Raw genomic sequence first — 280,898 nt, 5'->3', positions numbered from 1 at the left:
AAAGAAAGAAAGAAAGAAAGAAAGAAAGAAAGAAAGAAAGAAAGAAAGAGAAAGAAAGAAAGAAAGAAAGAAAGAAAGAAAGAAAGAAAGAAAGAAAGAAAGAAAGAAAGAAAGAAAAAGAAAGAAAGAAAGAAAGAAAGAAAGAAAAGGGAAATAAAGTAAGAAAGATGGCTTTGAGTGGGTTATGTCCCAGGCACCTGGGGCACAGTTATATCCAAGTTTTACCTGGAGGAAATTGCATTCATGCTGTAGTTCAAGTATGAACCTCTCACATACCAATGGAGGCACAGGAGGAAATGGAAAATCAGAGGAAGCCACAGAGAAAACAAAGTCTTCGCATATTGGAATCATCGGAAAAATACTAAAAAACATAGTGTTTATACATAAAGGAACAATAGTTTATAATATCTGCAGAAAATAGGAAAGTATAAAAAAAGTCATTATGCATTTGAAAGACAGCTAAATCGACTTGAGAAATTAAAAGTGCAGTAACTGTAAAAAAAAAAAAAAAAAAAAACTTTCAAAGGCCCCACCTTGTAGGACCATCACCTTGAGGGTTAGGATTTTAACATGTGTATTCTAGGGGGACACAAACCTTCAGACCATAACAACAGTTATTGGAAAATGAGTCAAAAGGATGCGCTATATGCACTTCACATATTTGCCTTTTTATGTGGAGAATAATATAATGTACCCCACAAAACATTTTCCTTTTTGCATCCATTACAATGTTTATATAAAATTAGTTAAAAGTGCACAATAATTACCACTTAAAAGGTGTTTCTATGTGACTGGGTCTAAACTGGCCTTGTAAAATATATGATTCCATTTAATCACATATTGTTAACCTCATTTGAAGATAAGGAAACAGGCTCAGTATCACACTGCTAGTCAGTAAAAAAGTGAGGATTTAAATTCTCGTCTGACTTCAAAGCACATCCTCATAATCATTGTTCTCTAAATTTATTTTTTAAATTTGTTTCTTTCATGTTTGAGGAAAGTATAGGTGCCATACCTGGAAAGGAGTGAAAAATATGCTGACATAACAGTTATCAGTCATATTTATTAAGCAGTGAGCTACTTCTGTACATTACCCTAATTTTTCAAGATTAATAATTTACAATTAATATTTATTCAATTAAGCAATTTGTACTTAGTGGTTAAGATAATTTTATATTTAATTTGATTATTTAATAGAGATAACTGCTTCATACATTTTTTAGATTAGAGAAAGCTTAATTATCACCAATATTGATCTACTGGTATTTATTTTTAACATTTTGAAAAGTTTAGTTCGCATTTGTTAATTTGAAAATATGAAGAGCGATTGTGATGACCATTCTGGTCCTTATGCTCTGTCACCTACCACCATTATTGACCAGGCAAGAGTTTAGTATTTCCAATCTGGGCCTGTGAACAGAGAGACGTCTATGTGGGTTCACTTGGGAAAAGTTCTGAGAAATTGGAACTATGATGATTACCTTCCTTTTATTTGTGTAATGAAATGAGAACATTTTATAAATTTGAAAAAATGTGACAAGTTGGAAAATACACTTCCAGAGATAGTACTTATCTTAAAAAAAAAAAAAAAAAAAAAAAAAAAAGTGTTCACAGAATTAATTCAGAAGTCAGGGATTTGGATCTCTGATCATACTTCTTTATATAAAATATGGGCTATTCTTCTCTCTAGAGTAGCCCTCAACCTAAGTGTAACCCAGTGGTCCTGAATTTAGAGGCACGACATTCCCAGTGTCATGTTGAGTGGGGATGGTGCTGCCTATTTTAGATTTGAAACAGCTCCCTGCCATGGTTGAAATCATGAACACATTTCATTATTGACAAGTGAGGCGTCAGCCCCTAAAAGAAACAAGCAGGCAAGCAGAAGGATCGTTTGAAGTGGTCTGGTAACATTGTTGGAAGGGTTGTAGAAGGTCCCAGCCTGAAACAAGTCAATTACAATGTTCACAATCATCCAGCTGCCATGTCTAAGAAGGATACCCCAAGTCTGATGTGCTGTCAGAACCCAAGAAGATAATAATGCCACAAAGGAGACAGGCAAAATAGAAAAGAATATTCTGAAGGGCCATTGCCTCAAAGGTGATAGGAGGCTCTTATTACTGAGACAGATCAGCTCTCCACCTTTGTCAAGTTTCTCGAGCATAAGATTGAGGACCTCACTGAACCAGCCTTCTTGCTTTCTTGATATCAGTGCCCGAGGAGGGGTTGGGACTAGGCTGATGGGGCTGAGGACCTCATTGAGCCAGCTTTCTTCGCTTTCTTGTTATCAGTGCCTAAGAAGGGGTGAGACTAGGCTATGGGACTGGGGTTGACATTATCCTGTTAAGAGAAGAAAGAAATCTGTGAGGGAAATAGACGATCTTGCTCCAGCTGTCCCCGTTCCTGTCATGACTGCCTCCTCACTCTGTAGTTGCAAGGCCTCACAGAGGAGCCTCAGCTTTTTCTTATTTGTCTTTAGCATCAACATTCACACAGAATCATACATTGTGAACTAGAGTGCTTCCACAGATAAGAGAAACGCTGCTTTAAAATATATCTTTAATTATTCATTTGTTCTTCCTCAACAGACACTTAATAATTACCAGGATGGTTAAAAATACTACAAGACAGACAATCTAGCATTCACCATTTAAGAAGTCTACATATTTACATTAGTATAAGATATTTGGCAAAATAATTAAAATTTTAGTTAAATGTGATGAGTATCTATCCGCAAATAAGGCACTAACAGAGTTAAAGAAGATAAAAGATGACTTCACAGGTACACACACACAGAAGATCTTATTAATACGAACTGAAAATGAATCTTCAGAATCTATGTCTCTTACTTTAGAACACTGGGACATTGGTTTATTTCCTTAAACTTATCCAGTTTCCAAAGGTTATTGATTCTGTTAACTGACCACATTTGTAAATTCTTTCGTTACACTAGAATGTAATCCTTTAGTATCTAAAGACTGAATACCATTTAAAGGGTCAAAGTGTTCCCTTTCTATCTTCTCTTTCGTAGTGAGTTTCAGCTCCCTCTTTCTCTTTTATATATCTCCTTGTTAAGCAAACAAAAGTAAACAGTAGTTGAGTATGTGTGTTATTTCCATCAGGTTAACAAAAATGTGAGTCCTTCTTAAATAGTTCCCTGTTGTTCAGTTTATCCTCTTTTCTGATCTTAGCAAATATAATTTCTTTTATTGTTTTGGGCTATTTTCATAGATCTCAACACAGTCTGAGCTTTGGGGTATCCTGACTATATTGCTACTGACCTGGATGCTCTAAGGCATTTTTTTTTCACATTAAGAGTTAATGATTCTACTGATCTCTCTGCATCCATTCTTCTTCCTATTGTATGTATTGTTTTAAAGGCTAACTTCAGAGAGCTCTGTAGGTAGTCAATGTATTCTCTTTTTTTTCCTCTTCTGTGGAATTATCAGAGTTTCACTGTAGAAAATCCCATCATTCTTTTGTATCAAATTTTATTTAAATTTATTTATATCACAAGAAAATGAATATAGATTTACTGTAAAATTAATACAGAAGTTTAGAAAATAAACAGATAAATTTCCCGTGCCCATAACAATCCCAATTCCATATCCAGAGGTAGTTATCATTCTTACTTTTATGTTTCAATATCACTTTATAGTGATGTTGGCATTTAAAAATGGCAGAAGATATATTATCTGAGCATCTAAACACCAGAACTTTCTAAAATTTTAGTATGTGTTTTGATCCTCAATTTATAGACCAATGTGCCATAATAATTGAAGAAATTATAGTGCATGGTGCTATTGTGCTATATATAGGGCATGATGCTTGCTAAGGTGCTGCAGCTGGCCAGTTTGTGTTGCCATGGAATCCTGATTCTTTGTTGTATAGGCAGAGGATGTGGAACCTGAAAAAGGGGTTGCACTGACATCACAGTATTGCTGCAGGAATGACATAGGTCATCTAGGATTATCATTTGTCCATATGTTTTGACAGTTAAAGCTCTTTTAAAACCAATGAATTGTTCAAGTATGTATTATATGCCTTTTTTATTATAGGACGCTATGGATTTGAAATGTCTACATGGTGGAAATAGCATTAAACTAAAACATGGCAAATCTTGATTATTATGAATAAATGATACATATGTGGGTATTTGGATTTTTTAAAAGCAAACACATGTATTTTGCAATTGTTTTCATGTTGGTACGTATATAGTCCTGCATCACACATTTAATAGCTGCATGATATGGCACAGTTTACATATCACTTGTGATTTCAACAGTAAACATTTTTGGGCAGGGTTAAGGGAACCAGCAAAAGATGGTGAAATACCCAGGTATTAGCAACGGAAGAAAGCAATTACCACCTCTCGTCCTGAGAAAACAAGGAGAGTATGTTCTTTGTTACTGGAGCCCAGTGAATGTTGTCATCATGGAAGTCTTGCCCAGACTTACCCAGTGGGAAGTCTGGCCACTGGTAGAGGGATACAGCCACTACCAGCCACAGTATGGCAGAGAAGTAGCAGAGAAGAAATAACAGAAATCCCCTCTCACTCCCCAATTGTGTTGTTGCCTCCATGGGCCAATCCAAACCGAAAGCCAGAAGGTAAGGGAACCCCAGATCAGCCTCCAAGCAATAAGAGCAAGACAGAGAAAGGACATAGAGGGGCAATCACAGAACAGTGAACATTGCTTGTGTAGAAGGATCATTCTGTAAGCCTTTATTAAAGGTTTAATTTTAACTCAGTGGATATTAAAATGTTCTACAGAATGAGAGATATCTTAAGTAAAGTAAAAAGACAAGCACCAGATTGGAAGAACATATTTGTAAAGATAAAAATATTATATATATAAAATACCATATATATACACACATATATAATAGAAATATATATATATACATATATAATAGAAAAGATTACTAACCACAGTATATTTTTTAATGTTACTTTAAGAATGAGCAACCTAATAAATCTATCTACCTATTAATATCTATCACTTCGCAGTTACCTTGTGTGTGTGTGGTAAAAGCATCTGGACTCTACTCAGCAAATTTTCGGTATACAATACAATATTATTAACTATGATTCTGATGCTGTACATTAGATATCTAGACTTATTCATCATATATAACTGCTACTCTGTAACTTTTGACCTACATTTTTCCTTCCCCTCCCTTCTCTCACCTCACCCTTTGTAACCACTGTTCTACTGTTTCTGTTACATACTCTATTTTTTTTTAAAATTTGTGTGTAAGTGAGATTATGCAGGGCAGTTTATTTCTTCCAATGTCTGGCTTATTTCACTTAGCCTAATGGCCTTCAGGTTCATCTATGTTGTCACAAATGTCAGGATTTCTATCTTTCTAAAGACTAAATAGTATTTAATTGTGTGTGTGCGTGTGTGTGTGTGTATGCACATACCATATTTTTAAATCCATTCATGTGTTAATAGACACTTAAGTTGATTCCATGTTTTGGCTATTGTAAATAATGCTGAAGTAAGCGTGGTAGTACAGATATCTCTTGGACACACTGATTTCATTTTCCTTTGGAAACATACCCAATGGTGGAATTGCTGTATCATATGGTAGTTCTGTGTTTAACTTTCGAGGAAACTCCATGCTATGTTAAACTGGCTTTACCAGTTTACATCTCCAACGGTTGTGTACAAGGGCTCTCTTTTCTCCACACTCTCACCAATACCTATCACTTGGTTGTTTTTTTTTTCTCTCTCTTTTTAATTTTATTTTTAAAATAACAGCCATCCCAATAGGTGTGAGGAAATATTTCATAGCAGTTTTGATTTTTATTTCCCTGATGATTAACGATGTTGACCAAATTTTACATACCTGTTGGCGACTTTTTTTTTTCTTTGGGGAAAAAAAAAGCCTATGCATGTCCTTTGCTCATTTTAAAATCTGGTTATTTGGGGTTTTGGTTTTGGGGGTTTTATTGTTGTTATGTTGAGTAGTGTGAGTTTCTTATAGATTAGGGATATTAATCCTTTATCAGATATATAGTTTGCAAATATTTTCTCCCAATTTGTAGACTGCCTTCTTATTTCATTGATGGTTTCCTTTACTCTGAAGGAGCTTTTTAGTTTGATGTAGTTCCACTTGTTTATTTCTGTCTTTTTTGCCTGATATTTTGGTGTGATACCCAAAAAACACATTGTCAAGGCCCTATGTTTTCTTCCAGGAATTTTATAGTTTCAGGTCTTAATAAAATAATGTTTAAATGATGAACAGTATTTGTAGTCTTAGGATAAATACTTCGTTATGTTTTACTAATTTTTTAGTACAGTAAGAAATTTAATTTCATGATTTTAAAAAGTTGTATGTTCATGTATGACATTGGGCTATTAGGTTTTTATGACAGTCTTGTGGTACTGGTGTTATAGTAGCCTTGGGATGAATAAGGACACTTTTCTCTTCATTCTTTACTTTGAAACAGCTTAAATAAAAAGAATTATCAGACAACTCGTAAGTCCCTTACATGATGATTTGAATTCACAAAAAAAGCAAATGTCATTTAAAACAGTACTGCTTTGAATATTTTTTTAGTTTCATTTTTAGTTTGCTAAGATATTTTACTTGTTTTTCCAGACATTTTTGTCACTTTTGTTGTCCTAGAAAATGATTATTTTATTTAAATTTTTAAACATATCAGCATAAATTTGCACATAATGTTATCTTCTTGTTTTTCATTTTCTCAACATCTGTAATTATGTCCCATTTCTTTTGCCCAATGTTATTAGTGAATTGTCTTTTTCCCATTAATCAGACTTGCTAGCATTTTTAATATTTTGTTTATTAGTGTTTTCCAAAAATTCATCTTTTAGCTTTTTGTTGTTGTTGTTCTCTGTATTATGAAACCTGAATTTATCATCGCTTATATTCATTCTCTCTATATTCTTGGAATTATTTTCAGCATCTCTAATGAAAGGCTAAATCTATTATTGATTTTTTTCATTTTCTAATATATGCAGATAAAGCTATAATTGTTTCCCTGAGAATTAACTTGGAGGGAAAGATAGTAAAAGAATAGTTTTTAAAATACTTTTTATTTTTACTTACATAATAGGATGAGGTTAAAATGGAAGTTTTGGTTGAAACTCCAGAACACTAGAAACTACATCTCAGGATAAGATAATAACCCTACAAAGAATAATTTTCAATCAGATATTTGTAAGACTTTAGGCAACCGTTAAGTTCCTCACTCACATCTAGGATATTAAAGGGTCAAGAGTTTCATTTGGTGAAAATTGTGGAAGAGGATTTCTCTGGATTGAACTTTGGTGAAGAATCACAACCACTGTCTCTCTCCTACAAGGAAGAGTAGTGGGGAGTGTGCTACATCCCAGCTCCACATCGCTGGAAATGGGATTTGAGGTAATGACTAGGAGTTTAACCTATATTTCCTGCAGTTAGAAGGACAGTAGTGGTAGCCTGGGGTCTGAGTCTAGACTAAGAAATGAACGTGCAGCAGGCTGTAGTGGCTTTTGTGGCAGCAAAGTCATGACCTGAAGTTTGGTGGGAAACTGTTCTTCCACATTTTATTGGGAAAAAGACTTGTAATTTCCATTGACCAGACCTTTATAGAGAGGCAGCATCACCTCTCTCCAACCGTACCAGCTAATTAGAGGACCTGATTAGCTAGAAGGAGAGAAGGGGTAAAAGAATTAGGTGAGGAAAAAGAAAGGAAGCCAATCAGCTTCCTTTCCTTTGCTGTTTGTCCATAGTAGGACCTACAAGGGAAAGGGGGAGATACCTGAAATCAAGGTTAGCTTCTTTAATGATGACATAGGACTGGACATTTTAGGGGCTGAACTGAGACTTTGTTTGGTAAATGAATGTAAACAGGAATTATTAATTTATAATAAATCATGAGGCTACCCAGTTTACCTGCACAGGGAAAAGCGGAAGAAATAGCTTCACTCAACAACTGTAAAAGACAATGAGAAGAAAAAGTAGAATCACTTTATGACTACATCCCATGAGTCATGTTTGTTCCCATTATAGTTTTATTGGCTTGACCTGATGATTTCTGAGAGGAAGTGTTAATGTCCTCTATTATGGTTATGTCTTTATCTGCTAGTCCTTATATATTGCATTGGGTTTTGTTTAGCAAATTTTAAACCGATACAGCTAGGAGAATAAAGACTCCTGTTTTATAAGTTCCTAGTAAAATGGACTTTGTGTCGTAATAAAACAGGCCTCTTTATTCAAATAATTGATCTTCACATTGAATTCTATTTTTTTATTATATTACTGTTGCCACAGCCATTTTTAAGATAAATTTTACTAGATATTTTTTTCGATCCTACATTTTGTTTGGGATGTGTCTCTTAAAAATACCATTTAGTAACTTGGGTTGTCTACTTGTTCTTATTCTGGTTTCTCTGTTTAACTTTTTGAATTCAATCCAACGTTTTCTCTCTCATAGAAAAATTTATACCTCCATATTTATTTTGATTACTTTTTATGTATTTTTAAATTACTTATTATTTTTTAAAATTATTTTGACATAATGAAACAAACATGGTAAAATATTTTAGGTTGTTTACCATGTAATTTCGTTACCTAAGTTGTTCTCTTGAGATTTTGGTCAGGATTCTCTATCCCAAGTGGTAGACGCACAACTCAAAATAACATAAGAAAAAAATGTGCATGTGCAGGCTGAAGCAAGAAACACACAGAACAATGAGAGGAAAGTGACCCTCAGTGCCGACAGAGTATCAGGGCTTAAATAGCATCAGAGTAATCTTTCCACCTTCCTGTCACCAGGCTTAGCTTCATTCTCTTTATTGTCATCATTTTCTCAGTCTTCTTCTTCATGCAGCTCCTACTTGAATAGTGATGGCTTTAGGCTCATATTCTTACAATTCTAAATCCTATGGGATGAAAGAGTTCTTTTCATCTTTTCCTCAGTAAAACAAAATTGCAGGAAAGAATTTAGATGAACTTGGTTTTGATCACGTTACAGCAGTTACTGTTGCTTGGGAATTGAGTCACCATGACTGAAAAGAGAGTGTTAATGAAGAAAAAGAGAGTTCTGTTAATGGGAGAATAAGGGAAGGAATTACATTGTAAGGGAAGACATCACATTTTCAGGAGGCCTCATTGATTCTGGGTCAATCTTGTTTACTCTACTGTTTAGACACCTTACAATCCATATCCATTATCTTAGTGACTTACATTAACGTTTAATACATATTTGAAGATATACTTACTTTTCTACATATATCTTGATTGGTTTTAGTATCTAGATCCAGTTCCAAATTCTACAGAAATTTCAGCATGGTTCACACCCCCTCATGCACATCCACTCACATCCATCTACTATGTTGATATCACCTGAATTGTAAAAGGTTCATACTGTTTTCAATTTTATGAGATATGCGCCAGTAATTATTTGCTTTCACTATGCTCTTCCTGTCCTGTTACATCTCAATAATAGTAATTTTTTCTGGATTTGCCTTGCTGTTGAAAATTATCAGCCCAGCATGTGCTGTTGAGTTTCATTAATATGGCAAGTAACTGAAATTGCTTATGGGGAATTTCCAATGAAATTATCTGTAGAAAATCTACTTATAGTACACATTTGTTTGCATAGTAAACATGCACCTAAAAATTCTATGCATTCTATGCACCATTAAATCTATGCATAAACAAATTCAGTTTTAACTTCTGCATCAAAACATCTAATTCAGAAAGCTCTATTCGCAGCATAGCCTAGAAGCTCAGGGAGGCCAAGGGGTTTGCTTCAGACATGCAGTGAGGTAGTGACAGACTGACCATAGAGATGCTGCATTCTAAACCTCATATCGTAATTATTTCCCCATTGCTACAAATCCACAAGTACATTGCTTGTAGGATCATGAGGAAAATATGGCTGAAAGTAAGTTTTTACCTGGATTCTGAAATAATGAGAGAAGGTTCCTAGGATTTATATTCTAGATCTTCACCTCAAAGGCTTTCTTTTTCAGCAAACCTGACTCTCATCTGCATCTCATGTTGCTGTTATCCTATGGAATTAATGTCCTGTACCCAGCTTATGGAGGACAAAAGAAGCAAGCAAATTTGATTATCTTCTATGAGGCAGGAATTGCAAAGAGCCATGATACCAAGTTCTAGAACAGAAATTCCTAAAGTGGCTGGATGGCCTGCTTCTTCAAGGCCTGTTACCACCTGTCCAGCATGCTAGCAACTGTTGGCCCTGGAAGCAGGTATTCCTTTAAGGGCTGGAATTGTGCAGGCTGGTGACCACTATCTGGAGATCCTGCAGTTTGAAAAGCCCTCTCCAAGTGCACATTAGTAATCTGGATGAGGTCCACACCAGCTCTGCCAACCTCATTACTGCCAGGAAGGAAGCAGCTTCTCAAATGAAAGGAAGATAAATAAGCTTCTTTGTCATAGCAATTCCAGACAAAAATAGCTGAAATGTTATTTAATATGAAGCAAATTACTGTAGAGGTTCTGAGCTTGTCATTTTAAGGAATCTGTGTCTAGGTACTTAAGTCTTCAAAAAAAAAAGTCAGATACAATATGCCGTGTATGGAGCTATTTCAAATGGCCCCATTTTTTTGGTATAATACTTAATTTTACTTTCAATTTTTAATTATAGCTTATATTCGATGATAATTCTTATTTCCATTATTTGAATCTTCTTTTACCCATAGCTACTTAAACAGGACAGGGACATCTCTGCAGTTAACGGGACCAAGGAAACATTTTTGTTAAGAAGATTAGTCTCTTTCTGCAAGCACTAAGTGGTAATAGATATTACCAAACATAAGCATAATGATGGCAAGAAAAATATCAATTCCATATTCATGAAACTCCAGGCAGGTGCGGTGGCCCATGCCTGTAATCCCAGTACTTTGGGAGGCCGAGGTGGGTGGATCACTTGAGGTCAGGAGTTCAAGACCAGCCTGGCCAACATGGTGAAACCCTGCCTCTACTGAAAATACAAAAATTAGCCAGGCGTGGTGGTGAGTGCCTGTAATCCCAGCTATTCAGGAGGCTAAGGTGGGAGAATCGCTTGAACCCGGGAGGTGAAGGTTGCGGTGAGCTGAGATCACGCCACTGCACTCCAGCCTAGGTGACAGAGCAAGACTCTGTCTAAAAAAACAAACAAAAAAAATAACAAAAAAAATAACAAAAAAAAAAGAAGAAGAAGAAGAAGAAGAAGAAAAGAAAAGAAATTCCAGTTACTTTTCTCCATCCTTGACTTATCTTTTTTTTCTTTGAAGTTCAAGTAACTCCTGTGTTTGCTACTTTACACCTTGCATCAGAACTTCAGTTCTTCTTGTTGCAGTTGTTTTGTGTTGGGAAACCGTGATATTAATGATGCTTGAAGGTATCTTCAGGGGTTGTTTGCTCCTGGGCTTTTCCTGATGTCCAGGAATGCCAGTTTGGGTGACTGTGACTGGCAAAACTAAAAAGGGATATGGGTCCTTCTTACTGAGGCCATGAGACCTGACAGGTAATGTACCAGAACTCAACTACTAATCAAGAACTTAACTGATGGAAGTAACCTAATCTCTGCTTTCTACTACCTTCTCTTTCTGAAACTGATGTTAAGGGACACCTGTACCCTCTCATTCTTGCTGCAAGGCTTGGCCAGACTTATCCTATTTAACATACATTCAGAAAGGTGACCTGTTACTATTTGTAGATGGACTGAACTAAACTTCTGTATTTATGACCACTTTGATTTTTTCTTCCCCCAGCAAACCTAAACTGTACTATATCCCTCTGTTTGTTCTTACAATAGCTTCCTATTAAGGGCCTATCTTCTTGTCTATATTATGTCCTCAGAAGACAGGGGCTTTGTCCTTCTCATTTCTAAGATGCTAGACACAGAGTAATTGGTCAGTGAAACCTTGCTGATTTAAACAATGCAAAGACCCAAAGTGAACTTTATAGAGGCATGTTGGATAATACCCCGAAATATTTCTTTCTCTATTATTGACCATTCTTAGTGATTTATTAATTGTAAAAAAAAAAAAAAAAATGAGCATGCTACTTGGAATTCTTATAGCTTTGCATTTAAATTTCAAATCTATCATTTATCTATGGTATGAGCTACACTTCTTAAGTTTCAATTTCCTTGTCTTTCAGATGGGATAATGATGCCTCTTTTAGAAGATTTTCATAAGGATTAAATTAAGTGACATAAAACTGTTAAGCATTGTATCTGTCATATACAAGATGAATTTCCCCATCTTAACAATAAAAAGATTTGTTAATTATTTTTATATTTCTTTAATGTTGTATTTTAAGTTAAAACTATTAATAACCATTACTTTTTAAATTATGCTTGCCTTCTCAAGCACATTTAAATTTTACAAGCCTTTATTCTCCAGGTGAAAGCTAAATTTAGTCAATATTTTTCTAAGAAAAGAGTTTTTGATCCATGGCAATACATCAATATTAAACTGTTAAATTAAGTAACAAAGAAATATAATTATTACTTTACTATTTGTCATGTTTACCTAGATTTACATTGCAAAAATTATTTTAACAAGAAATAAAATTATGGTCATTTTTGGTTTTATTCCTATAACAATGTTTGTTTATATAACTACAAAATGTTCAGTTGTAACAGTCAAATATTTAATCAACGCATTCTTTTTACACTGATTACTCTAGTGTATTCTTACTTGTCTAAGGCAATATATATTTATTCTAGTCTTGTATTGATTATATACTTCAATGCAGAGGAATTCTTGTGGTTCCCTTATGTTTAAATTCTCTAAGGTAGCATAGAAGACCCATCACAATATTGCCCCATGCTGTTGCTGTCTTCAGATTCATCTTTCAACTCCATCTCACATTTAGTTTCTTCTTCAAGCACAATGGCACAATGAATTCCTCCCTCCCTCCCTCCCTCTCTCTCTCTCTCTCTCTTTCTTTCTTTCTTTCTTTCCTTCTTTCCTTCTTTCCTTCTTTCCTTCTTTCTTTCTTTCTTTCGACATAGTCTTGCTCTGTTTTCCAGGCTGGAGTGCAGTGGCACCATCTCAGCTCACTGCAACTTCTGCCTCCTGGGTTCAAGTGATTCTTCTGCCTCAGCCTCCTGAGTAGCTGGGATTACAGGTGCCCACCACCACACCCAGATAATCTTTGTATTTTTAGTAAAGATGGAATTTTACCATGTCGTCCAGTCTGGTCTTGAAATCCTGACCTCAGGTGATCCACCAACCTCGGCCTCCCAAAATGCTGGGATTACAGTCGTGAGCCCCCACGCCCTGCCATGCACAAGGAATTTCAAGACATCCCCATGTACTGTGTGCCCTTATGTGTCTGTGCCTTCGCCGATTTCTTTTGTATTCAATCTCTATCCTCCTTTCTCTATCTGCTAAATGATTTCTTTTTCAAGAACTAATTGAAATGTCACTTCCTCCAGCCTCAGATAATTAGTTCCTTCCTCCTCTGCACTTCTACAGTATTCTTCTCATAAAATTATTATAAAATTTAGGTTATCTTATAATTGATTTGTCTGCCTATCTATTAATATCTATCAGAAGCTTCTAGAGAAGAGACCATATCCTATTCATCATTGCTTCCCCATAGCCTGGCACAGTACCCACAAAAATATTGTAAATATGACCAAGTAAATCTGTCTTTTTTTTAAGTGTGTAAGGTGCGGCATAGATATTTTAACTCTTGTTATTCAGATGATAATATGAGGTTAGGTTCCAAAATCGCAGAGTAAATCAAAGCCTTAGCTGACATCAGAGAGCAGGCATCCTGACAACGGATGCATTGCCTTTGGCTCTCTACCTATGAATTTCACTCACACTCTACATTTCATAGAAACACAACAGTTATATTTCTTTTTTATTATTTATTTATTTATTTATTTATTTATTTATTTATTTATTTTTTTTTTATTTTGAGACGGAGTCTCGCTCTGTCACCCAGGCTGGAGTGCAGTGGCGCAATGTCGGCTCACTGCAAGCTCCGCCTCCTGGATTCACGCCACTCTCCTGCCTCAGCCTCCTCAGTAGCTGGGACTACAGGCACCCGCCACCACACCACTCCCGGTTACTTTTTTGTGTAGTTTTAGTAGAGTCGGGATTTCACCGTGTTAGCCAGGGTGGTCTCGATCTCCTGACCTCGTGAGCTGCCCACCTTGGCCTCCCAAAGTGCTGGGATTACAGGGGTGAGCCACAGTGCCTGGCCTATATTTCTTTTTTAAAAGAAGATCACTATGGAATAGGTTTTCGTGTTCCACAAGAAGAGGTATCCTGTGTCAGACAGGTATATCTTCGTAGGTGAAATCCAAGGAAGTATTGGCCAAGACAACTATACGTTTTCAGTGTAAATGGATTTTCTTTTATACATATTATTTCTTCAAAAAACTTTATTTAGGTACACTTTATACATGTGAAATTATACTTTATATTTGGCATGTAAGAAAATGGACATGATAAAGTACACAATTTGGTAAGTTTTGACACATATATACCTCTATGAAACTATCAACACATCAAGATAATGAACATGTCCACAATCCCCCAAAATATTCTTATGTCCGTTTATAATCTATCCTACATCTTTATAATCTATACTACCCTGTCCCCAAAATGACAGTGCTTGCATTGATGTGTTTTCTGTCTCTATCAGTTTGCTTTTTCTAGAGTTTTACATAAATAGAATCATACAGTGTGTATTCTTATTGTTTGGCTTGCCATTTTTCACTCAATTTAATTATTTTGAGACTCATATATTCTGCTACATATATCAACAATAATCCTTAAAGTCACATCTTCCTCTAAACTGCTATGATTTCAAGGAAGAGAAACCATATTTATCTGTTATCTCAAAATATCATTATATTTACTCACATTTATCATATTACCCCAACTTTTCCTTATATTATTAGTCCATCAATCACATTTCTTTCATTGTATTGTCCTTTGAGATATGAGCTTCTTTATTCAATTACATATCTTGGAAAGGAAGGATTTGAAAAGCTATCCTCAAGTATTTACAGAGGGAAAGTCATTTCTTGACTTGTCAAATCCATATATCTTCTAATGTTCTGTCAATGCTGCTCTCAGTTGATTGTATTACGCAGCATTCAGTGGGGCGTTTGCAGACTTTCTTATTTTCTAATTGATCTCAGTGTTTCTTCCTTTTATGTGTAATGTAACCCTATGTCCTATTTCTTCCCCTTATCTATCAACCCAGCAGAAAATTATCCTAAAATTGCCCAAACAAGTTCCTTCAAGTGGATTCTTCTCATCGTCACTACTCATGATTCATATCTTCATTTCCTTGCATTACTTCTTCACAAATTAGTCCTTTGGTTGCGCCATAATACTGTCATTCATCCCTGTAACTTTCTTTTTTGTGCCTTTGTTTTTCAGAGAAAGAAAGAATAGAATGCTACTGGTAGAATACATTCCTTTTTATCTGAAATGCCCTTTCTCTTTCAGTTCTATTTTTACCAACCATTTTTTTCTAGATTCACTTTGAATTTCTTTCTAAATCTTCTGAAATACGTCGATTTTAAATCTATGCCTCTTTTCTATGTGCTCCCATAACAATTCGTATGCACCCCTATTACACATTTTATGTCATTAATTTCGTGGTAGGATGAAGTATGCATAAGACTATTTTCTTGCTTCTTGCAGGCTCTCAAATGACAGCTTTGAATCTTTGAAAATGCCTTGCACTCATGGGATGGTCAATAAATATTATTTCAGCAGCTTCAGTGTATTCTCCCTTCTCAAAGCAGAGGTAAAAGCTTCCATGGTGTCCTTCCCATCATCCCTATTCATGGACCAATAGGTCTCTTTATAGTCAATTTCCTTCTTCTCCTGGCCATTGTTTCTTCCTTTAAACTTATAGATAATTAATACATGAAGGGGGAGAAAAGGAGTGACAATAATTATATCTAAGATTAAAAGTGGGCAGAGAGGTGGTCAGATTTAATAAAAATTCTTTTCCAGCAATTTCTCCCATCCTATACCTTGAAATTACATGAGGAGAAGCAATATTATTTCTTTTGCTTAATGGCAGACTACTTTGATCTATTTTAAATTATCACCCATTCTTGACACATCATTTTAAAAATCTACCTCTGCGTAGTCCCCAATACCTTTGTCCTGCTTGCAAAAAAAAAAAAAAAAAGAAGAAGAAGAAGAAAAGGAAAAGAAAAAACAGTGAACTTTCCCCCAAAGATAGGAAATAAAAGTTTAAAAGTTTAATTTCTATAATACTTTAAAATGCATTCTATGGCTTGGAGTGATTCACGTAACTGTCCTGAATTCACATTTTTAAAAAGAGAACTGCTTGGGCAAGTCACTTCACCTTTTGGGGATTTCAATTCTTCACCTGAAAAATGAAGGGGTTTGAAGTAGATGATCTCTGAAGCTCCTTTTATCTTCAAGTATCCATAAATCTGTGACTCTATAATATGTGCCTTGCAGGAATCCTGCACGAATTAATGCTTTTAAAATAATTTAAGACTCAAGGATGAAATGTTTTATGCTAGTGCCAAAAACTATTTTTATCAAGTGAAGCATGCCAGGGAAGTCTGTTGTGCCTGGGGATAGCTGCTGTCAGTGGCATCCCCAGCACTGCCTGTGCCCAACACAGCCCCAGATAGTAAAAGAGAATAAAAAGAATTCCACAGATGGAGCCAGAAATCATAGTGAGTAGAGAGCACAGACATTCCTAAAATTCAAACAAGATCATGACATGATAACATGATATACTGATAATATGTTCATGCAAACACTAGTGCTTACAGAGAAGCGTTCATGAAAGGATCTTGCCTCGGTGGCCTCACTAAGACCCATTCCCATGCCAGGGAAGGGGAGTTGGTGACATTCCTGTGTATCTGCTTGCACAGTGTATTCTCCATGACTTTTTGTGCTAAAGCTGTCCTGTCCTGACCTTTCTGCCCTATCAAAGCAAACCTGTTTGGTACCCCCATTTTGGCTACCTAAGTAACTAAAGTGATTATCCAATCATAGATTAAGATGTCAGGACAATTTGTAAATTATTAATTTGATTTTTCTCATTTTGCCTGAGAGTAGTCAATGAGTTATCAAAAATTATAATTAATACATAGTTAGTCCAGGACTGAATAGCAGGTCTATGACTCATAACCAGTAGTTATTTCACCACAGCTTATTATCTTAATATTCTCTTGTCTTAATACCTCCCAATACTGGTTGATGGATGTGTAATGAATCCCCTAGCTGCATATTGACAAAAGGCTTCAATGTTTAAATGCAAAATATAAAGTAGATAGTTTAGCATTTGGCAAGGCCAGTGGAGAAGATATTGTAAATTAACACTGCAAGAGCTGTTATGAATTCCTCCACGCCATCTAGAGATAATAAAGAAACTATGGCTAATAGACTTATCTCATCAGTGGATTCCTATTTTAATTTCTCCCTGGGTTTCATTTTCCAAATATGGAATGGGAAAATTAGAATTAAAACCACTGAACTCAGAGAATCATTTTTGTTCAGGGTAGATGAACGCCAGCAAATTTAGGACAGAAGACAGATGTATGGAATGTATCAGAGTAAGATGTACCATGAGATTTTATCTAGGTCTTTATTGTGTGTGTGTGTGTGTGTGTGTGTGTGTGTGTGTGTGTATGTGTGTACTCTTAATCTGGGGATCTTAAAAAATAGAATTTCTCCTGGTGGCTCATGCCTGTAATGCTAGCACTTTGGGAGCCTGAGGCAGACGGATCATCAGAGGTCAGGAGTTTGAGACCAGCCTAACCAACATGGCAAAACCCTGTCTCTACTAAAAATACAAAAAAAAGAAAAAGAAAAAAAAGAAAAACAATTAGCTGGGCATGGTGGCATGGGCCTTTAATCCCAGCTACTTGGGAGATTAAGGCAGGAGAATCGCTTGAACCCAGGAGTGGAGGTTGCAGTGAGCCGAGATTGCACCACTACACTCCATCCTGGACAACAAAGTGAGACTCCATCAAAAAGAAAGCGGAAAGAAAGAAAGAGAGAGAGAGAGGGAGGGAGGGAGAGAGGGAGGGAGGGAGGAAGGAAGGAAGGAAGGAAGGAAGGAAGGAAGGAAGGAAGGAAGGAAGGAAAAAAAGAAAACAGAAAAGAAAAAGAAAAGAAAATTTCTGCTTCAAAAGACCTTGGGTGTGGTCCAAGGTTCTGTACTCAGGTGATGTTGATGCTACCAGTCTGAGGATCACATATTAAATAGCAGTGCTCTACCTTTAGCATGCTTCAGAATTAGCTGAAGAAATTCTAATTTTGCAGAGATTCTGATTCAGAAGGTCTGGGTGGGGCCTAAGCAACTACCTAACAAGCTCCCATGTATTTGATTGAGGTACATATTTTGAATACTACTACCCTATACTATGAGCATTCCTTTTATAATTTCATTTTTATTATTACCTTTACTAGCCACTCAACAATGACAATAATGATGCTTTTTGTTTTAGGTTAAGGAGAGTAAAAGTCATAAAAAATTTAAAAGGTTAAAACGAGTGCCTAATATATACTAACATATAATGATTTTTCTTAATCTGTATGTTTCCTCACATCAGTAATCCTAAATGATGATAATTTTGCCAAGGTTTACGTTGCTATTGGTGACCATCAACCCAGAAGATATAAGTTATCAGAAATTGCTTACTGTGAAATTTTCAAATGAAATTTAATAGAAAAAGCGATTATGCTAGACACTTGTTTGTAAGTGTGAGCCTGAAAACTTTGCTGCAAATTAAAGTTGTAAAAAATGGACTGTATTTAAATAATGTGGGAGCATGCTCTTTTAAAGGATGACTGAACATGCTATTGTGACTTTACATCTGTCATGAATGAAGCAATCAAATCAAGACTGAAGTGAAACAGTTGATGAATATTACATGTGACTTCTTGTAATGATTTGAACATCTATGGAGCCCAGCTGCCTACCAATGCACATTCTACCTACCAATGCATATTCTACATTATGATATATTGTCTGCATTATTGAATGGCCAGCCCTATGCATGGTGATTTTAGGGGATTCAGAAGCCCTTCATACCCTGGTTTTCTTGTGGAATAGTTATTTTACCCCTTCTGAGATTTTTTTTTCCAGCCTAGTGTAGAAAAAATCATAGGCTTTGGAATTAGGCAGGTCTCAGTTAAAATCCTGGCACAGATAATGACAGAATGACCTCTATGATTCTGCTGCAAAATGGCACCAAAAATATCTGCCTGACAGTGTTGTTGTGAGCATTAGAAACAATATAAGTTAACTCTCCTTTACTTAAATAAAATGTCCAGCAGGTAGCAGCTATTTTCTATAGAGGAGCAATGTTTTCATAAGCTTCCCTGAGAATGACCTTCCCTCCAGACAAATCCAATAATCATGTAAAAATGACAAATGTTAATATAAAAATACTGATATAAAATACAGAAGATATGCAGTGACTCTAATAATTGCATGCATTTCTGAATGTATATTTACTTAATATTTTTCATAATTAATTTTGGAATTTCTAACATTAAATGCATCACCTACTCTGAACTTTAAACAGACAATAATAAATTTTTATAACAGTATAGATTCTGAATTGACTATATCAGATATTATATTAAGAACTAATATATACTGCATATTCTACATCTACTGATAAGGACTGAAATTGGAGAAATAGTTCTGAGAAACTATAGAAAATAGTGATGAACATTTAAAAATAAAATCAAATTGAGTCTTCAACTAAAGAGACTTCTGAATCAAACAAGGTAGATGGAAAATATTAAAGAAAGAAAAGAATAGGATTTTTAGAAGAGGCAAAGTAGTTACAGGTAGTGCAGAATGTGGACAAATGGCAAGCCCTAACCATTATGGTAGGCGTAAGATGAGACAACAGGAGACATAAAATTGTGATTCACAACTTTGGGAATAAGAATTTCAAATGCAATTGATAAATGCACTGAATGCTGTCACAATGAATAGGTTTTGCTCAACTGGCTGTGTGAGATATCAATACTATTTAAAGAGCTGATTAAGTGGATTGACATTTAAGAACAGAAAAACTACAAAATCATATACAAGATTGCAATTCAATAATGGGTCAACAAAGGTTAAAATTAAAACAATAATCTATACATTAGTTTTCAAAAGATTCATCATTGGACTCTAATCATATCTGAATATGATTATTAGTTGTCTTTACATTGACTACATGATTAAATGCATTAACATGTGTTAATATTTATTATCAGTCACTAAAATCTGTTAAAACAAAAATGTCTGTGTGGGTATAGCTATTGTGATTCTTCTTTATCTCATAGAGACAGAATAACAGGATTTCAACCTATTCCACTACTTAATTTGTGATCAAAATTTCCCAGAGTCTCAGAGTTCAATATTATGGAAAGTATTAAATAAAGAATACTTAGATTATTCCTAAAACCTTGTCTGCTTTAGAGTAAAGACATTGTAAATTATTCTGCTATCACTACTCTTTAATTGCTATTAGTCTTTTGGAAATTTCTGCCCTTGTTACTCCTGATCTCACTCCATTAATGCACTACTATACTTCTGTCTTCAACATGGGAAAGCTTGCATCAGAGTAATGATTACCCCCATTCCTACTTATTTATTTATTTGTTTTGAGATGGAGTTTCACTCTTGTTGTCTAGGCTGGAGTACAGTGGTGTGATTTTTGGCTCACTGCAACCTCCGCCTCCCGCGTTCAAGTGATTCTCTTGCCTCAGCCTCCTGAGTAACCTGTATTACAGGTGCCTGCCAGTACACTTAGCTAATTTTTTGTACTTTTAGGAGAGACACGGTTTCACCAGGTTGGCCAGGCTGATCTCGAACTCCTGACCTCGGGTAATCCACCCGCCTCGGCCTCCCAGAGTGCTGGGATTACAGGAGTGAGTCACTGCACCAAGCCATCCCCCATTCCTTTAAACTAGAGATTTGGACAAAGTTTATGTGATAGGAGGAAAGAGAGCTAAGTTTGACTGTGTGAAACATGTAAATTTTCACTGCACTAAAACCACAGTCTTTTAGTTCATCAAATGCTTAATGGTATTCCTACAAGATTTGTCAGACTTAGCTGGATTTTTGCTGATTTTCATATCACAGCTTTTAAAAGATAAGTCACCTTCAATAACTTTCACATTTACACAATCATCCAAATGTAGGAGCATTCATTTTATGCACAGCTTTTGTTTGCTCTATTCCATAGTCATCTTTAACACTATCGATTGACAGTCATTAAACAGAACCCAAAAGGTCAATTGCTTTTTATGAAGAAAGGAAATATTGTAAACTACAAATCACTTACCCATTTTAGAAGTTAGGATTTTCATTAAATAGATTTCCTTAAACCAAATCAATCTATTTGTTGAGCATCTAAATTATGTTAAGATGCTCACCCTTCCAAATGGGGCACACTAAAATGCTGTCAAATAAGACCTCTAAAAAACACAAAGAATATTGCCTTGTGTTTTATCAGATCAACAAAACACTACATGCTACCTTATAAAACGGAAATGGCAGGGAATCTATGATCCTGAGTTCCCTTGTTGATGGTCTTGTAACCTAGCATGCTCACTCAAAATTTTATTTTGATTTTTGAAATAAAATTATGGCTACAGTCTTACTTTACTGCAGCCAATTGGGTTATATATTTTTAAATAACATTAATATTTTTACTGATAAGTTATTTGTTTTTATGTCAGTATGTTCTATATACTACATGATTTAACTAAAATCTAACTGCTTAAGGACCACCATATAAGAGTTCCATTAAGACTAAATATGCATAGATACAATGATTGACACATGTCTTACTGGCCTAACTCAAAACTGGTAACTGAAGGAAAGGAGAGCTCACACAATAGCAGGTTAATTCTTTTTGATAGGTATGACTTTTTTGATTTGCTTTGTCACCTTCCTATTTAGAATAAATATGCAGGCTTTGAAGAAAGATAATTCTAAATTTGAATCCAGACTCTGCCATCTAGTGGTTATGAGACCTTAAGAAAATTATTTATCCTCTTGGCGCTTCAATTAGTTTATCTAGAACTCTATAACAATGATTACTGCACGCCTAGGACTTTTTTGAAGATTAAATAAGACAATGTATGCAAGGGTCCTGTCTCTTAGTAAGGGTCCCATGAATGTAAATTAGTATAATTAACATCATTAATATTAATAGCATCATTGTTACATTATAATTCCTTATTAGTAAATTATATAGTAGACAACTTGGTTTATGAAATTTGTTATTTTATTGCTTAAAAGCGTAAAGGTACTAGTTATAGTTATAGAGGAAAAAACAACTACTAAATATAAGACTCAGAGTGCTGGAGCTGCTGAAGATACTAGATAGACTGAAGATACTGGATAGACCAGAGGAGAAAAAACTTGAAAGATGGTCACAAGGAGTTGACATCAAATCCATTTCACATTTTTCTGGTCTGAAGCTAGACCTGTCCTTAAACAAATGCCATTTCACATTACTGCACAGACAAAGACCTAGACATGGAAAAGAGGGGAGGATTGGTTGGTAGGTGATAGGAGTGGAATCAGCAGCAGTCTCTGTGTCTACCATGTCGGTGTTTTAAGTGCTAGGCTTCTCCAACTCTACTGAAAGCCTGCTTTGGAACAAACAGTTCTTTTACATTTAATATATAAGTTTGAAAATAATAGTAACTAAAGACAGTATTAACGTGAAAAGATTCTTATTTGTCCATTTAGAAAAGGACAAGAATAACAAAAGTGGTAGGACAGATTTTAACATTTGTGGGGTGATTAAAAAATACATAGCAACCACAGAGCGTCAAGGTGGAATTGTGTCATTTCTTTCTACGTATTGGATGTTTTCCTTGATAGACATACTCACTTTATAACTTTATAAATCTGAATCATTTTCCCCCATGAAAATAAGAAAAGCTAAGGGGGAAAATGCAAATGCCACTTTTTATTTACATCATTCTATTGTCTCCTACTCATAGACACAAAATGTTTAGTTCATTTGTAAGCAGACTTGCTCTGAAAAATAAGTGAGTATCTCTTTTCCTTTTTGCCTCCACAATCCCTGTTCTGCCCTGCTATTTTCCATTGATGTATATTAGGAAAAAAAAAACAGAAATTAGTAATATTTCCTCGTATTTGAATTTTTTGATTTTTATTAAAGAATATTCTTCTAGTGCAGGAGTCTGCCACCTACAGCCCAAAGGCCAGATTCATACTGCTACCTGTTTATTTATAAATCGTAAACTAAGAATTAGGTTTTCTTCTTTAAATTGTCAAGGTAAGAAAATAAGAAAAGAATAATAATTTTGTGCAAGTGAAAAATGTATGAAATGCAAATGTTAGTGTCCATAATCAAAGTTTTATTAGGACATAACCGTGCTCATTTGTTTATGCATTGTCAATGGCTGCTTTCACACCACTGCAGCAGAGTTGAGTATGTGACACAGACCACATTTTGCACTCTCATTGCTTTGCACTGCTGTTTGGTTCACTGTAAATCATAGTGACACAAGTATAATTCTACAACATTTCTGATGCTGTGAATATTGCTGTACCACATTTTTAAAAAATTGTTGTTACAGGTCACATCAAAACAAAAAAAAAATTAGACTCTGAATGTTGCAGTCTTATAGTACAATGGAGTGTGGATTATTTCATTGTCAAATTAGATGAAAAAAATTTGTTTTTTAAGCAAATATTATCATTACCAGACTAAGCAAGCATCACATCTCTAACTCAGAGATAAACAGCAATCTGAAAAAAATAGAAAATTGTAAATGGAATATCTTATCATGACAGAATTTCTTCAAAAAATAAAATGCAAAAATGAGGCTGCAACTGAATTTCTCAGCAGCTCACTTATCAGTCAAGCAAGGAAATCCTTTTGCTGATGTTGTATTATAAAATCATGAGTGATTGCAGCAACTGAAGAAATGTAGCTAGAGAAAGTAATTAGGACTATCAACTTTCTGGCAAGAACAGTTTCTTAAAGAACTGAAAACACTGTGAGTATATCAATAGTCAGCTAAAAGTGAAAAAGGCAAATGATCTTGAGAGGTTTTTCTTGACTCTTGATGATCAACTTATGTTATCAATTCTAGTCAGTTGTTCCTTATTAGAGAAGTCAATGGCAAGTTTGAAGTGACTGGAAAATTAACTTCTATCAATATGCTTATACCTGAGAATGTTCTCAAAAAAGCCAAGAAAACACTAATTAAGCACTACCTGAAGTGGAATCTGCTAAGATGTGTTATAACTGATGGTGATAAAAATATGTATGAAGCAGAAAATAACTTAATTTTTATAAATTTACAAAGCTTGTGAAAATGTAAGGTATTTAAACCCCTTGCTATGCATTTATTATTCATCAGCAAGTACTTCACAGAAAATATTTGAATCTGTTGTGTGCTATAGAACCATATCATCAACAGTAAATTTCCTTCACTCTTGCAGACTTAACTATTGGGTGATTGTGAGCTCAGGGCCCAGACTAAATTTTTTTTTTGAATGAGAAGTACTCTCACTGGGTGCGGTGGTTCACGTCTGTAATCCCAGCACTTTGGGAGGCTGAGGCAGGTGGATTGCGTGAGCTCAGGAGTTTGTGACAAGCCTGGGCAACATGGTGAAACCCAGTCTCTACTAAGATATAAAAAATCAGTCAGGTATGGCAGTGTGCACCTGTAGTCTCAGCTACTCAGGAGGCTGAGGCAGGAGAATTGCTTGAACCTGGGAGGTGGAGGTTTCAGTGAGCCAAGATCGTGCCTCTGCACTCTGGGAGACAGAGTGAGACTCTATCTCAAAAAAAAAAAAAAAAAAAAAAAAAAAGTACTCTCAATCACTATTATAAAACACTGAGCAGTTTTGAAATTAGATTTTCCTATAGAATTAAAAGTATTTCTTAATGAACATAAGAAACGCCAAATAGTGCTTATATGTGAAATGTATATTTCAGTAGTCATTTCCACAAAAACTGATATTGTTTGAGTCACAAATAATGTCAAATGCTCTAGATGCATTGTGCTGCCAAACATTAGGACAATTAACTAGATGAATTGTCCTATTCATCTTACACAAATTAGTAGTGAGCTAAACTACAGTTCTGACCCAAAATACAGTTACAGCAACATTTTTGTGACTATGATGAAAGTGCAAAGGAATTTTCATATTTCAAAATCCATTTAACTGCAACTGAGGAGTTTCCATCTAACATTCAATTGGAAGTGATTAATCTGCAATGTAATCACATGTTAAAAGTCAAATATCAACAGAAGTATCCAGTAGAATACAGAGATTCCTTTTATTTAAGATATAAACAAATCCAATTAAATCATATGCTTGTAGATTGCTAACAGTAGTTGGCAGTACCTGTGTGAAAGACTTTTCATAGATGAAACACACAAAATTTCATTCCAGGTCAACATTAAGAGACTAATATTTGCAATTAATTTTGATGGTTGAGAACGCTAAATTTGAACCCCGTCATAGGAGAATTTTTTTTAAATACACTGCTATAGCAAATTACCACAAACTTAGTGGCTTACAACTCCCATTTATTATCTCACAGATATTTAGCTCAAAAGTCTGAGTACAATGTGGCTCCTCTGAGTCCTCTGCTTAGAAGTCTCTTGAAACCAAAATCAAGGTATTAACATAGCTGTCTTTCTTTCAGGAGACTCTGGGGGCAATTCTACTTCTAAAGTTGTTCAGATTTTAAACAAATTTGATTTCTTGTGGTTGTGTAACTGAGGCCCCCATTTCCTTGCTGACTGTCAGCCAGGGGCTAATCTTGGCTCTTAGATACTCCAGACACCTTCTTTTTCATGCTTTCCATGTGGCCACTCCACCTCTGGCAGGCAAAGTCCCTCTCATGCTTCTAATCTCTCTAACTTATTTTGCTGCATCTCTGTGACTCCAGCTTCAGAAAGTTCTCTGCCTCAAAGTGCCCACCTGAATAATTCTGGCAAATCTTCCACTTTAACCCCCATAATCCTAATTATATCTGCAATGTCCCTTTTGTTATAGAATATAGTCAAAGGCCACAAGGATTAAGATATAGACATATGTCTTGGGCCATTATTCTGCCTACTATATCCAACTAAGCAAATGTGATTACCCAAAAGGAATTCCATTCTTCTTCTTAGTAGATTTATGTTACAAATATTATACTCTATTATTACTATTGTATTTTGTTAATTAAATTATACTCTACTATTACTATTGGACTTTGTTAATTAAAATGTATGAAAATTTGTTTTTCTCTTGTTATATAGATACCCATATTATATTCTCTATTTTGTCTTTTGACCCATAAGCCTAAAATATCTAGCCTTTTACAGAAAAAGCTTGCCAATATCCTATCTAGTGATCTAGTGAAAAAGTATGTGTGTATGCATATATATATATATATTATGCATATATATATATATATGCAGACTTTCTGGAAGAAAGTTTAAAACTATTTCTCTAAAACTGAAAAACAAAAACAAAAAATACTGTGCAAATATGCCAGTAATTGTATTCCTTTTTTCCCCCTGGGTAACTATGTATATGCTTATATTTAGTAACAGTTTTATTTTAAATCACGTTTACTAAGCATTATTTTAAAAGGCAGAAATATGGAACTAAGCCGAACATGTACCAATAAGAGGATGGTTAAATAAATGAGAGTAAATCTATTCTGCACTAAATTATATTATAATAAATATAAATAATTATTTCATATCACCATTGGTTATATACATTTCAATGTTTTTAATAATGTCAATTTCTTATATTTTAAGGAGAACTCTAGTTATTTTTATAAATCTAATTGACTTAATTTTGTGGGAACATAAAAGAAGTGATTAAAAACCTTTGGTCTAAAGTAGTTAATCCTGACATCAAGCTCTGTAAATATTGTGTAGGGATATGGAGAAATCCTCAAAAAGAAAGAGCTAAAGAAAATGGCAGAGATTGCATCTTGAGAATATAACTGAAAGTAGGAAGATGTGGATAAAAGAGTCTTATTTTTAATCACAGGGCATGTGTGCTATTTGAATTATTTTGACAAAAATATAAAATTATGGAATTATGCATTGTGTGTGGTTTAATCTGTTTAAGAAATATGTGATGAAGGCTGTCCTATCATCAGGAAATCATTCTAGTTCACAGATCAGAAATGACTGAGGAAATGAGAGTAGAGCTAATTACTAAGGTTGCTTGTTTTGAACAAATAGGCCAGAGCTTGAATAAAAGAAACATGGATTGAATGAATTTTTATAAGACCTAAGAAGAATATTTCATAAGCCACATTTTTCCTTTTGACTCCCCTGTTCTGATGTCTTCATTCTTCATTCATTTCCTGACTCCTAAACTCTGCTGGCTACAAAAAGCTCTCCCTTCCTGCCCAGAAAAGAGAAATTCTTAAGCCAAGCTGTTTTTTTCTGTGGCAAATTTGACATAGGCATTGGAATATTTCCCCTGGATTCACCAATAGGCAAGGTAGGAGAAAGTCAAGAAATAGACAGTTATTCTTAAAAAGGACATACCCAAAATAGGCCAAGAACACAGAAAATTTTTCCACTCCACAGCCTGAATATCAGAATGAACAGGGCCTCTGGGTGGGCAGGCCTGATTTTAAATTTCAGTAACTCCGAAACGCTGAACCTCAGTCCTAGCACGTGTAATAATGGATAACAATTTCTATGCCACGGGTTTCTTTAGTAATGAATTAGACAATAAATACAAAGTAAGTAGCCTACTGTTTAGCATACAGTAAACATTCAACATAGCTAAGCTTCTCTGCTGACTATCGTAAATTTCTCACACACAACTACATCCTTCTTAATGTCTACAATCATATAATAGCAAAATATATCTATATACATTTATTTATAGCTATTTAATATAGGTAAAATAATTTCATTCTCAAGCAATTATGTACTTCCTTTGATGTCAGATAAGCATTTTGAAGGCAAGAAGCACATTTAATAATTCTTTTGTAACTTTATATAATATGCGTACTAATTCTATTAATATATTTGAATAAATATATTTGATATTTCACTTAATCCTCACGCTAGTCTAAGAGGTGTGAGCTTTTATTATCCCACTTTACAGATGAGGAGGCTAAAGTTTAGAGTGGTTAAGTAATCTGATCAAGGTAACACCACTAGAAGGTGGCAGAAGATGGGTTTGAGGGATTTGAACCTAGATTTGTCTGTATCCAGAGTCCATATATTTACCATGCTGTATTGCCATCATTCCTAAAACAGAGCAGAAATGTCAGTCTCACTGCTTTTATGCTTATTTTTAAAGTGAATTCAGGAGGTATGCTACCTGCTTTTAATGTACACATCCACATTTAATCTATCACCAAATTATATCTATTTTCACTTGTAAGTAACTCTCAAATTCTTTCATTTCACATCATCCTTGTGCTATTACCTTCATCCAGGCTGTACTAGTCATTGGCTCAAATAACTGTATTAGCCTCCTAAAAGGTCACTCAGCCTTCATTCTTGCAGTCTTCATTCCTTTTCAACACTGTAGCAGAGATATACTATATCCTAAAACTCAAGACTGTTCCTGTAACACTTCAGTGACTCCACATTGCTATGAAGAAACTCCCACTCTTCAATTCCACCCAATCCCAGTACTCTCCAATTCTAATACAATGTGTGCTCCATGAAAGTAGCAACCCTCTCCAACTTCCATAGGAGGGTTTTATACATTTTGGTTTTTCAGTAAATCTTTGGTGAGTGCATTGAACAAATGTGGTTTCCATGCCTCTTTACATTCTTATACTTGCCCACCATACCTTTGTCTTTTGCTACTTCTGCCCCTGAATTTATACTTCAGCTATAATGAACTTTGTTTAGATCCAGAAAATCACCAAGAAGAGAAACAAGTATCAGAAACATACAATGCTAAAAACAAGAAAGATAAGCCCCAGACAATCCATTAATACTGGGAGAGCTGAGGCTGGTGACCAGGCAGCTAGGAGGGCCAAACAAAGAGATATTTCGGAGCAAAAGGAGAATGTACACAAGACAAACAGGAATTGAGACCCACTTCATCAGCCACAAGGATCGCACCTCAAGATTGAAGTTAGCCTGTTGTGTCTTATCCTTAGTGACTTTTATATTTCTTTTATCTACTGTAGTTCTCATCCATACTTCTCTTACACTGGGAAAGCTATTCTAGAATAAATTAAGTAGCTATTATGTGATTATGTGTCAGGCATTTTGCTAGAAATGAGGGTACAAGTCTAGAGAGTATTAGGAATTGTCCCCAGGAAGCCTACAGTCTATGTAAGAAGTACACATGGATTACCTCAATGCAATAGAATAAAGACTACACTAAATTTTACAGCTGCTCAGCAAAGAAGGGCCACTTTGCCAAAGATGAGGTCTCACAGAAAGACGTTTCATCACAGTTTCTATAAATGTCTGTTGATTTTGCCTATGTCAACAAGATAACTAAATCCCCAGACCGTCTCCGTGTTTTCTGGAGACATGTCGGTATATATGTGTGGCATGCGAACAGTCATATCAAACTTGGATTTTTACTCATTTTGTTTACATTGCTTTGTTTGGCTAAAAGGCTGAATATATTTGCCAAGGTCATAGTAGAATTCTTCACTTTGTTTGACAGGCTGAAGACTAAATTTTTGAATGTCAAACATAGTCTGAGGTTTTTTTAAATCTAATGTCACTTCACTTATAATTTCTGAAGAAATTTGTTTTTTCCAGCAAGAAATCTCTATTGGAAACAAAGTCATCTGCAGATTCTGCTACACCAGCAGTTAGGCTCTTCAATTTCTTTCCTCTCAATTTCTACATCATTCTGAAGGGAAAAAAAATCATCATAAGGGGCAGAGGTTCGAATTGTATAAGAGCAACCAGTTCTTTCCTATAATAATCCCAAATTGGCTATAAATTCTACCCAAATCTCTTCACCAATATGCTATAATATTGAATGGGAAGTTATTCAGAAATCACAGTTGCAGCTCCTAGGAGCAGTGGTATATCAAGGGTTGCAATGGGCGAGGAGAGGTGGAAGCACTCCACCCCAGGTATAGGCAATAATAGCATTGACTGTAGGAAAGTTAAAGAAATAATAAAACAGACTAAATACTGCTCTGCTTTTTATTGTCACAACGTATTTTTATTCTAAACAATGTCAGGGGTCAAACACTCCTCCCTACTGGATTAGAACACCCTCTCTGTGCCAAACCCTAACTCTCTCTCTGTGCCAAACTCTCCCTACAAAGTCCCCTTCTTACTGCCTATATCTCTCTTTCTCCTCTACCCTACTTGTCAAGGGATGCTGTTACCAGAAGTAGGGAATATTGTACTCTTCTATTGTTGTTCTCTTTACAGTGATATGAATGTTGATATCTGATAATATAATGATAAATACAGAGCCCCATTAAGGGACAACATCCCAATTGGTTCTCCATTAGATGCCTCTTTAATGGTGAGTGTGATGCCCACTTTTGCTCAAGAAATGGCTTCATAAAATTCTTTAATTTGTCAAACTCTGATGGGAGAACTGTCCTGTCAAGGAACGGGATTCATTTTCATGGTTAGGACTATGCAAGGTAATTAATGAGAAACTCATCCTTAATAAGCAGGTTTCTCTCTGGGTACAGTAACACCACCAAAATCTCAGTTTGGTAACCAACAATCCAATTTTAATGTAAGCACACACTTTTGGAAAACTATGCAATTTCATGACAAACATTAAGAGAGAAATATATTCTGGTTCATCCAGAAGAAAGATACACATTTTTAGAGTACTTTGAAGAAGGCCTTGTTAAAAACATTTCAGAAAAAAAAAAAAAAAGAGTTTCTGCTGGGAGAAAGGTAAAAAGGGAAGATGAAAATGAAAACAGGAATGAAGAAAAAGATGTAGAAAATCCTTCAGCTATGTTATAGATTAAAACTTACCAACTTGTATTACTATTGGATTTAAGAAGAAAATAAATCTAAAAGTGTTTTCAAAAATTTGCTGTACTTCCTCCCAAATTAGAAAACGTTTATCTAAATGATTAAAAATTGAATATGCACAAAGCAGTATGCCATCTTTGTGCATTGATCCAATAAGACTCTGCACACTGTGCTGTAATTTGGCAGGCAGTATTTAATCTTCAGTCCAGCTATTCCTCTGTGGCCACAATATTCCAAGTATTTTTACAGCTTATATCTTTTTCCAGACCAATACCAAAGCTTGTGTTCTTGAGTGGTGGGCCACTCTCAATCTTTAATGGCTCTGTGTTTGATATTGTGCAAATACATGAATCACCGGGGAAGACAGACGGAGACCTGGGTTGGGAATCAGAGGCTGCTCTTTGTTAAGATGTGGCAAACCAAGCAAAGGAATCCCAGGAAATCAAAGTATATCATAAAATCACAGCTGGAGAAAAGTTAATCATCACCTAGTTAAATTCTATTTCAGGCACACTTCGTATTATTGCACTTCACTTTATTGTGCTTCGCAGATATTGTTTTTTTTTTTTTTCCTACAAACCTTCAATTTGTAGGAACCCTGCAATGAACAAGTTTATTGGTGTCATTTTTTAAACAGTGTGTGCTCACTTTGTGTCTAGATATCACACTTAAAATTTTTAAATTAATATTATATCTGTTATGATGATCTGTGATCAGTGGTCTTTGATGGTACTATTGTAATTGTTTTGGGATGCCATAAACTGCACCCATACAAGATTGCAAACTTAAATTACTGTGTGTGTTCTGAATGTTCCACCAAAAAGCAGCTCCTTCATCTCTCTCTATCTCACTCTCTCTCTCTCTCACATCAGGTCTGCCTATTCCCCTTAGATACAACAATATTGAAATTAGGCCAATTAATAACCCTAAATGGCCTCTAAGTATTCAAGAATGTGAAAGGAAGAGTTGAACATTTCTCACTTTAAATGAAAAGCTAGAAATGATTAAGCTTAGTGTGAAAGGCATGTCAAAAGTTGAGACAGTCAGGAAGCTAGGCTGAGAGAAGTGAAGATGCTTCAAATAAAAACCTTGAAACTAGCAGAGGTTGCTTCATCAGGTTGAAGGAAAGAAGCCATCTCCATAAAAATACAAAGTGAATCAGCAAGTGCTAATAAAAAAGCTGTAGTAAGTTATCCAAAGATCTAGCTAAGGTAATGAATACAAGTGGATACACTAAACAACAAATTTTCAATGTAGACACAGCAGCTTTATATTAGAAGAAGATGCCATGTAAGCTAGAGAGGAGAAGTCAATGTCCTGCTTCAAAAGACAGGCTGACTCTCTTGTAAGGACTGGATATGTCTGGTGACACATTGATCATTCCCAAAATCCTAGGGCCCTTAAGAATGATGCTAAATCTACTCCACCTGTGCTAAATAAATGAAACAACAAAGCCTGGATAACAGCACATCTGTTTATGGCACACTTTACTGAACATTTTAAGTCAGCTGCTGAGACCTATGACTTAGAAAAGAATCCTTTCAAAATATTACTACTCACTTGTTAAAGCAGGCTAAATATGGCCTGAGAAGGGCTCCATATTCTATATTTGAGTGCTTGTGGATGAACTGTAACCTAGCTTAATAGACAAAATTGAAAACTTAATAGTATGCACCATAACAATAGCTGGGCGTTGGGCAATCCCAGCAGCCATACTTCAACCACTCGTAGACTTCTGAGTGTTAAAACTGCATTCAAATAAGGCTAACACAGAGCTGTAACAAATCTTGCTGTTTCTGTATGTCACTTCCGATACCTGTACATCACTTTACCTTTTTTTCTCTATAAATTTGTTCTGAGCATGAGGCATCCCTGGAAAATTTCTGTGAATGTGCCGTGATTCTGGGGGCTGCCTAATTCATGAATCATTCATCACTCAATTAAACTCCTTTAAATTTAATTTGGATGAAGTTTTTCTTTTATCACATTGAAAATATACCTGGTTGCCCACCAGCTCTGATGGAGTCATACAAGAAGATGATCGTTGTTTTCATGCCTGCTAATACAACATCCATTCTTCAGCCCAGGAATCAAGAAGTAATTTCGACCCTCAAGTCTTATTATTTAAGAAATAAAGTGAATTTCTTGGCCGGGCGCGGTGGCTCAAGCCTGTAATCCCAGCACTTTGGGAGGCCGAGACGGGTGGATCACGAGGTCAGGAGATCAAAGACCATCCTGGCGAACACGGTGAAACCCCGTCTCTACTAAAAAATACAAAAAACTAGCCGGGCGAGATGGCGGGCGCCTGTAGTCCCAGCTACTCGGGAGGCTGAGGCAGGAGAATGGCGTGAACCCGGGAGGCGGAGCTTGCAGTGAGCTGAGATCTGGCCACTGCACTCCAGCCTGGGGGGCAGAGCGAGACTCCCTCTCAAAAAAAAAAAAAAGAAATAAATTTTGTAAGGCCCTTATCTGCCTTAGATACTGATTCCTCTGATGAATCTGGGCAAAGTAAACTGAAAACCTTCTGAAAAGAATTCACCATTCTGGATGCCATTAGAACATTTATGATTTATGGGAGGAGGGCAAAATACCATTATCAATAGGAGTTTGGAAGAAGTTGATTCCAACCCTTACGGATAACTTTGAGGAATTTAAGACTTCAGTGGAGAAAGCAACAGCAGATGTGGTAGAAACAGCAAAACAATTAGAATTAGAAGTGAAGCCTGAAGATGAGACTGAATTGCTGTGATCTCAATATAAAATTTTAATGGATGAAGAGTTGTTTCTTATAGATGAGCAAAGAAATTGGTTTATTGAGACGGCATCTACTGGTGAAAGTGCTGTGAATGTAGTTGAAGTGACAACAAAATATTTAGAACATTACATAAATTTAGTTGATAAAGTAGCACAGGGTTTGAGAGGAATGACTCCAATCTTGAAAGAAATTCCACAGTGGGTGAAATGCGATCAAACAACATTGCATGCTACAGATAAATCTTTCATGAAAGGAAAAGTCAAGAGATGTGGCAAACGTCATTATTGTCTTATTTGAAGAAATTTCCACAACAACTCTAATCTTCAGCAACCACCACCCTGAGCAGTCAACTGCCATCAGCGTCAAGGCACCAGCAAAAAGATTACAACTTGCTGAAATCTTAAATGACTATTAGCATTTTCAGCAATAAAGGATTTCTTAATTAAGCTACGTACATTTTTAGATGTAATGCTATTGACAACTAATAGACTATGGTACGGAGTAAAGATAATTTTTATATGCACTGGGAAGTCAAAAAATTTGTGTGACTTGCTTTATCGCAATAGTTGCTTTATTGTGACGGTCTGGAAATGAACCTGCAATTTTTCTGAGATACAAAATATTAACTGTACTTTTTTTAGTTTGTACATATGAATCTAAGGTTTATTGACATGTCATGATTTGATCAAGGTGATATAGTGGTTAAGCAGTTAAGTGGTTAAACTAACTAGTAGAAAAAAAAAAAAAAACCCACAAAACTTGATTGTCTGAAATCTTCTCCAGAACTTTAACTACTTTCCACCATAGAAAAATACTACTTCTGGAGAAAATTCCATACTTATGATTCATTTATAAATGGGACAAAAGTGAGTGTCTACAGCCTTTCTTTTTTTACACTTTTAAACATATAGTTGGATATTTCACCATTAGAATAAGAATGGTGTTTATCGTAGGCTTCAAACAAACAAGACTGAACCTATGAGTCATCTTTGATGTACCGTCTTAAATAGGATGAATTTTAGGTTATCCATTAATGCAAATTCTATCTAAACTTCTTATTATTTTAAGAAAAGACGTTTGCATGAACTCCTTAGGTCACTGAGTTTCATCTCAAAGATATAGTGAACAGAGATAGAAGATTTTCCAGGTGAATAATATATATGCTTATATTCTATTTAAATAAAGATAATTTAAATAAAGATATGCTTATATCCTATTTAAATAAAGATAATTTTTTTAATATCAGATATTATTGGACTTCCTTCCTGTACCATTATAAAGCTTTTTAACATAAATGAATTAAAAATCAGTAAGGCAATTCGTTTGCCAGATTATAGTTCTATTTTCCATTTAGAAAGCAGTCTCCAGAAGCAAATTTGCTTCATACAGAAAAACTCAGCTTCAAGGTTACTGTTAGCTCTCCAAGACCCAAACATCCCCAACATCTTATCATGCTTCTTCCTAAAGAAACTGGTTTAAAACAAAACAAAGCAAAATAAACCCTGCATAAACTCCCCTATGACAATGTGCTCAGAGAGGAGGCTGGCCCCATTCCCAGCACCAGCGTGAGTCCAGATTGGCTTCAGCCAATTACCACATTATCATTCCTCTCACCAGTGATTGATTTAGACATGGGCATGGGAAATGAGACTTAAGAGGAAATCTATTGGAGGCCTTCTGGGAGAAGCTTCTTCACTCTTACAAGACACAAGAGCTGAAGCAGCTTCTTCCTGGGGATCTTGTCTGTCTGCGTGTGTTGCCTCTGGAGCAAGCATGAGCACAGAGCTCAAGCTGCGGGCATGGGCGAGGCCGAGAGGAAAAGGACCCGGGTCCTTAATGCCACTCTTGAGTCTCTAAATTAACCAGCTCTATAACTGCTGTTCTTGTGGACATCTTGTTATGTGAGATAAGAAATGTCCTTATTATTCAAGCCAGTTGCAGCTGGATTCATCCAAAATGCTAAAGACCAAAATTGCCTCTAAAATGTAAAATGTTATCTCTTGGATATGCCCTTCTGCATACAAGAGGCTTGAGCCAAGTGATGAGGCTAATCCTTGGCAAACCTTAAATCCATCACAGAAGAAGGTCAAAGAGCATTTTCTTAAAACCCACAAGCTAGCATTGCTTGAGATGGCAGTGGCAGAACAAGTCTGATGTAAAATGACAAAAGGGGGTCAGATGATAGCCCTGAACTTATAGTCAGGACTGAAAGTAAACAGGGCAAATAATCCAGAAAGAGGGTGAGAGAGTTTCCTGCCTGATCATCAAGCTCATCTGCCCTTCTCCCTAGGCACACAGTTAAACTGCATTTTTCAGCCTCCCGGGAGGTTAAGTGCGAATCAGAGAGATGCATGAAAAAGTGATGTTTTTCATGCATTTCAGAAGAAGCCATCAAAACCTCCCAGGTGTGCTTCTTTGGGCCCTTTTCCCATTTGCAACTCGTAGGCTAGGAAATGACCTCAGGAAGGACTTTGAAGTCATCAGTGGAATGTGGATGAATGACTTTGTGGAATCCAGGCCTGAGCTTGATTCCTTCCCTGGATGACCAGAAATATTCACCAGGGACTGCTAACCTTGAACAAGATACAACTTTGTTTTATTCCACTGAGCTTTGGAGGCTTAGCATGTTAGAATGGTTAGAATTGGTAGTATTATAGCATTAATTAATACGGCAAACTTACTGAGTTTTTGTGAATACTGCTATGAGTGAATTGAACAAGTGAGTAAATGTAATCTATATTTATAAACAAACAGGACCAATTAATTAGGTGTCCTATTTAAAACACCTAGGAAGTAAATTATGGAATTGGCCTAGAACTCAGCTAGTCTGTGTCCAAGTCCTGTTTTCTCTGGTGTCCCATCCTGCAAAATACAAGCTAATAAGTCCCAACTTGATCCTAAGTCTTGAAAACTCATACTGACCAAGATATATCAGAAAATATGAATTCCGTTTGAACTAAATAGAACCAATTAATGTGTTGTTACTAATTGGTCCCTAAATGTGCCACTTTCAGCTTTATATTAAGCCCTATTTTAAATCAGATTTGCAATAACTACCATGTGATTGATATCCACTGATGTTTTAGTGAAAATTAACCTTCTGTGGGCTAATCTGGAATATTGCTAACATTTCCCTTCTTTGTAGCATGTAATTTATCTTTCTAATGAATCCCTAATAGTATTTGGCATTGACTTTTCACAGTGTAAAAATTGAGCAAACATGCTTTTCTTCCTTATTTTAAATGATTTTTCTTATAAAAAAATGTATATTCTTGTTATAGAAAAACAATTTTTAAATCACTGATAGACCGACTTTTCAATGTAGAAATGGGAGGTTGCAGGAAAACAAGGCAAAGAGGCTACAATAATCTATGTAGCAATAGATGAGAGTCGGATTCATCAAACTCATAGTTAGCTTAATATAGATGCAGCTAGTTATATAAAAACCATTACAGATACAAAACACACAGACACATAGATGTAGATAAGTACACATCCATGTGATTTCCTTGCTCTGTCAGGAATTAGAAGCAATGATACCTCAAGAGCAACTAGCATATCTGGAACCTAGATCTTTGTTTGTAGTACCATTCTCCAATAAAACAAACAAAGGCTGCTTGGAGAAGTGGCTGATTCTAGGACTGGTATAGGACAGATACGCAAGATGAGCCTGCAGCATTTTGTAGTACCAGGAAGTAGTAATACTCCTAGAAAAGAAGAAAATACCCCACAGTAATGGAATATCAAAGGGACACAGGAGGCAACTGAAAGAACTCCTTTCAGTGGCCAAAGCTGGAACAATTTAAGCAAGAAAGTAGTTTCAAATTATAGCCCAAACTAAAAAAGAAATATCCAGAAATATCCATGAGTCCATGCCACTATAAATAAAAGACTGACTGGATGGATGAATGAATAAATAGAGAAAATAGATAAATATCTTGTGTACAAGATTTGCAAATTACATAGACTCCAACCTTAAGGAGGAAGGAGGTAGAGCCTAACTCTCCATGCCTTAAGTGTAAGCTGCACATAGTGACTTCTGTCCAAAAAATACAGTATGGAGGATAGTAAAAAGATTAACTTTACAGTGGAGAAACCTGAAAAATGCTACTTCAGTTGAGTGATCAAGGTTCACATCAACAGTGATAAGTCACTTTGAAAGAATGCACCCTTGATATGATGGGATGAAAATGGCATTTTACCTTTTTACCCCAAAAACCTCCTAGCACCAGTCTAATCATGAGAAAAATATCAGACAATTCCCAATTGAGGGACATTCCACCAAATATCTGATCAATACTTCTCAAAACTGTCAAGCTCATCAACAACAAGGAAAGCCTGAGAAACTGTCATAGTCAAAAGTGTGTTAAAGAGAAAAGACATTGAAAAGCAATGTGGTATCCAGGATAGGATCCTGGAACAGAAAAATAACATAAGGTAAAAAGCAAAGAAAACTAAATAAACTATGAACTCATAATAACAATGTATTAATATTGGTTCATTAATTTTAAAAATTTACCAAATTAATGTAAGATAGTAATAATAGGGGAAACCGAGTGTAGGTTTTAAGGAAATTTTCTATACTATCTGCCAATTTTCTTTCATCTAAAGCTATTCTAAAATTAACAAATGCATTATTTTATAAATTTACCCACAATCCCATCATCTAGCAATAAACAGAAACATTCTAATGCATCCTTCATCTTTTTTCTATGTTTTTTATCTTGCAAAATGGTTTCATATTGTACATAATTCTTCAGTTAACATTCAGTGAATGTATTTTCATGCCATTATAATTCTACAGCATGATTTATATTTATGTCAGAGTGGTTCATCTCAGATATATACCATACATTATTTAGTCAATTATACGTTGATATCTTTATTCTTCCCTAATTCTATTAAATTTATTGAAGAAGGAAGTGTAGGAAATGAAGAGAGTAAGAAAAAAGACAATAATACTGACGTATTTGTTTGTTGTGAAAAGAGAGTAGGCTGCCTGATGCTACCAAAGGAAATGCAGTGGGCTAAGAAGCAAGACAGCCAGAGACCAGTCTCAGCTTTACAGAGAACTCTGAGAGTGGCCTTGAAGTCACTTAATCTCTGCCATTTCTAGTGTCCTTCTTTATAAAATGGACTTGATAAGTTATGCAACAATGTCCATTTCTAAAATCTATTACTGCATATTTTGCATAAAGGCTATTAAAAATTTCAATGTAGAGGGTATAACCAAGTATATTTAATGTAATAAAGAAGAAAATGGATGATAGATACATTTCCTCTCTGCTGTACAGCCCAAAATTTCCCATCATGTGGCACTAATGGAATACATTATATAAAGTGATATAAAGATCTGACAGTTGGATGCAAAAGTGACTCCACTGAAGGAGAGGAAAGACGAGTCTATGAATGCGGCAAAGAGATTGAGTTTGACTGAACACAAGAAAAGGCAGTCTAACAATAGAATGGGCTTCCTAGAAAAGTTTTTGAATTCGGGAATGTTGTAACATGGGCCAGATGGAGAACTACCAGAGATAATATAGAAGCTATCCCTGCACTCAGTAGAAATTCAAACAGAATGGCCGCCAAGGTCACTTTCAATTTAGAAACGGTGGAATTTTTATTTAATCTTATATATGACACCTTCTTTTAGACACTTGTCCTTAAGCATTGCTGCTGTTTCTGAGCTCTCTGCTGTGTCATTGGTCTCTTAACTGAAGAATCAATTCCAGTAGAAAAAAATAAAAGGTATCTATTATGACAAGGAGTCCTTTAGCTTGTTTATATGCATAGAGGGGTCCCTTTCTACGTATCTTATGAAGAATGGGCACTTTCACTGTTGTTAAGAAAGTGTGCACAAAACATCTCTTGAAACTCAATCTTTTCTATGAAGTCATTCCAAAAAGAACAGAAACTTTGGAAAGCAAATCTCCAGTTCACAATCGCACTTTAGAGTTTGCCCTAAAAATTTCTTCATATCCTTTCCAGAACATGAACTTCCAAAAACCCCAATACGTTACACACACACACACACACACACACACACTTATTAATATTAAAGTTTTTGAAGTTGATCTGATCTGAAGCTGAGAACTCATCTTCACACGTTTGGATGCTGAAGGAGGAATTGTATCTGGTGGGGGTTTTCTTTCTTATACGGTGAAGGACATTCACTGTTTTCTACAAGTGACTCCAATAGGTTTCCCTCTACCCAGCCAACTCTCTTTTATTCAGGCAAAACTACCTGGTGTGTGTCTGGAAGTGTCTGTTTCTGGAATTCCACTCACAGGTAGACAATGCCTAAACTAGATGACTTGAAACAGTCCTCATAGGTGAGGGGTGGAAGGAGACACAGGGAAAAGGGGACTGAAATCAGCTTTAGGAACTTTCTATCCTTTAATCTCAAGAATACAGAAAGTGAATGTAACATGTTATGAGAAAACCTCATATTGCCTATAGATCTTCACTTTCAACACACACATATGCACACGCACACGTACATCCCAAGACACAGGCTACTGCTATTGGCAAATGCCTCCTCTCCAGCCAACAGAGGAAGGAAGCGATCCAGTCAGTCCCAACGCACCAGGGATACATGGGGTCTCCGCAGCCCTAAGCTGCAGCGGACTGGTCTGTGGAATCACAGCGAGGAAGGTGTTGCGAGGAAATCCCTTGCATGCTGCGTGGTGTGTTAAAAATGCAGCATCATCCTCTCTGCTCCTTTTCTTCGCTGAAAAGCAGAATTCGAGGGCACAGGGAAACTGGAGGGGCGAGAAGGTTGCCTCCCGGAGCCCTGGAGCTCTCTCCCTCCACGCCCCACTCCTTGGGCTCTAATTGCCCCTGCTCCAATGGGCCAGCAGCACCTTCACCATTTATTTCCTCTTCCATTCACTCCAGCGGGGAGAGGAGAGGGAACACAAAACTCTAAAAATAACTGTCAGCATCTTAAAAAAAGAAAAAAGCTTATCTGCCCCCCCCACCCCCAACGTGCTCCCTCCCTTCTCCCTCCTTTCCTCCCCCCCAAGGCCCCCCCTTATGGGGCACATGTCTGCTTCTTACAACACCGAGGCACATGGTTCCAGTTAGGCACCGAACCCCACCAGGAGAGAGAGGAAATCCACATCTGTGGGACGCTCCACACGGAACCACCTCCAGCGAGGGAAGCCAGGGGACTGCAGCACCGAGATGAAGGGCTAGACCCAGGGAACGCTGCTCATGCGGTGAGAGCCAGCGCGGGAGGCGGCGAGGGCGCGGGGAGGCCGGGGAGGGGGTGGGCCCGGCGGCGCCCCCGCAGCGCCCGCCGCCCGCCCCCACGCGCGCTGTCGATATTTGCCCGCCTTGCTGCAACTTGCTGCAGTGTTTGAAAGAGTAGTAGGAGCGCATGGAGGTGGGGCCGGGGAAAGACCAGGCTGAGTGGTTGTGGGGTGAGCGCGAAGTGGGTGGGGAGGCGGCGGCGGTAGGGAGGGGGGACTGGCCCCAGGGGGTGGGATGGGGGAGAGCGGGGTAGCCCGGCGCTTACACATGTCACATGTGCTTTTTAAGACGGCCGGGAGCGCCTGCGAGCTGAATCTGGTGGAGGATGCTGCGGCAGGTGCTTCGCAGAGGGCTCCAGTCGTTCTGCCACAGGCTGGGTTTGTGCGTGAGCCGGCACCCGGTCTTTTTCCTCACCGTGCCCGCAGTCCTGACCATCACCTTCGGCCTCAGCGCGCTCAACCGCTTCCAGCCCGAGGGCGACCTGGAGCGCCTGGTCGCTCCCAGCCACAGCCTGGCCAAGATCGAGCGCAGCCTGGCCAGCAGCCTTTTCCCCCTGGACCAGTCCAAAAGCCAGCTCTATTCGGACTTACACACCCCTGGGAGGTATGGCAGGGTGATCCTCCTCTCCCCACCCGGGGACAATATTTTGCTCCAGGCTGAGGGGATCCTGCAGACCCACCGAGCCGTGCTGGAAATGAAGGTGAACCACAGGGGCTATAATTATACTTTTTCCCATCTGTGTGTGTTGAGAAATCAGGATAAGAAATGCGTGCTGGATGATATTATTTCAGTGCTAGAGGATCTCAGGCAGGCTGCCGTCTCCAATAAGACAACAGCCAGGGTGCAAGTGAGGTATCCCAACACTAAATTAAAGGTATGCTCTTTCTGCATGCTTCTGCCAATTAAAGAGGCAGCACTTCATTTCTTGCCCTAAACAAGCAAAGAAAATGCAGAGGTCTCATCCTTAAGACTCAGAAGCTAATGCTTCTTTCATTTCTGGGGGGGAAAGATGGGCAACTGAGTGAAGAAAACAGGCAATGAATGGTATGACTAGATATTAAGAAATTCAAGGCCAAACAAAACAAATGCCAAAAAAGAAAAAAAAAAAAAAGAAAAATGAAAAAAAAAAAAAAAAAAGTTGTTTCTGAGACCCTGCAATTACATCTTTGTTCAGGGTTAATAAATCAGTGAATGGAAGGGGGAGGGGGAATCCTGAACAATTTGTGGGATTTCTTTTCATTATGGGGCTCAATGTATTTCTTATTACTGATTACACATCCACCTGGTGTCATATCCACCTATTTACATCTTCAGCCTGGCTTGATTGTTAACGTGTGGGGAGTTTGTGTTTTGGTGCCGTGTGATCGTGTGTCTGAAAGCAGTGAGTTATGAATGTAGTAGGGATTCCAGGAATGATGTGTAGTGTGTTTGCATAGCAAACGAAGCAGGAATTTTCTGTGTGTAAAAATAGGAATGTGCACCTAACTGATGCACTAGTTAACTGAGTCCAGTGATCTTCCTTTCCCATAAAAAATTCCAAATGAGAGCAAGATTATTACAACGGTTTAATAACAAAAGGAAAGAAAAAAATCACAGTCAGCAATATTTACAAAGAACGATCATGTCAGCATTAAATATATTGTGCTGTTTAGATTCTCAATTTAAATTTTGTCGCTCAAATAAGATTTCTAAACTAATTCTACACTGTCAAGATTGAGCTGCTGCAGGCAATGAGGCATGCAGTCTCCAGGTGACTGAAGTTTCAGGGACAAATGTGACTTCCAAAAGAGTCACTGCACCATTTGTCTGCTTGACCCTGTGCATGCCCAGAAGCTGCACAGCCAAGAACTCCTAAGACAGGTGTTTCCCAAGAAGAATAATTTTTTTAAATGTATGTGAGGATACGTGTGTGCATCTGTGGAGATAGTGGAATAAAAGAGACCCCAGTTTCAATAAATGAATGGCCTAATAATCACTAATTTGATATAGTCAGCATCTATACATAATAAAAATAACTTTTTCAGGAGTTTTGAGAGAAAAACATCTTTTTCCTAAATTGATGTAGAATTTAATGCACTTAGAAACTAGAAATTCCTCAGGAAACCTTATAACCTGCTTTTTTTTTTTTTTTTTTTTTTTTTTTTTAATTAACATGGTGTCCTCATTTAAATGGATCCAGAGGCTGACAAGGGTTTCAGCTTTACAAAGCTGAGCAACCCCTTGATGTTTAGTGAAACGAAACAGATGATTTACCAGCTTTAAATCTAGGTTAGGGTTTGCCTGCTTCAAACTTACTGATGGGAGCATGATGGATGTGTGGTTAGGCAGCATGCTTTTCATTTCCCGAATCCTTTGCCATCAACATTATTGCTTGCTAAAGAAAAGGATGTGGTGGAGAGGTAATCTTCCTAACCTATACTCTTTTAATTGAGTTCTTTCCTATACCAAACACCTGGAGTAAAGAAAGATTTGAAACTTTGTCATATTTAGGCTTCAGTTTGCTTTTCCTATGGAGTCAACTTTGCAGTTCATTAGTATGCATTATTGGTTGGGTGCTCTAGTGCTTGTATTCAGCAGTATCCTCCAGGTGTAAAATTTTTGTTCAATCAGCCACTGAGGAAATGTTGTTTATCTGGTAATATCACTATGCTATTTACAGTATAAAGTCCCTGAGGTATTCAATTTACTCATTTAATAATCATTGGTTATGCTCTTATGATTTACTAAATGCTCTTCTAAGCACGTGAGACAGAGTTTGGGGCAAGAAAAGCGAAGTTCTCACTCTTGTGAGTCTTAACAGTAGCAGTCTGGGTGACAGAGGGAGACCCTGTCTCAAAAAAAAAAAAAAAAAAAAACAGTAGATGTCAGTGTCCTCACCCAGAGTAACCTGCAAGCAGGAACTCTGCAATCTTTGAGTGCACCATTGATCCAACACCATGCTAGGCCTATAACAGGTGCTCCATGGAAACTTTATGCTATTTGGTGGTTGATATATATCTTAGTAGGAGTCAGAGGGTAATCACAGAAGAAGGGAATCATTAATTACAAAGGTTAATATCATAATAGCATAAAAAGAACAGAAGTATTACCCATTAGCTAAAGTTCTTATTCTGCAATATTCTAGTATCTATCAATGTTTCCTCAAATGTCTTGTCTTAACTCTCTCTGCATGGCATCAGTGGGAGTCTTTCAACTATGTTTGGGTAAATTGGGCTTTTGAGGTCTTCTGAGAGCAATGGGCCCTCTCAAGTGTTCAGACACAATCTCACACAATACAAAATATAATATTTAAAATATAATATTAAGAGTACCATGGATGCCTAGAATCTTGTCAAAGGCTCTCCAGGGGCTCCCAGGATCAGGACTCCCTGGCAGAGAGCAAAATGATATGACCTTTTGTTACATGTTATTTAAAAATGATTTTGGTTCCTGTGTTTCAAGGGCTCTCAAAATATGCTTCTATGATGCTGATACATACTAAAGTGTGAGAACTCCTGGTGTACAAGATTTGAGGAAAATTTTTATATGTATATTTTTTAGCCTTCAAATTCATTTTGCTTTCTCCTGTTCTACTGGGTCACCACTCTTCCCAACTCTAACCAATATGAAAAATTTTAGTACCGGAAAATGCTATTGGTAGGCAGAAAATTAGGAAATTGCAGAATAAATAGTGGTGGCTGCATAACATGACTATGAATTGGCAATTACTTGACATTAAAGAAGCAGGTCAGTGCTTAGGGACAGGCTGAAGATGTGTAAACACTGATTGACTGACAGAAGTGGTCAGAAACATTTGTTATGACAACAGAAGGTCATCTTCCAAATATTATGAAGACATCCAGAGAGTCCTGGACACAGAGAGGTTTAGAACTTCTGATAAACATGATTATGTTGACAAGGTGATCCAGACAAGCAGGGCACAGAAAGGTGCCTTCTGTGGAATTCCAAACAGAGGCTTAGATAAAGCTGGTATGAAAAAAGCAGCCATTGACTTAGAATACCACAGAAGAAATGGTACATATACACAATTTCAAAAGCTGTGTAGAAAAGATGCCAAAATCTAAAATCCCTACATCTATATGACATGACCTCTGCAATTATTCCCTTCATTATAATCTTTCTTTTATATTCCTCACTAGGCACACGAATCATATCATACATCGTTTCTGTACTATTCACTTTCCCAACCCCAACCTAATCTAGTTCTATGTAGATAGTATTCATGACAAATAGTCATTGATTAATTTATTGATTAATTTGCACACTTATACTGCTATATCACAAAATTATCATCACTTTTTATACTTTTGTGGCTTGCTTTTATTTTAAAGGTATTCTTTGCATTCTCCAACTGTCTTTAAAGTGCTTTTGACCCAAATATTTAGGGGTTATTTTTTTTTCACCTATTAAAATATACACATCATACTATTGTATACGGTAATAGAAATGGGCAGACTGAATTTTTAAGTAAAATACTTATTATATTGTTGAAGTCTACCTCTTGATTTAAGTGAGATAGGCATTCAGAATCTTTAAGCAAGGACCGTTCTGGACTCTAAGAAATGTTTTCATTATTGTTCAAGGAGGTCGGGTGCTTACAGGTAATATTTCCCTGTTTTTAGGTAGGCCATCATAACCTCACTTTTCCACCTGGCTAGTTTCATGAAAGCAACAATTCTCATATGTCCCCAGTTATTTATTTTAGCTGCAGTAAAGACATAAGTAAATATTTAAGCAGACAAATGTCTTTGGATATGGGTTTGATTCCAAGTCTAGATCCCAACATCCTGGCCAACAGTGAGAGAGAAATAAAGCAAATCTATTTCCCTGAATCCTGCCATTCCCATTATATTCCATTAATAACCACACCTCTGAACAGATGTTAAAGTTAAGTCAGTATGTACTTCAATGTACCACATTTGAAATAAGAGCAAAGATAGACTTTCCTGCTCCTTAACAGAAGACAATGTTTCTTTGGGTACATTTTGGGTGCATGCTCCAGGTTTGGAAGATGTTGCCATTAATTATTTAGCTCCAATATCAATGGAACAGTAACTTAAGCCAACATGAAAAGTGAGAACCAGCAATACTTAGGGAAATTTTCAAGCAAAGTTATGCTATGGACTTCTTTCTCTAATTCTAAAACCATATAAGTTATACATGTCAGGATCTTCCCTGATATTTTGATTTAAGCTTACCTTTCTGACTGAGTAAAACATCACTACCTTACTGAATCTTCAGTTTGTATCCTACATGGTGCTAGGTGTTTTAAACACACATGCTATTTAATTTTTAAAAGTTTTTAAGTCAGGGGGATTATTTCTATTCCCATTTTATAAGAAAGAAAACTGAAGACCAGGAGGTTAAGTGACTTCCTTAAAGTCCCCAAGCTAGTACTTGCTAGAGCTTGGATTTAAATCTAGGTCTGTCTGGTACTGAAGCTCATATTCTTAACCACAATACTATATTAGATCCCACGACATCCTCCATCATTCTCTGTAATGACAACCCTTTATACTAAGAAAGAAGTAGGGCTCTAACTCCTGTCATCTGAAATCCATGATAAAATACCACTACTAATGTTTCACACTATTTCCCTTACTTGCTCAGAGTGACTGGCTCATAGGAAGGTGACAGAGTGAAGCTTCCAGTTTGGGCAAATTCTTACTGTCCCCTTACTGTGGAGAGTTTGGCAAATTCTTCACTGGCACATGATTTCACCTTTAATATCATTTCCTATCAAGTCAGAACAAACCAAGGTAAGGTAAAAATCAGCTAAAAGTAGATTCCTGTAACCTAGCCCAAAGTTTTGAGCCAGTGGCTTATGTGCCAAAGAAGCTTGAGTACTCCTGGCTTCAAATGGCCTGAAAAAGTAAAATTGATGGGTTAGCACAATATGCTCTACATTAAGAAATATTCAGGAGACCTGGGTTCTATGAGACCCAGGTTTCTGTACTGGTTAGAACTCTGGGTTCTAACCTCAGTTCTTTAAGGATCAATTGTGTGACATTTGGCAAGTCTCATCACTGATGTAGGTGTCAGCTTCTTTCTCTGTGAAGTGATAGAGTTAGGCCAGGGATTGTCAGGATTCTTGTCAGCCAATCAAATTCTATGATTCTTAGATACCATTCTACCATAGAGTAGATAATTATCATTATAGTGGATTTGGGGGTATATTCTAGTATGTTTTTCTTCTGGAGTTAAGTAGACGTGCTTGCTTCCAGTTGAATGATGCTACTGAAAGACTTTTTTCATAGCACCCAAATGAATTATTGTACATATTTTTCCTGGCCATCCTATTGGGATAAGTTATTTTATTAAATTTCTCTGAACACCCAAAGTGGGCTAAAGAAGTGCTTGGCACTGTGGTCTAGCTTCTCCTCCTTGGTTTCATCAAGGCCTTAAAACCAGATTTAAATCTGGTTTTAAATGTTTCATAAGTACTTTTTTAAGCTTCCTTTTATTTTCCTAAGTCAAGGATTAAGAGAGGGTTTAAAAAAAAAAACGGGACAGAAAAGGGTTATCTCCATTCTTCTTCCCATTTCCTTATCTTCAGCTTATCTGATGATAATTTCCTTTAGTGGTTCAGGACCACTAAGGACTTGGGGTGTCGGTGGAGAGTAGAAATCAAAGAGACATACACATCATGATGGAGGTGTATAAGGAGACCAAGATTATCCCCACCCCGCCAAAAATACCATACTTATTTCCCTGTCCTGACACCATAAGCAATAATGCACCCTAACCATTTTTATTTTCTTAATTTTTTCTACTTTAAATAATTCTATTTTGTAATTGAAGCAATATTTATGTTTCATTTTTCAAAATATATTGTGTATGGACAATATTTTGCATTTTAACCCATTAGCGATTACACCGTGATTTGACCACATTGCTTTTAAATCTGTTCTAGAATTGACCAACTTTTGCCCAGACCTGTTTCAGATACATCCAGACATATGCTCAATATAAATATTTTTAAAGAATAAATCTGAAATTTCCAACCGCCTAGATTTGCCCAAGACATATTTGATTGGACAGCAGATCTATTTCTTCCCTAACTTAGCTAAACAAATCACTCAAGTCTCCTCCCCAGGGTGGAATCATGGAATGACTCATTTCTCTAGAGTGTTTCTGCCAGTGTGCTGGTGGACAAGGGTACATTTATAACAGCTCTGGCATGCAGAAATATTTAGGCAATGGTTCTGACTTAAAAGCATGCCAAATTGCATTGTAAGCCACAAAATTAATTTCAGTTTGTTTTCTAAGACCAAAGTGTTTTGTATAGACCAGCAGCATGAGCACCAACTGGGAACTTCTTTGAAATTAAAACTCCCCAGGTCTTACAAAAGACCTACTTATCAGAATCTACATTTCAACAAGCTCCCCGGGTGATTAATATGCCCCTTTGGGTTAGAGATTCTCAGATCTAAAACTCAAGGTTGACCTTAGCACTCCTAATTCATGATGTGATTTGGAAGACTCATATACTGTTGAGACTGAATATACCATAAGAAAATATGGTAATTGAGCCTCTCAACATATCATTTATCATGGTGTTATCTTGGAAACACCAAAGAGATATCTGGAGAATTATCAAGAGGCTGTTCTACATTGAAAAACCCTCATCCCTATCACCTACAGTTGAGCCTGTCACCTGGTTAAGCTTTAAGCTGATTACAGTCGTTCGATATTTTCTAAAACGGTTGAAATTAAATCTAACCATCTCTTTAAGAAAAAAAAAATCAGCAGCATTTTTCTCAAGTCCCTTTGCTATTATTTCACAGTAGTGGCAGCATTAAACCCTAGTTACTCCAATTATGTTAATATTATGTGAGAACACAATATATAGGCACTATACATGGGAGTAAAAGTATTTGGAGGAAAATGAAACACAAAATTACAGAAGAATGTACCTTTAAAATGGCATTGTAATTTATGCTTTTTTCAGACAGGATTATTATGGAAGAGCCTCTCACTGAAATCAAGGCTCATTTTCTGTCATTGAGATGAATTCAGGGCCTCTGAAAGGTGCCTGATGAACAGCATTCAAAAATGAATGGGTTGTGTTTAGTTACAGGATTTGTGTTGGAACAGTCAATGTTTATCTTCTGGAGCTCCCCTCCCAACATGCAGAGGACTCACCTGGGATCTTCTAACTTTGCCGTTTCAAAGGCTGAAGGCAGGTCAGGCACGGTGGCTCATGCCTGCAATCCCAACACCTTGGGAGGCTGAGGTGGGCAGATCGTTTGAGTCCAGGAGTTCAAGACCAGCCTGGGCAGCATGGCAAAATCCCATCTCTATGGAAAAAATACAGAAATTAGCCAGGTGTGGAGGTACACACCTGTGGTCACAGCTACTTGAGAGACAGAGGTAGGAGGATGCCTTCAGCCTGGCAGGCTGAGGTTGCAGTGAGCCAAGATTGCCTCACTGTACAGCCTGGGCAAAAGAAGGAAACCCTGTCTCAAAACAAAACAAAAAGACTGAAGATAGAGCATAAGTTCTGGGTTCTAGAAAGCCAAAAAGGTATGTAAAGGGCTCTCATAGCTTCAGAAGGTTCTGAAAGATCAGGTGTTCGTGACAGATGGAGGTTTGATTGGATGTTGAGGGTTCACCCTCAAAGTTTACTCTTCCCTTTAAATTTGAGCTACATTCTCTTACCTCAGTAGGTCTTTTAATGACATGGAGAGTGAGAATGTTCAGTTCTGATTGTCAATGCAGGTCTTACTAATGTGGGCAAGACAGACATCGTGTGGGTAAGATTCAAAAGCCATTCACATACACATTCATTTAGGTAACTATTGAGTCCACTAAGTCTCAGGCAATGTGTTGGCCACTAGAGATTCAGTGAGAAACAAAACAGATGCAGTCCTTGCCCTCTGGGGGCTTGAGTCTTGTTAAAGAAAACATACACACACAGAATCACACAGATAAATTCATAATTACAAATTATCATGGATGAAAAATACACGATGCTGTGAGAATAGAATACCAAGTTTGGGGGTAAAAAACCAGTTTTCTTGAGAAAGTGACTGTGAGCGGAGATCTGATAGGTGAGAGGGAGTTAACACACAGGGGTGAGTTAAGGGTAGAGACAGGAAAGAATATGATGGAGAGGACACGGTGCCCTAGAAGCACTGAAGGAAAGACACTGTGGATATAGGTTAAAGAGTGATGGTGGTGAGTGCTGAGGGTCATGTAATGAACTTCTTGAGAGTCAGCATAGGTAGCATCATTTAGGTCAGGATTTGTGCATCCAGATTGTGTTACATCTCAGCTCTACCCCCATTAACTCTATAACTTCAGATACTTTTTGATTGTTTGTTTGTTTGTTTGTTTGAGACAGTCTCACTCTGTCGCCCAGGCTGGAGTCCAGTGGCGCAATCTCGGCTCACTGAAACCTCTGCCTCCCGGGTTCAAGCGATTCTCCTGCCTCAGCCTCCCAAGTAGCTGAGACTACAGGCACCCACCACCAAGCCCAGCTAATTTTTGCATTTTTAGTAGAGATGGGGTTTCAGCATGTTGCCCAGGATGGCCTCTATCTCTTGACTTTGTGATCTGCCCACTTCGGCCTCCCAAAGTGCTGGGATTACAGGCATGAGCCACTGCACCCTGCCCATTTTTTAACCTCTTTGTAACACTTCCTTCATAGTAGCCCTTACCTCACAGTACTGAATGTATTAAATCAACTCATAATACCTTAGGCAGTGCTTCTCATACTCTAATAATCATCTAAGAATCTTATTAAAAATGCAGATTCTTCTTCAGTAGGTCTGGAGTGGGGTGAGAGTCTGCATTTCAAGCAAGCTCCCGAGTGACACTGATGGCGCTGGTACATGATCCACACTCTGAGTAGGAAGATTATAAGGTGCTTAGAACAGCACCTGGTTCATTATACATTCTTAACAAATACTAGTGCGTTAAGTTATTGAGCATTGACCTTCTGCCCTTATCGGGAAGACATGGAATTACCTTCTTTTGAATTCATGATTAGATTTAAAAATCATTTTTGTTTCAACCCTCAAGGCTGAAAATCTTTCCTATTTTTGGTAGTCCTCATTAATTCCTTAGTAAGTGTAATAAGATGAACATAGACCCTTCTGCCTTTTGCACTGAAGAACTGGAGCTGCCTGCAGGTCATCATTCGGAATGTGACCTCTCTTTGCTAAGGACAGTAAAAAGTAGCAAAGGAAGATCTCTTCGACCCTTATCTCAGTGTGCACTGGGTCCGAAAGTATTTTCAAGGTTGAATTTTTATGATATTCTCAATAGAGCTAGACTTGACCACTCTCTTCCCTCTTGGTTTTGTGATGTTATGGTTCTTCTATTCCTCTGATGGTTCTCTACCATTTACTGGCTCACTTTCTTTTCTATTCCCATAGGCATATTTTTTAATAAAATATTTTTTCTCAGAATCCATTCTCTTAATATTCTCATTCAAGCCAAGCATCTGCTATTTGCTTCCATGTCTGCAACTCTTTCAATGGCATCTCTATGTTGCCATTAACTCAGACTCAGTGTCTCAGTCATCTATGATTAAGTTTTCCCCACTCAGTCAAAACATATAAACAGTAATATCTAATAATCATTCTACAGCAGTAGTTCTCAAAGTGTAGTCCTTGGACCAGCAGCATTGACATCACCTGGGAACTTGTTAGAATTGCAGATTCTCAGACCTAATTCGAGATCTGCTGGAACACTGGGGGTAGCACACAACAAGTGCTACAGGTGACTCTGATTCCAGTTAAAGTGTGCTCAGTCTTGGCTGAGTGTAGAAATCATTAGTGGAGCTTTAAAAATACTGATTTCATGGATCCCATCTAGAGAAATTCAGATTTAATTAACCTTCGGATGACCCAGGCACTGTGACTTTTAAAACAGATTACCAATGCTCAGAACCAAAGTCTCTTTTTCAAACGTATTTTCATTTTCATTCTTGACTGTCTCTACCTGAGGCCTTTATTGTCATTTGTCTATTTTATTTAAGTGACAATCTAATCTTTCTCACTATAATTTATCATGCTTAAACCTAGTCTATTTACAAGATCATATGAATCTCTTGATTATTCTCTTCCTTAACCAACTCTTACAAGCACGTCCCATTTCGGGAAGAAAAACTACAAACTCCTGACCACTGAGAACTTCCCTTAGCTCAGCCTCCAAATTCCCTTGTAGTTTCAGTTATCGTTACATCAAATGCTGCAACAAACAAAAACAATCACATCCTGAATTTTCCTAGTTTCTTATCATTATTCATACTGTTCCTTTTGCTTGGAATTTGTTGCACAGTCAAAATCATACATGTATCTTAAAAGCTGAGGCCTTAAAGCCACTTTTTCCATGGAGCTTCTCTAAGTACTTCCAGAAGTAGAAAGCATTTTCATGTACTTGAGGTAGGTAGTTCCCTTAGTCTCCATCTAACTTGTGTTATAAATATACAGTGAGTCTCTACTAAAGTATAAGTGTATGTGCCTAATGAACTAATAGGACATTTAGTTTTCTCTGCATAAATTAATTTGCCTGGGAGGATATAACCAGCAAGAAGGTCTGCAGGGCAAGTCCTTGAAGGAAGCTGTAAAGGAATCAAATCAAAGCCCATTCCAGTCAGTCTGATATCCTATGATTTGTCCAAGCCCTGCCTACAGAAAGATATTGAAAGCCATTTTCATGAATGGTCCTGAGATACATGAGGCATGAGCAACAGCTTTGGGCTCAGAAAAAAAAAAAAAAAAAAAAAAAAAAAAGACCACCAGAAGAGGGAGGGAGAGACTTTCTACCCACCTGTACACAGCATCCATGTGGCTTCAGCTAAGGAAAGGTTGCAGAGAGCATAACATGGCTTGGGCACCTGATGGGTTGTCAAATATAGCAAGTAAAAATACAGGACACCCAGTTAAATTTAAATTTCAGATTTTGTTTTAAAGAATAACATTTTGGTATAAGTATGTAATAAATATTGCATTCTTTACTTATCTGAAATTCAGATTTAACTGGGTGTGCTATATTTGATCTGACAAATATGGCACCATGAGAGTTTGCAGAATCACATCTGGAGACTTCAGCACAGACTTCGGCCTCACATGGTCACCAGCACTTGCAGTTCTAACTCACAGCAGTGACCATCAGCCAGAAGGTTAAAGAGGAAGACCATGAAAGTTCTAGTGGATACTGCTGAAGCATATTCTATATTCTAAGGACCCCTAGAAATGCATAGGTGAAGGTTTGCAGGGGTCAGAGCTCCCATCATATTCAATAGGGATGCCAGCAAGTTAAATTTAAGTTACTCAATATGACCTCTTTTGTATACTCTGGCCTTGAGAAACCCAAGTTACATTTATTGTTTTAATATATCCAAGAAACTACACTCAATTAAGATTTCACTGAATCCAAATGCCTTTTGTTTTATATTTAACTATGAGAAGATAGAAACTATTTATACATCAGAAAAATTTGATTACTGAAAATAAGTGACAGGCACATATTAGTGAAAAGTTACAGACTGAAAATATTAACAGGCTAAAACCTGAACCCCTAGACAGTATAGTTACCCTTTCTATGTATGAAAAATTTCATTAAAAACAAAAGTGAAGCATGCTGTTAACATTTGTACTACAGCACTAATAAGTATACGTGTTATTTAGAGCCCTTCTTATTTTCCTTCAAAATGATGAAGCTTTTGAAAGTAGCCTTTTACAAAGCCTTTGAAGATAGGTATTGTATCTCATTTACGTTTATAGCCTTCTCCACATAATTTAAAAACAGTTTTGCATATAAGAAAGCCTTCAGTAAATGACGGATGAAATGAACTAAATGTAAATGTATTTGTTTAGGAAGGGAATTCTCATTTAGTGCTGATTCTGGTTGCCTGAATCTATTTAATTCAACATTTACCATACTTTTCCACTAAGAGTGGGAAACATTGGATACCATCCTAATATTCCATATGTGGATCTTGCATAGTACCCTTCCCTCATGGGAAAAGCCTAGCTTGTCATTTCTCCCTTCCCAGGAACTGAGTCTTTCTGTACGATTCAAAGTAGGGGACAATCTCTACAGGGCAAAGATCTGGGTAGGTGAGGCAGAGCTTGCATAATAGGGCATGAGGACAGGGAGAGTAGGGTGCCAGTAAGTGCCCCAGGAGACAGATACTAACCCTGAAAGAATGCCTCAGGGGAATGAGGGAAGCTCAGGGTTTGAACTAGTTTAATGACCCCATTTTATAGATAGAGCATACCTCTCTGAGGGAGTAGCACATAAAACTGATATTAGCAGCTTGGCTTTTATTTTCATTTCATTCTTTCAATCATTTTCACCTTGGGGATTGTTTTTAGGGAATTGGATTCTTTCTAGGTTGTGAGTCTTTAGACTATTTTATTAGCTAATCACATCTTATCAGAATATCTCTTCCAAAGCAATGTTCAAATTTATATTTTTAGAGTTAATTTCTCTTAAAAAGTGGTTTATAAACTGATGTTATCTTACTCACCTTCGTCTTGATTGAAAAATATTTTGGTAATTAATAACTAACTTGATAAGAACTTCTCACTCCCCATCTTTCTCTCTCAGTTCAATATCCTGTGAATTCATTGACTGGAAATTTATTTCCAATCTTTACCTATAAAATACACAGTTGTCATCATAGGGTGTGTGTCTTTTTTATCCTATTTATTTTTATTGTTTTATCATAAACTTATAAGCATCCATTGACAATCTGACCCACTTAGACTAAAACAACAAATGTTTTTACTGGGTAGATCCTGTTTCTTGATGGATTAATAGGGGAGCCAGTTATTGATCGAGTCTGTCTGTAAAAAAGTTTAAATAATGATGAAGTAATACATAAGAAACAGACAAATCTATGAATCAAATATCTCCATTTGCTTGCGTATGACTTTGGATGTGACACTTAACATCTTTGTCTCTCAGCTTTTCTGGGTTCAAAAAAATGGTATTGTTAGTATCCACCCTACAGATTTTCAAAAATTTTAGCACTTGGTAGTTTTTAAAACAAATTATAGCTAGTTTTTATTAATATAAACTCAGAATCATAACATCACTGGAAGATTAGGAAACCATGTGATAAATCACTTACCATCCCCACACTAATTCTATAAAAAAAAATTCCAGACTTTAACTATAAAATACACAGCTGTCATCATAGGGTGCATTTTTTATCCTATTTATTTTTATTGTTTTATCATAAGCATATTTATAATTATTTTACTGATTGCACAAAAGGTCATCAAGTAGTTGTGACATAATTTACTTAACCATTTATTGTTATCTTTAGAATACTTCTGGGGCAGTGTTTTGGCACTGAAATTTAAAATCCTTAATAAACATAAGGAAGAAAGTAAAACCTTCTGACTTGCTAATAGAAGCTGTAGGGAAAAATAATTCTTATATGATTTAGAATGTTGCTCTCATAAGTTTAAACTTATGAAACTTACGCTTTCATGTAAACTTAAGAAAGCAAAGTATAAATATAGGCCAACAAGTTCCAGGGGAGCAGTAGTCTCAAGAAAAACCTTGGATAGAAATTAGGAGGACCTGAGTTATTTATAGGCCAACGCCAACATGCTGTAAATTGCTTTGTTAAGGACCACATCCAAGATTAAGCTTCTAAGAATACCTTGTGGCTTATCCTATTACAAAGTAATTTTTACTCCTTTTCACTTGGTATAGTTCAATGATTCTTCAAAGAAACACTTCAGGAACTTTCCAATTATGTAATGCCTGGGGCCCCTCTTAAGATCAATGGAATCAAAATATCTGGGGAAAGAACCCGAGCATTGGCATTTTTCAAAATTCTTGAATGATTCCAGTGGATAGCCAAATTGAGAAATACTGAAGAATCTGAAACTGAAGAAAGATCCCCCTATCCTACCTAGCTCTTTTGCAGACAGGATGAGAGGATAAGGGAACACTATAAAATAGGACCCATGCTGCTTCCCCTGAAACTCAGCTTCAGGCCAAGTTTGGAGTCTCAAGGGAGAGAACATCTGCCCTGACACCAGGTACCACAGTACCATTTTCCTGCCAGGTAAGTTGCCTCTAAGGGAGCTCTGTAGCTAAATGGAACAACTTTATCCTTTCCTGTACTTCCCTAATCTATAAATATTGGCTAGACATATGGTGTCTTAATCAATTTGCTATGCTTCTAAGATGTCCCGGATTGCTTATCATTGGGAAAATATGTCCCTAGACACTTTCAAAGGCATACTCATTTAATACATTAATGCAACGAGATTCATTTTAAAAAGTAAATATGTAGACTCGTGGTAAATATTTGTTATGTTGATGACAGGGTCAAAAGTAATACATTTTCATAGCTTAATGAAGTAAAATGCTAAAACTTAATATAGACTTATGATTTTTATTAAATTGTTATTAGCTCTCTGATTTCCATCAAGATAAACTAAATTCCTACACATACTGAGATGGTCAGTGTTTGTGACTTTGCAACTAATTTATTAATATTATCTGTTGTTAATCTATACTTTTGATAAGCATATAGTAAGAGATAAGCATATGTCAAATTAATGAAAGACAAAGTGAATTACTCTTTGACTTTTTAACTATCACGTTTTGAATATTAAAAGCATGATATTAAAGAATTTTAATCAGGCTTAGCTTAAACAAGACTTACTTGACATTCTTCAGCCGAATTGCGTGTTTTCTGTCTCTTCACCTGCGAACAAAATGTTATACTCTTATTCTAGATGTATTTACTAGTTCTAGCAAACGTGAGATCTCTAATTCATTCATATAAGGATCCTGGCTTTCCCAGTTCAGTGTGGCAAGTCAACTCATATTCAAACAGTACTAACATAATATCTAATTAAAGGAAAAGTATGTTCATTAAAGTGCAATGAATATTTAAAGTAGTTCCAGCTACACAGAAGCCATAATCATCCAAGTGCCCTTCTTGGGTCAGTAGAAAGCTTTTCCATTAGCAGACCAGTGGGTTCACAAATCATTTACTCCCTCTCTTATTATTTTTAAATGGCAATTATAAATCAATACATAAGGTGAAAGGATGTTTCCTCAGTCAATATGAGTGATGTAGTATACACCACTGGTCACTGGTAACTGGAAATTTTACATTACAAAAGGAGAGCCAAACATTTGGTACCCCCTCATCACCTTTATATTAAATCTCTATCTTTGACAGAAAGGCAAAAGCACTTTACATAGTTGAATTCGTATCTGCCTTATATTTTGCAATGCCATATAAAATAGGGAATTAACTCCTCTTCTATTTACTGCTCTAACACATCTCTAAAGATTTTAACTTAAGCATCATATTTTGTGCATAGAGTTTCACAAGATGCATCTCCAAAAATTGTGGAGGGTTATCTCATCTACGCACTTCAGGAAGCTCTGTTGTATCTAAATTTCCTTACTAAGGATGACTTACTCACTATTTAATGTCTTTCCAGAAGAAATTTTGTTCTCATATCTATTTCAAACAAGTGATTGCTATTTGTTATTCTTCTAGCAAAGAAGAAGAACCTAAGTCATTGCTTTTTTTTTTTCTTGAACTGTCCTTTACCTGTGACCTTGGAAATGATAATTATATTTTCTTAGCTTTCACCTCTCTGACAAAAAAACTCTCACACATAGATCTCATTATCAACCTCCCACCCTTTTTGTTTTTAGCTCCTGAAACATTAGACTTTTAAGTTCAAGAAATTGATGCATCTCCTAAGTGTTAAACACGTATGATGTGTTATTTATAAAGATATCCAGGTGTCTTCTCAACTTTCTCCTCCCTGTATTTGTCTTATTTCAATGAATACTTTTCTCAGTAGAGATGTATTCTATGCTTACATTGTTTCAGACACTGTGCCTGGCACTGGGGTTATAGAGATAAGTCACAGGCTTTCCTTTTCAGAAACGTACAATCTAGTCAGGAAAGAAGGCAGGTAAATAGGAAGTTAGCAACACAGTCGGGTAACTTGAATCTTAAAAGTTAGTCCAAAATGATCTAGAGTTCTAAATAATTCAGAATTGTTGTTACATCAGATTCAACCTCCTCAAGAGCTCTATAATTTTTTAAAAATTGGCTTTACCGGTTGGTGAAAATCTTTCAGAGCTGCTTATTTCAATTGGTAATAAATGTTTTCTTTTTCAAAATTTATTCATTAAAATTGAGGTCAATGGAGAGCTGCTGTCTGCAAGCAGGGAACTATTTTGCTATGATCAGTTACTCTGAAGGTTATGAAGTCAGCATAAAATCCCAATAATGCTATAGACTTAAAAATGAATACAAAGCAGGAAAATTTTATGGGTATGGACCAAGAAATATCAAGATGAAAAAACCTGAGGGTTATTAATCATCCACAGGACCTGGCCAGAAGATTGTTGGATAGTGGAACTTTCCATGACCCCAAAAATTATCTTCCCTTTGGTCTTTTTTCCCTAGTGTGTAAGAACTGTTAAGGTAACTGTGGGACTATTTAACAAGCAAAAGTGAAGAATATATATATTATTATTCTTATAAAGGAGTATATGACTTCTTTTATAAATCCTGAAGCATCCATAGCTAAGATAGTAAAATTATGAAGTAACTATAGCCAAGATGTTGAGCATTTTTAATAAGGACCAAGAACAAAGAGTTAATTCCTACTTTTGTATTGGGTAATATCTGATTTAATAAACATCTCTGACTTCATGCCTACTTGGATGATTTATCAGCATTTTTATTCCCATTAAACAAAGGGGTAGTGATTTTTATACCTTTAACAAAATGTCATGTTAAATCTTTCTGGAACAGGATGGGTAAAAATAGTCAACAAATGTTATCTCGCAGTTTACTGATTGAAAGGTTGTTTGATGTGTGTTCCTGAGAATTGATGTTCATCTACAAACTGTAGGACTCCAAGTCTCAGTGTTAAGAAATATAAAATGAAAATGTGCATTTTTCTCTTTTTTCTTAAGGATTATTTTGTACTAGCAAAGTGAAGTACAGCATTACACAACTGTCCAATTAATTCAATTATCATGAATAGAAAATCTAGATATTGTTATCTGACTGTGCTAAGACAACACTTTTGTTTTAGTTGTCTCAGTAATTATTTGGCTCTGTATTTTGTTTACTTTAATGCAGACACAATAAGACTTCAGGTTGGGAAGTCTCTTTTTTTTTTTTTTTTTTTTTTTTTTTTTTTTTTTTTTGAGACGGAGTCTCGCTCTGCCGCCCAGGCTGGAGTGCAGTGGCCGGATCTCAGCTCACTGCAAGCTCCGCCTCCCGGGTTCGCGCCATTCTCCTGCCTCAGCCTCCCGAGTAGCTGGGACTACAGGCGCCCGCCACTGCGCCCAGCTAGTTTTTTGTATTTTTTAGTAGAGACGGGGTTTCACCGTGTTAGCCAGGATGGTCTCGATCTCCTGACCTCGTGATCCGCCCGTCTCGGCCTCCCAAAGTGCTGGGATTACAGGCTTGAGCCACCGCGCCCGGCCGGAAGTCTCTTTCTTTAAATTTTTTGAAGACAGGGATAGGTCAAGTCTCGTCTGATATGGCTCTATGGGAGCAGTTCCACCCTGTAATGGTGATGTGTGCTCAATGGACCAAGTGCTCCATGTCATTTGGAACAGGACCTGCTCCAAATAATGTACATGAATTTATTTGGTTGTCACCAACAGCCCTTAGAGCACTATATTATTCTCATTTTTACAGTAAGAAAACTGAGGCACAGATAGTTAAGTAACTTGTGAAAGTCTACTCAGATTGGATGGATCCAGTATTCTTACTGCAGCACCTACATTCTTACTCATTCTTAAAGCATTGACCAGCCATATAGGTCCCTCAGTCTTTAGTTTCGTTGTCCATAATATATTTAAAGTTGTTCTTGATAGTTTTCATGGGAAACTCAAGATTAAAAGTGGGAAAGGATTTACTGTATCATAAAATTCATTCTTACTTAGAACTAATGAAAGAATATTCCCTATAGCATTTTTTCCAGAAGCAATTTAGTCAGTTTTATTAAGTTCAATTTATGTGCACCTCATTTAATTGATCGAATTTCTGCCACTTTTCTTGGAATACTCATCTAAAGCTCTAATAAACCTGACTAATATCGTGACACTTCTCTATTATAAAACTATTTCTCTTTATTATGATATTCCCTTATTACTTTTTATATTAACAACGTAGAATGACCTTACATAATTCTTCTTTTCTTAATAAGTCATTTTGATACCTAGTTTTCATTAACAGGCTAGAAATTGAAAAACACAACTTGGCTTTGTAGAATAGAAGCTAACGTAAACAGACGCATATTTGATGTAGTTTTACACTGATGTCTTTCTGCCACAAATTTTGACTGGGGGAAACTGGTAGCCAAAGTTTTTCTTATCTTGTTTAATAACGACTACACTGAGAGTACCCAAAATATTTGAAGATATGGTGAATAAATATTTATGGAGTCCTTACTGATAATAATAGATTGTGTGTTACCAAAGCAGTATGAAATAGTACCTCAACCAGCAAAGAATTTACGATGTAGTTGACATGTCACATATATACAGTCTACAAGGTAGTAAATGCCTAATGAGGGATGCAAGCACTACTTGCTATGGGTAGGAGTTTAGAGGAACAATGGATCACCTTATCTTTCCCCAAGGCTTCTAGGATGAAATGAGATTGAGCTCATTCCAAAAACAAAGGTGGGAATCAGGTGGAGAAATGCAAGAACACTTTGCACAAAAGAAGAGCCAGTCTTTAGAGCATGCTCACTTGGGTGGTAAATCAACATTTTTATCCCCATTAAACACATGAGTGCATTATTTTACTTTTGAGAGCTAGGCAAGGTAGTCTAATTAAAGACACAGAAGGCCATCTTGGAACAGCCCAATGTAGGACCCTCAAGTATTTCAATATTTCAGAGAACTTGAAACATGTGTAAGTTCTCTAGGTCAGGGTTTCTTGACCTTGGCACTATTTGGGGCCAGATGATTCTTTGTTGTGAGATTGTCCTGTGCATTGTGGGATGTTTAGTAGCACTCCTGGCCTCTACCCTCTAGATACTAGTAGCATCCTCCTCCTCCCCCAAGCCGTGAAAAACAAAAACAAAGTCTTCTAACATTGCCAAATGTCCCCTGAGGCACAAAATTGCCTCCTGTTGAGAACCACTGCTCTGGGATCTATGAACGTTGAGTGAAATAGTTCTCACAGATGTATCTGCCCACAAGCCATTAAGAAAATCATCTTTGTACCTCACCTATTTCCTCATAGTGAATGTTGTCAACCCCCTTCTTCAGTGGTCTCAGAATGTGTGCCTTCTATGTCAAAAGTACACAGGCCACTTGGCAGGAAGCCAGATTCTACTCTCTGGAGAATTTCTGGGATGCCCAGTGAAAGCCACTAAGAAACGCTCACTAAAATATATTCTCCACTGAGGAAAAACTCTCCAAGCTTGTTCACTTGTGAACATTGTAGCCCTATTTAGATTAGAAACCTATTTCAATTGTAAATCCTGTTGGTCTGGGAAGCTCAGCATTTAGGAGAGAACACAGCTGGTGCTTCCTGGATGTTAAATAATTCATCTTCCTCATTTTGGAGAGTCAGAAACAGCGAGCTGAGATGCTAAATCCTCGGTAATATTGCAAAACCTAGTCACTGGCACGAAGGAGGGAAAAGGCCTACTAAATCACAGAGGCCATTCTCCACAGCCTTAGGGGAAGCTGTAGAAAAAGTGCTATTTGCTAACTTGACTTTTCCCCGTTTTGGCAACATAGGGAAGATAGGTTGCCCTGAGAGAGTTTTGTGAAATTCAGTTAAACGCAATCAACCTGTTATAGGTATTTTGTATATTGTCAGACCTGTGTCTCTCAGCAGACAGTTCATTTTTCAAGTGAAGTATTTTGACCTTTCTAAAAAATATTTTACCCAGAGATTAGAGGATAATCGTGGAAAATGGGGAACCACCTGCTCAATTGCAGTTAGCAAAAAATAGATGACATTTGAGTGACTGCTTGATGATAAATATTTCCCATTAAAGTTTCAATTCTCACATTTGGCTATTTATTGCATAATCTATTTTAAGCCAAATTATCCTAGTACCTGCTTTAAGTGTATCTGGCATTTTCATATAACCCTGGAAACCACATTAAATTCTCCAAAATGCTCAGCTTCTTCAACAGTGTTTCACAGTAGCTCATTACTCCTTTTTCAGGTAACTAGTAATCTTAGAACTTCTATTTCTGTTACATGAAAGAGATTTTTTTTTACTAGAATGCTTATTTTATATCTTAAAGACACAATATCCATTTTCATATATGACAGAATTCATATGTATACTATTACATTTGTATGCTCTTATCTTAGTCACATCAGGCTGCTATAACAAAAATACCATAGACAGAATGACTTAGACAACAAAGATTTATTTCACACAGTTGTGGGGTTTGAAAAATCAAGACCAAGGCACTATCAGATTCATGGTCTGGTGTGGGCCCCACTCCCTGGTGCATAGACTGCTCTTTTCTCTGTGTCCTTGCGTGATAGAAGGGGCAAGGGAGCCTTCCAGGGCTCTTTAATAAAAACACTAATCACATTCATGAGGACTCCACCCAGAGGACCTAGTCACCTCCCAAAGGCCCCACCTTCAGATATCATTGCACTGGGGATTAGGATCCCAATATACTAATTTTGGGGAGAGATAAACAATCCATATCAGCTCAGTTCAACCAAGTGGCATTGATTATGGGGTTCTCATGAGAATTTACAGTGCTGAGTGATCTCAAAAATCATTATGTTTTGATATCTGCTGCTTAACTGGTTGACTCCATGTGACATAAACAATCAAACACATTTTTTTCATTGGTCCAATTATGTAGTTTTGCATTTAGGTCCACTGAGAGTAAATGCAGAGAAAAGTAAAAGGTAGTAATAGAAGTCTACATGCAACCATTGTGGTTATCAAAGCAATGCAAGTTTCTAAGTGATAATTAGAGGGGGATTTTCTTGGGGTGTATAAATAGATAAAAATTGAATTTCCTAACTGGAAGCTGGCCAGGAGTGGTTTGTAACAGCTATATTCTCTTGAAAAAAACACTATAGTCATTAGAACAAGAGAAGGGAAGGGAGAGAGTTCTACCAAATAAAATCTCAGTTTGGGTTCATTTATTAAACTTTATTCTCATCTCGTAAGAACAAAGGGGAAAAAAACCATTCTGGTGATTGGACCCATGGGCCAGGCAACCCAATATTCAGGCTCTCATAGTGAATCCACGACATTGCAAGTAATATTCAGTTTATGACAGTGGGGCCAGGGGAGGTGTTATGAGCATCCACACTATTTTTTCCTTCGTGATGTTTTCTTTAGAAAACATTTAGAAGTTAGGAATATAACCTGAGCTACTATAGCTTCTTAATAACACAGATTGCTTTAATATGCCCCAAAGAGGAACACTTAATTCAAACAAGCCTCCATTTTAATATGTTTCAAATATTTCTTCCTTGGGAAATTTTATTTTATGTGCATTTTCTTTCATTTGAAAGTCGACAAGTTGTATCATAAATCAGATGTTATACTGCATGACAAGATATGTATTATTAAACAAGTTGCAGGACCTCTTAAAAGTCAGAACAATTGAGAAAGCTGTTCCAAAATAATATCAGTAAGTTTAGAAGTGTATAGAATACAAATTAAAATTGCTGAAGAAGTTTAAAATAAGGGTCCTTGGAAGTAATATAGATAATACAGTTCAAGCAGTCGTGTATAACTAACATTAAAAGGTAGAAAATAATCAATCCATCCTATTAATTGAATATATATTCATTCAATTTAAACTGAAATCATGGTGCTGAGACTATAACTGACACTTCTAATTCTTTCAGAATCCTATTCAGGGGAGACTGGGAGAATTCACTCAAAAAGCTTCGTGGGAACAGTGCTTCCCCCAACAGCTACTTCCATCTTCTGTTATTTTGTTTCTATAAAGGAGCCGCTCCAATAGGAATGAGTGATGTAAGAAGACTTAAACATGGTCAAATGTCTGGGAATCAGTAGCCCAACAATATACAATGAAAAGGTCTTAACCATGAAGTAATGACATTTAAAAATTAGCTAAAGTAAACTCATTCAGACATAGCAAGTTTTAGGATTATTTTCTGATTCGTTCTCCTAAGTAACTTACATTCATTTGTCCTCTGGTATTTACTCTCCAATTTTCCATTTTCACTGGATGTCTGAATGTCTAGTTCCAATGAATTGTTAAGTAAACAAGCTGGCACAGTCACAGCTATACCAAGACATGGCAAGTGCTAAGGATATAGCTAACATTCTTGATATGGATTTTAAATACACCTTGTTAAAATTTTGTTTAGCCATTCATTTATTCAACAAACATTTCAGTGAGAGTCCCCCATATACTTGAACCTATGCTGGACCCTGAGGGAATGAAGATGCATTAAACTCAATCTCTGTCCTCAAAGCTGCAGAGCTGAGTGGGGGAAAAAAAAAAAAAAAAAAAAATATATATATATATATATCTGGAATCAGACCAACTTGGGATTGCATCCTGGCCTTGTTACTTTATAGCTGTGTGATATTGAATAAATGATGTTATCTCCAAGCCTTTGCTTTCTTATTTTAAAATGGGGATAATTATAGGAAATATCCTATATATCACTGGAAGGACTGAAATGAGACACGCTTTTCAATGTCTACAGCAAAATAAGAAATGAGTAAATATTAGCTCTTATGCTCTGAAGGGAAGAACAATAAATAAAAATAAATTCAACAAAACCACAGAGGTCTCTAAAATGGGAGTGCTAGGTATCTCTTGTCACCTTAAGAAAAAGAAGAATGAAAATGAGCCATCTTTTGTGGGTAGAGGCATTGCTAGAATAATCAAAACCTGAGACTTTAGAAATATTACTACTCAAATACTTTTAAATGTGATCAAGGAATTACTCTATTTCTCACCTCTGCTGTTAGAGAAGGGAATGGAATCAAACCATAGTAAAGGATTAGGCCACAGAAAAACTTTCTGATTCTAAAGGTTGTCAGTAAAAATTAATAACTCCACAAAACATATTTTTAGAAGTACAGCATGCAGTTGTCTCTCCTGGATAATTTAGATGCAGGGCTGACTGGAGCCAGAGGGGTAAAATCTTGAGGATCTTCCTCTCCTCCCATGATTGATATAAGGATGATATGCAGAGTTGACAACTTACAATAAACCATTGTGGCAAAGATGGAAAGGTTGTCATAAAAGGTCTGGAGACATAGCTGACAGTTGTATTTCTATAAGAAATGGGGCATATTCTGTAATGTGTGGGATTGCATAATCTTTCAAAGGTTTGATGTGGAAACACTAAGATATAAATTCGGTTTGCAAATTCTGTCTAGAATTGCAGCCTCTAAATCTTATGGTGCTATTCCATTAAAGCCCAATGGTATGACTGCTGTTTGACAGGATTTTGAGGACTTCATCATTTGGAATCCATGCCAAAAATATTTGGACATTTAAACCTCAAAATTTCTATCTCACTCATTTCAATAAAAGAGGAGTCTTAGCATGATGAAAAGTGGGAATGAATAAAATTGGAGTGTACCAATACCTGTTTTTCATGCTCTAGGCCAAGTGTCAGTAAACTGCATAGACAAATGAGCATGGCTGTGTGCCATTAAGATTTTATTTAAAAGAAAAAACTGGCAAGGGCCAGGTTTGTTTGGTGGGCTGTACATTGTCAATCCCTGCTTTATATTAAAAAGCACAGTGTCACTCAATCATTTTTTTCAAAATGATAAATAATGTTTTTCTTCTACTGAACAACAGATACGCTTAGTTCCAAGTTTGGGTTGTAAATTTGTTTTCTTTCTGTCTTCAAAATGTTGCATCTACAAATGCACTTTGACTGGAAGACTCAAATCTACAAAGAAAAAATAGACAAATATATTGCACGTTTCTATTACATACTTGTATTCAATTTGGAAGTAATTTGTGGACACTGAAAGACTGGATGAAAAGAATGTAGTTCCAGATAACAGCAGAATACCCTCATGGTGTGTCAAAACTTTCTGACAGGAGGGAGTAGGAAATGTCAGATTCTTTCACACAAAAAAAATCACTCAGTTCATGAAACTGCCTTAGGATGCAAGTATAAACATTAAAATATTAATGAAAATACACAAAACAGCAGTTTTCAACACCCCCCATCAGTCTCGGGAAATAACTCATAAAATAAGAATTTCACTGGGTCCTGTAATGAGGCTCAATTGGGAAAAACAAGGTTCCTATTCTTACTCATTTCTCCTATTCTTCCCTTCAAACCTCCATAGTTTTTACATTCTAATTCTCATATACTGCTGGGAATTTTACTTTAGATTTTGGATCCAGTGTCTAAACCTGAAAACTCTCTGCTTGTGCCTCCAGATTAAGTAGTATCTTGTCTTAAGATCTGCTAGAATTCTGGATAACTTTTACAGTGCATCTGATAAGCTTTATCCCCTCCACGAGGCAGACAGCCTCACTTTTATAAATACTTGGCATCTGGAAGCATGCTTTTAATTTTTGAATATTGCAATGAGCTTGGCACCTATTTTTGGTGGCATTTCTTAGAGACATTGTACATAGAACAGCAAGCACAGGCATTTGAATTTAAGGAGTGATAACATTTTTGGGTTTGAGACTGTATCCATGCTTTGCTGTTACAAAGAAAATGCATTATAGCAAATGACCTAAACTAAAAATAAGGACATTTGCAGAAAGGGCAAATGTACTTAAGGTGAAACTTTGAGACTAAGATAAAAAATAGTGAGATAACAGAATCTTACCATTCTAAATTACAGTCTTGATTTTAAAATTCAAAAAACATTGCCTCTCAGCATAAAAATAATTAGGTATTTTATAGGGAGTGAATAATACTTCTCTAGTAATTCTATGAGGTGTATGTCTCAGATGGACATCTGGACATTACTAATATTGTAAATACCAAAGAGAACAGTTTGGAGAAGAAGGTTTGATTTGTTGAAAAACCATTCGGGGAAGTCTTAGAATCGACGTGGAAATTTATTGAAATACTTTTGTGTATTTCTCCATATTAATGGTATGTTCATACCTTCTAGCAATGAATACCTTTAATACATGGGTTTGTGTCTGTGTTTGAGCCTTTTTCAAATGCACTGTATTTCTCTCATTTCTCCCAGCTCTAATATTTGTTCCCCCATATTATCAACAGTCACTGATACTGTCTCTCTGTTCTATACAGAGTGGAAATCCAACAGATTATTTTTGATACATTAGCTGGGGACTAGACCCAAGACCACAAAGATTCACCAGAAATCTGAGCAGACCTTGATTTGGCTCTTTCTTTTTGGCTACTATTCCTAGGTAAAAATTAAGCCAATGAGAGAAGTCAGGTAACTGTCTGAGGTGCTGGATTTTGTTGGCAGTAGTTTCTGATTAATCACTTTATTGATAGATGTAATATTTAGGGATCAGTTTTCAATATCAGATGTCTGCCTAGTGTTTTGACTAAAGCAAGACCTAGAAATTGCAGAATAGAAAGAACTGCAGGGTAGAAAAATAAGAAGAAAACTGCAATGCAGTGGCTTGGGAAAGTTGACCAAAGGATCGGTCAAGCAAACAGCATCTTGAATAACAAAACTGTGTCAGTGTCTTGCTTGGAAAGGGCATTCTGGTCCGTTTCTCTGTTCAGAATGCTGAACTGATATTTCTATCACACCTTTCGGCCTCTGTGAAAGACTTATTTTATTGGGAGCAGGGGACATTTTCACCAGACATAAATTGAAGCTTATATATCCATTGCATTTTGCATGGAGGTGCACTGTATTATATTGTGTTGGATTGCATTTGCCTTTATATCCTCATTTGGAAGACTAAATAACTAATATATCTGGAAGAAAGTGATTTCTCCAAGGACACAAAGCTGAGAAAGAATAGGCTTAAACATACATCTTTTGACTGCTTATGGTGTTTGCCTGTCTGCACACTGCCTGATAGGAACCTATGTAGAAATCACCTGTTTTGGGGCTTGGATTTCGATTAAAAAATTGCTCAACATGGGTAGTGACAGGAAGCAAAAGGATTAAAGAAAGGGTGGGGAATAGCGCATAATCTTTCTCTTTTCTTGGAGTTAATCAATGTGAAGAGAACAAAGCATTTGTCTCTAACAGTGTATCACTGGCCTTTTGTAATATCTCCCACCGTTCAGCTTGTGAACTTTAAAAGAGAGGAGGCTAATCTGTTTGTTTTCTGTAGTTATGACCTTGAGCGCCAAGATTCTAATTAATTTGTCAATATGTTTCTGTGCATGTCTTAAACTATGGCAGTCAGCAAAGAAATTTTGCAATGAGCAGCTCTTTCTTCCAGCAGTCCAAACACTTTTAATTTTCTTACTAGTTATATAAACATTCACAAATAATTGCAGAGAGCTTTTTAAAAGATAAGAAAAAAAGAGTAAAAAAGAAAATAAAGATGTGACTACATGTATTCTAACAATCATGGTTAAACTTCAAATTCAGATCAGTTTTCTGGATGTTAGGAGATGAAATTTAAAAAAAAATGCATGACCCTCTCAACAGGAAATAAGGGGGCTACTAATTTGTCTTATTGCTGAATCTTGGAGAGTTGACATATTGGGCAATAATCTCAATGACATCGTTAGCAAGCACAGAGGAAATTTACACGTAACTGCGGCGATCAGTAACCTATGATAAAAATTGAGAGTGCAGCATTAAAACACTTTAATGATAGAAGTTCTGTGAGAGGGCTAAATGATAAAGTTAGGTGTGTAGACCTCTCATGTTCAAACTGGTACTGAGAAGAGATTTTCACATAGTCTACAGAGTCAATGGACAACATGTTCCTCAGGTAGTCTTTACCAAGTGTTACTTTATTTAGATAAACATTTGGTTAGAGTTGGATTTCAGAGTGTTTGAAGTTGGGTTATTTGATAGGGAACTAAAGAGCTGATGTCCTATATTACTAAGTAAGGGAAGGTGAATGTGTTCAGAAACTATAAGAGGTAGTAGCAGGACTGATGTTTCTTTGTGAAAACTGAGAGTCTAATTACATTCTCACCTGGGTGGAGGCCTGCTTTCTCTCAATTCTGTGGTCTGAACCAGTTTGCTCACTCAACTGAACTTGTCACTGCTAAGTTTCTTTAGGAAACAAAGCTCATCTCACTGTAATCCAAAGAAACCGGTGAATATTATACCTAATGAATATTTAGATTTTAGTTAAAACATGATATTCAAAATGCAACTGCCATAATCATCACCATGGATTTATATATATATTATGCATATGTCAATGATGCAATTTTGAAGACATCTCTGAATACGATAAAATACTTGGTACTTCAAATCCATGCTTCACCAAAATGAGATTTTACCTCTTTGTAGGTGCTGTACTGTGGCAGTGTGATGGGTCAATAAGAAGATTAGTCTTGGAAGTTAGACCAATCTTCTAGTTGACTTGTAGTCTTAACTCCATCTATTAAGAGATACGTTGCCTTGAACAGCCTCTTGACTTCTCTCTGTAAAATGTGAATACTAATAGTATCCATTTCACAGAATTGTTGAGGCATTAAAACATAGGAAAGCACCATCTGGCATATAGTTGACACTTAATATATAGTTTTTACTTTTTTTCTTTCTTAATACCTCTACCGTGCTCTAAAGTTGTTCATAAAATCTCCTTGTTTATAATATAGAACCATCCTTTTGGCCCCCAAATTTACAACTGATCATTTTAAACCCTCATTGTGGGAGCTAGAAAATAGGATGCATCAGACTTTTTTTTCCTTTCTTTCTGACTCCTCTGAGGCAAAAACTGACTTATAGTAGGTGTGTCACTAAGGGAAGGAGGAAATTGCCTCTGGACCATGGTGACTATGCTTCCTGTGGCTCCACTTGTTATAAGGAAAAACCTAGGATGAATGCTTGCCAGGGATTCATTATTGCATTTCACAATAGGAGAAAAAAGTCACTATAAATAAAGATGGAAGAATATCAATAAAGTTGTAACAAGAATATGTAATAAGAGGAAAATCGGCCTTCTTGGATTGATAGACCAACCTTATTACCCAGTGTAGCATGGCCTTAGTAGTATGAGATTAACTCTTGCATGTACCTAAATTAAGAACTAGAATCATAGTGTCATAAAGTTTAGGATTGGGAATGACCTTAAAGGTTGCCCATTCTCTTGCTGTTCAAAGTGACATCCACTAATTGGCAGCATCAGCGTAACCTTGAGTCTTTTGAAATGCAGAGTCTTGGGCCCCATCTCAGACTTACTGAATCAGAATCTGCATTTCCACAAGGTTCCCAGGTTTTTCTTCCGTACACAAAAGTCTGAGAAGAACTGGCCAAGACTATACTCATCCAATTTTTATATAAGCTTCAAATATGATATGTAAATATCACATATTCATCTGAGTCCTTGATAAAACGTGTTCATGGAAGCAATGAACAAGGTTGGGGACAGAGACCTTCAATATGCCTCTGAAAAACTCAAGCCTAATCTAAGTACCTAAGTCCACATATTATTACACATTTCAAATTCATCTAATTGAATATCATCACTCAAAGTATTTTTTCTTTACCTTTTCCACAGTAATATCATGAGACATTTCCTCTAGCATTTTAATTGTGTAATATATCATACATACAAGAGAATACATAAAAGAAATAGGTATAGTTTAAAGGATAATTATGAAGCAAACACCCATGTAAACACCACCAGGGTTAAAACATAAATCACTGCCAGTAGCTCAGCATCTCTCTGGCCTCTGTCCCCAGAAACATACTTTCACCTCCTCTCCAGTGGTAATAACCAAGGAAGTATGACTTTAGTGACCTTCTCTTTCCCATATTTTCCTTTATAGATTTTCCATGTAAGCACTGAATCCTAAATAAGATGACCCTGTTTTTTCCATTTTTGAACATTATATAAATGGAATTCTATAGTATGTGTTCCTCGCTGATTGGACTCAGCCTTCTATTTGTGCGATTTATCCATATCGATTTGCTTAGCCTTATTTGTTCCTTTCCTTTTATGTTATAGCATTTCATTGAGGGGTAATTTCACAATTTATCTATTCTAAAGTTTATGGGCATTTGCATTGTCTGCTCTTTGGGGCCATTGTAGATAATACTGCCATAAAGATGTTTGTGCCTATCTCCTAGTGCATGTATGCAAAAATTTGTCCAGGCTCCCCAGCTAAGAGAGTAATCCCAGAATCAAGGAGTCTCTGCATCTTTACCTTTAATTTGATAATTCCAAAGGTTTCTCAAAGTGGTTCTGCCAATTTATATTCTCACCTTCAGAATAAGTAAGAATCTTATCATTGTCAATCACAAACCTTTTCAGATGTTGTCTTGACGAAGTCCAGGTACGCTGGGTTCTCTATAATTCTTTGATAAATCAACCTGTGGCTCTATCTGAAAACAAAGGAAAATAGAAACCAGAGTTTACACCATCTTTTCATTATCCCAGTTTCTTGTGTTAATTTCTTACTCATCACTCCTTGAAATATCATGCCTTAAATCAACATCAATCCTTATAAACCCAGGTGAGAAATTAACTTTTCTTTTTTTTTTTTAGACAGAGTCTTGCTCTGTCGCCCAGGCTGGAATGCAGTGCTGTGATCTTGTCTCAAATGCAGTGCCGTGATCTTGGCTCACTGCAACCTCCGTCTCCCAGGTTCAAGCGATTCTTGTGTCTCAGCCTCCCAAGTAGCTGGGATTGCAGTGGGCACCACCACACCCAGCTATTTTTTTTTTTTTTTTTTTTTGTAGAGAGGGGCTTTCACCATGTTTGCCAGTCTGGTTTCAAACTTCTGACCTCAAGTGATCTGCCCACCTCAGCCTCCCAAAGTGCTGGGATTACAGGCGTGAGCTGCCACACACAGCCTCTAGAGATTCACTTTCTTCCTTTCCTTAGAACCCAAATTACCTTTGTCCATCCCCAGGATTCTGGTACTCCTCTGTTTTCTGTGGTTGCATCATCACTGCAGGCAGCTGAGTCTCCTCACATTCTCTTAGAACAGTGGGTGGTAATTAGCCCAGGTCAGGAAACATAGATAATTCAAAGGCATTATTCAACAATGTTTTCATCATCTTCTATTCCTTACTCAGCTTCAATTCATTTTCCCCTAAGTTACCCCTTCATTCTCACTGAAAGAGGAAACAGAAACTAAGTACTAGTTTTAATCTTTGTTTTTTCTTTTTGGTTAGCCACCAAGAGTAACATTACTAGGCCAAAACAGTGGGCTTATTTCTTGTCTGATTTTCTTTTTTTATCTGAACAAAGATAAACAAATCAAACCTCAACAATAACAAATAAAAGGAACTTTATTTTTTCTTTTAGTATTTGGTGGCTCATTTTAAAGTTAGCCTTCTGAACACTATTCTTATGGATCTGTGAAGGTCTTTTAAATTATCTTATTCTTTTTATTATTTCGACCTTTCCTTTTAAAAGTTAAGCTCATTGGAGAATACACTGTGCCACCTCATTTTCTATAGGCTCTTCCCCTTTTCTGCCCTCGATGGAATTACTTCTGTTTGCATAGCCTGAGTGATGTTTTTGAGACTTTTCAAATCTTTGATCTTTCTTTTTCTGTGATGAGTTACATGTCATAAATTCTGTCAACTTCTTTTCAACTTTTGAAGTCTTCCTTTCTAAAGTTCACAGTGCATGTCTGACTAAGCCTAAGCTTGATCAAAATGAGATTTGAAAAAGAAGAAAAGACACAAATCTGTGCATACTTTCTTTATAATAAAATGGAACCTTGGCTTCTGGAGTTTATGTGCCTCTACACATCTTCAGGGTAGCATGTCGTCTTTAAGTACAGTACTTCCCGCTTATCCACAAGAGATGCATTCCAAGACTCCAGTGGATGCATGAAACATCAGACAGTACCAAACCCTGTATATACTGTTTTTCCCTACACATACATACATATGATAAAGTTTAATTTATATAGGAGGCACAATAATAGATTGACAATAACTAATAATAAAACACAACAATGATAACAATATACTGTAGTAAAAGCTTTGTTAATATGCTCTCTCTCCCTCTCAAAATATCTTATACTATACTCACTCTTTTTCTTGTGATGATGTGAGATAATACAATGCCTACATGATGAGATGAAGTGAGGTGAATTGCACAGTCATTGTGACAGAGCCTTATGCTACTACTGACCTTCTGTATTCCTAAGTCTGCATAACCATACTTTACTTGCAGTGAATGGCTTGGTGTCATTCGTCTTCAGGGGATCCCTTGCTGAAGAACAACAAGTTGCCATCAATAGAATGCATTTTCTGTTCATGTCTTCCACTCACAAATTTAATGACTTCTCCATCTTAGCTAATCCCTTATCATGCACAGTGGCAGTAACTTAGAGTGTGAGGTGCCACAGCAAAATTAACCTAATTTTCTTCCTTTCTTACAATTTCATGGATAGAAAATTGGTTCTTAACTGTAGATCTTAGAGACCTTAGCATATGACTTTTTTCTTTTCTTATTAAGTTAAGAACTTTCACCTATTCTCTTTAAGAAAGCACTTTGTGGGTTCCTTTTGGCATATTGGAGTTGCCAGCATCCCTACTCTTTTGTTTTGAGATATAATTAAGTAACGGTTCCTTGAACACAAGCACTGTGGTACCAAAACAGAATTTCTTATAACTGTGGCAGCTACTAAATGACTAATGGGTAGAAAGCATCTACAGTATGGTTTCTCTGGACAAAGGGAGGATTCACATCTGGGATTTTATAGTGAAGGACAGCATGAGATTTCATCACACTACTCAGGAGGTTGTGCAACTTAAAACTTATGAATTAGTTCTTTCTGGAATGTTCCATTTTAATACTTTCAAACCATAATTGACCACAGGAAACTGAAACTGCACAATGTGAAACTGTGGATGAGGGGCACTACTGTAATTTTCTGCTTCCTCACCTGAGCACTTTTACCTTTTGTCCTGCCTTTGCATGACCTTAGTCTGGCTTGTTAGCATCACCTCTTTCTCTTTGCAAATTGTATTTCTCTTGAAACTCTTCTGTTAAGTATTTCTCTGCTTATACACACATACTTAATTTCTCAAAAATGAAAAAAAAAAAAAAAAAAACTTTTTGCCATTTTCCTGGTGTGAAATTTGACCTAACACCACTGAGATGACATTGCAAGCACTGGAAGAAGTTCTAGAAAGGTGATTCTCAAGCTTGAGGTTGTATCTGTTTAAAAAAAAAAAAAAAAAAAAAAAGTTACTGAATGACACCGTTAAAGAACACAAGGCAGGCTTTATTCAGGGGATGATCTTAGTAGGTACAGGGAGCACGCAATGGGATTTTTCAGTGGGGGAGAGAGATAAGGCTCAACTCTGAATACAACCAATGAAAGTGGGAAGTGGGGATTTATAGCCGAGGAGCAGGATACGCATTTATGTTTAGAAAACTACTAAGAGGAGGCCGGGCGCGGTGGCTCACGCCTATAATCCCAGCACTTTGGGAGACCGAGGAGGGCAGATCGCGAGGTCAGGAGATGGATACCATCCTGGCTAACACGGTGAAACCCTGTCTCTACTAAAAATACAAAAAATTAGCCAGGCATGGTGGCGGGCGCCTGTAGTCCCAGCTACTCCGAAGGCTGAGGCAGGAGAATGGCGTGAACCTGAGATACAGAGCTTGCAGTGAGCCGAGATCGCGCCACTGCACTCCAGCCTGAGCGACAGAGCGAGACCCCGTCTCAAAAAAAGAAAAAAGAAAAAAGAAAGAAAATTACTAAGAGGAAACATCAGTGGCAAGGGAGATTCTGGCTAAATTGAACTGACAGAATTCCTGCTGAAGGCAGGCCAAGGTTGTTAGATAGCAGCTGGAGTATAGTGCAGGATGAGGAACCTAATCAGATATTGAAAGTGATCAGATATTAAGGATAAAGGAATCTGTCTAAATTGACCTAGGAGGATTCTTGCTAAAATTGGACAATGTAGACATGAACATGGAAATCCAAAAGCCGAGGCTTGGTTAAAAAAGATCTCAGAAGAGCTTGAGTAGCGTTTCTTCAAGGAGAGAATCTTTGTCAGCACAGTCTCAACTCAAAGTTTATTAAAACAGATATTGGTAAACCCTGTCCCCTGTTTCTGATTCATAATTTTTAAATATAATTTCTGATTCATAATTTCTGAATCATAATTCAGAGAATTGACAGTTCTACCAAGTTCTCAGGTGATATTGAGGCTGTTGGTCCAGGGAAAACACTTTGAAAACCACTCAATAGAGTGAAATATCAGAATCTTCTGGAAGGTTGATTTTCTCAATTCATAGTGACCCAACTCATCTTTGCAATTTGTCATTATTTATAATAATAGAGTTTGAGCTGTTAGATGTATTATCATCTTCCAAGTAAGTGTTTCAATGGTATATCATATGACTAGGAAAAATCATAATATCTCAATGTATTTCTCTACAAAATGAAGAGAGCCTTACTCATCTACTACACAAATAATGAAAGGGGAAAATATAATTTCAGCATAAAAGTAAAGAAAAAGCATTTATATTTTGCATTTGATATACCTTTTGGTATACAAGGATAATAGAGCATCAGGATGAAGTGGTTCAACTCTTATGAGAAATATGTCCCTGCCCCTTTTTCGGAAGGGTGAAGTGAAAGCAGTATGTGTGCATCAGAAAATGATTCTGGAAAGGAAGGTACCACCCTGTCCCTGACAAGGTAGCTTATGCTTGGATACCTGTATCCAGCATTTTATTATTAGTCACTTCTTTAAGACATTTTATCTCTTAATCATTTTTTAGGGAGTCAGGAGATTAAGGAGTGAAAGGCAAAATTTTCATTGACTGCAAAGAGAGTTTATTCTGATAAAATATGGTGCTTGTGGTAATTAGACCTTGAGCAATGGAAGTACTGGCAGATCTGGAAAATTCTGTACTATGCCAAGGCTCAGGAGTAAAAGAAATAGCAGTGAAACAAAGAAAACCCTGACTATTACTCTGGGTGAATTTAACTCTCATTTAAATATCAACAATACTATTTCCAAGATCCATTTTATTGTTTTTCCACCCTCAGCCTTGTTCTATAAGATATTAACCAAATGGTCCCTGGGTAATCTTCATTTTTTTTTCAAGGAAATTAAGAGAATGAAGTAACAGTCAACTGCCAATCTTTACATCTAGCCCCTAATTCTAATTCTTCATGTCAAGGCCCACACCCAAATGCCCCATTTATCAGGTTCGACCTGAGCAACCACATTTACTTACCCAGTAATAACTGTCCTTAGACATCTCCCCTTATCCAAATGGACCATCACTGAGACTTAAACCTATCATTTTAAGTCAGTGTACCTGCATTTCTTGTAAAATAAAAATGACTATTATGTTTGTCACACAAAAGACACTGCACAGTTCATTTTAGTCAAAAGCGTACAGTATACTGAAGCGTCCTGTTTTTCTCTAATATCCAGTGGCCCAGTATTTTCTACAAAATGTAGTAGCCACTAGGGCCATAATTCTTCAAGGGATCCTTATGTTTGACTTTTCAAAATCTGTTTATTTAATGGATGGTTACTTCTGGGACTTGCTGAAGGTGCTTTCCAAGGTAACAGACTATTGCTCTGGACTGCCCTGCTCATGAGAAGCAAACAGCATCCAATTTAATTATTCATTAATTCCCTCCTGAATTAATATTCTTAAGAATAATTTTCCATAAAATTTTGCTCCCAACCCTATTGTCTAACACAATATCACAACACCTAATAGTAAAAATTTCAGGCCCGAGTAAGAAACAAACACAGGCTCTTGAACTCAATGGAAAAGATGTTTGAGAGAAGGCAGAAACTGTGTAAAAACACAGTGTTGGTCCAACTACCCTTTTGACATAAAGGAATAATATTGATTACCTGAATTTCATCCACCTGCCTGCAAATTTCATGTTTTGCTCTCTTCTATTGTCATGACTGGTATTACAAGTCTCCATGCACCTGGATGTAGAGTTTTCAGTAAGCATAATATTTCTTAATGCCTAGATTCACTGTGAAAAAGGCCAGACATATGGCCTGGGGCATTTTTTGCAATGTGAGCATCACAAACTCCACATTAAGTTCATAGAAGAAAAAAGGGGAAGGCCTGTCTCACTCAATGGAGAGGTGCAGCCACAGTGGCACTCCTGTCGCTGAACTTGGACGGAGGCAGATGCTCACATGGTTGTTCTTAACAGTTAGGGATAAAAGAGCACATCAGGCTCCAAAAATTACCAGAAAGGATGAAAAAAGTACAAACTGTCACATTTTTTTCAGAGGTCCAGAGGGCTTCTCACTCTCAGCTTCTTGCAATCTCTACAAAAATAAATGTGAAAAATTCTTTAATTACAATATTCCAGCTCCACACAGTTCAGGCTAATGGGATTTCCCATGATACTGGAAGGAGGTTGAGCAAAGTAACCTTTGAGAGATGATTTACTGTAGTGACTGCAAGTTGATTTCAAATTTTTGAGTTTCATGTAGAAATTAGACCAATTCTTTTTATAATCATAACCCTGTCCTTTTCTGTTCAGAAAAGACACACAATTCTAAAAGAAATATTTTTAGCTGATAAGATGCATACAACTCTTTGTTCAATAAGTAAATTTTGAGAGATACTTTAGTGTAGACAATTGCAAAACAAAAGAAAACAAAATCATACACTGATTCCACCTTCAAGGAGTTTCCAGCAAAAAGGTAGAGAAATAAAAATAATGAAAATGCCGTTTAATAATGACAAATGTCATTGGAGTGACTCAGAAACTACCTCAAGACATTAGAGGAAAGAGATTTCTTTCAGTTTAACGTTCTTAAAAATTATTATGTCAATTCTAACTTGGTATGCCACAGATAAAAAGTTCCCTTGCAAATAAATTGACAGAAAATTCTGAAGTTTCCTCAGAAATACTGTGGCTTTAATGGACTTATTGAACAACTTAAAAACATGTCCATTTTATTATAACCAGAAAATGTATTAATTTGTCAAAATATTCTTAATGTAATATGTTATTGCTTTGTAAATAAGAGCTCATTCTTATAATTCGTTATTACTTAATTTCACTTCTATTTAAAGTGTTGCTGTGCCATATTAAGTTAGAATTTTGGAAATGTCCCTTCCCACTACATAAACACACACACACACACACACAGAGAGAGAGAGAGAGAGAGAGAGAGAGACAGAGGGGGAGAGAGAGAGAGAGAGAGAGAGAGAGAGGAGAGAGTGCTATTTTTCTCCTTAAAATATACTGCTAACTCATCTGGCCTTGAATAATCAAGCTACTCTTTACAAATAATTCTTAGCATATTCAATGACCTAACCTAACACCTTTCTTTTTATGACTAGTTCCATCTTTATAGATGTCTGGCTATGAAACAGGAAATTTGTGAGTTCATCTCTAAGGATTTTCTTCATATTGCACACAGCAGAGAAGAATGGTTTTTTTTTCATACTTTCTTTTAACTAGTTTTTTAATATCTGATATAAATTTTCTACAATGTGTCATTGCTTTATGCTGAGCACGTTATCCAAAGAAATGCCTGGTTTTGTGGAGAATAACCAAGTCAAGGACAAAGGGTACATCATTATATAAAAATGCAAATTTACCATTAAAAGGCAAATCCTTCATCTCAAAGGTTGAACAGGATGCAACTTCAACTTGACTGGCGGGAATTCAGTGTTCTAGGCATCGAAAACATATTCCAACTGAAGACTATTCTTAGGATCTAAATCACTTTCATTTCAATGAATTAGAAAATATGAGTGCATTTTAAGCCCATGTCTTACAAAAAATCATTCTGAGATACTTAAACAAATGTCAGCAAATGGGTTGTCATCCATTAGAATTTCTCCTCTGCTTAATGTATTTTCCCATCCCTTGTTTAACGTATTTTTGGGGAAATGCTTCATCAATGGAGACTATACAAAAGGTGTTACTATTTTGCAGTACTGTTTGCCTCCCTGAATTTTCCCGATTGTGTTTTCCCTATTCCTATGGATTCTCCCCACGGCTTCTATTCTCACATTTTTCATTCTCTCCGAACAGGTATGGCTTTAGCCACGGTCTGTAAGCTGATACCTATGCTGTTTTTATCCTGTTAATGAAAAAATTATTCTTAACACTTGTTAAAGAAAGTAATTATTCTTTACTCGGAGGGGCACTATTATGATAGGTGCAGGGACCACTGCAGTGGGGTCTTGCAATGGGGGAGAGAGATTGGGCCCAACGCTGAATACAGCATGGGCAGAAGGTAATTTACAGTCAAGGAGCAGGGTGTGGGTCAGTGGATGAAAAATTACTAACAGGCAAAATAGGGATAAGGGGACTTCTGGCTAAACTGATCTGATAGGATTCTTGCTGAAGGCAAACTAGGACGATTAGATATTATCTGGTGAATGGTGGCAGAGGAGAAACCAGATGTGATTAGAATTAGACTAGATATCAAGGGGCGGGAAATGGAGGGGTAGTGTAAAGGTCTTGCTAAAATTGAATTTTACAAAGAAGCGCACAAACTAGCCTAGGAGAAGGTTCAAGAGCCTGACTAAAGTTTCCCTGAGCAAAGAACCTTTGTCAGTTTCCCCTTTTGTTCAGGAAAAGAGACATTCTCCTTTCCTTGGAACAACATAAGTCCATTATTGTTGTCAGATCATCTTATCCATTAAAGACTTTCTGAGTCACCTGTTGGGACTTCGTAATAGAGAATATTTGCTGGATGGTACAAGGAGTCAGCCATTTAATTAGGGATATTTCTATGAAAATAAAGAAAACCAAAGGTTAATAGTTAGAAACCCAGTTTCTGAGTTCAGAGGGCAGTCAGTAGAGAAGATTTCTAGATGTTAGGTTGGTATCACTGCAGTTTTTATCTTGTTAAAGAAAAACCTATTTTATTAGATGGTGGAGGATGATGGAGTGAGGATGGCAGTGACAACCTGAGAAATTTTCTGACTTGCAGTTTGAATTGTTCAGTGATGTTACTGGGTATTCTGGTGAATGTTCTGAGTGGCCTACACAGCAGCAGACATGAAAGTTGCCTACACATGATTTGTGATGGTGATTGACTTGGAGTTTATATCAAGTAATCCAGCTTCAGCTTGCAAAATCCTGGAAAAGAGCTTTTTCATTTTTAGTGGTGCTAAGTCAGGAAGGTAGGAGAAAAATTGGAAAGTTAGTTTCAAGAGTTGTATCCAGATATTCAAGAAAAGTAGAATTCAGAATCTAGTCCTGTTTGCTGGTAAGTAACAAAACCTTAAAGACAGTAAACAGGACTAAAATTTAGTACCCGCAAAAGGGTGCTAAATTTTCCATTGAAACATAATTTTTCTCTCTTTAGTTACCCTTGTTTCTATCAAATATGATAAATTACAGTGAGACTAATGTATTTGCAAAATATGTCCTGTCTCATTAAACATGGCCTGATTATTTACATAAATCCAGAATAAGTGGTCATTGACTACATAGACCTTTTTTTCTCATTTATTTATTTTTAGTTTGCTTGGTGGGTACTATTCATAAGGGATCTCAGATCAGACATTAAAATCCTCTCAAGGACAGAAAGCCAAGCCAGATTTCACTTGTAGTACCTATAGATTTGTATGACTTCTCTTCTTGAGTTCTCCAAGATGTTCTAACTTTCCTAGGCCTACCGGAAAGTAACATTCCTTACTCACTTGTAATGCTGGAACCCTGTAAGCCAAGTACCTTAGTTTTTCAAGGGACGTTGAGTCAACCTTAGTTTCTTAAAACTCTGTGGTCATGTCTGATTTTATGCATCATTTTCAAGTACGATATTCTAGTCAAAACCTTGGTAATGTAATCAGTGTTTCCAGTTATGTCCAGAAAAACAGATTCTGCTTGAACTTATGCAAATAACTATATTGCCATGAAAAATAAGGGCACTCAATAAGACTTTCTGAATTCTGGAAAGATCAGATAGGGAGAAAAAGCAATCGTTTCACCTTTTTTCTCAAAGGCATACTTTAATAAATGGCTACAAATTATAGAAATGTAAGAGAAAAGAAAGGGATTATTTAAATCTAGAAAATTAAACATTTAAAAACAACAAAATTTCCAGCAGAAAAGTCATAGAAATTATAATCATCCTCATCAGTTCTTTCAGTTTCGTATGATTAATTTTTGTTCTGCTTGATCTTGGGCTAGCAATTTTATCAATCCATCAGTTTTTTTCATTAGTTGTGGAAATTTTTTCTCACTTCAGTGGCATGGTCTCAAAGTTATCAGAGATTTGTCTTTCATAGTACTGTATATGTCAGAGTTTTTTTTATAAATCTCTTTGAAGATGAAGCATTTGGCTTAGAATTGATTACAAATGCTTTCAGAGAAAAATCAAAGTAAAAAACTATCTGTAGTGACCACAGATTTAAAATTGTTCAGGTTAAGAATCTGATGAGAGTTTATTGATAAGGAAATTTGGTTATTTCTGTGGCATGTAGTGTTTAAAATAATAACTGGAATTATGACTGATAGTATTATACCAGCATGTATCAAGTTTATAGGAATTTCATATAACTTCTGGAACACTTATTAATAACATGTACTCATACAAACATCATATAAAGAAGATTTAGCTTTATTCTTATTTGACAGTGCTTCCCATATAATTTATTATAACAAGTAAACTGAATTATTTTTAATATCTCATTTTACAGAGTGAAAGAGCAAATCCTTTGAGATTTTCTGGGGGCCACCTGAGAAATCTCAAAGTTAGTTTGAGGCAAAAAAGAACTTCATTTAGAATTTAATTTTTGGAAAGTTTATCAAAAATGTCAAAAACCTTAAATATTTGATTAGGTAAGTTGTCAGATTACTATGAAACAATATTTGGGTTATCTTAAATAATCAAGAACATGATAAAGGTTGACATAAAGCACAGGAAATTATTTTGCTAAGACACAAAATCTTTGTTTTATAGGAAGATTATTTAAAGGGTAAAAAAAAAAAAGGCCCTTTAATTTCTTATTAAGAACGGACCAAAAAAATCCAAAAATACTCGGTTAATTAGAGAAAAAAACAAGTGGTAGTTTTGCACCAGTGCACTTTAGATATTGTCTTTAAAATTTTTTTCTTTCTTTAAACATAAATGAATCCATTTAAATTTTAGCCAGCTTGATCACACATAAATTCCTTTTTCAAGATTTCTTTTCCACAGACCTTCTACAACTTTTTTATATCCACTCAATTTTTGTCCTATATTTTTCCTCTTTATTATTCTTGAACAACCAGTCATTCTACTTTAAAGCAAAATTACTCTCCTTTAACCTTAGCCAAATCAAATCTTTCATACCTCATTTATTTTCTCATAAAAAAAAAACCATATCCTAGGCCAATCATGATGACTCATGCCTGTAATCTCAGCACTTTGGGAGGCCGAGATGGGCAGATCACTTGAGGCTAGGCGTTCGAGACCAGCCTGACTAACAATGCGAAACCCTGTCTCTACAAAAAATTACAAAAATTAACCAGGTATAGTAGTGTGCATCTGTAATCTCAGCTACTGGGGAGGCTAAGGCATGAGAATCACTTGAACCTGGGGGGCTGGGGTTCTAGTGAGCAGAGACCGCACCACTGTACCCCAGCCTGGGCCATAGAGTGAGACTGTCTCAAAACAAAACAAAAAACCAGAACAGAAAAAAACACATCCTAGTTTCCTTGCCTGCTTTTTATATACAGTTACTTTCCTTCACCCTTATTATTTCTGGTAGTTTTGGTTACATATATTGAGAGAAAATGAGGAAGTAGACAATTGTGAATTGTCTTTCCCGTACTAGGAGTCTATAGCAAATTAGCAAATGTGGCCGGGCGCGGTGGCTCAAGCCTGTAATCCCAGCACTTTGGGAGGCCGAGACGGGCGGATCACGAGGTCAAGAGATCGAGACCATCCTGGCTAACACGGTGAAACCCCGTCTCTACTAAAAAAAAAATACAAAAAACTAGCCGGGCGAGGTGGCGGGCACCTGTAGTCCCAGCTACTCGGGAGGCTGAGGCGGGAGAATGGCGTGAACCCAGGAGGCGGAGCTTGCAGTGAGCTGAGATCCGGCCACTGCACTCCAGCCTGGGCCACAGAGCGAGACTCCGTCTAAAAAAAAAAACAAAAAACAAAACAAAACAAAAGCAAATTAGCAAATGTTATTAATATACCATTGCAAGTTTCTCATAGTCATACACTTCTTCATAGTACAATTCCTCATGTTTACCTCATGTTTACCAATAGAGCCAAATATATTTATCTTATCTATGCAATACGAAAACAAGGTGCCCAAAGTTTATGAACTTTAATTTATATTCAATAACGAATGTTCCAGTAGTTTATGTTAGGAATGATCTAGATTTATAATAAACATCTATTACTTAACTTAGCATAACTCTAAAGTTGAAAGTTACCAAAGAGGTTTTGGAAACTATTTTAAGGTAGACGTATTATAACTTTACACAAAGCTACCCATCATCTCAAGCTATTTTCCTGTTATCTATTTTTAACCTTATTTGCCTAGTAAACCCAAACAGAATAAAAATGTATGTTTATGTTATAGTAATACTGACAATTTAGAAGATGCAATGTTTTCATTAAACCAATAATATTAAGTTAATCTTATTTATTAATGTTTTACCAAAGTCATATGAACTGGAAAAACATTTGGGTGAGTTTTCATATTTCTGGAAGTTTGAGGAATATTTAATTTAATTTATATATGCACTTACTTATTTCTTAGCCAATTTGAATAGAACTTTCTTAAGGGATTCTATTAATTAATGTCATAATGTTATCTATATATAGAAGAAAAATATTACATATACATAACATGTATACATACACACATATAAACATACATAAACATATAGACAGATGTAAACAAAAATCGTATCACTTTCATTCAAAAATTTTAGCCAGGAATATGTACAACACAGTAATACAAAACTTATTGGTTTGTATAAAATAGTTGGCTCTCATCTTTTCTCCACTTTAGATTTTTATCTGAATTGTGTTTCTTACCAAAAAAAAGGGACAAATTGAGGTTATGTACTCAATAAGAGTGAAAGCTTTTACCACTATTCATCAAGATTTTTGATATTTTCATTTGCCCTGATATGTAATCTTGTGGAGGCTATGGACTACCTTTTAGGCTCAGGGTACATCTAGCAGCTGTCTGGGTGTCTCCAAAGCCCATCTGAGTGGATGAAAGATCCAATCTATTTCCAATTAGATGGTTTACTTTTTCAGTCTCAGGTGGTTGCTTTTGAGAGACCCTGAATTCCTTGAGAGCTTCCAGTGGAGCTTGGGGACCGAAAGCCCCAGTGAATGTAGAGAGCTAAGGAACCGAAGTGTGAAGGGAAAGGTCTGGCAGGAATTGGCAGAGGAGTGGAGGCAGAGATGGGTTTGAAGGGGACATACAGAAGATGGTAAGAGGAAGGGTGAGGAGAGAAGTTAATGGGAAGGGAAAGGACATAGAAGAATGACTCCTAAGAGATCTGAAGTTCCCCAAAGAGGCCACTGACGTTCCCAGTTGTCCCCTGCAAAATCATGTTAACAAGAAGGAGATGGACAAAGTTGCCAAAACATATAGTAAAGATTTGAGACGAAAGGCTTCAGTGGACTGAGAAGTTCCCATGAGGAAACCAGTATCAAATATAAAGAACAAAGAAACTTCACAGCCAGTCAGGAAGAAAGACTTCTAGCCCAGGGAGTCAGGGACTAATTCCCACTCAGATCAAGAAGCCAGGAAGACTTTCCAGCCCAGGAGGTTTCTTTCAAAAGAAGCTCGCTACCAGAAAGAACTTCTGACACACGTATCTCATCAGACGGTTGTAAAGATTTTCAGTGGTCACTATGCCAAATTCCTTAGGGTGACACACGAGACCTTTCTAATGTCTCCCTCAGGTTCATACTTATTGTCTGTTCTGGATGAGCAATAGCTGTGAGGTCATGTTCAAATTGCTGTTGGAGAGAATGGTAGGCGTCATTGCCCTTTAAAACGAGGAAGATCTCTTTCTTTTTCCAATTGAGTAGCCCTGTCCCTGAGTGCCATTCCATTCCTTCAGAACCTCTCTCAGTATTTTCTTGCAAACAGCTCCAATGAGGTCCAGGCAACTGCCAGCTCCAGTTCTGAGAAAGTATTATTTTGGGGGTGTGTATGTTATTATTGGTATTTTTAACAATGCATTGACACAGCAATACGCATTTGAAAAGACTTATCCTAAATACCTGCTTATGTAACAAATTACAGGGCTATTGCTTCAAATAGCCCTGATCTTTCAGTCAAAGCAGACACCCACTTACCAAGTTAATTATTCTTCCACAAAGTACTTTCATGTAAGTGAAGAATGTTAGATTGTTTTCTTTACATAATCTCTCTAAAGAAGAGAGTCTTTGCCCTTATTCATATGGTGTGACATAGTCACTTTGAATTCTCTGACTACTTGCAAATTTATAGGAAATTAATCTGTGTTGCAGTAAGGGAGAGTGACAGGCAATATTTTTAAGAACAATGGACCAAATTTTTATATTTTTGTGCCTGTAGCTTTGTTTATAACAGGTGCTGTCAAAAATCAGTTTTTTCTCAAGTGTGTTAAATTGAGAGCAAAGTCTATATGTACCTTTTATTGTATTTGCATTTCCCGCTGTGTATTTTTTTCTTGTCCCTTTAACATTATCATGTCATTTTAATTAAGATAGCTTCTATCCATGAAAGATGAAATACATTGATTTTATCTTAATACTGCACTAGACACAGTGTTCTTCCCGTTCTTGAGCAAACATCAGTGATGCCTGTGACATGTTACAGTGTATTATAAAGAATGTTTAATATCTATAGCAAGAATGAAATATTGTATTGAAACATAGATATTAAAGTTAAAGTTTGCTGTGAATTGTTTTGATGAAATTATATTTCTCTGGCAATCCAGTAGAGTGGTCAAAGAATGGGGCAGCAAAAACAAAATGAAACCATGTGAGTGTAGGATCACATCTGACTTTTGCATACTACCATTTTATATATGAAATGTACAGATAGGTGATAAAATAGAGAAGCTTTGAGAAGCTCCTTCATGCCTGCACCAGATGCTTTTAATTATAGAAGGATCCTTCAATGGAGAAACTTCTGTACTGTGGAATTAGGAGGTTTGGTTCTTACTTTCATCTCGCAATCTTGCCCTCAAAGAATGCCACAAAGCGGCAGGCACTCTTTCCACTATGGAGCATGTCCCATCCAGAAGCCCCATCTATTTTGTGCCTGAAACAAAAGCAGACAGCAGTGCTCACACATGAAGCCTGACTCTAAGTCCCAAGGGATCGTAGAATGCCTACAGTGAAGGAGGGTAAATTCTGTGAGCTCAGTTGTCCCAGCAAATTTGCCTTCACAAGGAATTGTTTTCCAGAGTAAAGAAAGCCTATGTCTAGGTGGTCATTTGAAGTATATTAGAAGGAAAATTGAACCGACTCTTTTAGGTTTCTCCTAAAAATACCAGACGCAGTCTGCCTTTCAAACCTGTGTTGACCTAGGAGCAAGTTCTAGATTGTATAGAAAGTGGACCTCCTGGACTGGAACAGACACAGTTGGAATCTTTTGTTCATTTTAGCTAAATACACTTTACTTAGAGAGTCCTGGACACTTTCTATATTTGTAATGTAAGCTGAGGGTTGATAGAATGTTGTACGTGTCAAGAGCCATGATTTGTTTTTATTTATTTTATTTAAGTTCAGTGAATCATTCAACCATAATTTTGTAATTAGGTAATAACTGTTGATGGAGCCCTACAAAATAACAGATGGGATGCTATCTCTCATCAAATATCATCAAACGTAATTCTTATAATAAAGCTTATGAGTTAGACAGTCCCATTTTATAGCTGAAGAAAGAGGCTAAGAGAATCTAAGTAATTTTCCAAGGTCACAGCAGTAGTAAGTGCCCAAGTCAGCATGCAAACTCAAGTTCTCTGAACGTTAAAACCAAACCACTATTGCAAGCCATGTTGCCTGTGATGCCAAGGTGGTTTTGCCATCATTGCTATGGTAACCAGGTTATATGACCCTAGCATGAACTGTGGGTCTTTCCTCTGAAGACCTCTGAAGAGATCTCAGTCTATTTCTTAACACTTCGTAAGAACAGTCTTGGGAGCATTCTCTATGGTAAAGTTTTGACCTTTTTTAAAAAGGGTAGTTATTCATGAAGAAAAAATATTGATTGCTAAATTATGAGAAACTGAACTGCTGAAACTAGGCCCTATTTGGGAACATTCAGAAGAAAATTAAAACCAACCTAAAAGAAGAGTGCAATTTCCATTGGAAGTCTTGTCTCCAAACCCCATGAAATAGGAGGTAGGCGATATCAGAATGGATACAGCTAGGAGGGATATTTATATGTGATCGCAAGAAGCAGCATTCATGTTTATGTAATGGTGGCAGTTAAACTCCGCAGGGCTGGAATGCAAGTTGTCTTGATTAAAATTGGCCTAATTTTGAATACCAGATTCACAAGTGATGACTGCTTTCATTATAAGGAGACTATCTATCTTAATATTTGTCTCTATTGCATAAAAATTTAAGTAAATCAATTGTCAAAGTCTTTTGGGGTTATCAGTCATATTTTCTTTGCTCATCGTAACTTACTAGCACCAGACTTATTAAGGTTATCATATTTTCAAAACAAAAATGGTAGTATATGATCAAATGAAAGATTTTAACTTGTGAACATTATTAATTTAAAAATCTCACAAAAGTATAAAACTAAAAACACATGTAAAGAAGTCATCCATGATTGATCTCATTCAAAAAATGAAATGGCATGAAATTTTACCTTCCTTATTAAAGCTGGTCCAAGCATAGTCAACATAGTTTAATGTGCTGCTGACTTATTTCCTTGCTTACAACATATTTAGCTTGATTGGGTCACTTCTCTCCTACAACAGGCAAGTATTTGTAAGTGGAATGCAAGCTAACTTTAATATTAGCCTTAAGACAACCAGAAAGGCAATGCTTTTTTTTTCCTTTCAAGAAATTAAAAACAAAGAATTATTATTTATTTTTTTTTCTTTTTTTTTTTTTTGAGACGGGGTCTCGCTCTGTCACCCAGGCTGGAGGGCAGCGGCCAAAGAATTATTTTCTAAGTATATAATGATTTTTGATTAATTTTTTGTGATAAGTTAAATTATCAGGTGAAACACATACACTTTGCTTTTGAGTTAATTTTTCATTCAGGTACCTTACAAATTTAAAAACAAAATTTAATTTACCTTCCAAAGGCATTGAGGTGCTCCCTTCCTAGGTATCCAAGAGTATGGAATTTAATACAAAGACTAGGCTATGCACTTGACTAAAATAATCACATCAGCCCAGAAAATGTTAACACGCTTGCAAAAGTGAGCTGTTGCACCCTCATCTCCTATTCTGAGAAAAGTAATATTTAACTTCCACATGGAGTGGAAGATAGGACAGTACTTACTTTCTTGGCTTTATTAAAAGACTTTCAATTATTTTAATATCTTTGAAGCTGAATATCTTGGTTGTAGTAAGGAACAATTGTATGGACCTCATTAGAATGTATATCACACATTGTATTTTCAAAGCATGTCTGTCCTTTTGGGGATTAAAAATAAAAGGTAATTTAGCAAAGATAAAATGGACTTAAGCAAGTGTTATATTCTTTATCTAGTATTTTACTGACATTATTCAATAATTATCCCTTACTGTGGCTTTGAGGTAGTTATCTTTCAAATAAAGGAAGGAGAGAGATGGGTGAGGAAAGAGGAGGAAAACAGAGAGAAAGGGTTAGAGAGAGAAAGAGAGGGAGGGAGAGGGGAAAGAAGAGGAGAGAGAGAAAGGAGAACAAGAAAGAGGGAGGGAGGATTTTTCACATAGGAAAACAATGAGATATTAAAATCTAAATCATATTCAGTAAAGATACAAGGGTGTCACTTTCGTTTTATCAAAAGATTAAGACACAACTAACTTCACTCCCAAATGTAAAAAAAAAGCTACATTATTGATCTCACATTCTTTCTTATGTTCATTCTTGTACATTTCCTTGAGATGTGTGCCCCATATTTGTTTCTTTTGGCTTCAGAAAGGTGACACCTTCATTCCCTATCTTCAGTGAACTTAGAAGTCTAGTTGGAGAGATAAAAAAGATACACAGAGAACAATAGTAAAAGATAATATGCATTAGTTATCAGAAGATGTTTCTTTGAGAATAAAAATTTGATACAACCTTAGACAGCAAAGCAAAATAGAAATTAGAAAAATGGGCTTCATATATGACAATACTGTTTCCAAACTACATAAATCAATGGCGTATTTCCTAGAAGTTATATTCAACTTCATATTCTAGATTTCTGCAATTACAACTATCTGTATAATCCAAGAAAAAAAAAATAAACTAGCTTTCACTTAGCATGATACTTTATGCATAGCAAATACTCAAAAAATAATTATTGTTTGGTTGGTCAAATGATTTGGCCTTTGATTTGAAATTAAAGAAAACAAATGTATGAGATGGAAAGGTACAAAGGAAAAGATTAAAAAGAACCTCCTGTGGGCCAGTGCAGAAGTCAATTTCAATACAAGGAGAGTGATATTGAGCCAACAAGGTCCCCATGATCTTTTCTTTGAAAAGAAAGCACCATTTAGCCAAGTGCAAGGCCAGATCAGCTCAGGAGTTAAGTGTGTGTTAGCACTTTTCCCTACCATTAGCAGCCAGGAATTTGTTGGTATTCACTTTTAGCTTCAAGCAAAATACTATCTTTTACTTGTCTCAATGGGCAAAACCACAGTCTTTCATGAAGCAGAAAAACTTGTTTCTACTGTAGTATGGATAGTATACTATCTATACTAAAGAAAATACAGATTTTATACTATTTTTAAAAATAAAATTTTTTTAAAAAGACAGTACAAAATAACCTAACGAAGAAATCAGAAATGACCTATAATCCTATATCAAAAACAACTCAAGTTCAGTTAGACAGATTGCTTAGAACTTGAGCCTGGGCATAAGGAAATCCTGATTCTTGATCCTTCTTCCTCTCCCATTGCCTAAGTAAAATTTGACTGGACATAATATCTAAGTCATGCCTCCCATTCCAATTTACCCTTTGTTCAGTTTTCTCAACACACTTTTTATTATTTTTTTGGTGAGTCAATCAAATTTTATAAAGATAGTATAAAATAACCTAACAAAGAAATCAGAACTGGCCCATAATCCTATACCAGAAACAAGCCAATGTATTTCCTTTGAATATTTATATATACACACTTACTGTTACATAGTGGAGATCATGCTGTAGTGTGTATAGTTTTGGAGCCCCAGCACGTATCTTCACTCTTCAGTAATGCCCTCTGTATTGTAAGTCTCCATGCTGCTTTATTCTCTTGGAATTTTATTTACATGCTTTGTCTCTAAACAAAAATATAACCTCTTCAAAGAAAAAACTTTATCTTCCCTTTATTTGTCTTTATCTTGGTTTTGACATGCAGGATAGCAAGGCACTTTCCCAGATATTCAGTACATGTATTATTAGTTAGGTGCAAAAGTAAGTGTGGTTTTTGCCAACAAAAGTAGCAAAAAACACAATTACTTTTGCAGCAACCTAATATTTGTTTTAATTGATTGAATTTATGAGAATCATTAGAATGAGTAGATCACTTTTAACAACTTTGATAATTTTAGAAAGAAAATTTTTTCCAAGAATCTCTCAGCACTCCAGAAGTGGTGGTTCTTTGGAAAAAGCCCAGGTGTGGGAAAAATTTATTTTCAGAATAGTGTGCAGAATAGATCCGTAAGATCTAAAAATCCTCTTTTCTTTTTTTTTTTTTTTTTTTTGAGACGGAGTCTCGCTCTGTCGCCCAGGCTGGAGTGCAGTGGCCGGATCTCAGCTCACTGCAAGCTCCGCCTCCCGGGTTTACGCCATTCTCATGCCTCAGCCTCCGGGTAGCTGGGATTACAGGCGCCCGCCACATCGCCCGGCTAGTTTTTCGTATTTTTTAGTAGAGACGGGGTTTCACCGGGTTAGCCAGGATGGTCTCGATCTCCTGACATTGTGATCCACCCGTCTCGGCCTCCCAAAGTGCTGGGATTACAGGCTTGAGCCACCGCGCCCGGCCTAAAAATCCTCTTTTCTAATCCTCCCATAATCAGTTAGGTAATTCTTGCCTTAGACAAAGCTGTAAGGAAGGAAAAAAAAAAAAAAATTATACCATGCCATATCTCTAGTGCTCATATCCATCCTCAAGGCACACCTGGAGTTCATTTCTCACATTGCAGCGAACGAGAGCTTTGGAATAAGCAAATTTCACAATCTTCACTACCAGTGTCCATCTCTGAGAAATCACTCTTCTCTTACCCCCCTTCATTATATATTCCAGTAATTCTCTAAGTCTCAGGAATACAACATGCTTACTTACACAAAGGTCAGATCTAGACCTTCGTGTATGCTGTTTCTTCTGCTTAGAAGACCCTTTCTTTCCATGTCCGCCAACCAAATCTTCCAGCTTTACTCAGATGATTGATACTTACGCTTCAGGACTCAGTTAAGATAACACCTTCTTTAGAAAGCCCCCTTAGTACCCACTAAGTTAGGTGATTCCTCCTCGGTGCTCTCTTTTCATCTTATGTTAATCACTGACACAGTACTTACATTTTTAAAAAATGCCTGCCCGCTTACTTCTTTCCCTGACCCCACACCATAGGCCCTTTGAAGACAGGCCCTGTAGCTGTCTACCACTCTGTCCTCAAAGCGGTCTGGCACAGAGCATGTGCTCACTGAATCTTTCTTTAATGAATAAGCAACTGCCTCTTTCCTTGCCTCTTTCCACCTGTGCTGTGTGTCACATCCTTGGGTACCCCCACATATTCACACACTGGTGCCCTATGAAGGTACCTACAATGCCAAAGGTTCTTATCTTCCCTAACTTTCTTGTTTCCGTGGGGATGTTTTGAGCTCTACTCTAAGTTTTGCCTCCGTAGTTTGTCAGTCTGATCTACTTTTCCAGTCAAAGGTGCTCATGTTCCAGATGTCATAGTCCTATAGCCTCTGGTTGTAAACTAGAGCCTCTTTAGAAGAGAATTTCTTAGTCCAGAAGAAAGGCAATAATGGCAGGACTTTTAATCTTTTACTGAAGGGGGACACTATACATAGGGATTTGCTGCTTTCCTCAAATGCTCCTGCGTTAGTGGTGGCCAACTTCTCTTATGTAGGTCAACATCAGAGCTAAGTGTTGTTTGATATCGGAATGCTTGCTTTTAAGAATCGCTGTGATCTCTTTGTGAAAGCCTCATTCATGTAATAATAGTAATATTGCTTTTTATGGAAACTTTTGGGATAGAATCACTAATATAAGTTACAGAGAAACAAAGGTTATTTTTACATGGCTCACATTTAATGCAGATGTTAACTACTTCTGCACATTGTTAATAGCTTTGTGCAAAGACTTTACATAAGAGAGAAATTAAAACCTATTTGAACTAGTATTTGATAAGCAAACAGCAGAGAGAATACTAGTAGACATCTGGAGATAAAATGAATTTTACTATCTAAGAAATAAATTAATTCATCCGGGCTACAGAGGTGATTTACATCTAGGCAAATTAGAGCAAATTCCTTACCCTTCTCCATTTGAGAAGAATTCTCTCCAGAGATTACTCAAAGAAAGGGTAAACACATGACTTGGTCTAGCTTTACAAGAAGATAAAATGCTTCTTGTTTCTATGGAAATGAACACTGGTCAGTGTGTGTTTTCCCTTCCTTTTTAGTTTTACTTTTTTCTCTTGGTACAGATTTCTGCAGCATACTATGTAGTGTCTTATGGCTTTACCACCAATGAATCATTGACTACAGGGCAGATAAGACCTTTAGAGATAATATAAGCCACACTTTTTATTTTGGAGATGAGGGCGCTGGCATTCAGAAAAGCCGAACAGCATGTCCTCTGTCACCCGGCTGTATAGTAGCAGAACTGGAACTTGAAACCAGGTGTCTTGGTCCTGTGCCCTGTGTTCTTCCCACCATATTACAAACATTTACTGGAAAATGTGGAATAATCTTAGATGCATAAGTGAAGAAACAGTATTATTCAAGCATTTTATTTATAACATATATTAATTGAAATAATAGCCAACTGTTTCTGAGCACTATTCTAAATACTTATTATATATCCACATATTCAATTTCTAATGCCTATATAATTCTTATTTTAACCAATAATAAAACTGACACAGAGTGAGCTTATGACCCTTGCACATCTTGTCAGTGTTGAGTTTGGGACTCTAAGCAAGGCAGTGGACTCTTGGATCTGTGTACATAACCATTATATTGTAGTATCTGCCATTTATATGTATAATATATATATAAATTATCCAAATACATGGACAGTTGTGTTAAGAATTGGAGTCAGACACACAAATCAGGTGATTGGCTGTACTACTCAGTAGCAGTATCCTCTCTCTTGGTCTCAATGTCCTTATTGGTGACTTGAGGCTACTGCAGTATAACACTTCTTCATAGAGTGATTGGAAGAGTTGCCTAAGATAATGCGAATAGAATTCTTATGTCTTAGAACTGATTCTGCCACATGTGTTAAAAATTTCCAACCAAGTCCCAGTTAATTGATATGCTAGAGTTCTCTTTTAAATTTATTTTATATTCTGGATGGTTAAAATTTTTATTTTATTTCAGCAACATAGAAATCTTGTTTTTTTTAATCTTCTCCTTTGAAAAACACGTGAACTACACCATGGCCTTTTCTTAGCTTACTAATGTGACAAAATAAATGGAATTTACTACTTATTTAGAGCATTTTAATGCTTTAAAGTCTTCAATTTGAGAATGACTTTTGATTCTTCTTTTAAAAATTAAATATCTTGTACAAACTAGGTATTTCTCAATTTTTCTCATTTCTACTAAATATGAAGTTCTGGTGTGGAAAATAAAGATAACCAACATTTTCATTTAATCCTAGTTTGTGTATATACTTGACCCTGGTAATAAAACAAAGATATATAAGTTAGAAAATAAATATGAGGAAAAATCTGATTAAAAAAGAAACAATATCATTCCTTTGGAAATGTCACCATCTACTAAACACAGGAAGACTTTCTTTTCAGTGATAAGAGACAACTAACCATCTAAAACTTTCCAATAACTTTGCAGTGTCTGCCTCATGGAAAAATCAATGAAATCTGAATTGCAATTGTCTTGGACAAGAGCTGTGCTGTCAAATTATCTTGCAGTCACAGAAAGTGTCTGAATGCCAACCTAGTATATAGAAGGAACAAATATTGTACTTTCTCCCCTGTAATTTCAAACCATCATCAAGTAATTTTTTTCTCTGCACTATTGTCTGTGACATTAATGTCTCCATCCTCTCTTATCACTTTAATAATTTTTTAATCTTCTCTCTGAGAGTTTAGTTTTCTACTCTAGAGCTATTGAAAGCTCTGCATTGAGTGGGAGTAATTTTTAAAGCTACAGAATAGTAACCTGAAACTAAAAAAGAGCTTTCGAACCCAAGATTTTTTTTTCTCTTCAGCATTAGTGCTGCTGGAGACACAATGTGATGAGATGCTTTGTGACCATGAGATAGCATCATGACCTGTAACTCCAATGATTCACCTTGGAACAATTTACCTACTAGAAACTGCCTCAGCTGACGTTTTCTTGTGCTGCATCAAGAACCTGAAATACTGCAGGGACGTCCTAACTGAGCTCTTTGCTTTAGAGTCACATTTACTTCCTACATCATTTTCCACAGTCCGATGAGAGTGAGAACTTTTGAAAGTAAATCATGTCATTTGCTTCCTTAAGACCCATCAATGGATTTGTTTTGAAGGATAATTAAGTCCAACTCCTTAATAAGGCTTTCATGGCCTTTACTGAAGAGGCCCTGCTGCCCTCTGTAGCCTCAAATCCTATTACTCCCTTCAGGTCCCTGAGCATCTTATGCTGGCTTTTGCCTGTGGGCCATGATACATGCAAATTCTTTTTGCTTGCACTCCTTAAGTCCCCCTGTCTGTTGACCAGCTTACTGCACATGCTTGGTGTACAGTGAAAATGAAAAAGAAACATATTTGGGGGAAATGCTGTACTAGAATAAGCAGATTGAAAAAGGGATGTTGTTGTTTCTTTTCTGTATCAGCCTCAAATTTCTACATATGTCTCTTTTCATTTGAGTAAGAGACAGATCAAAGTGCCTGAGAATAGTAGGAACTCAAATGCCTTATTAAGGAGTTGGACTTAATTATCCTTCAAAACAAGAACTAAGGAAGTTTTCCCATTAATGTGAGCTGCACACTGCAACTCAGTTCACATGACTCCTGTTTAAGTGTTCTTTCCTTATTACTTGTAGTCATCTTATAACTTCAAGGAAGTTCTGTCCGCAGGATAATTACAATATTTCTTACATTCAGTCTTTGTCTTTCCTACATAGAAGCATCTATGAGTTGGTTAGTTTGGGAAGCGAATAAACTTTTCTATAATCCCTTACAAAATAGTATAGTTTTCCCATACAAATAATGTACAAAAGTGTATTTCTCAGAACTAAATTAGTTGGATTTTTGGGCCAACTGCAGGTACAAAATGTGGACTTTTTAATGGAGCTTTCAATTCCAGAACAGCCAAAAACCTTATTTATTTTGTTCTGATGCATGGAGAAAAATATGAGTAAGAAATTCATTCTATCTGTTATATTAATTTTAAAATAATAGAAAAAGAGGGATAGAAGTGTACCTTTCATAAACTGTTTTTTGTAAAAATGGGAATTAGACAACTTCAAAAGAGGGGTTAGCAGCTAGCCAAACTCAATGAAGATCTGTTGTTTAAAAACCGATGATACTAGCTTTCTTTAAAATTTTGTCTTTTGTCCAGATACATTATCAGCACCTCTTTTATTCACTGTAATCTCCAAATGAGCCCCCAGAGATGAATAAATCATTTTGTTGCCGCTAAAGATCTCTAAGAAATCTTTTTGATGATAGAAATAAGTAAAGACAGATAGCTGCACATTCTTAAGTAAATAGATAATGCTTTTAAAAAACTGCCTCTTTCAAATAATCAGAAGTACAAGTCCACATCAAAGTGGGATTTCAAAGGTGTAGAAACAAGGGTGGAACTAAAAATTATACCAAGCTTAAAACAAAAATAAATGAGCCTAACTGGGGAGCAATTAGAGTCAACTTAAAGAGTAGAAATTTTCCACAATTTCTCAGTTCTGGGATAAGATCCCCGCCTTATTTCTCAAAGCATGCCTACCTTTCTACTTGCAGCTCATGATAATAGCCCATGACATTTAATCAAGAGAGAGCCTTGGGAACCACAGCCAAAATTTCCATTTGATTCCAAAAGGAAAAAGATGGGAAAATTATAAAGATTACATGGAAATGGGAGACATTCTGAGAAAAAAAATCAAATTCTTATTGGATTGTTCCTTTAGAGTTGGTCACATTGAAATAAATAGAATGATTGCATTCATTTATTATGTAGGGAGAAAGTGGAGTGATTATAAAATTCGTTTCTTGTTCAGAAATTGAGGGAGTAATTAAGAGCCTACCAACAACAACAGCTAAAAAGCTCAGGACCAGACTGATGATACACAGCCGAATTCTACCAGAGTTACAAAGAGGAGCTGGTACCATTCCTTCTGAAACTATTCCAAACAATAGAAAAAGAGGGACTCCTCTCTAATTCATTTTATGAGGCCAGAATCATCCTGATATCAAAACCTGGCAGAGACACAGCAAAAAAGGGGAAATTTCAGGCCAATATCCTTGATGAACATCAATGTTAAAATCCTCAGTAAAATACTGCCAAACCAAATCCAGCAGCACATCAAAAAGCTTATGTACCATGATCAAGTCAGCTTCATCCCTGGGATGCAAGGCTAATTCAACATATGTAAATCAATAAATGTAATCCATCACATAAACAGAACCAATGACAAAAACCACATGATTATCTCAATAGATGCAGAAAAGGTCTTCAGTAAAATTAAACACTCCTTCATGCTAAAAACTCTCAAAAACTAGGTACTGATGGAACGTATCTCAAAAGAATAAGAGCTATTTATGACAAATCCACAGCCAACATCATACTGAATGGGCAAAAACTAGAAGTATTCCCTTTGAAAACTGGCACAAGATAAGGATGCCCTCTTTCACCACTCCTATTCAACATAGTATTAGAAGTTCTGGCCAGGGCAATCAGGCAAGAGAAAGAAATACAGCATATTCAAATAGGAAGAGAGGAAATCAAATTGTCTCTGTTTGCAGATGACATGATTGTATATTTAGAAAATCCCACTGTCTCAGTCCCAAATCTCCTTAAACTGATAAGCAACTTCAGCAAAGTCTCAGGATACAAAAATCAATGTGCAAAAATCACAAGCGTTCCTATACACCAATAATAGAGAGCCAAATCAGGAGTGAACTCCCATTCACAATGGCTACAAAAAAGAATAAAATACCTAGGAATCCAACTTACAAGGGATGTACAGGACCCCATCAAAAAGTGGGCAAAAAGTTCTCTTCAAGGAGAACTACAAATCACTGCTCAAGGAAATAAGAGAGGACACAAACAAATGGAAAAACATTCCATGCTCATGGATAGGAAGAATCAATATTGTGAAAATGGCCAAACTGCCCAAAGTAATTTATAGATTCAATGCTATTCCCATCAAGCTACCACTGGCTTTCCTCACAGAATTGGAAAAAAACTGCTTTAAATTTCATATGGAGCCAAAAAAGAGCCCGTATAGCCAAGACAAACCTAAGCAAAAAGAACAAAGCTGGAGACATTACGCTACCTGACTTCAAACTATACTACAGGCTACAGTAACCAAAACACCATAGTACTGATACCAAAACAGATATATAGACCAATAGAACAGAACAGAGGCCTCAGAAATAATGACACACATCTACAACCATCTGATCTCTGACAAACCTGACAAAAACAAGCAATGGAGAAAGAATTCCCTATTTAATAAATGGTGTTGGGAAAACTGGCTAGCCATATGCAGAAAACTGAAACTGGACCCCTTCCTTACACCTTATACAAAAATTAACTCAAGATGGATTAGACTTAAATGTAAGGCATAAAAACATCAAAAACCCTAGAAGAAAACCTAGGCAATACCATTCAGGACGTAGGCATGGGCAAAGACCTCATGACTCAAACACCAAAAGCAATGGCAACAAAAGCCAAAATTGACAAATGGGATCTAATTAAACTAAAGGGCTTCTGCACAGCAAAAGAAACTATCATCATAGTGAACAGGCAACCTACAGAATGGGAGAAAATTTTTGCAATCTACCTGACAAAGGACTAATATCCAGAATCTATAAGGAACTTAATCAAATTTACAAGAAAAAAAAAACATCAAAAAGTGGGCAAAGGATATGAGCAGGCACTTCTCAAAAGGACACATTTAATGAGGCCAACAAACATATGAAAAAAACCTCATCATCACTGGTCATTAGAGAAATGCAAATCAAAACCACAATGAGATACCATCTCACGCCAGTTAGAATGGTGATCATTAAAAAGTCAGGAAACAACAGGTGCTGGAGAGGATGTGGAGAAATGAGAATGCTTTTACACTGTTGGTGGGAGTGTAAATTAGTTCAACCATTGTGGAAGACAGTGTGGCGATTCTGCAAGGATCTAGAACCAGAAATACCACTCGACCCAGCAATCCTATTACTGGGTATATACCCAAAGGATTATAAATCATTTTGCTGTAAAGACACATGCACACGTATGTTTATTGCAGGACTGTTCACAATAGCAAAGACTTGGAACCAACCCAAATGCCTATCCATAATGGACTGGATAAAGAAAATGTGGCACATATACACCCTGGAATACGATGCAGCCATAAAAATGGATAAGTTCATGTCCTTTGGATGAAGCTGGAAACCATTGTTCTCAGCAAACTAACACAGGAATGGAAAACCAAACACTCACCCATAAGTGGGAGTTGAACAACAAGAACACATGGACACAGGGAGGGGAACATCACAAATCAGGGCCTGTCGGTGGGTGGTGGGCTAGGAGATGGATAGCATTAGGAGACATACCTAATGTAGATGATGGGTTTACGGGTGCAGCAAACTACATGGCGCGTGTATACCTATGTAACAAACCTGCACGTTCTGCACATGTACCCCAGAACTTAAAGAATAATTAAAGGGGAAAAAAAAAAAGAAATTCCTCACTTGGAATTCCTGGTGATCCTACTAACAACATTTTTACTTTCTGTAAATATTGTAAACTTTTTGCGTTTACAACACACTCTCAAGTATTAGGGTTGCTTTGTCGCATGTTAAAAATGCAAATACAAACAAGTGCCTTAGATATAAGTGCCTGAGCTAAACAAGTCCACAAGAATTAAGACATGTGTCTGCTAGAGTACATAATACCTCTGAGTTCTGTGAAAAACCAGAGTTATCACACTATTGAGTTTGTTGTCTTCTGCCCTACCCACTCTAGGAAGAACTGTTTCTTCTCCTGATTTTACCCCTTTATATCCTTGTTAGATAAACGCCTTGGCAAGTGCAGTTGACACACAGTCTACTTGTAACATAAACGTACCTTAGTGCCTGCCTGTCACCTGGTACTTGAGCATACTTTCAATGCTATACTTCATCATGCAACCTGCTACCAGCTTCAGTATTCTGAGAACCATTGCCACAGAAATAAATGATAGTTGTGGCAATAATAAACTTTCCAAATTAATGATAATTTGTTGACAGCTCTTCAAGATTTCATTCTTCATGTTGGGGAACACTGGATGATAATTACTGTTCTCAACCTGTTTTAGTAACTCTTTGGCCACATGCATGTGCCTTAAAGAGGAGTGATTGCTTCTCTTAGCAATTTCCTACTCTCATGATCTTGCCTTCTCTACCTCATCTCAAACTCTGGAAATGAATTGATTTTTGGCAACTCGATCTGAAATTCTTATCAGTCTCATTTAGGGGATTTGTCTACTGTCATCAATAAGAAAAGGTCAACCTATGTCTGAGGCAGGTGTTGGAGGGAGCATTGTAATGTGTGAATAGGTGTTCACATCATATTTAGGAAATATTTCAATGCCATTAAATTAGTTGTAAGAAACAATATTTTTGTACTGCTCTTCAGTATGCAATTATATTCCCAGAATATAGAGAACATATAAGAATATTCATGTTTGTGTGTATTTGTATGAGTGTTGGCATAGGTATATGAATGAACCCTGGAAAGATTAGTGTGTTTATAGAACAGATAATTATCTTAACTTTTGAAATATTATTAGTTCATGGCAAGCTTTACTTTTGGCTGAAACTGAATCATAAAGCTTGATCCTGTATTAAGGAGTTGTAATGGATTGTTACCAAAGGAAATGTTGGGAATTGGGATACGAGTGAGATCAAAATATTTATCTACATTTTTCTATGCATGTGGTGATTCTTCTGTAACTTTGTAATACTTTTGTGTATTTTCTGTCCTTGATCATCATGCATGGTATCCCATGTAGCTCCAAATGTTGAATATAAAATTCTAACTTGCCTCTCCACCCACATCAGTTTCACAATTACTAGCACCTATCTCTGCCTTCCTTGTACTCCTTTCACTTAGAGTAAGAATCTATTCCCTGGAATGTAAATCCGTTTGGTAATTGAAGTCTCTTCTTTTTCTGTTTTCAAGGATGGGAGGAACAGTTTTATTGGACACCAACTGGGCGGGGTAGTGGAAGTGCCAAACAGCAAAGACCAGCGGGTCAAGTCAGCCAGAGCCATTCAAATCACCTACTACCTCCAGACCTATGGCTCTGCCACCCAAGACCTCATAGGGGAGAAGTGGGAGAATGAGTTCTGTAAGCTTATGAGGAAGCTCCAGGAGGAGCATCAAGACCTCCAACTCTACTCTTTAGCATCCTTTAGCCTCTGGAGAGACTTTCATAAGACCAGCATCCTGGCCAGAAGTAAGGTCCTGGTAAGCCTCGTGCTGATCCTGACCACAGCCACCCTCTCCAGCTCCATGAAGGACTGCTTGCGCAGTAAGCCCTTCCTGGGCCTCCTGGGGGTGCTCACAGTATGCATCTCCATCATCACGGCAGCAGGGATCTTCTTCATCACCGATGGAAAGTACAACTCCACCCTGCTGGGAATCCCGTTCTTCGCCATGGGTAACTATCCATCCTTGTGGTAATCGGATTCTTACCGGTTTGGGGCAAGGTAGTATATTTCTTGAATTCTCAGGTGGAAATCTGTTTTAATTTTGCATTGGTGTGTCTATGTCGTTATGTAAAATTTTACTTGGGGTTGTGTCTGTTTCACCTTATTGGGCCTTTTGTGAAATTATGGGATGACTGAACCATCTTCTCATTTAATTTAATGCTGTCAAATGTTTTTAAGTTATACAACATTGGAATTCTCTACTCAGATCCCTCAAAAATAACAGGTCAGGGATAACGAGAGACAGAGTTAAGGAGATCCAAAACCTACTTTGAGCAAAATTTTGTGGTCCATATTCATGGCCATTCTCAAGTTAATGGGAGTGAAAAGTGAATATCATGAGATGAAAATTTTGAGAACCAATGATGTGTCCTAATCTCAAAGAACTTAAATAAGCTTTGTTTATTAATTTATTTCAAAGTTTCTGCACAGAGTATACTCCATTCCCCTCCCTCTGTATAAACTAAAACCTTCCTGCTGCCACTTAGATATATCCTCTAACTTTTTTCATCTTTGGTGAAAAGAATTAATGAATAGCCTTAGTCAAGATTATCTCATCTTGTAAGTTTTCCACCAGCTGTACATAAATGGTCTAGAAAATAGTGTAGGTGGTGTGTGTGTGTATGTGTGTGTGTGTGTGCCTATTCCTTCAAAGAGAAGATCAAATCGGAATAAAGGCAAGTACGTGCTTAGCAACAAGATTGATGTGTCTTTTCAGAAAAGAGATGATGATAGTGATAGCTATTGGTACAGCAAGAGGGTTCTACACATCAGGTGTGATGTAATTCCCTATGTGTTGCGATTTAGAGAATAAGCTACAAAGAGTTTATTGGTGGTGAACTGACATGAGCAAGACAGTCTTCATATTATACACCTTAGGGCTTGCTAGGGCTTTTGCTAAAATTGCTGGTGAACTAATTAGGTGATGGAAAGATTTATCAGGAAAATAGAAAATTACGTATTCCATACCAATAAAGAGAAGAGCTACCTCTCCTGATGCTGGATTGTAACATAGGTTCTGTGAAGCCTGAGAAGTGTTTTCATTCCTTAAACAAAATAATTGTTTCTCGCTCTCCAGGTTAAAATCAGTTCTGAATTATAGCTTTATTAGCAATTTTAAAAGATGCAAGCATGTGGTCAGAAAGTCTTCTAGGTGACGTAGGCGCTTTCTTTTTTGACCTTAGCAAACGATTTTGAGAATGAAAATACGAAGTGTGTTTATATGATAGATGCTGGGGTCTAACTGATTTATCCATAAACTCAATATCATTGTGGCCATGTTAAAATGTTAAGTTGTTAGTTCATCTTTTTTTTTTTTTTTTTTTTTTTTTTTGAGATGGAGTCTTGCTCTGTCTCCCAGACTGGAGTGCAGTGGCACGATCTCAGCTCACTGCAACCTCTGACTCCCGGGTTCAAGCGATTATCTTGCCTCAGCCTCCTGAGTAGCTGGGATTACAGGTGTCAGCCACCACTTCTGGCTAATTTTTTGTATTTTTAGTAGAAATGAGGTGTCACCATGTTGACCAGGCTGATCTCAAACTCCTGATCTCAGGTAATCCACACACCCCAGCCTCCCAAAGTGCTGGGATTACAGGCGTAAGCCACCGCGCCCAGCCAGTTTATCTTCTTAAACCTCAGTTACTTCTCATATAAAATGGGGAGTATAATGATATCATTTTCAAAAACTGGGTTTGAAAAATGTTACAGTATTTAATTAAAGTTCATAGCCTGTAGTAAATGCTAAGTAAATATCAGCAAGTTTTACTCTTTAACCTGATGTTTTAAGTGCAGTGGATTCACTGATGACTACAAAACAGTCCTTGGCTTCAGGAAATTGAGGCTTCCTGGATTTTGTGTATCAGCTCTAAATACATATTAATGTTGTTAAGAAATGGTATCTTTCTTTTTCCCAAAGAACATATTCTATAAAAAATTCTTGTCACCAATGACAAAGATGCGTCTAGATTTGAACCATTTACACTTGCTACTTTTTTTTGAATTAAGTCTCATCTCTTGAAATAGTAAGATTTATAAGAACCATACAGCATGATTTACAAATGAAACATATTTCATTGGAGGTTAACAAATTGGACACCTTACTGCTTTTAAGGGTTCCTTTCTAAAACTGCTTTCTAAAACTAATTAGGTCATGAAATGATTTACCAGAAAAATATACAATTACATATTCCATACAAATAAAGAGAAAAACTACCTCTACTGATGCTGGATTGTAACCCAGACTCTACAAAGCCTGACAGGTATTTCCATTCCTTAAACAAATAACTGGAATGCTAAAAGCCACCGTGAGGGAAAAGTCTAGACCCTTCAACACACACTTTGCGCCTCTCCCAGTGACCTTTATATTCATCCATGAACCCTGGACAGTGTAGGTGCAGACTTTAGGAAGACTGCTTAACAGTCCCTCTGAAGTGTTTCTGCAATGCAAGTCCTTAAAATCTTCTGAAGCGAACATTTCTCCTATTTCTGAAAACACACCAACAAAAGACCTAAGAACATATACTTCAAGATTTTTGCTCCATGAAGGGGGCATTTGTTTTGTTGTGTTTTGTTTTATTTTTAAAATGATTGTAGTAGAAAAGAGGCCAAGATTGAGAACTGGTGAAATAAAAGGAACACTCCGCTGGGTTTTCATCCCAGCTTTTCTACTAACTCTGTGAGTTATATTGGGCAGTTCTGTGAAGTCCCTTTGCCCTAAGTCCTTCATATCTAAAATAAAGGATTTGGAATCTTCTGCCTTACAATATGAAGATTTCAAAATACAATTTGTTTCATCTTTGAAGTTGGTATTTAATCCTTTATAAAAAACCTTTAAAGTATGTGTTATCCTCAAATCTCTAATCTATAGTCTCCTTTGTTGCCTTCTAATGTTAGAGATAGAGAGAAAGACAGAGAGAGACAGAGGCTTTAGAATAGAAAAATCACAGCTTTGCATACAGAGCCTCAGATGCACAAAGCTGTGAGACATAAAAACACATTGCTATGAAGGTGGTGAGGTAAAATGTGATGTTGAGCATAAATATGTTATGTTTGCCACATATATATCTGCTGGTGGTACACACAATGATGGTTGAAACCAGTTTTTGATGAATTATAGTTTACATGGTGTCAAAACTGCATAATCCCTAAGTTAGTTGGGTATAAGGGAAAGAAGCCCAACTCTTCTGGTAAACCTCTATTTCTATTCCTATCTCCCTATAATGACTTCTTTGAGGTAGTGAATATTTATTTACTCCATTCTGTGTCAATACTCAAACTATTCATGCTTGTCAGTATCGTCCCTGAAGCTGGGTGTGTCGCCGATACTGTTTGTTCCTCACACTGAACTGGCTCAGCTATCTTCTTTGACTGCCTATCTCCCATCTGCACTGCATCTCCTTGTTCTTTTTGGCTGGTCATTCATTCACTTAATATTCTCAATGTCATTTCAGAGGCATATATACTGTACCTAAATATCCCACATTTTTTAAGCCAGTGACAATTTTTATACTTTGTCCTGGTGTTCTCATAATAAAATTACTTGTGTCAAATTGTATGTCTCAGATTTGGGTTTAGAAAAAAAGATTATTAGAGGTGCATGCAGTCTCTCTGGCGAAGCATTCAGAAAAGAATTCCAGAATTCTAATAATTTTTTTTTTTTCTTTTGAGATGGAGTCTCTCTCTATCACCCAGGCTGGGCTGCAGTGGCATGATCTTGGCTCACTGCAACCTCCACCTCCCAGGTTCAAGTGATTCTCCTGCCTCAGCCTCCCAAGTAGCTGGGACTATAGGTGTGTGCCACTACACCCAGCTAATTTTTTGTATTTTTAGTAGAGATGGTGTTTCACCATGTTAGCCAGGTTGGTCTCAAACTCCTGACCTCAGGTGATCCATCTGCCTCGGCCTCCCAAACTGAACTGGGATTATAGGCATGAGCCACCACGCCCAGCGATTTTATATATAAATATATATATATATATATATATATATATATATATATATTTTTTTTTTTGACACAGTCTCGCTCTGTCGCCCAGGCTGGAGCGCAGTGGGGTGATCTCCGCTCACTGCAAGCTCCACCTCCCGGGTTCACGCCATTCTCCTGCCTCAGCCTCCCAAGTAGCTGAGACCACAGGTGCCCGCCCCCATGTCCGGCTAATTTTTTGTATTTTTAGTAGAGATGGGGTTTCACCGTGTTAGCCAGGATGGTCTCGGTCTCCTGACCTCATGATCCGCCCGCCTCGGTCTCCCGAAGTGCTGGGATTACAGGCGTGAGCCACCACGCACCTGGCCCATAATGTTTTTAAAAAAATACTTGAAAGGACCTCATTTAGCGCTAGCCTAACATCCTTTCTCTCTCTAAGCACATACCAATGAGAATGGCACTCATTTAATTTATAACTCATTATCCGCCTTTTTTTTTTCACCTCATTTGCTTTATGTGGATGTGTTTCCTCTTTCTGGAATGAGAAATATGGGCTAATATCACACACAGACGCCAAGCTGGCTCATTCTGTACTTTGCTGATATTCTATGGATAGTTGCCAGGGACGGTAGTAGCCTCGGATCACTTTTTTTTTTTTTTTTTTTGTCCATTCTGAGTCTGTGTTATGTGTAGAAGTCTCACTTCAGTCAGCTCGACACCACAGGACACAGTGATGACTCGTTTTTTGCAAGTTAAAACAAGCCTTTCAGACACAGATTTTCACTCATTTTTCCAAACTGAGACTCATATTCAATTATTTATTAATTTTCAAATATTTATCGAACATCTACTATGTTCAAGGAATTTTGGTTTCTGGAGTCAAAGACATTGAACAGAATTGAATAAGTTGTCACCCTCACGAACCTTACATTTTAGGACTGAAGAAGGGATGAATAGAACAACTAAATAAAGAAATATAAACTATGTTGTATGGTTCTTAAGTGACATAAAGAAAACAAATAAAGCAAAATAAGGGGTAAAGAGCCTAAGTGGTCAGATAAAAGTCTTTCTAAAGAGTAAAACTGAAGCAGAGAGCTAAACGAAGCACCTGAGATGAGTGGCTCTGGCAGAGAGAAATATACCTGCCAAGGCTTTAATATAGGACCTTGCTTGGTGACGCTGAAGAAGAGCAAGAAAGTGAATATGTCTGGATCAGAGTCTGATCTGAGTATGAGTGTCACGAGAAGGGGTCTAAGAGGTAGTACTGGGTCAGGTCATACGGGACACTGAGAATTAATCTTCGAGTGAAATGAAAGCTGTTTGAAGTATTCTGAGACAAGAGTGTGTGGCCCGACATACTTTATAAAGACATTTTTGTCTACACTACATAAATTAATCTGCAATGGGGCAAGAATAATTCTACAGAGACTATTCAACAGGTTATTGCAAATTCTGTATGAGACATAATGGTGATGTGAAATAGCATGGGAGCAGGGATGGTGATAAAAAGGAATTAGACTCAGGGTAAATATTTGAAAATAGAATTGACAGGACTCAGTGAGGAACTAGATATGGTGTGTAAGAGGAAAAGAATTGTTAAGAATGACCTCAAGCTTAGAGGACCAAGTAAGTGATAGAATGCGTTTGCCATTTACTGCAGTAGTGAAGACATGGGAGGAATTCACTGTGGGGGAAAAATCAAAACCAATTGGCAAATGTAGAGTCAGTAATATAAGACAGTACATAGATCAGGCTCAGAGGAAATCTGTAAATCAGAGCTGAAGATACAAATTTGAGATTCATCACAGCATAGCTAATATTGAAAACCACAGAATCCAGTGAGATCAACTATAAAGATAAATATAAATGAAAAAATAAGGCATCCAAGATTTGAGCCCCGGAGCATTTTAATGGTTAGAAATTGGGAAGATGAGGGATTCAGAAAATGATGCTAAGAAGGATCAGGCAGAAAACTAGCATGAGAAGCAAGAGAGAATAACTAACCAGCAGCAGAGTAAAGACAGTGTTTTATGAAGGAACAAGAGATTGATTGTTCCAAAAGCGGCTAAGAAATTGTGTCCACTGAGAACTGAGAAGTAGTCATCTGATTTAGCAAAATAGAAGTCATTGGTGACTTTGAATAGAGCTGCTTGGGGGAATGCTGAAAATGAAAGGGTAATTTCAAGAGATTCAATACAGATTGGAGGAAATGAAGTGAAGATAGTGAATATAGACAATTCTTTTGAGGGATTTTGCATTAAAAAGAAATTAATGTTTGCATGCTGATAGGAACACACAGGTGAGAAAGAAAACTTTATAGGAAAGCAGAGAGAGGAAGAAATTGCAGAAGCAATGCCACTGAGTAGGAAAGAAGGGACTAGATTCAGAGCATAAGTGGAGTCATTGCACAGACACTTCACCTACTATAGAAAAAGGAAAGGCCTAATAGATGGACAGATCCAGATAACTCAGTGTATATGGGGATGAGAGCATGTGGAAATTCTCCTCTGTGCCTTCAGCTTTGTCAGCAGATATGAAGTCAGTCATCAGCTGAGAACAAACTTGGGGAAGGAGGCATTGGTTTGTGGAAAATGAAAGGAATTTGAGTCACCTTGGAAAAATGGAGACTGAATTAGAGAAGAAAATTCAGAAAGATAACTAGAAAACTCTAAAGGCCCACTTGAAGTTTGTGTTCATGAATTTTTTAAAAAAGAAATGAGTAAACATGGTTTCTGTTTTTTTAACCCCTAGGCACATATAGCTGTGTAGAAGAGTTAGGTAGGTGTTGAGTTGAATTTAATCAGAAAACAAAAAATGAGGTTTACAGCATACACAAAGGTGTGACTATAATGACAGATCATGAAAATTGTGCAGGCCAGGGTCAGCTAGACTAGACCATGTTGCAATAACAAATAAAGCCTTAATTATGTTAACATAACAAAGATATATTTCTTGCTCGTCTCACAGTTTGGTGTGGGTCAGGAAGATCTCTTTGCCACCTCTCTTCCAACAGAGACTCAGGGATCCAGGATGCCTCCATCTTGTAACCTTGCGTCCTCAGAGTTTGTGCTCAAGGCCATGTAGGCAAAAGAGAAAATAGAGAACTCACACCTATTTGTAACTGCCTTACTTCAGAAGTGATGCAGTTACTTCTTATACATTCTATTGGCTAGCCAACAGCAAAGAGTATAGAAAACACTGATGAGCAAATGGATTGTTTTATAAACATCACTTGTCTCTTTCATATAAACTAAGCCAAACAATAAAGGAAGTGGCAATATTATTCCCTATCATCACTATGATAAGAAATTGATAAGTTGAAATAGTATGGTTCTTTCTGGGTCAGATCATTGTTTTAGGTTGGAGTCTATTCTACTTATCTATGGCTAGATATCTAGTTAACAGTTAACTATGTTGGAGATTCCTAGTTATCTATGACAAACACCACAAAATTTAGTAGGATAAAATAACCACTTTATTATGTTCATGGATTCTGTGGGTCAGTAGTTTTGAGAAGACACAGCTCTTCTCACCTCTGCGTGGTGCACTTCTGTTTCCCAAAGCATGAACCAGCAGAGTGTTTAGGATATAGTGGGCCCACTAAGACTTAATGCTTGGCTAAAGTTCTTTACAATGATTATTTTACAGTATTAGAAATGTCTCTAATATGTTGCCACAGGGCTTATTTTACTCAGGATCATCAAAAACATCAAAATCCTTCCTAAAATAATTCCATTGCTGTAAGAGAAAGGACCTTATTATGACACCCGGAATGTTTAGTTGGAGCTATTTCTTAACCTTACTAATTGTAGTCATGCTGTGCTTTGGTGATAGTCGCCTCCTTTGAAAAACACTGGTCAACGATGTGAAAATATTCCCATGCTTATGCTTAGAGGCTTAGAGTCAGAAGACTTGGAGTCCAGTCCAGCTCCTGCCTCTTACCTGCTGGATGTCTTCTCCCTGGGCCTCCTTCATCTTACTTTCTCATTAGATGAGGAAGAACTCATTGTTCTTTAACATCTCTTCCACTTTAGCTCTTTAATCGGTGAATCATTTATTTGACACTCATTCGGTATGTCATCACTTCTAGAGATTTGACTCATTGGGGGATAGAACTGTGTCTCCTTGGCATCTTTGCCATTGTCTAAAGTACCCATAGTCGGCATTTTTAAACACTGACTTATTGGTGGCTTTTATGACTGCTAGAGTTCTTCGAGCAAGAAAAGTTTTAACTTTTGGTTGTTTTTAGCTTGGATATTTTAATGTGCCTATTTTTATGTATGTAATTCTTTAGTTTTAGCTTTCTTGCCTATTTATTTCCTTCTCCGTCCTTCCTTTAGAGCTTTGACATGGACCTACTGTGTCAGAGCTTTCTAATGAAGTGAGACATTGTCTCACTAACTGGTTTTGCTAGACCTTTTAAAGGAGGTGGAAAAGAAAGCTATGTTGGCATAAAAAGTAAGAGGTGAATTTTATGTCAAACATTTGAGGTAGCATTGACTAGTGTGTACTTTTATTATATAGCACTGTCCAACACTGCTAGTAATTTTCCTGACTCCTTAAAGTTCTACATCTTCTTTGGAATCCACCTCCGTCTCTTGCACTTTTTACTGCAAATGAGCTTCCTCAAGTGGTTACTGAAGTTTAGGAATGAGAAAGAGTACTGTTACATAACAATTTTACCAAGGGTGAGATGCATATGGACCCATTTTAGTAATCTTGTTTATCTTGAGGGTAGCTGATATGCTAGTTTAGATTTTTTAAATGGAAAGATTTGTAAATATGCCTCCTGTTGTTCAATATGTGCTGCTCTTGCTTTTTATTTCTTGAGTCAGATAGTGAATCAGGATTGAATAGCTCAGCAGGGAGGGACATGGGAGTGACATCAATTTATCCAGCACATGGTACAATAATTAATATGTCAGGTACTTCCATTTCTCCAGCATCTAAGCCATCCTCAAATACATGTCTATCAAAAGCAACCTTAACACTCCTCATGAATTGAAGTCCACTTTACTGTCGTGTCAGAATGTCCCAAGAAAAAATATTCCTGGTGCAGGACAGCTGCAATTGCCAACCAGAATAGGATATTTTTTCTGCAGTACTGCATCAAGCAAGGTAAATGCTGCAGTTGAAACTCTGGAAACTTGTAGGGTAAAAATGCATTAAGGGTTATGCCATTCTTTTTCTGAAGAAAAATGTATTGAGAAACTGGAGATATACTTCCTGGATTCAATTATCTCTCAAGCCAGTGTTATCACACCTAGTGATCTAACAAAAAAGAAAATTGGCAGAGAAAGATGAGATACATTCTATGTTTATTTGATGGTCCCAGAGGCCAACCTTAGGCTTCTAAGAATTGAGGAACACCTGTGGACTGATTCCCACCTGCCTTCCTGGAACATGGTGGCTTATGTTTACAGCAAGTATTTGTGTATCATAGTTGTCGGCTTCTTTGTTAATGATTGAGTAATGCCTTAACCCAGACCAAGACAAAATTCTAATATTCAAGACTTTGCGTACAGATGTCACTGTGTACCCTTAGCAAATCAGTCTGAGTACAATCCTAAGTTTGAGTGTAATATAAAGAAGATGCTGCTGTTTGTTTTGCTGCTTCCCCACATTGACTTAGTCTAAATAGAAATAAGACTAGGTCCAGGCCAGTGATACCTGCAGTGATTGTTTTCCTTTTAGGTGTAACATTCTAAACTCAATATTCTATTTAATGATATAAAGTAAGATAGTATGTTAGTAAAGAATATTTATTAATAGTATTTGAGGTGACATAATAAAAAGCACAAATAATATAGCCATATTAGTAAATGATAAAAGCCAAATAATGAAGGAAAATGAGGTAGTTTTACCAGAAAGAACTGGGGACAAGATTAGGTTAAACTACTTTATAGCACACACACACACACACACACAAAAAAAAAAAAAAAAGAAAGAAAAAGGAAAAGAGGAAGGAGGTTAAATGGCTCACTTCATCACATGAAAACCAAATAAGATCACAGAAAAGAGATCACTGAAAGGCACCTAACATGTAGGTTTTGGGGTGAGACTCATGAACATAATGAGGACTCACTGTAATACTTAGCAGTAAATTAATGGCTTCACTCTTTATAATTCTGTTACCTTCCTCCTCCTTTACACTGCTATGATCAAGAGTTGAGGCAAGGTTATATACTTCACTGTGTTGTCACAACGTGGGGCAAATAATAAGTGGTGTGCTCAGTAATTATTTCTTGAATGAATGACTTGTGATTTTACTAGCTCACAGCCAAGATAAAGGTTATTTTTTTAGAAAAACGGTATAAACCTGAGTGTAAAATTACGTGTTCTTTTAAAAAATTTAAATCAATGGCTCTTAAACAAAGCCATTGAACATGATTAGCTGATGAGGGGATTTGGGGGTTTCAAAGTTTCAAAGTTTAAGTTTAGTTTAAAACTTTTAAACTTAAAACTTAAAAGTTTTTTTTTTTTTTTGAGACGGAGTCTTGCTCTGTCACCCAGGCTGGGGTGCAGTGGCCGGATCTCAGCTCACTGCAAGCTCCGCCTCCCAGGTTTACGCCATTCTCCTACCTCAGCCTCCCGAGTAGCTGGGACTACAGGTGCCCGTCACAGCGCCCGGCTAGTTTTTTGTATTTTTTAGTAGAGACGGGGTTTCACCGGGTTAGCCAGGATGGTCTCGATCTCCTGACCTTGTGATCCGCCCGTCTCGGCCTCCCAAAGTGCTGGGATTACAGAAAACTTAAAAGTTTTAAGTTTAGTTTAAAAGTTGTACCTTTTTGTGTTTGTGTGGAGCTTCATGCACTTAAAAGTATTCAATGGCCATTTTTTTATGAATATGGATTCCTTATTTGCCAAGAGGTAAGCAGGGCAGCTGTTTCTATTAAATAAGAAAGTAAAGTCATCAGAACTATTCTCAAGACTGTGTGGAGTCAGGATTAGAACCTACATTTCTTGACTTTGCCTCGAGGGCTCCTTGGCTCTGCTACCTGTTCTCAAACTGAGCCCAGGGCTTCTGGGGTGCAGAGGGTACTGCAGGGCCTGAGAATAGTTGAGCCAGAAGGAATCTCACTTACTCTGTAGCCCAGGCTGGAGGGTAGTGCTGCAATCTTGGCTCACTTCAACACCCGCCTCCTGCATTCAAGCGATTCTCCTGTCTCAGCCACCCAAGTACCTAAGATTACAGGCATGCACCACCACACCCAGCTCATTTTTGAATTTTTATTAATGGTAGAGATGGGGTTTCACCATGTTGGCTAGGCTGATCTCCAACTCCTGACCTCAAGTGATCCGCTCTCCTCGGCCTCCCAAAAGTGCTGGGATTACAGACATGAGCCGCCGTGCCCAGCCACTCTCGCCTGATTCTGACTCTGCACTTTGCTCTAAATATTTCACATGACAAGTTTCCATAAAGATTTAATTTGAATAAAAAATTACTATGAACTAAAAAGGTGTATAAAAGTTTGAAATAATCTGTACAACAAACCCCTGTGACATGAATTTACCTATATAACAAACCTGCACATGTACCCTTAAAATAAAATTAAAAGTTAAACCTAAAATAAACGTTAAAAAAAAGTTTGAAAACTGCCATTCCTCTACCATTCAGCAGTGCCTCCTTCCTAATATAATGGAAGGTGGAATTTATACTGGAGATGAACTAAATATGTTTCATAGCATGGGTGGCTGCACTTCCATCAAATAGTTTATCCATGTACTTCCTGGAGTCATTTTATTGAAGTGTTCCTGGAGGTATGATTTTTACTTAACACCTTAACTTTCTCTCTTGTAGACAAGTTAACCCAATCTCAAAGACTGGAAGCAATGGTGGTTTATGGTTGCCAGGAAAAACTAACTCAGATGCCAAGACATTCAACGATAGAATTGCCTGTAATTTTACTGTATTCCAGGGGAAGAACTTCTGTCTTATGGGTCAAGAAATTGTTTTATAAAGGCACAGTGGCAAGCCAAACTCTCACCGAAGGACTCCCATTAAGCATGTTGACAAGAGATAAATAAGTGAGTGAGAATCTCTGTCTGGTAACCTCTCCAAAAAAGTGGCTTATATATATCTTCTAATTAGGCTTCATTTTCTCCAGATATGTAAAAAGACCAACTATTATTCAGAAGGCTTTGTGGCCGGGCGCGGTGGCTCACGCCTGTAATCCCTGCACTTTGGGAGGCCGAGACGGGCGGATCACGAGGTCAGGAGATCGAGACCATCCTGGCTAACACGGTGAAACCCCGTCTCTACTAAAATACAAAAAAATTAGCCGGGCGCGGTGGCGGGCGCCTGTAGTCCCAGCTACTCGGGAGGCTGAGGCAGGAGAATGGCGCGAACCCGGGAGGCGGAGCTTGCAGTGAGCCGAGATGGTGCCACTGCACTCCAGCCTGGGCGACAGAGTGAAGACTCCGCCTCAAAAAAAAAAAAACAAAAAAAACAGAAGGCTTTGTGATGAGCATAAATTGAAGCAGTGATAACCTGATGAATTTCTTTGTTCCTTTCAAAGAATGCTGCCCCAATGCCTCTCAGATGCCATCCCATTGCTTCCTGGATAGTTCTGTGTATGTAAAACAGATGTTCACCTTGCTGGCCCCGACCATTCTATGTTGGCCACCTCCTTTTGTTGATAAACTTTTGCCAACATGAATCAATATCACTGACTATGTAAGTAAATGAACTAAGTAAACAGTGTTTCTCATGGGACTATCACACATTCTTTCTCCTTTCTATATTTATCTATTATAAATATTTTACTTATATATGTCAATAAATAGGTCAAATGAGACTAACTCTATCTATCTAGATCAAATGAGTTTAATCCTCAGAAAGTGATCATCTTTTTATGATTTCTGGTTCTTCCCTACTATTCCTTCCTGTAAACTTCCTGGAATACTTTTCTTTTTGGTTGTTATTTATTTCAGTCTATTTATCTCTTTGCCCGTTCTAATTCTTCTTAACCTTTTCCTGAAAAATGAAAATCCTGCAGCAGAAGTAGGTGTATTCTTGTATTCCCCCACCCTATCCAAATGCCACGACCAACATGCCATCTATATGTACTCAGCTCAGCACTGCGTTGTTTCCGCAGCATTTCAGCCAAGGCAGAGAAGTCCCTCCAAGGAAACTCATGGTTTTAGTGTCCGAATAGCTTCTAATTCTAAGCAAAACCAAGCTGATATCTATCCGAATACCCAAGGCTGTTTCATATCTTATGATGTTTCTTTTTCCAGAAATTACCTTCCACCACTCACTTGTAATTTACAAGATTCAAGTGTTCTTTGTCCTATGGCATTTTTTACTGACCTCCAAATTTAAGAATCACTGATTGGTTTCCTCTTTTGCCTTCTCCGTACACTTGTTTACATGCCTATCATCACTTCCCATGCTAGGCTGCAAAGCCTTCATTAAAAGATCAAGACTTGCTATTTTTGTGTCCCAGGCACCTAGTAGAGGGCCTAGGACAATATAGGAGGTAAGTTTAAATTATTTTTGTACTGAATGCTCTGTCATATTAACCCACTTTGCATAATGGCTTTTACCTTGGGTTCCTTCCATGGGGTTTGTGCTGGTCGCTCTGTTTTCCCTCTCCATTGCCACCATATTTTCTTCCCATCTTTCTCTTTTCTAATCTTTGCTTTGGACAGCTGATTCCTATGGACTGGATCACTCAGTATCCCTTATCCTCTGGATTTTGGTTGGGTTTGGCCAATAAAAGTCACCACCAGAAGATAGTAGGGTAGAAGGAAAAACAGGTCAAAGTCTTTCTTACCTGCTCCCTCCTTCCCTGATCTGGTAACAACTTCAGTCTCTAGCAGGCAGCCTCTGCTCCGTATCTACAGCCATCATCAGGCACTGGTAATACTATTTTGTCTCATACTTTAAAAGTGATAACAGCTTCCTGCTCTTGATAGTCTGAGTATCTCAACATAATCCTTGTTGTTCTGTTTTGGTTTTCCATTGCCTCTGCCCATATCTCTGTAAGTAGTCCTTTAATTAAGTTCTTTTTATTTCTACCATCTCAGGGATTTCCATATCCTGCTAAGCCTTTCAATTTCCTACTAGATATGAAACAGCATCCCCATGTCCTGCTGGATCTGAAGTCCTGCCCTAAGGTCCACCAACTTGTTTTAATTCATTGCCTAACTCTTGCCAATCAACCATGTTCAAGGGAAATGGATTCTACTCTCTACCAACCCAATTGCTGGCCATCAGTGGACTTAGGAGCAGTCTGCATTGTCCACCTGACTTTGAATATCAACTGACACCTGGACATCTACTGCCACATTCCGCCTGCTACTTTGACATCTCAAGTTCACAAAGTCCTTAATATATTGTGCATTGCATCTCCTTTCAGAGGCCAGGCAACTGTCAAGTTTCATTTTACCTACTTTTATAATTCCTAGAGTCTGCTTTCTCCAAGTGGAAGTCTTGAGGGCAAAGCTTCCTGTGTAGACTTACTTTAGTATCTATCTTAGCTATTGTGATATGTCGGCTTTGAGAAGGAGCCTGAAGAAAATTCTTACATACATGTTTTTACCATCATCATTGGCAAAATCTGAGGCTGGCATTAAAAGAGGTTACGCTCTCTTAAAAGCAAGAATAGAAAAATTATTGCATTGGTGACTTCCATATCCCCATTATCATTTTTAGGTCATGGTGGCTATTTTTTTCCATGTACTTAGTTTAAGCTAAAAGTAGTTTGACATAAAATTGTTGCCTTACAGTCAGACTTTCCAAATATATATAAAAGAGGCTGCCTGTCCTTGTTTTGTGCCATGGTGCCTGTGCTTTTACAGCTGAAAATAGCATTGGCGTTCATTCCTGGCACATTACACTGCAGGCTTCTATCTAATTTGCTGTCCACACTCACCCTAAAGTCCTTTTCAGCACTGCTGCTTTCCAAGTATTCCCTTCTCATTGAGTATCTGTGTCTCATACAGTGCTATTCATTTTTCATTTTCAAGGTTGACACACATCTTTCTACCAATCTCTCTTCACTCTATTCTGGGTAGTAATAGTGGGTGTCTGTGTTGAATTCATGTTTTCCTTATTACAAAAGCAATGTAGCATATTTATTATAGGAAAACATTAAAAGAAAAAGAAAATATCAAACCACCATGCAGAGACTATTAGTAATAAAAAATGTGTACATAATTTTATTACATCTATACTTAGATAAATATATAAATATATGGAGATATCAAACAAAAGTAAGATGACTGTATATATGTTATTAGGCATTCTGCTTTTTAATTTAATAATGAAGAATTTTTATAAGTGCAGAAACTGTATAAAACCTGCATGTGCACTATTTTTACTAATAGCTATATGTTGACATGTGTGAAGACTGCTCAAAGGAAGAAATAGAACATTACCAGCATTCCAGAAACATCCTGAGCACGTTTTCTTAATTAAAACTCCCTCCCTCGTCTTTTGTGATAACGTGTAAGTCGGAAGGAAGTCTTCTGGTAATCAATTTTTAGCTTTTCTTCAGTTTCACCACATATGTTATTACGTATGTGCATATGTATGTGTGTATATATATGTATATATATGTGCGTGTGTGTGTGTGTATATATATATAGACACAATTATATTATCTTGGTGAATTAAATATTTTATCAGAATGAAGTGGTGTTCCATCTCTAGAAATAGTTTTCTGTTTTAAAGTCTATTTTCTAACATTACTATAGCTTCATCAGAATATTTTGTTCATATTTGTCATTTCTGCACTGTTTTTGTACTAACCTGTTTTCTTGCATTTTCCATATGTGTCTTGTAAATTGTGTATAGTCGAATGTGGAGATTCTTCCAGACTAATGATTTTTTGTCTCTTGGTGGAGAAATTTAGTCCCTTTAGTTCCTTCAAAATAATTTTGGATACGGTTAAATTTAAATCTATTGTCTTATTTTTGCTTTCTAGTTGTCTCATATTTCTATATGTTATTATTGTTCTTTTTTTATTAAACATCTTTTGGATTGAATTAATATAATTCATCACTCATTTTTCCCTTTTGCACATTTGAAAGTTAAAAGTTTTGATTTTGATTTTGTGATTGTTATACAAATTACAGGACTCATATTTTAAAAATCTAAAATTAATCAAAACCTTCCTTTTCCTTTTATATATAATAAATAGCTTAGATCATTTAAGCTCCATTTAGACTTCCTCCCGACTTACATGATATTACTGTCTAGCACTTTAAGTCTATTGTTAGTTGTTGTTTTTTTAAACTTCATTAGACCTTATTATTTCTTTTCGATATAGCTCATAATCTTTTACATTTACTAATGCACATCTTTACCGCTGTTTAACAATTGTTATTTCTTCTTACATCTCTGACCTTCCATCTGGGATCAGTCTTCTTTCTAAAGAACATTATTTAGTTCTTTAGAAATGTCCTGCTGGTGCAAACCTCTCTCCGTTTTTTGTTTGTTTGTTTTACTCAGAATGTCTTTTTGGTCCTTATACTGAAAGCTGTTTTCACTGGGTACAAAATTCCTTTATTATATTGAAAATAACCATTCTCTATCATCTTTATCCCGTTGTCTTTTTCTCTGACTGCTTATAAGATTCTTCTTTGTCTGGTTTTCTGCAGTTCGGCTGTGATATATCTAGATGTGACTTCCTTTGATTGATTTATTCTATTTGTTTTGCTTTGAATTCGTCTCAGTGGGGATTAATTGAACCTCTTGATTTCATGGTTCATGATTTTTACAAAATCTAAAAAGCTATCAGCTTTATCTATTCAAATATTATTTTTATATTATTCTTTCCCTTCCCTCTTGTACTCCAATCAAACATATATTAGAATTTTTCATGTCTCTTATACTTCCTTTTGTATTTTCCCCTTGTCTGTGCGCTACATTCTGAAAGATTTCTTCTGTCTGATGGAACAGTTTCTAATTTTCTTCTTGGTAGCATCTAGACAAAAGAGAATACATAGCTAATATGAATATGTAGCTAAATATAGTCATTAAATTTTAAAATATTTATTAATGGATTTTTATTTCTACAAGTTTTAGTTCTTCTTTGAGTTGCCTATGTCTATACCTGTTTCCTGTCATCTGAATATATTTTTTCAAGGTTATATTTGTTTTTATTAAGGTAAGCACATATATTAGTCCATTTTCATGCTGCTGATAAAGACATACCTGAGACTGGGAAGAGAAAGAGTTTTAATTGGACTTACAGTTCCACATGGCTGGGAGGCCTCAGAATCATGGTGAGAGGCAAAAGGTACTTCTTATATAGTGGTGGCAAGAGAAAATGAGAAGGATGAAAAAGCAGAAACCCTCAATAAAACCATCAGATCTCATGAGACTTATTCACTACCACTAGAACAGTATGGAGGAAACTGCCCCCATGATTCAAATCATCTCCCACCAGGTCCCTCCCACAACATGTGGGAATTATGGTTTGGATCTGTGTCCCCACCCAAATCTCAGCAATTCAAGATGAGATCTGGGTGGTGACACAGATCCAAACCATATCATTCTGCCCCTGGCCCCTCCAAATCCATGCCCTCACATTTCAAAACCAATCATGCCTTCCCAACAGTCCCCTAACGTCTTAACTCATTTCAGCATTCACCCAAATGTCCATAGGCCAAAGTCTCATCTGAGACGAGGCAAGTCCCTTCTGCCCATGAACCCAAAAAATCAAAAGCAAGCCAGTTACTTTCTAGATACAATGAGGGTACAGGTATTGGGTAAATACAGCCATTCCAAAGGGGAGAAATTGGACAAAACAAAGGGGTCTGAAATCCACCAGGGCAGTCAAACTTTCAAGCTCCCAAATTATCTCTTTGACTCCAGGTCTCACATCGAGGTCACACTGATGCAAGAGATGGGTTCCCATGGTCTTGGCAGCTCCACCCTATGACTTTGCAGGGTAGAGTCCCCCTCCTGGTTGCTTTTGTGGACTGACATTGAGTGTTTGTGGCTTTTCTAGGTGCACAGTACAAGCCGTTGGTGCATCTACCATTCTTGGGTCTGGAGGACAGTGGCCCTCTTCTCACAGATCCACTAGGTGGTGCCCCAGTAGGGCCTCTCTGTGGGGTCTCTGACCCCACATTTCCCTTCTGCACTGCACTAACAGAGTTTCTTCATGAGGGCCTCGCCCCTGCAACAAACTTTTTTCTGGGCATCCAGGTGTTTCCATACATCTTCTGAAACCTAGGCAGAGGCTCCCAAACCTCAGTTCTTGACTTCTGTGTACCTGCAGGCTCAACACCATGTGGAAGCTGCCAAGGCTTGGGGCCTCCACCTTCTGAAGCAACAGCCTGAGCTGTACCTTGGCCCCTTTTAGTCATAGCTGGAGTGGCTGGGATGCAGGGAACCAAGTCCCTAGACTTCACACAGCATGGGGTATCAAGGGAAAACCCCACACCCGATATTTATCATGGGTTCTTTTCTATTTCCTTAAGTGTCTCAGCTGGTTTGAGAAATAAAGGGAAAGAGTACAAGAGGGAGAAATTTTAAAGCTGGGTGTCCGGGGGAGACATCACACCTCAGCAGGTTCCATGATGCTCCTGGAGCTGTAAAACCAGCAAGTTTTTATTAGTGATTTTCAAAAGGGGAGGGAGTGCACAAATAGGGTGTGGGTCACAGAGATCACATACTTCACAAGGTAATAAAATATCACAAAGCAAATGGAGGCAGGGTGAGATCACAGGACCACCAGATGGGGCGAAATTAAAATTGCTAATGAACTTTCGGGCGCGCATTGTCATTGATAACATCTTATCAGGAAACAGGGTTTGAGAGCACCAATCTGTCTGACCAAAATTTATTAGGTGGGAATGTCCTCATCCTAATAAGCCTGGGAGCGCTACAGGAGACCAGGGTTTATTTTATCCCTTCGGCTTTGAGGCTTTGACTGTAAAAGGCGGCCATCTCAATGGGGCCATCTATACACCTACCCTCAGGGCACATTCTCTTTCTCAGGGATGTTCCTTGCTGAGAAAAAGAATTCAGCGATATTTCTCCTATTTGCCTTTGAAATAAGAGAAAGATGGTTCTCTTCCGTCCAGCTCACTGACAGTCAGAGGTCTTATCTCTCTTGTTCCCTGTACATTGCTGTTATCCTGTTCTTTTTTCAAGATGCCCAGATTTCATATTGTTCAAACACACATGCTCTACAAACAATTGGTGCAGTTAATGCAATCATCACAGGGTTCTGAGGCAACATATATCCTCCTCAGTTTACAAAGAAGATGATGGGATTAAGAGATTAAAGTAAAGACAGGCATAGGAAATCACAAGGGTATTGATTGGGGAAGTGATAAGTGTCCGTGAAATCTTCACAATTTATGTTCAGAGATTGCAGTAAAGACAGGTGTAAGAAATTATAAAAGTATTAATTTGGGGAACTAATAAATGTCCATGAAATCTTCACAATTTATGTTCTTCTCCCGCGGCTTCAGCCAGTTCCTCCGTTCAGAGTCCCTGACTTCCCGCAAAAACAGGGACCCTGGACCCCACCCATGAAACCAGTTTTTCCTTCTAAGCCTCTGGGCCTATGATAGGAGAAGCTACCGTGAAGACCTCTGACATGCCCTGGAGACGTTTGCCCCATTGTCTTGGGGATTAGCATTTGCTCCTCGTTACTTACGCAAATTTCTAGAGCTGGCTGGAATTCCTCTTCAGAAAATGTGTTTTTCTTTTCTATCCCATTGTCAGGCTGCAAACTTTCTGAACTTTTATGCTCTGCTTCCCTTCTAAAACTGAATGCCTTTAACAAAACCCAAGTCACCTCTTGAAGGCTCTACTGCTTGGAAATTTCTTCCAATACCCTAAATCATCTTTCTCACATTCAAAGTTCCACAAATCTCTAGTGCAGGGGCAAAATGCTGCCAGTCTGTTTGCTGAAACGTAACAAGAGTCACCTTTGCTCCAGTTCCCAGCAAGTTCTTCATCTCCATCTGAGACCACGTCAGACTGAACCTTATTGTCCATATCACTATCAGGCTTTTGGGAAAAAACATTCAACAAGTCTCTAGGAAGTTCCAAACTTTCCCACATTTCCCTGTCTTCTCTGAACCCTCCAAACTTTTCCAACCTCTGCCTGCTACCCAGTGGCAAAGTCACTTCCACATTCTTGGGTATCTTTTCAGCAGTGCCACACTCTACTGGTACCAATTTACTATATTAGTCCATTTTCACACTGCTGATAAAGACATAATTGAGACTGGGAAGAAAAAGAGGTTTAATTGGGTTTATAGTTCCACATGGCTGGGGAGGCCTCACAGTCATGGTGGGAGATGACAGGCACTTTTCACAAGGCAGCAGCAAGAGCAAATGAGGAGGATGCAAAAGCAGAAACCCCTGATGGACCATCAGATTTCATGAGACTTATTCACTACCACAAGGACAGTATGGGGGAAACTGCCCCCATAATTCAGATGATCTCCCACAGGTCCCTCCCACAATACATGGGATTATGGGAGTACTATTCAAGATGAGATTTTGGTGGGGACACAGAGCCAAACCACGTCATCACAGTCTTCTAAGATTTGTATAATTAGTTCATTGCCTGAGGTTTCTGTGGCTCTACTGCTGTTTGTCATTGGTATAGGTTTCTTAAGTCAATCACCCTGTTTCTTTGTGTTCTGGTTATCTATGAGTATGTGATAGTCACTATTTTTGCAAAAAAAAAAAAAAAAAAAAAAATGTATGAGTGTTTTCAGATTCCTAGAATGGTGTTGTCCCTTCCAAAGTGGCTATGTCTTTGTATCAGCCTAGAACTTGAGAGCACTACTAATTGGAAAACATTTCAAATCTAGTCACAGCTTTAGGTTCCCTGTCCAATGTATAAATGTATTCAAAGACCCATCTATAATACAACTTCTTCTTTTTTTTTTTTCTTTTAATATTTATTTTCCTCCTCTGCTTAGCACAGAGACAAGCTTCTATAAAATGTTATGTGACTGGGGCCAGGGACAGTGGCTTACACCTGTAAACTCAACACCTTGGGAGGCCAAGGCGGGCAGATCACTTGAAGTCAGGAGTTTGAGACCAGTCTGGCCAACATGGTGAAACCCCATCTCTACTAAAAATACAAAAATTAGCCAGGGCATGGTGATGCACACCTATAGACCCAGCAACTTGGGAGGCTGAGGCTGGAGAATCACTTGAACCTGGAAGCAGAGATTGCAGTAAGCTGAGATCACACCACTGCACTCCAGCCTGGGCAACAGAACAAGACTGCATCTCAAAAAAAAACAAATGTTATGTGACTGAGAGTAAGACATGGGGATTAGTTTTCATGTGACATTGTTCTAAAGCTATGGCTTTTGAGATCCAAGCTTGAACTGGAGAAGGTATCTCAATAAGACTTCTCATCTTGAGCAACCCTTGGAATTAAATTTCTGAACTCTCTTATTCCTTCAGGCCAGCAGCCTCAAGGAATGAGGGCATTCAGAAATGACCCTTAAGTGTATCTACGTGTTTATTTTTTATCCAGCATTTAGCATTTTTTTGTTGTTTTTAACTAAAGGGTTAATGCAAATGACATAATCTTGGAATATTAAGACTCACAAGCAGCTGCACCATCACTTTAAATGGCTGGATATTTAGTCTTGTTTTTAAGCCTTCACCATTTGTCTTTTTCAAATATGCATGTGTATGTGCTTAATGTTAATATTTACTGCCTCTAACCCAATTTTTCTCTTCATGTAATTTCCTAGTTGACAATTTGTTCATTATCTTCAATTTTAATCCAGTAGATAATATTCAAATGCAAACTTTTTCAAACTTGCTTTTACTGTAGACCAATTATTACATTTTTTAAATACCCTGGTATCTCCTTCTCAAAAGAAAAGTTTTGCCACTATGAGAAGTTTCAAAATACAAGGTGCAGCAAAATGACTTTATCCAGAGTATGACACCACACTACCACCAGCGTTGTGTGTGATATCAAGCAGGCATTTCCCCTGGCAGTGACATACCCATGATTGGAATGTTGAGTGGATACAAAGCAGTATATTACCAGACTATATCACTAGTAATCTTATTCTACAACTTGATGTATGTACATTATGGGAGTAAAAAGAAAAGTATTCATGGTGATTCTTACAATTTACTGTTCAAAAATATTATTTGAAGTACTCTGGGGTGGAGTTTGATTACACCAAATTGATAGAAAATGTAATACAGCTCCACTAGACAGAATAGATTCAATGATTTGATGACAGTAAGATATAAAGAATCTTTTATAAAGCAGTTGAAGACAGGTAGAAGCGGCCACATATATCTCCATATCAAAAGATTCTTAACTTAAATACCTCAGGAGGCAGGCTACCAATGTATTGTCCTGATATTATACAGGACAATAGGGAATGTTGGAATTTGTACACTGGAGAATATATATGCTGCTTAAAAGCACTCAAATTTAATTTTTGTAAATATACCACCTGTCCAAGACTCTTCTGCAGGCCATATCTTGTGGTTAAGAAGCCGGATTAATAACAATGAAGATTTAATAATAACTAAAATATATCGAGCATTTATAATGTCCCGGTGATGAACACTTGCCAGGTGTTAATTGACTTAATTCTCACAATAATCCACAATGTAGGAATGATTGTCATAAATAAGGACAATGTTACATAGAGAATTTTAATAATTGGCTGAAGGTCATATCAGATAGCATGCAATAAAGCTAGAATACAAATACAAGAGCTCCATCTAAGTTCTTCTACTAAGCACATTATCCCTCCATATCTTCATAAACAGCTATTTATTTAGACAAAATTTCTAGAAACAGGGGTCATACTGTCTACAGATTTTCTAAAAACTCAGACATACTTCTTATCTCATAAAAGGGATACATTTTATATGTAAATGATATTGTATTAATATTATATCGATACAATTATATACATATATATGTTTATATACACAATTATTCAGTTCAATATAGACTGAAAGTTTTCATGAAGAAGATCTGCTTTGGCCTCTATTCAAAAATAATTTGAATGTTGAAAAATCAAACAAGTCAAAAAGAGCAAACAAAATTTTAGAAAGAAATTTTACTTCAATATAAGATCAGATCATCACAAGTTTTCCTCACACTGCACATTCCATGGATATTGGAAAAAAAAAAAGGAATGCTTTTAAATGAAAATCTTCATGCTGAAATGACAACCTTTCTTTTCCTTAAATGAACAGTGAAAAATAGGGCATGGCAATAAAAAAATTGTCTGAATATGGATATATAATGCAAAAGCAATTGAATCAGCATGAATTTTATTTAATTAAAACTAATTCTTTCATCATCCACTAAATGAAGGAGTTTTTTTCTAAAACAAGAAAATTAAATAGGAATATTTATATCAAAATGGCTCTTCCTCTACTTTTTTACATATTTCCAACTAGCAATCTTAAAAATATTTTGTCTGTATAAATGACTTTCATACAGTCTTGCTATCTATGCATATGCTTTGCTACTGCAAATAATTTTATTACCATCTGAAAATATTAGATTATCCTAGCTAGTTACTTCATAAAATTGCATCTGTGTCCTAAAATTTGTCCTTGTACCACTTATAGGTTTTAGCATATTCTTCATTTTGTGCTGTGTGGCCTTTTTTTCAATATTTATTTAAGGCATAGAGAATCAATTCTATCAGCATGATGATTTTTATTCAACTATGTCAGCTTAAAAGAGTAGTAAGAATGGGAGCTATACATAGAGAAGGCAGGAGTCAGTAAGAAGTTAGCTTCTTAGAAAAATTCCAAGGAATCACATGAAAAGATATATTACATTTGATGCATAAAAATCAGTTCTCATAAGTAAATCGAAATGTGTTGGAATGGTCATAATTATATTTGAAATTCCCATATTTGGAATTCCCAATGCATTTCACTGCAGAGAACTGAGCTAACTTTATACTCATTATAAAGTCACACAGAAAAATCTTAATAAATAGAATATATAAAAATTTGTCTTCAGGATTTACATAAAATCCTGACTTATAAACTATCTAATTGCTTTTTGTACCTTTGGATTTCTCCTAGCCAAGTTATATTATATGCATATTTATTTTATCTTAGATCATAAGTGCAATTATGACAAATTACCTGAACATTAAATTAATTAAACCATATTTATAGTTTTATAATACTAATACTTATTTTTCTTTCTGGTGCATTATCTTCTGAAACTGTTCCCATGGGTGTACTTAGCTCCAAGTATTTATTTATCTGCACTGAGCCTTTATATGAAATAGAGGCTTTCTTATTTAAAAGAATCATTTTTAATGCAAACACCAATAAGTAATTGTATTAAGATGATATGGTTTGGCTGTGTCGTCACCCAGATCTCATCAACAATTGTAATCTGAATTTTAATCCCCACATGTCGAGGGAGGGACCTGGTGGAAGGTAAATGAATTATGGGGGTGGTTCCCCCTTGATGTTCTGGTGGTATTGAATGAGTTCTCATGAGATCTGATGGTTTTATAAGGCAATTTTCCATGCACTTGCTCGCTCTCTCTCTCCTGTCACCATGCAAGATGTGCCTGCTTCCCCTTCTGCCATGATTGTAAGTTTCCTGAGTCCTACCCAGCCATGAGGAACTGTGAGTCAATTATACCTCTTTCCTTTATAAATTACCCAGTTTCAGGTAGTATCTTTGTAGCAGTGTGAGAACAGACTAATACATTAGATTTAGTTTAATGTCTAGCAAAATAGAGAATCTTTGAATATTTTTTAAATAATTATGAAATCAATAACTGCCAATTTATAAATATACTTACTTATATAGAAGCATTACTAATGCAAATACATTTCTAATAAAACACTTATTGATGATGTTTGTCACAAAGCATTTACAGCACATTATTTCTAACACAGTATATTTAAATATTGGACTACAATGAGAGAAGAAGAATGAAATCAACATATATCCATCTCGTTAGATTTATGTCAGGCTGGAGATATTTTGACAGTTAAATGTCACAATTCTGAGAAGTGTGCACACCATCTTTTTAACATAGGGATGAGATACAATGGTAATGAAATATGTTATTGTCTTTGTTTAAATATTACATATGTAATGTTGTCATGAATTTACATAACATTGGGTTAAATACCATTTGGTTTACTGACAAATGTTTGATATTTATGATTCATAGTATTTTGTAAATGCAAAAATCTAGAATTATCCTGTTTTACTGGGTTCTAACACTGGACTGACAGATTAGCCTAGACTACCATAATATTTAGAGGTTTTTACAACTTGAACTTCATAAGTGTTTAAGCTGTTTGCATATTTTGCTAAGGTCATCGGTAATTTACTATCTTCTTTATTCTTCCCAAGTATGTTAAGATAACTTTAGGTTAGGCATTTACCATCATTTTATCCTTTTACACACAAAGACTGAGTTTTGTCATATGGTTGCACTATAAAAAACTAAACTTGGAAATCTTAGTTATTTGCCCTTCAAATCTTGAAATACCAAATGTACCTTCCTAAATAGAAAAAACAATCTTTTTTTCAAAACTATTTTAATGTCATGCCTTTAAAATGTTCTCAGAATGTTTGTCTGAACAGTAAGAAAGTGAAACATTTAAAGCACTGAGAACTAAACGTTTGTCTTGTGAAATTCAAAAACATAGTTTGAACCATGCATAAATTCAACATTGGCATTACAAGGCACCATTAAAACTTTTTTAGATTATACTTTTTAATATGCTGAAAATTCATTTTTCTACTGCAGGAACAAAAAAAAAAAGCAACAAAAAACCTTCATATACTTTAGTACTCAAACAATTTTCTTTCCTTCCTCCAATTTATCTCCAACATAGTTTTCTTCCCTTCAGCTTGACATTTATTTGACTTTTTGATGTCTATTTTTAATTTACCCTAACTTGCAGAAATATGTAATCAACATAAGTAATCCTCCAAAAGTATCTCCATTATCTCTTTAATTGAATTAATTTCTCAAGGTATTTAGAGCTTATTTACTTTCTGCTTTGTCATGTACATAGTATATATGATTTTACATCCTTTTAAAAAAGTTTTAAGGTTATTTATCTTGGCATACATTCAATGCCCTCCAAGATAACTTAATCTTGTTTGGAAGTCATCTTGTACTATAGTCATAAGTTAATTCATTACTTCATTCAAAATTCTTATTGAGCACCTATTATCTGCTAGGTGTTGTGCTGGGTAGAGGGGATAAAGAGATAAAATAGACGACCGGGTGCAGTGGGTCATGCCTGTGATCCCAGCACTTTGGGAGGCCAAGGATCACGAGGTCAGGAGATCGAGATCATCCTGGCTAACACGGTCAAACCCCGTCTCTACTAAAAATACAAAAAACTAGCTGAGTGTGGTGGTGGGTGCCTGTAGTCCCAGCTACTCGGGAGGCTGAGGCAGGAGAATGGCGTGAACCCAGGAGGCGGAGCTTGCAGTGAGCTGAGCTTGCGCCACTGCACTCCAGCCTGGGCGACAGAGCGAGACTCCATCTCAAAAAAAAAAAAAAAAGATAAATCAGACTATTATGATACCTTCGTTTATTGAGGTTAAGTTTTCATTTTTACACATATGAACAAATAAGGACTGTTTAGGCCATAATCAGGCACAGAGATAAAACATTAAGCACAGCGAAGGGCCCGGAGAAAAAGATTTGTTGGAGAAAATCCAAAGGGAGATGGGACTTGATATCAGCCTAACAGGTAAGCACTGCTTCTAATTAAAGATGCTGCTATGGATATTTGTAATAGCTTCCCTCCTTTACAAATTACAGAAAGCAAGCAGGGAAAGAGTCACAACCCCAAACTATAAATTGTGAAGAATACCTACTATATTGGACTATGATGAGAGAAGAAGAATGAAATCAACATATATCCATCTCGTTAGATTTATGTCAGGCTGGAGATATTTTGACAGTTAAATGTCACAATTCTGAGAAGTGTGCACACCATCTTTTTAACAGAGGGATGAGATGCAGAAGTCATGGCAAGTCTTGGGAGAGTCAGAGGAATGTCCCAAGAGAACCTTATCTACTACCATAAAACATTAGGAAAAGCTGAGCAAAACAGAAGTAGTCTTTGCTCACAAAAGTGAACCTGGATGAGGGCTGGAAAGGCAGCGGTATGGAGTACCTCCTAATCTAGGGAACTGCCACCTAAGAAGGGTGTCCACAAACCATTCATGTCCTCCTGAATGCCCAAAGCCAAGAGAAGATGCACAGAGTAGAGTACCAAGCAGATTTAGTGATGGGGATTTTAAGACCGCTTGAGGATAAGCCCACCTCACTTCTGCAACCACCTCCTGAGGGTTCAGCAAACAGCTACCCCAGATAACATTGCCTCTATTTAGTAAAGGGAGGCACTAGCACACAAAAGTAAGAAAAGAACATAAGCAAAATACAGATGATAAAATTCTACCAAAAGATCAGATTTTTCAATTTTCCCCCAAAATAGAAAAATCTCAATGCATATTCCATAAAAATACAAACACCATGACGCCTCTAGGAATTACAAAAATGTGAAAAATGACCACAAAGCAAACAGAAAAACTGAAGAGACAGCAAAAAGAGAGGAAAAACAAGCTGGCAGAACTCAGAAAAAAATAGAAGGAAATAATAAAGCCTTTATTAGAGAAACGAGCTGCTTTGGAAGCAACAAAATACAAAATAAACAAGAGCGCAAACATATTTAGAAACATGGAGGAGAGACTTGAGGAAATTACATAAAAAGAAACAAAAAGAACAAAAATAGGAAAGCAATTAGAGAAGAGATGATTAAGATGGAGACAAAGGCATCAACATAGTGATAAAATGTGATTCTGAAGAAAAAATAGAAATATGGAATAGGCATAAAATATTCATCGTTATCCAAGTTGTTGTTCAAACATGAGGGCTAAAGATAGGTGATCTCCTGCTTGCAGTAACTACAGGAATACAGCACACATGACCCTTTCCTGAAAGAGAACCTCCTTTCCAAAATGCAGTCAGAAAAAGAAGCATCAAAATAAAAGCTCAATGGAATAAATATGATAAAGCTACTTACATACAGAAGCAAAGTCTTCAATTCTGAGAATTACAGATATGAAACAGAATGCAACTATTATCAATATTAAAATGTTAAATATATATCTATTTGACCAGTTTGGGGAGGAGAAAAAACTGTGTATTGCTTATCTTTCACAGTAGGGGATATATAGATAGCGCTTATTGTTGAAACATGAAGTTAAAAAAAATGTTCTATTCTTTTAATTTTTCATAACTTTGAACTATTTTCATTTAAAATAATTACTTTGGGCCGGGCGCGGTGGCTCAAGCCTGTAATCCCAGCACTTTGGGAGGCCGAGACGGGTGGATCACGAGGTCAGAAGATCGAGACCATCCTGGCGAACACGGTGAAACCCCGTCTCTACTAAAAAATACAAAAAACTAGCCGGGCGAGATGGCGGGCGCCTGTAGTCCCAGTTACTTGGGAGGCTGAGGCAGGAGAATGGCGTAAACCCGGGAGGCGGAGCTTGCAGTGAGCTGAGATCCGGCCACTGCACTCCAGCCCGGGCGACAGAGCGAGACTCCGTCTCAAAAAAAAAAAAAAAAAAAAAAAAAAAAAAAAAAAAAAAAAAAAAAAATAAAATAATTACTTTGAAACTTTACCATTATAAATAAAATGTCATGCGAAGTTTAGTCGTTTATTGTGAAGAACTTATTTAAAGAAAAGGATGTGATAACATTTAAGTTATCAAAAGAATTCAGTAACTATCATTGATATTAGACAAATGTATATATAATGTGATTTGAAAACATGATTTATATAATCAAAATCCATTTCTTTGAAAATCTATGGAAGGATAGAGGGAATTGTTAAGGGTTTACATAAGATGACAGCTATAGAGAAACAATTGATAAGAACGGGAAAAAATTAGATTAACAACACAGAGAAAGAAGAAAGGTGTACGAAGAAGTGATGAGCAATGAATGAAACTGTCCAAGTACAACGTGGAGTAGATTTTTCCATGACTAAATAAAAATTGTAGCATATAAACATATGAATATAAAATGTGTTTTTTGTGGCCTAAAGTGCATGAATTTACCCTTGTTATATAAGAACCCTGGGAAATCCTCTTTCTTCAGGTTTTAGTTTTCTTATACATAAAAATAGAATCATTTATCTTCCATGCTTAAAAAAGTGTGTTTGATTTTAAAGTTATTGCAGGGAAACATTTTTTACTCTATGCATGAAATAAATTGAATATAAACAAATATTCTTGTTTCTCAAGTCCTAGAGGTGTCAAGGTGTCCATATTGATGAATCCTAAAAATATGATTTATTTTAAAATTCATTAGAAATAAGATTGTTGTTTTTAAAAACAGTATTGCTTTCCGGGTAGAGCAGATTTAGTAAGTAAAAATGCACTTGTTCTATGACCATCAAAAATACAGCAAAAAGAACTATATGAATGAGCAGTGGTTGATTTTATGAACTTGCAGGAAATATGAACTTAGAAGATTTCAGATCTCTATAATGGTTTACCTAAGGATAGTACTCTCATCTCCAAATTTTTAGTACAATTTTCTCTGATATATGGGTACCTGGGAAATCAAAAATGGATTTAAAAGTATGGCATATCGAATTGGATATTAGGCACTAATTGAATATTAATGTTAGACATAATTAAATATCTAATTAACATAATTTGCTTGCTAATAAATAATTAGCAAATTTCTGTCATTTAAGAGCTTAATTTTTCCTACATGTTATTATAAACAATTTAAAACATAACCAAAAAGGCTGAAAGAATTGTATCTATCATCTAGATTTTACAATCAACATTGACTACACTTCTTTTTTTATCATATGGCTATTCGTCTATCCATCCTCTACCTACTGATCAACCATCTTATTTTTCATCCATTTTAACTTTCACCCCTAAACACATCGGTGTGTATGTCATTTACTAGAGTTCAATATTTGTTTAGTTCTTTTTTCATTTATGTAAAATTTATATATAATAAATACACAAGTCTTAATTGTATCATTCATTGACTTTTGATAAAAATACATACCTTTGTAACTCAAACTTCATCAAAATATAAAACATTCCATCATCCCAGGATGTTCCTTTATGCACCTTTTCAGTCAATCCCTATCCCCACAACCATCCCTCAAAGGCAACCACTGTTCAGACTATATGTCACCATTGATTAGTTTTGCCTTTTCTAGAACTTCATAGAAATAGACTCACATGGTAAGCTTTGGTAGATGGCTTCTTTCACTGGGTGATAAGATTTTTAACTATCATTCACTAAGTGTTTTTGTGTGTGTGTGTGTGTCAACAAACTCAGTATTTCAATGAAAGCATAAGAATGAATACAATATTCATTCTGGTTCTGGTTATGTCTAAGTTTAATTGAATCTTGGTATAACACAAGAAACAGGATGAGTCTGTGTACTTTCTGAAATCTTTTTACCAGTGGTGTATGTCTCACATTTTGAAGAAACATGGAAAAATTCAGTTTTGAATCCTGACTTTACTCTCCCATTATTCTGTTGGTAGACGAGTTACTTCACTTTAATTGACCTCAGTTTGCTTAACCATCATTAGGATGGTAAGATCTGTCTCATGGAGTTATTGTGCAGAATAAATGAGAAAACTTATGTAAAGTGCTTAATGTATTACCTGGAGCATAGGAAGAATGCAGTAACTGATAGCAATTCTTATCATAATTAGAAACCTATGACTTAGTTCTTATGTCTATTCTAAGCAAATTAACACATTTAATACTCACAAAAACTATGAGGTAGTCACTGTTATTATCTCCATTTTTATATTATGAAACTAAAATATAGAGAGCTTTATTTTTCCAGAATATACACTAAGTGATAGAGCAAGTTTCACACTGAAGCAGAGTTCTCCAGACCTCTAAGTCATACCGCCTCTTGGTAGCTCAGTAGCACTCTGTAATAAACTGGTGTGGGGAGTAATAGTAGAGTAAGAACTGTGAGTATCAGTAATAGTAGTAGTGTTGGACTAATATTAGGAGAAATGGAAAGAATCAGAAGGACACTAAATCTCAGAGTGAAGTAAGACGGAGACTACAACCAAAAGGAAATCCCAAAAGAATGAAGAGAAGGAGGAAGAGAAAGAAGTAAAGGAGGAGAAGAAACATAAATGAGAAGGGGGGAAAGGATGAGGGAGAGGAGTAGGGAAGCGATAAGGATGATTTGTTAATTGCCCTGTTTCTATTTCTATCAATAAGTTCATTCCTTCAGGAACAACTAGTGTTGGAAGTTCCCTAGGTCACAGGATAAAGTCTTCCTGGAGCTGTCAGGCTAAAGCAACTTTACCTTCACAGGCTTCAACATATTATTCAAGGGGCCATGGAAATTCTAAAATTATTCACTAAAAGAAATAGATATTTGTTGATGTATCTACAACTTTCTTTTGTCTTTTAATGTAGCTTTTCTGATTGTATAAATAGAGCGTGCTATTTATAGAAAAATTTCAAGATATGGAATAAAACAAAGTTGAAAAATGTCATTCTTATATTGTTAGAAGAAATACTTTAATTATTTTATAAATATATATGTTTTAGTTATCTATTGCAGCATAACAAATTATCCTGTGATTTACTTACATAAAACAATAGCAATTATAATCTAAAGTTTCTAGAGATTGGGAACCTGGGCATGGTCATAATGAGTCCTCTGTTTCAGGATCTCTCACAAGGCTGGAATCAAATTTCAACTGGGGCAGGATCCTTTCCAAGCTCACTCAGTGGTTATTGACAGGGTTAGTTCCTCACAGTCTGTTGGAGTGAGGACCTCAACTCCTCATGAGCTGTTGGCCAGAACTTATCCTCAATTCCTTGTCACAGGGAACTCTTCAATATGCCAACTTGCTTCATCAAAGCCCTAAAGAGAATTTACAAGCAAGATGGAAGGAAGTCACAGCTTTTTGTAAGCTAATCACAGAAGTGAAATTCCACCACTTTTGCTGATTATTATTTATTAAAATGAGTCACTAAGTCTAGCTCACATTCAAGGGCAGTGGATTACAAAAGAGAATAAATACTAGGAGGTGTGGAGATCATTGAGAGTCACCTTGAAAGACTGCCCACCTTATATATAAACATTACTTAACTTCTGTTTCTTCATTGGCAAAATGGAGTACACAATTAGAGAGGTGAGCATACAGTTTTACTCACCTCTCTAATTATTCCCTAATGATAAACTCCTAAAAGTGAAATTGCTAAGCCACAGAATACATGCTCTTTTAATAACATCCTCAAATTACTTTTCAACAAAGTTATGTTACTTTATCTTCTCATCAGGGAATGACAGTGTCTCTTTCCTCAAACCCTCACCAATCCTTAACAATATCATCTTAATAACTGATGATAACTTGAAAATCAAGAAGCATTGCATTTGCATTTAAATTTATATATTCTTATTGTTGATGCCAAACTTTTAAAATATCTGTATTGATAATATAAATTAATTTTTCTTCTATAAATTATCTATATTCTTTCCCATTTTTAAGAGGGACATATTCTTTGAATCATTGCTTTGTATTTATTTATTTATTTATTTATTTAGATATGGAGTCCTGCTGTTGTGGCCCAGGCTGGAGTATAGTAGCGCAATCTTGTCTCACTGCAACCTCTGCCTCCCAGGTTCAAGCAGTTCTCCTGCCTAAGCCACCTGAGTAACTGGGATTACAGGTGCACACCACCATACCTGGCTAATTTTTGTATTTTTAGTAGAGATGGAGGTTTCACTGTGTTGGCCAGGCTGGTCTCAAACTCCTGACCTCGTCATCCACCCGCTTCGGCCTCCCAAAGTGGTGGGATTACAAGCATGAGCCCCCCATGCTCGGCTGGTAATTATATATTTCTGTCAATGCCTCTGGAAATATTGCTGCATTGAGATTTTAGCAGACTTTCAGCAGATTCAGAGAATTTATTCCCCATATGAGAACAGGATGCTGAGAAGACTAAAGAATTCATTCTTTCTCTCTGGAAAGATAAAATTGTGCATTTGACCCCATTCTTGAAAGACAGGGAAGTATTGATTTTCTGCCTGCTAAACCATACCTAATGAGGGCTTTTCAAGGGTTTTGGGGCTCCAGCAACAAGCTGAGTGAAGAGCATCAATTCCTTAGCAGACTCAGGAAGTTCTTTACCGAAGCAGAAAACATAAGCAATTGGAGAATGATGTGGTCCATAAATGCCCGAAAAAGGTACTGCCAACCAGAAAGGACAAGACAAATGAAACATCTGAAAGCTGAAATGATGTTCAAAAGGGGCAGAAATGAGATCAAAGCGTAGATAAGTGGAATATTTGTTTAAGAACCCATCTCAGAAATATGACCCCTCTTTTGACATTCACCTTGTGTACAAATGGCCCAGAAAGTGTCTCTAAAGTTGAAGAAGCATGTGACACACTGCGCTTTCCAAGAACAAGAGCTTCCCTGTTCATCTTTATATGCGGAGTGCTAAGTACAATGCCAAACTGATTAATAGGTGCTAAAGAAATATTAGTAGTTTAACTAGTTTAACTGAAGAATTAAAGTAATAGCACTGTCAGGAAGAGGCACAGGTGGGTGCAGCAGTGACACATGGATGCATGGCAGAAGGAAGACAGAGTAATTATTGGTGAGGAAGTGGCTCTCAAGGTCAACCTTACAATGCAAGACAAGATTAGTAACTAGCAAACTTCTAGTTGAAAAATCCATGAACCAAGAAGGTTAGGGTTGATAGGTGCAGCAATCTACCATGGCACACATTGACCTATGTAACAGACCTGCACATTCTACACATGTATCTTGGAACTTAAAGTAAAGTATAACATTTTTTAAAAATGTTAAAAGAGAAGATTAGGAAAACAGATGCTGCGAAACAATAAAGGGATACCTTGGTATTTGAATAAACACCTGCTTCAGCCAGAATGAGTCATAAATTTTAGAATCCATGACAGGAAGCATTTTTCAAGTGGATTAGTCATTCATTTACTTATTCAATAACTATACATTCAGCAGCCAGTATGTGATGCTACTCACTGGGTATATGACGATGAACAAAGCACATGCTATAACTTCAAGACACAAACAATCACAACGGAGCTTAAAGGCCATGATGAGATAAGGAGATCATTTTAAAGGAGTTCCAGGAAGGAAGCCCAACCCAGCCTTGGAGGTGATGAAGGCTTCCCAGAGGAGATGAGTCAATTGTTTTTTTTTTTTCCCCATGGAATCTCCAGTACCTAGGAGGGTTCCTAGTAAATAAATAGTCATTGAATGAAAATAAATGAACAAATGATGATGCTGCTGCTATAGTTTGATTACAAATTATAGTTTAGTGTGAAACGTTTTAAACTCCAGATTGGTTTCTGGCTGATATTTTTGTATCTATTGGCCAACTTCCTTGCTTGCCAATAATTTGTGGTCAGCAAATAAAAATCAGTGTTAATATTAGCGTATGTTAAACACAATTAACAAGGAAAATCAGCAAGACATAACAATGTTATGCCTTCCAAAATCAAATGTTTTTCTTATATTCGTACAGCATCCTCAGCCAGGGGCAATTTTGCCTCCCAGGGGATATTCGGCAGTACCTGAAAACATTTTTGATTGTTGGGACGGGAGGAATTCTACAGACATCTGGTGGGTAGAGACCAAGAATGCTTTAAACACACTACAATGCACAGGACAGCACCCCCAACAACAACAAAAGCCCAGCTCCAAATGTCAGTACTGTTAAGGCTGAGAAATCATGGATTTTCAGAAATCAGGGTTTGTGCTTATTTGGCACAGACCATCAAAAGATGGTTCTATCTTTGAACTCATAAAACACTTCTAGCTCTCAAAGTCCATGTTTAATTACAACGAATGTATTTGGCTCCTTAATAGAACAAAATACAGTAGGAAGCATAAAGGAGAAAATGGGAGTTTGGCTCTGGGACAAAGGACATACGAAAGGTTAGCCATTTCCCTGCTGCTAAAATGAGATGAAATATTAGAGCCAACTTTTCTCTTGTTTTCTTTCCAGAATGAAGCCTGGGAAAAATTAACAAGTAGAAAGTGGTTGTCTCTGGCATTTCTCCTGACTTATCCCTCATTATTTGTACTCATTCCCATATTCTTTATGTCTTCTCTTCATGTGCAGTAAACTCATAGATAAAGGGCCCAATTACTTGTATTGCCCTGTCGTCCACTACTCTTTCAAAATTGCCTATCTCTGGGTGTCCTGTTCTTAACCATTTGAGAGAGACTCACATCAGTGGCAATTGCTGGCAATAGCTTTGATGTTACTACTTGATAACTGGATTTTCATTTTTAAAAAGATGGTATGTGCTTAACCCAAAGTAATTGATTAATAATGGTAGGATTTCAAGCAGTGATTTACAAGAGCATGGCTTTAACTTTGCTTTGTTCTTTAGGATTGAATTTGTATGTAAACTCTAACTCTATAAACCTAAGATACTATAACCAAGGTTGGTCTTCATCCTTGGCAACAGTACTGGCTGCAGTTAACCACTAGTATTGGTTAAAGTACTAAAATATTTCCATACTTATAGATCTACGGCTACTGCCCTAAACCTCCTGAATGTGCAGAATTATACCTGTTGACCCAGCCCCACTGCACACCTTTCTCCATCTGCCCACAATATAGCCACTACAGGGTAAATGCATGCCCTTGTTGGTGTCTTCCAGCTCCAGCAGCTTCTGCTTTGATTCACAGGTTCCTGGTTGTTAAGTTGTTTCAACAGTGCCTTGATTATATCTCCAGCTACAATCATTGTAGCATTGTTTTTAGTGTCATTATTGTTGGTGAAGGTGGAGCTTATCTTCTTAGACTCCATTAAGTAAAAGTAAGTGAAACTTTCTTTTCCTTGATATTTGGGTACTTGTTTGAGTGTTTTCAAGGGAAACAGAAAGTCTTAGGTATGAACCAAATTTTGGCGTTTCACAATAATTCTCCTTAAAGGTTTAAGAATTAAATAATGAAACACATGCACATGTATCTTTGTTCAGGAAAAGTAATTATAGTAAAGTATCCATTGCAAAATATGTGTCCATTCTGTTTGTGTCTCTTTCAAATGTGAAATATATACATAATGGTATAAGTTAAGCACATATTTCTGACTCATAATAATAAGAAATACAATGTAGTAATGTGTACATGAAGAAAAAATAACAAATGAGGAAACGAGGAACATGAAACAAGTAGTTTAATTCTAAGAGTACTAAAAACATATAATGAGAGATTATAATATAGAAGCATGATAAAGGGGGAATGACATTCAACTTGCAAGCCATAAAATTCATTTAAAAATAGGTCTTCAATTTCAAGACTCTAAACATACTTTAATATGAATATCATTATTATTAAACAATTCTAATCAATATAAAAAGTAAAAGACAAGTGTAAAAAATAATTCCCAGTCTCATCACTTAGAAGCATCATCATTAACATTAGGTGAAGCTCATTCTAGATGTTGCTCAATTAGTACCTATGCAGACAAAAGAATAGATGGATAAATGGTTTAGATATATAAGATAGGTGATAGACTGATACAGAGCATATTAAATTTTGTTTAAATAATTATATGGTATTTACTTTAGATTTTTAAAAAGCAAAAGAATTTTTGAAGCTAAAAGACTTTGCTAAACTTTATACAATGTTCAAAAAATTTGAGGGCTATCCGTTTCTAGAATTTCTATGGATAAGGGAATAAGATCATGCAAAACATTAGGAGACTGCACAGTTTTAAAAAATATATTTGTTTCCTTTTTTCTGGCCACCCTATTTCTTCCTTATCATAAAATATTTAGAAATTAGTATACTTTTTGTATCTCCGTTTCCCAGTTCCTGATCTTTGTTAGTTATTATGTAACTTTCTAACATAACCATTATCTTCCCACTTGCCTAATTTAAGTTCTATCTTTAAATGAAGCCCACATCAATGTTCAGCTTTTTCAGTAAATTCATATACATTTATTCTGCTGTTTTGTGATTAACAACTGTACATCATATATTGACTTCCTATAATGAATTGCAAAGATTTAGCCCGCTTTTACCACTTCTGCCATGGGTGTTTCTCTCCCTACATCCTTTCATTACGGTTTTACCATCATTTATGAAATCAGTGTTCAGTGCTCACATTAAATATGACTCTGTAAATATTTTTTCAAAACTGGGCTATTATTACATTTCTTTCCTATTCAGTTTATTTTCTTAAGTTAGTAATTGCCTTGCTTTTCTGTTAATAACCCTCATTCTTCCCAAATTCAGTATCAGGTTCCATGTCAAGTACTTGGTTAGGTCCATTTCTTCCTCTCCTGGAGCCCTCTGGTCTCTTGAGCCAATCATTTGGTCACTCTCTAAGTCTGTTGCAGCACCTTCTACCTTGAAATTTCCTATAGATTTGATTCTGAGGATCCTCCTTTTCTATGTCCAGTGATGGTGGCCTTCTTTCCCAAATCTCGAGTCTTCTTATTTACATGGAGTGCATTCTGAGGAAGGGAGCACAGGAGGTACATTTTTAAGATCCATGTATCTGAAAATGTTTTTATTCCATCCTCACACCTTAAAGATCATTTGGCCTAGCATCAGTTAGAAACTTCTTTCTAATGTAGCCCACATACACCATGGAATACTATGCAGCCATAAAAAAGGATGAGTTCATGTCCTTTGTAGGGACATGGATGCAGCTGGAAACCATCATTCTCAGCAAACTATCGCAAGAACAGAAAACCAAATACCGCATGTTCACACTCATAGGTGGGAACTGAACAATGAGATCACTTGGACACAGGAAGGGGAACATCACACACCGGGTCCTATTGTGGGGAGGGGGGAGAGGGGAGGGATAGCATCAGGAGATATACCTAATGTAAATGACGAGTTAATGGGTGCAGCACACCAACATGGCACATGTATACATATGTAACAAACCTGCACGTTGTGCACATGTACCCTGGAACTTAAAGTATAATTAAAAAAAAAAAAAAAAAGAAGAAGAAACTTCTTTCTGAAATTTGGAGGCATTTACCCATTATCTCCCAGGTTCCACAGTTTAGCTGCTGTAGTACCAGGTGCCAAATTGATTCTCCAGGCTTTATAGGTAACTTTTTCCTACCTCTCTTAAACCCTAGTGTTCTGAAACTTCAGGTTCTGAGTTGGTGCAGGTATTTTTTCATTCTTCTGCTGGGTACACAGTATATAGTGGGCCATTTCAATTTGGAAGAACTTCACATGTAACTCTTCTAGAGGGATATTTTTTTAATTGCAGCAATCATACTTTCAATTTCCAAAGAGCTCTTTCTTGTTTCTTATTGTTCCTTTTTTTTTAATTGTCTGATCTGGTTTTATGAATTCAATCTCTTTTCTTAACTTTCTGAAGCTGTCAATTATAGTTTTTCTGTTCTTTCTGTACTTTTCAAAGTCACACTTTTCTCTGTGTCCTTTTTCCCATTTGTTTGGGTTTCAGTGTTCCGACTTCAAGGCTCTCCTCGAAAATCTTGTGATTCCTTGGTGTCTGCTATTTTGAAAGCATATTGGAAGCTATGTGCTATGGGTGTAACTGGCTGGCAGCCTTCCTGGTAGAGTGAAGTAGTTGACACCGTATCTCTTGGGCTAATCAGTTTTTCTAGAGCAGTGGTTCTCAAATCTGAGTTTGATATTCACACCTGAGTGCTTCAGAATCACTTGGATGTCTTGTTAAAACAAAAATTGCTAGGCCTCACACTTGGATGTTTTCAGTCAGTACAGAGTCTGAAAATTTGCATTTGTAATAAGTTTTAGGTGATACTGGTGTTGCTGGGACTGGGGTCACTATCAAGAACCACTTGTCTAGAGAAAACTCAATCCAATTTTCTGCCTAGTGGGAATACATCTGTTACCAGGAGCAAAAAACAAAGCAATCAGACTGGGGATCTCACTCTTCAGTACTGTGTTTCCTCTAAAACCTTCAGTTTTAAGAAGATTGTCATTTCAGACCTCCATTGTACCTCATGTCCTGCAAATCACAGGTCTCTAGTAATTTCATCAGAGTAGAAACCTCATCCTACCCATGGGTCTAACTGCTTCTTAAGAAGATTTCAACCAGGCCTGGTCTTCTCAGGCAAGCCTCACACTCTTACCTCCTGAAATACAGCTTGCCGCCAACTCTTGCATTTTTCTACAATTCTGCAACTTGAATCCTTATTGACATCTTTCTGTTCAGGCTCTCAGGTTTCATCTTTCCCCATGCTCAGTCAATTACCGCTCTTCCACCTGCTTTCTATTTCCCCACTTTGTTAACAGTTCATCTAGTATTGTCTCTTATTTCCACTTTCTTTTGAATGAAGTTTGTTCTTTTTTGAAAGCTACATTATCTTAATGGGGCTCCAGAAAGGAGCAGACTTAAATGCATGTGCTCAGTATGTTCTGTATTATTAGAAATCTCCTTTCTCTTCTTGTCTTTCCCTTCTCTTCTTGTAGCTTCCTTTGACTACAAGAAAACTAAGTCGTAAACAACAGACGTAGCCACAGGTGTCTCTTTTATGGGAACAGCTCTCTCTTATTCCACCTACATCCATATGCTCAGCTAGTCCTCTCACCTTTAGGAACTAATGCAACCTCCTTAAGGTTTTGAAAAGAGTTATGGATCACCGTTCACGGCCCCTTTATTTACTCTGGTTTATATTTGATGGTATTTGATTCACGGTTTATTATTTGCATTGTGGATATGCTCATATTTCATTGAGGGTAAATTTTTTTCTGTAATTTTCATTTGCTGTCAATATTGGTAAATTTCAAGAAAAAAAGACTGGAGTCTAAATTGTATTCTACCATCTGTAATTGAATTTTTCATTTCTAAGAATTTTAAATGCCCTGAAGTTTTATTTATGCCAGCTTGAGGTAAAATGAAAATTAAGTACTGAGAAATTCTTCAAGCCCCCTAAAAGAATATTTCCTCCTAATAGTTATGCAATTTTATTTTTGGGGGAGGGGGGTCATTTTTTAAAATAATTTTATACCAGCAAAATTTAACCTGAACCATGTAATATACCACTTTGATATTTAAGTTTACTCATTGTTGAGTTTAGATATAATTTTACTTTCTATAGGAACACATATATGATAGGTAGTAGGTATAAATTTTTAAAAATCTTTATAAGGATATGCCAATAAAAATACAACAAATAATTTTTCAGATTTTCTCACGCGATGCCTACTAGCATTAGATATCAGAAGATACTATCTAAACCAATGAATGAAAAATGGATTTCAACAAATAAATGCACACTTGATAGGTTTGTTGCCCCATTTGTGTTTTGTCACCATAATCAGGTGACTAGTAGGAGTACACAAGAGGAAAATACAAGTATGTGAAAATGAAACAGGCTCCTAATGTACTGCTGAAATCCTGAAGTTTAGGGGATGAAGAGATGATCAGTAACTCCATTTTTTAAAACTTTCGTCTACATTTAAGCTGTAGTTCTTTCTCTGTTGTGTATTGTTTTCCTCAAGAGCCAGTGAAGTTTTTTAAAGCAAGACTTTTAGCAATGTCAAGTGGAATTCAAACCATGAGAAATAAATAGTTCTGGATTATTATAAAGTTTATGTAATATATCAGAAACTATATTTTTACTAATAGGGACTTTGCAAGTTAAGCAGTAAAGGAATTTAACAAAGAAATAAATTACTGCAAATTTAGAATAAGAAGTAAAGAAATCAGTGAATAATATGCAGTCAATTATTTGGAATGAATAGGTTGGGTACTTTCATATAATATTTATCATCATATAGCATTTTCCTCTTTCCCTCTCATTTTCATTATGTTTTCCTTGACTGGGTCTTAGAGTCTTGTTTGTATTTATAGAAGACCTTTATCTTCTTTGAGGTTTCCAAGACATATTTTCCTGTCCACCTTCCTACCATCTCAAAGTTATTTAAAAAAAAAAAAAATACTATTTGAGACTGTTTTCAAACGATTCAAAAGGGAGAGTATGAAAAGTAAATGATTCAGGAAAGCACTTAGTTCATTAGGCTAGAGAATGACCAAAGTCTTATTTACAAATCTAGGCATATTTTGTTTTATTGTGCTTCAAGTCATCACACTTAGCAGATGTTCTGTTTTTTACAGACTGAAGGTTTGTGACAACTGCACCCAGCAAGTATATCAGTGCCATTTTTCCAAAAGCATGTGCTCATTTCACGTATCTGTGCTATAATTTGTTAATTCTCACACTATTTCAAAACTTTTCATTATTTTTATATCTGTTGTGGTGATTTGTGATCTTTGATGTTACTATTGTAATTGTTTTGAGGTACCACAAACCACGCCCATGTAAGACATCAAACTTAATCAATAAATATAGTCTGTGTTCTGACTGCCCTGTTGACCAACCTTTCCCTCATCTCCCTCCCTCTCGTTGGTTCTCCATATTCCTGACCTACAGTAATATTAAAGTTAGCCCAGTTAATAACCCTGCAATGACCTCTATGCATTCAGTAGAAAGAAGAATCATATGTCTCTGTCTCTTTTTTTTTTTTTTTTTTTTTTTTTTTTTTGAGACAGAGTCTTGCTCTGTAGCCCAGGCTGGAGTGCAGTGGTGCAATCTCGGCTCACTGCAAGCTCCGCCTCCTGGGTTCACGGCATTCTCCTGCCTCTGCCTCCCGAGTAGCTGGGACTACAGGTGCCCGCCACCACACCTGGCTAATTTTTTGTATTTTTAGTAGAGACGGGGTTTCACCATGTTAGCCAGGATGGTCTCGATCTCCTGACCTCGTGATCTACCCTCCTTGGCCTCCCAAAGTGTTGGGATTACAAGCATGAGCCACCGCACCTGGCTATGTCTCTCATTTTAAGCCAAAAGCCAGAAATGACTAAGCTTAGTAAGAAAGGCATGACAAAATGAGAGGTAGGGCAAAAGCTAGGCATCTTGCACCAGCTAGCCAAGTTGTAAATGCAGAGGAAAGGTTCTTAGAGGAGAGTAAAAGTGCTACTCCAGTGACCTCATGACAGTGAAACGCCTAATTGCCAATGTGGAGAACATTTTAGTGGTCTGTATAGAAGATCAAACCAGCCACAACATTCCTTTAATCCAAAGCCTAATTCAGAGCAAGGCCCTAAATTTTTCATTTTAGGAAGGCTAAGAGAGGTGAGGAAGGTGCAAAGAAAAATTTGAAGCTAGCAAAAGTTGATTAATGAAGTTTAGGGAAAGAAGATGTCTCCATAACATAAAAGTGCAAGATGAAGCAACAAGTGCTGGTAGCAAGTGCAATCACAAGTGCTGCAGCAAGTTATCCCGAAAATCTGGCTAATATGATGGATGAAGGTGGCTATACTAAACAACAAGTTTTCAATGCAGATTAAACACCCTTATTGGAAAAAGATACCATCTAGGACTTTCATAGCTAGAGAGGAAAAGTCAATGACTGGCTGTAAAGCTTCAAAGGACAGGCTGACTCCTGTTAACGACTGATATTGCTGGTGACTTTAAATTGAAGCCAATGCTCATTGATTATTCCAAATATCCTAGGGCCCGTAAGAATTATGCTAAATCTACTCTGCCCATGCTCTATAAAGGTAACAGCAAAGCCTGGATAACAGCATATCTGTTTATGACACAGTTTCCTGAACATTTTAAGCCCACTGTTGAAATCCATGGCTTAGACAAAGAGTCCATTCAAAATATTACTGCAAATCGACAATGCATCTGGTTACCCAAGAGCTCTAATGGAGATGTACAAGGAGATAATTATTGTTTTTATGCTTGCTAACACAATATCCATTCTGACCTTATGGATCAGAGTCATTTTGACTTTCAAATCTTATTATTAAGAAATACATTTTGTAAGGCTCTAGCTGCTATAGATAGTGATTCCTCTAATGAATCTGGGCAAAGTAAACTGAAAACCTTCTAGAAAGGATTCACCATTCTAGATGCCATTACAATCATCCATGATTCATGGGAGAAGGTTATCAACATTAACAAGATTTTAGAAGAAGCTGATTCCAACACTCATGGAAGACTTTGGAGGGCTCAAAATGTCAGTGGAGGAAGCAAGTGCAGATGTGGTGGAAATAGCAAGAGAACTAGAATTAGAAGTGGAGCCTGAAGATGGGACTGAATTGCTTCAAACTCATGATAAATATTCAACAGATGAGGAGTTGCTTCTTATGAATGAGCAACAAAAAAAAAATGGTTTATTGATATGGACTCTACTCCCAGTTAGGATGTTCTGAACGTTGTTGAAATGACAACAAAGGATTTATAATACTACATAAACTAAGTAGAGAAAGCAGTGGAAGGGTTTAAGAGGACTGGCTTCAATTTTGAAAGAACTTCTACTGTGGATAAAATGCTTTCAAACAACATCACATGCTACAAACAAATCTTTCATGGAAAGATGGGTCAATTTCATTGTTGTCTTATTTTAAGAAATTGCGACAATCACCCCAGTCTTCCACAACCACCACACTGATCAGTCAGCACCATCAACATTGAGGCAAGGCCCTTCACCATCAAAGAGATTATAAACCACAAGGCTCAGAAAATCATTAGCACTTTTTACCAAAAAAAAAATTTTAATTAAGGTATGTACATTCTCAGACATAATGCTATTGCATATTTAATATACTGTAGTATAATGCAAAGATATTTTTATATGCACTAAAACAGCAAAAAATGTGTAACTTTATTGTGATGCTCAGTTCATTGTGGTGGTCTGGAACTGAACCTACTATATAATCAAAATATACCTGTATGACCAAATGAATCTTTCACATTTCTTTGTGTAAACAGAGCCAAATATTTCTCGCTACTAAATTCTAGATGCTGAAAGGTCTTGAAACCAAGAAACAGTGTTATCATTCATTCTGAAATATGCCATCTATCTCTTACTTATATTTTCTCCATATTTTATTCCCCAATACACTTATATCAAATGGGAACTTCTTAGAACCAAGAGATTTTTTTGTTTGTTTGTGTTGTTTTGTTTTGTTTTGTTTTTGAGATGGAGTCTCACTCTGTAGCCCAGGCTGAAGTGCAGTGGCACGATCTCAGCTCACTGCAAGCTCTGCCTCCCAGTCCAAGCCATTCTCCTACCTCAGCCTCCCAAATAGCTGGTACTACAGGTACCCGCCATCACGCATGGCTAATTTTTTGTATTTTTAGTAGAGACAGGGTTTCACTATATTAGCCAAGATGGTCTGAATTTCCTGACCTCGTGATCCACCCTCCTTGGCCTCCCAAAGTGTTGGAATTAAAGGCATGAGCCACTGTGCCAGGCCAGAACCAAGAGTTCTTGATGTTCCTATTAAGCAATAGATTTTGCATTTAAATTAGTATTATTACTAAGATCTGCATCATGATTTACAGATAACAGACCCCTAGTAAATGTTAGTTTTCTTTTTAAAAATGTATTTCATTAATTAAAATCATTAAACTCCTAGTAAAACAAGGAAATCATTCTGTCTGTAATATTTTGAGTTTGTCTGAGATCTTTTTAAGGAGAATACTTTGGAAATGTTTCTCAAGATCTTTTAAAAAGTACACAGTTGCTTTTAAAACTTCAAGAACAACAGAGCTACAAAGTGCAATTTCAAGTCGTCACATCTACAGATGATATTTTTGCAACTGTGTCATGAAAACTTATCTATCTTTAAATATATTCTATTTAGTTTCAGTTAAAAATAAACCCAATTTAATAGATGCTCAGGGCATTCAAATTTGCTTACTGAAGCACTAAGACTAAGGGAAATTACACTGAGGAATTTTTTTTATTTGAAAACATTTTTCCCATTAGTACCCAATTAAAAATGTACAAAATGGTAAGAAGAAAAATAAAGAGTAAATGTGGCTCACGAGAAACCTGAATGAAGACCAGGTATTTTCCAGATAACAACCGACAGGAATCCTTTTATAAATACAAATATGGAATGGCAGTTATCAATATTGTACTGTCATACCCCAGAAAGTATTTTAGTGCCAAAAAACCCACTTGAGTATGTTGTTTTTGTAATCATTAAAATACTCTCCAACAGAGCAATGACATACTTCATAGAAAATAAAATGTTATTTCAACTAAACTTTACTGCTGTAGTAGAGTATCTTCAGCTAATTATTGCAAAGTAATTACAGCTCTCAAGCAAGCAAATACACTATTAAACAGAATGTGAAACTTACGGTTTTGACATAGCTGTAATGGATTAAACCACTCATTACTAAGATGAAACTACTTTATGCAAAAGTGCTGTTGCAGGTACCAACACTCAGACAACTGGTGCATAGTTCAGAAATATATTTGAGACATTTACAATTGCAAGCCTGTACTTTTTTCTAAAAGGAAAAAAAAAAATAAAAGTCTTCTAAGTAGTGGCATTTAATATACTATTGTCAGTCTCTGGTAGATATTTGTACTTATGCAATTTCCAGCCCCTAATAGTTAGGCAGGTCCGTATGAGGTTCTGACTGATAAATATGAGCAAAAGGGATCTGTGTGTCACTTATAGGTTGAAACTGTGGAAGCTTACATGTGATTCTCTAGTCTTCCTCTTGTTCTGCTGCAACAGAGGTAGAGTTCTTAGTGCCTCAATGCAACCTCCTTTAAAAAAAATGTAGTAATAACACTTAACATGAGATGTATCCTCCTAACAAATGTTTATGGGCATAATACACTATCATTAATAGGCACAATATATTGTACAGCAGATCTCAAGAAATTATTCATCTTGCATAGCTGAAACTTCATACCCATTGAACAGCATCTTCTCATTTCCAATTCCTCTCTTCCAGTACCTGTCAATCACCATTCTACTGTCTGCTTCTATGAGTTTGACTATTTTTGATAATGCTTATTAAGTGGAATCATGAAGTATTTATCTTCATGCAACAGTATTATCCGTTATGCAACAGCACGTTGGCATAAAGTAGTTTCATCTTGATAATGAGTGGTTTAATCCTATTACAGTTATATCAAAACCATTAAGTTCCACATTCTGTTTAATAGGGTATTTGCTTGCTTGAGAGCCGCAATGACTTTGCAATAATTAGCAGAAGATACTCTACTACAGCAGCAAAGTTTAGTTGAAATAACATTTTATATCAGAATCGGGGGGCGGAGCAAGATGGCCGAATAGGAACAGCTCCAGTCTCCAACTCCCAGCGCGAGCGACACAGAAGACCGGTGATTTCTGCATTTTCAACTGAGGTACTGGGTTCATCTCACTGGGGAGTGCCAGACGATCGGTGCTGGTCAGCTGCTGCAGCCCGACCAGCGAGAGCTGAAGCAGGGTGAGGCATCGCCTCACCTGGGAAGCGCAAGGGGGAAGGGAATCCCTTTTCCTAGCCAGGGGAACTGAGACACACAACACCTGGAAAATCGGGTAACTCCCACCCCAATATTGCGCTTTAAGCAAACAGGCACACCAGGAGATCATATCCCACACCTGGCCGGGAGGGTCCCACGCCCACGGAGCCTCCCTCATTGCTAGCACAGCAGTCTGTGATCTACCGGCAAGGCAGCAGCGAGGCTGGGGGAGGGGCGCCCGCCATTGCTGAGGCTTAAGTAGGTAAACAAAGCTGCTGGGAAGCTCGAACTGGGTGGAGCTCACAGCAGCTCAAGGAAACCTGCCTGTCTCTGTAGACTCCACCTCTGGGGACAGGGCACAGCTACACAACAACAACAACAACAACAACAACAACAAAGCAGCAGAAAGCTCTGCAGACGCAAACGACTCTGTCTGACAGCTTTGAAGAGAGCAGTGGATCTCCCAACACGGAGGTTGAGATCTGAGAAGGGACAGACTGCCTGCTCAAGTGGGTCCCTGACCCCTGAGTAGCCTAACTGGGAGACATCCCCCACTAGGGGCAGTCTGACACCCCACACCTCACAGGGTGGAGTACACCCCTGAGAGGAAGCTTCCAAAGCAAGAATCAGACAGGTACACTCGCTGTTCAGAAATATTCTATCTTCTGCAGCCTCTGCTGCTGATACCCAGGCAAACAGGGTCTGGAGTGGACCTCAAGCAATCTCCAACAGACCTACAGCTGAGGGTCCTGACTGTTAGAAGGAAAACTATCAAACAGGAAGGACACCTACACCAAAACCCCATCAGTACATCACCATCATCAAAGACCAGAGGCAGATAAAACCACAAAGATGGGGAAAAAGCAGGGCAGAAAAGCTGGAAATTCAAAAAATAAGAGCACATCTCCCCCGGCAAAGGAGCGCAGCTCATCGCCAGCAACGGATCAAAGCTGGACGGAGAATGACTTTGACGAGATGAGAGAAGAAGGCTTCAGTCCATCAAATTTCTCAGAGCTAAAGGAGGAATTACGTACCCAGCGCAAAGAAACTAAAAATCTTGAAAAAAAAGTGGAAGAATTGACGGCTAGAGTAATTAATGCAGAGAAGGTCATAAACGAAATGAAAGAGATGAAAACCATGACACGAGAAATACGTGACAAATGCACAAGCTTCAGTAACCGACTCGATCAACTGGAAGAAAGAGTATCAGCGATTGAGGATCAAATGAATGAAATGAAGTGAGAAGAGAAACCAAAAGAAAAAAGAAGAAAAAGAAATGAACAAAGCCTGCAAGAAGTATGGGATTATGTAAAAAGACCAAATCTACGTCTGATTGGGGTGCCTGAAAGTGAGGGGGAAAATGGAACCAAGTTGGAAAACACTCTTCAGGATATCATCCAGGAGAACTTCCCCAACCTAGTAGGGCAGGCCAACATTCAAATCCAGGAAATACAGAGAACGCCACAAAGATACTCCTCGAGAAGAGCAACTCCAAGACACATAATTGCCAGATTCACCAAAGTTGAAATGAAGGAAAAAATCTTAAGGGCAGCCAGAGAGAAAGGTCGGGTTACCCACAAAGGGAAGCCCATCAGACTCACAGCAGATCTCTCGGCAGAAACTCTACAAGCCAGAAGAGAGTGGGGGCCAATATTCAACATTCTTAAAGAAAAGAATTTTAAACCCAGAATTTCATATCCAGCCAAACTAAGTTTCATAAGTGAAGGAGAAATAAAATCCTTTACAGATAAGCAAATGCTTAGAGATTTTGTCACCACTAGGCCTGCCTTACAAGAGACCCTGAAGGAAGCACTCAACATGGAAAGGAACAACCGGTACCAGCCATCTCAAAAACATGCCAAAATGTAAAGACCATCGAGGCTAGGAAGAAACTGCATCAACTAATGAGCAAAATAACCAGTTAATATCATAATGGCAGGATCAAGTTCACACATAACAATCTTAACCTTAAATGTAAATGGACTAAATGCTCCAATGAAAAGACACAGACTGGCAAACTGGATAAAGAGTCAAGACCCATCAGTCTGCTGTATTCAGGAGACCCATCTCACACGCAGAGACATACATAGGCTCAAAATAAAGGGATGGAGGAAGATTTACCAAGCAAATGGAGAACAAAAAAAAGCGGGGGTTGCAATCCTAGTCTCTGATAAAACAGACTTTAAACCATCAAAGATCAAAAGAGACAAAGAAGGCCATTACATAATGGTCAAGGGATCAATTCAACAGGAAGAGCTAACTATCCTAAATATATATGCACCCAATACAGGAGCACCCAGATTCATAAAGGAAGTCCTTAGAGACTTACAAAGAGACTTAGACTCCCATACAATAATAATGGGAGACTTCAACACTCCACTGTCAACATTAGACAGATCAACAAGACAGAAAGTGAACAAGGATATCCAGGAATTGAACTCATCTCTGCAGCAAGCAGACCTAATAGACATCTATAGAACTCTCCACCCCAAATCAACAGAATATACATTCTTCTCAGCACCACATCGTACTTACTCCAAAATTGACCATATAATTGGAAGTAAAGCACTCCTCAGCAAATGTACAAGAACAGAAATTATAACAAACTGTCTCTCAGACCACAGTGCAATCAAACTAGAACTCAGAACTAAGAAACTCAATCAAAACCGCTCAACTACATGGAAACTGAACAATCTGCTCCTGAATGACTACTGGGTACATAACGAAATGAAGGCAGAAATAAAGATGTTCTTTGAAACCAATGAGAACAAAGATACAACATACCAGAATCTCTGGGACACATTTAAAGCAGTGTGTAGAGGGAAATTTATAGCACTAAATGCCCACAAGAGAAAGCAGGAAAGATCAAAAATTGACACTCTAACATCGCAATTAAAAGAACTAGAGAAGCAAGAGCAAACACATTCGAAAGCTAGCAGAAGGCAAGAAATAACTAAGATCAGAGCAGAACTGAAGGAGATAGAGACACAAAAAACCCTCCAAAAAATCAATGAATCCAGGAGTTGGTTTTTTGAAAAGATCAACAAAATTGACAGACCACTAGCAAGACTAATAAAGAAGAAAAGAGAGAAGAATCAAATCGACGCAATTAAAAATGATAAAGGGGATATCACCACCGACCCCACAGAAATACAAACTACCATCAGAGAATACTATAAACACCTCTACGCAAATAAACTGGAAAACCTAGAAGAAATGGATAATTTCCTGGACACTTACACTCTTCAAAGACTAAACCAGGAAGAAGTTGAATCCCTGAATAGACCAATAGTAGGCTCTGAAATTGAGGCAATAATTAATAGCCTACCAACCAAAAAAAGTCCAGGACCAGATGGATTCACAGCTGAATTCTACCAGAGGTATAAGGAGGAGTTGGTACCATTCCTTCTGAAACTATTCCAATCAATAGAAAAAGAGGGAATCCTCCCTAACTCATTTTATGAGGCCAACATCATCCTGATACCAAAGCCTGGCAGAGACACAACAAAAAAAGAGAATTTTAGACCAATATCCCTGATGAACATCGATGCAAAAATCCTCAATAAAATACTGGCAAACCGGATTCAACAACACATCAAAAAGCTTATCCACCATGATCAAGTGGGCTTCATCCCTGGGATGCAAGGCTGGTTCAACATTCGCAAATCAATAAACATAATCCAGCATATAAACAGAACCAAAGACAAGAACCACATGATTATCTCAATAGATGCAGAAAAGGCTTTTGACAAAATTCAACAGCCCTTCATGCTAAAAACACTCAATAAATTCAGTATTGATGGAACGTACCTCAAAATAATAAGAGCTATTTATGACAAACCCACAGCCAATATCATACTGAATGGGCAAAAACTGGAAAAATTCCCTTTGAAAACTGGCACAAGACAGGGATGCCCTCTCTCACCACTCCTATTCAACATAGTGTTGGAAGTTCTGGCTAGGGCAATCAGGCAAGAGAAAGAAATCAAGGGTATTCAGTTAGGAAAAGAAGAAGTCAAATTGTCCCTCTTTGCAGATGACATGATTGTATATTTAGAAAACCCCATTGTCTCAGCCCAAAATCTCCTTAAGCTGATAAGCAACTTCAGCAAAGTCTCAGGATACAAAATTAATGTGCAAAAATCACAAGCATTCTTATACACTAGTAACAGACAAACAGAGAGCCAAATCATGAATGAACTTCCATTCACAATTGCTTCAAAGAGAATCAAATACCTAGGAATCCAACTTACAAGGGATGTAAAGGACCTCTTCAAGGAGAACTACAAACCACTGCTCAGTGAAATAAAAGAGGACACAAACAAATGGAAGAACATACCATGCTCATGGATAGGAAGAATCAATATCGTGAAAATGGCCATACTGCCCAAGGTAATTTATAGATTCAATGCCATCCCCATCAAGCTACCAATGAGTTTCTTCACAGAATTGGAAAAAACTGCTTTAAAGTTCATATGGAACCAAAAAAGAGCCCGCATCTCCAAGACAATCCTAAGTCAAAAGAACAAAGCTGGAGGCATCACGCTACCTGACTTCAAACTATACTACAAGGCTACAGTAACCAAAACAGCATGGTACTGGTACCAAAACAGAGATATAGACCAATGGAACAGAACAGAGTCCTCAGAAATAATACCACACATCTACAGCCATCTGATCTTTGACAAACCTGAGAGAAACAAGAAATGGGGAAAGGATTCCCTATTTAATAAATGGTGCTGGGAAAATTGGCTAGCCATAAGTAGAAAGCTGAAACTGGATCCTTTCCTTACTCCTTATACGAAAATTAATTCAAGATGGATTAGAGACTTAAATGTTAGACCTAATACCATAAAAATCCTAGAGGAAAACCTAGGTAGTACCATTCAGGACATAGGCATGGGCAAAGACTTCATGTCTAAAACACCAAAAGCAACGGCAGCAAAAGCTAAAATTGACAAATGGGATCTAATTAAACTAAAGAGCTTCTGCACAGCAAAAGAAACTACCATCAGAGTGAACAGGCAACCTACAGAATGGGAGAAAATTTTTGCAATCTACTCATCTGACAAAGGGCTAATATCCAGAACCTACAAAGAACTCAAACAAATTTACAAGAAAAAAACAAACAACCCCATCAAAAAGTGGGCAAAGGATATGAACAGACATTTCTCAAAAGAAGACATTCATACAGCCAACAGACATATGAAAAAATGCTCATCATCACTGGCCATCAGAGAAATGCAAATCAAAACCACAATGAGATACCATCTCACACCAGTTAGAATGGCGATCATTAAAAAGTCAGGAAACAACAGGTGCTGGAGAGGATGTGGAGAAATAGGAACACTTTTACACTGTTGGTGGGATTGTAAACTAGTTCAACCATTATGGAAAACAGTATGGCGATTCCTCAAGGATCTAGAACTAGATGTACCATATGACCCAGCCATCCCATTACTGGGGATATACCCAAAGGATTATAAATTATGCTGCTATAAAGACACATGCACACGTATGTTTATTGCAGCACTATTCACAATAGCAAAGACTTGGAATCAACCCAAATGTCCATCAGTGACAGATTGGATTAAGAAAATGTGGCACATATACACCATGGAATACTATGCAGCCATAAAAAAGGATGAGTTTGCGTCCTTTGTAGGGACATGGATGCAGCTGGAAACCATCATTCTTAGCAAACTATCACAAGAACAGAAAACCAAACACCGCATGTTCTCACTCATAGGTGGGAACTGAACAATGAGATCACTTGGACTCAGGAAGGGGAACATCACACACTGGGGCCTATCATGGGGAGGGGGGAGGGGGGAGGGATTGCATTGGGACTTATACCTGATGTAAATGACGAGTTGATGGGTGCAGTAGACCAACATGGCACAAGTATACATATGTAACAAACCTGCACGTTATGCACATGTACCCTACAACTTAAAGTATAATAATAATAAATAAATAAATAAATAAATAAATAAAAAGAAATTCCAGAATCAAAAAAAAAAAAAAAGAAATAACATTTTATTTTCTATGAAGTATGTCATTGCTCTGTTGGACAGTATTTTAACGATTAAAAAAACAGCACACTCCAGTGAGTTTTTTTGGCAATAAAGTGGCTTGTTTCATTTAGATAATGTTCTCCAGGTTAACCCATATTGTCACACATGGCAGAATTTCCTTCTTTTTCAAGGCTGAATAGTATATCATTGTGTATATGTACCACGGTTTCTTTATCCACTCATCTGTCCACAGACATTTACTTTGCTTCCAACTCTTTGCTATTGTGAATAATGCTACAATGAACATGGGAGTGCAGATATCTCTCGGAGATACTGATTTCATTTCCTTTGGATATGTACTCAGAAAGTGGGATTCCTAGATCACATAGTAGTTCTATTTTTAATTTTTAGGAATCTCCATACATTTTTCATAGCAGCTACACCATTTTATTTCTCCACCAACAGTGTACAAAGGTTCCAATTTCTCCATATTCTTACCAAGACTTATCGTTTTATTTATTATTTCTTTTTTAATAACAGGCATCCTTACAGATGTGAGGTGATATCTCATAGTGGTTTTGTTTAGTGATTTAGTGATTATTGAGCATCTTTTTATATATTTGTTGGCATGTGTTTATTCTCTGTAGGAATGTCTATTAAAGTCTTATTCCCTTTTTTTGTGTCTATTTAAGTCTTATTCCTTTTGTTTTTTTTTTGTTTTTTTTTTTTTTTGGTTTTTGGGGTTTTTTTTGAGACGGAGTCTTGCTCTGTCACTCAGGCTGGAATACAGTGGCATGATCTCAGCTAACTGCAACCTCTGCCTCCCAGGTTCAAACAATTCTCCTGCCTCAGCATCCTGAGTAGCTGGGAGTACAGGCACATGCCGCCACACCCAGCTAATTTTTTGTATTTTAGTAGAGGCGCAGTTTCACCATGTTGCCCAGGCTAGTCTTGAACTCCTGAACTCAGGCAATCAGACTGCCTCAGCCTCCCAAAGTTTTAGGATTACAGGCGTGAGCCACCACACCTGGCATGCCTATTTTTCTTTCAGGTTATTTGTTATCTTGTTTTTTTGTTGTTTTTTTTGTTGTTGTTGTTTTTTGCTGAGTTGTAGAAATTCGTATATATTTTGGATGTCCACTCCTCATTGGATATATGGTGTCCATTTTCATACTACTATAGAGAACTGCCTGAGACTGGATAATTTATAAAGAAAAGAGGTTTAATTGACTCACAGTTCAGCAGGGCTGAGGAGGCCTCAGGAAACTTACAATCATGGTGGAAGGCCAAGGGGAAGCAAGGCACCTTCTTCATAACGCGGCAGGGAGGAGAAGTGCTGAGCGAAGGGGGAAGAGCCCCTTATAATCTCAGGAGATTCTCAGATCTTGTGAGAACTTACTCACTATCACAAGAGCAGCATGGGGTCACCACCCCATGATTCAATTGTCTCCACCTGGTCTCTCCTTGACACGTGGAGATTGTAGGGATTACAATTCAAGATGAGATTTGGGTAGGGACACAATACCAAACCATATCATATGATTTGAAAATATTTTCTCCCATTCTGTAGCTTGGCTTGTGACTTTGTGATTGTTTCATTTGCTGTGCAGAAGCTTCATAGCCTGAATGCCTAATCATTAAGCATAGCCAAGTTCCCCTTAATCTGCAAAGGCCATATAGATTGAACAAGAATGAAATCTTGACTTTGTTAAGTCACTGGAATTTTTTTGTAGTATAAATTATTCAAGAAATTATTTCATTTTATATAAAATGTCTGATTTATTACGTGAAGTTTTTCATAATATCCGATTATGATTAAAATATCTGTAGATCTATAATGATGTCACCTCTTTCATTCCTGAGACTGATTTTTGCCTTCTTTCTTTTTCCTAATAAATCTGGTTAGATCTGAATTAATTTTTTTCTGTCTTCTTGAAGAACCAGCTTTTGTTTTCATGATGCTTCTGCATTATTTTCTAATGTTCTATTTAGTTTATTTCTACTCCAGATTATTGTTTCCTTTCTTCTGCTCACTGTAAGTTTATTTTCATTTTATTTTTCTAGCTTCCTAAAATGGAAACTGAGATGTCTGATTTAAGATCTTTTTTCTTTTCTAAAATAAGTATTTAGTGTGGTAAATTTCCCCCTAAGTATTCCCCCTAAGTATTCCCCCCTAAGTATTTCCCCCTAAGTATAGTGGCACAAATTTTGGTAGTGTGTTTAATTTTTATTCAGTTTAAAATAATTTCTTTTTTATTTTTATTTGTTATTTTTTATTTTTATTTTTTGAGACGGAGACTCACTCTGTCGCCCGGGCTAGAGTGCAGTGGCCGATTCTCAGCTCACTGCAAGCTCCGCCTCCCGGGTTTACGCTGCCTCAGCCTCCGGAGTAGCTGGGACTACAGGTGCCCGCCTAGTTTTTTGTTATTTTTTTAGTAGAGACGGGGTTTCACCGTGTTAGCCAGGATGGTCTCGGTCTCCTGACCTCGTGATCTGCCCGTCTCGGCCTCCCAAAGTGCTGGGATTACAGCCTTGAGCCACCGCGCCCGGCCAATTTCTTTTTTAAAAAAACATTTCTTTGAGCCAGGAGCATATTGATCAAGGAATGATTAGTAAATGACCTTTGTTACGATCCCTGATAGTATTCTTTACATTGAAATTTACTTTGTTAGGCAGGCACAGTGGCGCATACCTGTAATCTCAGCATTTTGGGAGGCTGAGGCGGGTGGATCACTTGAGGCCCGATGTTTGAGACCAGTCGGCCAACATGGTGAAACTGCACCTCTACTAAAATACAAAAAATTAGCTGGATGTGGCTGCTAATTAAAGAGAGAGAGAGAGAGAGAGAGAGAGAGATAGTGTCTTGCTTTGTTGCCCAGGCTGGAGTGTTAGCTTACATTTATGGAGCAAACAACAGCAGAATTTACAGAGCGCACTTATCACAACATATCGCATACTAGGCCATCAAACAGTCTTAAAATTTTTTTTAAAATTTCAGGTTCTACCAACTGTATTCTTTAAAATATGATTGGATTAGAAACCAGTAACAAAAATTTTTGAACTGTCTTCAAAATTCAGAAACTACATAATGTACTTTTAAATAATGTACTTACACAAGTGAAATTGTTTGTATTAATATTTAACAAAGTAAATTTCCTTCTTTTTTTTTTTTTTTCCTTTCTTGAGACGGAATCGCACTCTGTACCCAGGCTGGAGTCAGTGGCGCGATCTCGGCTCACTGCAACCTCCACCTCCCAGGTTCAAGTGATTCTCATGCCTCAGCTTCCCAAGTAGCTGGGATTACAGGTGCAATTATATGTTTGAAAAAAAAAAAAAAAAAAAAGACTGCCAGGTCAAGACAGTTGATAGCAGTTTCCTAGTCATCTATCACCCTGCTGATTTTTTGTCTACTTGTTTTATCAATTAGTGAAAGAAGAGAATTAAAATTTCTGACTATACTTGTGAATTTGTATTTATCTCTTTGCAGTTCTTTTTTTCTTTCATATATTTTGAAGTTCTGTTATTAGGTACCTAAGCATATTATTTTGTCTTTCTAATTATTGTTAGAATTAATAATTCTAAATACTAGTCCTTCTAATGTTTCATTAGGATTTAGTCATTATTAGGAGGATTATTATGTCTTTCTAATATATTATATTGCAGGAATAATTATGAAATAACCTTCATTATTCCTGGTGGTATTCTTTACATTGAAATTTACTTTGTTCAGTATTAATATGGTCATTCCACCCTTCTTTTGGTTAACATCAGCATGATATAATTTTTCTTTTTTTCTTTAAAGATACCCATATGTTTATATTTAAAGTGAGTTTCTTGTACATAATACAGTTAGGTCTTGCTTTTTATCAGATATGAAAACTTTTGTCTTTTAATTGAAGCATTTAAATCACTTGCATTTTATGTTATTTTAATGGTTTAAGTCTATCTGCCTGTTTACCTGTATTTGTTCCATCTTTTCTTTGTTCCCCTTTTCATCTTTTCTATCAGCATATATAGAGAGTGCTTTTGTTATTCCATCTTATCTCCTGGGTTAGCTTATTAGCTATAATTCTTTGACTATGTTTTATTATTACTTAACTGCTTGCGTTAGAATTTATAGCATAACTCTTTATCAGTCTACCTTCAAGTGGTACTTTACCACTACATACATAGTATAAGAACTTTACATAGCATACTTCCATTTCTCACTTGTTGGTCGTGTCATTGTTATCACATATTATTATTATTGTCATGTATTGTACATATGTCATTAACCATATACTATATTGTTAATATTTTTTAAAGTCAACTATCTCCTTAAAAAATTAAATAAGAAGAAAAACTCTGGGGTTTTTTTTTCCTACAACGTTTGTATTCTTCATTCCTATTTAGAGAACGATATTTTCATCTTTTTTTTTTTCTATTTGGAAGACTCCTTTTAACATTTCTTTTCTTTTTTCTCCTCATCTCTGATATTTTCTATAGATGTGGAATTCTAGATTGACAGATATTTTTCTTCAATATTTTAAAGAGGTTGTTCCATTATCTTCTCACTTTTGTTTCTTCTGATCGAAATTTTTCTTTAATTCTTATCTTTGTTTCTGTGTATGTAATATGTCCTATTGCCTTGGCTACTCTTATGATTTTTTCTTTATTCCTGGTTTTGAGCACTTTGAAGATGATGTATGTTACTGTAGTTTTCATCATTGTTTTCATCATGTTTCTTTCACTTGAGTTTCTTGTGTTTATGGATTTATAATTTTCCTCAAATTAAAAAAACCTTTGGCTACTATATTTTCAAATATTTTTCTGCTCCCCCATTCCTATCCAGGGATTCCAATTTTATATATATTAGACTGCTTGAAGTTATCCCACTGCTCACTGATATTCTGGGTTCCTTTTTAAATTTTTTTGACTCAGCTTGATTCACTATTGTTAGTTCCTATTATATGTCTTCTAGTTCACTAATCTTTCTTCTGCAATGTCTAGTCTGCCCTTAATCCCATACAGTCTATTTTTATCCCAGAAATTGTCATTTTTATTTCTAGAAGTTTCCTTTAGATCATTTTGTACATCATGTCTCTTTAACTTCTTGAGCATACAAAACACAGTTATAATAACTGGTTAATGTCCTTATCTGCTAATTCTAGCATCCATGTCACTTCTGGTTTAGTTTAAACAGATTGATTTTGCTCAATATTATGGATCATATTTTCCTGCTTCTTTTACAAATTGGAAATTTGTATCAGATGCTAAAGATTGTGAATTTTACCATGTTGAAATCGATGTATTTTTGTATGCCTATGATTATTATTGAGACTTATATTAGAAACAGTTTTCTTTCTTGGAAACTGATCCTTTCAGTTTAACATTAAAGTTTTGTTAAGTTAAACCAGAGCAATGCTAATAATCTAGAGCAAATCATTCCCGACTACTGATGGAAGACCCTTCTATACATAGTACCAATGCCACACGAGATTTTTTTCCAGTCTGACTAATAGTAACAGGCACTATTCCATGCCCTGTTTGAACACCAGGTCCCGTTTCCTCTGAATGTTGTTTATCTTCCCCTGTAATTTAGGGTAGTTTTGTCACACATGCACTAATCAGTACTCCTCTGAATTCTTGAAGTGGACTCTTCACAGATCTGCAGAGTTCTTGCTCCTGTAGCTACTTCTTCTCCAGTATTCTATTCTGTGAACTCTATCCACTTGAGTATTCTCACACCCTCAGCTCCATCTCAACTCAAGTATACCAGGTGCTGCCCAGGGTTCCCCTCCCATTATCATGGCCTGGAAACTCTCTCAAGGCAATGAGCTGGAAGTAATGGCAGGGTTCACATCATTTGTTTCCCGTTCTCAGGGATCACTGTCTTTAGTTGACTGATGCCCGTATTTTGAAAACCATTATTTCATATAGTTTATCCAGTTCTTGGTTGTTTTAGGTGTGGTCTTATCTTTTAGGTGTTGTCTTGTGGTCTTTTTCTTGTCTTGGTTGTTTTAGGTGTGGAGAAGAATGGTAAACCTGATCTCTGTTACTCTATCTTGACCAGGAGTAGAAGTCCAGGTCACTGGAAATTTAAGATTAATTTGTTACTACAATATAATCTAGTCTATGCTGATTAATATACATATATTTCCCCAACATTAGAAAGGCTACAACCAGAGGGTATTTTGGGTTGAAATAAAAACAAAACCCACAGTAATTCAAGGCACTAAAACCTTGTCCATATTTGTTAAAAATAAAAGGCATCACGTTTTCTATCAGTAGCTAAAGAGTAGGCTTTCTTAAATACTGAGAATTCTACCTAATATACTTTTGAAAAATAATGTGGAATTGATTTTCTTTCGCCTCCAATGGACAGACTTTGCTTAGCATTGATGTGTATATATCTTAAAATTTTAGTCTTATGGCTGGGCACAGTGGCTCATGCCTGTAACCTCAGCACTTTGGGAGGCTGAGGAAGGAGGATCATGAGGTAAGGAGATCGAAACCATCCTGGCTAACAAGGTGAAACCCTATCTCTACCAAAAACACAAAAAATTAGCCAGGTGTGGTGGTGGACACCTGTAGTCCCAGCTACTCGGGAGGCTGAGGCAGGAGAATGGCGTGAACCCTGGAGGCAGAGCTTGCAGTGAGTTGAGATTGCGCCACTGCACTCTGCCTGGGCGACAGAGTGAGACTCTGTCTCAAAAAAAAAAAAAAAAAAAAAAAACATTGTCTTATATTTGAATAGTAGAAACCCATTTTACTATTTCTTGGGTTGGAGGGAGTAGGATAGGAACGTAGGATAACTAATTCAGATTAAACTTTATAAAAGATGCACCATATGTCAATTGGTCTGAAAATCCATAGCAGAAATAGAAAGTACATCTTTAGCAATAGTATTTCTGAATGGTCTTACAAATAATGGAAATTTACCTACAGTAACATATGTAGCTTAAGTAATAAGTCTCAAAGTGAGATTTGAGAATTTGTATTCTGTACAATCAACTACACTCTTTCTTGAATGAAACTACATATATTTTTTACTCTTAACCATCATACTCTTTGAATTTTATTTCTGTTTTAAAATATTTAATATATTAAAGGCAATTTTTTTTTTGTTTTGAAACAGAATCTCACTCTGTCACCCAGGCTGGAATGCAGTGGCATGATCTTGGCTTACTGCAACCTTCGCCTCCCGGGTTCAAGTGATTCTCATGCCTCAGCCTCCCCGAGTAACCTGGATTACAGGCACCCAGCACCAAAGCCACCTAATTTTTGTATTTTTAGTAGAGACAGGGTTTCACCATGTTGGCCAGGCTGGTCTCAAACTCCTGACCTCAAGTGAGCTGCCCGCCTTGGCCTCCCAAAGAGCTGGGAGTACAGGCATGAGCCACCACACCCAACCAAAGGCAATTTTTTAAATGATAGAAAATGTAGGTATTCTCATTGGTCTAAGACAATTATCTTCAAATGATTTTATCTTCCAGTCCTTATCTGCATATGTATGGACAGTTTAAACCAAAAAGTACGTAAAATAGTGTTTAAAAACCATACTCTCTGGCTTCAAACACTTGCCCTGTCATTGTCTAGCTCTTTGATCCTGAGCAAGTTATTATATCTCTGTGCCTCGTCCATATAATATTACCTATCTTATGAGGAAGTTTGGAGGATCTAATGAAAAATATTTCTGAAGTACTTAAAACAGAAGTTGGCACATAATAAGCACTCACTTACTATTAGCTATTGTTACAGGTATTTGTATAGTCAAGATTTTCCAGAGACGCAGAAGAAGCAGAACCAGATTGGTAAGCTTACTCCTCACTCATCTGTAATATCTCTCAATGAAAAGAAAATCTCATTTGATGAAAAGGATATTCCAGTGCTGTACTACTCATTCATTCAGAAACAACGTAAATGGGAGTTGAGCATAAAAAGAACTAGAAATACTTTCCTAGATATCAAGAACCAATATATAATGAAATTAATATATAACAAAAAACTTCATTTATCTATTCATAATCATAACAAAAGTTCAATGTAGATAAAAGCTATAAGAAAGGGAAAGATGACTCTATACCATGGGACTCAGAAAGGAATAGGACAGGCCTCCTGCCCGCAAATCCAGGCTTATCTCTTACTATACTCTTAAATGCATACACTCCCGGTGTTTTTCACACATTTTTTATAGTAAAACACAATTATTCTGTTACATAAAATGGCCCAGGTTATACATTTATGTAACCACAAGTAAACATTTCACAATATAAGCCTTACTCTTGTTAAATAAAATGCACTTTTATATTTTTTATAATATTCTATTCTGGTCCATTAAAAAAAGTCTGATTTTCCGATTTGATTTCATGACTCACTAGTAAGTTTCTAATTCCATTTTGAAAGTCTACCTACACTCCAGGAAAACTGGACTACTTGCTGTTGTCCAAAACCAACCGTAACGGTCAATCATCTCTGGATTTACTCAAACTTTTCCTTTGTTATGAATGTCCTTGCTATTTCTCTTCTTCACATGCCAGCCCCACCACTGTCAGCTTATACTACTTCCCTTTTTAAAATCATACTCATAATTCGAGAGCCTTTGACAATATCTATTTTGTTTACTTTTTTCTTTTTCTCTGATTCTTCTCGTCTGCCCAAGTAAGATCTCTCCAGCTGTAACTCTATCAATTTATTTATTTCTATATTATATGGTTCCTTACATTACAAATATTTTTACACATGCTCCTATTAATGCCTTATACTAATTTTTCTTATTGTTCCAGTTATCTATTGCTGCATGATAAGCTTCCTCAAAACTTAACGGCTTAAGACAATGGAATTTATTTTGCTCACAAATTTGCAATGTGGGTATTTCTTAATAGATATAACTCACCTCTGCTCCACTCAGAGTCAGCTGGGATGGCTCAGAGACTGAGTGGGAATCATTTGATGGTCATGCCTATGTTTGGCTAGTTGTTGCTGAGACTTTGGCCAGGGCTGGAGGTCAAAACACCTACCCCTACCATGGGGCTTGGACTTCCTCACAACATAGTGGCTGGTCCGAGAGCAAGCTGGGTGGAAGCCATATTACTTTTTTATAACCTAATCTCAAAATCATATACTGTCCCTTCTGCTGCATTCTACACTTTGGGTCAGTCTTAAAGGCCCACCTACCACCAAGGAATGGGTAAATAAACTACACTTACAGACAAGGGAGTAGCAAAGTTCTGGAAAAACATATAGGAGGAACATTCCCTTGAACACTTTTGGAAAATACTGTATACTACACTAATGCTACAATAATTTTACTAATACTACAAAATAGCTGTCATGGCATATATTAAAATTGCAATACCCGTACTAATGCTGCAACACTTAAAGCATGCCTCTAACGTCAGCTACTTCACTTTAGTGTACTTCATGTCGATGTCCATCTATCACTAGACACTGACTTCACAAGAACAGGATTTGTATCTTAGTCATTTTATTTCAAAACCTTAGCAAGAGGTTTAGCACAGAACGGGCACTTAATATATGTTTGCTGTATGAAGGAACAGTTTAGGATCATCACATCTTCAAAAACAGATAAGTTATGTCCTTTTTATTTTTTGTTTCTTTGTTTGTTTGAGACAGTCTCACTCTGTTGCCCATGCTGGAGTGCAGTGGTGCGATCTCAGCTCACTGCAACCCCCACCTCCCAAGTTCAAGTGATTCTTGTGCCTCAGCCTCCAGAGTAGCTAGGATTACAGATGTGCACCACCACGCCTGGCTGATTTTTGTGTTTTTAGTAGAGATGGGGTTTCACTATGTTGGCCAGGCTGGTCTTTAATTCTTGACCTCAAGTGATCCACCCTCCTCAGCCTCCCAAAGTGCTGGGATTATAGGTGTGAGTGACCACGCAGACCTAATTATGTTCTTCTTAAGCAATTCTAATTCATTAGTAAATTTCTAGTCTCTACCTTCACTTCAGTAGTAAAGTGGAAGAGATTATGTCAAAATAAGAAACGTTTAAGTAGTTAAAAAATATGCTGCCCCTTAAAAATTGAATTAGGATATAATGATTCGCCACAGGAAATGTTAGGGGAAAAAAGTTACACATTCAGAAGATATTATGAGATGTAGCATTTGTTCCTGCAATTCATTTTGGCAGACAGCATTCAAAATTAAAGGAAGATTCCATCTTAGAACAGATAGTGATTTATGTCATCATTTACGCAGTCAATGTTTTCCTGAGATATTATTTCATAGTCCTCAGTCACATCAATACATCACCCAAGTACTCTTTTTCTTAATGGAATATTTTTACATGCAAAACACTTTGGACCAAGATATACATGGCTTCATTCTACTTCTCTATTAAAGCATTTTATGTGCTTCATTCTTTATAATCTGATTCTAATTTTCCAATGACTATGTTGATTTTAACCTAAATCAATGTAACATCATCTTATGTTCATACTAGAACCTATAGGGATATCTCAAAGCATTTAGCCTAATGGAATTCCCTCTGAGATATACAGTTCAGGAGTGATATCATAGTCTAAGTAGGACACTGATGTGTACATAGATGACCTCTTGATTAAAATCTCATCTAAACTCAGAGATAAATCTAGCACTTTCATGTAGGTAGATTTCCCAAAATCATTTTCCCCACAAAGCAAGGTGGTTAACTTTTTAAAAATTCAGACCATTGTAAAATGCTGATGAAAGATAAGGACCTCACCTTCAGATTGAAAGCAAACAAACATAATTATATAGTCACACTTTTTTGCATACAATTGTCAAAATTATAAACTCTCAGGAGAACATCCATTATTCAGAAGTTAAGGGGGAAACTCCTTTGTTCTAGAGGGTACATTCTGTCATTTACAGTGTCATCAGCAGCAGCAGCATCATCATCCTCAATGTTTCACAATTATGCGTTGTTTCTACAGTAGTTTAGTATTTTTCAATGTACATGAATCTGTATCATTTGATTTTAAAGAATAATTGTGTGTATATATGTATATGTGCATATATATATGAAATATACTGCATATATATGTGATATATTTTATACTCTATTTGTATGTGTATAGTATATATACTAGAGTCATATGTAGTCATGAGTCATCTAATGACAGAGAAATGTTCTGAGAAATGCATCATTAGATGATTTTGTCACTGTGCAAACACCATACAGTGCACTTACACAAAACTAAATGATATAGCCTATTACTACACACTTAGGCTATATGCTATAGCCTATTGCTCCTAAACTACAAATCTGTATAGGATGTTCCTGTACTGAATACTGTAGGCAATTACATTATAGTGATAATCATTTGCATATCTAAATATAGAAAGGTATAGAAAGGTATAACAAAAATACAGTGTTGTAATCTTATGGAACCACTGTGGTATAATGCGGTTTGTCATTGACTGAAATGTTGTTATGCAGCACATTATTGTATCTATGTGTGTGTGGTGGTGGTGGTGGGGGTATATACTTATTCTACAGTTATTTTAGCAAACATTTACCACTGAGTATACACTTTGTGCCACGTAGTCTCATAGACGCTAATAATTAAAGGCATAAAAAGTCCTCTGAAGGAACTCGTATCTTTTGCTGTTGATAGACCGACAACAAAAATTTACAGAGTAATTGGAGTGCTAAGCCAAGAGAACTATAGCTGAGATAGATAAGAAAATATTTCAGCAGCACAGCTCAGGAGACAATGAATTCTTCCTTTGGGGAACTCTATTATAAAAGCTTGCATTAAATAGACATGGACTAAAATAAGCTCAAATTACCTTACCACTACCACCATTCATTTCCATTGTCCCCTTTTCTGTAATATTTATTTCTGTCCAGTTCATTCCAATTTTGCTTCTAATCCATGCACACATCCAGCCTCTCTGAGCTGTCCTCTCCTATACTTGACTAACAAGATTAAAAATCTTTTGCCATAGCATAATCGGGAATGGAATATACCTTTGTCTCTCTTCTAAACAATAGCTTGGATGTGCAGTGTATTTTCTACTCTAGAACTTTGTGGTAACTTTAGTCATTGATATATTATCTCGGTATGTTATATAATATCTCTATCCTGCTTTTTTTTCTTTTCTATCTTGAGAAACTTTCTAAAGATTATTGTAATATATTCATATGCAAATTAATCTATTTTTATTTTGTGCAGATTGTCTTTCACATTTTTCTCCTTAATACTCTTCTATTCTTCTGTTTTCTGGCAAGCTGATGTCTGGTCAAATAGTCTTCTAAGATGTAAAAAGGGGTCTTTGTATAGAGGTGGAAGGGTCATTGAGGAACCAAAAGAAATACAAAAATATCCAGTCTTCCTTGTTTGGGGCATGGCCTGTCTTCAGTTATTCAATAAATGATTTCTGAGTATAGAACTGGCCGCAACATTTCCACATCTTACTGCCAAATAAACACCTGGGTCCCCTTGTGTGTAAATGGCTTCAGTGATATATTTTTGTTGTAGTATGTTAATATAATAACTTGACTGAGTAACCTAGATAGTGCCCAGCACTAGTCACACATCCTCCAATTCTGTGTGATATAACTCTGTGAATGATAAATACACAATGTCTTAGAGTCATCTAGGCTGATATCAAACCCACTCAGGATCCAGGAGCTGCTTCTCCCAGTGCCCCTTTGGGCTAGGAGTGATAGAGGCTCCCTACATACTAGCCCTGAAATAATGAGCTACTACTAGAACTGTGGTTTCCCTACATCCTGCCCATACTTAATTTCTAGAAAAACTACTTGAGTTTTCAAGGACAAGAATTAGATTAACACACAGGCAAAGAGGATCATGCCGCTATATCTCCCATTTAAAAAGAAAATTCTCTTGACTTTCATCCCCTTGCAAAAATCACATGTTATTCTTTTGCTCCCATTTACTGCAAAATCCTTGAATTTTTTTCATTTGAACTCACTCCGATCAAGCTTTTACTCATCTCACTCCACCAACATTAGCGACAAGGTCACCAGTGAACTTAGTCTTCCCAAATTCTATCAATTGACACATTGACTATTCCGTTCTTAATTTGACCTCCAGAATCCCGACTCACTTGAGTTTTTGATACTAACCAGGTTGCTACTTCTTATTCCCTTTTTATGGTTTTTCTTCATCTTCCCAACTTTTAAAAGCCAATCCTTTCTCTATCCATTCACTCCCTAGGTGACCTCATAGAGTCCCATAGCTTCAAATCCCATCTATACTCTGTTATCCCCCACATTTACAGCTCTGTAAACTACCTCCCCTTCTTCCATTCATCTAGATATAATTTCTTAATGGACATTCCATTTAGATGTCTAATAAGCATCGCAAAACTAACTTCCCCAAAATGGAAATCTTTTTTTTTTAACCTCACTGAAAATCTGCTTCATTTCTTAGGTACCTCCCACTATTCTCTCCTTTGCTTTGGCCAAAAATTTCAGAGCCCTTGGATTCTTTATCCTCATCTTTCTCATCCAATGTCTATGTAAGCCTTTTCATCTCTGCCTTCAAAATGTATCCAAATCCAGCTGCTTCTTTCTACCTACACTGTTCCTCACTAGCAAGATTATAACTATTGCTCACCTGAGCCTCTGCAATGCCCTCTTAAGTATTGTCCTGAGTCTTGCTCTCACCCAGCTTCTATTTTCCATGTGGGAGGTAGAGTGCTCTTTAAAGTGTAATTTATATCACGCAACTTTCCTCCTTCAAACCCTCCAGGAGTTTTCCAAGTAAAACAATCCAAGTTCCTTACTGAATTAGTTAGGACCTCTAAAGGAAAGAAACAGAACATTCAAACTGGGGTTGTATAGAAGACTTTGATAAAGGGACTGTTTACAAACTATGAGCAGAATGTGGGGGAAAACGCAGCTTATAGATCATTACCCCAAGGCTAGTAAGGAGGGGAGATTGTATCACTGTTTGTTCTGAAGGATCAAAGAAAGGAGGAGTTGGAAATGTGAGGGAGAAAAAAAAGAGAGAGAGACAGTTGCAAGGAGAGAGCTGCTTGATAGTATCTGCGACCTTGAGTCAAGGACACAGACAGCCATAGCGACCCCTCAAGCAGAGAATCAGTACAAAAAATTCCCAACTGCCTTCTCCCTCCTGCAGATTTCCCACTTGTGGCTTTGCATTTCCTGCCAGGGAGCCTATGGATTCAACCTACACAGATCAGACTTCAGGGCAGAGACCAGGTGGCAAGGGTTTCAGGGGACACAGAGAGATATTGAAGACACTAATCAAGGCCACAAAGACCCTTTCTTCCCCACCTGGTCATATCTCTTAATGCTTTCCCCTTGCTCTGTTCCAGCCCCATAAGTAAGTCTGCCAGGTGTCCAGCAAGCTTGATCTGACATAGGGCCTATATACTTGCATTTCCCTCAAACCTTCCCATGGATGCTTCCAACTCATCAATCCAATCAGTCCTCAGCTAGCCCTTTCCTACATAGGCCTGTCCTAACAACCTTATCTAAACCAGGCACAGGCCAATCCATCCCCGTCACTTTGACATCCCTAGCCCCCACATTATCTTCATACCCTCTTCGTGATCTAAGAAATATGCATTTATATGTTTGTTTAGTTTTGTATTCATTTATTTTTCCAACTTGTTTATTATTTGTCTCGATGAACAGCATTTAATTTTCAGAAATGAAGATACTTGCCTTGACAGTTTACTACTGGTTCCTAGAGCCTTCAAGCATATGCTCAATAATGTTTTGTTGAATAAGTGAGCTGCAAGTAATTCAGTAAAAACCGAAAGAGGGCTAAGCAAGACCTGGAGTTCAGACTGGACCCCAAGGCCGAGTGAAGCCACTGAAAGGTGTAAACAGAGCTGCTCCACATTCAGATATACCATGTTAAAAGATCCTATGGGTTGCAGTGTGCAGAATGGATCAGAAGGAAGTCAGATTGAAGGTAAGAGACCAGTTAGAAGAATAGTATAGAAATCCAGACAAAGACAAACAAATGGAGAGAACAGAAGAAATTTCAGCTTCCTCTCTTATAATGATGCATTCTGTTTCTCATTTTAAAGTTTATAAAATCAGATATAGTAGCAAAAATAAATAAGCTAAAAAAGTATATTTGGTGGACAAACTCTGTGGTAGTCCTCACAATTCCCAACCTCTGATGTTCATGTCCTTCTGTGACCTTTCCCATTGAGGGTGGGTGGGGCTTGCAACTTGTTTTAAAACAACAGGGTACAGCAACAATGGTGGGATGCCACTTCTGTGATTATACTATATGAGACTGTGACTTCTGTCTTGCAAAGAGCCTCTCATCATTGCTGTCTTTGATAAAGAAAGAGCCATGGTTGGAAAGCCCACAGGGCAAGGAGCTAAGGGTAGCCTCTAGGACCTGAGGGCACTCTCCAGTTGTCAGCCAGCACTAAACAGTGACCCCAATACTACAACAACAAGAACTGAATCCACTGACAACCATGTGAGCTTGGAAATGGACCCTTCCCTAGTCCAAACTTGAGCTAAGACCACAGCTCCAGCTCTGAAGCAGAGGACCCAGTTGAGTTATGCCTGGACTCCTCACCCATACAAATTTTTTGAAGGAAGAAATTTCTGAGAAATCAAGCTGAAGAAATTATTGAACACTGCACTTAGAAACAAAGAAATAAAAATTATGAAAGAGAGGCTAAGGGATATACAGGACAAAGTGAGATAATTTAACACACCTTTAGTCATAGTCCCAGATGGAAAGAACAGAAACAATAGTGGAAAAATAATATTGGAAAACAAAACTAAGACTATTCCAGAATTTATAAACGACTCAGTTTCTCAGAGTCAGAAGGTCCAAAGGAATTCAAGCAGTTGAAATAGAAAGATATCCATATCCAAATATTTATATTGAAATTATAAAACACTAAAGACAAAGAAAATAGTTTAAAAGCAGCTAGAGAGGAAAATAAAACACAATGGAACAAAATTTAAAGTGATATTTCAACAACTATGCATAGTAGAATACAATTATCTGTAATGCACTGAAGTAAAAAAAAAAAAAAAACTGTCAACATAGAATTCTATATCCAGAAAAAAAAAAACTCTTGAATAAGGGTAAAATAGTGACATTTTAGACCAAAATTATATTGAGTTTAGTAAATATGAATTAATACTAAAAGAGGAGCTAATGAATGTAATTCAACAAGAAAAAAAAATGACCTCAAAAGGAAGATATGAGATACTAAAAGAAACGTGAAAAAAAGAGAATATAAACTCTGGCAAATACTAAATAATCACTGATTATATATAAAAAAAATCTAATGATAGGGGAAATGTGTCAAGATTGAGCTAAAAGATTGGGCAAAGTTAGTATATATGTGGAAAGTAGCATTATCAATATAAAATTTTCTTTACTTGTTTGGGGAAAAGGTGAAAATATTGATAAACTTCAAGCTTTTCTGAGTTAAATATGCACATAAACATTTCTAGAGTACCTATTAAAAATAAAGAAATGAGGCCAAGTATGGTGGCTAACACCTGTAATCCCAGCATTTAGAGAAGCCAAGACAGGAGGACCACTTGATGTCAGGAGTCTCAGATCAGCCTAGACAACATAGCAAGACCTCAACTCTACAAAATAAAAAAATTAGCTGGACATGGTGGTACATGCCTATAGTCCTCAGGGGGCTGAAGTGGGAGGATTGCTTGAACCCAGGAGTTCAAGACTGCAATGAGCTATGATCATGGCACTGCACTCTACTCTAGGTGACAGAGCAAGACCTTGTCTCTGAAAAGAATAAAAACTAAAAAGAAATAGAATAGAAATTGTGCACACAATTTCAAACTAAGAAAGATTTGAAGAAAACTCATTACTGAACAAGGCAAAAAGGAGCAATAAAAATGAAACATTAAAAGCAATATAAATTAAAGCACAAAATAAGAGGATACAAATAATCCAAACATATTAGGAATCACAATCAATGTAAATTGACTGAACTGTTCAATTAAAATAGCCAGATTGCATTTTTAAAATACAACTATATGCTGTTTATAAGATATACATCCTAAACATAAAGATAGACAAAGGATGAATGTAAACTAATAGAAAAATACAAGTCAGCCAATAATAACCAAAGGCAGGTGAAACTACATCGATATCAGGAAACAAAAGACATCAAGTCAAAGGCTCTACTAAGAGATAAAGAGGATCATTACACGTTAACAAAATTCTCAAGATACCAGAAAGATGCAACAATTCTAATATATTCTTAATAGCATAATTTCAAAATATATAAAGAGAAAATTGGCAGAAATATGAAAATAAATTGAAAATTTACTATTATAGTGAAAGATTTGAACTTCTCTCAATAATTGATAAATGTAGCAGGGAAAAGCAGTAATAATAGGGAATATTTCAACAGCACAATGAACAAATTTATTCTAATAGGGATCATGCATTGAGAGTGAGAATATACACTTTTTTTTTTTTTTTTAATTTTGAGACGGAGTCTGGCTCTGTCGCCCAGGCTGGAGTGCAGTGGCGCGATCTCGGCTCACTGCAAGCTCCTCCTCCCGGGTTCACGACATTCTCCTGCCGCAGCCTCCTGAGTAGCTGGAACTAGAGGCGCCCGCCACCTCGCCCGGCTAATTTTTTTTTTTTTTTTTTTTTTTTTTGTAGTAGAGACGGGGTTTCACCGTGTTAGCCAGGATGGTCTTGATTTCCTAACCTCGTGATCCACCCGCCTCGGCCTCCCAAAGTGCTGGGATTACAGACGTGAGCCACCGCGCCCGGCCCATACACATATTTTTGAGCTCAAATAAAACAATGATGGAAATTGACCATTATCTGGACCTTATAGCAAGATTCAACAAATTTCAAAGAATCAGTATCATATTTACCACATTCTCTAACATCAATGCTATTAAGTTAGAAATGAATAAGAAAAATCTGATTTGTTTGTAATTAAAAGTGTACTTCTAAATAATTATGGGTCAAAGAAAAAATTATAATTAAAATTTTAAAGTATATATTATGACTAACAAAATACTACTTAAGAAAACATGAACAATGAAGCTAAAGTGGTAATATTTACATGGCAGCTAAAATATAAGGTAACTAGGAATATCCTGACAAAAGATTATAAGACCTTTATGAAGAAAATTATAACAATTTATATTTAAAAGGCAGTAAAGGGGATCTAATTAAATTAATAATTTATAATTTTCATGGATCAGAAAATACAATATCAAATAAATGTCCGCTTTTCCAAAATTGAGCCATATGAAGGTAGTAAAAAAATCAATGAAAGTAAATAAACTTCAGCTTCATCATTCAACCTGGATTGATCTCAAAAAAACATCTTTTGCACAAAAGAAAATCATCTTTTGCACTTAGAAAATAACATGCAGAATGATTACATTTACAAAAAGTGCAAAAATAAGCAAAACTAAACAATATATTCTTTAGGCATTACTTAGAAATGAGGTAACATTTTAAATAACAAAATGATTGATTTAAAATTTAAGAGAGAGTTTACCTCTGGGTGGGGGAGAATTTAAGAAAGGATATTTGTAATGTATTTCTTAGGCTGGTTAGGTGTACACAGGTGTTAGTTTTATTTCGTTTTTCGGTAAAATAAACAAGTATATTATACATGCCAGTAATATTTGTTAAGATTATGCTTCTCGAATAACTGAATTCTACTCTGTTCTGGGAGGGATGGATTTTCAGAGAGAGTAAACCGGGTGAATTCTTGAGGCATTCATCCTACTTAAGATGTTTAAAATGTTTTAACATTATCAGTGTGACTAATGTTAAAAAATGTTAAAAAGCATTGTACCTAATGATTATAGTAAAATTTTCCTTCTCGGTTTCCATGGCAAACACATTATTCCTTGCCAATTACCCATTGTATGTCATTGCCTTGCAGACATAAATGGATTCTGTCACCTTTAGATTTGGCATTTTATTTTTATCACCTGCTTAGCATCTACTTTTACTGATGATTTCTTCTGGATGCATGACTCTACATTTATCCACATTTTCAAATGGATCCTTTCCTACAGGATTCTATATTCCCCTACACCCATTAGCATATCATACTTTATTGTAATTTCTCAATGCTTCTCTTCATCTACTAAACCACAGGCACTGTAAAGTGAGGAGTAAGTTTGCTTTATTCTCCATTGTATTTCTGGCACTCAACTCAGTGTTTGGCAAAGAGTAGGTCTTCAATAAATGCTTGTTGAACAAATGAATGGACAAGAAAGATGCTCCCAAGTTTCATTGCAAACAGAGGTGTAGTTACAGCAGCCTAAAGAATAACATGATGACTATTCCTATTTGTTTCCCTGTTTTTCAATTCCTCTACCGTTGGCACTGTACCTGTTATTTAAATGGAGGTTTTCTAGTAGACTTATTAATGTAGATATGTCCAACCCATTCTCAGGTTTAAAGCCCCTGTTAAAGCTTTAACTATATGTCTCAATGAATCACTTAGACTATATAATTTGAAGGAATAATTATTGCCATCTACTCTGCTGTTGATATTTTGTATTTTATTCTTTAAGGGCAATTTTTACAACATATTCACCTGCTAGCATCTGATAAATGTTTCAAAAATGGGTTGCGAATGCTGCCAAGCTATTTTCATTGATGTTTTCTGAAATTTCTTTGAATAATTTGTTATTGTTTAGGGGTTATCCTTACTTATGAAAAATAAAATTTGCAATACTTGAATTTTTAATTGTGCAGTTGTAGGCAGGTTAGTCTCAATCTTTCATTGATTTCCAGAAACCACTGTGCAGTGTGTTTTCTCCAGCTGCAGCACTATATTTAATTTTAGACCGTGCCATTTTTATTATAGAAACATAGAACAGTGAGATATTGGAATAGGAAGATTCTTTCAAAGTCATCTACTTCTGCCCTCTCATTTTATTTATTGTGACCCAGTCTGCCATTCCCTTTCTGACACGATGCATGCAAAACTACACTCTATTCCTGAAGACTGATCATTTCTGGAGATGGAGGTTTTCAGTCCAGCATTAAAAAAAAAAAAAAGTTTTTAAAAAGAAATTTACAGAAAATATTTACTACTAATAAAATAGTAACCTAGGATATTATGACCCTGAAATTTTGACAAAATAAGATGGAAGGGCCTTTGTAGCCAGATGGAATTGTGTTCAAATGCCTGATTTGCAATTATACTAACCTAAACAAGGGGGAAGAGGCTTCCCTGAAGGGGCGGATTGCAGATATTTTAGGCTTTACAATGCCTCTCTTTCTAGGTGCTCAGCTCTGTATTTGCAGCTGAAAGTAACCATAGGCAATATATAAATAAATGAGTTTGGCTGTGTTCCAATAAAACTTTGTTTATGAAAACAAGCAGCAGGAGAGATTTGGCTGACCACTGATAAACTGTAATTTTCCAGGCACAAGAGCTTGAGAAATGTATTTAAACTTGAAGCACTGTAATTGACTCTTACTTGATCATTAATACATTAACTTTCCAACCTTCACTCCCTCCCCACAACACATGTAAATTTTTCCTCTCTGGATTTAAATTTTCTCTATCGCCAGTAGCACAGTGCCAAGCCCTAGTAGGTATTCATCAATGTCTATTGAATTACTGAATGACAAATAAATAAGGGTATTCTCAGGAAAGCACAATAAAATCATAAATATAAAATAATCTTAAGTTTTGTGCACAATCATCAAAGCATTTTAAAAACCTAAAGCCCCTTTCTTTCTTTACAAATTTTACATAAAACATGCACAACATTGTACATGTTGAAATATGTGACTCTCAGATTTGCATTTATAAGAATTTCAAAAAAAAAAAATAAGAAGTTTTCTCAGTGCTTAATCTGATATTTTTCCCCAAATGAATAGGATTAGGAAATTGGGCATGTTCTAAAGAACCATCTTGATAAATTACTGATACCTGCAATCAGCTGGATTGAAATAGACTAATTAACTAGAACAAGTTTCTCATGAAACTGTATACAGAAGGGTTATACCATAAGAAAGTACCAAACTGCTATTGCAGGTTACAGAATTGCCACAGAATATTTTCTGATATAAACACCTGGAAAAATATTTTTTAGGTTACCTGACATATTCTTGCTGAATTTCTCAACTGATGAGTGAAACACTTAGAAACCAGAGGGAATAGTTTTGCACCTCAGAGAACAAACAAGACAGAGATTATTTTTTCCTCTTTCTCCCCCGGGTGGCATCTGCCAAGAACAAAAAGTGTACCTCACTTTGCAAAACTGAGCAATGTCTGCTAGGAAAAGCATAGAATGTCAAACATGAGGTTGCTACAGTATGAGGAGGTCTGCTTATTTGTTGTTGTTGTTTGCTTTTTGAGACAGGGTCTTGCTTTGTCACTGAAAAGACCTGCTTTTTGAAACCAAATTTTCCCAAACTTGAACTTTCAGCTGTCTGTGCCTAACAGGGCAACCTTGGCAACCTTCACCAGCTGTGACAAGAACAACAGCAATAGAGAGATCCTGCAGCTTACACTTTTTGTCCTTGAAGCTGTTTGTGTTATTATTTTTTTAGTTGTGTTTTGCTATTCTTTATTCAGCAATCCCTGAGAATTTATGAAGGACAACCCTCACATACTCATGGGTTTTTATAAACCAGGAAAATTATTTAAATGCGTCAGCTAAAGAGTTCTATCCTTTTCAAAATAGTTATTCTGAGACCATAAGCTTATGCCAGTGATGGTGTCATTGTCTAGGATGTATTTGCAACTCCTCAGTTGGAATCCCTTTGGATTCTCTGCAATGCTATTTTGAACATCTTTGAAAGTAGCAGTGCTTCATCCTTGGAGAGTGTGTTTGATTTTGGATAAGCAGCCCTAAATCATTCAGAGTTAAAGCACATGAACAAGGTGAATGGCCAAGTTGCATAATATAGACAGAAATACTGGGGCTTGGGAGCTTCCTGCACTGGGAAAAAGAATATTCCAAAATGTGCAATTGCTGATTTTCCAATGTGACTGCTAGATTCACATTCAACACAACTTCAAAAATGTCCACATTCTAGTAATGCTTGGAGCATTGGAATCTTTTCTAGTTTGACACTGATTTTCTTAAAAACAGACCACTTTTAAGGAAATATCAAAATGTGTATTTCTTTTAATTAATTTTTAAAATTAATTTTTCTTTAGAAAAAAAATCTTAGTAGCAACCATATATCAGCCTCTATTCTATGCATTTTACAAACATTAGTTCATTAAACCACATAACAACCCTATAAGGTAGGTACTATCATTAACTTCATTTTACAAATGAGCAAACTGAAATCAAGTAACTTCCTCAAAGTCAAACAGCTAATCAGTATTGAGTTTGACTTAACCCCTACTCGGTTCAACTCGAGAGTATTTTGCATCTTTCTAGATGGTATCAATTTTGCTACTTTATGGCTCTGCCTCCTAATAAACTGGTCTATACCACGTGGATTCATGTGGCTAACTTCTGTCTCCCAACTCATCTCCTCCCACCTAATCTAACTATGTCAGGTTCTGTCAAGGAGAATGGTATTTCACTCTAGATCGATACAGTATAGGAAACTGGGAGCTTCAAGACCATTAGAAGGGATAGAGGATAAAGGACAGAGAAGTTCTCCCCAAGCTTTCAGAAATTCAGGAGTTGCCGACCTGCGGGGCATGCCAGCAGCTTCCACAACTCCTTCCACACTCTAAGATTCACTTCTACCGTGGTACATGTCTTTTGCTTTTTCTGGAAGAACACAAGTATGTCTTCTGCTTTTCTTCAATGTCCCAAAAGTTTCAAAAGTGTCTTTCATTGGTGAACTTTAATCAGAAACCCAGCTAGCAAGAATTCTGGAAAACATAGTTCCCATGTGTACAGCCCTTGCCTTACAAGGTAGTATGGAGGCAGGCTGAGTTGCCAACAGACAGGCATGCTGGAAGCTAAGGAACGTTTGTTTCAAAACAATTGATATGGTGACTGTGTAGGCAGGTCAAATAATAAAAGGTCTGGAAGTGAAACTCCGTGTCAGGAAGTCAAGATTTATTAGTTATCTGCTGTGGACTAGCATTGGAATGGTGCTATGGGAGATATTAAGCTTACCACCCCCTTTCACATTTTAATATTGATTTGACTGTTAGCTTGAGATGGCCTATGGCTCCCTGTTTAAATGGATTAAGAATAGCACGACTCCTGATGTTAAGAAGGAGTGAGGAGTGAGTAATTAGAAGGAAAAGAAAAATGGAAACATCTAAATTGGTTTTTCCCTTCCCTTATACTCTGGGTGACTTTCTTATTAAGTCACATTTTTTGAAATGCTATTTCTTACATAAATAAGCACAGTAAGTGGTGAAGGGAAATGTCTATTTTCACAAGCTTTTACAGGGTTGTGAAAGTTAAGGCTTTAACTATTTATGGTTTTAATTTTAGGCTCAGATGCAGTACAATGACCTAGAAAGACTAAAGCTTTATGGTATAAAGTTTAAAATATATTCAGCTGAATGACTCTGGGGAACTCCCTTTGGAGATGAAAAACAAAATCATTAGTTAAATTGCTTCCCACTCTCTCTCTTTTTTTTAAATAATTTTTTTAGGAAAGTCATCCACTGCAGGGCGGGGGAAATATATGGATAACATGGAACCCAAGCTTTGGTGAGCAGCCACTAATACCTCTTCTTAATTATACTGCATAGGGCGTAATGCAGGAAACATAATCTAGATAATTTAAACTCAGTGTACAGGCTAGTTACAGTGGTTACATTATCCAGTGAAATTATAGTGGCATTGAAGATGTAGGAGAAATATTTCTATTTATTTCTCCTGTAGTTTCATTTTTTATTGTCTTTGTGGTCGTGTATGAGATTCAAGATAAAAAGATCACAAAAAAGCTGTGGTTAAATCCGTTCCCATTACTGGATAAGGGACCTTTGCAGAAAACAATAATGATCATAATTATAGTTTACAATACTTTCATGTTATGTCAATGTCCTTTACAACATTGCTAGTTCAAACTAATGAATGTCTAAATCACCAAAAGTTCCCTTTGTTATGGGGAGTCAGATCTTAAAATTCCAAATAATATTGTGGAAACTATAGAGTTCACCATCAAGCCAGAGGCAAAAGACCAGTTTCAGGGCAACATAGGGAGTTTCAGGAGAACTCATTTAAACAAAGAACGTGCTCTTTCTATAAGAATTTATTATTTGTTTAATAAATAACAGGTACAACTGTGGTGAGATTAGTGAGCATCATGTCTCAAAACTGTAATAAGCACTTTAACATTTTTAACTCATACATCTTCCCCACAACCTCAGGATTTGGGGTAACAAAAGCCCTACTTTAGAGATGAGGAAACAGATACGCAAAGGTAACCAACTGGTCCAAGGTCACATTGCACATAAAGGACAGATACAGAAACCAGCCTGATTTCAGAAGCTTGAATCACTGACACAGAGCGGAAGTGTAAGACAAATGTTTGCATTGCATTATCATCACATTATGATCTCCACAACACCTCACTGAAACCGTTCTCTACCCACCTCTGGGTTACTCCTCCTTCCCTTGTTTTTGGCAATTTTAGCTCCAGCCTCAGTGTCCCTCTCTCCCATATTATTCCTCTCCTCATTACTAGTGACTTTAATGTACCTGCAGGCCATGTTTTCCAAATGTCGTCTCCAACCAGAGACATCAATACCACCTAATCCTCAGGCCCCTCTCCAGACCAACTGAATTAGAATTTCTGGTAGTAGGGGTTTAGTAATCTGAGTTTTAGTAACTCTTCATGGGATTTTGATTCAGCTAAAGTTGGGAACCACTGCTATGGATAATCTACTTCCTTGGTGTGTTAGTTCTTGGACCTCCTCTTCTCCAAAGAACTTATCCTCAACTCAGGCTCAGCCACTTGTTCCTACACCCATAACCTATGCCTTCCCCATTGTCCCCCTGTAACTTTGTGTAATGTGTTCCCTCTCTGAACACTACCTGCAATTTTCCAACTCACTCCTTCTTGTACCCTGAACTCTCTTTCTGCTCGACTGTGACCTTCGGTACATTGATTCTGTCTGTTTTCATTGCCCCTCACCCTCTTCATGGTCTCTGTTTTCTCCTTATCTAGCTTAAACTTCATTGTTAATTATTTTAATCACTCTCTTGGGAAGATTCTCAACACTCTGACCCTCTCTCATGTTCCTGATGTTCCCAAATAAAACTAAAATTATAGTTAAATTTAATTCTGCCTGCCTGCACCTGTACTTGTGTAGCAGAATATGGTTGAAGAAAAACACACAAGCATACTACTATTCTCACTATAAATTCATTACCACATACCTGAATTTTCCCTGATACGCTGATTCCCGGCATTATGTTCTGCATCCCCAGTCCATTCACTACCCGCTTGCCTAGTACTATGTTGCAGTCCTCTCCCATCGCCTTTAGTTGAAGGTCTTGTTTTATATTTCACTGAGAAAATAGAAGCATTCAGGAGAAATTTGCATAGGATCACAATCTACTTTTTAGCATCTGTAGTCATAGGCTTTCCCTTTCCTTCTCGTGCTTCGATCTAATCCCTTTGCTTCTTCGTTAGATTGTTGGTGCCTAGATGTGTTCTATAGACCAGCAACGTTGGAATCATCTGAAAAATTGTCAGACATACAGAATCGCAAGCCCCTTCATTCCACCAGACAATTCATGTCCAGTTCCCATTGACCTCCATACTGTTAAATTCAATGGTTAATCTTCAGTCCTCATCTTTCTTGACCTACTAGCAACATCTTACAGTTGATCAGTCCCTGCTCTCTGAAATACTTTCTTTTTTTAAAATTTTTTTTTATTTTTTAAGGGGGAGTCTCTCTCTGTCATCCAGGATGGAGTACAGTGGCGCAATCTTCACTGCAATCTCTGCCTCCCAGGTTCAAGCAATTCTCCTGCCTCAGCCTCCTGAGTAGCTGGGACTACAGGTGCATGCCACCATGCCCCACTAATTTTTGTATTTTTAGTAGAGATAGGGTTTCACCACATTGGTCAGACTGGTCTAGAACTCCTGACCTCAGGTGATCCACCCACCTTGGCCTTCCAAAGTGCTGTGATTACAGGTGTGAGCCAGCCCGCCTAGCTGAAATATTTTCTTTACTTGCCTATCCAATCTCTTTCTTGGTTTTATTCCAATGTAGTTGCTTCTTCCAAGTCTCCATTGCAGATTCCCTCTATTCTTCCTACCCTGTTTCGGTTGAAGTGCCTAGACTCAGTTCTTGGTCATCTTTTCCATATCCATTCATCTCCACAATGGTATCATCCAGTGCCCTGGCATTGAATACCAAGTATGCGCTGACAACTCCAAACGTATGCCTCCAACCCAAATCTCTATCCTGAACTTCAGGTGTGTCTTGATGCTCATACACCCGATAGCCATTTGATCCATAACAGACATAGGAAACCTAGAATGTCTAAAACAAAACTCCTAAAACTTCCTCACAAACCTCCTTTACCCACAGCCTTTCCTGTGTAAGTTAGCAGCGTACTCCAACCAGTTATATAACCAAAAATATGGAATAATCCTTACCAGCTCTTTTTTCTTCACACAGTCCCTAAGGAAATAATGTTGATTTTATCTTCAAAACGTGGCCACACCCTCACCTCTTCTCACCATCTCCACTGTTACCTTACTGGTCCAGGGCAACGTCATTTTTCATGGTGATACTACAGTACTTTCCTAACTAGTCTCTCTACTTCTACTCTTGCCCTGTTACAGTTTATTATCGAAAAGCAGCCAGTCATTCCCTTAAAACACCAGTCATAGCATGCTTTTCCATGACTCAGAACTTCATAGTTGATTCTGATTTTACCCAGATGGAAGACCAAAGCCCTCACAGTGGCCTGCAAAGGGTTACATGATCTGACCCCATTGTCAATCTGACCTTTCTTATGACTCCTTCTGTTGCTTACTCTGCCCTAGCCACATTTGCTTTCTTGCTATTCTTGGAACACAGCAGACTTGCTATTGCCTGCAGCCTTCACACTAGCTGTTCCCTCTGCCTAGAATGCTCTCCGGCTTAATTCACTCACCTTTTCTAACCTACCTTGACCACCTCTAGGTTAAGACGGGAGTGTTTTTGGATCAATTCTTTTATCCTACTCTACTTTTTTCTATTGTACTCATCACAGGCTAACATACTATATATTTTACTTATTTATCATATTTATTATTTCTTACCCTTTTTGCGTGTATTAGAATGTAAACTGTAAAAGGGCAGGGATCTTTGGTTGATTGATGTGTCCTAACTGCTTAGAACAATGCCTGGCACATCACAATAGATGTTTAGAAAATGAACAAGCACTAAGTAAAGGAATAAATAGTGTGTTTGTGTCTTATAGGTAGAACATCACTGGGATGTAAGAAAAAGAACATTGGATTGGAAGCCAAAAGACCTGGTTTGAAATTCTGGATTTGCTATGACTATGTTGGACAAGTCACTAAAACTTTCTCAGCTTCAGACTTTTGTCAATCAAGAGAGAATAATGGCATCAGGGATTTTTGAGATTATGTTTGAGGAAATGTTTTTGAAAGTACAAAGTGCTTAATAAAGAAGGGACCATAAAAATTAACATCTAAACTGAAACACTTTTGAGAGTGAAAGAAAGCACTATTCCTAATTATCCAGGAGGTGTCCAATGTAAACCAGGACAAAGAGTCATCCTGTATGTATCAAATCATATTGGAGAGAACTTCAATACATGTCTCTAGAATCTTGTAATTCTCATCACGTCCACCAACACTGCCCTAGTCCAAGCCACCATCTTCTTTCACCTAGTCAACTGCAATAGCCTCCTGTTTTGTCCCCTCTTGTTTCCTATCGTGTTTTCTCCACTTCACCCTGAATGATGCACAATTATATGTAAATCAGACCAAGTCACTGCTGTGTTTCCAAAGATTCACAAGCTCTCCCTCTCACTCAGGACAAGACTCAACTACTTTGAATGGCCTACAAGGCCCATTGTATCTCTGACATTCTGTCCTCTGCTTAAATGTCACCTTATCACCCTATGTGATAAAATACCAAGTCCTCCCTATCAATCATACTGCCACTGGCACTCTCTACTCTCCTTATCTGCCTCATTAGTTTTACTTTTCTACATACTACTTGTCATCACCTAAAATTATATGCTTTGTGTAAATGTATTCATTGCCTGTCTCACTCATCAGAATGTATCGATGAGAGCAAGAATGCTTCCTTTTCTGTTGCTGTATACCAGCATCTAAAATGATGTCTGGCACCTAATCAGTAATCTATGTATTTGTTGAATAAATGAATATATAACAGAAATTGAAAGCGTAATTAAATGCATACCAGATACAAATGAATGTGTTTAAAGAAATAGCAAGAAAAGGAGGATATGTATGTGTATTTGGTACCGATGAATTCCTCCCAAAATGCTTTCTTGGTGTTTGAGGCCTCCCTTGATGCTGTTTGGTATCTGAGAAAAAGAATATTAAGTCAGTCTTAGTGGTGATGTAAAGGAGAGCTGGCAGAAAGCACAAGATGAGTCAGGTGTCGTTACTTCTCTTGAATTCTTGCAGACATCTGAACAATGCAAAGTGACCCATGACATGTCCTCTTTTTAAAAGACTCCAACATATTAATTTTTCCCCTAATTGAGACTCACCATAAGAACAAGCCTCTAAATACAGTTCAAAGCCACAAATTAAGAGGTAGCATAGGGATGATAGACTTCCCAATTGATCTTATAGTTTAATTAATTAATTTAACCCAAGAACAAAATCGGATATAGTGTGTAAGGTTGTGTGCAATATGTGAGAACAAAATAAAGAAGAATGGCTCTAATTTTATAACAAGAGTCCTTAAAAATATCCAATTTATAAATCTATGACTACATCACACAAACACAACTTACTGAAAATTAAATAATATTCACTCTAAAACAATACCAAGAAAAAGAAACAAGTTACATAAGACTTTTTCAACCCTATTTAGTTTGCTATGTGAACATAGACTCATTTAATTTTAGGCGTGAGTGAAATAAAATATTTTAAAACTTAATTTAATACTACTGTGCACATCCGATATATAAATTGGTTTACAAGTCCCAGAAGTTTGAAAATTTATTTAAAATCTCTCTTCTCAAAATTGACATGGGTTTTATAGTCATATACAAATAATATCTGTATTTTCACAAATATTTCTCACCTAGAGATGAAGATAACAGAATCAAAGTGGGTGAGGAAGTGAGTAAATATATAAATTGAAGGTATTTTGGGGAGTGATTTATTGAAGAGCTGCTATTTCATTTCAGACTCAAATGCTTTATTTTAAAATAAATACAGTTTTAGGAGTTTAAGGAAAATAATAAGAAAGAATTTTGAAAAGTGAACCAAAAGTCATACCAGTCAAATTTAACTGTTTCTTATATACTTTTGCAACTAAGTCACACATATATATTTTTATGCTACTAGATTACATTCCTAGATTTAGATCTGTAAGATGTGCTGGAAAGCAAGCATTATACTCATGGTTTTTTTCTTGGCTTAATATCTAGAAAATTTCCATATACAATAGTGTTGCAGGACTTTTTCCTAGTTCAGCTAAAGATGGGGTTATTTTGTTCCATGACCATGAAAATTCAGGCTTACAGACAATTTGAATGGTGAGTAAGACAGGGTTTTATTGGGTGACAACGAAGAAAAAGGGGAAACAGGAACTCTCTCAGGGCCAGAGTCCCTGGAGAGCACTACTCGCCTGCAACTTGAATCCCAGGTTCCACACATGAGGAGGAAGGACCAGGCTCCTCCCTGCTGCAAACTTCCTGAGGCTCCACCTCAGTGGGCAAGCTGGTTGGAGTTTCTCCAGGGACCCCCTCCCACCTGGCTGTCCCATTACAGTTCAATGGAATAGTTTCACGAGGAATTTGGCAATATGGATATACATGTATATTACATATACAGTAAAGTTTTAAACTGTGAACAGATGACCTGCTATTCTACCAAGATGGCATAAAGATAACATCTGAAGTATAATAATCAAATGAAGCTTAAATTAATAATTAATAATTTGATGCTTTTATTAAGAAATAATTTGTTTTATAATTCATAGTAATCAAAATAAATGGCTAGCAGTTTAAAAATAATATAATCAGGTAAATTTAGTTACGGTTTAAAACAGAGAAGAAAGAAGCTGTCATTAATCTTGTAAATATAGATAAAGCATTTTTCTATCGTAAATGAAGATTGGCCTTAATAAATAACTGATATGCATGATTCTCAAAAGAAAGAACTTGTATCAACTAATCTTATACTAAATCCATGATTTTCCAATATTTAATTGACTTGTGTCTTACTGCCCTACCTATCAAGCCAAAACTCAGTTTTCGAGAAGTATATTTGAATCCAGTTCATCTTACAGGATTCATTAGGAATCTGCAGCACTTAAAATGTTTTTGGTTCCTTATTGAGATTTATAGTCAGGATGGATAAATATGTATAATCACTTTGAAATTTCTTTAGACTAAAATTATTTCAGTCAAGATCTCTCCAGTGCACAAAATGTGGGCCCTTGAAGAGCTACGTGTATCTTAGTGGACACAGAACTCTTTCTTGAAAAAACTTTGAATTCTCTCACAGGAGAATCTGTAAGAATATCTAGCAATGACTATTATTTGTTTTCATGCTCGCTCTTAGAAAATGCATCTGAAGTCATTGAAAGCACCTGTGGAGCTCACAGTAGGGAAATGACCTCTCATTCACCATTTGTTCAATTGGGTTCCTGAATTTTCATTTCAGATGTCAACCTAGCCTTCCACTGGGCTGATTATCAGAGTGTATGGTTCCTCCTCTAATCAGCCATATCAAATTCCTGCAGGCTAGGAACTTGCAGAAAGTGTGACCTTGAACTCTCACTACTTGACTGTCATCACAAGTGCAGCAGCAAGAAATATGGTTTATCGTATGTGTGGCCTACGTTATATGTCCACTTTCTTCTAGATATTCTGTACTCTCTTCCTTTGATTAATAATACAAAAAACTTCATGCCAGTGTACTACTCCAAGTCTTCACATATACCAACTAATTTAGCCTCATAATAAAACTATGAGGTGAATGATTTTATTACCCTCACTTTATAGATAGAGCCAGGGAAATGAAGTAATTTGTCCAATGGCACATAGCCAGGAAGTGGCAATGTTGGGCTCCCAACTCAGGCCTGCTGTCTGCAGCCCGTGCTCCTGACCCTCACACTGTACCACACAGAACTAGCTTTGCACTTGCTCCAGAATATGTGGGTTGCCCTTCAAAACTGTGCCTTTCTGTAGCTTTGCTTTGGCATTGAGCCACCTGTTGTATTGTAGGCCATTCTAAGATGTAGCCTGAAAAAACTCATCATTAGACTCATTGAAAAATAGTACTCTGAACATAGTTTACTGAATCACACTGTGTACCTTTTAGGAAATTTCTCTCTAACATGTCAGAAACAAAAACTTATGCTCCTTATCGTATGGATGCCATTAGTCTCATTCTCATAATCTGTTGTGTGTATCTCATTATCCAGCCACTGGTAGAAGTTCCAAACCTAATTTTTGTTCCACCTCTAGCCCCCATCTTTGCTCTTGACAAACATTCTTTCCTTTGACTGAACTTGAGTCAGCCTCCTCTGAACTCACTTTTTACATGCCTTACTCAGCACAGTGCTAAATCCTCCTAGCAATCCCTGAGGTCACAACTATTATAATCCCCTTTTAGATATGAGGACCAAGCGAGGATAGATTACTTATGTGCAGTCTCCTGGATAGTGAAGATGGAAATCAGCTGGCTACAGAGTTGATGTTCTCAACTGCTACACCCTGGGGATTCTGCAGTGGACAGCAGAGAATACAAGCTAAGCAAGATTGTTTCTAGAAAGAGGAAATTCCTGTGCAGAGAATAATGTCAAAGGTTAGGTAGAAGCAGTCCCCATGGTGCATACAAGTTGAGGCCCACTCTTAGGTTTTGCAGCATTATATGGATTTCTATAGTGTCCAGGGTATCCCAGAGAAGCCCTTTAGTCCTTGGGTCATTTCACCTCTGAATCTCAATTTTCTCACCACTAAAATGACTATAATTCTTGTTGCTGTTTATCTCCCCTACAGGAACTTTGGGAGGATACATGACACACCTCTGTCTAGGAAAACTTCCTGGCCCCTAAGAGATGAGCATAATCATTACCCCTGCTATTGTGTGTCATTATTATGCTAATAATACCGTTATTGGCTCAGGCCAAAGGAAGAATCTGTATGGTTATTCAAAGAGCATACAGCCTAAATGAAAATGGGAACTTGCTTCTTCATATTTATTTTTAAGTGTATTCACATTTGGAGATTATGTTTTAAAAGTACATCGCATTTTAACAGCAAGTAAAGGAATCATTTCATTGCTTCTCAAACAGCAATGATTATACAATTACCTGTTTTTCTCCATCTGAAGTTACCACTACAAATGCGCTCCTTTATTCATGCATTTAATTCTTAGCTTTTCAGCTGCCATTTGAAACACTTGGATTTTGCTGTGCATTCACAATGCTGTGTTCGTCCATCTAGAATTACTTCCTTTTCCCCAAAATGGGAAAACTTGTCCAAAAAAAAAAAAAATGCCAAGGACACATATGTAACTCTGATTGGACTCTCATGATATTTGCATGTCTGGTGGTAAGACCAAAAAGTCACTTAATGACCAGGAACAAGGACTAGAGTAAGACTGGTGATCATTGGAGAGCTGGCTGCAGCCCCCTCCTGTTGGTGGTGAATGGGGAGTGCTAAGCAGGATGCTGCCAGGCCCCTTATTCAGGAACCCTGTGGGTGGATTGATGAACCTTCTGGGAAGGATGCTGTCTTACATAAAGTCAGCGTCAAATAAAACACAATGCTCACCGGGCGCAGTGGCTCGTGCCTGTAATTCCAGCACTTTGGGAGACCTAGGCAGGTAGATTCCCTGAGGTCAGGAGTTTGAGATCAGCCTAGCCAGCATGGTGAAACCCCACCTCCACTAAAAATACAAAATTAGTTGGGTGTGGTGGTGCACACCTGTAATTGCAGCTACTCAGGAGGCTGAGGCAGGAGAATCACTTGAACCCGAGAGGCAGAGGTTGCAGTGGGCCAAGATCATGCCATTGCACTCCAGCCTGGGCAATGAGAGCAAAACTCTATCTGAAAAAAAAAAAAAAGAGCTCTTCATAAATCATGTGTAGTAAGGATGCCACCATTTCCAGTAGCCTGCAGGGTGAAATCATCAGATGTTTAAAGAGCACTCGGGCTTGCCTCTCTCCTCTTTTTTTCAGCCTTTTTGATTCTGGCCCTTTGACTTTCCTCCTTCTCCTTGATTAAAGTTATGATGCCTAACTCCTTCCCCCATATTTCTTCCAAATACACACTGTGAAGGACCTGGTAACCTCATATTTATAGACTAACAGACCCAATTAAATTTGGACTAAAATCAATTCATACCAGAGTGTTATCTCAGCTTCAATTCAAATCCCCTGAAGAAATCCCTGTAACACACCTCCACATCTTAAAAGGTATATTTTTCTAGGTAACTGCGAAGAGGTAGATATCTTGAGAAAATGGTATGCAGAAATCTGATGTTAGGGAACACACACTAGAAGGCCACCCCTCAAAGAAAATCTGATTGACAATTTATGAATGACAAAGACAGATGGCTGGATGGTCACAATCTATAAACTGGCAGCACTTAGAGACATGGTGCTCTCCCAGGAATCCAGTCTAGACTCTTGCGACTGAGGAATAACCACGTTTCAAAAATTGCAAAGAATGTAGAGAGTCTATTCTACTGATTTGTCCTTCTCCCACCCCCACCCCCACGCCTCAGAACCAGATCCTGCCTTGCCCATAGCAAAAGAGTAGTTTTTGCTCCTTCCCCCATCACAGCTAACCTCTTTGCTCCCTCTGTCAGCTTTCCACATCATAGATAATGAATACTTTTTAATATTGCGTATTTATCGTGTTTATGATTGTGTTTTGGGGACCGAACTCCCTTTCTCTAATAAGAGGAAATAGAACCTAATGACATCAACATTTCATATCTACCCACTGTATGGAAGTTTATGAGAACAAAGAATGTTTCCACAAAGAGTATTTTTCTGCTGAATAGGAGTATTATTAAAAATACCCCCATTATTAGGTTTATTGAGCAATTCTGTCCAGCTCTGTAAGGGACTCAAAAACAGATAAAAGGCAGGGTTCCTTTCCTCAAAGAATTCACAGTTTTGAGAATACTGTTCAGCCCACCAGAGATGACAAGTAAATACTATCAGCTAGTTATCTTCAAAGATATGATCCATTTAAGAGAAAGAAGAAGATGGGTGTCAGTGTACCCAAGGAAAAGAAAAAAAGGTCAAATTGCATTTGCATTTGCCTGAATTCTCTGAATGATGTAAACCAGAACAGAGTGTGTCTTGAGTTTCCCAAGTAATTGCTACTCTAGGTCTCTGAATGTTTAACCATTTTTAAACAATTGGAATAAAAAATAATATAGAAATCTATATTCAGGCATAAATCTGGGGGGTTTTTTATGGCAAACATATTCTCACACAAATAGCTAAAAGGAAAACTGGAGAGTATAATATACACTTCAGGCCAGGTGTGGTGGCTCACGTTTGTAATCCCTGCCCTTTGGGAGGCCGAGGTGGGAGGATTACCTGAGGTCAGGAGTTCAAGACAAGCCTAGCCAACATGGCAAAACCCCGTCCCTACTAAAAATACAAAAACTAGCCAAGCATGGTGGCGTGCACCTGTAATCCCAGCTACTCGAGAGGCTGAGGCAGGTGAATCACTTGAACCTGGAAGGCAGAGGTTGCAGTGAGCTGAGATCACGCCATTGCACTCCAGTCTGGGCAACAGAGCAAGACTCCGTCTCAAAAAATAATAATAATAAACAAAATATACTTCATGAGTACACATGTATAACTTCATCATAATACCAATATTTATAATATGAAAGGAGACAGTATTTCCTGGACATTGCCTATGTAATGTAAAGTTGCTGACTCACTCAAATTCCAAGCTGGTCCAGAACTATCACTTGGAATATACATTTTCCTAGAACTCTGTGTACCTTCTTAGCATACATAGTTCTCATGAATTTTATTTTTTTAGGTTTTCTGGAAAGTAAATCTCCTAAAATTATTTTCTTTAATGTGTGTCATGGATCCTTAGGAATATGTGCCTAGGAATACACAGAAACATAGTGATCTTGTAGACACAGATAGCTAAGGTTTTGCTACAAGAATTGATGTTGTAGAGTCTCAGACTAACCTTATTTTAGGAAATTATATTTTAAAAATCCATGTCTCTTTTACAGACTTTATATCAGATCCTAAACATCTGTATACAAAACAAAATTTTCATCCAATTACCTGAATATATTTAGAATGGATCTTTGGAATTATTTAATGCAGCTGAATGCTAAGGCATAAGACATTGTTATATGTCTGTAAAATATCCACCTTTTTTACCCTTTCAAAGAGCTTTGTGCTTACCCCAGTGTGCTGCTTCTCCTCCCACTCCTTCTCTTTCCTTTCTTTTGCATCCACTTTAGAAAAAAATATACTATTTTCGAATAGTTGATTGAAGGCCACTGACCCAGCTTTAACCACAGGGCATGGGGGTCAACAGAACTAGTCAAAACAAGCTTGAGAGGAGGACTGCAAAACAAGTTTCTTACTTCAGACTCTACACATTTGGTCATGTAAAAAGTGAATCTGAGAAGCTGTAGAACGAAAAGCAGGTGTCACTGCTTCTGTCTAGCATGGCCTCTGATTCACTGATTTGTGAGGGGCGTAGAATGCTCCCACCACGGTGAAATGAAAAGTGAAAAGGGCCAGAAAGAGGGCCACATTCAACAGCAAATAATACCCGGCAGTGGGTAGGATGGTCAGGATGGCTTGTGTTGGCACACAGTCGTTGCACACTCAGCAAATATCCACAAATCACCTGTGAAACAGCACCACAGCATGTAAGAGCCCGCTTCTCAGGCAATGATTCAAACTCTTTATAGCAGCCTGGAGTTCCTCTCTGGAAAATCACGATTTCACATCTATAGACATATACGACACTGTAGTGTCACAAACTAAAATATAATGGTGATTTGTCAGAGTGTACAACTTTTTTACCTACTGCAAGATGAAAGGACTAAAGTTATGTTCTCTTCAAAATAGGCAGCATCTTAAAATGCCCGCAAGTTTCAGGAGGGAAGAATTGCAGTGCTACAGAAGCATCCCTTTGGGCTTATCAGATACCCTTCTCCACTATGATTTATATTAAATATAAATGTAAAGGTTAAAAAATAATAACTGGCCACCTGGGTGCAAGTAGGCTCTTGATATTCAGTGACCTATTTAATGCTTTTTAAGTAGAACTTTTTACTTCTGCTAAATCTTCTGAGCTTAAATCTTTAGTTCAAATGAACACTTTCATTTTGGTATGTAAATTATCTTTTCCATGTGGATTATTTCACTTGCTCAGCCAATTTTTTTTCATTTGATACTGTTTCTAAGACAGATTTTACGTATCAAGGTACTTATATAATATTTGATAAAATGTCTGGTTATTAAAATGAAATATTAGATACCAATGCATGATTTGTGTAATAATAGCCTCATTCTAAATGCAGCTCCATTTAGAGCCACACAATTTGAAAACATTCTCTATACCTCAGATGTGGCTAGCATCAGCCTGAATCTTGTTTTAGATTAGAAATTTCCACTGTAATGTGGAAAATCCATGATTGCTTATAATACTTCTCCGCACAAGCACTATTATAATAGGTTCTTTACATATTAGTGCATTGCATATTATTATAACTCATTCATTCAGCATTAAAAACACATTTATTGAGTATCATCGACACCAAGTACTAACTTAGTCCCTGGGAGGACAAAGATGATCAAGATATGTTTCTTATCCTCATGGAACTCACAATGGAGTAGGCAAAAATATAAATAGGAATTGCTACAAAATAATATAAAGGCTACAATGTAACATATATCTGAATATAATACAATAGCATATGGCTATATACAAAGCATGGTGCTATAACAAAGACAATCAGTTCTTCATGGTTGGGAGTACATAAGGAAGTAACATTATTCAAGATGAATTCTTACAAAAAGAATGTGAGTTCAACGGTAGGCCTGTTATCTGTTGATATCGTTTAATAAAAATCACTGAAGACTAAAGAAAATGCTAAAAGTAACTTCAGTCATTTTATTTCCTCACTAGTTTAGAGAGACTTTTTTGGAATCTCATCCCCTGTCCTAGGCCACTGCCTTTGATCCACTATAACACAGCATTCCTTTAGATCTCCTGGTTCCATTCTCACTGACTTTCCTATTTATAGAAATAATTGTCAGTGCCAGTTGTAGAAACTATTTCCTGCTAAAGTTGGAATGAAAATATTTCACTCATCTTAGATAAGGGATGCTCCTTTCCAAATTATTTAGATAGGCTTTTTTTACTGCCTTAGGAGCAATTTTTTAAAACTGAGCCAACCAGACATCTTCAAGGAGGTGTGAGCTTGGGAAAGGCAATAGTCCAGAAAAACAAAGTCACCGGATGAAGGAATCCCTCCACACCTCACGTGGGCCATATAGTGTTTATATGGAGAAAGACAGAGAAAACTATCACCATTTATTTTATGTGGTTTAAAACTTAATGTGAAAGATGATGATGCAATCTATCAAACTTATAAAAATCTTTGGGTTTTTCATCTTGGTGCATATGAGATCAAAAAATAAGAAATAGGATGGGTACAGTGGCTCATGCCTGTAATCCCAGCACTTTAGGAGGCCGAGACAGATGGATACTTGAGACCACAAGTTCAAGACCAGCCTGGGTAACATGGCAAAACCTTGTCTCTACAAAAACAATAATGAAAAATAAATAAATAAATAAATAAACCATTGACTTTTAAAAAATGGAAAAATAATTTAATCCAATATTCTCATATTTAAAAACAGAAAATACAAACCCAGATTGATAAAATGTTCTGGAAGAGATGATCCAGATAATTGTATGTATGGAATTAGAGAGAGAATTAGACCTCAAGTCCTAAGTTTTAGGAGAATGTTCTTTCTCCCTCTCCTTTTTAACATAAGATCCAGTTCTGATCCCTTCATCACATCTTGCATCACTTAGATTAAAAGGTGGTTGTTTTTTCCCATTCTTCATTGTGTGCCCAAATAATATTGTTTGGCAAAGGGCTCAAGCAAAAATTAGTTGCATCCCTGAAAGCAAGCTGCAACGCGTGGATGACAGGACCAGCAGGGAATGAGTGCCCTGTTATTTCAGCATCTTGCAGAAAGGCTACAGAGGGACTACTTGACCTGAGGCAACATGCTTATCCCCACTACCACTCACATTCTCCCTCTATCAATGGCAAGCAACAAGAGGCAAGCCCCACAGAGATTTACTCTCCTTGTAGATCTCTCTTTTTAATAGAGCAAGTATGAGGTAGGGGATAGAGGGCACATAAGCATATCTAGTTCAGGCTCCAAGTAGCTGAGCTCAGGTGCCGACTCTTTTGGATAGTCCTGAGAAACGATGGCTTCCAATGCCTGGAGAACTTAGGGGATCCCCAGTCCCATGAGAAGTTGAGTGGGTACAGCCTCTTCCCTAGGAGGCAAAGGGCTCATCCAGTCCTAGAGAGCTCACCAGAGGACAATCTAAAAGGATCTCATCAGACAATGCTACTGGCCTCCCACTAAATGAACTTCAAATGAGTGCAAGAGTTTCAATAATCCCCTAACTGTATAGATTTCAATGAGAAAACGATAATAGTTATCAGGTTTTAGTGTCAGATATTGTGTGTGCTAATACTTTACATATACAGTATAACCTTTAATCCTCACATCTACCCTGAAGGCAGATGTTGCTTCCTCCACATTACAGATCAGAAAACTGAGGTTATTTACCCAAAGATTACTAGCAATGTAGCTGAAATTCAAATTCAGATCTATGTTCTTTCTACTACAGGCTATTTGTTTGCATTTACAATAGTATCTTCTTTTACCTCTGAAATAAAATAATAGAATCTCAAAATATTAGCTCTGAAATCAGTACTTTCAAGCCTATAATGTGCTTATGAATCAAGTGAACACAAATTACAATACAGATGCTGATTCAACAGATCTTGGATGGGGCCTGAGAGTCTGCATTTCTAACACATTCCCAGGTCAAGCTGATGCTGCTTATCCAGACAACACACTTTGAGTAGCAATGCATAAAGTATTTTATGCATCACCTACTCATTTTCATCCTATGGGGTTTTAAGTTACAGAAAATCAGACATATTATAGTTAAGAAATAAAAAAATAGTATCCTAGTTCTATCAAACAAATAGCATCTTTTCTCAGAAGCAGTCCTATCCCATTAGAATAATATAGTGTACACCATTAAGCTCTTTGGAGAAAATATATAAGTATAAAAGTGTCAAGGGAGACATCTTCTCATTGGCCACTGTCAACCTAGAGCACTCACCTTTGCTCCTCATCTCCAGGAGAGACTTTTACTCCAACACCCTGTCAAGATTGTGACAATTGCATTTACAACATTGAGGTGAGGATGTTCTTCACATGTCCTTTGATAACGCAGATAAGTTGAGCTACAACAACTTTGAGTGCAGTTGTATTTTGTGTTTATTGGGCTCAACAGAAAGAGGAAAATGAACAAGAGTCTCCTTTGCGAGAGTCTTGGAAGCTTCGCCTGCCAACCCCCAGCCTCAGCCTCTGCACAGCAAATTGCTCATTAATGTGAGGAGCTCCAATAATCAATCCCCAGAACCTGTTCTATACTCAGCTGAAGAATGATGAGATAAAGGAGGCATATGTAACTGGAAGCAAGTAGGAAGCAAGCCCTGATAAATTGCACCAAGACTGAAACAGAATAAACAGAGTACTGCATCTGACCAGAAGGGGAGAAAGGGCCATGCAAATTCATTGGGAAGCAAAGAATAACTAAAAGCAAGCCAACCAAGAAAGTCACAGACCCCTGTGGAGTCCCACCTTTGTGGTTGTCATCACAGGTCATGTGTGAGATGAGACAGGCAAAAAGTTAAGGAGTTGTGATGTTTCTGTGCTTCTTTTAGGATTGCAGCAAGTCATAAAGAAACCCGTGAGGTCCTCTGGGAACTCTTTGCTTTGATGGTATGAGTTGGTGCCACTCTTCTCTAAGACAGAAGAACTTTTATGGTCAATTAAACTAAGCATACTAGGAAAATACCCTGCCAGTGAGATGTGTAACTCTCTCTATAGGTGACTGCAGATAGTCACCATGATAAATGCCATATATTCATAAACATGAAATAGGAATATCAACAAATATTCATGAATGCCTTCTTTGTGCCAGACGTTTTTCTGAGTACTAGAGATACAGCAACAAACCAAAAACAAACTTTTTCCTTCATGAAGCTTAGATGCTGGAGGAGGAGGAGACAACCACCAGCAGTAACAAAAAGCATATACATATATATACACACACACACAAATAATATACACATACAGACACATATACATATATATTAAAAGCATATATGTGTATATAAAATGTATACATATGTATATGCTTTTTTATACATAAATATATGTAATGTCTGGTTGTAAGGACTATACATATGCATATATATTAAAAGCATATATACATGTATACATTTTATATATATGTATATGCTTTTTTATATATATAAAATGTCTGGTTGTAAGTGCTATGAAGAAAACAAATCAAGATAAGGAGAAAGAAACTGATGGGAAATGCTCTTTTATATAAGGTGGCTGGGGAGGGGGTCTTCGTGAGGAAGCAACATTTGATGATTAGAGGCTTGAATTAATTGAGTAAAAGGAGAGAAAAAAGTCAGACTCAAAGGATTGTATTTGCATTCTTAAAGACATATTACAACCTGCTCTCAACTGGTTTTGAACAAAGTCTCAGTGAAAATTGCTTAGAAGCCCAAGGCCAAAGTTCTTGAACCTGTTCTTTTGAGCTACTAGTTACAGAATGCCTGTTATGGGTGGAGCACTGTGCTAAGTGCATCACATACCTCATGTCTGTAATCCACACAAGTCTATAAGGGAGATATTATGTTCCCCATTTTACAAATGAGATAATTGAGACTCACAGAGTTTAAGGAATCAGCCCACGATACTCGAAAGAAAGTGACAAGCTTGGATTCACTCTGGGGTCTTTACCCACTTGCCCTTAACCTCCACACCTACTCCCTCATTTTGAATGTCTCTGTGCCACTGAGTTTCAAAGTCATCTTAATCTTCACTTTGATAATAACCCGAAATAGCCTGTTAGACATCCTTCTCTTTCTCTCTCCTCCTTCGTGTTCGCTCTAAAGTGAATCTCGACTCTGGGCTTTTCCACATAGTTGTGACTCGGTTACACTGGGCAGCAGCAGAACAGTGCCGGCCAGCAACGACCTGGATCAAGTTTCTGGCCAAGCAGGAGAGACAGCAGCTCAGGAGAAGGGTGAGGCTCATAAGAACCAGCTGGCAACATTGACCAAGATAGTGAATTCCATGTAGAAATAAATCAGGGAATAAAGGATGTAGCCAGCAAAATGCAAAGCCCAGACAGGTAGAAATATTTAGGGCAGTGTCAATAAGTACTGGAAATGTCAAGGGGAGTGCTGACCATCCAGAGTTACTTTTTTGTTCCCCATTCATATTTTGTGAGTATTGTTAGCCTCAGCCAAGCACTGTGAAGTGTTGCTCAGAAGCAGAGGATTTTAAGGAATCACAGCCCCTAGCTGGGACAAGAAGCACGTGCCAAGAGAACTGAGGTGACATTCACCATTCACCTGAGCTGATTCCAGAGAACCTCTTTAACCTATGCAACTAAGCATTCTTACATGTTCAAACTCATTTTTATGTCCAACAAATGAAAGTTCAGATGAGAAAAACCCAACAAGGAGCCTATACCGTTTACAGTGGTTTTATAGTCACCATTGTCATTGACATGAAATATAAATCACCAACTTGACATCATCCATGCTCTTTGCATTTGGAACAAGAAAAGAAATCAAATGAAGGGCACAGAAATCACCCTGTAAGCTTATATCAAGTGGAGAAAACAATAATAACATCAGTTTTATTCTTAACCTTAAAGACATCTGGTTGGAAACAACTCGGAGGTCTAAGCAACATCGATCTGTGTAACTTAAGTTTCTTTTTATATGTGAGGACTCTGGAAAAATAAAATATAAAAAGTGCTTAGTGCTATAACTTGAGTAAGTCCAAGAGATCTTTGATTGTGTTGGTGGAAAGAGTAGTCAGACTATAAGAATTCCTAATGAAATACAGTATATAATATACTTCCAAATTCCAGAAATTAGAAAAAAGAAAGCCTGTAAAGAAAATGAGACTGCACTGCCTAAAACACATAGGGAACTCTTTTTATCAAGTATTTTGATTTTCTCTTTTATACTTTAAATTTGAAGAATATTTTAACTGTTATTTTTATAATAACATATTTACCTAATGACTGACAGAAGAGTCAGTATATTTGATGAATTTTCCAGCTATTAATAATTTCTGATATCATTTTCTCTCTATACTCCTGTCCAGCACTAGTCAGTAAGACATCAGCACAAGAGAAAACTGAGAACTCAGATAAGAACGAAATATGTACCAAGCACTTCAAAAAGCAAAATAAATATCCAGATAGACAAGCTTTGGTAACTTCTACCAAAAACAGTGTCAGCAATAAAGATATATGCATTCAGCAATGGAATCCCAGTAGGACTCAGCAGTAATTGGGAATCAGGCACGTAAAAAGAGTCCATTTTTAGGCAAGGAAAACGAGTAACAAAAATAATACTCGATACTGAATCCAAGGGACTGAGCTCTGAGCTAGGGAACCCTTATGTTTCCTTGTATCACAGAGTCCTGTTGCAGATGAGCTGAGCCTACTAAAGAATGACCAGCCAGCTGTGAACATGCACATAGAGTTCATTGAACAAGGGCACCCAGCCAAGGGAATGAAAGGGATTGAAACCAAGCCCAGATTCCACCTGCCAAGTTATATGATCTGTGTGGCTCTGGATCCACCTGGAGGAAGGGATACCTTTATCTGGTCCCCACAATCAGCCCTCTCACCAAGTTGTGAACTGATGGGAACTGCAGCCACTTAAAGAATCACCTCTTTCTAATTCCCACAAAGAAGCCAGTTGGGCCGGCAGGGGGCTGGTAAAGGAAACTAGACATTCATATCCACAATGGGAAGGTGGTGGCGAAGAGGGAAAGGAATGGAGATGGGATAAAAGGAAAGAGTCAGAAGGAAGAGTGAAGTCGAGACACTAAATCTGGAATTCAATAAAATAAGTTTACTTCATGATGTCTTCCAGCAACTACCTTGTATTCAAGGAGTCTCTTAAAACTGGTGTTCAGTTGAAAATGAAAATTTGAATTTAATAACTACATTAGTTAAAATTAAGCTTAGCCATGAGTAACAGAAATCTACAAAATAGTAACTTTTTTTATTTTTATTTTTTTAAAGTCAGGGTCTTACTCTGTGGCCAGGCTGAAGTGCAGTGGTGCAATACTACGTCACTGCAGCCTCACACTCCTGGGCTCAAGCAATCCTCCCACCTCAGCCCCCCAAGTAACTGGGGCTCAGACATGCACCACCATGCCTGGCTAGTTTCTTTTCTTTCTTCTTCTTTTTTTTTTTTTTTTTTTTTTTTTATAGACAAGGTGTCTTGCTATGCTACCCAGGCTGGTCTCAAATTTCTGGTCTCAAGTGTTCCTCCCACCTCGGCCTCCCAAAATGCTGGGATTATAGGCATGAGCCTATTTTGCTGCTAGAATAGCAACTTAAACAAAATAAAAATATATTCTTCTCTCAAGTAAAAGTTTGAATGTGGACAATCCAAGGTTGGCATAGTGACTCCTCTTCTGAAACCCAGTGTGATTCTTGGCAGCCAGCTACAGAAGATGTCCTTGTCTTCATGGTCCAAGAAGGGGATGAAGTCATTGTGTTCATATTTTAAGGACAGGGATAAAAGGAGTGGTAAAGGGCTCATGCCACTGTCTCTTAAAGAAATTTCCCAGAAGTTGCTATACTATGTTTCAACTAATAGGGCATTGTCTAGGGCTTAGTCACATGGCCACACCTAGCTGCAAAAGAGGATGGGAAATATTGTCTTATTTCAAGTGGCCTTAAGCACAGCTGAAAATTAGGGGTAGCAAGAGGGAGAGAATGGATATTTGGGTAGGAGATTAATAGTCTTTAATAGAGAGACAAAAGCTGATTTTTAAAAACAAAGCCAAAGGACAAGATCATTTAATTAACAAAAGATAAATATAAGTGGATAGCAAATAGGAGGGTGAATGTGTAATGCACTATTAACCAAAAGTGTAAAACAAACCAAAGAAATGGCTCTTTCTCCTATCAAATTAACTCTTAAAAAGAAAAAAATGCTGAATAATTTATAGAAAAGTGTCAGAGTTAATAATAACTATCTTGAAGCAGTGGTATTACAAATTTATTTTTGTCATAAGATCATATTTTATATTTAGAGTAGTGACAATAATATTTTCTTTAAATGTTAGCCAGTTGTTTTGCTTTGTTTTTTTTGTGTGTGTGTGTGTGTGTTTTTTTAATCGATATCTCTTTGTTTAGCTGTTGCTGCAGACAGCTTCAGTCCTTGTCTCAACGGCCTAAGCTGACAGTGTGGTAAATGGAATTAGACTCCAATGATCACCTTTTCTTCCTTCCTCTTTCTATAATCTCAGCAATAATCAGCAGAATCTATTTAGCTGTTCTCAAGAGGTTCCCAATTTCCTTATCTTATCCTTTTCTTTAACACTTCGGTGGCAGCCATCATTCTCTTAGGAATGGAATTTTACCTTTTTTAAACCTATATGTCTATCCGTGAGCTAATTCTTTACACAAAGTGTACTTGTTTGTCCAGACTTATGTTTTTCTGACATTCTTCTCTAATACAACTGTATGGGTGGATCTTTGTAAGTGTTGTGGAGCAAAGCAGTAGACATTGGTAAGGGATAGGCATGTTTATGAGAAACAACCAATTCTGTGGACAGGATTGTGACTGCAAATGTTGGCTGAATCCACATCCTATATTGGATGATAATTTCAACTTTTATCTTGAAGTCTTCTTTCTCTTCTGGAATACAGATTCATGCATCCAACATTTTCATTTGATGAAAATTAAGTATCTCAGAATGTATCCAATTCAGAATACAATGCTTAATTTCCCTCACTCTGCATATAATTGCTAATTCCCAGGTTTCCGCATCTGGACCCCCACCCTACAGTTAATGAAATCACAAGCCACACAATCAACTCAGGTAAAAATCTAAATCATCATCATATATACATACACCTTTTCTGCCTTCGCTAGCTCCATCCTATCCTCAGTAAGTTATATTTGACCCACTTTCAAATTATATCCCAAATCCAATCTCTTCGCATATGTCTTGTGCTACCTTTGGTCCAAGCCACTATCATTTCTTGTTCAGTTACCTCACTAGCAGTCTGTGTTAGTCATTTTAGGCTGACTGTTTAAACAATCAATACTCGAACTTCCAGCTTAACACAGTAAAGGATTATTTCTAACAGGGAGGCTCTGCTCCATACAGTCATTCAGGGACCGGGTTCCTTCAAGCAGTGACACCACCATCACCTAAGTCCTCAAAGTACAGCACAATCACATGAGGAGTTGTAGGGTTCAGGTCCTATAGTGGCCTCTCTCATTTCCACCCACATTCCGTTGGCCAGAAGTCAATCCCATGACTCTACCTAATTGCAAGGCAAACTCAACAACATAGCCTTTCTGTCTGACCAGGAGGAAAATAAAACATGTTTTGGTGAAAACCCAGCATTGTTTTTGTCAGACATATACCCTGCTTCGACAACAGAATGTCTTTTGGAAAAATTAAAAATCACAGCCTAACACTGCCCTGTTTAAAGCCTTTTAATAGTCGTCTTCTGCGATTACACAAAATGCAAACTTCTTATCCTGATTACAATATCCTACATGATCTGACACTTCCTTTTATTTATAATTTTCTCCCCTCTCTAAGCACACTCATGGCCTGGGGCTTTGGTAAAAACCAGTCTCTCTGCTAGAACTCTCTTCTTTCATATCTTTAGATATTTAAACTCCTTCTTGTCATTCTGATTTCCTAATTGTCAGCTCCTCAAAGAGGCTGTCCATAATCAACTGATTGAAAGTACTCTCCTTATATAATCAATGGCTCACTCTCTAATTACTATATTTTGTTTATAGCATTTATTATTATGAAATTATCTTATATATTGTTTTATTTTTATTATTTTCTGAAGCCCTTCACTCTGTTAAGAGCAGGGATCCGGTATGTTTTGTTTTCCATCAAATTCATCATTAGAACAGAGACTGATATATGACAGGCTTAAAATACCAATTCAATTTGTTGAATGATTGAATACCTATTTTAGTTGAATGTGAGTTTGGGTTCAATGTCTCTAAAAGAACCCAAAATAATGGTGCTTATGATCAAAGCTTATTTCTCTCTCAAGTAAATAATTTGGGTATAAGAAGCCCAAATTCAAGCAGTCCCAGACAATTATACTGTCTTCACAGAGCCAAACTCCTAGATCCCTTCAACCTCATTGCTTGACTATCACTAGGGGTTTGGTCTAATCTAACTAGTTCACTATGGCTCACACCTCATCCGTATTCCAGCCAGCAGATGGGAGAAAATAGGATCCAACCTTCTTTATCCAGGACTCAGAAGCTGAACATATCATTTTCTCTTACATCTCATTGCCCAGAATTTAGTCATGTGATTACACCTAGCAGTTAGAGTACATGAAAATTTCAAAGTTAACCTATGTAACCATTTTAGCGTTGTACCAAGATAAAAACTGGAGTTCTGTTATTGTAGAAGAAGGAATGATATACTGGGAGAAAACTAACAGTCTCTTCCATAGTATTTGAAGTGATTTTTTTTCCACTTAGAATTTTATAAGGGAAAAAGTCCACTGAAAAGAATTGAATCTACAGTAATGAATGACCACCATAGCATCTGGAATAGCTAAATATGTCTATAGCTAGCCAACTACAAATATTGTGCAAATATTCTAACATTACCAATCCTTTTCTTTTAATTATCCATAATATCCTAGCAAAAATGGCATAGGTCAATATCTGACTTATTTCTTACTCAACTTTTTTGGTACTTGATTATCCTGGTTCTTGCCTCTTACTCCAAGATCCCACACCATTTTATTTCCCCAGGTTGATCTGGATTTTTTTCCCTAGTTTAGAGTTAATAGACTAATTGCAAAGAACTCAATTTCAGGTTGGATCTTTAAAATGCACAGGCATTCTATCTTTACTACATTTACTTTACCAATAGCATTTCTATTGATTTAGCTGTTCTTGTTCTCCTTAGAAATACACTAATATGCACAAAATGAAAATTCAGAAAGGGTGGCTTTCTAGTGCAAACATGAAATTTTTTAGGTCCAAATGTCTGTGAATGCCGTCTGCAGCTGCTATTGGAGGTATAAAAAAATTCCTAGGATTTTGTGTGGAAAATATAACATCTGTGTTGAGTGTAAGATAGAAAACATGTACTTAGAAGCTCTTTCTTCTACTGATTTCTCCCCTCTCCTCTTGGCAAATCATCTTCCTAGACCCATCCATCCCCCAACCACCTCTAGGCTCTACTGCTTCACCAACTTAAGTTTGACGTTATGCCTGGAGATGAAATTCTGCTCAACTGCAGTTTAAATTTTTCTATTTCTTGTACACTTTTTCATGGTTACAACTATATGATCCAACATCTTGCTACTGGGATTTTTTTCTATGAGGGTCTTTAGCACTATCAGGATAGAAATCAACTGCAGGTATGTCTATCTTCAAGAAAGTATGATGAAATCCCCAGAAATATTTTGAACTTCCAGTAACTCTACATAAGAGACATACATACTGTACATTCATTTGGCAATTGTAAGATTTCAAACCTTTTTTCTCCAGTGAATGTCTCAATTTATTTGAGTTTGGGGAAATTTATAAAAGTATGTGCATAGTAGAATCAAGTGTTTTCTTCAAGGTGGTTCATGAGCTAAAAGGGTTATGGGATACTTAAAGAAGGAATAGTAAAGAAAACATTTCAAGACTAGCATGAGGTGGTTTATAGTGTGTTTGTGTTTTTGAACATCTACCTGTTTAGTAACACACATGTTTTGCATATGTGAGAGCCATTGTCCATTTCACTGATCATGCGTTTTCATCAACCTGACTTTTGTTATTTAGACTGTGTAGGGTGACTGATGATGCTTTCAGTTCTAAACCAGTTTAAAACATGACCTTGAGCAATTTACTTACCTTCTTTGTGGCACAGGAATTTTGAAAGGAATGACTGATTCTTTTACTCTGATTCTTTCAAAACATAGTGGTTGTTTTGCCCAAAAGTAGTGTTATTGAAAAAAATATAAATTAAATTTTGAAAAATATAACTATGTTTTAGATACAAAAATATAATCAGATTTTGCTTTGCCCAAAAGTAGTATTATTGGAAAAAAGATATGAATTAAATTTTGAAAAATATAATCATGTTTTAGATACAGTTATCCACTATATGTTACTTTATATTATAGTTGTAGTTTAGAGAATGAATCTCTAAAAGACAAATAAACAACTTGATTTTATTTAAATGAAGATCTTATTAAACCAGAGAATTTCTTTAAAAGAATAACTGAGAAGTACCACCCCAGGAAGTTGTAAATGTAAAGTTGTTTTATTTTTCTCTAATTATTTTCTCCAACTCAACTTTAACATTTTGGACAGATTCTATAACTTTAGGTGAAAAACTTTTTAGTTATTACAATTCAGCCTGTTTCACAATAAGTCGTCAATTTCCTGGCCCATTAGCCATTATCAACTAGCCTTGTAGGAGGAGGCATGTTATATTCCTCCGGTTCTAACACCTTAGAGTGTATGTGTGTGTGTGTGTTTGTGTGTGTGTATGTGTGTGTGTGAACTGGGGGTGGGAAAGAAAGTTTGGTTCAGGGCTGCCTGTTTCTGCCCCATCTTCTAGGTCTAGCTCTTTCATAATTGGGAATGGAGATAAGAGGGCAGATCTTCCTAATCAACTGCTTATTTGTAGGTGGTGGGGAGAGAGCCTTTTCTTGCTCTGGCTCAAAATGGTCCATCCTGCTGCTGGAAGCCTCAGCAGTTGTGGTAGTCTTCGCCTGGATGACAGGAGTGGTTTGCTGAGGATTCCCTCAAAGAGGGTCAGCAGTACCAATGCTTGGATTCTGGGGTGGGGTATAACCTCATTTGGCCAGTTTCCATCTAGGCAATTTGTGTCCTGCCTCCTCCATTAACATTTCTGCTCCTTCACTGAAACTAGACAGACTGCTAAGGTCCTTTCCCATCTACTGAGAGAGCCACAGGGACCCAGAGGAGAATATCAGCATCCTCTTATCCTGAGCCACACTACACAGTCCCTTCTCACTCTGCTGATGTCAGGTCCTCTAGCAGTCTTCAGCACTTTCTGGGACTGGCAGACCAGAAGCAGCCGTCAGTCTTTGTTCACACTCACAGCTTCAGGGCATGCACACACACCACACTCTGTCAAGAAACCTCTCACCATCCACTGGATGATAACACTGAAACAGGATTCAGATTCTGCAGCTCAGAAATCTTTCAGCAGTGTGCGTAAAGGATTCTTACAGTATCACCACCCATCCACCCTCACTCCCCCAAAATTCCTCACTTTCTCTTTTGCACTGAGACACTCAATGGTTTCTTTCAGCCTTTGTTACTGATTTTATGAAGTTAGGGGTGTTCTCAGGTACTTTGTGCTTCTTTGTCCCAGTAAGGGGCAATGCTGAGGCAATGCAAAAAGTCCTAGTCTATGTTTATAATAAAGATGGTAATTATAAATGTCAAGAACTGTAATTTATTATCAAATGTATTACAAATAAAATAGCATTACAAAGAAACTAACTTCCGGGTGTGTCTTTTAGTTTTCACTCTTTTTCAGCTTCAGTTTTCTTATATGCAAAAAAAAAAAAAAAAAAAAAATCTGTCTTCTATATTCTGTGAGTCTCTTCTACCACCTGAGAGCCTTTTGGAACTTTCCACCATTTTCTTCAGAGCTGATGTAACCACCATTAATCTGTGAAAGATGCTTAGGACTTTCAATGCCAACCAATAATTTTTCTCTCTACCCAGGAATTGTCAGCATCTTGAAGTGATCGCCATAAAGAATTTTCTTATACTTTGTCATAAACTTGAATTCTGACTATGCCTCAATAATGGTTAATATTACAATATAAACCTAATACATAAATCAACATACCTTGCAATGTTAAAAAATGCTGACAAAATAAATATGTCATTTTCTTAAATAAATAGGTGCTTAAAGATTTAACATCAGCTTTTACAATCCATATTGACAAGCATTTTGGAGAGCCTGAGGCAACCCTCTTTATGGCTTTACTTTTTAAAGCACAGAAGTAGTAAAAAGCCTGTGACATTTAATTAGGTTTCTTTTCCATGGAATTACCACTGTAGACCTTTCAACATGGATGGTTAATCACTACCTCAGGCAGACATATTTTATTGCCCCAACTTTGAAATGAATTCTAATAAAGTTTCAGGAAGTAGCTTTGGAGAAATTTGAAAAAGTTGATGAAAGAGGAGAGAAGAAAGAACATTATGATAAATAATAGATCATTTTCATGCTCCCTTTTGACTGATTTACACGGTACTCGCTCTTTTATTTCTTCTTTCTTTATTGATTTACTTGACTGTATTAATCAAGATTCTCCAGAAGAAAAGAACCAATAGGAGATGGTACAAATATAGATAGATAGATAGATACATACATACATACATAGACTCTATTATATATAAAAATCTTTTTATATATTTTAATTATAATAACATATTAATACTAATTAGAGAGAGAAAGATTAACTATAAAGAACTTCTCACATGATCCTGGAGACTGAGAGGTCCCATAGTATGTCTACTGGAAGATGAATACCTAGGAGGGATGATGGTGTAAGTTGAAGTCCAAGTATAGGAGAAAATGATGTCCAAGCTCAAAAACATTCAGTCAGAGAGAGCAGATTCTCCCTTCCCTTGCCTTTTGTTTTACTCTCACCTCTACCGGGTTGGATAAGGCCCATCCACATTGAGGAGAGCAATCTGCTGTACTCAGTATACTAATTCAAATGCAAGTCTCATCCAGAATCACCCTCACAGACATGCCCAGAACAACATTTAACCAAACACCTGTACATCCTGCAGCCCAGTCAAGTTGACACATGAAGTTAATTGTCACAATGACAGTAAGAAAACACTTAAATGGCTGCTAAAACAAACACAAAACATACTGGTAAAGAAAACAAAAAGATTCTATCATCCATGCAGATATTTTGTGTACCATAATACTAAACATAAGGATATTTGAATATATTTTGTAAATTAACTAAATTTTCCCGCTGTTATTCATATTTTTGGTATGGCATAGCCAGATCATTTAACAATAACAAACATGAGAGAAAAAAAATCACTATTATGTTAACACTTGTGCATCACATATATTCAGAAATAGAGTCCAGCAGTCTGGATACAGAGTTTGCCAATATCTACCTCAGAGAAAACCTGCATCAGAATTGCCTAGATGCTTGTTAAAAGAGCAAGTTTCTGAACTCCAACTCAATCTACAGAAAAATGTCTAGAAAAGGGACATTAGAATCTACATTTTAACAAACTCTGCAGCATCAGCCTCCTCCAGCATTCTTCAGTTCCAGCATCTCCGTTCATAGACTTTTTCTTTGAAATAACTGGAGCCTCGAAATGAGAAGCGGTTAGAAAATAATTTGGGCTCTGTTTGTTTTTGTTCACTGACCCCACTACTTACAGTGATAGTGCTTTTCAAAGGGGTTTCAACTTCTACTTTTACCTACTCCAATCTAACCCAGAATATATACTATTTTCCCCATTGTGAATCAATACTTTATCTCATCAAGCACTAGTTTGCCCCGAAAGTGCAAAACCTTTACTCCAAATTCAATCATTTTCTTTCTCTGATTTTTTACCAGAGTGAAAAAATAAGTTATGACATAAAAGAGAAACACATTGTTTCAGTTTCTGGAAATGAGGATTGGGATTGCAAGTCACCCAAATCGAAAGAAGTTAAATAGTGTCAGATACTTGTCCTCATTAGAGGAAATAAATATGACTTTTTCTTGGTGTGCAAAGTGATATTCCATGAACCTCACTTTATAGTGCTCCCCATTGGGATACTGTCATTATAAACAGAATATTATTTAATCCTCATGAAAACACTATGAGATTAGTACTACTGTTGAATTCCCATTTTACAGATGAAGAAAACTGAAGCATAGAAAGCTAAGTGCCTGGCACAAAGTGACACAACCAATATGAGGTAGGGCCAGGACTGGACCCAGCACCCAAACAGAATGACAGAAACTCAAGTTTTTAACAAATCCAAACTGTAAAATTGGGGATAAATTAGCTTTTAGCAGTACTGGTCACTCAGAACTAGAGATGACTGTCTAAGATGACTTTAAGAGAGATTCTTACTCTCATCTTGAGCAATCATATGGGGAAGCAAGGCAAAAGATAGACAAGCTAGACTAAAAAGAACATTTTAAAGATTATTCAGAGGAAGAGGAGGGAGAAATAGGAGTTGCTCAGCATTTCCACTGAAATTCAAGTCACCAAAATTTCCCATTTTGCACTCTGTGCTGTTCTTGGAACAAAGCCTTGCAGATAATATTTTTTTAATGTATGGTTCAATGAATTACATTATTTGACAAGATGAAGGGTTTATTTTACCTTATATTATCTCCCTACTATTGTTACAGTTCATCAATTATTGATCCCAATAATAATGTCACTAATTCTTATTCATTTGAATTATTAAATGCCTGAAAAAGAAAACATTCAAAGAAGGTGTGAAGGAAGGTAATAGTGAAACTGAGGAAATGGAAATATGGTTGGTAACAATGAAAAGCATGTAGAGAGAAGAGCATTAAAAAGCAAGTGTAACTATTTTGGCATTTAGGTTTAGGGGACGCAATGGTCAAGGATACCAAAAGTCTTGTAATGCATTGGCAGAGTCCGGTTTTACAGAATTCTCCTACTCAAAATGTCATAACCTGTCCAACTGAGAACTTCTGGCCCAGAATTACAGGACAAGGTATCGTAAGTTTTTCTAATTTCAGAAACTTATTCTCCATTGGGATGGGATTTGGTGGGGGATGGATTGGGGGTGGGAATTGCTTCTTTTTCTAGATCAAGAAGGTGTCTATTGTCTAGTTGAGTGAAGGATTTGTTTTCTGCTTTGGTTTTCCAGATCTGCTGCCTTTTGTCCCTTGAGCAAAACCCCACTACCATCGTCACAGATGCTGCAGGGCAGTGGCTAATAACTCTAATCAAATAATCAATTCTCTATTCTCTTCTTTATCAGCCTCAGAGCAACATTTGACACAGTTGATCATGCCCTCCACTTGAAACACTTGTGTCACTTGACTTCTTGTTGCCACATTTTTCCAGTTATTTTTCTACCTCCCTGGATGTTGCTTCTCAGTCTATTTCATTGAATCCTCCTCCACTATCAACCTTCTAAATATTGAATTGCTCCAAGGTTTAGTCCAAGGGTCTCTTTGACATTTCTCAGCATTTACCCTCTAGATCTCATCCAGTCTCCCAGCTGTCTATACATTAATGATTCCTAGAATTCATCTCTAGCCCAGTCTTCTCCCTGGGACTCTGGAAATACATGTTTAAATGCCTACTTGACATCAGAATTTAGATGTCTACTCTACTGGGCATCTCAAATTTAACATATGCAAAATAAAATTATTGGTTCCTGCCATCCTCAGAGCCCTTTCCATGACTATTCCTCATAAAGTCTTTACCAACTCAGTCAATGTCATCACTGCCCATGGGGTTGCCAAGGCTCAAAACCTGGACATCATCCTTTACTCTCTTCCTCCAACTTCATTGCACTGTGTCACACAAAGTCCTATATGGAAAAAGAATCCACAGTAAATGACCCAAAAGAAGAGTTGTGATGTAAAGAAATAGTAATAAAGGAGTTGGAAGAAGCAGCATAGAGATTAGAAACAAATAGGAAATTGCTAAAACTTTAGTGCTTGAGGGAGAAAGTTAGACAGTCTCACCAGAGCACAAGAGCTGCCCTTGGGTAGGGAGTGGTAGATTTACATAGTGGCTCACGTAGAGAAGATAGGTGGCTTATCTAGAAGAGATGCAGCCATTGTAGGATACACTGCCTGAAAAAGGAAGAAGAGAAAATAAATACTCTGGATTTTTTTTCTCCCCTTGCTCTCCAGTCTCCTGTTAGTTCTTCCCTTTGATATTTAGGTTTGGGGGACGCAGTGGTCAAGGATACCAAAAGTCTTGTAATGCATTGGCAGAGTCCAGTTTTACAGAATTCTCCTACTCAAAATGTCATAACCTGTCCAACTGGACATAACCTGTCCAAAGCTAGCTGGGGACCAGAGTGCAAGGAACCTTCGGGAATATATTTTCCAGGGGAAAATTGGGAATGGATCCAAGAACAGTAAGCAAGTGACGACCAGAAGCACTAATCATTCTTTGGCTTTATTTTTATATACAGATACTTGCTGTTGTTGTTGATGATGTTGGATATTTGTCTTCTCTATTAGGTAATGAGCTTCAGTAAGAAGATGTGCTTTGACAATTTTGTTCTCTCCTATATGTCTGGTGCCTAAAACAGTGCCCGACACACTGCACCGTGAATAAAATAGTGAGGAGAAGGAGAAGGCGTAGATTTTAACTAAAAATATTTGGAACATATTCTTCTATCCAAAGTCTCAATGAGGGTGTTATTTCTTTTCAAAACCCCTTAATATCTTAAAATCATATGGTTATATCTTACCAAGAGAGGAGACTACACGTCTCTTGGAATGATGGATATTTAGAGAGTGGATACTAAGATTCAGGAGGGAGGGCTATAAATGATGCCATACCAGAGAGTAAAAAAAATGTAGACTCACAAGGAGTCAGTAGCTTACAAGGGCTATCATGATTTAAAGAACCAAAAGAGTTTCTAGCAGAACTGAAAGAATGTATTTTTCTAACACATTCTCTTTATTATTTATATGGCAATGTATAGCAAGAAAAAATTAGCTTAGACTGGAAAACTGTTTCTAAACGGTTTTATCAAGGTGATTCCATTATTTAGGGGAAGATAGGAAAAAATTAAACACTCAAATGAGAAATAAGACTCTGCTTTTATGAACAGAAATATACAACATAATATGGCTTCCCTCTGTGCTGTGTTTGTTCAAGTTACAGAGGGCTAACAGACACAGGTTTGAACTAAACTAATGAATTCTCCATCCTGTGGAGGTGTTTTGAGTAGCTCAATATGGCAATGGACACCTTGAGTAGGTGAAGCAAGAGGTAAACAGTGTCTCTTCTGCTGGTCCATTATATCATAAACGGAATAAATGATAAAAACAAAACACCAAAATATTAGCTAATTAAGGAAGATGACATTATATCAATGTCTACAACCAGGAAAGTCCTAGAGGGGAAAGAAGTGCTTTACACATCCAATGAAGAGCAATGGTGGTAGTGCCAAGATCCTGATTATCTCCTACTAAACTCACTGCTTTTGGTCAGATTTTATAAACGTTAATCAGTTATTAATGACCTCCTAAAAACAGCTGAAAACAAACACATTTATATAAATTTAATAGCAAGTTATTACAAATTCCTCCCCAAAACATTGAAGATATAAACTTTAGATACCGACCCTGACATTTCTCATGCCAAACCATAGCCAAGGGCTATGATGTATAATGTTGTAATGTCAAGAATTAGAAGAGAAGGTCAGAAGGGAGTGAGGAAGAAAGGAAAAAAGGAAGGATGGACTTTGTCAAGAAAATCTAAAAGAAGCCAAAAGAAAGAAAAAATAAGACCAGGTATGGTGGCTCATGCCTGTAATCCCAACATTTTGGAGGCCGAGGCAGAAGGAGCATCTGAGGCCAGAAGTTTGCAACCAGCCTGGGCAATATAGTGATACCCTGTCCCTACAAAAAAATAAAAATAAAAAAATTATCCAGGGTGTGGTAGTCCTAGCTACTCAAGAGGCCAAGAGAGAAGGACCACTTGAGCCAGGAAGTCAAGGATACAGTGAGCTATGATCACACCACTGCACTCCAGCCTGGGCAACAGAGCAAGACCCTGTCTCACAAAAAGGAAAAAAGAAAGACTGAAAGAAAGAAGAGAAAGACAAAAACAAAATTGGGAAGAGATAGAAGAATGAAATGGATTGCAGAAGGAAATCAGACCAATGAAGAAAGAAATGAATGAGATTGAGATGTCTGAGTTCTATCTGCAGTTGGTTGATAGTGTAGGATTTAGAGTGGGAGGAGAAAATGGCTAGCGTTGTTCTTCCACTGAAGTCTTTAAACACAGTGATTGTTGATGTGGCAGAGTGAGCTTGTCACTGACAATCCAGTTGTTTCTAATCCAAAGAATGCCAGAAATGAATCGCGTGCCTCTGGTTTTATTTGTTTATTGTTTTCTGAGGTGATCATGGAATAGCCTGTCCTAAAGAAAAGATGTTACAAATATTTGGGATCAGAAAACCAGGTGCTATTCAGTTTGCTTTGTTCTACTTAGCTTCCAGGACTTAGTTTCAAACCGAATACATGCTTTGAGGGAAAGATAAAGAGGTAGCTGAAAAATAAATAAAAATTTGATTAACACAGAAGGAGAATAGCTCCTTGAAACGAAAAAGAGTATATAACTCCACGTCGCAACCAAGTTATAAGTGCCTGACTAAAATTTGGAATGAGTCTGTATGTCTCCACATGGCCTGTGTATGTGCATCCAAGCCTATGCAATACATGTCAACATATGTCTGTGCAATTCGCTTGACCTCACCCTGACTTTTTAGCTACTCCTGTAGCCTCGCTGTCAAGATCTCAATAGGTCCCTCTACTCGAAGGAGTAGATCAGAGAAGTTAATACTAGGTAAGATCTTACAAACCGTTTAATGTAAAATTCCAGATACAAAAATTGAAGGTCAAAAAACTTAAGTAACTGCTTCTTTCCCATTTGACCAGAAGGAAGTAGATCATTTTTTCTTGGAGGAGATACTGAGCCAGATCCTCCCATTACAATAGCTGTGTTTCCCATGTGGAGAGATGGCCCACTACTTATATTCTGAGGAATAGTGTGTATTTGTGGTTCTGATGTGACAAATGCAATGCCTGCCAGTGCTACAAGGCAGCCGACACCAGAACCTAGCAGGGTTAAGGTTTACGGAGTTCAGTTACTCATCTATATTGCCACTGTTAACCTCTTGGCCCAGTCAGTTCATTGTTAGTGCTTGTTTATTCATCTGTAAAAAAGCGGGGAGATAGTGTCACTGGCTCGTTTCAAGGAATCCAAGACATGAAATAATAAAGAACGAAAATGGCATAGTGATTGAGTTTGAACTATAAGCTATTGAATCATCATTACACAATTGAGGGTAACAAAAATATTTGTCATATGCCTTATAGTAATTATTTTCTTAGCTAGTTTTAAAACCCTGACATCAAAATCAAAGAAAGTACTGCATCTTAATACTAGAAAAATTAAAATCTTCAAATTTTTATTCAATATTAATAATGTTTTGAGCATATAACTTTTGTCTCTACTTTAAATATATTAAGAAAATGTGCATTGCATTCTTAGTGGTTTATGATGATATCATGTGAGCAAAACCTTTCAATTTCTCCATTTTAGGTTAGCATTTGGTATTTATATACTAATCTACAACATATCATATGAAGAAAAGATTTAACCTAACATTTCTCAGAGATTGGAGAACTGGCATGACTTTGCAGAATCTATAGTCTCTAGGTGTTTGATGTGTATTCTCTCTGGTATTTAAACTACCTCAAACTACAATAATAACTTTTATCTCAGGATTACAGCTCATTTCTAGATTTCTTTTGACCATCCTGACTAAAGTAGCATTAAGCCCATATATTAGTGTGAACAAATCTTTCAAAACATAATTTGTGGTTTTAATTTTAGTAAATATATATTATTACCCACTGTATACCTGGTAACCTGTTAAATAGTTTGATATTTCATTTATGCAATATTCCTGAGAGGCTTTTTAAATGAGCAAACCATTATGTCTTTTCTATTTACATCATTATTATTATTTCATTATTCCATATTGTAATCTCTTCAGATGGATCATTAGCCACCTACAGTTTTACATTTACTCTCAAGGAAGAATCTTATTAAAATGAATATTTCATAATTGTAGTTAGTAGGAATGATATGGGCCCTAGGCAGCTGAATTTATAGTCAGGGCATAATTAGATACAACCAAAAGATTTGGTGACTTACATTTGTCATTTCTGCTAAAAACCATGACATTCCTTAAGAAAACATTGGTAGAAACCATGATGAAATCTCAATAAGATGCGTTAGTGAGAGGTGGTGACTTCCAGCCCAGAATAGATTGACAAAGAGTGGCATGAGGGAAACTGACTTAGCTCTCAGGCTCCTTTGGGCATTATGTTCAGAAGGACCCCCACAATGGGGTAATATCATATTTATATCAGCTGATCCATTCACTAGAGTCCATTCATTGCAGAGGCCATGTGGAGCAGAATCAGCTGTCTCTGCTAGAGGCATTAGTCAATGCACATGATGCTTGAGTTGGAATCACGACTTTGAGTTCTAGGCAGGGAAAGGGAGACAAAATCCCAATTCATGGGCAAGAGCTGGAGGGTGAGGGGCAGACTGAGAATTGATTGATGGCCATTGGAGAGTTCAGTGCTCACCCCAATAGTAATAGTAACTGGACATTTGGAGCACCATGTTATAAGACCATGTTATAGATCCTAGTTTTCTTTTAGCTGAGTCCCTCTATAGACTCATCATGGAGGTTCTGGTGTGCCTTTTGGGGCTATGGTTCCAATGACAACTCAGTTTTCACAGCCTTTGCAGTGTTTTTGGGTCTGCTTTGTGTAGGGGCTAATCAGAGGCCAATCCATAGCTTGGGCAGTATTCTATACTGTAACTCTTCTCAAACGTTTTACAGTGTGAATTCTAATCAATTTCATGTAAGGGTTACTAAGCATCGGCCCATATAAAGGTTTAAAGAAACCCTTTCTCCAGCTTCCTCCTCTCCAAAATCCTCCCCTTCTAACTAATTGGCAGAGGGAAAAACACAGCTTGAGGTGGAAGTAGGGGAGTCCAGGTTTCCCCTACAGTCTGCTGGCACCATCCTGGCTACAGGGGATTCTGAAAGCTGTGTGCTCCCTTGCCATGGGTGGAATTAGAAGTCCAGGCTCCCTGCTCAACCTTCTCCAGTAGCAGAGGGGAATAGAGGCAGGCATGTTTTTTTTCATGATGTTTGGCTGGAATAGGGTGACTATTGTCAAAAATATTGGTATCCTGCTGGACCAGCTATTTTCTGGTCCTTTGGTGATGGAGAGCAGACTTTTAATAGGACTTTTTGGCTGTGCCTTTTGGCATTTCTAAGTCATGGGCTTCTCCAGTACCAAGCCTAGGGGGTATGGAAGGCAAAAAGAAAACAAGGCATTCATCCCGTGCTGTTAAAATCCCTGGCTCCTTAGTCTCTCTACTCTCTTCATTCCTCCTTTCACAGTTTCTTCTTCTTGTCTCTTGGATTATGGCCAGGGTTTTATAATTATATTTAGTGGGAGATAGAGAATGAAATGAGTCTTTTCCATCTTGCACAAAACCAGAAGTCTCACACTATTTATTATAATCATTAACAAAGCCCATTCTACACAGTGGTTGTGCGTCTGGGACCCTGGACTAATGTAAAATAATACCAAGACCATTTGGCTGCAGAATCTCAGGAAATTTTACTGGCCTCATGAGGAGGCAGCCTTCTACTGAGAAAAGTTTTCTCTGTTCCAAGGTACAGTCGTTTCCAAAATCCCTTCCCACCAATTCCACTGGGCCACTAGAGACTTGTAGCTCCATCCAAGATTTAAAAACAGGTTCGTTTCAGACGGTGTTCTATGTGGAAAGAACAAAATGCAGGCATTCTGCTGATGTATATCATTTAAAATGGTCCTACTTTGGAAAACAAAGATGGGAGAAAGCATGTCAAGTTGACATTTCCTGTCTGTTTACTAAACTGACTTATGATTAAGTTTCTGCATAAGTAATAATTATATCTCAATAAACAACAATATAGTAAATTCAAAATAACTCTATAAGTGGTGTCCCAAAAAGTGAAGGTCTCACTTCTGTAAAGTTAGTGAAATGATGAGAGTGAGCCTTCTGTGGGAAACTGCCAATCCCCTTATATCCAAAATGTGCAAAATACAAAAATGTCACCGCAGGGATTTCACCATAACTACCACTTATCTAACACCGGTATTATGTCAAGATATACACTAAGGATTTTATCCTGGGTAGAAGATTTTGCTATTCACTTTCTATAAATGGAGAAATTGGGTTTTAGGGAAGCTAAGAAATCTGCCCACATCATGTAGTCTGAATATAGAGGTGCAAAAAGAGAAAATGAGAAGATCTAGATTCCAAACCCTTTTCTTTAATCAGTACTCTATCCTGCCCCACCCCTCAAAAGAACCAGAGTATATGGCTCATGGCCTAATACCAGGCTTCATCTCTTGAATGTGAGTAAAGTTTGCAATATGGCTCATGCTGAGTGAGACTGATCAGACAAGTGGAAATGATTCCAGCTTGGAGGGCAAGGAAAAGAGTGAGGCTTGGCAGACTCTCTCTCTAGCAGCAGGAAAACATCCTTGAATAGTCTTCACTGTGTGCAATGATAGCTGTGAACTAGCCTAACTGAAACTTCACCACAGCTTGCTTTTTATTTTTTGATTTAACTAATATTCATTAAACTTTTAGTGTGTATAGGCACTCTTGGAATGGCTGGGACTCCACAGCTCTCATAGAGATCCAACCTGAATTGAATAAGACAGGGTACATTTGTGAGATCCCGGACTTCTGTGCAGTATTTCAACTTTATTTGGAATCTTCATTTCTTATTCTTGGCTTCTTTTCACACTGTGAAGCCAGGCACAGATTGACAGATAGGAGGAAAGTTGATGGACCCCCAGGGGCCCAACACACAACAAGCAACAAGCAATGGAGTCCAGCAAGCTGCTAGCTCAGTGGGGGACACAGTTGTCCTGGCAGGCTGTCTGATCATGGCCTCAGGAGGGGCTGGTGGCAAGCCGTAGGCCAACTGCTAGCAACAAGAATAAGTGTAGAAAGGAGCTCAGGTTGAGAGATGCAGTTGCAGAAATTGCTGTGCTTGGAAACAATTAGACAAGAGTTCAGTGACATGATCAAGGACATTATTCCAGTATTTCCCAAGCCTTTACTGTGTGTGATGTGTCGATGTATTGTGCACATTGGGGATACAGTAATAACTAAATTTCCTCACCAATCAAGCTAATAGAAAATTTCCTTCCTTTGGGCTCCACTAGTTCCAAGTATTCATATAGAATTTATAATTTATCATAGTAGGCTACGTGTAACAAGTATTTGCATACTTTTCTTACTCTTCAGAGCTAGTTTATTGAAAGCACAGGGAGTTTTAATTTTTCTTTGCTACTCCCAATATAGAACCAAGAATAATATTTAGTTCATAGTAACAATAAAGTTTGCTAAATTAAACTATAGACACAAACTTAGTCTAAGCCACCATTATCATCTCTCTACTAAGCCACTGCAAACCAGCTCTTGACTAGTCAGTCCCTGGACATCAATTAGTGGCCCATTTCAATTCATACTCTTTACTGCAGCCAGAATGGTATATAACAGGTAAAACCTACCATGTTTTTGCCTATAACCTTCAATGACTTTGACTTACAATAAAATTAAAACACCTTCACATGATCTACAAAGCCCAGTATTTTTCAAACAACTCATCATCTCCAGCCGCATTCTATGACTGTTTCCACATTGCTGTCAAAAGTCTATCCGTTCATTTATGCGTGTGTGTGTGTGTGTGATGGCTGCATTTTCTTCTGGTTCTTCTACTTCGAATTCTCTATTTTACCACCTTTTCACATCATTTCTTGTGCATGAAGTAATTCTTCGCCATCTTCTCACCACTTCACGTCTTAACTCAAATGGCATTTCCATTGGCCTCCCCTAATGTAAATTATTTTCCTTGTTTTCTCATCATTGAACTCTAAGCCTTTTCTTCACAGCATTTAGAGCTTTTGTAATTTATACTTACTAAGGATTTATGTATTTGATACCTCTCTAGCACATTAAACTTTGAAATGAAAACATTGCTAAATGTTTTCAAAGAATATTGAGTGAACGTATGAATGATATTCATTATCGCTTATTAAAAATTAATCACATTTTCATACTGTACCATTCACTAGAACCCAGAAATAATCCTCTCTACCTTCTGCAAAGTTTGTACACAATTGTAATGGTTTGCTCCTGTGCTATTTTGGACATAGGAGATAGTTTTACTACTATAATCCTCTTTCCAGAACATTCTAAGTCAGAGGTGGGCAAACATTTTCTGTGAAGAGCCAGATACTAAATATTTTCAACTTTACTAGGCATATGGTCTATGTCACAACTGCTCAACTCTGCTATTGTAGGGGGAAAGCAGCCATAGGCAATAGGTAAATGAATGTGTGTGACCATGTTCCAATAAAATTTATTTCCAAAACAGTCCACAAGCTGGTTTTGGCCCACAGACTCTAGTTTGCCAACCTCTGCACTAAATGCCTAGAGACACAGCTTTAGATAACACATCTATAATGCCTGGGTTATCCTAACTGGCACTGACTCTTCATCACTTTTATCTCTGCCTTCTATTCTCATGATAGCGACCAAGTTGATCTTATCTAATAGCCTCCCATCTTACTCCATGCAAAATCGAAGGTCCTTGCTGTGATTTACAAGGCTCCGTCTGTCCCTCACCATTATCTCTCTGAGCTCATCTCCTATCAATCCCCCCTTCTTTCAGTCCACTCCAGCCACACTGGCTTTGGGACGCTCCTTGAACATTTGAGGCAGACTCCTGCCTCAGTGCCTTTGCCCTTGAGGTTTTCTCTATCAGGAATATGCTTCTTCTGAAGACATTACAGCCAGCTTCCTCCCTTCTTTCAGGCCATCTTACAAAAGTGATCTTCATGGTGAGACCTTTCTTGGCTGCCCTATCAAAAATCCACCACGCACACCCCAGATGCTTCTAACCCCTCTGTTCTGCTTCAGTTTCAAAATTCATCAATATATAACATATTAAATACTGTGCTTATTTATCTTATTTATACTTTGTCTTTTTCACTAGAATGTAAGTCCCATGAGGGCAGGGACTTGCTCTGTCTTGATTATTGCTGTATTCTTAATGCCTAGAACTGTGCCTGACACATAGTATACATTCAATAAACATATATTGAATTAAATAATGAATGAATGGGCCAGGCATGGTGACTTACACGTGTAATCCCAGCACCTTGGGAGGCCAAGGCAGCCAGATCGCTTGGGCCCAGGAGTTTGAGACCAGCCTAGGCAACATTTCAAAACTCCATCTCTACAAAAAATACAAGAAAGTCTGGCATGGTTATGCATGCCTAGAGTCCCAACTACTTGGGAGGCTGAGGTGAGAGGATCACTTGAGCCAGGGAGGTTGAGGCTGCAGTGAACTGAGATTGTGCCACTGCATTCCAACCTGGGTGACAGAGGGAGATCCTGTCTCGAAAAAACAAAAAGAAAAAAAATGAATGAATGAATGAATGAATGAACAGATCATCTCCCCCTATAGACACCTCTGTACCTGAACCAAGATACTATCACAAGTAATTTTTTCTTTTCTTTCTCTTTTAATATTCAAGAAACTAGTCAAGCTGAAAAAAAGTTTGTACACATTGTACTCATCTTTGTGCTCAAAATAAGAATACTTCAGAGTTGCATTTTGGCCACTTCTTTCCTTCTAAACTCTCTCTCTCCATTGACAGGATAGATTTGAAGGGAAGGAAATTAAGTTACAAAACAGAGACAAGATGTACCTTTTTCCCTCAAATAAATGCATGCACAAAAATTTGATATTGAGAAGTTTTGCTTAAATTATCTGTGCTGACCAGACCTTCAGTCCTGGGTCATCATGATGGCAAAAGCTCTTTTTAGAGAGCTCCAAGACAATTTATTTCATAACTTTAAAAGGAAGCTATTATATGAATGTATGTTTACACTTCGGAACAAGGAAAACCATCAAAATTTTTAATATTCAAAAGTGTACATGGGTTATTTATGGGCATACAAAATTGGCTCAAGGTAAGACGTATTTTACAATGACCCCTCCATGGAAAAGGAAAGATTAGAACATGAATTCATTTATATGTAATTCAAAGGAGACCACAGTAGTTGAAATTTTTAAAATTGGTTGCTTTGTTCGAAATGGAAGTGAAAACTATTGCTAATTAATCTTCTAATTGAACTTTTCACTAAATGTCTCCCATTTCATTATTAATTTAAATCGTTTTCACCTTTCTGGGTTCTAGAATCATTTCCCTTACACGAACTTTCACATTTATGTATTTCCCTGAGCTCTTGTAGTTTTACCCCTGAATTTTATGCAGTACCTTGAACATAGTGGGTAGGGACACAGATACCAAATTTCCTATTTTAAAGTGCCTTCAAAGTATCTTGAATTCTTATTTAAGTATTGCTTGAATATATACCTTCACCCAGTGAGACTGTAAACTCCTCAAAATAGAATGTATCTGAACCTCCCTCTCTGTAATTCCTCAAAACCCAGAGCATATGAGTACTGAGTAAATACCTGTTTAACTTGATTTTTTAAAAAGAAATATTGACGTGTATCAAACATTTAAGAATTAAAATAATGTAATTTTATAATATTTAAAATGTTAAGTATTGTATTGTCTAGTATTGTGAGAGGGACATGAAGATGTTGATTCACCTAGAATCAGATAGGTTATTATGTGATTGCTGTTGTTGTTGATGATGATGATAACTCTTCAGTCCCCCAGTGTTTGTACTATGCTAAGTGGGAAATATGCGTTAGGCTAGAAATATAACATTACTTTTGCTACTGACTTGCTTATACTGTTTTTAAGGCATCAGTGGGTTTTCTCCACTGAATTTACCTCAAGCTAGAAACAAATTTAGTTTGGAAGAAAGAAAGGAGAGAAGGTGGGAGAGAAAAAACTAGAGAGAAGGAGAAAAATGTCACATTTGGAAGATTACATTTTAAGACTCCCTAGAGTACAATAAAATCATCATCATCGTCATCATCATCATCACCACCACTACCATCAGAGCAATCCGAGAGTTTAGTCTAAGACACTATCTCTCTGTTTTTTTGGAGGATAAATATCCTCCAGGTATTTCTTTCCTCCCTGTGCTTAACAGCTGTGTGTCTGTAACCCATACTGTCTTTTCTATCTCCCACCTGGCTCCTCTAATGAGAAACTAAATTGATTTAAATCATATGGAAGCATTATAAGTACTATTTAGTGATGAGAATAAATTGATTCAAATCATGTAGACACTTTCCTAAATACTGACTGATGAGGAAGTTTAGATGTGTTGTAATTTATAAATAAAATGAAGGAGGTTACCTGGCAAGATGTGAGAGGGAGGAACAATTATTGTATTCGAGATTTAAAGGAAAGAGTAATGAACACTTCCCAAATAATTCTATGAGATAAGTATTACCCTGATACTAAAACCAGACAAAAACATCACAAAGAAGGAAAACTACAGGTTAGTATCTCAATGAACTTAAGTGTAAAAATTCTCAAAAAATACTAGCAAGCCAAATTCAATAAACAAATGAGGTTTATTTTATAAATGCAAGAGTGGTTTAACATTTGAAAATCAATTAATATAATATACCATCAATAGAATTAAGGTCAAAAACCACATGATCATCTCAATAGACATAGAAAGAGCATTTGACAAACTCTAACATCCTTTTATGACAACAAAATAACTCTCAACAAACTAGTAATGGAAGGGAACTTGCTTAATCTGATATAGGTATCCATAAAAACCCAAAGCTTATCTCATATTTAATGGAGAAAGAATGAATTTAAAACTTTTGTACTTCAATGAATACCATCAAGAAAGTGAACAAACAAATCACAGAATGGGAGAAAATATTTTCAAATTATCTACCTGATAAGAGACTTGTATCCAGAATATTTAAAGAACTATTACAGCTTAATAATAAAAAGACAATTCAATTTCAAAGTGGACAGAGGATTCGAATAGACATTTATTCTAAGAAGATAAACAAGTGGCCAAAATTATATTAAAAATACTCAAAATAATGAGTTATTAGAGAAATGCAAATCAAAACCACATTGAGCACATCATATCCATTAGGATGACTAAAATCAAGAAGTAAGGCAATAACAAGTATTGATGAATTAGGATTGGAACCCTTTACACATTGCTGATGAAAATGCAAATGACGCAGCTCTTTTGGAAAATAGTCTGACAGTTCCTAAAAATGCTAAACTTAGTGTTACCATTTTGATTCAGTAATTGCACTGCTAGGTATATACTCAAGAGAAATGAAAATATTTATCCACAGAAAACTGTGCAAATGTTCATAGAAACATTATTCATAATGGCAAAAGGTAGACACAATCCAAATGTCCATCATCTGATGAATGGAAACATAAAAAGTGGTATATGCATACAATGGAATATTATTCAGCCATATAAAGGAAAGAAGTGCTGATACATGCTCCAACATGGATGAACATGGAAAAGATTTTGATAAGTGAAAGAAGTCATGAAAATGTACATAATTGCATGATTCTATATATATGAAATGTTCAGAGTAGGCAAATATATAGAGACAGGAAGTAGATGAGTAGTTGCCAAGGATTGGTGGGTTAGGGGATGAAGCCAGGGAATGGAGTCACTGCTAATGATGCAAAAATTATTTCAGGGTGATGAAGTATTCTGAAATTGATTATGGCAATCATTGCACAACTCTGTAGTATACTAGAAACTTTTAAATTGTTCACTTTTAATGGATGAATTGCTCGGCATCATATCACAATAAAGCTGTTAAAAACAAAAGGAAGGGGTTCGCCTTCCATTACGTTTTTTCTACTTCATTTGCAAACCTTATTAGGACAACATGCGAAGTTATTTCAGCAAATACCTGCTCGCTAGACTCATTTTCTGTCCCCAGTAAAATGAATTCAAACTCAAGAATCTTAAACAGCTGTACAACATTGCATCTATGTTATGGAGCACAATAGAGGATTACTGTTCCCACAGCCATCTCACAAATACTGTCTCATTCGGTGCCCATCAGGGGAAATATTTGTATTCAATCTGTCAAAAACATGTTCTAAGCACCTACGATAATCATAGTACAGTGAAAGCTCAGGTGTTTGCGGAAAAAAGAGACATCAGACGTTATTTCATGGAGTTGGTGAAATAAGTGAAATGGCAAGACCAAGATAGGAGCAACTAAGAAATATCTAACTATGCATTACATGGGAAAATTCCTGTGAGAATCCCAGGATTTGTGGTGGATGTGATATTTTATAGCCTTGCTATTGAAAGAAGAGTTTCTCCTAGACCTGTATCTGCTTTAGTATCCACCCCTTGCCTCTGGTAGGAGCAAATACTTTTCCACTTATGGATACTTCTAGTCTTCTCCCTGAAGAAAGAGTGTAAGAGGAAAGCCTTCCATTTCATCATGAAAACCAATCACTGGATTTTTCTCCAGGGAGAGCATAACCCCTTTCATTGGAGAAACAGAGAGAATCTGACACTCAATGTCCCCAAAACCAGTGGGGACTTAAAAAGGAAGGACACTTGCTTCTTTTCCTCCTCTCTCTTTTCTTCTTTCCCCTTCTCTCTCTTTCCTTTGTTCTTACACCTCTTCATTTTCTCACTGGTGGCATGACCTCTCTCCTCTTGCAAGGGATGCATCTCTCTCTGAAGTGACTTTGATTTTAAATACTAGTCATCTACATCAGGTTGGGGGATAGAAGTATACTTCTATCTAGTTTTACCACAAGCAAACTGATCAATTCATTGCTGCTTAGCTCAGGTCTTTGTGTTTACTTTATTTACAAGAATCCTTGAAAAAATGTGAGTGGTAGCATGTAAACATTAAATTGTTGCTGAATTTCCAGCATTACTCATAAGATTGTCTTTTGCTGGCCCCATGCTTTCATTCTTGTTCAATGAGTAAAGTTCCTAAACACAGTATATGTTTTATAGTTTTGAGTAATTACTGTGTAGGGGAAATCACTGAGAAGCACAGGATCGGGTCTAATAATGGGAGAGGTGCTTTTTATGCAGAAATTTAAAAATTAATATTACACCAGAAGTCTCTGGAGGTTACCTAAAATTTTAGATATGGGATTATGATAGTTTAAAATGCAGTTTTTAAAATATAGAATGATGTTTTGAAAGGATGAAATGATGGCTGGGTGCAGTGACTCACACCTGTAATCCCAGCACTTTGAGAGGCCGAGGCAGGCAGATTATGAGGTCAGGAGATCGAGACCATCCTGGCTAACACGGTGAAACCCTATCTCTACTAAAAATACAAAAAATTAGCCAGGCGTGGTGGCAGGCACCTGTAGTCCCAGCTACTCAAGCGGGTGAGGCAGGAGAATCGCTTGAACCCAAGAGGCAGAGGGTGCAGAGTGCCACTGCACTCCAGCCTGGGCAACAGAGCGAGACTCTGTCTCAAAAAAAAAAAAAGAAAGAAAAGAAAGGATGAAATGATAACAGATATAGAATAAAAAACTGCAGCTTCAATGTGGTATATTTATGGCATGTCTATTAAGTTAGAGATGTACTCTCACTAGTCATCGCATAAATATTGTGTGGCAATCCATCATCTCAATCAATCAACTATCCTCCTTGCTGGGCTTTTTGTAGTAGAGAATACACCAAAGAAGCTAAATAAGAGTCAAGCTGTCGTCCTTATAAATAAAAGCACAGTGTTTCCCAGAGTCTTTGGAAAAGCTAGAATTGAGACCTTATTTGGGACCAGAAGCCAATGTAGGAATCTCCACCGAACAAATCCAAAATCCAGATTTTCTTCCCTCACCTGAAGGGAGAATTAGGTCTTAATGGCATCTCCCTCCCCAGGAATTACTTAGCAGCCAAGTACATGGAGGACTGTGGTTTGCCTCATAAATTCAGTTGCTGTTGGAAACAGAATGCCAGAGACCAATGTTAAGAGACGGGTGACTGGCATCCTTTTACAACATAGGGCCAGGACTGCCTCACGCATGGAATGAGAAAGCTGAGAGCAAGCCTTGGCACTTCTTACTTGTCTGTTATGCAAGTAGTGCAGGAGACAGAAATGAGATTCCACTTACTTACTGTTTTAGAGGAATAGCAGCCAACCTATTGATAAATTGTGGCAAGGGGTTATCAGACTCTCATCATCAGATCGGCAGTTCCCAGTGCTTGGAGAAGAATAGTTAAAGAGTGAAAAGAAGGAGTAGAAATGTACTCTTTAGCACTCCCCAAATGAAAGTGGAGTAGGGGGTACCCTCTTCGTGGAAACACAGGAATTAGAGAACAATCATCTTGATCTAAAAATTCTCGAACACCAGAAAACATGGGAGCTCAGAGGCACACATTCATTCCTCAATTTTACAAAAAAATTTATATTTACTGAGTGCCAAGTACTGACGTAAGAAAAGATGATACAGGAATGATGGCAACACACAGTCATTGCCCTCAAGACTGATCCTCAAGGAGATCAGTCTCCTTACACTGGAGTAAGAGTCTGATGATTTGGGTTTTGGTTCTGTCTACCAAAAGAACTCTGTACATTTGCATGTCTCTGATTCTTCCGAGCCTCCATTTCTTAACCATTAAATGAGAGGAGAGCGTAATATGCCTGCCTCACAGGGAGTTAATGGGATTCAGATACAGCGGTGTTCCCCGGGATCCCTTTGTGTACATCTCCCCGTTTAGTGGGTTCTTCCTTTGTACCTAGCCTACTTTATCAATACCTTAGGAAAGAATATGAAAAACTCATTCACCCAAAGAAATAAAAAAACTACTGTGCTTGTAAAATGAGTCTTCCCAGGAGTATTTACATTTTCATGGAAGATTAACTCCTAAAATTGAATATGGAAATAATTTTCACTTATACACTTCCATGTAGTAACATCTTTTCTTAGCATTAAAGTGGCAGGCAACTCCACTAACAAATCAAACTAATGCTTCTTCATGGAAAACAGTGATCTCATAGAGAAAACCTATTTTTAAAGCATTTATTAGTTCATTCATAGACTTGGTAAACTTATCCACAAAGTATTATTAGGATACTCTGCCTCATAAGAGAGAAACGGGTTTCTTTCCTTTGAGGATCTCCACTGTTGGTAAAGACAGAATTTGTGCCGTACTGACTGGACCACATCTGTTGCAGAAATCATCTCAATCATCGCATTAGAAAAGAGTGTCACTACCCACTACAGTACAGAAGATGAAAGAAGTATAACAATTCACAGCATGTAAATGTTCATCTCTCTGCCATCTTCCTTAACTGTAGTTAAGAGATGATCACAAGGTTATCATCGGATACTCCCCAAAACCTCAGTCTGCTTTTGAGCTTAGCAAGTTTATCTACAAAACATCTTAGCACAAGATTCAAAAATATTTATTTAGTACCCATTATCCCCATGACACTGCTAGGTACTGAAGGGCAAATGAAAGACACAGGCTTTGGTTTCAAGGCACTTTCACTGCTATATGACACTCTAAGTGGAATCCTATGCAGATGGCATCTGAGTAAAAGTTAAAGTAATGAGACGATTGACCTGGAGTAGACGGAACATACCATGCTACTATCTCCAGTATCTGAAGTATGGGTATGTGGCAAAATATTTGGCATACAAGGATACAACTGGGAGCAAATTTTGGAAATTTCAAGGTAACGAATTCCAATTCTAAATATGGAAGAACTTTCCAAATTCTAGAAAATACCTGTGCAGCTTATGTACTTGTTGGGCACGTGGAAGGAGGATACATATGTTAGGGAAAAAGTTGAATGTTCTCTCAGGTAGCACCATGACTTGCATATGGTAGGTGCTTAATTAGTATCTGCTGATTTGTTGTTTGATTTCTTTGAAAGGCAGGCTATCTTATTGAAGTTTCCATGTCAATGTTGAATAATCTACCTCTTGAGAAATCTCAAGGAGTATCAAAGAGAAAGTTTACAAGCTGCTAACATGCTTTTATCGGCTCTTTATTTAACATTTCTAAACCCTAGGTTGTTGTCAGTTAATTATAAGTGAATATGATCTGAAAAGAAACGATGTGGACCTGTTTTGTTTTGCTCTGTAACTACTGGAAAAACCCTAGAGTTTTTTATAGTTTTAGAAGCCTTCAGATCATTTGTCTAAACTTTCTGGTAGTCACAAGGCCAAGCTTATCTTTCCCTAAGGTCCAGTTAGCTATTTTATAATCATAGCTGTCTGGGTGGGTCTTCATTTGACTGTTTCTTATTCTTGTTTCTTTTTTTTTTCTTTTTTGAGACAGAGTCTCACTCTGTCGCCAAGGCTGTAGTACAGTGGCACAATCTCAGCTCACTGCAACCTCCATCTCACAGGTTCAAGTGATTCCCCTGCCTCAGCCTCCCCCAGTAGCTGGGATTACAGGCATGCACCACCACGCCCAGCTAATTTTTTTGTATTTTTAGTGGAGACGAGGTTTCACTACGTTGGCCAGGCTGGTCTCGAACTCCTGATCTCAGATTATCTACCTGCCTCAGCCTCCCAAAGTGCTGTGATTACAGGCATGAGCCACCACACCCAGCCTTTAGTATTGTTTCTTGATGAATCTTTGCCTAATGCAAATGAGCAGGACAAACTCCATGGACATTATCAAGATGGAAAGAAAGAATAAAATTTATCACAAGAGAGCAATAAATATTCTGGCATGTTATCATGATTGACTTCATTTCTATTGATAACTTCAAGAAAGAATCTTAGAAGTGTATTTTGATATACTGCGAGTATATAGCTAAGATCCCAAATTAATGTTCATCCATAAATAAAAATGATAGCTAACATTTATTGAATGTTTAGTAAGTGCCAAGGGCACTTTATACAGATTATCTCATTTACTACTCTCAGCAACACAGTCAGATAGGAGTTTGCATTCTTTGTCCTGCATATGAGGAAGACTACATGGAGCAGTTTCTTGTTGAAGGGTATCTAGTTGGGAAGTAATGCAGATGGGGACTGAACCAGGCATAAAATCCAGAACTGGTGCTCCAGACCTCTCTGCCATGCTGCTATCTTCCCCACGCCCTATCCTCAATTCCCTGACTTCAAGAATTAACACCAAATATTTTTTGAAAGAACTTCTGTTTATAAATTTATGTTGTAATAAGGCCAAGGCTAAGCTGTGGACTGCTGAAAGGGAACTGACTGCAGCAAACGATGGCCTTTTCCATTTGAAAGGAAGCCTGGACTGTACTCGTCAGGAATAAGTTCAATTGACTCCTGCTCCTGTCACTTCTGAGAGAGTCCTCTGGCCAAGGTCTTCCTGCCCCATGGGCTGATAGAACTCAGCTGGCTGCCCAGCAGCTCGACTGTGTTCTCCTCCTGAGTGTGACTGGTTTGCTGTTATTTGCAGAATAAATTAGAGACAAGAAAGCTCTCTTTCAGCTTCTCCCTGCTAAATGAAACCAACTCTATTAGCTTATTCTGAATAAGAACATACATATAAGGAATGCCTCAATTGGTTTAATCCAGTTAACTAAACCCTTTGTTAATGAGCATTTTTCCACAATTAACTTCTAAGGACAAAAAAGGCAAATTTCAAAATAATCAGAGAAGAAAACTTTAAAACTCTGCTCTAGGTCTGATACACATTCAATTTAAATCCCTATGCTGCTACAACTATATAATATTACTCACTAATAGTTAACATTGAAGGGAGCACAGTAATTGTGTACCAGATATTTGGACTAAGGGACTCATGTATGTGTGTTTCCTTTAACACAGCAAGTCTTTGAAGCAGACACTGTTATTCTCTCCATTTTGCAGGTTAGCAAATCGAGCCATGGAGTAGTTCATTTGCCCATCTAATAGATAATAGAGAAGAAATTTAAACACACATAGCCTGATGCCTTGACCCATATACCACATTGCCTCTTGATTATTAATGCATGAGAGAATGATGACTCCAAAATATATTATTCAATATATGGAGCCAGAACTGGGAACAAAATGCCTGACTCCACAGTGCATTTTTTTCATTGCTACACATACAACCTTTTCTTTTTCATTTTGTCAGGACTCGATACAGAAGAGGTACAAAAGTCTAATGCATTTTAGAAAGATCTCTAATAGCCTGGCCATGGTGGCTCACGCCTATAATCCCAGTACTTTGGGAGGCTGAGGTGGGCGGATCATGAGGTCAAGAGATAGAAACCATCCTGCCCAACATGGTGAAACACTGTCTCTACTAAAAACACAAAAATTAGCTGGGCGTGATAGCACGCGCCTCTAGTCCCAGCTACTTGGGAGACTGAGACAGGAAAATCACTTGAACCCGGGAGGCGGAGGTTGCAGTGAGCCAAGATTGCACCATTGCACTCCAGCCTGGTGACAGAGGGAGACTCCATTTCCAAAAAAAAAAAAAAAACCAGGGCCGGGCACGGTGGCTCATGCCTGTAATCCCAGCACTTTGGGAGGCCGAGGCGGGTGGATCATGAGGTCAGGAGATCGAGACCATCCTGCCTAACACGGTGAAATCCCGTCTCTGCTAAAAATACAAAAAAAAAAAAAAAGAAAACCAAAAAGCTAGCCGGGCGTAGTGGCGGGCGCCTGTAGTCCCAGCTACTTGGGAGGTTGAGACAGGAGAATGGTGTGAACCCGGGAGGCGGAGCTTGCAGTGAGCCGAGATCGCGCCACTGCACTCCAGCCTGGGCCATGAGCAAGACTCCATCTCAAAAAAAAAAAAAAAAGATCTTTGGTAGAGTTAATCAACCAATCAGAGTTAAATCAAAAAGGAAGTTCTGGTTGATTAATTTAATGATTCTTCTAATGATCAGAATCATACTTTTGGTTTAATTGGTTTTCCATTGGCTTCAGGGTATTCTGTTCAGAAAAAAATTCAGCTGTGGAATGTTTTTATTTCATCTTCATTAGTAAGAAAGGCCACAAAACATTCAGGGATGCTCGTAAAAAACTTGTCCTCTGAAGCATTATGCTTTTATCAAACATCTGTGCTACAACTTTGAAGATTTTTCTCTCGAATCATATTTAGTAGAAATCAAAACTGTGCATAATCTAAGTTTGCAAAGTCAGATTCCTTCCATTTCATAAATACATCCTAATGACTGAATCAGACATTTTAAAAACATTCTCCAGCTCTTGATATCGTAAAAATCCTAAGTCAGCATCCATTTTACTCTTTATAGGATAAAATATTTCCAGAGCTTACAATTAATGAACTGTTAAATTCGGGCATATGGATGTGATATGGTTTTCAAATGGGACAAAAAGAAGTTATTAAACTTCAAAGTGATGACATTTTACCGTATCTTACTGGGCAGCATTCAGGAAATGTCCTTCAAATGAAAGAATTAACTTTTATTCCTTAAATGTGTGTAGTTCAAGAAATGCTAAGATTGTCACAATTGTTATTTCTGCAAGTTCTTATGTTTATTATTTTCTTTTTTATTCTAGGTCTTAATTTTTTAAAGTGTATGCTTGTATTTAGTTTATAAACTACCAATTCCTTCCTCCTGACAGTTGTAAGATTTTCAACCCCACTCCAGATTATTCCATTAATTGCTCTTCTCTGCCTAAAGCAATGAATTTTTAGTTCCACATGGCTCCTCCTCCCTTCTCCTATGTTAATATTCATGTTATCATCTTCTTAGAATATCTTCCCACTTCTCATATGCCCAACTGGCCTTCTCTTTTCAGTGGTAACACAACTAACATATTACCAGGAAGCCACCCCTTTTAAGTGGTGGCATGGTTTGGATATTCAAATCTTTCTGGGCTTAATTCTCACCCAATGTTCCTGTTATAACTCCTATATTCAAATGAGACGTACTTATAAATCAGCAATGATAACAAAAGTTTTAGTGCATTTTATTTTCCAAAAATATTTGTTATAAAATACCAGCATCCTCCAGCCAGACCACCAAGAATACTACTATCATTGAACATATTTAGGTGTATTGACTAATTACAATAAGGAAAAACCCACACCATCAGGGACCATGGAGTATTTTAGGAAGAAGGTATTAAAATGGACTTATATGATTGTTGCAAATGTTAGATGATTTGGAAGAGAATTCAAGGGAGCATGGTTGTTTACTGTTAAGAAGAGAGGGTAGTTCTGTGACTGGTTATCTTAATAATAGTTATCTTAGTAATGATTATACCTAGATGGAGAGAATACTAGAGTAAGCGTAAGCCGTGATTGGTAAAGAAGTGGCAATTACTACTATCACTTTTGACAGGAAGAGATTTGGTCCATTTTATGTTTTGGACAATGCTTGTGTTTTGTTCAGGCTTGGTTCTGATCATGGAGGGGTCTTGTTTTGTCTCGGTTCATCCCGGTCATAGAATGGCCTTGTCTGATGCTGTTTTGTGAGGTTGTCTGTGGTTGAGAAGATGACACTCAACACAGCTGGGAATGCCAGAACAACTCCTGGCAGCACCATGGCCTGCTTGACAGCACCCAGCCCTCAGAGGCTGCGTTTCCTTCCTCAACCTTTTTTTTTTTTTTTTTTTTGAGATAGAGTCTCACTCTGTTGTCACCCAGGCTGGAGTGCAGTGGCATGATCTCGGCTCACTGCAACCTCCACCTCCCAGGTTCAAGCAATCCTCCCACTTCAGCCTCCCAAGTAGCTGGGATTACAGGCATGCACAACCACACCCAGTTAATTGTTTGTACTTTTTTTCTTTTTTTTTTTCCAGCAGAGACAAGATCTCACCATGTTGGCCAGGCTGGTCTCAAACTCCTGACCTCAAGTGATCCACCAGCCTCAGCCTCCCAAAATGCTGGGATTACAGGTGTGAGTCACTGCGACTGGCCCCGTATATTCATTTTCTAAAACTTGAAAAGCATGGAAGGTACAGAGAAGAAAATTAAAAACTTCCTGAGAGTGGCTGTTTAGCAGGGAAGGGGAGAGAGCAGGAAAGCAAGCCATCCTGTGTGTGCTGGCTCCGCAGTGGTGCTTCATCTTTTGGCAGCACCAAGGCCCTGCAACAAGGAAAGCTGAAAAGAGAGCTCCGGGAATCTCCCCCCAAAAAGCCAACTCAGCTGGGGCAGTAAAGACATCAGTAACCAAGCTGCATTCAGAAGCTGGCATTCCAAGTCCCACAATTTGGAACGTTCTCCATGGCAATTGTCCTGCAGTTGCCAGCACTGTGGTTTTCCATTCAATGTAGCACTTACTGTGTTCCAAGCACATGTACTAACTTATCTAAAATGCCTAACAATCCCATGAAGTACATCTCACTGTCACCCTTTCTTACAGATGAGGAAACAGATACATGGAGGCTTACAAAAACTGCCCGAGGTCACAGATCTAGGAAGTAGGAGATATGGGATTTAAACTCAAGCAGTCTGTTCTGGGGGAATGTGCTACCAGCTACAATATCAAATAATGTTAATTACCAAGTTTTGCCCACTTTGAGTATGAAAATCTTGACTGCAATTGTCAACAAGTTTTAGGACATCCCCATCTCCCATCTCTATTGCCATTTCTCTTCTCTCTTTTTCTCTCTCTTCTCATATATATATATATATATATATATATATATATATATATATATATGCAGTCTCGGCTCACTGCAAGCTTTGCCTCCCTGGTTCACTCCATTCTCCTGCCTTAGCCTCCCAAGTAGCTGGGACTACAGGCGCCCACCACCACGCCTGGCTAATTTTTTGTATTTTTAGTAGAGACAGGGTTTCACCGTGTTAGCCAGGATGGTCTTGATCTCCTGACCTTATGATCTGCCTGCCTTGGCCTCCCAAAGTACTGGGATTACAGGCATGAGCCACCGTGCCCAGCCCTACTCTCTGTTCTTTACTCTGACCCATTCTGTACTGGGATGGGAATATTTCAAGAGAAGTCACTTCCTGCTTAAGGACAAGATGAAGCGAGGCCCTCCCTCATTGAAAAACATTATCAAAGGTTTCCAGGTAAAACCATCATACGTATCCCTGACAGTAGCAACTTAGAGAATTCCTGTTGAACACTCTCTACCCTTTGTGGGCTATAAAAGAACCAAGAGGTAGACGCTTTGGCCATTGTCTGAATTGAGCAACCTTTGGGGCTTGATAATCATCTATTTACTTTAGATGATACTAAATTAGAAGCAATCAGTATACAAATACACATTGATCATCACCTCAAGACCTAGACATTATGGGGATGAGAAAATATCTAAAGAGTTCATCATCTTTTAGGCAAATTTCTTATGAACCCGTTTCTACCCTGTCAAAGAACAACATAGATCAAGTAATTTCATTTCATATTCCATTCTCTGTTAGACATCCATAGTCCTGAACCAGTCAAATTAATGAATAATATGCTAATTTCCCAATTAGGCATAATTGACATCTATTGCCACCTCTACCAACGTGAACTAAACAGAGGAGGAAATGGGAGAAAAATTCAGAATCATTGGGTGACACTCAGCAAGTTTCCTTCTCAGTAAAATGAGGCAAATAATATCTATTTCACAAAACCCATTGCCGAATATAGGGCTGTTAATAATAACTATTGTAAGAACTAACGATAAATAGTAACATTTATTATTATTAAAGTTATAATGTATATTTAATTACTCAATAAATTTTATAAACAAGTTATATAAAATATATAATTCTATTAATATAGAGAGTAAATTTCATAAAATATAATATAAATTAATGTATTTATATGAATTATACCTATTATTGTTAAGCTAGTATCATTACAGTAACTATTGCAAGAAGAATGTTTTCAAATATCTTTAAAATTCCTACGTGTAGATCATGGCCAATTCAGTTTTAAAAACATTTACTGAGGGTTTACCATAAGCCAATAATTAATATACAAAAGTGAAAAAGGCAAGTGCCTAACCTGGCCAGTGAGGAGTTTCTGGACTGGATAAAAGATGGGCCCACCAATGGGCAATCTCAGTCTAGTGTATAGTAAGTATTGTGATTTGGGTTGGAATACAGAGGAGAGACGTCTAAGCTGGTGGAATGGGGGTGAACAGGGCAAGCGGAAAGTGTTAGAGATGACACATGTTCGAGTGGTGAGCTTATGCTTGAGATCATGCTAAGTAGGAATCAGCCAGCTAAAGAGAAGGAACAATGGATAAATTATCCCACATAATGCCAAAAACGTGAACAGTAACTTAAAATACTGATACATTATCCAGACTTTTTTTCAGCCGCTTTGCTGGACTGGGTTTTCAGTTGACTGTGATTTTATTTTTTCATTCATTATTCATTCATTTAGTTGGTGCTGGGATGTCATAATCAGGGGTGATTTTCACAAACACAATTATTGAAAATGTAGCTAACCAAATGCAGAAATAACTGCTAAGGGAAAGTAGTAAGATTTCTTTGGAACAGGTCATAAAAAGGAGTATTTTTTTTTAACCTCTATTTCTTACGTCTCTGATATCGGTGTCAAGTTTTCACATCGTGATTAACATGTTCAAGTGAAAAGGGATATCCACTAGTATGTCTTCGGAAGGCAAATGTAGAGAATTCTAATTCTGCTGATTAAAATAAACTAGAAACCACAGATCATGCTTATTAAAGCAGTGTAGCAAAGAAAAACTCAGTAGAGAGCATTAATTGAGTCAGTTACAACTAGTTTCAATTGAATTTGATCCTTGTTAAAAGTATTTTCTTTGGAATTGTAGGTTTTGGAGAGGTTGAGTGTAGGATTAAAATAGCAACTGTAAAAATTATATTGGATTTGTAGAACAACATTGCTCTGGAAAAAAATACTTGCCAGCACCATGGCTCACGCCTATAATCCCAGCACTTTGGGAGGCCAAGGCGGTGGATTACTTGAGGTTGGGAGTTTGAGACCAGACTGGCTGACGTGGTGAAACCCATCTCTACTGAAAATACAAAAATCAGCCAGGTGTGAGGGCGGGTGCCATAATCTCAGTTACTCAGGAGGCTGAGGCAGGAGAATTGCCTGAACCCGGGAGGCAGAGGTTGCAGGGAGCTGAAATCTCGCCACTGCGCTATGGCCTGAATAAAAGAGTCAGACTCCGTCTCAAAAAAAAAAAAAAAAAAAGAAAAAAGAAAAACTTCTCTTTAGGCCTAACTAAAGAGTCACCAGAGAGTTTTCCTACAGCAACGTTAGATGCAATTACAATATGGAAGCTCACATTAGAAGAGTAGGAGTTTGGAAAAATGTTCTTACAGGTAGGCTGGAGCTGGTTCTCAGAGAAGATCCATCTTACTTTAGAAGTCATCTTTATGTGTTGAAGAATGATCACTAGAGGTTCAAACGGCATTATAACCAGTTCTGAGTGCTCCCCACCTCAATGAAGACTGATATCAGTTTTGTTTGGTAACAATAATTTTTTTTAATTTAAAACATTTAAATATTCACTCTGGCAGACCTGCACTACCATGACCATGAAGAACTTTCATGATCTTTATCCTTTTCATATGGCTCAATTGCAAATAGCAGAACTTACCAAATCATTGTTAAAGGGGGATATGTTAGCAAGCTGCCATATATGTTTTCCTTATTGTTACACAATGCTTCCAATGGCTTTCACTTGGAAAGAGGTCTCCCCATCAGCATCCCATCAGACTTGTGGAGCACTCAAAACACACACACACACACACACACACACACCCCTATTATTTCTATTCATCTCCCTTCTTGAATTTTTCTCCCAGTTTTTCCTCTGTCAAACTCTTTTTTACCCTTAGGAATTCTCTCTCTTTTATTTCAAAAAACTGTGCCAAAGGAAATATTAGTCATCTAATAATGTCCCGAGTGAGTTACTTATTATATTATTCTAATACAGTGTGCAAATATGTACTAATGTAATTTAGGGAAATCATGACCCAAGTGTGGCAGTCAGATTTTGGAACATTAAGTTAAAAATGTACTTTGGACAATAGTATACCAGCTCTCTATACCAGCAAGCTAATCTCTACTGAGGGAAAAAAAATAGCAATTATAAACCTTAAATACACAACTACCTCTTCGTAGTTCACAGGGGTTTCTGTCTATTCATGTTATCCCATCAGCCTAGACTGTCATTAACATCATCCTCTGCCTAAACCTTTTGAAGCTTTCCCTGATCCCTCAGAAAGAATCAGCTGCGTTTTCACAGTACACGGCATACAGCCCTACTTAGTAAGAACAAAATTCCTCTTTGTGTATTAGCTAACTGCATGTAAAACGAGTCCAGAACTTGAATGGAGTTGTTCTTAAAACAAGCAGTGGCCTCAGGTGAGAATTAAAGATTTTGGTGGGAAAATGATACAGACGCAAAGAACAGTTAGGACTGGGTACTGGGAAATAATATAATGTAGTTCTAATCATCATTCAGAGGGGCACGTCACATTTATATTTGATCCATGCATCGCCTGAATTGGTGGGCCACCAGTGTCTTTGGGGTGGACACTGGTGTATCAGTTTGAGGTGGATGACTTGAATTGGATTAAGACTCTCTGAGTAAGGGTGGAACTTCAGGGAGTAAAATACTATTCGAAAAAGCTACAGAGAAAGTTGAGACTTCTTTCAAGAGAGCAGATGCTCAAAAAATGATTCCAGCCTCAGAATGGAAACCAAAATGAAAAGTAAGAAACCAAGACAGAAAACACTGCAGAGGTTGGAAAACAGACTCTCCATGGTTGACTGGCCTCTGGACAGAGTGGCAAGAGTAATCCTAAATCCCACTTTTTGGTTGGTAGCAATCCAGTTCTTTGAATTAGTTATATAGGTAGTCACCTATCTGAATAGATGGCTAGAGAGATACAATATATAGATAAATATATACATACACACACATACAAACATACATAAGCCTGGAAGATAATAAACAAATGACTGGAATAAATACTTGAAGTTGTTAACAGCAGTTTTCTGTGTCGTGGGATTATGGAATAATTTGTTTCACCACTATTTTTCATCTTTCCCAAATTTTCCTTGGAAATGTGTACTGATTTTATAATCAGAAACAGATAATTAAGTATGTATGTGTGTGAGTGAGTATACTATTTCTTTTTTCTTTTGACTAAACCAGTGATTTTCAACTGAGGCCAAATTTGCCTCACAAACAGCATTTGACAATGTCTGAAGAAATGTTTGGTTGTTGCAACTGTGGGGTGTGTAACTGTCATCTAGTAGGTAGTGGAATGGTGCTAAACATCCTCCAAAGTTTGTGACAGTCCCCAACAACAAAGAATTATCCAGTCCAAAGAGTCAATAGTGCCAGGTTGGGAAACCTGGATTAAACAAATGAAACTTCTATTAAACTTTTATCTCTCCATACAACTAATTCCACTGATACTATACACAGTTATTTCTTATTAATTAAGGTTATTTTTAAATCTAAAATCCTAACAATATCTAGCATTTTAATAAATACAGACATTCTATATGCATTAGCAAGAGCTTAAAATAAATAAGCTGTTTTTACAACAGTATATTTTCTCATTATGTGACAATAAAAGTAATATCTACAAAAAGAAAAATCACTGACATATTGTCTTAACTCATGCTCTTGCTTCTTTATTTTTAGGGAAGTATTGATGGCTTTGTTACAAGTGCCAATATAATTTTTTAGGCATATATCCCTATTTTAAAAGCAGTTGCATTCGAATCTATAATATTGGTCTCAGAATTAAGTGAAAATGACTTCCTGGACAGACAGTTGTTGAAAAGATTGTGTTTCTTGTTTACCTTTATACCTTATATATCGGCTAGCAAAAGTTCTTCTATAACAAACTCTAAATAAATATATATTGGATTGAATGAAAGTAAATAGTGTATAGCTCTTCTGGATATGGTTGATATTTATATAGGTATAAAGCTGTATAATAACTTTTAGAATAAGTAATAAAAATAATCATTTTTGGACCCATCTAGAATCAAGAATTAGAGTTTATTTAATTCAATAAGAAGTTAATGGTCATCTTTGGGGCATTACCAGATGTCCTGCAGAGTATAAAAGTAAGATAAAATGCATTCTCTAGCCATGAAGAATTTGCAATCCAACCAAGAGATAGAACATATCTTGAGAGAACCATTTAATTCCAGAGCAAAACAGCACATGGTTGAGGGCCAAAAGGAGTGACTAATTAGTGCATAAAAATTTAAGGAATATATATATATATATATCTGACTGGAATCATTAGAAATGGATTCACAGCAAAGAGGAGAATTGAACTGACCCTTAACAGACCAATGAATAGAATTTTAATATGACCAGAATTGAGGAAAGTATTTTAAGGGACAGAAAATATCATAAACGAAGCTAAGAAGATAAGACTAATCAGGAACATGCACACAGGGCAGTGAAACACAATTACCTTGGCTGGGGCAGGCAATAAATTTGAACTGCTAGTAAATGGGCAGATTATTGTGACAGTCAAATGAGTGAATATCAGTAGGAAAATCCTATAAAATTCTATAAAATATCAAAACATATGAGTAGAATGAAACATACCGTCTCCAAACAAAGTTTGGAAATTGTATTTTCAGTCTCGACCACATTTAAAGTGATTACCTAATCTAATATGGTTTAGTATCATCTTCCTACACCTACAGGCCTTTGTACTACATAAAGCAAAAATCTGGCCTACATAATGTGCCTAATGTTCCATAAAAATGACCACTATCAAAGGCAAGCCAAATTTAGCTGTAGCTCTATGTAGCCTTTCCCCACCTTGTGACTACAAAGATAGCAGGAGTCCTCATTTCTGAGGAGAGGTGCTCTCATTAAATAATTATTTTAATTACCTTAACCCTTATTCTAACATTGTGTTTTATTGAAGGGAATAATAGAGCAAGTACTGTATTCTGTCTCTTCAAGGAGTTTTGCCGAAGATAGGAATGAACAATTAACATTGTTAAGAATCATTAGACTAAATTTAATACACATATGTTGAGCTCATGATAAAATGCAAGAAGGAACAGTTCATTACCTCCAAATGGAAAAAATAAATGCCTTTTACCTAAATGCAGTTTACACGAACCTTTCTACTTGCTATGATAAACTTATCTTTCCTGATTGGAGACCCATAAGAGAGAGCTTTGAAGAATAAATAGGCTTTACATTTGAGGTAAAAAGAATTCCAATGCCTAGCTTCCTTTAGTAACTATTAATAATTAATAAAAACTACCAAAAGTTTGGCCAATGTGTCTTTAAAAATCAAACATTTGCATTAAATACACTTAAGTCTGCAAATACTACAGCTATGAAGCAAGAATTCTTAGATCATCTTAAAAGAGGTTTTTGGTAAATGTTAGCTGACCTACGAAACGTTGTTGGTTAGGAATGGATTCAGCTGCAAGTAACAGCCTTACCTACAATGGCTTAGCCAAATGGAGATTTGGTTTTCTTAAAAGAGAATTCCAAAAGGAAGCAGACAAGAACTCTTACTAGTGGCTTCATTATACTATTTCAAACAAAGTGTCCTCTGGTTTTCTAACAAGTATCCTTAGATGACTTTCAGTTACATTGCATTGTCCAGAACTATGTCATGTGAACCACCTCTAGTTGAAAGCTAGGCTGGGAAATAATATTTTTAAGGATGTACATTGTAGTCTCAAATAAAAGAAAGAGAAGAATTACATAGGTCAGTTAGCAAAAGCTATCGGCAGTGCAAATTCAGAGCGATTGCAGTAAGACCCCAGCTATCATATATTTATTAGAGCACTACTAAGTAAATTAAATTTGTAACACCTAACTCCAATATCTAAGTGCCACACAGAAATCCATGTTCCAGGTTTTCATAAACTAAGTCATTTTGTGCCTTTCAGGTATGTCTTTGTCTAATGGATTTCTTGGAGAACAGCCCAAGCACAGCTTGTATCCATTCACAGAAAAGGTTCCTATGTAGTATTGCTATGCCCACAAGGGCAAGAGTGATCTATGAAGATTTCCACTCACTCAGAAAGCTACCAATTGACATATTGTGGATGGTCCTTGATAGGTCCGATTCAGGGAAGTGAAAAAAAGGGAAAATTGCAGATATGGTATAATACCTTTATTTACCCAGCTGCTTTCTTCTTTTGCTAGTAAGAAAGTGGTAGCATCTTAAGAGCTGTGAAATTCCTCAAAATTACAGCTCAGTAGCTACTAGAGTCTGGTATACAGTGGGTGTTCAAGTAATATTTGTTGACTAGGACTTTTGCCTACTTACTCTTATCAAAAGATATGCAAACATTGGTTTAAAACAAGCATTCTTCATTTACTTTAATTAAGCAGTCAGAAGTATTTAGTCAGCATCCATCTCACGTGACTCAGAGCTCTATGAGGAGCCCAAAGGAAGTGCTTGCTAAGATTTTCACCCCGAAGGTCTTGCCCTGTCTTTTACGTGATGTGGCAGATTTTTTTTTCTTTTCTTTTTACTCACATCCGGAGCTAATTAATCAAGTCTGTGGAAATTGGTTTCTAAGCCATTTGGCCACCAAAGAGATTATCAACATTATAAAATCAGTTTAGAGCCATTTTTAAGTGTTTAACATCCTTTTAAATCAGCATATAAATCAGCTTGAAACCAAAGTTAGGAACTGTCAGTCAATGAATCAGCTAACCAAACACTTGACATGATGTTAAGGGTCATTTGAAGGCACACAAATAACAGCCCCTGCCCTTGACAACTTACTGTCTATTTAGGAAGACAATATGTGTTCAGGGGAAAAACTCTTGTAATAATGTAACATTATATTTACAATTTGTCATATTAATAGAACAGACAGTACATGTTTCATTTTTCCCAGAATATCAATAAATTTGGGCTTTGCTAAAGTGAAACAGGGACCGAATGTATCCTGTCCATAACTCAACTTCTGAGGCCCTGATAGGAGGATCACAGCCCTTTGAAGATTAGAGTATAAAGTGCCGTTTAGCATACATAAACTATAAGGAATTCACTTGAGCCATAGGAGGAAATAAAAATAATTATTATTTTCTTTTTTTAAAACATTAGGTCATGGAACTAAAGGAGTGTTTGAGCTTCTGTCTGGATGGCGGAGAACCAAAGAGAACTTGCCCTTCAAAGACAGGATAGCAGATGCCTATTCTGATGTGATGGTCACCTATACCATGACCAGCTCCCTGTACTTCATCACTTTTGGCATGGGTGCCAGCCCATTCACAAACATAGAGGCTGTGAAGGTCTTCTGTCAAAACATGTGTGTCTCCATTCTGTTGAACTACTTCTACATTTTCTCCTTCTTTGGCTCCTGTCTGGTCTTTGCTGGCCAACTAGAGCAAAACCGCTACCACAGCATCTTTTGCTGTAAGATCCCTTCTGCAGAATACCTGGATCGCAAACCTGTGTGGTTCCAGACAGTGATGAGTGATGGGCATCAACAGACGTCCCATCATGAGACAAACCCCTACCAGCACCACTTCATTCAACACTTTCTCCGTGAACATTATAATGAATGGATTACCAATATATATGTGAAGCCATTTGTTGTCATCCTCTATCTCATTTATGCCTCCTTCTCCTTCATGGGGTGCTTACAGATCAGTGACGGAGCCAACATCATCAATCTACTAGCCAGTGATTCGCCAAGTGTTTCCTATGCCATGGTTCAGCAGAAATATTTCAGCAACTATAGCCCTGTGATAGGATTCTATGTCTATGAGCCCCTAGAGTACTGGAACAGCAGCGTCCAGGAGGACCTAAGAAGACTCTGTAGTGGATTCACTGCTGTGTCCTGGGTGGAGCAGTACTACCAGTTCCTGAAAGTCAGCAACATCAGTGCCAATAACAAAAGTGACTTCATCAGTGTCCTGCAAAGCGCATTTTTAAAAAAGCCAGAATTCCAGCATTTTCGAAATGATATCATCTTCTCCAAGGCTGGGGATGAAAGCAATATCATTGCTTCTCGCTTGTATCTGGTGGCCAGGACTAGCAGAGACAAGCAGAAAGAAGTCATAGAAGTGTTGGAAAAGCTGAGGCCCCTATCCCTCTCAAAGAGCATCCGATTCATCGTGTTCAACCCCTCCTTTGTCTTCATGGACCATTACAGCTTGTCTGTCACAGTGCCTGTTCTGATTGCAGGCTTTGGTGTACTCCTGGTGTTAATCCTGACTTTTTTCCTAGTGATCCACCCTCTGGGAAACTTCTGGCTAATTCTTAGCGTCACCTCAATTGAGCTGGGCGTTCTGGGCTTAATGACATTATGGAACGTCGACATGGATTGCATTTCTATCTTGTGCCTTATCTACACCTTGAATTTCGCCATTGACCACTGTGCACCACTGCTTTACACATTTGTACTAGCAACTGAGCACACCCGAACACAATGTATAAAAAGCTCCCTACAAGAGCATGGGACAGCCATTTTGCAAAATATTACTTCTTTTCTTATTGGGTTAGTCCCCCTTCTATTTGTGCCTTCGAACCTGACCTTCACACTGTTCAAATGCTTGCTGCTCACTGGGGGTTGCACACTTCTGCACTGTTTTGTTATCTTACCTGTGTTCCTAACGTTTTTCCCCCCTTCCAAAAAGCACCACAAGAAAAAGAAACGTGCCAAGCGAAAGGAGAGAGAGGAAATTGAATGCATAGAAATTCAAGAGAACCCAGATCACGTCACCACAGTCTGAGGGGTATAGACCAATGGATTATTTTTCTTTTCCAGTATTGCACAATGATGCAGGGCAAGTAAAGCTCAGACCTCAGCTGCTTGGGCTGGCCAGGGGTAACAAGGCAAGTCAGATCAAGAGTGCATTATTCATGACACTTCAAGGTGTCTGCTTCTTGAGGGGGGAAGAGGGAATAAAAAAAGAGGAAAAAGTTATTTGCAACCTTGTTCTCCTCTAAAAACAAGTTTCTGGATGTAATCTGAGAGCTCTTCCAAGGAATGGATGAATCAATGGAGTGTTAAGATAGAAGGCCAAAAGAACCAGCTGCTTTTAAAAATAAAATGCTTAGGAGTGATGGAGAAGCAAGGAAAGGTGTCCTTCAAATAGGGGGAAAGACACAGGAAATGTGCCATGGCCCTTTTCATGCTTGTTTTTTTGAACAGGTTGGTCAAAGGAAACCTATGCACTTGGGAAGTACATATTTAATACTGTCTAAACCAAAGGACTTCCCAATCCATTTTATGTGTACATATATATGTATATATCCCATATATACATATACTTAGACTTGTCTTTAGTGTACATTGACGTTTATGTGGAGGGAGGTGTCCATTTGCAGATAGGCTGGCCTTTCCCTAGAAAGTCAAATCAACCTTAGCCAAATATATAGATTCATTAATAGCCATTCTAAATCAACCCAAGTGTCTCAGCAGTAAGAGTGCCATTCAACTGTGAGATAAGGAAAATAAACAGAGATGTGAGTTCATTAGATTATGCATATCATGTCAGCAGTCATCTAGACTTTTGCTTTGGATGACTTCGCAAAAAAAAACACAAAAGGCATTTGAATTAATAACCACATGGACAAGGTTTACAGTTTTATATTAGAAATAAATAGCTGATATGGATTTTCATTGGCTTTTACTGTGTTTGGAAGGCTGATGTGACTGCTTTCACTGAGCTCACCCAACTGCAAATGAGCACTTACACAGATTATCCATACATGTGTCTAAGGGTGCACAAGTATGTGTATGTGAGTTGGGATACTCCATAGTTACACTGTTATTTTAAATAGGGAAAATAACTGCTGTGGAATATAGTTAATTAACACAGGAGAAAGGAGACATAACTAGGAAACTCATAGAGCGAAATAGAATAAAATGGACCATACCCACTCATCACATGCCATTTACTGGTTCTTAGTGTAAGGAAACTATTCTAATCCTATAACCTCTAGTGAATTCCTTGCATTAGTATTTGGAACATAACCCAGGCCATGATCAGTACAGTGGTGGTCACTATACCTACTGCAGTATCATTTGTAGCTTCTTGCAATAGCGTTGCTCTTGTTACCTGGAAAGTGCTCCTCAGTTGGCCCACCTCCTAGGGTGATCACAGCTCTCCATGGGTGACATATTAATTGTAACCGCTGCTGAATTATTTCTCACACAAAAGTACTGAAGTAAAGGTTTTCATTAAGTTAAAGTTTAAAACTACTTCCAAGCAGAGGGACTCAGCCTGTTGGGTGCTTACTTGGACTAATGCTGTGCTTCCTGTCACAGAAGATTACTAGAAAATGCCTTTTCCCATGCCAAGCAGTAACATAATTTATTTCCAGGTAGGACAGAATAAATGTCCAATGATTATAAAATCTGCTAGTAAGCTCTTTTACCTAGAAGAAAGCTACTGTTTCCCATCAACTTTGGTTCTATGTTTTAATCAAATTAATAATAATATCTAAAATAACGAAACTCCTTGACTCAATTATGTTCAGAAAAAAGATACAAACAATTCCATTCTTGTTATAGTCGCTGGAAATGAAGTTGATAGACTAATGAAGTAACAAAACAAGTGTACTTAGACATATAGCTTTCCAGGATATAAAGGGGAAAAGGAATAGACCCCAAAAGGAAAACATTTAAGTTGTATTTCATTTATTAAATGGAGTTTGTTTTGTTTTACCTTGAGATAATTGGGTTTCAACAGGAAATGATGTATGTCTTCTCCATTGTGTCAATTTCACTGCAATATCTATAGATTTAAGCATGGAAAATTATTACCCATAACCATAGGGTTGTTGCTTTTACATTATTTGTAAAGTCATGTTACAAATACTCCTAGCCTTTTGCCTCATGAACTGCTGTACTAGAATGAACTGGTATTTCATACAAGTAGCCTCCAGACCATTATCTCATATCCGAAGTAGAAGTTTCTGAGGAGGTTTTTGGCTTAGGTTTCCATTTTTTGTTTGAGTGGGGGTTTTGTGGTAGGGGGTGCAGGGAGGAGGAGAATTCCTCTTACAGATTACTCATCATTTGTAAAGATTTTTATTTTTTGGCATCCCTTTCAAAATACGGGAGATAATCACTGAGAAAGTTAATTAACTATCACTCCTTCCCATTATGTGCCATGCTCCACTCATTCACCTATGTTTTAAAAGATTGGCTATTGGGGTTGGTTTTTTCTTGGTTCCTATAGACATTCTGCATGCAAAGAAGATTGGCAGGCTGATTTACAGAGAAAGAAGCAAGCACGCCAGTTGTCAAATGCACATGGAGGAAATGGCGTATGCTGCCAAACGCCGAGGGCAGATCTAATATTATGTCTCCATCCAGATAATCTGTTTGGATAGGGAAGAACAGTTCTTCTTTTTTAGTTTATGTCTTCAAGAATCAAAGTGTCTAAGATAAATATGAATTTCTCATTGTTCGAGTGACTAGAGGGCATTTTGGAAGGAATGTTATCTTTTCCAGGACACCATAGTACTCTTTAGAGAACTGTAGCAATAATTTACTGAAATGGAATTATTTGTTCTGGAAGAATTAATATACCACCTAAAATGTCTTATCTCGGTACTAGGAAGTAATTTAATCCTAAGAAGCATCTAACAGAGCATCATCTGACCTCCCAACCTCACTGTGAAACAGATGTTTCCAAGAATTCCATTTCCTAAATACTAAGATACATCCTAAGATATGAGATCATGATTTGCAAGTCACCCCCAACCCCAACCTTTTTTGGTAGCTTGTGTGCACCTCTCCCTAGTTTTTCAAGTTTACACTCATTGTTTTGTTCATTTGTGAGGTACTAATGCCATTCAAATTAGGAACTTATCTATTGTCAGCAGATGACCAGTTAACTCCTAGAAGAGAAGAAATTTGTGGGAAATATGTCAACTTTGTGTAATATTTTATTTAATTGAAACATGTATGCCCTTAAAGTAAGATGTTATAAAGTTTGAAAAAACTACTACTTTTCTATATTTAAACTGGAATGTGAATTTATTTCCTTCCATCAGAATTTAAATTTGAATTAGAAAATGCCATGTGAACTCCACTCTCTTTGATGTTAATAAACTTCAAAGAGGTACTCACCTAAATTACAGAAAGAGATCAGCTAAAAGTTAGATTCTTAACCACTTATGGTTAAAGGTAATCATACCTTAGAGTTAGACCAGGCTTAATTCTTTTTAATGAAAGTCATGTTTAGATGTCTTCCCAGGAATTCTTGCAGTGACTATGAACCTCTTTGAAGGTTGTGCATGAGTATTCTGTGAAAGAACTATACTCCTCTATTGTTGTATCATGTAAGTGGCTCTTTCCTATTTGATTCCCATTTATTTCCACAGAATTTAGGTTTTTACCTTGTGAGGTGAGAAGAATAATGATGACAAATGAAGTTTTATGATGCTATTATAGTTATTCTTGAATATTGAATTCAAGAGAGTAAAAGCTTTGTCCATTTTGTAATTATCGCACTTTCCCATAATAAGCTAATCCTTCTAGGCTTGTGGTTAGAGCTAGGGATTAACTATTGCCATTCAGAATTACATGTATTTTTATAAGTTGACTGTAAATATCATAATTACAGTCACATATTTTTATGATCAAATAGTTATGAATGCACGGCACTATGCATGCATTGTTATTAATAGTGCATAGGTTATTAAAGACACTATTTTCAGGGTTATTACAACTTTTATTAAAATTTCTTACATCAACTATTCATAAATGCCTCATGGCTTTTGGTCTTAAGGGCCTAAAGCCTACAGAAAGTTCCATCCCCAGGTAAGCAATTTAAGAATTGCCTTCCCTGGGTATCAGTAACAGCCACCTCTTCTAGAATGACCTTTGGAAAATCTCAGAAGCGAAATCTGGCTTCCAAGTAAAGGGCCTAGCATATTCTGTATTGGTTAGTCAATAAACATAATTTTATGTCTTGTGTTTGCTAATCTTATGTTGAAGCAGAAAACATAATGCCATGAGACTGGCATTGAGATACTGTCTCTTAGAGATTGGAGAAGTCAACAATTTGCTTGGCATCCTACCACAGGGATCTTTCTGTTCAGTCTGGTTTGTTGGTGTCTGTGAATGATATTGGCAATCTTTGCAAAAGTGAATCTGAAAACTGTTACTTACTCCAAAAGAGCCTCAGAGGCACTTTTCTTCCCTTTAAAAACAAAAAACAAACAAACAAACAAAAAAGGGTTTTAGCTCTTTCTGTATTACCAAAATTTTGTGACAATTTTATGACATTGACTCAAAACATATTTATGGCTGAATTGGTATGCCCTTGCTATTTCCCCATCTTCAATCTCAATATAAATTTGAACATCATCACTGTGGTGCAGACCTTTATGCTAATATTTTAAATCAATGATCTGCAGATATATTGTATAGGGAAAAATCAAGTTTTTTACTGCTTTGTCTACAAAATAACTGCAATGATACTGACTCAAGTGAAAGCAGCAAAATCATAAGTGAGGGCAACAAAGCCACATTGCATGAGGTCCAGCAGAGGAGGGACTGTGTATGGGTATAGTAGCAGTAAATTACCTTGATTTCTCAACTAAAGGACCAAGATTAATCCACCATCACGTTTTACTTAGGGAGCACAAGAGGTGGTGTTCTGTGTTTGAAGTGTTGTGGAGTTAGATCAGGCGACATTTGAAATGGCACTGGAAGGATATTGAGAGATGAGCCCACATCTCAGAAATCAAGATGTCTGTAAGTAGGTGTGATAGAACAAGTGGAATAATACCACATATTCTGTGATTTAGAATACAGCAGAGAGAATCATGTAGTGTTGCACAACTACAGATTCTCAACTGCTAGCAAACTTGATCATAGGCAAATACATTGCACTTGAAGACTGGGTTCTCACTTGTCAGATTCATAACCTAATCTTTGCAGTGGGAGGTGCTCCTGAATTTCCAAGCACAAAGGAAGAGTCATAGACCCTTTGTTAGTGAAAGTGAAAAGCTAGGGAGACTCTTTGTAAAGAAGCTTAATGTAAGCATCGAGATAAACTTCATTCATTCCCAGAGTGGCTCTCATCATTGACTGGATTTTGTGAGTCTTTGAGTCATAATGAACGCTTTTTATGATACTTAATTTCTGATACTTTTTTTCATACTTAATGAGGACCTCTCTATTGCTGATAGAGAAGCCACTTGCTTTTCTCATAAAATGGAAAACAATTCAAAAGAGCAATATATAGGGTTAAGAACATACTTATAGTATAGCTTGCTAGTCTACAAATCACATTTTATGTCTTCTGCATCTCTAAAGATGTCAAAATTAAATTGGAGTGTACCTTAAACTGAAAACATCTATAAGGCAGATATTTTTAATATAATGAAGTATTTATAAAGAAAACCATCACTGATTTTGCACTATCTTAAATTACAGAAAGCCAGCTTCTACTATTTTTCCCCAGTTGAAAATTTCCCTTAAGAAAGATCTCACAGGTCATGGTAATTATAAAATCTTAATAATCAGAAAGAAACTTTAGGAAAAGAGTAGGAATCATCCACTGATGGTGTGTGATTCCTGGTGTGTATGTTTTTATTGAACTTATCTGAGCTGAGGTTTTTAGAAGTCATTTGCAACTGAGCTCTGGTTTCCCAACAGCGAATGGCATGGTCCAATAGAGGAGCATTATGGTTTTCTTTCCCTCTATTGCCACAGTTCGTAGAGTAAGCACATTACCCACAGGGCTCTGTCAAACCAGTGGGGGAAAAAAATCTACTGCTTTGGAAGATTACATTGAAGAATTTCCTAGGAATAAGTAGGAGAGACTCTCATGGATGAAAGATTAGTGATGTTTAATAAAAATGTATAATTTTCAGTGCTATACAAATTTATTTTATATTTTCAGTAGAGGCAGTCTACAGTATGTTATGGGGAGCATTTAAATTATCTAATGCAATATGGTTACTAGAATCTCTCCCTGGATACTGAAATACCTTCTGTCATTTTATCTGATGAATTCACTGGTTGTTGCTAGCAACACTGATAGAGCTGGGGGGTAAAAAAGAACAGGCCATGATATTCTTGCATCTCCTGGTACAGTCTGTAGCATCTATTTTCAAGTAGAATAACGAAATCTGGCATCTTTTCTTCACAAACATAAATGTGCTACAAACTGATAAATTAGACCTTAAACTGGTCAATGCAAATATCCCAAAGTTTTAGTAGAGTTTAAGCAACAACTTTATTATACTTTCCTGTTAATTGTGCATATTTTTCAGCAATAGACTTTTTTGCTCTTAACTAGGAAATCTGTCACAGATTGAAAAGGGCAGAGATCTCTCCAAGCTACCTCATAAGGGTATTTAAAGACAAAATAGCATACAATCTTTGATTAAATGGCAATATAGTAAAGCCACAAAGCAATATTATTTATCACCTTTCCTTGATGCTTATTCACTTTATCAAATTAGACAAGGCAAAATGTAAAATGAGCACGGCTATATGCAGTCCCACTTACACATTCTGGTTAACGTAATATTCATTAATATGAAATCTCTCAGGGCAGTGGTTAGTTGTTTCTCTACAGATATCCCAGAGCACAAAAATTGACTCAGAAAGAGAGTAATCTGACTTTGATTAGAGGCAGCGGTCTACCTAGTAAGGTGCACAAATAATCTGTGAATAATTTCAGAAAAATTCCAAGTGCATTTCACTTATCACTTTTCTTGGAGGAAAAAAATCTGTTTGTGTGTTTATTTGTTTGTTTAATTATTCTAGGCAAATAGAAAGAGACAAAGTTACCATTATTTGGCGTTTTACTTAAGTTTTCTTTTCCTCTGGAAGGCATTGCTATTATTTTCTACTAAATTAGGGTTTTTAAAACACAAGTCACTTACGGAAACATTAGCATCAATGGAAAGAAAACTCCTAGGGAGAAACAGTCTTCACCCATGCATACACAAACTGTAGAAATGAGAGTAAAAGTTGAGCATTTTTATTTTTTTTCCTAAAACAAAAACCCACTTGTCCTTAATCCTAGCTAGATAGAATACCAATTTCTACAGCAAAGAAGGATGACTAAATGTATGAAACTATGAAACTTTGATGTATTAACACAAACCTCATGGCAAACCACCAATTCCAGATGTCTTTACCCATAAGAATATTCTTTCTAAAATACTCTGTTACATGTAGCTTCATCCCATTCATGAAAACTGCCTCATTTATCACTCTCAAAATAGTACAAACAAAGCCGTTATAGGTTTCTGCTCTGTAGTTCTGTACCTTGGGCTCTACAACTAAAGCTACCTTACTGAGGAAAGCTTAAAAACGAATTGTGAACAGAAATGTCAAATCTAAAAAACATTACCCAAGTTGTATTTCCATCCAAAAATATCTCCTGTGAAATAGAAGACTGCTGTGTGGCCATTTTAGATCTCACAAAGAAGAAAATATTTTAAAAGTACCTATTTTGGATCTTACTAAGAACCCAAACCAAAAGTCCTTCCAAAGTTTCCAATTCACCTGAATTTGGTCCATTATCAAAATTTACCTCTACTTTGATCAGTGAAAAAATAATTTGCAAACTAGATTTTTCTTAACTATATAAATAAAGAACAAGTTGTTTCTCATAGATTTGCATGTGTAAACACACATTTAATAATTAAATGAATCTCATACCTCAGTCAAGGGAAATTATGTTACAAATATTTCCTTGTTCGGTTCTTCGGTTCATCATTGTTTTCATATTTTGGACACACTGAAATACAATAATTTTAGTTAAATTGCTCAGAATTTCTCTGCATAACAAATCTATTATTTAAAGCTTAAAGGTAAAAATTTTAAGAAAAATAACAATTAAATCTTAGCTACTTGGAAAAGAAAAGTCATCAAAATTGTATTTACTACAGTGCCTCAGGCAAAGTTAAACAGAGCATTTCTGGCTATCTTGACTTTTTGTTTTAACAACAACAAAAGAAATCTAGTTCCATTAGTCACAATAATAGAAATAATTTATATATTAAAATAGCGATAAATTATACAGGTGTATATTCTAGAGTTCTTAGGGTCAAATATGAGGTCTTTTAAAATCACAATCTCAAATGCTGTAAACGCTAGGTTATTCTTAAATTCACCACACTTTTCTTCATTTTTTACTGTTAGTATTAAATGTCCCACAGAATTTCGTAATATGCAACTTATTCCTCTAACCTCAGTGAGAACTTCGAGCGTGCTACGTTTTCGGGAAAGATTTTTCTAGGCTAAGAATTAAACTTCCTAAACAAACCATCTTATAGCATCACAATGTAAAGTAACATAATCAATGTTTTTTTTAGTCTTTTCTTGAATCACAAGTTCTAAAACTTATAATGTAATTGTTTTATCCTTTAAACATTCAAGAATACATACATTAAAAGTAATACTGCAGTAATATATATCAATTATCTCTCCATGGTTAAGATAAAAGATTCTGAAGCAAATACAAAATGTCTTGGCATTCCTGAGAGATATTTTTTTGAATCCCTAAGTTCACAAATATCTCTAAAACACAAAAATTACTAAAGTATTACTAAAAGATTCAGCTAGCACTTTAACACCGCTTAATAATTATGTTACCTTCAAATCTAAAGCAATTTATAATCGGGTCAAATAAATTCTACCTAAAATGTATCACTGCATTACATTGCATTATTGTAGTAACATTACATTAACTATAAAAATACTTGAACCAACATTTTTCTCACCATATGAGAGCTACAGAAGATGGAGACAATGAGTAAGCCAGCGGCTCCTCAGTAGCACCCGGAGATTACTCACAAAGCACATCCCTTTGGCTGCACACTGTGCAGTTCCAAGCCAGGGCATAATTGTTCATGCGCTGTCAGCACCACTTCTAAGTCACTAAAACCAATCATGTTAAATATTGAAATATCCAAGTCCACTGTATTTTGACGAATAATGTGGTGGCATTATATGTAATGCATAGATAACCACCTTTCAAAATATTTAAGGTCACTTGATGCCAAAGTTATACTTAAACAATTTAATATTCCACAACCCACTTCAAAAGCTTTATCTTTGCAAAGTTCTCCTCATTATTGATGTATAATGAGGAGACGAAAGAAGTCTTAGTAATATTTCCATTTATATAGTTTGCCATATGCTTTCTTAAGAACAGGGATGCCTTTATGTCTTTCATGGAAATGTTTGGACTTATTCAATAGCCATTTTTCTGTCCAAATTTAGTATTTTAATTATTAATTTTACTCTGCTTTTTTCCTTTGTTTAAATATGTTCAACTTTCATCATTTCTAAAATAACTTTTCTTTAGAGTAATTAAAACATGTTTTCTCCTTTACATAAAAATAAGCATGGCTAGAAAGGAATTAAATAAGAATTTAGCAAAATTAAGTTGGACATGGGGAACATATTTGCAAATACTAAATAAAGTTTGCAAAAGTACTATTTATTGTCATTTATATGTGCTTCAAGTTGAAATTCTCCACTGATTTTATTTTTAAAATGGCAACTGACATGGCAAACTATGAAGCACATAATGTCCGTTTTGCGGATGTTCAATAATTATCTATTCAATGAAGAAAAATATAAAAGACTTCTCCAGCTTCTCAGTTGCCTGCTCATGACCTAATGAAAAGGAAGTTATTTAATAATTTCAATCTTTGAGAGCCCATATTCAAAAGCTTTTGTTGTTGTTTTGTTTCATTTTCTAGAATTTTCCTATATAGCCAGTTACGTAAGAGTAAGGCCCCATATAAAGGAAGAATTTAAGATTTGTTGATAATAACTGTCCTTTCCTATAAGTTGAAATGCTAGAGCCTAGAGCTATACATATATTGATAGTAAAATAAAGGAGAATGTGATCTGACGTAAAGAAAAAATTTTAAAACAGATCTAACACTGTTGAAGAAGGAACTAAACAACTGAACTAACACCTTTTTGTTTTATTTGGTTTCTGTTCATCAGTTTAGTTTGGCTTTTAAAAAAAGAAACACATTGGAAAGTTTCAGAAAAATCCTGACATATCTAAGTCTCCAAAAGTTTGTTACTCTTTATAAAGATAGAACTAGAAATTCAGTAACATTTTAGGATCAAGAGTTGATGTAGATGGGTTTCTGAAGTACCTCTAGATGGCTTGGGATTGTACCTATTTACTCACCACATATTTAGGAGCACCTACATTGGTCTCTGTGCTGGGCTTAGAAGAAAATATCACTAAACTCTTCATAGCTCCTGACTTTGAGCTATGTATGATCTATTGAGGAAATTTGCAGCTGGAGCATTCAAGGAAAGTGAGGAAGGAATTATGAACTAATCCACTTTGAAGAGTGGGTAAGATTCTAATAGATGGAGATGGAGGACGGGCACAGCAGTTAGGGAGAAAAAGTAAAATATACAAGGGCAGGAAAGCAGGTTGTCCAGGATGAAGGCTATAGCAGATGAGATGATAGGAACCCAGAGGAGACTGGTTACAGATGGGAATAAAAAAGGAAGCACCTATTGTGAGTGGTATGATAAAGGATTGTCAGGATATGGGGAGTTATTTGGAGTTGGGAGAGGGGTCATAAAGAAAAAGCTCTTTTTATGATATATTCTTGGGCTTAAATGCAGTGAATCGTTTACAACATGTAAATACACAGTCTCCATTTTTGAATTTTATCTGTTAAAATCCAGGATCCCAAAACTCAGCAATATCACATAAATTTATAATGTCTCTTGTTTGGAAATGTAGTGGTTTCAAGAGCCAGTTTAGGGCATGAGTTTGAGTCTTCTGATGATGGAACCCTGTCCATGTTCTAGCACAAAAGCCCACAGCCAACTGGCCACCTCATATACACCTGGTGTCCCTCAAAGTGCTGAGAGTAAGAGACTGAGATGGATTGCTTGGAACCCAAACTCTCCAGAACACACAGCTCAAACTAATACACTCCAATTAACTATCTCTGTTAATATTATTTTAATTAACAATTCAAATAATACTTTCCTAAGCATAGGTATTATTGTCTCTGATTTATAGATCGCTTCAAGAAAGAAAATATTGTAAACATGTACTATGTCTCTATGGTACAATACATTATCTTTTCATCATAAATCAGTATGAAAGGTGCATATACAGAGAAGTCCAAATGCAAATTATATGTGATGAAAAATAACTGCATAGATTTTCTCCCTGTCAATCCTTTTCTAAATGTAAATTTTAAGACAATGCATTTGTTAAAATGCTTAAAACTATTTTTTAAATTCACTTCCTTATGATTCACTTATGCTTTCTTTGAAGATCACATAAAGTATATATACACTTAGATTTTAAGCATAAACCTAACCGATTTATACACTAACCTTGTCCTTTTTAATAGTTAAAGTTTTAATTATAATAGTGGTGCTCCCCAAAACCAGCAATCAGATTACAAAGATGTTTGGAGGAATATATTTTAATCTTTAAACCTGAAAAAAGCATTTCCTAATTATGCTATTTAGAGTTATAGATAAGGTTGGAGTTAGCCTGGGGAGGCCCCATTTTCCAACTGGTTTGTGGGAAGGACATCTGTTCACAGAAGTAAAATAGAGATAAATCCACCAACCAAGTGGGTATAGGAGACCATGGTCAACAAACACTACTCTAAGAGACATTTTGGATAACCCTAAGAGTAACAAAATTAGTGGTCCTCAAAATTTGCTGTGCTTTGGAATGACCTAGAGAGATGTTTAAAGTCTCAATGCCCAGACTTCATGCCAGACTACTTAAATCAATATATCCTGTAGTGAGACCCAACGTCAGTACTTCTGGGAGCTCCCCTAGTGATTTCAATGTGTGGCTCAATTTGAAAAACAGTGTCTTAGACAACCAACTCAACATATTTAATCCAATAAACACTGATAGAGTCTTCTATTAAGTGAAGTTTTAAAAAGTCAGAAGACAAAAGCATCTATGACGTCTATAACTAGAATATAAGCCAGAACTTGTACAGAGTCCAAAAGGGGGTATCTAGAGGGTAGAGAAATGGTTTCTAGTAGAGCCAAACCTGGTAGGAGTGCGTTGCATCAAGATAGCACTTAAGATGAGGTAAGATTATTGGCCTGAGCACCCCATGGGACATGACCAACCTGAGCAAAGCCATAATATGGAACAAAAGCACAGAGTATGTGCCTGGGTCAATGAACTCAATTTAGCTTGAGTGTACATTTCCAGTATAGGAGTTGAATTTGTACAACCAGAAAGTTTGATATAAAGACCTGCAAACATCGTGCTAAAGAATGTATGTTTTATTTAATGAACTGAAATTACTTTTTATTATTGTTATTATTAGATTAAAAATTTAGAAGCATTAATCTGCAGTGTTCTAAGTGTAGGTTAGACTGGAGATGAGAGACCTGAACCAACGAATTAAGTTAGGAGACTGTTGTTATCATCAGCAATGAAGGTAACATTGGCCTGAAATAGAGTTGTGGCACTGAATATAAAAAGGAAGAAATAAATACATTTCACAAAACTTATATCCGTAAGATATCCTGAACACTCAAGAACTTTGAGTGTCTAAAACACAATGATATGGTACCCTATAATTGAATATTCACATTAGTGAATTTAATGTGGTATAACAGTAACCAGTTATTAACTCTGTGTGATCTATTTACTACAATACTCTAGTGTACAGTTCAACCATCACATTCCTGTGGTTTTGACATGCAGCGTGGCCCATTTTTATAAAATTTATAGAGCTTTACCACAAATCTTCAGGAAATCTCTTTATCTTTACAGAATGGTTGATTTGGTTTTCTGCATATCTAACTTGGGGAAAAATGGTTTATATTGCATTACTTAAATTCAGTAAATAAAAAGATGAGTCAAAGAGGAAGAGACAAATATCTTAGGAACATAAATAGGTAGTCTAATCTTTTGTACTTTTCTCCATGTAAGATTGCTGGATACTGGTATATATAACTCTTATCTACATGCACGTATTATAGCTAGAGACACTATGATAATATCTAGATTAATCTACATATATAAACATCAATTTAATTAGCAAATAATTCTTGAGATTTATTTGCACTTCAGGGAATTTAGCAGTTCAGGTGATTTATGCTTAGAAACAAGATCACTGTTCCTCCCACAATCAGAGATCTGGTCTGCAGTCATCTTCTATGAAAGTTTTGTATAAGGCACATGCTTTTATTCTACCACAAAGGTGTAGTATTGCAATGTTATATCAGCACTGGGCAATGATGGATATATATGTAAAATGTAATTTTCACAACATATCCTTACACATAGTTACACATACATTGAATGGCCTGTCTCTAATTCAATACTTTTCCTACGAAGTAATTTTCCTGTCAAATATTTCACACATACATGTTTTTTAACATTAGCATTAAAATGACCAGTGAAAATAATTCATACGAATTCTTTGTATTCTTCTACAGTCATATAACTAAAATATGTGAGGATGAGGAAGCAGATAACAACTTGAGAAAATGTAAAAGAGTTGGAACTTGGAGCCACAGTGCCATGCAATGGGGCCACACAGCAGCTTGATCATCTGCATAGTTTTATGCAATGTGCTTTGGGTCATGGTTTTCACCAGGTAACTTACTCAAAAAAAAAAGTAATTATCTATTAACCCCTTTATTCACCAAATTATTCAAGAAGAATTTTAAACATCTTTTATGTGACAGACACAGAGAGTGTAAATGCAAAGAGAAATGAGAGGCAGCCACCACCCATCAAGGATTTTAGCAAAGCAAACTAGTAGGTGAAATAGCTCTCTCTCTATATAAAACAAAAATAATGAGTGTCATTTATAGAGCAGTGATTCTCACACTTAAGCATGTATCAAAATCACCTGGAGGGCTTGTCAAAGCACAGCCTGCATATCCCCACCTCCAGAGGTTCTGATTCAGTAGATCTGGAGTAAGGCCTGAAAATTTACATTTCTAACAAGTTTTCAGGTGATGCTAATACTACTAGTCTGAGGAACCACACTTAGACTTTGAAAATCTCTGTAATACAAGTTTATGAACAGCAGCAGGCATTCTGAGAGTAGTTGGATTAAATCTGTTCAGGGAAGAAGGTGAGGACAAAGGTCAGCTTCTCACCACTAGGCCTGAAACGCTGCATAGTTGAAGAGTGCAAAGACATTCCAGGGTGAAGGAAAGAAATTACCTGAACTAAGGCCATACCTGACAAGTCTACCTGTTGGTAGAACTCATCTAGAAGACTTTTTAACCTCTTGAAGGGATGGCCTTAGTAATCTGTATTTGTAATAAGTTTCTCTAGACAGTCTTTTCGTGAAGAAAACTTAGGAACATGGAACTGAGGCATAGAGTATAAAAGAATGTATCATTTTCAGATAAGTCCTATTATAGACTGGTTTAACTAGAACCACTGTATACTAGAACTAGCACTCCATGCTAGAACTGGATTCATATAGGACATGAGTTAAATTTGAATTTCCAATAATCAGTGAATGAAATTTTTAGTACAAGTATGTTTCATGCAGTATTTGGAATCTACTATACTAAAAATACTTGTTTCTCTGAAATTCAAATTTAACTGGACATCTTGCATTTTTACTTGCTAAATCTCACAACCCTAAGAATGTAGGGTGTGTGTCAGGTGGAGAAAAGAACCAGAAATAATGAGACTGAAACAATATTATATTATTAGGCTAAATAACAGTAAAGTGCTATTTTTCTTGAGGGATATGCAAATGTAGCATGTAGCTAATGAAGCTCAAATTTCTGAGCCCATTGCTTATGTAAGTCTTTTGAAGGCCCTAGGACAGTCTTTAGCAGTATATTCTCATCTTATGTTTATATAAAATTTTCAAATGTATGATATTTTTGTATTATTTTCCTTAAAAAGGGACTCCAAAAACGTATACACTTCAGGCTCAACAAAATTTTGATCTGCCCCTGCATGTGGGACCACATGAGTATCAAATACAACACAAAAATGATATTGATAAATACCAACTCTTAAGTAAAAAGTTAAGTACAATGAATGCCCAGAGAATTTGAAGATCTTTTTGTTCCTATATCATCACGAAGTGCTACTTGAAGTTCAAATGGCTTCAACACTGGCAAAATGAAGCCTATTCTTTGAATTACCCTCGATGTGTGAAAGTAATGTTCCAGTAGCATAAAGACAGTATTTCATTTCCCAGATATAATTGACCATGGGACATTATGTTCATGGGGCATCTTAAAGAACTGGTGCTCCAGGGAGCAAACATTGATAATGTCGTGTTAGAGAAGCCTGTCTTTGTTACTGAAGCGCAGATGAGTATTACATTTCCGAAGGAAACAGTATTAATGGGTCTGTGTGGAAATCAGTTCCTATTTTCCAAACAATATTGCTGATTTCTAGCTAATCGAGTAATTTATAACCTAATAAAAGAATAGAATACTTAAGGAAAAATGATTCATCAACATGAATTTCAATTAAAATAATACAGAACTAATTTTTCCCTTCTGTTCCAGTACAAATTCAGGGAATGAGAAGTAAGTAAATGGAAACCAAGTTAAACTAGACCATAAATAATAAAATATGAAGAAAAAAATTGCCAAATGGCCAGGAAGTCAAATAAATACACAGGTTGATATTTTATTTTTCATTCTTTTGAAAAATGATATAGCATTCTGGAATAATTGAAAATTTTTGATGTTGAATAAAAGACTTGAGGAAAGTTATTTCCTAGAGAACTTTAATGAAGGGAAAAGGGGAAAACGGCCTACAAAAAAAAAATGTAGTATGTGTTGAAAATGGTTGTAAGCAGATCTTTGGTCCCAACAGCACAGCTATTAAACTATGATATACGCCAGACCCAAGATGTTAAAAAAAAAAAAGTGGGGGAACGCCATGATGCAACAAAAGTAATGATTGGCAAAACCAATAATTCATTAAAAATCCATCAGGCCTCCTAAAGGCCAACTTGGTCATACCTATACAATAAAGAGGTGTTGAAACTCCAATCAGAGTTATGCACAATATGCAAGTCAAATATCTCTTACCAAATATTCCAATAGATTTTCTTTTTGTATTAGATTCAAATACTTAAGAGTACTGGGTTATGTTCAATAATAGGAAGTCAAAGCTAAAAGTTGACAAAGAGAATAATTGATTGGAAGAACTTTTTCAATAACAGGAAATATGTGCAGTTACCTAGGAACTAGGAAAATAAAATGACCTGATGAACTAGCCATATCGTTCATTCATTAATCCATCCAACAAACATGAATTAAGAACCTACAAGGTGCCAAGTGATGTACAAAGTCCTGTGTGAGGGACAAAGAAGTTCAAATTGCTCAGCAGAATATCTTAATGTCTCATAAAAAGAAGAAAGTAACTATTTGCTTTCACTGAAACATTTGTTATGAGACATTGGCAAAACTAGTTATTATTTGCCTGCTATTAACCTAATTAATCTATTAATCTAAAAATTGTTCAAGATTCTTAGTTCACATGTTTTCCATAACAAATAGAAGTTGCTATACTAATTTTTTTGTTTGTTGGACACAAATGTCAATGAGTACTAGACGTGTTTTGGACAAAATGGTAAGATAGGAACGCAAGGATGCCTAATGATTGATTAGCGTATTAAACACAGAAGATACAGCCTTGAGGGTATACACTTAAACAAATTAGTGAATGTAATGTAAACAGGTTCCCAAACTCATAATTTTACCCAAAGAAATAAATACTAGTAAATAGAATAGTCAGGCAAGAATTGAGACACTAATAACATTTTTTAAAAAATAGTTTTATGAAAGAACATCAGCAAAGAGTGTTAATGAGTCATTTTCTACCCTGTTGCCACCTCTTCTATTTAGCATAGCAATGACTAACACATATTTAGAAGGATGGCCTAAAGAAAAGAAAAATCATAACTAACTAGTTTAGGTAAAAAGAAAAATTCATCTACAGATGGAGAAAAACAATCTTGCTCCTTCTTCACACCAAGTTCCAACATGTTTGAAATTTAGCACTGAAGGGATTGGGAGATCTCAATAATTAGACTGAGATTGAAATGTTCCACTAAAATAATGATTTGAGAGGCATCCAGGGGCACCTTCTTTTCTTCTTCACTCAACCTCAGCATGGAACACATCAACTTTGTTTCTTAGTTGAACTATACTACCTTAGATACAGAACTGATTTTAAAAAGTATATGAAATTATTTCAAGTCTAAAAATCATAAAGAATTTATTTCAGGATAAATAATTTTATGTGAGTATTTTATCGTCAGTTCATTTGTAACCTAATTACCTTGCTTAAGTAGATAAATCCCAAGCAATGGGTGAAATAAACTAGTAGACTAGTGGGTTTTTAACCCTTTAGCTATGTCTCTCAAATGTTTATAATCTGTGCTCCACTAATAGCTCTGACCCTGCTAGGTAACAATACTATAGGAAATTGGAGATATGAGTTTAGAGAAAAAAAAATCATAAATGAAGATAGACATTGTAGAGAATGGGCAGTAGTGCTAATATAAAGAAAGAAAGAAGGCTGCATGGATGGGGTATTACATTTTCTGCAGGACAGGAAGAACACATCTACAGATGTATAGGTATAACCTCTAAGTTGGGATAAGCAATGACGTAGATTACTAAACAAAATCAGATCATGTGTCTTATCCAGAGTTCCACCTTAATGTTTTTGTTTTCATGGTTATATTCTCAAAATTAACTGAATTTATTTTTAGAGTCATATATTTCTTTGTTTGTTCTTAATTGACAGTTTTATATATTTCTTTCATTTCTTTCTAGATTACCTTGAGTTTAATATCATGTGCTATACGGAATGAAGAAAAAGTATGATGTATTTTCTGCCTTTAAATTGCTTGCAATCTATTTAAAGATGCTGACAGAGGAAATAGTCACTCACAATAAAGCATGAGAAATGATTGCATGATTCATACTTTAGAGTTAAGAGAACCTAGGTATAGGGAACTATTGGCATTAAACGGGAATACTTCAAAAAGGAAATGCAGCTTCAAATAGGCCTTGAAGAAGGCATTCTATCTGCCTAAACAAAAGATCCATCTCTTCACAGACTTTAACTTGGGTGGGAGATTCATGAAAGAGGGGAAGCCCTACCCAGTCTGTCCCCCTGCCTCCTCTCTGACCACTTCTCCAGCCACTGCCCCCTGTTTTCCCTCTGCATCGACCACGCACCCACTTTGGTCTTTTGTCATTGCTGTTCCCACCATGCTGAATGCATTTCTTCCTCCAGTTAGCCACAGATCTTCCTCCCTCACTTCTTTTTGGTTTCTTCTTAAATATTAAATAAGTGTGCATTAGAGAGACCTTTCATGATCATCTCATGAAAATATAGTAAATCTCCTCCCTTCTTTCCTATTTGTCATGGGATTTGTTTATTGTCTGTCTGTCCCCAGTAAATTGAAAGCTCTAAGGGGGCAGCGATTTTTTTTTTCTGCTCTGTAAACTGCTATAAGCCCAGCACCCTGGAAGAGTGCCAGGCACATGTTAGGCATTCAATACATATTTGACAAAGGAAGGAAGGGAAGGAGGGAGGCAGGGAAGAAATTAGTTCAAAGTGTCAACCAATTTCAGGTGAACCTTGAAAGCTTCAAGTGTTTCAATTGCAAACTGATATTAGATGTATCTCATTATCTAGTAAGTCATTTTAAGGTAGACTTACCGATACCTTTGAAAGTTGTTTGCCTGTGAATTCTTTGCTAGGTAATATTAACATCTACTCCTGCACTCACTTAAATATTTATCAGTAGCTTAAACTTTAACAAAAGCCATGGTTTCCTTTGGCAGAGCAGGGACTGTGCTCATATCCTAGCTTGTCAATGGAAAGCAAAAGAAATACAGCTGAACAAGTGAAAGATTTTCATGGCAGCCACATCCTTAAATGGGAGCAATTGCTAAGCTGCTGCTTCTCAGGCTTAAAGAAGTAAAAGATACTGCCCCAAGTCATTTTCAGCTGGAATTGTAAGAGTATGCACACAAATACACAAAGCTACCCTGACATAAGCGTGAATAACATATATTATCTGATGCTCAGGAACAGTTCCTTCTTCCCTCAAAATGAATAATTTATTGGTTTTCTACCTGCTGTTTCCAAGCTCACATTAATGATTCATTGATTAGTCTCAAAAACGGATGCTTGTAATTAAATCGTAGGTTCTGTAAGATCATTAACTGGTTCTCTAATGACTGAAAGAATTAAGGAGAAGTGGGGTAGTTTAAATTCATAGATTCAAGGATTATAGGAAGCATTTTCTGTACAAATGTGACATTTGCTGTATTGTTTTCCTTTCTGAGAGAAATTTCTCACCTTCTAAATTTTCATTTGTATGGAACTTGTTTTAGTTTTCTTAACATCAGCAGTTTTATTATTTATTCCACCCACAGAAATTCTGACTCAGATGGCTAGTGGAGTGTAGCCTTATTACTTGTCTTCAGATTTCTTATTGCTTTTTGTTTTATGCCTTAGTTTATCCTTATTAGACTCTCTCCAAAATTATGGATAATTTATGTTGGTCAAGTAACATTCTATTATCTGTGGTTAAAAAAAAATGCTTTATTAATTATACCACATAAGTTTCAGCATGTGCAAAGTCTTCTGAAAGTATTGTAAATGATAGTTGGTTGGGAGACGTGATAACTTTTATTTCCATTAATGTTTACATTTCTGCCTCATTCTCAGCTGAAATTGTTACTTATAGTTTTATCCACTTGAATCTTGAAGTTAAGGTAAGCTGAATATATCTAATTGTCTTTCATACACATTACTTTGTTCTACATAAGAAATTTATTTATGGAGTAAGGTGAATATGATAAACTCAAATCAGATTTTCTTCTGTCTGCCTCTGAATCCAAAATTGGGGGTGCCTGCTACAAAACCAAGTATGTTTATGAAAACCTTCCCTCTCCTATAATTGCTGGAGTATTCATTCAGAGCTCTCACTTGCTGTATAATTTGTAATCAAACACTTTCCAGGGAATGTACAACAAGGAAGTACATGGACAACATTCAAATTCAAATGTCCATAGATGGTGGACTTTTGCCACTTTTAGCTTACCAGCTAAATCCACTGAAATGTTTCAGAAATGTTTGTGTTTGGGATTTGGGTTTGAGATGTGAAACAAATGACATCCTTAAACATGTTATTGTTAGTCTTCAAGGTACATTTGAGTACCTTGATATAGAATTATTTATAATTACAGTTTGCTCAAAAACTATTATAATGAAATTAACTTTGGGATGTAGATGTTAAAGTACCAGCTTGTAAAAAGAATGTTTAATGGCAACCATTTGTATGTTTAATACCTGTGTGCTCAATGTAGTGTCATCTTTACTTGATGATTTACTTCACGATGTTTTCATTCCTGTTCCCCAAATGAAAATAAGTAGTCTATTAACTAGTTTACAGCTTAGTTTTGGATACTATTGCAGAGACACAGGAGCACTTTTAACTCAAACACTATGGCTTACCATAGTTTTGTGGTGGGATGAAATTGAGTTAGCACTGCAATGCAATATTGAAAAAAATCAGAATGCAATAAAGAAATGTAGATATCACATGTGACTACTTCATGTACTACCCAGGCTCCTCATTTATTGTTTGAACACAAGGGTTAGTTTTTTTATATTGCCGAAAGGACGCGGTCAGGAAGTCAGTGTGATACCACCTTGCTGCAGGGCAGAAGTTTTAAGAAGCAAGATATTTTTTAACGATGTACTATTACAGGATAGAAGTCATCCCCTACATGAAACTACATATTCGCAGAAACTTTGTGTTGTCAATGTGCATCTGTTCTTACTAGTCTGGAGAGAAAAAGATGAGATTTCTAGTTTTCTGCTGATCCAACACCATTTCCCATAGGCAGCACGATACACCAGCACACAGTTAGCAGCACTTTGAGACAAAACTGTTGAAAGAAACAGTGATTATTCTGAAAACATGTAAAGCAACACTGATCATAAGTAATTTTTGTTAGGTGGGACAATACTATCTCCTATGATTTCTTGTGTCTAAGTTTTCTCTAAAAGATTATTTGGGCTGGGTCAAGAAGGCTCAAATTTCCCTAAGCAACCTTGATCATCAATGTCGTCCTGCTTCAGCTTTTGGCAGTTTTAATTCATTACTAATTATTAATATCATTATTTAAATACGAATATTGTCCCTTCCCATTATGAAAAGCTATGACAAACATATATGGATTTATATAAAGGTTGACGACTATATGCTTTTTTATATTAGAAAATCACGTGAAAACAAAATTAATCTGATGAATGCTGTTAATTATTTTAACTTTTTTATTAGGTATAAAATGTTCATAAAATTATTCTCTCTATAACTTACCAAGATTTATTAGCTTGTGTAATTTTTATAATCAGAGGAGTCTGGTTTTCTAATTAAAGTTTTGTCAAAGAAAATGAATTGTGTGTCTCTTTCCTTCCTTGGAAGCATACAGTAAAAATGCCAAAAACGCAATCCAGGTTTTCTCTCCTTCACTATGTGGTATGCAAATGAAATTGTATGGGGCCAACACACCTGGATCTGGGGCAATTTTCAGTTCCCACTACTGGCCTGAGGTAGGGTGGTACGGTGGTGGAAAAAAAACTTTATGCATATCTGAATACCATTAAAACAATTTAAAACCAGGAAATTCATGTAATTAAAAGCTGATTATACTGGAGTCCTAATCATGCTTTCTTAAAAGTCACTTTTCCTGTCTACTTGCAATTTGAGAGAAAGTGCTAACATGATGTCCTAAACATTATCAGCTTTCCTCCAGGAAGAGCTGTCAAGTCTCTGAGCCTCATAAGCCTTAATTATGCCATTTCAAATGCCAAATGAAAAACACTACTATTACTGAAAATATAATCACTAAATCTCAAAACCCTGATATCCTAGGAAATAATGACAAGAACAATCAAGGGAAAAGCACTAAATCACATACAATGTCACTGCCATTGCTGACTTACCTAAAAAATGACAACCAAAAAGAAAAATATTATCAAAAATAGCTATTATTTGAAACTTTTATTCTCAAAAGAGCCCACCTTACCAATTTGCTGGATACAAATTGTATGGGATAAATTAAAAGAGTGACAAGCAAGAAAACTATCTCCAAAAATATCAACTTCAGGGCCATGTTTCATTGTCATTTCACTCCTTTGATCTTGAAAGCTTACTAGTTCCCTTAAGAGTTCCCTGTCAAGACGCAAAGGTCTCTTGAAAAAGTAATATGGTAGGTCCATAGTTGTGAATCCTAACAGCTCAGTTATCATTTATTCATTAACAATTTAGCAGGGATTAGCAAAAATGGGAGTTGGCTTTTTTTCCTCTGAGGGATGATTTGTTATGCTCTAATTGGAAAAAAAAAAAAAAAAAAAAGGAAAGAAAAGAAAGTTTAGGATGAGAAAAATTTTACTTCCTCCTTAATTTACCAAACCCCAGAATTCCTTTAAAAAAAAAAGTCAGTCGAATGTACATAATTTTAACACAAGGGTCACATGTCTTAAAATACCCAAAACTGCATGGTAATGCCACACCACGCTGTCAGGTAGATATTTTACTATAAATAACACTATTCAAGCTATTATTTACTATTACGCGCCATACCTAAGCATGGAACTGTCCATATGGTCTTATAACCTCAGTTTATAACCTCTGAGTCTATGCATCATGCCTTATACATTAAATAGTCCACACGTCACCAACAGTCTAGGTATGAATGCTAATCTAATCTAGGCTAAACTAGGCTCTCTGTATCTTAATAATTCAGGACGAATGGAATGTTTGCCATAGAAAGGAGGTAGTTGTATCTTCCTTCTGTATTGTACAGTAATTCCTTGTGTATTGTACAGCAATCAGTCTGCAGCTGAAGTTCTGTGACCAGTTCAGGGCAAGCTGCTTCCAGAATGTCACTGATGAGCTGGAGCATGTTCAAACAGGATAACCAGTATAATGAGGTGTCTGGAGATCGTGTCATCTGAGCAGTTGTTGAAAGGGCAGGAAATTTTCTTTTCTTGCACTTTTTTTCTATAAGACAGGAGTCCTCAGGGGAACAAGTGAGCTCTCTTCAAATATTTGAGGAACTGCTTTGTTAAAAATGAGTGAGATTTATTCTGATTAGACTAAAAAGTAGACATAGATATCAGATCAATATAGGGAGGAATTTTTTTATTGTACATAACTGCTGTACAATACAAAAGGGAATAAAAGTGGCCTATTGGGCAAAAAGGACCTTGACAATTGTCATTTGGTAAACAGGCAGTTACAGTTTGTTGAAATATGAATCTAATAGTAAAGAGAAACCAGTAAATATCCATGTCATCTCAAAAGGATGTGATGAGGACTACATATTACTAAAAATTCAAGTCAGGGTGGGAGAGAAAATGAATATATAAGCAATATGCCCATATAGTCAGGCTTTCAGAATGCATTTGAGATAATATTATCAAAATCTTACTTGCAAATTGCTCAGGCTATACATGTTGCCATTGTTGATAGGCTTGACAGTATCAACAAATGAATAGAAATGAATCTTGCTGAAGGAAGGTGTCATCTGCAGCCCCTGGGAGTCAAACATTGTTTTACATCTTCATTATTGATTCAGAACAACAGATAAATGAAATCTGCAACTGATAATAAAGCAGGCAAAGTCCCCAAACCTCACAAGAGAGGAAAATCAGAAAATACAAGCATAAAGATGTTAAAGATGCAAGCATTAGAAGGACCTCAAATGAATTTGGCTCAGAAACACACTGGGAAATTTACCAGAAACTCGGATTTGGAGGTGCAGTTAGGAGAAACACACACAAAAAAATAGTTAGGCTAACAGAGCTGAACAAAGACATGAGAAAGCAAGCTGAGAGTGCATTTGTAATATTTATAAGAAATAAATAGGCCAGTGCTATTTGGGATGACTTGCAGTATAAAACTGAGAGATGAAAATAGTTTTTAGATACCACTGAAATGGAGAGGGTTGGCCATTTTTAATCCCAGAAGGGTTTGAGACAAATTGGGAAGATCAATAGTGAGAGAAAAGATTGGAAGCAGTTAGGTTAATACACATACAAAAATAGGCTGCGGCTCAGGAAAAATAGAGCAGTGACACACAGTGGCGATGCAAGTCAGGAGGAAAATAATAAATCTCAACTTGGGCTTAAAATCAGTGAGCCCAAGATATGCAGCATTTGCTCAGCCTGTTGGGTTATCATAGTGATAGGTGCTTGAAAAAGCAACTGACAGCATTTCTCAAGGCAGAGAACAAGTGCCATTGTCCCACTACCATGAAAACTACAGGAGATAGAAGGGCATGCTGTTTGGTATAAACCAGTGTTTCTGAATTTTCAGCTGCAGAGCCTGTCTCCAAAGGCCAATGCAGAAATCAAACATTTACGGTAGATGAGCGCAACGGCTCTGAGCTCATGAGCCTATCCCTCAGGCTCCCTGGATAATTTTGAAAATCAATGGTAAGTGAAAGGGCAGAGGATCTCTTTTGCTATCTCCTTTGTTTCAAGCACCTCTAAGTGGCTGAAGACAACAGTTAGGCTTGTCTACAAAATGAATGAATTCAATTAATGACATCTCAGGCTCCTTCCTTCCTTCTCTGGTCACAGTAGGTATGGCCTCTGCAAATTTAGCAAATGAAAGTCATGATATCCTAACTGGTACTAACTGAACTATGCCAGAAAACCAGACCTTCTTCCTACACCAGCTTCCGCTTGTGCTCCAATATTTACTGCCCAGCCTTCTATCCAAGCTGCAAACATCTAGTTTCTGCTTGCACACATCTTATAGTGGGAGGCTGACTCCCTTGTGAGGCAACACATTCTGTTTTTAGACAATTCTTAGTAAGTTCCTCCCTACTTTGATCTGATATCTAAGTCTACTCTTCAGTCTAAACAGAATAAAACTTACTCATTTTTCACAAAGCAGTTCCTCAAGTATTTGAAGAGAGCTCACTTGTTCCCCTGAAGACTCTTGCCTTATAGAAAAAAACTAAAAGAAAAGAAAATTTTCTGCCCTTTCAACAATTGCTCAGATGACACGATCTCCAGACAGCTCATTATACTGGTTATCCTGTTTGAACATGCTCTTGATCATCAGTGACACTCTGGAAAGCAGCTTGCCCTGAACTGGACATAGAACTTCAGCTACCAGCGGATTGCTGTACAATACTGAAGGAACATTTATTACCTCCTTCCTGCAGCCTAAGGTCATATTAGCTGTCTCTGCAGCCACTTCACACTGTTGCCACAAGCAGGATACCGTCATCACACAAGGAGAGGATTATTACTTCTCAGCCGCTCTTCTGCTGTCTTCTTACTGAGTAGACATCGAGAACTCAATCCTTTGTGATGTACTAATATGAAAGAGGAAAGGAAAATCCCTAGGTGTCCATGATACAGTCAGTGCCTACGTTTTCAAGAAACCAGCACCAGTGCAGGAGAGAAGTTATTTTTTGCCAGCTTCCCTGACTCGAGCCCTATGTAACATCCTCCAAAAATTTGATCCAAAAGCAATTTCGGAGTCCACTGCTCTATCAGGAGTAACTCATTTATTTACTCAGGCAGTCAATGCTTATTGGCATCCCCATCTATCCTTTCATATTTGGGGAGTTAATTCCTAATTTGGACAACAGATTATCATTTCTAGGCTGTGGAAGAGAATGAGCGTTAGGCAAATCCTACCTTCCTTCGATTTTTATTTACAAAATTTTGTGTACAAAATTGCAGTGCATTCAATCAGTTCTCTTTAAAGCAGTACTGTATGCTCCCCTTCCTTCACAGGAACAATTATTACTCATCATACCTGCTGCATCTAAAACATAAAAGGTATGTTCTAAAGTGCTTTGTCCTCGATACCAGAAGTCATTTTCCATCTCACCTGTGAAGAGCTTCTCCTTGCCCATGATGCCATTGGCTTTCTGGAAGCCAGGTTAGTCTTCTGAGTCTCCTAAACCTCTGTGCATATGCTAACTGTGTAATTTTCAAGCCATGGAATATTTGGCAAGTTGCCTAACTTCTCTGATTTTATCTGTGAGGATAAAATCAGATAAAAATTTTATCCTCACAGATAAAAATACGTTTTATCATAATCAAGTGGCCAAAACTCATTATATGTTTACTTCTTTCTTTTCTTCTTCTACCTGGAATTTTCTGAGTGTGGTTTAACCAGGTGACATACAGGTGTCCTCATTACAGTCTTCACAGGTGAAAGGCACTAGCTATTATGGAATTTCAGGTGTTTCCTTCACAGGCCTTCTGCAGCCTTTCCTCACCCCATGGGCTGTAGAATATGGAGAAACACTTTAGCCACAAGAAGGCCAGCTTCCAGGACTACTCATTCTTTCCCAAGTCTAGAATGCTTCCAGGTTGAAATGTTTGTTCAGTCTTTCATTCAGTCATCCACATGCATCAATGATTACTTGAGCAGTTAGTCCATAATGGTCTCCAGGATAAGCACAGGAGATATGAACACTCTGCCAAACAGCGTATACTTTAGCAGGTGAAGACCAACGTGGTTTTGAAAAGTGCTACATGAAATCATATGTTATTTGTTTAGATTGGAAGAAGATTTAAACATACAGATAAAAAAGTTTTATGCTAAAAACTTCCATAACATATAACTGTGATGCCCTACGCACTATATTTCTTCTCCCAAGTTCCTATTAGTGCTGGATATCTAGAGTTTTCTTTCTCAGCCATTTCCCACGGTGGTTTGCATATAAAAGTTTTGCCTTCTTTAGGGCCCTTTCAACATTTTGCTCTTCCTTCCTAGAGAGCTTTAATTTATCCCTGTGCCAGGTCCTCCAAATTCACCTGCAGAAGAACCTTCTGGCTACCAGGCTCCACTCATGTCAGAAGACAATTGGAGATTATGTACAAAGTCCACACAAAGTATGAAAGAGCGCAAAGGAAAGAATATTTACTTCTAAGTGAGTGGAAATAGAGTGTGAGAATAAGAAAGATGTCATAGAAAACATTTGTAAAGTAGATCACAAATCTCTCTGTGAGGAGAGAGACCTATTTGCTTATTTGCCGTTGTTTTCCTTGGAGCTTAACAGGGTCAATGAAGTGTTCAGATACTAAAGAAGATCGAGACATAAAATTTGTCTACATTTTCAGGCAAAGAGAAAAGAGAAAGACTCTTATCCAGAAGACAAGGAGTTCATGACTCTTCTCACAGGAAAGGTCGGGGAAATTTGCTGCATTCAGAGTCTAGTTAGAATAAATTTTGTATAGCCCCTGACACTTGTCCCACATTGCTTGACCCCCCACTATCTTGGCCCTTGGCAGAGAGGACTATCCCAAGAGTTAAAGTTTTGTTTGGTGAGCCTAGATTTAAAAGTTAAGACATTATGTGGTCTTAAGGATGCTTCCCTCAGGCTATAATGGAATCCAGTGGGCCATCATCTGTCACTCAAAGTAAAGCAAAGTATTATTTGGATTTAAGGTGTCCTCGCATGCATCTTTTGTTCTCACCGACACCAAGTTTGAAGTAGAGCTCAGCACATCTTTCCATTTCTCAGAAGAGAAAAAAAAAAAAAAATCTGCTCACATCCAGAACGTTAGTGAATGTAGGATTACAGGGAGATTTAGGAAAGGAGATGAAAAGGTTTTATGCTCAAAGTTTCTTTTTTAAAACTTTTTATTTCCATAGGTTTTTGGGGAACAGGTGGTATTGGGTTACATAAGTAAGTTCTTTAGTGGTGATTTGTGAAACTTTGGTGCACCCATCACCCAAGCAGTATACACTGCACCCAGTTTGCAGTCTTTTATGTTCAAACTTTCATAGCAAATAACTGTGATGCCCTCAGTAATGTGTTTCTCCTCCCAAGTCCGTGTTAGTGCTGGACACATGGAGTTTTCTTTCTCAGCCATTTCCCACGGTGGTTCTCATCTGAAAGTCTTGTCTTCTTAAGAGCTCTTTCAGTCTTTTGCTCCTCCTTCCTAGAGAACTATAATTTATCCCTGTGCCATGTCCTCCAAATTCACCCGTTCTTGCTCAAGCCCAGATGTAAAAAAGAATCTTCTAGCTACCAAGGCCCACCCACCTTAGAAGGCAACTGAAGGTTATACATAATATTCACAAGAAATGTATATTTATTTCATCACACATTACTAAACAGCATTGAAAGTTTGTTTGACAAAACTTTCTTCTTTCGGTATTTGTCATTTCCACATTTCCGATTTTCATTATTTTACACTATGGAACTTGAAATTTGAAATATCTGGATTTATTTCAAATCTTATATCTGCTTCTCTCCTACTTGAGTGTGACCTTGAGAAAGATATTTAACCTCTTTTTAAAATTTTTTTTCCCAAGGCAGAGTCTTACTCTGTTGCCCAGGCTGGAGTACAGTGGCACCAGCTCAGCTTATTTCAACCTCCACCTCCTGGGTTCAAGCAATTCTTCTGCCTCAGCCTCCAGAGTAGCTGGGACTACAGGCATGTGCCATGATTCCCGGCTAGTTTTTGTATTTTTAATAGAGTCCAGGTTTCACCATGTTGGCCAGGCTGATCTCGAACTCATGACTTCGTAATCCACTCGCCTCAGCTTCCCGCATTGCTGGGATTACAGGCGTGAGCCACCACGCCTGGCCATATTTAACCTCTTAATGTCTTGGTTTCCTAATCTCTTAAAAGTGTAAATGTATTGATTCTATGAATGTTGTTGAGAGATTACTATCTACTATTTGTGCACTTATTCATTCACGAAATATTTATTCTATTTATTCATATTAGTGCTTATCGGTTTGTATGAAATAATTAATGTAAAACTCTTAATATAGAGTTTATCGTGTTGAGTCTGCCATTACCGTTATTACTACTATCATTTTTTCATTTTTGAGAAAAAGTCTAGAAAAATTTCCTCTACTTGGAAAATGTATTCCTTTTGATCTTTGAACTTGTATTCATCCAGCAATTGCCTTCTGTTTTTCGCTCCATTTATTTCTGCCTCAACTTTGAAACCAGGTATGTTGAGCTTTTTGACTACTTGAATCTATTACTCATCTCATATTTTCAAAGAATTGGAAGATAATGACCTTTATTTAACATCAATGCTGTATTAATTATAAAGCACTCTTTCTTCAGTACCTTAAAAGTATAAGCCAAACTCTTGTTATCACTGAGTTGGGGATGTATGGGAGTTGAGGTATCTTGATCAAGTTCCAAATTGGCTGATTTTATTGTCCATCAATAGAATGAAGAAATAAAATATTTTACCAGTTTTTATAATGAGTAATAATTTAAATAACTCTTAAAAATTCAGTTTGCATTTTCCTTTCTTACAACTTAATCTTCTCATTATACTCATCAAGTCAACCCAGATGATGTTGGCTAAAACAGAATTAGCTTTCCCTACAGATCCAAGCCCAGATAGCAAATCCCTGAAATAAATAAAGTATTGTGGTTTTAAACCACTAAGTTTTAGGGTGGCTGTTATGTAGTAATAGATAACCAGAACACTACTATACTATAATATCTAAAATCATGAAAGGCAGAGTATCAGGACTGGAAAACACTCTGGAGGCTAGCAACAGAAATCTTTTTACCTTTCATAAATGACCTTAGTAGACTCAAACAAGTAAAATGACTTGCCTATGGTCAAAGAGATAGAATTTACACAACCAGAACATACATAATTTGCCTTTCCTTTCCATTATTTAGGGCTTCCTCCTGGGCTGTCTTTATTTTTCATGTCCTCCTTTTTTTCTGGAATAACTTTTACTTATTTGAAATATTTTTCTTTCTAAAATAATTCATGACTTATTTTGATTCATGTTAAACATTTATAAAGGGATAATATATTTGGTATATTTCTCTTATGGTTTTTTTTAACTTCAGTGATCCGTAGTTACAACTTGTTCTCCATCACCTATATCAAAGCCAAAACTTGTAAAAGGAAGTTTTTTTACATAGTTTCAAGGCATTACTTTTTTACCCTTAAAGTGGAGCCATGAAGCTGAATATTCCCGAGAAGGAATTTATAACAAAAAGGAAATGCCTGACCAGAGAGTGAAAAGCTCTTTCTGGGCCAATTGAAGTGTAGAGACAGGCAAAGGTAGAAATGTACAGGAAACGTGTCCCAGCTTCCCTTTATCGTGCCAAAATCCCACTTATAGAAAGCCATTTTGTATATGTTAGGGAAAAACTGAAAGCGAAGGAGTTTCTCCTTTGTTCTGACTTGAAACCTTGGGAAGAGCATGCTGGGATAACAGGCTCAAAGTCAACATGGAGCACTTTAGCACAATGACGCAGCTAGGGAAAATGACCAGAAATAAATGCCTTTCTCTTCACAACCTTCATAGGGAGTGCAGGGACAAAGAACCTGCTGGGCCTTCAGAATGGAACCAAGGGACACTGAAGGAGCCAGTAGATTGAAGGGACCTGGAAATCAGGCCCAAATGACATAGAGAATTCACTACTGATAACAATGGGCAGGACCACAGCCTTCAGCAATCTGTGTCAGATGGGACAATTTGTACCTCAACAGTCACCAGTTCAAGGGCCAAACCATACCATCCATCCCATAGCAAAGACCCTAGAAGATCCAGAGGAGACTGAATGAATCTGAAAGCTCCTCTACTCTCCCCTTTATGTATTTAGAAGCCTTATTGCCAGAAAGGAGAAAAGGAATCATCTGCAAGACTGAGTACATAACCAAAAAACACCTGATTATCTCAAAGACTATTTAAACCAACACTGACAGTGAGTTCCATTTACTGATCATTTCACTGAAATCAGCTGTATCAACCACAAGAGACTGATACATCAAGCCCAAGTGTTCTGCTTTAGAGTGAGGCACCAACTCATGAAGAACACTGGCAAAACTAAAAGACCACACTGCAAATCAGCATAGTGGTTTGCCTCTTATTCCTCATGAAAACTAAAAACAAACAAGCCATTTAAGGTATACAGATGGCATATGCCCATGACAGCAAATACGATCAGACATGCAACAGCAGATAAGAGATGTCAACAAAATTTTGGAAACTTGAAAGCAGATGGACATTTAGTGACTGGTCTAGAAGACTAAATAAGACTGAAAACTAAGACTACAAGGAAGCAACTACTGAGAAGCAGACCAATTTTCATCACAGAATACCAGAAAGTTTCAGAGATTGAATGAGCAGGTTATCTAGAAGCTGGTGGTATGAGTGGATCAAAAAGCAAGAGTTAAATTACTCACCCACACCCAAGCATCCTCCAGTAGACCAGCATGGGGCCAGTGGAAACTGAAACAGATGACGGGCCTAAGGTCACAAGACTCCACATAGGGTTTACATGCTTTTTGTCTTGTGGGAAAGAAGGCCATTGGAGGTGGGAACAACTAGAAGAGTGGGAATACATGAAAAGGTGAAAAAGAGAGGACTGTGAGGAAGTCATGAGGACTGAAAGAAACACAGAAGAAGGGAGTGTGGAGATTCATGCAAGACACCCTCCAAGGACCTACTTGACAAGGTCCTGTATACTTGTGTGGGGGAAAAAAAAGGTATAAGATAGCTATACCAGGCACCATCCCCAGGCTTTTGATTTTGTAGTGTTTCAAAGCACTGGTTGAGCATCCTTAATCCAGAAATTCAAAATCTGAAATGCTTCAAAGTCCTAGACTTTTTGAACACCAATGTGATGCTCAAAGGAAATGCTCATTGGAACATTTTGGATTTGAGATCTTCTAATTAGGATACTCAACTGGTAAGTATAATGCAAATATTCCAAAATTTGAAAAAATCCAAAATCTTAAACACTTCTTCTCCCAAGCATTTTGAATAAGGGATATGCAACCTGTATTAGCTTGAACCACATGGTAAAATAATGTATTAAACCTCCACTGGGTCCGGAGATAAACTGTCTTTGGTAGATGGAAGCAGCTCACTAACCCCAAACTCTGTAGTTGCCACACTGACCCTGGCCCACCCCATTACAAAGTGGAAGAAAAGGAATAGGACTAAAGAGCAAACAACTACAAGTTCAAAACCTTGAGTTCAGTTCTTTTGACAAATCCCCAGAAGGTTGCTAACATCTTCCCCTGCAGATCAGAAAGAAAAGTCTCTGATCCAAAAATTGTACTATTAAAATTATGATAGTGGAGTAGTTAAATACAAACACAGAGATTGGAATCCCTAAACATGGTTTTAATCCCTGCCCCGATACTACCTAGTTATTCATTTATTTACCCAGCAAATATTTAATGAGCATCTACTATGTGCCAAGCATTGTTCTAGGCAACCAGAATGCATCAGTGAAAAGATAGACAAGGTTCCTGCTCTCATCAAGCTTACATTCAAAGAGAGACAATTAATGAGGAAATATATTTTGAAGAAAAAGACAGTCATAATTATCGTTAGAATGGAAATAGAGTAGTGTGAAAGAGAAACTTAGAAAGAAGCCAGAAAAGTTCTCTTTGTGAAGATAATAATTGACCTGACCCGTGAGGAAGCCAGTCACACAAAATATCTGAGAAGAGAAGAGAATGGCAGGAAGAGACAATAGCAGGAGCAAAGGCTGTGATGCAAGAAAATCACGAGGAAGGCCAGCATTGCTAGAGTCCAGTGAGCAAAAGAAAAGTGGTATGAGAAATATTGGAGAACAAGGTACCTGAAGAACTTGAATATTGTTCTAAATACAGTGAAAGTCCGTTAAGGGTTTTATGTTCATGGTTGACATGCTCTTTTAAAAAAAAAAATCAAATGATTTTTTAAAAATATCAATTGGATAAAGAAGGAGTTGCCAGTAAAGGAAAATGAAAAGAAATGAACAGTGAGATGCATGGAAAACTTGGAGAGTCAAGTGTCAAAAGACAAAGCCAAGAGAAGGGGAAAAAAAAATGACTCTCTTGGTATAATGCAAATTAAAATCTTGAATGGAATGAGAAAAGAAACATATGCATTAAATTTTGAAAGATGGGAGTCATTGGCAAATACGAAAATAGCATCTTGAGTGGAGTGGGAGAAAGCAGCCAGACTGCGGGGGCTTGAAGTGAGCTTGAAGAATGACTAGGAAATGAGGAAGTGGAGACAATGAGGGGAGACAACCCTTTCAAAATGTTTTGCCTTGGCCAAGAGCCAAGAGATGAGGTGGTAGCTCAAGGCGCTGTAGAATCCTGGAGAAAGGAAAAAAGAATGTCAAGTTGTATGCTAGTGGGAACTTCCAGTTGAGAGGGAGAGGCTGATGATGCTCAAGAAGAGATGTAGACCTTAAAAATATGCAATAAAAAAATAAGAAAAAGAATGGAAGAGGGTGTGCAAATTCAGTTGCACATTGTTGAGAAGAGAATGGACTCGGGGTATTTCATACATTGTAAAGGTGGGGGGAATGACTGAGAACATGTGTATATGTGCATATATAAATATGTAAGTGTGAATCTGGCTCCAAATATAAGGAAGTTTTTCTCTATTCCTTTACATTTTTCAATTAAGAATGTACAAAAGGAGATGGGAGAGGGGAAAGTTTGAGGAGAGAGAAGAAACTATTAAGTAGACTTTTTTAAAAGTGGGAAAGTGCATAAGGCAGGTACCAATCTTATCTCACAACATTATTGTACAGCAAATGTAACTTTCTATAATCTTTTATAATGGAGCATAATCTGCAAAACTCCACTTCACTAGGTGATGGAAGCTTAATGTTAGCCAATTTGGGAGCTTACTCTTTTCTTAAAGATTATATTTGATTTCTAGTGTTGGCTGGGGCCTTAAATAGTGCCTGGGCATGAGGGTTGTGATGTAGTCATTATCAAAACCACTCTGGCATCCACCAAGATGGCTTTGTTCCTATTCTGTCTTGAGTCTTGAACTCACAGAGATCATCTTAAAGTTGTTCCTGGTCTCCAGTTACAAAGCTCTTTCAAAGCCAGTTTACCCTTAACTAACTTTGTTCCACTATGAAACATGAGATTATTCCACTGCCAGAAGTAAGGATTTTAGAAGTATTAATGTCAGGGATTGGGAAAAGGGACAGACAAAAGGTCATTTGATGTGTGGATATTAAAGAACTGATAGTTCAGGCTGTTAACTGGCTCATTTATATGGATATTACAGTTATCATAAGTGATGACAGAACTAGAGATAGAGAGGAAGATAAAAAGTCAGGAGTCAAAGTCTTAAAGGAAAGAATGCAGGACAGGAGGCCAGTAGTCAGCAGCAAGGTTAAGAAAAAATGATAAAAGAGTTGAAAGCACCAAGTTTCAAAGGACCTGCATTTTTGCTTTGGGGTTTTTATTTACTTATTTGTTCTGAGACAGGAAAGAAGAGACATGGTTTGGAAGCAACAGTTCAGAGCCAGGGATATGCCTACACCATTTTCTGGCCTTGAAGTTTATGAGATGTGAGAAAAAAACAGGGACTTTATTTGAGAGAGTCGTGAGAGAAGCCTCATCATCAAAGGAAAGCCAGGTTAGAGAAGAGGCAAGGATGTAGAGGGAGCATTCAGAGAGCCATTTGAAGATACAGAGAAATAAGCAAATTGCAGTGGAGAGAGGAGACTAGAGGTTGGATAAATCTACAAGTTGCACAGAGTAGGGGAAGATGAGCATCCAGTGTTCTATGGTTTGAATATTCATGCCCCTCCAAAATGCATATGTTGAAACCTAGCCCTCAAGGTGGTAGAATTAAGAGGTGGGGCCTTTGAAAGGTTACTAGGTCATGAGAGCTCCTACTCAAAAGGGATTAGTGCTTTTATAAAAGAAGCTTATTGTTTCCTTGCACCATGTGAGGACACAGTGAGAAGATGCCATCTATGAGGAAGAGGGTCCTCACCACACACTGAATCTGCCAGTGCCTTCATCTTGGACTTCCCAGCCTCCAGAACTGTGAGAAATAAATTTCTGCTGCTTATAAGCTGCAACGTCTAAGATATTCTGTGACAGTAGCCCAAACGGACAAAGACAGAGTTGATAAAAGATGACACGAAAGGCATGGATGTATGACCATCCCAGAATTCTTCAACTCCCTGATCCTGAATTACTTCTGTATAAATTACTCTACTATGGAAATTACTTCTGTACATATACTTTTCATTACACATAGAGTAATAAAATGTATATGTACGTAGAGTAGATGTAAAAATTAAAGTACTGGGGAATATTTATATGCTCAAGCCTGTAAAGAGGGGCATAGAATCAAATAGGGACACCCCAATCAACAAAATCAGAACAATCTAAGAAAAATGTTAAGATAGAATAAATGTTAAATCTCAGATGTCCAAGGGTGTGGACTTTCAGTGGGAAGAGTGGACAGGAAGAGCTTTGATGTATACTGCCTGAAGGCTCCTGAAAGGTGGAAACTTACCTGGGTCTAGAAACCTAGGTAGAATTAATACAGACAGAAGAGAGAATATTCCAGGTACATCAATGTTTAATTTTTTTTTAATTCCCTTGTCACTCCCTTTTGAGGAATAATGCTAAGCCTTCAGGTTCTCTTACATGTGATTCTTTCCCCTGAGTATCTTGGAATGATGCTCCCTTTTATTATCCCCACATTTTCTCAAGATCTACTCTCCAGATCTACTTAGTTCAACACTTCAAAGCCAAAGAGGCTTCTCTCCATGATCTTTCAATATCCTAACATCTACAAGAAGAGTTTTCTTTCACATATCATCTTTTAAACATACCCCCCATTTTATTTTTTATTTTTTCTCTTTAGATAAGGATTTTCTATTAATGCATTCATATAGTTTGATGCTGTATTTATTATAAAAGGCAGGTGGTACCAAGTTATAAAACAACAGGGGCTATACAGGAAGAAATAAAAATCTTTGAATATTCTTTTCAGAACTTGAGAGTCTTTTCATTTTTCTCTTTTTATAGCATGTAATTAAAAATAACTGCCTCCTGTTTAGAGCTCACTGTGTGCCAACCACTTACCTAAATACTTTCTATATTTTATCTCACTTAATCTGCTCATAAACCCCAATGAGGCAGATATTAACTGTATCCCTATGTCCCTGCTAAGAAATTGAGGTTAGGTTCAGAGAGGTTAACTAACATGCCCAAGATCACAAATCTAGGAAAGGGTGAAGCTGAGGCTTGAATCAAGAGCTGAACCATGACCATTTAGTGTCACTACTTGTTGTGAAATATAAGCCCCTCTTTGACACCTATGAGTTAAGTGAATCTAGGCACAGGCTCTTGAATCTATAGACAACCAACATCAATTTTCCAGATCTTCAAGGCTCTGTACTGCAGGCCACAAAAGATGACTAGAATGATTGAAGGATTCATTGCGGAAAGTTCATGGAGAAGCCACTAGTCTTCTGAACACAAGGGGCAATATGTCACTCAAACAATTGCCATGAAGATAAAAAGCACTGGCCTCTCTCATAATTTTTCTAACTCTGAAGCTAGTTGGAAGGAAACACCTAAAATTAAAATTACCAACAAAATTTTAGGAGGAACATTTGGACTCGGCATCTGAACTCATGCTTTCAAAGGCATTGCTATTATAGCATTAGGCTCATTCTTATTAGCAGAATTTTTTTAAAAATCTAGCTATAACAGGCCCCAAAACTTTTGGATCTCCTGTCTGGCAGGCAATTTTGCTTTCTTAAGCATTTTGATGGGTCAACTTTGCTCTCCTGCCAAAAAGCCTCTGCTGAGAACACCCCGTTATTAGTACAAATCTAAGGAGCTATCACCCTGTCCTATTTTCAGTTGAACTTGACCTTGGAGAAATATTAAAAATGACTTGTTTAGAAAAGAGAAGAAGAGAATTACTTCATTCTCCTGCCTCTGTCAGCTCTTCCTAATCAGAGGAATTTCACACCAAGAGGAACCTGTAACATAATGAATTACTAAAGTGTGAAATCTACCAGAGGAGGTGTGCTGCTGTTCCACCATGATGGGGCTGAAAAGGTACTACTGTAAATAGATTTTTATAAGACATCCCCTGTCATTTTGCCAAGTGAGATGAAGTAATTTCCCCATCACTGAATCTTTAGATTTGGACTTAGGAGGAAATCAAGAAAATGCTTGGTTCTATTTTTAAGAAAAATTTGTTATTATAGTTCACCTTCAATTTGATCTTCAAATTTTATGAATGATATTACTCACATTTTACAATAAAAGAACAAGAAGGTATCAATTTTACTAGCCAGATATCATTTTAAATTTAATAAGAACTAATATTTTGTATTTGGGATTCTTCAAAGTGTGTTCAGGTTCCCTCTGGGGAGAGCTGGATGTTTCTGTTTATCTACTGGGATCCTCCACATTTTACATGTATCAGCCTCAATTCAAATTCATTTTCTTTTGCTTTGTCACCAAGGGCAATGTCTCATAGTCACAGACTCTATTTTCTTCTTTATTTAGCATATCTAGTCAGTCCTCTGCTCCCCTCAATTATTTTAAAGATGTCTCATTCTGTCTTAGTCCATTTGTGCTGCTATAACAGAATGCTACAGACTGGGTAATTTACAAAGAACGGAGATTTATTTTTCCACTGTTCTAGAAGTTGGGAAGTCCAAGATCAAGGCACCAGCAGGTTCAGTTGTCTGGTGAGGGTTCTGCTTTCAAGGTGGCACCTCATTGTTGCTTCCTCAAGAGGGGAGGAACACTGTGTCCTCACACAGGGGAAGGCAGAGGGTAAGCTAGCCAAATGCTGTGAGAAGCCTCTTTCATAAGAGTCTTAATCCCATTTATGAGGAAGGAGCTCTCATGGTCTAATCATATCTTAAAGGCCTCACTCTCATCACATTGGCCAGTAAGTTTCAACACCTGAATTTTGGAAGGGACAGTCAAATCATAGTACACGCCTCCCCTTTCACTCCCATTTCCAGTACTACCACCCTTCTGGAACTGGTCTTTGCAATGACCTTTATATGAGGGAAATCTGGCTCTTCCAGTCTGCAGTGGGTTCCCGTTACCACCAGAATAAAGTATCAGTGCCTCAAAATCACTTATAAAGCCCATGGTCTGGCCAAAAGTTCCATCCTCAGCTTGATCTCCTAACTTCCACTTCTCCCAAATTCTGTCCCCATCTTCAACAGTTATGAACTGCTTTTAGTTATTCTTCCTTGCCAAGTGGCCAATCACTATGTTCTCTCTCACTGCTGCATCCCCCCCTTCACCCCACTCCTCCATCCCTTGCCCAGTTTCCCCAATTGCTGTCACCCCATAGGTCTGGTTCAAAGCTGCTCCTGTAGCCTCTGTACTCCCCCATTATAGGACGTTTCCATGTTATCCTATTGCAGACTTGCTTATTTCTCCACACAGAGGAAAAGAAACGAATTTTTGTGATGGATGTTTGTTTTTTCATTACATTTATTCCTAAATCCTGGCTCATTGCCAGATTAATAGCAAGCCCACAATATGTCAAATAAATAAATAGATTAAAATTCATTATCTAACATTTACCTAAAATGCTATTACTTGCCAGTTTTCTCTCCACATTGCTTGGTGTTTGTTTTAGGCAAAATAATGGTCTCAAATATCTCCATGTCTTAACCTCCAGAACCTATGAATAACTAACATTGCAAATGGGATTAAGGTTGATAATCAGCTGACCTTAAAATAAGACTATTCTGGATTATCCAGGTGGGCCCAATGTAATCACGAGGGAATTGAATGGGAAAGAGGGAGACAAGAGGATCAGAATGAGAGATGTGACATCACAAAAAAGACTCCACCAGCCATTGCTGGCTTTGAAAATGGAGGAAAGGAACGATGAGTCAAGAACTGTGATCAGCCTCTAAAGCTGGAAAGTCAAGAAAATGAATTTTCCCCTAGAACCTCTAAAAAGGAATGCATCCCTGCTGGCACCTTGATTTTAGCCAAGTGACTATTGACCATTTCAGACTATTAACCTCCAGAACTGTAGGTTAAAAAAAAAAAAATGTATTGTTTTAAGCTACTATGAAAGTTGTCAGCATTAAATGGAGTCATTAATATTAAGAAAATGGTGACAGGCTGGGCGCGGTGGCTCATGCCTATAATCCTAGCACTTCGGGATGCCGAAACAGGCAGATTGTCTGAGCTCAGGAGTTCAAGACCAGTCTGGGCAACATGGCGAAACTCCCTCTCTACTAAAAATACAAAAAAAAAAAAAAAAAATGGCTGGGCATGGTGGCACACGCATGTAGTTCCAGCTACTCAGTAGGCTGGGGTGGGAGAATCATTTGACCCTGGGAGGCAGAGGTTGCAGTGAGCCGGGATCATGCCGCTGCACTCTAGCCTGGGTAGCAATGTGAGATTCTGTCTCAAACAAACAAAAAAAAAGAAAATGGTGACAAAGAGAGCTGAGGAAGGCCATGAAGAGAGGCTTCTTATGCCTGTATATCTGATTTAAAAAAAAAAAAAAAATCAAGCACTACCAAAACTAATGACCTTGCATAAAGGCCTTCCACAAAAAAATACTTCTGCAAAAATATCTGCCCAGTAACTCCCTGTCCAGCCTTGGACTGGCATCACCTTTGTTATTGATTTTTGTAGACAAGGATAATTGCTTCAAAACAATTATGTAAGTTTTCTCATGTTTAATTTTAAAAACTATCAGGCAGGTGCGTTGGCTCACACCTGTAATCCCAGCACTTTGAGAGGCCAAGATGAACAGATCACTTGAGGTGAGGAGTTCAATACCAGCCTGGCCAACATGGTGAAACCCCATTTTTACCAAAAAATAGAAAAATTAGCCAGGCATGGTAGCACATGCCTGTAATCCCAGCTAATAGGGAGGCTGAGGCACGAGAATAGCTTGAGCCTAAGAGGCAGAGGTTGCAGTGAGCGGGGATCATGCCACTGCACTCCAGCTTGGGAGACAGAGTGAGACTTCGTCTCAATAAATAAATAAACAAATAAAGAAAGAAAATAGATAAAGTAAAAACTTTCATCTTCCTTTACCTCCCTGAATATGCTCACAGTTTACTATGACATGTGTATTCTCGTTGCAATGCTCTATTCCCAAACAAATATATTTTATTTTAGAGATTCTCTCTCTGTTATTTAGGTTGACACTAAGTTTGTGGCGATTTGCTACAGCACCAGTAAGAACCTAATACAGTCTTCCATCAAATTTTCACCTTGGCTTAAGTTATTTTTATGTAGAAATGTTTAGCAACTTCCCCAATCCGGGGTAATGCTTCTTAATGGGGTGTGTGTGTGTGTGTGTGTGTGTGTGTGTGTGTGTAGGAGTGGGGCATAGGAGGTGAATAGACATCAGATGCACCCCAAAAGTTCTTCCAAAATCTATCATTTTAAATAAAGCAGTGATAGAACAGTGTATCAGAAAAGATTTGGAGGATATTTTTCAAAATACTCAAGTCTCCCTCTACACACAAACATACACAAAGAGGACCACTGCTCTAGAATCTGTGACTGTTGACCTTGTAGTCCTTGAACTGCTACAGTTTCCTCTATTCAGAGAAGAAAATGTCTTACAGTTCTCACAAGGATACTCAGGAATGAAGCCCAAAGCCAGGATGGGAAAGAAAGGAGTACTATTTCCAGGTTTGGGGG

At 37.0% G+C, this 280,898-nt stretch overlaps 1 protein-coding gene across 1 annotated transcript; it reads left to right on the top strand.

Moving 5' to 3' along the window:
* Positions 1–41,175: 41,175 nt before the first annotated feature.
* On the top strand, positions 41,176–240,278 carry PTCHD4 (patched domain containing 4). Its single transcript, XM_025383470.1, has 3 exons — positions 41,176–41,635; positions 100,631–101,111; positions 238,566–240,278. Exons 1-3 carry the CDS (start codon positions 41,261–41,263, stop codon positions 240,197–240,199), a joined length of 2,490 nt encoding a protein of 829 aa, XP_025239255.1. The 5' UTR covers positions 41,176–41,260; the 3' UTR covers positions 240,200–240,278.
* The last annotated feature ends 40,620 nt before the right edge of the window (positions 240,279–280,898 follow it).

Source organism: Theropithecus gelada, chromosome 4, assembly GCF_003255815.1.
Source record: "Theropithecus gelada isolate Dixy chromosome 4, Tgel_1.0, whole genome shotgun sequence".
NCBI classification, from domain to species: domain Eukaryota; kingdom Metazoa; phylum Chordata; class Mammalia; order Primates; family Cercopithecidae; genus Theropithecus; species Theropithecus gelada.
This window is presented reverse-complemented; position numbering and strand designations above follow the sequence as displayed.

Bases quoted from the DNA above. Each gene is read 5' to 3' on its own strand.
- PTCHD4 (XM_025383470.1), top strand. From the start codon at position 41,261: ATGCTGCGGCAGGTGCTTCGCAGAGGGCTCCAGTCGTTCTGCCACAGG. The intron at 41,636-100,630 runs GTGAACCACAGG...TCTGTTTTCAAG, and splicing joins GAGCCGTGCTGGAAATGAAG to GATGGGAGGAACAGTTTTAT. The intron at 101,112-238,565 runs GTAACTATCCAT...TTAAAACATTAG, and splicing joins AATCCCGTTCTTCGCCATGG to GTCATGGAACTAAAGGAGTG.